Below are 217,109 nucleotides of genomic sequence, written 5' to 3' on the forward strand. Positions count from 1 at the left end.
GTTATTCATACAGGAAATGACTATTGGACTCCACTTCCTAAAACCCTTAACACAAAGTTGGATGTATTGCTGTTAGTTACTGTAATTTTCCCTACAACACCAATGTTAAGGTCCGATTTCTCTTGTAAAGAAAACATCTGTGAATAATAAGCCAGACAGCTAGGTAGAGAAAATTTAAGGTGAGTGGGCAACAGATGTCAGTATAGATGTAGGGTGTGTACATACACACAGAGAAGACTGAAGATCAGTGGTAGAAACTTGCAACTTAACTATGGCTATCAAATTACATTACGAATGACCTACTATAACCTCAAAAAGAAAAGGAGTACTTGTGGCACCTTAGAGACTAACAAATTTATTTGAGCATAAGCTTATATATTTGTTAGTCTCTAAGGTGCCACAAGTCCTCCTTTTCTTTTTGCGGATACAGACTAACACGGCTGCTACTCTGAAACCTACTATAACTTGTTACAGCTAATATACAGGGAAGTTATAGTCTCAGTACTACTTTTTACCCTGGAATGTATTATGCTATACATATCTTACCCCCTGAGATTGGTCCTGTTCAAACAGGAAGCCTCACTTTTGTTGCCCATATTATTAAAATTCACTAAGGTACCTTGTTTTAGGTATGCCCCAAATTAAACAGTGATAGGAAAGAGGGCATAAAAGTATTTGACATCAGAAAGATTCTGATAGCACATCCATATCTATGCTTATGACTAAATTTTTCAGAAGAAAGGATTTTAGAATGCAGAGGCAAATTTGTTCTAATTGCCAGACAACAGATATCTTCCCAATTCAGAGTTGGATCAACCCCCGACAACACAGTAGTGGCTTGCACGACTATTGAGCAGGAAGGGTACACTGCCTAGGCCAAGCCACATCCTTCCTCAACTTGATATACCGGAAAATCAATATTAGCTGTCAGCAGTAGGAGGGCTTTTATCCTCTTTAGGCTGCAGCTGGCCACTAGAGGGCAACAGTATCAATAATTTTTACATTACAGATTTAAATTTCAACAGCTACACACCTACATATTGTGATAAATTGTATAACTCATCTATAAAACAAGCAAGAATGTCTTAAAAATAATGAGTATCTTTGACAACAGACTCTGAAATACTTACCTACAAACATTTTACAGAAATACATGGTAAACCTGTCCTTTAACCACTCTAATGATCCCTTTTCCTTCTGTCTGTTAAAGTGTTTGTGTTCCTGCCCTTGTCTCCTTTCGTATATAATTGAGGTGAAATACTTGACTTATTCCTGACTGACAGTATAGCTTGTTCTTGAACCCCAAAGATTTTACCTACTTCCTGAGTCAGATTTTACAAGTGAATTCACTCAGTTTGCAAACAGACATGCTGTTGCTGTGTGCAACTCTTGAATTTCTGTGCGAAAGGGAGTCCTTGAAAGCACAGGGTATGCCATTCTGGATGGGCATACTGAGAGACTGCTTTGGCAAATTTGGCTGGTAATGTTTTAGAAAACAAATCTATTTGAGGAACAGTTTCCTTATAGAGTGCGTGTACGTTCTTAAAAATTGGTGCTGCTAGTTTTGCTTTAATATACTTGCTCCTTGGGACCAGGACCATCTTTTCACTATATGTGTGTATGATACACAGCACAGTAGTACCCTGATCCCTGACTCGGTCCTCTTTGTGTTACTACAAACCAACAATGAATGATACTCTTGTATGACTGTAAATGTGTGTTCTTGTTGGAGGGGAGCGGGGTTGACTTGCCATTCAAGGGGAGGAAGCCACCATATCAGGGAATGGGGCCCTAAGCAGCTTGCATTCCCCATCTCAAGGGTGTAAAGAGGTCTGTAGTCCTAATGTAGTGTCTGATCCAAAGCCTCTTGTAGTTAGTGGATTGACTTTTTGTTGAGCTTTGCATCTGACCTGTAAAGAGGAGGCCTCCCTAAGGGGCAAATTCTGCCCCATTCTCCATGGGCTTGTGAAGGACCTGCCTGCCCCAGAACTGCTGTGGTCCCACTGCCTGGAGGAGGCTCAGGATCTATGCAGTTAGTTCCACCAGGATTTCCTGAATACTGCCACAGAATGAGGAGATGGGGGATGGGCCGGTGAAACTGCTGCTGCATAAATCTGCCTGCTCTTCTCCCAGCGAGTTGCAGAAAGGGCAGGTAGAAGGGAAGCTACGCCAGCCCTGAAACTGGAGTAATGGCTGTGGTCTGGGGAAAAATTATTCTTAACCTCCGAGGAGATTCCCCACTGCACGCCCCATCTGCACTGGAGAGGGCTGACCAGGGCCAGCCTTAGGGGTGAACAAGTGGGGCGGATGCCCTGGCTGGCTTCCCCTAGGGAGTGCTGGACTGCTGTTGTGCTGCTTGGCAGTGTGCTGGGTTTTTTCTTCATTCTGATTTGCTGCCCATTTTTGTTTCATTGACTGACTGGCCCCTTTGTTGCTTGGCCGCTGGGGGTGGGGGGTGTGTGTGTGTGTGCACCAAAAACGTTTTCTGCCTTGGCCAGCAAAATGGCTCAGCTGGGGCCATTCATGGGGCTGAATACAGATGTTACAGGCTCTGCATGTGCAGATCACATGAGAGCTGCAAGGGCAGAGCTTCGAAAGCATTCCCTAAGAAGGCCTGTTCTGTACGTTAAAGCTGCAGCTGCTGTGACGCTTCTTGTCTTCTCACCAGGGGTTGGGACTGAGACCGCTCACAGTACCTCCCATGGGAACTATACTCCTGTATAAATCTTCTGTACAGATAGGCAGGTCTATTCACTTGAAAGGAGTTTTCACATGTAAATTGAGAGTGCAGTGGGATATGGTGTGGCTTGTACACAAATATATATAGTACGTAGATCCTACAAACCCTTACTCTTTGGAGTATTCCAGTAATCCCATGGAAGGGACCTCTTGCATGAGTAAGATTTACTCATATATGTAAGGATTCACACGATCAGACCTCTTATTTTCAAACTTGTTTCTGTTCCCAACAGAGTGGAGCTCTTTTCCTGGCATCTTCTGCCTTTCTTTTATTTATCTATATATTTAGACATAAAAGTACACATAAAGTATGTCAAGTACATGCAGTATTTGTAATACACACACACACACACACACACACGTGTGTGTGTGTGTATTACAAATACTGCATGTACTTGGCAGAGGAAGGCCTTCCTCTGCCAGGCATTGTCTCCCTGTCAAGGTGCTGGACTCCACTAAAGAGGTTAATGGAAGCTGAAAGTGCTCAGCACCTCTTAGGAGGTACTCTGGATCTGGCCCACAAGAAGCATTTTTTCACGTCTTCTCCTACTCTTTGCTTCATCCTCAGTATGTGTTACACTTTCCCCTGCTTTGCAGAGATCATTTGTACTCTCCTGGTTCATTAGCTGCTACCCCCTCCTGTCTCTGGACAAAAAAACGGGCCTGACTGTTCAAAAGAACACATGCAGTAATCATTAATGCTGACCCTAATTGTGCCAATTCGAACCACTCAATAGCTCTAATTAAAACCTCTCTTGTGCAGGGCATTGAACAGTAACAAATCTGTCACCCTGAACAATCAAATCATGGAATTAAGAATTTTTTTTAGTGGGGTGTGCAAATTTTGTTGTTGCTGTCAAAAGGGTCATCAGAAGAGGATTAAGTGGGGGCTACTGTGGGCTGCAAAGGAGCCTATCTAAAAACAACCCATATCTTTTGGTCACAGTTTGAAACCAGAAGACCCTTAACTCTTTTCTACTCCCACCATCCACTCTCCTACCCACCCCCATGCAGCAATAACACCTGCAAGCAGAGCAGACAAGCTCTTGGATACCAGACACATGGATACCACAAGTCAATTTAAACATCCCCAAATGGGGATTGGGGGAAAGGGAGGGGGGACCCTTTCCTATCCCTACAGCTTAGTTTCTCAGGGGTCCCTGACTTCACTTTCCTGTGCACCATAAATAACTGCAATTGTATTAATTGGTTGCATATTTGTTGACACTGAGGTGGATGGGGAGGTGGGTTGGTTGGGAGGATTTTTGTTTTTAGTGCTATTTTATACTGCTTTCTTCAGATCTCCCTTAATCCCCAAACTCTCTTCCCCCCCATCATTTTGGATTCACGTGTCTTTTAGAATAGCTTTATAAGTGTGTGTGTGTTGGGGGGGGGGGGGGAACAGCATTAAAATTCCTTTGATGGCACCCAAGCGCACACATCTGTTCTGTTATGTTTCCCCAGCAATGTCTATCAATCAAAAGAAAAAGGGTTATATGTACCCCAGTGGGATATTCCAAAAAGATGGTTGCAGGCAATTATGTACTGAATGGCTTCTCTCTGTATGTAGTTTCTGGCAGGAATCAGAGGGAGAGGATAATTTTTATATATACTTTGATACTTCTTACACCTTTTTTTAAGTGTTATATATATGTAGAAGTATCAAAATTAAGGGAATGATTGGATTGGCTAGCACAAATTCCTGTCTGTGTCTGTCTTATTTAAGAGATGAGCTTGTTCTCTGAACTCCAGATCTTGATCCAGGTGCAAAAGCCCCCAAACACTTTGAGTGTTCAGATTTATGGCTTTGGTTCAGTCCATTATTGAGAAAGGTGCCAGTCACAACATTTGGCTCTGGGTCCAAACTACTCCAATGTTTAGCTCCGGGGGTTTGATTTGGGGTAGTTTGAGCTAGCATTTGCTTCCAGCATATTCTTAGTTTGATTACAGTTGCTAGCTGGGACTTGCTGGTGGAGCAGGAAGGTTCATGGTCTAGTATATGGAGCTCCTCCCTTTTAATCTATTCTGAACCAGTCCCCCAAGATGGTGTTACGGGGAGCTATCGATAGAACTGACCTCTTCCACATGAGGTCACAACTGCCTATGCTGACTGAAGATTCCGTGGCAATTCTCATAGGAGTAGGGTGGTAGCTTTGGTGTCTGGGCCAAATTCAAACTCTAGAAACTGCATTTGGCCTCCCTGAATTCCCTCTGCAACCTCATTTGTAAATTGCCTCTTCACTTCTTGTTCTAAACCGTTGGGTAGTGTTATTGCGTGCTGTTAGAGCACCACAACATTCTGCTTTAAAGGCAACTTCATTTCAGTGATGGGTAAAATAATCCACATTTACCGTAAAATTCAACTCAGCCATGACTACCAGCTTCATACAATATACACGCATCCATTCTGTATCACATAGCAATGGATTGTGGCATGTTTTTAAAGCATTTTGAGATCTTATGGATAAACAGTGTTGGATTAGTGCAGAATATTAACACGGTGGCCACCTGAACTGAAATCCACAGGATAGTTCTGATTTTCAGTGGTCTGTCCAAGGCCCTGCAAGTCTGGCTCATAAAACAGTGGAAAGAATCCCCATTTTTTTCCACCAGAAAGAGAGCTATTGTGTTGTGACATGATAAAGCTGTGTCGATATGTGATTGACACAACTTCATGCTATTTATGTCTTGGCATCATCATGAAGCAATGTCACAATGCAATTATTTGATCTTACAACAAGATTAACAGGAATAGGTAATAATCCTGCCTAGCAGCCCAGTTACTTTTCCTCAGATGAATATGCCCCGTGGGGGTGGTGAATAAAGTAGTCTTTCATTGTGACTGGTTAAATAAATTGGAGAATCATGTTGAATGTCTTTGATGATAATACATTGCATTGACATGGGGGGCATGGGAGGATTTCACAGCACTTTACAAATCTCATCACTGAGTCTTAGATCATATGGGGAAATGAGGCACAGAGAGGTTATATGACTTGCTCAAGGTCACCCAGCAAGTCAGTGGCTGAGTTGGGAACAAATCCCAGGAGTCCTGACAAGCTGTCACCTGCTCTAACCACTAGATAACATTACGTCCCTTTCTCAGCTCCACCTTCTATCCATATAGCCTATGAAGCCTCATATCGCTGCAGCTTTCTGGGTATGGGAAGGAAATATCTGTAAAACCTGCTCCAACCTAGATTCCCATGTGCTGTCTGCTTTCAGCCTGGATATCCCCATCTTCCCATCAGCCTCTCTCTCCGCATCTCTTGCTCCCATTTCCTTTGCGGCAACATTGGAACCCAGTCTCTTTACTGAGTCCCTTCACTTTAATCTTCAACAGGCCTCTTCTGCTGTTGCATCTTGTGTGTGGTTTTTGAACATGTGGCTCAGCAGCTGGAATACCGAATGGGTGGGAAATTATATATTTTTTTAAAAATAAACTCTGTATCAGTTTAGTACAGAAGTTTGAACTTGCTCAACTTCAGATACATGGAGCTGGTTCTCAGGACTGCAATTTAAATGCAGGATTGGATGGTGTCACTGTGAAGAATAACATAGTCTTAAGACAGGTTTCAGAGTAACAGCCGTGTTAGTCTGTATTCGCAAAAAGAAAAGGAGGACTTGTGGCACCTTAGAGACTAACCAATTTATTTGAGCATAAGCTTTCGTGAGCTACAGCTCACTTCATCGGATGTCTTAAGACACCAGTGTCTTTCCCCTCATTTGAGAAGGAAAAGAAAAGTCCCTACTGCATTAGCCACTGTAGAAAAGGTTCTACTTTTTAGACTCTGATACAAAACTGTTGGACTAGGGCATCTTAAAATTTGCATCTTGCTATTGTGTCCACCAGCCCTGAAGTCAAAACCAAGGGTCCTCTCTATGGAAGATATTTGTGAGTGTTTTAATGTCTCAGAACTTGGGACAATCTGGTCAGAATTAGAACTGTCCCTGGAAGAAGACCAATAGGTGACAATGTGTGACATTAAATCTTTCAGTGCATTTATTTATGAATGTCTATAATTAGGCATGTTAAACCGATTCAAGTGAAGAAAAATAATCCGAATAGAGACATTTAAATAAAAGATAGCCCATGTGCTCCTTGGGCCCAGTTCTCCACAGCCTTGGTCCTTCCTTTGTATTCAAGTACACCTTTGTAAAGCAGGTTGGATAACATGCCTAATTGAGCACTCCAATTTGGTAATGTTTTACACACACTTTACACAAGGTGCCAGGCAGTGGAGAATTAGGACCATTGACTCTGGTGTGGTTGGCTGACTTGTGCAGTTCATATCACTGTAGTCTGAGCCCTGGTCTACACTAGGAGTTTAGGTCAAATTTAGCAGCGTTAAATCGATGTAAACCTGCATCCGTCCACACGATGAAGCCCTTTTTTTCGACTTAAAGGGCTCTTAAAATCGATTTCCTTAATCCACCTCTGACAAGTGGATTATCGCTTAAATCGGCCTTGCCGGGTCGAATTTGGGGTACTGTGGACGCAATTAGATGGTATTGGCCTCTGGGAGCTATCCCAGAGTGCTCTATTGTGACCGCTCTGGACAGCACTCTCAACTCAGATGCACTGGCCAGGTAGACAGGAAAAGGCCCGCAAACTTTTGAATTTCAATTTCCTGTTTGCATGGTCACCTGCAGCTTGCCACGCTGGCCAGAGCTCATTAGCAGAGGTGACCATGCAGAGCTCATCAGCAGAGGTAACCATGATGGAGTCCCAGAATCGCAAAAGAGCTCCAGCATGGACCGAACGGGAGGTACGGGATCTGATCGCTGTATGGGGAGAGGAATCCGTGCTATCAGAACTCTGTTCCAGTTTTCGAAATGCCAAAACATTTGTCAAAATCTCCCAGGGCATGAAGGACAGAGGCCATAACAGGGACGTGAAGCAGTGCCGCGTGAAACTTAAGGAGCTGAGGCAAGCCTACCAGAAAACCAGAGAGGCAAACGGCCGCTCCAGGTCAGAGTCCCAAACATGCCGCTTCTATGATGAGCTGCATGCCATTTTAGGGGGTTCAGCCACCACTACCCCAGCCGTGTTGTTTGACTCCTTCAATGGAGATGGAGGCAACACAGAAGCAGGTTTTGGGGACGAGGAAGATGATGATGAAGTTGTAGATAGCTCACAGCAAGCAAGCGGAGAAACCGGTTTTCCCGACAGCCAGGAACTGTTTCTCACCCTGGACCTGGAGGCAGTCCCCCCCCGAACTCACCCAAGGCTGCCTCCTGGACCCGCCAAGTGAAGAAGGGACCTCTGGTGAGTGTACCTTTTAAAATTCTATACATGGTTTAAAAGCAAGCATGTTTAATGATTAATTTGCCCTGGCATTTGCGGCTCTCCTGGATGTACTCCCAAAGCCTTTGCAAAAGGTTTCTGGGGAGGGCAGCCTTATTCCACCCACCATGGTAGGACACTTTACCACACCAGGCCAGTAGCACATACTAGGGAATCATTGTAGAACAAAGCATTGCAGTGTATGTTTGCTGGCATTCAAATAACATCCGTTCTTTATCTCTCTGTGTTATCCTCAGGAGAGTGATATCATTCATGGTCACCTGGTTGAAATAGGGTGCTTTTCTTAAGGGGACATTCAGAGGTGCCCATTCCTGCTGGGCTGTTTGCCTGTGGCTGAACAGAAATGTTCCCTGCTGTTAGCCATGGGGAGGGGGGGTGTGAGGGGCTAGCCACGTGGTGGGGGGAGGCAAAATGCGACCTTGTAACGAAAGCACATGTGCTGTGTATGTAATGTTAACAGCAAGGTTTACCATGAAAGAGTGTAGCCATTGTTCTAGAAAATGTGTCTTTTTAAATACCATTGCCTCTTTTTTTTTTCTCCACCAGCTGCATGTGTTTCAATGATCACAGGATCTTCTCCTTCCCAGAGGCTAGTGAAGATTAGAAGGCGAAAAAAACGCACTCGTGATGAAATGTTCTCTGAGCTCATGCTGTCCTCCCACACTGACTTAGCACAGACGAATGCGTGGAGGCAGACAATGTCAGAGTGCAGGAAAGCACAATATGACTGGGAGGAGAGGTGGCGGGCTGAAGAGAGTAAGTGGCGGGCTGAAGAGAGTAAGTGGCGGGCTGAAGAGAGGGCTGAAGCTGAAAGGTGGCGGCAGCATGATGAGAGGAGGCAGGATTCAATGCTGAGGCTGCTGGAGGATCAAACCAATATGCTCCAGCGTATGGTTGAGCTGCAGGAAAAGCAGCAGGAGCACAGACCGCCGCTACAGCCCCTGTGTAACCAACCGCCCTCCTCCCCAAGTTCCATAGCCTCCTCACCCAGACGCCCAAGAACGTGGTGGGGGGGCCTCCGGCCACCCGGCCACTCCACCCCAGAGGATTGCCCAAACAACAGAAGGCTGGCATTCAATAAGTTTTAAAGTTTTAAACTTTTAAAGTGCTGTGTGGCCTTGTCCTTCCCTCCTCCACCACCGCTCCTGGTGCTTCTCTCCTCCACCACCCCTCCTGGGCTACCTTGGTAGTTATCCCCCTATTTGTGTGATGAATGAATAAAGAATGCATGAATGTGAAGCAACAATGACTTTATTGCCTCTGCAAGCGGTGATCGAAGGGAGGAGGGGAGGGTGGTTAGCTTACAGGGAAGTAGAGTGAACCAAGGGGCGGTGGGTTTCATCAAGGAGAAACAAACAGAACTTTCACACTGTAGCCTGTCCAGTCATGAAACTGGTTTTCAAAGCTTCTCTGATGCGCACCGTGCCCTCCTGTGCTCTTCCAACCGCCCTGGTGTCTGGCTGTGCAAAACCAGCAGCCAGGCGATTTGCCTCAACCTCCCACCCCGCCATAAACGTCTCCCCCTTACTTTCACAGATATTGTGGAGCGCACAGCAAGCAGTAATAACAGTGGGAATATTCGCAAAAAGAAAAGGAGTACTTGTGGCACCTTAGAGACTAACCAATTTATTTGAGCATGAGCTTTCGTGAGCTTCAGCTCATGCTCAAATAAATTGGTTAGTCTCTAAGGTGCCACAAGTACTCCTTTTCTTTTTGCGAATACAGACTAACACGGCTGTTACTCTGAAACCTGTCATTATGCAAGTCAGTGGGAATATTGGTTTCGCTGAGGTCTAACCGAGTCAGTAAACTGCGCCAGCGCACTTTTAAACGTCCAAATGCACATTCTACCACTATTCTGCACTTGCTCAGCCTGTAGTTGAACAGCTCCTGACTACTGTCCAGGCTGCCTGTGTATGGCTTCATGAGCCATGGCATTAAGGGGTAGGCTAGGTCCCCAAGGATACATATAGGCATTTCAGCGTCCCCAACGGTTATTTTCTGGTCTAGAAATAAAGTCCCTTCTTGCAGCTTTTGAAACAGACCAGAGTTCCTGAAGATGCGAGTGTCATGTACCTTTCCCGGCCATCCCACATTGATGTTGGTGAAACGTCCCTTGTGATCCACCAGTGCTTGCAGCACTATTGAAAAGTACTCCTTGCGGTTTATGTACTTGCCGGCTTGGTGCTCCGGTGCCAAGATAGGGATATGGGTTCCGTCTATGGCCCCACCACGGTTAGGGAATCCCATTGCAGCAAAGCCATCCACTATGACCTGCACATTTCCCAGGGTCACTACCCTTGATATCAGCAGATCTTTGATTGCGTTGGCTACTTGCATCACAGCAGCCCCCACAGTAGATTTGCCCACTCCAAATTGATTCCCGACCGACTGGTAGCTGTCTGGCGTAGCAAGCTTCCACAGGGCTATTGCCACTCACTTCTCAACTGTGAGGGCTGCTCTCATCTTGGTATTCTTGTGCCTCAGGGCAGGGGAAAGCAAGTCACAAGGTTCCATGAAAGTGCCCTTACGCATGCGAAAGTTTCGTAAGCACTGGGAATCGTCCCAGACCTGCAACACTATGCAGTCCCACCAGTCTGTGCTTGTTTCCCGAGCCCAGAATCGGCATGAACCTGCCCCATTAGCACCATGATGCCCACATTGCCAGGGCCCATGCTTTGAGAGAAGTCTGTGTCCATGTCCTCATCACTCACGTCACTGCGCTGACGTCGCCTACTCACCCGGTATCGCTTTGCCAGGTTCTGGTGCTGCATATACTGCTGGATAATGCGCATGGTGTTTAATGTGCTCCTAATTGCCAAAGTGATCTGAGCGGGCTCCGTGCTTGCCGTGATATGGCATCTGCACAGAAAAAAGGTGCGGAACGATTGTCTGCCATTGCCCTAACGGAGGGAGGGGCAACTGACGACATGGCTTACAGGGTTGGCTTAGAGGGAATTAAAATCAACAAAGGGGGTGGCTTTGTGAGAAACTGAATGGCCCCCTCAAGGATAGAACTCAAAACCTTAAGGATAGAACTCAAAACTCGGTTTAGCAGGCCGTTGATTTCACAGAAGGAAGGAGGGAGGGAGGAGAAAATGAATACAAAACAAATCTGGTCTATTTCTTGTTTTGAGCCACTTCATCTATCTTTATACATCTTGCTGGCAGCAGACTGTGCAGTACGACCGCTAGCCATCATCATCTCCTGGGTGCTTGGTAGAAGACGGTGCAGTATGATGACTAGCCATCATCTTCTGCTGGCTGGAGGTTAAAAGACAGCGCACTGCTGGTAGGACTGAATCGCCACGAGAGAAAACAAGGGAAATGTCCTGGCTGAGTCACTCCCATGTTTGCCCAGGCGCCTGATTAAAAGAGCACCTAGGAGTACGTCGATGACGGCTACCAGTCATACTGCACTGTCTGCTGCCAAAAGGCAATTAACTGCTGCTGTGTAGCAATGCAGTACCACGTCTGCCAGCACCCAGGAGACATATGCTGGTGGTTAGCTGAGCGGGCTCCATGCTTGCCATGGTATGGCATCTGCATAGGTAACTCAAGAAAAAAGGCGCAAAACGATTGTCTGCCCTTGCTTTCACGGAGGGAGGGAGGGAAGGAGGGCCTGACGATATGTACCCAGAACCACCCGCGACAATGTTTTAGCCCCATCAGGCACTGGGATTTCTATGCAGAATTCAAATGGGCAGCGGAGACTGCGAGAACTGTGGGATAGCCACCCACAGTGCAACGCTCCGGAAGTCGACGGTTGCCTCGGTACTGTGGACACACTCCGCCGACTACATGCACTTAGAGCATTTGTGTGGGGACACACACAATCGACTGTATAAAATCACTTTCTACAAAACCGACTTCTAGAAATTCGACCTAATTTCGTAGTGTCGACATACCCTGATGAGGGGGAAATTTCCCAAGGGCAGGTAGTTGCATCCTTAAAGGGCAGGTATGGTGAGAAAATTGACTGGGAGGGCGGGGAGGAAGGGGAAATCAGACATTCTTACTCCACAGATCTGCTCGCTGTATGTATTTAGAGTGACGTCTGCTAGCATAGTGACAAAAATGAGTTAAAAACTTTGTTCTGGTTAGCCTTTCAGCTCTTATTATGCCAGTGGAAAATCAGACATAGTGGAGGTCTGCTCATCACAGCCTGCCAGTGGAATGCCCCTCACGCAACCCCTCCCTTCCCTTGCACAGGAGGTGGCAGAGCAGCTTTCTGCTAGCAGAGAGGTCCCCTACACAAGGGGGATTCTCCACCTGCTCTTTCTGGCCTAGGCAGCCCAGAGAATCTGACCTCAACACTTGTCTCTATTCATTCTCTTCCCAGGTAGGTAGGATAGGCAGAAGGAAGCCCTGCATTAACAAGCCAGATAAAATCAGTTAGAACCGAGCTCCTCTCTTCTGGGATTCATTTGGAGTCCAACCCAGCTTAAACTATGTAGCTCATTCAAAAAACTGGGCAATTCCCAAACAACTTTTTGTTAAAGGTTATTAAGGTTGAAAAATTATTTCACTGGAGTCCCCATTAGAACTGAAAGCAATACTACACATCCTTTGGGAAAATGCTACTTTACCCCCCTCCACCAACTTTAGAAAGCCTGGAAAGAAACCCTTAGGGAATCTACTCAGTTTCCCAATGCAGTAAATCCCTTGCCATTCACTGCCACTACCTGACTTATCACTGCCTACCGAATCTTAACTTTACCCCCAACAATAACCCCCCCCTTTTTTTATTCAGGGGATCGTTCTTACATATGTTCAAACATTCCTCACTGCAAACAAAAAAAAATTGTTGCTATGCACTATACTAAAATATTCTTCTGTATTGTAATATCTTCATACTCTTTCATAAACCCTCAAAATGATCTGATCAACATATTTCATAACACCAGACGGATCAATCATTTCAATTCTATCCATCAAAATATCCTTGTGCTCCAACACCCCATTACACTAAAAAGAAAATGTACAGAAGTTTGATGTAGTTACTGCACACTATGGCTGTATTCCTTTCAAAAATCTTTACTGCACATTTAATAAGTGATGACAATGTCAGTGTACATGCAACAGCATATTACCATTACAGAATAAAAAAAAGAGGGTGAAGTTAAGTTTGGGCGGGTGATGAAAGTAGGTTTGTGGTAGTGGGAAACTGTCTGGAACCCCTAGCTATCCATTGTTAGACTTTTAATTGTTCAGGTTTTTTAAAGAGCTATAGAGTTGAAGTGTAATACAGTGTTTGGGTGTTTGCTAGACCCCACTGAAACACACTTTTAATCTTAACTCTTTTTAATAAAGCCTTTGGTTTGGGACTAAGGCCAGGACCACATTTAAACATTAGAGTGACCTAGCTACATTGGGCAGGCTGGGAAAACGTTTGCGCCTTTATCACTGTAGTTAGGTTGACTTAATCCGCTGTGTAGATGTAGCTAGGTTGACAGAAGAATTCTTCTGTTGACCCAGTTACCACCTCTTGGAGAGGTGGATTAACTACATTGATGGAAAAAACCCTTCTATTGATATAGGAAGCATCTGCACTACAGCAGCACAACTGCAACACCATAGCTATGCTGCTGTAGTGTAGACATACCCTGAGTTAACGTTTTGTACAGCATCTTAAAAGATGAAAATCCCTATGAAGATGCTGAGTACAATTATTATTAAGAAGGTTGGATAGGACGAGGCTTGATGTTTACAAGTTTCCTGCTTTATTCAGGAATATAGATTTTTCTTCTAAAAGGTAATTACACCCCTTCTGTACTGATATGATCCCCTACAGAAACACCATGACTGTTACTAGCAATACCATGTCTATAGGGACTCCAACAATCATCACTATTCTCCTAGTGCAAATTCCCCTAGTACCACACACAGCAGCAGCCATGCCTGCAGATTTGTCACACACTATGATTTCAGTCCTTTCAGATACCAGTGATTTTTATGTTTTAGGCTTAATAAGGGTAAAATTCACTTCACCTGCATAAAGCCCAGGTATTCAGGCTCTGTACAGGGAAGCTGGGAAGGTGAAATTCATCCCCAGTTTAAGATGGCTGCATAACTTCCTCCACTTCACAGCTGCTACTTCAGCCTGTGTGGGGGCTACTCGGGCCAGTGGACCTGTGAAAATGTGGATCTGCAGCCTTTCCCCGGCCCACCTTCAAATTGCTCTCTTGCATCACTCCTGCATATTCTGGCATGGATTGCTGTGTGACTGCCGAGCTGGCAAGCCCCTCTTCCCCTCCTGCAGCCCCTAGACAGTGGAGGGCTTTGTGCTTGTTCTCCTCACCAGAGGCGGGTTTCACTCTAAACCCAGACTTCCACTACCAGGGCAATCTGCTGTGATAGTGGAAAGGCTTGACCATCTTTCTATAAGATGAGGCCAGATAATTTTCTTTTCCCAATACTACTTTGTTTGGGGCAGATGGACATGCTTCTGAAGAGATAATTATCCAGAGCATTCAAGAATCTCAGACTTCAAAAGATTTTCCCAAACTTGCATCTCTTTTTTCTATTATATTTCCTGCTTCCTTCTTATGCAAAGTGGGCCAAACTTAGCTGTGCCAGGAATGGTTGCAACACCCACTGACTTCAAAGGCAGCTGTACACATTAATCCAGGACTCAATTTTCCCTTTTATTAAAGTAATAATACTCCCTAGAAGTCAGCAAATTGTTGATCATAAGTCAGAACAATCACTTCCATTAAACACAAGCAAAGGTGGCTTTGGCTTTTACTATACATAGGTCAATAGACATGTCCTGTGAAGGTTCTGCAGTCTATTCCAATGCAATTCAAATCACAATAGTAATTTTTGTGGCATGTAACACACACATATGTCCAATTAAACATTTTCCCCAAACAATGGTCATCAGGACAACTAATAAATATCTTTAAAACACTATACACATTGTATGCAGACTGTTACCATTATAATAATCCTCAACACATATATGCACATTTTGAGATAATTATTTAATGATGTAAGGTGCATATTGGGTGTAATGTGCCAAATAGCCCAAATTGTACTGATTTAGAATCCCACCTCCAACAATATTGTGTAGTTGGGATGGGGTTTATGCCTTCCTTGTGAAGCATCAGGATACTGGGCTTGCTAGAACTTGTTATACAGGATCCAACCATTTATCGATCTTCCTTTATTATTTCAGACCTCTCTTTCTTAGAAGTTTTCAGTTAACTACCTGGGCTAAGCTCTCTGCTGGTGTAACACCGTTGACTGAACTGGAGCTGTGTCAGCAGAGAATTTGGCCCCACGGACTTAAAAGTGATGGCTGGGATTTTCAAAAAAGCCTATGGGAAGGAGCTAGGCACTCAACTCCCCTAGGCTTATTAGTGCATATGAAACTCCCTGATGTCCTTGATCAGCCTCTTCCCATTTGCCAGGCATCCTTGGGGAACTAGTGGACAATTAAACAGCAAGAATCATTCCATTAGTCTAACTTGTTTAGTTTCCTTGGGGATATTTTTCAGCTGACACAGCAGCATAATATATGCACATCAAATTCTGTTGCACAAATTCAAATTAGATACAAATGTTTAACAGTGACAGTGATTAACCATTTGAATAAACCACTGAGGGAAGTGATAGATTCTCTCTCTCTCTCGATGCCTTCAGATCAAGAGTGGGTGCCTTTCTGGAAGACATGCTTCAGACAAGTAAGTCATTGGGCTCAGTACAGGGATAAGTGGGTGAAATTTAATGGCCTGTGATAGACAAGAGTTCAGACTAGATGATTTAGTGGTCCCTTCTAGCCTTAAGCTCTATGAATATATGAAAACTTGCTGTACATAGCCTTCTCCAATACCTTCAAAGAAGGTGTACATCATCAGGGAGAAACAACAGATGATCATCAGTGATAGGGAATATTGGCTGTGGAAGGAGTTGTACATAACATGCCACTATGATCAGAAAAATTTTTAAACACAAAAGAATTTGACCCTTTTGAGATTATGGTGGAGAGATTTTGACCCTCTAAGGAGTTTTACCACAGTATCACCACCCTCAATGCCACCAGGGTTGTTATAATTCTGTATGGGGGATTAACAAAGTTACCATCTCTCCACAGTGACGTTATTGAATATAATATAAATAATTATATTTATCTAGCAGGAGAATCCCATCTTGCTTTGCCAGTGGGATATATAGGAAGCACTTTACCCCCTAGTGAGATGCAGCCATCTCTAAGGTGGAACAAAAGTGTTTAAAAGTACCCAAGAAACTACAAAACAGTATAGCTCAGAAGCAAAGAATACCACCCCATATTCAACTGAAATTGCAGGAGGAATGTTAGGCAGGCAGACTGTAGCTACCCACACTGGAATTTAGCCTTGATTTTTAATGCCGCTACTGTAGGGTCATGGGATCTAAATGGATACCAGTATAGAGAAGGAATACATTATTGGTCCCCTTCCCCTGCTCAGTGAAACAATAAAAGGTCCTGTCTCCCTTTGCTTATACCGTATTTCCACTGGTGTAACTTCACTGGCTTCAGTGGAATCACTCTTGATTTATACAAGTGTAAAGTGAGAGGAGTGTTAAACTCAAACCTTGCCCGTTAGGTCTTTGTCTATGGCACACAACTGCTGCATGGTATGGCATAAATCATGCTCTAGACAGGAAAGGCTCTGGACTGGAATATCAGGGGATGCTGTAAATCGGGATTAACCAGAACTGGCAGAGCTGTGCCAAAGCCTAGTAATGGAATAGGAGAGAGTGATGCAGGTTAGGCTAATGGTATATTGGCAGAGCTGGGTGGGGTCCCTAGGCTGGAATAAAAGTGAGTATGGGCAAAGTTCTGTGTGAACGCCATACTGCTTATCCAGTCTAGGCTAAAGTAAAATTTCTCTGTATTAGGGTTTTTTTAATTAATGCTTCTTTAAAAAAAAATTGAAGTCACCATTCAGCTAACCATCCTAGTCTGCGTAGCTTCCAGTGAGATGCCACACTTACAGGACCTCAATCAGATAGGGTTTTCTCATGCGGGTGGTACCTGCATCTTCCCATGCCAGACTAGTGAACCTTTTGGGTAGTTCTTATAAGATCACTGAATAAGCCCAAGCTAAAACAGTCTACTGAAATGATCATGCATGTCTTGTGCATTTCCATCCAATACCAGGAAACTGTGTAGTGCAAAGGGCTTCCTGATTATAATTTCAAGAACAGTGGTAATTATTATATATTGGTATAGCACCAGCAGTGTGTGGGGCATCAGAAATGTACATCAAACTTGGACAGACAATTTAAAACTGAGTTTTAAAATTCACAAAGATTAGAGGAAGAAACCAACACAGGAAAGCCTAATTAATGGGATGTCCCAGGCAGGCTCCCAACAAGAGGGCAGATATTGCCCCACACTTCCATTGATTGATCTTCTCTGACTGCAGCTCCCCTGTACTGACTGACACCCTTGCCCCCCTACAATCACCTCTCCCTTTGGCTAGGTGGGGAAGTGCACAGAATCTGGCATTCATGCTGTGCAGTTAATAGGCCTGTAGGGAGTAGTGGAAAGTGATGCACTTGGTACACTACCCCCCTCAGAGACACCAAGCACATCACTTCTTTGATGTGCCTGAGCATTACCAGCCCCTGCAGGGCTGGAGGCTCCTACTCTTTCCCTGATATGGCACTGAGATGAATGGCTGCCTTTCCAGGTCAGGAGAAGGCAACAAGGACACAACGGTCTTTGTCTACCTTGTTTTGGCTAAGATGTACTTTGACCTTTACCTGTTCCTGTAATTAGATGTAGTTTGTGAGCTCCTTGAGGGCAGGGACCTTGTCTTATGTTTATACAGCAATCAGTGCACCACTAATACTTGACAATTGAATAATATGCTGGCTTTGAGCATAACTTTGTAAACCAGATTTGCGTATCTGCTTACAGGTGTATCCAACCTCTACTGAACAGAACAGTTTGGTGAGGAGAGAGTATCCATTCTGAAACTGCTGGCTCATTCACTGCATGAATATGCTGGAGTGGATTCTGCTTTCTGTTTCCCCAGAAGGAGGACACCCAGTTACCCTGACTAGCACTGAGAGTAAGAGGTGTTAGGTCTAATATGACACAAAATATGAGCTTTGTAAAGCCCAACTTTTACTAAACGACGCTAGGGGAGTAGATGTCTTTCATGGTTTCCGGTAGTAGGGATTTAACTCCCAGCTCCGACCTCCCCCACGTGTAAGGGGGAAGAAGCACAGCTGAGGACTGAAGGCGGAAGCAGATTTTCAGATAGAAGGAAGGATACGTTATAAGAGCAGGCAGATGGAGAAACTGCTTTGGGGAAGGCGTGGCTGGTGTCCCATTGGTTATTAGCTCCTGTAAGAACCTTTTAAGTCCTGTAAGAACGTTTTAAGTTTTCTTCCTGCAAAGTCTGGACTTTATAAAAACTTAGGCCTTGAGGAAGATGGGGGTGGAGGTCTTGAGGAAGATGGGGGTGGGGGGAATATCTGTGTGTTTGTGTGTGTGAGGGGAGGGGAGCAATTGCACTTTTGATTGCTAAACCACCTGACACTCCCACTAGCTCCTAAACCCCATATGGAGGTTTCTAGGCCATCACAAAGTAAGTGAAATGGAAATGTAAGCTCCTCGCTCCTCCATCACCCTTCACTGTAAGCCTTGCAGCATTGTGTCAGCACAGGACAACTGGAAAGTGAAACTGATTATAAACCAAAGAAATGGTCTGGCCTCTCCCTCTTTCTTGCAGGAGCTAGGAGAGCGGTGAACAAACAGCATTGCGGAGGCACAGGGAAAGAGCTCTTTAGGGCACTGAGTAACAGCCGTGTTAGTCTGTATTCGCAAAAAGAAAAGGAGTATTGGTGGCACCTTAGAGACTAACCAATTTATTTGAGCATGAGCTTTCGTGAGCTACAGCTCACTTCATCGGGGCACTTCATTAGGGCTCTGCTAGTTTGGCTAATCCCAGGTGTTGCTAGTGCCAGGGGCGATTGAGGTGCATGGTGCTTTGAACCCGCCAGTGTCTCCCGTTCCCCCCACGGCGTGATTCCTGCTGCTCCTCACTCTGGATCTCTGCCGCTGGAACCCAAACATGCAGCCTCAGGGGGCAACCTGAGAAGCCCACTGCCCCCTCCCTCACGGGGGCAGCCGGAGTGAAGGGGTGAGGGCACACCCATCGCTCCCTGTCATTGGCTCTCGCCCAGCACCAGCTCCGCTGTTATGGGTGCCTGCCTCAGTCAGTCCTGCCTGGCCCCGCCCAGGCAAGGTCTTTATAACGGGGATCCCAATGGCTAGAGCTGAGGTATTTAACCTGGTGCCACTGAAGGGGGCAGAGCTGGGCTGCTCAAGTGCCCCGCACGCCCCGGCTAGGGCAAGAAACTGCCTCTGGCTTTTCAGGGCGGCTGTTGTCCCGCAGGCTAAGGGCAGGGCAGGGCTCCAGCAGCAAGTTGCACTCCGGCCAGCAGAGAAGGGAAGGAAGGGGGTTTGTCTCGTGCCTGTAACCCCCAGCTCCCAAGTGACGATGCTCTCCAGACTCTGGTGGAGCGGGGTGACCCCCCAGCTGCTCCTGGTGCTGCTGCTGCCGCCGCATCTTCCTCCGGTTCAGAGCCACAGGGCTACTGGGCCCCGGGTAAGTGCGAGCGTCTTGCTTTTCCCCAGGATCTCTCGCGCGCGCTCCCTTCCCCCGCGCGCGCGCTCGCCCAGCACAAGGGAATCATTATGTCAGGTCACAGCCAGGTGCTCCTCTCATTCCCGCTTGGAAAATCCCCCGCCCGCCCCGCATTGACCCTGTCATACTTGTCAGGTACACTACGGGCTTTTGTGTGCTCGGGTGCCTGGGGACTTCAGCAGCGGTCCTGCATTGCTCCTTGTTTCTGGGATGCACCGCGGATTCCCTTCTCTTCCTCTCCCCCCACCCCCGAAGACGTGCCCGGTGAGCCGTTGTCTGCCTCCCACACCCCAGAGCGGCTCCCCACTCTGCTCAGACTGGCGCTGGAGCGTCTCTCTGGGGCTTGCTCTGACGGAGCCCTGAGGCTTCTAGCACGGGCCCTGCTGGGCTTGACCCATCGCTACCTCTGGAGTTCGGCTACACACGCCAGGGAGAGACGCCTGCTGTGTGGTCAGTGTTAACTGTTCAGAAGATCCCTAAAATCAAGAGCCCAGGCACTAGCTGAGTACCCAAAACACTGAGGCACGCATTTGTCAGCGGTTAGTGCAAAAGAGAGGAGCAAGTTAACATGCCGTATTTTTATATTGCTTGTCTTGCATTTAATAGGACCCCTTGGTTCCCAGACTATAGCTTTAGGACTCCTCTTATGCTTCCAAGTAGGGATTAAATGAATCTCTGCAATAAAGCTAGATGCCTTCGGCCCAAACTTCTCCCTCTAGATGTCTAGTTTTGTCTTTCAGTCTATGGTTGGCTCTTATTGGGGTTGATGATAATACTTACCAAAGTATTAAACTGTTCCGGGGGAGAACCTCTCTCTTCTAAGTATGGTTTTCCAGCTGATCTGTTACCACTACAGCCCCTAGATTGGGGGTAATGACTCTGAATTCAAAGGCCCTAAAACAGTAGCTGTTCTCAAGTCAATGCTGCAATAACACAATTCTGGGTAAGTGGAAAAACTTAATCTGTATGTAAGCATGTTGGATGCACTGTCCACACACACTTTTTGCTGATTGCTCTGAAGTATTTAATTTAGTACTTAATCTAACTACCATCCTAAATAGGGATAAGATCTAGATACCTTTTATGTAGGAATCTCTACTCAGAGTATAGCAATAGGAGGCTTTTTTTTTTTAAATTGAAGTGTCGTACTAAACCAGATTACTGTCTGAATAATATAAACCCACTTTTTTTTTTAAAAAAAAAAAAACAAACCTCTCAATACTGTGGAAAAACTGTAGCTGCCACATTAAGAAAAGTGTGTCCTTGTGTTCAGCTGCACCTTGTAGCCCTTTTATGACCAGATGTGTAACAGCCGCAGTTAAAATGTGGCAGATTGGATCCAGTGCCTATCATAAATCCTTGGAGACAGGAATTTTGAAGGTTGGAGGAAACAAGGTTTTGAAATACGCGTAAGTGTTCTTCTAAATGAAGCTGTATTATTTGATAGTGAAGCACTTGCTTTCAAAATCCCAAAGGTCTGGGCAGTTAATTCTTGGGTTTCTTCTTCTTCTTTTTTTTTTTCTTTTTTTTTTAAAAAGAACATTGGGCTGTTGAAGAATCTATCTAGGCACTTATGTGGCCCCTCATCAGTGAAGTAGCTGAGAGCCTTAATTAGGAACAGCTGAGATGAAGAATAAAACAAACAAATCCTGATACCAGCCTGCATAATTGCACAACAAGCCTGTCTGTCAAACAGATTCCTTGTAGACTTTTTTTATATACTGTATTTTACAAGCCACTTTAACTGCTCCCTAGACTGTATCTTTTTTGAAATGCAAGTTACTTCAAGAGAATCTATAACCCAAACACAAACAGCTGTTGAGTCTGTGTTCTCACCCCATGCATTCAATGAACTAATTTTTTTTTTCTCCAAAGAATTTTCCACAGTCAGTGGGGAAAAATCAGCTAATCTGACATCCTAGCTTTTTGTTTATTGGAAAGACCTGTGCCTTTAAAAGTTTCTTATGGGCTCTTCAATATAAAATTATGGATTTTATATGTATTTAACTAGTAAATCCTCTCCACCCTCTTCAAGTGGTTTGTTGAAAAGAATGGAGTTGGGTAGTGGTGTGTTCTCCCCCCAACTTGTTGCACTAGCATGTTGAAATTCGGATCCTATCTATTACATTCACCTGATGATTAGGTACTTCCAATAAAGCTGTCAATGGTCTAAAGGTGCCATGCTTTAGATTTCCATCTACATTACAAAAAGTTCTTTGAATTATTCAATGTGTGTTTTTTTTTGTTTGTTTTTTTTTTTATGATGGCCACTAAGCTACACCACTCACTGTTTCTGTGATCCTGAGAATAGATCTGTGATAAGAGTGAAGAGAAACATCTTCTTGTTAAACCATATCCCCTTCAGGAACTCCTACCTCTTTGGAAGTGGGCAGGGTTGCGATTTTAGGGTTTGATTCTGCAGACACTTGGTTTTGGGTGCAATGCTTATTACAATGAAGTCAGGCTACTTTACGGTACTAGGCACTAGATTTTGTAGTGTTGGTAGGCTTTAACACTTAAAGCTTCACCACTGACTTACTCAATTTGCAGTATTGTTGTAGTTGTGTTCCTCCTAGGATAGGAGAGATTACCTTTTATTGGACCAACTTCTGTTGGTGGAAGGCTCAAGCTTATACAGCTCTTTTTCAGGTCTGGGGAAGGAAGCAGAGTGTCTGAGGTAAATAAAAGTTGGGACAGATAGTTAAGTAGAAGGGGTGACACATGTTGGAGGTCATTTGTGTTGCCTCTTCAGGTTTAATAAACTGGCTCAACTTTTATTTAGCTGAGACACTCCCTGCTTCATAGGTGCTGGAATTTGAAGTGCCTCTACACCCCCTGGCTTGAATATAGGGTTTCTGCCTTCAGCATCCACTCACCCACCTACCCCCATAAAAATTGTTCAGCACCACTGGTCTCCTTCCTTCTCCAGACCTGAAGAAGAGCTCTGAGTTCAAAAGCTTATACCTTCCACCAACAGAAGTTGGTCCAATAACCGTTATTACCTCACCTACCTTGTCTAACTTAGTCTAGTCATTTGAAAATGACTAGAGTAGTTCCAAGTATTACTCCTGTGCCTGAGTCCTCCATATGACATCTGATTTTTTACAATCCCATTTTCCTACTCTAGAAAGTTTTTCTCCTATTGCTGAGTGAAAGATCTGGTAAATGGTGTGAATATATAGGGATAAGAGGGGCAGGTGGATACAGAAAGTATTGATGACTAGACAGAGTAAAACTAGAAACAGTAACCTTTCAGTCAGAGTAATCTTGATGTTTCTTGTTACAATAGATCTAATATTTTTCAGAAGTCTTTTTTGTACAAATTGACTGCCAATAAAAGTCACAGTATGGTGCAGGTGGTTGCCTGTACCTACTGGAGTTCTGATATGTGGGTCTGCTGCTTCACTATGGCTTGATGAGCCCCTCAAAAGGGGCTTACCAATACTTGTACCCGCTATCTTTGTCTCCTGGTCTAATAAAATTATGACAGCAGCTTGAATCTATTTGATGCTAGTCTAGGTTCCCCAGAGACTTGCTATGCAGAAAACACCTCATTCAGTATGTGCAATCTGACCAGCTTTCAGACTCTTAATAATTAAACATACCATCACTGAGATGGTCTATAGGAAGCTTTAGTATCTAGGGTTCCCTAGAAATAACTTGGAATTCCTGATCTAATATTTCATAACATGGCCTATGTCTTAAAAGTGACTCTTCTCTTGAACCACTTCTGATCTCTTTTGTGATCACATTACCACCCTCTTCCTGTGCAGTCTAACATCCATATGTAACTGCAGCAATTGATCATATGGAAAAGTAATAATGTCTCTTAGCTGCCTGTAGAGTGTTCTCATTGCAAAGTTAATTGATGTCTTTCCTCTTTCTCTCTGCTGGAATAGAAGAGCCAGAGCCATGTAATTCTGGCACAGTTCTGCTCGTCCTGCCAGCAATTGGTCTTCAGAGCACCAGTAGTCCACAGACCAGGTTCAGGAGTCTGCTCCTCAGGCTTGAGGAGCACACTTGGCTGGCTCTCAAAGTCCAAGACTGTTATGTGCCAGTTAGTAGTACTTGTTCATCAAATAGCAGACAAGGTGGATTGTGCCCCCAAGCCCTGCTTTTCTCACTTGGGGCTGGAGAGGAGTGGTGGCAGGAACCTCGATCCTCCAGTACAAGACCAGCTAGCATGATCTTCTGCAGATCCATTTCCTCCTCTTTGAGACCAATACCTGAGTGGGGAGCACTAGGACAGCCTCCAATTCTGTATGTTACAGCAGAGGATAGTAGCACTATTGTGGTGCCTTAGGGCCATGAAAGCAGTGGGTTTATGTAAGAGGGATAAAGTGTAGGTTGCAGTGCTCCAGAAGTCTCCATAAGGAAGAAGACATTATGATAGTGGCACAGTCCTGAAAAGTCCTTCTCCCGTTCCCTGAAAAGCATAGGATTGATGAGACTTTGGGAGCTGAACCCCCCAACATCCATGTAGAACTGGTCATGAGATTGGGGCAGGTTGTGAGGATCTTTCCCTTCCCTGTAGAGCAAACACAAACAACCATCATAGAATCCTTTCCTAAAAGGCTTATATGTTTCCTAGGGTGGGGAGCGGAAAATAGCCAGATTTACATAGCCTGACCTCTAGTTACCCGGACACTGATCCTGAAAGAGGGTGCATGATGAGAATACCTACCTGGAGAGAACACAGCAGCTGGGGGAGGTGTTACTAGTAAAGTCATGGAACAGAATAATGGGTGCCAAAGCCATATCCCAGTGTAATACAGGGATCAGAGAAATCACTCATGAGATTGCACTCACCATGGGGGGGTGGCTTACTATGTAGGCTAATGGTAACTCTTCCCCTACAGCTGTCCGCAAGTAAGGACCCCAAACCCCAGATAATGAGGAACTGAAATAGACTACAGCAATCCTGACCCCCTAAATAAGGGGCACAGACTGCACCTGAAGGAATTTGAAATGATAAAACCTGTATGAGGAAGCCTGGGTTGTAGTAATGTCTGTGAATTCTGTAACCTTTTGCAAGGGAGATGGCCCTACTTGTTCCAATTAAACCAGATTCCCTCTGTGTTCTCTCCATTGTACCACCATAAGAGTGCAGTCTGTGTTAGTCTGAAGCTCTGCTTAATATCTTACACAGAGAAGATCAGGGCCCACACTGCATAATTCAGATCTGGATTAAAACTGCCCTGATGTTTGGTGCTTGGTTTGGGCTCATCCACGAGCTTTCCTTTCAGTCTTATTAAATTTAATTCTTAATCTTTTTGATAAGATAATGACTGACTGAAAAGCTGTAATGGCTCAGGTGTATTTTGGAGGGGCTACAGCAGTGGGAAAATTGTAAGTACACAACAGGGAATACTCTAGGCAAGATTCCTCTGAGCATAATACTACCTCTATCACAGCAGAATTGCTATAGTATTATGCCTGGCTTCTGGTCTCAAATGTTTAAATTATGACTGGATAAGATCTTCATTTAAAAAGAACGAGGAGTACTTGTGGTACCTTAGAGACTAACAAATGTATTTGAGCATAAGCTTTTGTGGGCTAAAACCCACTTCATCGGATACATGCAGTGGAAAATACAGTAGGAAGATATGTATGTATATACACACACAGAACATGGAAAAAAATGGGTGTTTCCATACCCACTATAACGAGAGTGATCAGTTAAGGTGATCTATTATCAGCAGGAGAAAAAAATATTTTGTAGTGATAATCAGGATGGCCCCTTTCCAACAGTTGACAAGAAGGTGAGAGTAATGGGTGGGGGGGAAATAAGCATGGGGAAATAGAACACCACTAGCCATCACCTTCAGCCCCCAACTAAAACCTCTCCAGCACATCAAGGATCTACAACCTATCCTGAAGGATGATCCCTCATTCTCAGATCTTGGGAGACAGGCCAGTCCTTGCTAACAGACAGCCCCCTAACCTGAAGCAAATACTTACCAGCAACCACACAACAAAAACACTAACCTAGGAATCATAGAATCATAGAATATCAGGGTTGGAAGGGACCCCAGAAGGTCATCTAGTCCAACCCCCTGCTCGAAGCAGGACCAATTCCCACTTAAATCATCCCAGCCAGGGCTTTGTCAAGCCTGACCTTAAAAACCTCTAAGGAAGGAGATTCTACCACCTCCCTAGGTAACGCATTCCAGTGTTTCACCACCCTCTTAGTGAAAAAGTTTTTCCTAATATCCAATCTAAACCGCCCCCATTGCAACTTGAGACCATTACTCCTCGTTCTGTCATCTGCTACCATTGAGAACAGTCTAGAGCCATCCTCTTTGGAACCCCCTTTCAGGTAGTTGAAAGCAGCTATCAAATCCCCCCTCATTCTTCTCTTCTGCAGACTAAACAATCCCAGCTCCCTCAGCCTCTCTTCATAAGTCATGTGCTCTAGACCCCTAATCATTTTTGTTGCCCTTCGCTGGACTCTCTCCAATTTATCCACATCCTTCTTGTAGTGTGGGGCCCAAAACTGGACACAGTACTCCAGATGAGGCCTCACCAGTGTCGAATAGAGGGGAACGATCACATCCCTCGATCTGCTCGCTATGCCCCTACTTATACATCCCAAAATGCCATTGGCCTTCTTGGCAACAAGGGCACACTGTTGACTCATATCCAGCTTCTCGTCCACTGTCACCCCTAGGTCCTTTTCCGCAGAACTGCTGCCTAGCCATTCGGTCCCTAGTCTGTAGCGGTGCATTGGATTCTTCCATCCTAAGTGCAGGACCCTGCACTTATCCTTATTGAACCTCATCAGATTTCTTTTGGCCCAATCCTCCAATTTGTCTAGGTCCTTCTGTATCCTATCCCTCCCCTCCAGCGTATCTACCACTCCTCCCAGTTTAGTATCATCTGCAAATTTGCTGAGAGTGCAATCCACACCATCCTCCAGATCATTTATGAAGATATTGAACAAAACCGGCCCCAGGACCGACCCCTGGGGCACTCCACTTGACACCGGCTGCCAACTAGACATGGAGCCATTTATCACTACCCGTTGAGCCCGACAATCTAGCCAGCTTTCTACCCACCTTATAGTGCATTCATCTAGCCCATACTTCCTTAACTTGCTGACAAGAATACTGTGGGAGACAGTGTCAAAAGCTTTGCTAAAGTCAAGAAACAATACATCCACTGCTTTCCCTTCATCCACAGAACCAGTAATCTCATCATAAAAGGCGATTAGATTAGTCAGGCATGACCTTCCCTTGGTGAATCCATGCTGACTGTTCCTGATCACTTTCCTCTCATGTAAGTGCTTCAGGATTGATTCTTTGAGGACCTGCTCCATGATTTTTCCAGGGACTGAGGTGAGGCTGACTGGCCTGTAGTTCCCAGGATCCTCCTTCTTCCCTTTTTTAAAGATTGGCACTACATTAGCCTTTTTCCAGTCATCCGGGACTTCCCCCGTTCGCCACGAGTTTTCAAAGATAATGGCCAAGGGCTCTGCAATCACAGCCGCCAATTCCTTCAGCACTCTCGGATGTAACTCGTCCGGCCCCATGGACTTGTGCACGTCCAGCTTTTCTAAATAGTCCCTAACCACCTCTATCTCCACAGAGGGCTGGCCATCTCTTCCCCATTCTGTGATGCCCAGCGCAGCAGTCTGGGAGCTGACCTTGTTAGTGAAAACAGAGGCAAAAAAAGCATTGAGTACATTAGCTTTTTCCACATCCTCTGTCACTAGGTTGCCTCTCTCATTCAGTAAGGGGCCCACACTTTCCTTGGCTTTCTTCTTGTTGCCAACATACCTGAAGAAACCCTTCTTGTTACTCTTGACATCTCTTGCTAGCTGCAGCTCCAGGTGCGATTTGGCCCTCCTGATATCTTTCCTACATGCCCGAGCAATATTTTTATACTCTTCCCTGGTCATATGTCCAACCTTCCACTTCTTGTAAGCTTCTTTTTTATGTTTAAGATCCGCTAGGATTTCACCATTAAGCCAAGCTGGTCGCTTGCCATGTTTACTATTCTTTCGACTCATCGGGATGGTTTGTCCCTGTAACCTCAACAGGGATTCCTTGAAATACAGCCAGCTCTCCTGGACTCCTTTCCCCTTCATGTTAGTCCCCCAGGGGATCCTACCCATCCGCTCCCTGAGGGAGTCGAAGTCTGCTTTCCTGAAGTCCAGGGTCCGTATCCTGCTGCTTACCTTTCTTCCCTGCGTCAGGATCCTGAACTCAACCAACTCATGGTCACTGCCTCCCAGATTCCCATCCACTTTTGCTTCCCCCACTAATTCTACCCGGTTTGTGAGCAGCAGGTCAAGAAAAGCGCCCCCCCTAGTTGGCTCCCCTAGCACTTGCGCCAGAAAATTGTCCCCTACGCTTTCCAAAAACTTCCTGGATTGTCTATGCACCGCTGTATTGTTCTCCCAGCAGATATCAGGAAAATTAAAGTCACCCATGAGAATCAGGGCATGCGATCTAGTAGCTTCCGTGAGTTGCCGGAAGAAAGCCTCATCCACCTCATCCCCCTGGTCCGGTGGTCTATAGCAGACTCCCACCACTACATCACTCTTGTTGCACACACTTCTAAACTTAATCCAGAGACACTCAGGTTTTTCCACAGTTTCGTACCGGAGCTCTGAGCAGTCATACTGCTCCCTTACATACAGTGCTACTCCCCCACCTTTTCTGCCCTGCCTGTCCTTCCTGAACAGTTTATAACCATCCATGACTGTACTCCAGTCATGTGAGTTATCCCACCAAGTCTCTGTTATTCCAATCACGTCATAGTTCCTTGACATCACCAGGACCTCCAGTTCTCCCTGCTTGTTTCCAAGGCTTTGTGCATTTGTATATAAGCACTTGAGATAACCTGTTGATCGCCCCTCATTCCCAGTATGAGGCAGGAGCCCTCCCCTCACAGACATTCCTGCCTGTGCTTCCTCCCGGTATCCCGCTTTCCCACTTACCTCAGGGCTTTGGTCTCCTTCCCCCGGTGAACCTAGTTTAAAGCCCTCCTCACTAGGTTTGCCAGCAGGCTGGCAAAGATGCTCTTCCCTCTCTTCGTAAGATGGAGCCCGTCTCTGCCCAGCACTCCTCCTTCATGGAACACCATCCCATGGTCAAAGAATCCAAAGCCTTCTCTCCGACACCACCTGCGTAGCCATTCGTTGACTTCCACGATTCGACGGTCCCTACCCAGGCCTTTTCCTTCCACGGGGAGGATGGACGAGAAGACCACTTGCGCCTCCAACTCCTTTATCCTTCTTCCCAGAGCCACGTAGTCCGCAGTGATCCGCTCAAGGTCATTCTTGGCAGTATCATTGGTGCCCACATGGAGAAGCAGGAAGGGGTAGCGATCCGAGGGCTTGATGAGTCTCGGCAGTCTCTCCGTCACATCGCGAATCTTAGCCCCTGGCAAGCAGCAGACTTCTCGGTTTTCCCGGTCAGGGCGGCAGATAGATGACTCAGTCCCCCGGAGGAGAGAGTCCCCGACCACCACCACCCGCCTTCTCCTCTTGGGAGTGGTGGTCGTGGAACCCCCAACCTCAGGACATCGCATCTCATGCCTTCCAACCAGCGGAGTCTCCTTCTGCTTTCTCCCCCCAGACATATCATCTGGTCCACTCTCCGCAATGGTACCTGTGGAGAGAACATGAAAGCGGTTGGTTACCTGTGTCTGTGTTACTGGAACCCGGACATTCCGCTTACCTCTTCTGGAGGTCACATGTTGCCAAGCTTCCTCACTGGCCTCTTGGCTCCTCTGTGCAACCTGCTCTATATCTTAGAGCTTTGTGCCCCTAGAAGCCTATCCTGTGTTTTGTCCAGAAAATCCTCAGTTTCTCGTATGCAACGCAGGGTCGTTATCTGTTGTTCCAGACCTTCAATCTTCTCTTCCAATATGGAGACCAGCTTGCACTTTGTACAGACAAAGCCGCTTCTGTCCTGTGGAAGAAAGACAAACATGGCACATCCAGTGCAGGTCACAACAGCTGAACCCCCCCCTTCCATATCACCTACCTACTATGAGCTTCCTCAGAGACGTTGGCAAGATGTAAGCCTCACTGGGCTCACTCCAGGCGAATCCTTGCAACAAAGCCTGTTGCCAACTCTGCCCACATCTATTCAGGGGACCCCATCATAGGACCTAATCACATCAGCCGCACTATCAGAGGCTCGTTCACCTGCACATCCAACAATGTGATATGTGCTTGCAATGCCCTTCTGCCATGTACATTGGCCAAACCAGACAATCACTACCCAAAAGAATAAATGGACACAAATCAGACATCAAGAATTGGAACATTCAATAACTGGTTGGAGAACACTTCAATCTCCCTGGTCACTCGATTACAGACCTAAAAGTTGCAATATTCTCCCCCCCGCCCCCCCCCCCCCAAAAAAAAAAATTTCAAAAACAGACTCCACCGAGAGACTGCTGAATTGGAATTAATTTGCAAACTGGACACCATTAAATTAGTCTTGAATAAAGACTGGGAGTGGATGGATCATTACACAAAGTAAAACTATTTCCCCTTGCTTATTCCCTCCCTCCCTCCCCTGATACTCTCTCCTTCTTGTCAACTGTTGGAAATGGGCCATCCTGATTATCACTACAAAAGGTTTTTTTTTTTTCTCCTGCTGATGATAGATCACCTTAATTGATCACTCTCGTTATGGTGGGTATGGCAACACCCATTTTTTTTCCATGTTCTGTGTGTGTATATATCTTCCTACTGTATTTTCCACTGCATGCATCTGAAGTGGGTTTTAGCCCACAAAAGCTTATGCTCAAATAAATTTGTTAGTCTCGGGTGCCACAAGGACTCCTCGTTCTTTTGGCTCATACAGACTAACACAGCTACCACTCTGAAACTGATCTTCATTTAAGTAAGTCTAGTTCTACATAGAACAGTTCCAGCTCTCTTTTTCTTTGTCTTTTGGGTCTGTGCATCTATTTTATGGTGGGGGGTGGAATCTTAGCAGGTTGACAGTTATGGGGCCCTTTTACTATTTGGATTATGTAGAAGTTAATGCAAAAAACCTACCGGCTGTTTAACTACGCACCCACGAGGCAAAATGTGCTGATCTGACTTGCATTGTTGGTTATGCACTTATGTAGTAGGATAAGGGTTGACTTTACTTCTGAGATCCGCTTAGCGCAGCACCCAAGGACTAACACTTTGCTAGTATTGTACAATATTTGGTTAGCTTTCCTCATTCTGTGTGACTTGAAAAATAATCCATTATACAAATGTTTGTTTGTTTGTTTGATTAGCCAACTACTGAGGCTTTCTTAGCAACTTTACTACTGGTCTGCATTTCAGGACCTCCCTTATAACCCTCTCATTTTTGGGAATAGAGGGGTTTTGGCTAAGTTTCTACTTTTAAATATCTGTCTCTCGCAAGGGATGAATTTGGCATTCAGCTTCCATGAAGGTTGGTAACATATAAAAGTGGGTAGGTAAAACACATGAAGACCCTCAGCTAACTGTACTGGCAGTAGGGTGACCAGATGTCCCTATTTTATAGGGACAGCCCTGATATTTGGGGCATTTTCTTCTATAGGCACCTATTACCCCACCCCGTCCTGATTTTTTCACACTTGCTGTCTGGTCACCTTAACTGACAATGTGCTTAGTGCTGTACTGAGGATACAATCCCTGACTCTATGTAACTTGCAGTCACAGGTAAAGTTCATGACCCCATGTATTATGTAGCTACAGAACTTGCTATGGCAGTGGCTTTCAAACTTTTTCATTTGCAGACCACTGTTAACATTTTTTTTGAATGGTGGTGCAGACCCTTTGAAAAATCTTACATAGTCTGCAGCCCCCAAGGGGTCTGCCAAACAACAGGTTGAAAACAGTTGTGCTATGGAAGTCATCCATAGCTGTTGTTTAAACAAAGCGTTTTAGCATGTGTGGTAGTGAAGATAACCTTAGTGAATCTAGTGTAAAACTGATGCTGTGACTTCCTGAATTTATAGGCCATCTGAATCAATAGCGGAGAGGGCTGCAAACTCCCCATTTAAATGGGGATAGTAGCTCCTGCCCCCGCACAAACGTAGTATCTTAATTTTTATTGTAAATGTATAGTCCAAATAAAAACTAAGGCTATGGAATTGAATTCTACATCACTTACATGCTTTCTACGCTTTATCTTGCATCCCTCAGTCTGGGATTTTGGCAAGTGGCGTGGCAGAGGTTGCCATCACTATTGGCAATGGTGTCACTTCAGCACTAGGTTTAAAAATTACTCTGCTTTTGGGCAATATGAGGCTACAGACATGATCCAAACATGCTGCTATAGATGGGGAAGTTAGGTAAAGGCTAACGAGTGCATTTTGTGGTCATGTCCCCATCTAGTGGCTAGCTCACATAGCAAAAAAGCCCTACTACTGTCAATGAAGTCTCCTTAGCTCAGTCATAGAAATTCTGTGGATCAGTCTGTTTGCTTGTTCTATCCTTGATGCCACATGTGCTGTCTAGTTGAACACTAGTGCTTGTCTCTGGGGCACATGGAATATCACCAGCACTATGACTTGGGAGTCTCTCAGGCCAGACTGAATCCCAAAGGTGCTACTGCTTAAAATATAAAGGAGGCAGAAGTAGCTTATGCTTCTTGGTGGAGGCAGTGAAGGTGACAACATGCTCATAGATTGCTGTGCTCACAGTCAGCATTCTCTAGAGCTAAGCAGTGTGACAACTGCATCTGTGTCTGCTTTGGCTGTGATGTACTATTGCAGGCTCCCTAAGTCTGTAGTATGTGGCACTTGTTAACACAAAATGCCAGCTCATACCCATCAGTTGAACTGTGTGCCTTGGAACCCAGCTAGTAACAGCCACATTCAAACACTGCTGTGCTGCAGTTGCAAGGTTCTGTTTCCCTTTTGGTCAGGGCCTATCTATTTAGTAGAAAGTCCAGTTGTATTGAAACTGGCAGTGAAATGCATGCATGTAAAGGTCTTTTTCATTAAGAGACTTGCAGATCCTTGCATGCAACGTGAAGCAGTCTGGCCTCTTCCATGTAAAAATATATTGGATGTGTTTAGGGAACAAAATGGAGGTGGAAAGAGCCTAGGGCACTTGGCCCAGATGGAGTTGTGAACATTTCAGAGTGGAGACTTCTCTCTCAAACAACTGCACTGTTACAATATGTAATGCTTTTAATTGTTCAGTAAGATCAATGAACTTCAGGCTAATGTTGAGGTTTGCAGTGCCCGAGAGGGGGTTGATTTGGGTGCGTATTTGACTGGCTTGTAAACTGTTCAGGATAGGTACCTTCTGTCTCCCTTCTTGTACACTGCTGACCACAGCAGCATTCTGACCCTGACTCAGACCCTGGCAGGTGGCTGCAATAGAATAATAGCCAGTAGTACCTTCTGGACTTTATTCACTCATGCAACATCCTCTTCTCTCAATGGCTTTGTCATCCTTTCCCTGACTTCCCCCATTTTGGATTAGAGAAAGTTCCTCTCTTTTTTAAAAGGACACTGTCAACTTGTTTAAAGGTTTATGGCTGGCATGAGATCAGAACAGTCCAATACTCCTTATCTGCTTTCCCTGCATTTTCATATTACCCGTGGACTAGTCATGTAGGAGGACAAGTCCCTCCATGTTTGATGTACAAGTTTGCTTTATCCCTGGCAGTCCTTCCGTTTTGCTTCCCAGTGCTGTGTGTTCTAGATGGCTTCACTCTGTCCTAGCTGGTGCCATTAGGGCAGTACCGTGAATAGTACAGGTATTATGCTGATGCAGCAAAGGGTGTCAGGACAGTAGTGACATCCAGATGGGGATGGAGCCCTAGCGGACTAGTGGCAACAAAATATAGCTCGGTTCAGGATTTCCCAAACTAGCTGACTGGGCATGCTTAGTGGACAGTTTCCTGCAGCCTCGGGGAGAGGGGCCACTAGAGAAGCTTTGTGGTGGGTGGGGAAGTGTGTGTGAGATCCTGTATCTTGCTCCTATGGCAGCCCTTAAGTCTGCTTTGGGAGGCCCTCTTGTGTATAGGGTGCAAGCTACTTCTCTGAGGACTAGAACCAACACCCTGAATTGGATTGAGAAACTAATGAGGAGCCCAAGGAGAGTTCAGAGCATTGGTGGGATGTGCTCTTGACATGATATGTTGCTTGACATGCAGCAGTCCTCATCTTATAGAAGCTGGAGCTTTCATGAGGTGGTCTCCTTCAGCCCTAGGTATTGACTTGCAGTAGTCTCATCTAGAAGTGGCAATCATGTGGATACTACGTGCTAAGTCTGCATGTAGATTAGAAGAACAGGTGAAGTCTTTTAGCAAGCTAGTGGTGAAAGAAGGCATTTCTTGCTATCTGAATAACTTAAGGCAATGATGAGATTTCTCACTGTCTTGCATCAGCCCTTCGAGTAGCCCTCTAGGTGGTGAGGATGTGGCCAATGTCACAACTAACAGTGGCTTTCTTCCTATCCGCATCATTTCTACCTTTCCTGAGAGGACCTTGAACTAGTCATCTCTTATCCAGATGGAGTGGTGGTAACTGCTAAAAAGGCAGCATGCAATAGCATGGTACTGGCATGTTGTAGGTATTGATGCCTGTGGTGACTGAACTGGTCCAGGAGGGCTCATGTGTGGGTTTACAAGGAGATAAGATCAGTAATTTTGGTTTCTGCCACCTCTCTCTCCTGCTAATCACCTCAGTCTCACCCAGGTTAAACTTGATGGGGCTGCTTTTCATCCTAGATCCAGTTTCTACTGACACCGTGGTGCCAGGGTGGTGGCGTATTCTCTTAGAGGAGCAAGAAAAGTAGCTGGGGGGCGGCGGCGGCGGCATACTAATGTTGTCTGAGCCCAAAGGCGAAAAGTCTCAAGAGTGGCTAGTAATCTTGTGTGATTCAATTTTTGAATACCCCACTTGTTTCCTTAAAGGGGCCTGACATTTCAAAGAGCTGCACACTAGAATAAGGTGGAGAAAGGTAATTCCATTTCATGGAGGATATAGGTATTTCAAAATTTAGTCTTTTTGTTATGATTTGCAGATGCTTAGAGCGGGGCACTCCCAACAGCTGCCTCCAGTACATCACTGCTGGCATCAAAACAAATATCATAGTATGAAGCTACTGTGCAGTTTTCATATTCCCCACGGATTTTCTTAAAAGCTCACAAAATAGGGCTGGGAAGAATTGAGTAGGCAAAAGCTACATGGCTTGTTATAAAGCAGGATTTGGTTCTGATCAAAACTTAAACTCCTTTTTGCTATGGAGTGAGTGACATTCCCAGATGGGAAGTCTGATGTGAGCTGGCAAACGTGTGGTTTAGGAAGTGATTCTTTATTCAACTAGGGATACTGTTCCCCCTTGGGGGAGGGGGCAGATACTTTGCCTACCTTGAAGTACTTTGTCATATTTTTCTATTTATAGTGACCGTTTCTCTAGCAAAATGTACTGTGTTCTTAGTTGTTCCACAACACTTATCCCAATACAAGCAGAAATGGTCTATAATATTGAAGAGGGAAAGGAGTGCCCTGAATTCTCTCCACACTGGGTCTGGGTCACCCATCCAATGGCCCTGCCTTTGGGGGAATATCTACATGTGGAAGACTTCTAGCAAGTCCTTTATATTCTAACCAATCAGTGTTCTAGATCAGAAGGCTCTTGCAGCAGCAAGAACTGAACAAAACATAAGGACAGAACTTTTCTAATCTTACTCCAACTTGAAGAAATGATTATTGTAAAGCATTTATTAACAAGAATTGAAGACCACCTTTCTAATGAGTTGCTCACAGTCGCCCCATAAATCTCAAACAAAACTCTACAAGGGGAGAAGAGAACTTAGAATGTCTGGCACTTTCTGCATGTGTTTGATGGCATGCATGTAACAAATGGAATGTTCACTTTAGTCCTGTTCGTGGTGAATCTGTACTTGCCCCATATTATTTGAGAAGGCTTTGAGGAAGCCAAAGCTGATAGCTAGGAAAAAGAGACAATGAATCTTTGATAGCTGGATGGTGAAGACTAACCTTCAGATCCCTTCTTCCAGTCAGTCCTCATTCACCTTCTGAAATACATGGATGTACTTTTTTTGTATGGTGGAATTGCACATTCATTTCCACTAGTTTTTTATTTAGGAGAGACTTAAGAAATCCCTGTTCATGACTGAACACTTTTAACCAAACAGTAATACTCACAAAGTAGTAATTTTTCCTTTTAACTTGACTTTGTCACCACTAATGGTCATTGACACACAGTTATTTAGAATGACTGATGCTTAAAGGTAGATTTAAACATGTGAGTACTTCCCTTCTGATTTGTTGCATGAGAGCAAACCAGGATTTCACTTGTTAATGTTCAACATAAAACAAAACCCAGGGACTTTAGTTGTGTATTAATCCTGCAGTGAAGTAACCAAAGTCAACACTATTACATCAGAATCCTGTTGACATCTATTATACAGAAGCATCTGAAGTCCCTGCAGGAGCCAACAATAGGAGGAACTGTCTAGTGATGTAGATGGCACTCTTTCAAGTAGATCTGTGAGTCTAGGGAACCTACTGCTTAGTTAAGCACAATTTGGCTCTGTGTATTATGGTGGAAATCTGAGAGAGGACATATCTGTGGTTTCTTTCTGTCCAGTTCAGGGCAACTACACCTATATTTCCCCTCAGCAAGGGCACCTACTGTCAGGCTTCCAGCTCCTCAGCTGTTGCCTATCAAGTGGAGATATATATTTCTCTTCCTTTCTCACTGGGATATTTCCAGGCTGAACAGTTCCATGCCTACAGTGTAGTGGTCTCAGCACAGATAGGTTGCCCAAGGACACCTGCTTGCTTTGGAGAGGATTTCCAGGTGTAATGCTACAGTTAAGGTACCAAGCAGCACATCCTATGCAAGCCTAATTTATTCTTAAGGTAAAATGCATTACAGAGCAAACCATAATAAAAACCTACAGGTATACTAATAAGATTACCAGAATTGGCCCCAATCCTAACATGGATTCTGGCAGGAACAGTCCTTCAGCTCCCACTCCAAGGGGATTCCTTGTGATTACTAGTTCATCACAACTTCAGCATAGAACAAGCACCTAGGCCTGCCAGTCCAACCCAACGGATTTGGGGGGTGGGGGGCTGTGGACCAGGGGTTCTGTCCACTTCTGCTGGATCAAGGAGGACATAAATCAATCTAAAACCAGGCTATTTAGCCATAACCCATTTATGTGTCTGTTGGTCCCTGGAGAATCCACTTTGAACTAGTTTAGGCAAACCTCTCCAGGGAGGTGACTTCTCTGGAGATTTAGGACCAGAGTGAATTTGCCTAATCACCCCCTGCTGTTCTGTTTACCCTTCCCATGGAAAAACATACAATTTTACTGTGTCAGGTGTCCTGTTTTTGTCTGGACTTTCTAGTCAAAAAGGGGACCTGGCAGTGTCTGGTTTGATGTACTGATCAGACACCAAAAGTCCACTCACCATAGCTTGGGGAGGCACTGGGTCATCAACCTGCACCAGCCCCTGCACAGCCAGGGCTGCCTCCTGTCTGCATCTCATGAGTGGGCAGGCAGTAGCCTCCATGTGAGGCTGCAGCTCCTGTACCAGTCCTGGAGCAGAGGGAGCCCAGCTGGTTGGGTGAGGGAGGTGGAGAGGATCAAGTGATGAGTGAGTGGTGGGCAGGACCTGGGGTGAAGAGGTAGAGTGGTGGGATCTGGTTTTCAGAAATTAAAAAGGCTGGTAACCCTGTTACACAGTTGCATTTTTAATACTAATAAGGTATAACTTACTTTTCTAAATTCCATAAGATTTGTTCAGAAAATTTTACAGGATATTGTCAGTCTCTCACCTTCTAAATGCTCCTAGATGGTGGGGTTTACCCCTCCCACCCCCAATCGAAAGAGCATGGGTCCAGCCCCAAACTTTGTGTATCCACTAGTCGGACAACACTACCTTTTCTGGTTCTGAAGTCCACCGCCAGTCCACATTTACTGGAGTATTTTAGCTTTTGTCAATTGTTGTACCAAAATCCCAGTGACCTAGGGACCTCTTGATGTCACTGGCAGAGGGTGCATAGAGTTTATAGGCCTTCTCTGGGTTGGATAAATACCTAATAATTCACTATAAAGTAGCATGTGAGGTCTCAGAGCCAGTATCCCACTGGTGGTCATAATGACCACAAAATGTATATACAGATAATATTTAAGGAGTTATGTTTTTATACTGAAAATATGTTAAGATACAGGTCAACTTCTGGTTACCTGTTTTCTTTCAAATAGCAGGCAAATAAAACTTATCTTGCTGTCTGCCTGTGTGTGTTGGGCATTTTATGTCTCCCAATGGATGCCTGTTTGCATACTGAGCCAAATGGTAATAGGAGATCAGGAAATCTGTAAATTTACCTCTCGGGAAGAAATGAACAGCAGGAGGGGTCCTCTTTGAGTAAAGACAGTGAATTATTGGGGTATAGCTGGGGGTGCAGAAGTACCCTCTCAGTGAGGGATTGAGTGTAAGTTAAGTGTGTTTTGTCTTATGAACAGAGGGGAGTCTTAACCAAACCCGACTGTAAAACGCTGGAAGGACTTTGGGTCCATTGCTCTAAAGATATGAAAGTATCTAGTTAAGTCTAGGCTGCAGAATGCATGCTATGATTTTTATTTGATGTGTAGCCATTTGGTTCCAGTACTCCAACTTTCCATCACTGGAATCTCTCTAATTTGTTACTCTCTGCTTGTTTTCACTATAACAACATCCAGTACTGTGTGTTAAGTAGAGTGGTGATCTGAGATGTAACTAGTAAGCTGGAGCATACTGCTTCTTTGGAATAGTGTGAATCTGTGACTAGTGATTATCCAGTGGAACAGGAATTAGCATCTCCCTGGAGTGTCCCATGCACAACTCGAAGGCATTCCTTCAACCCCATAGAAAACAACATGAGATGGACTGTGTCAAAGAAAACAGAGGTGACAAGACTGTTCAATGGTTAAAATGCAGGCCTGGCCTTTGGGAGACCAGGTCTCTTTCTGCTGTTTGACGAGTTCTATGGGAGCATTAGTCAGGTCTCTCTAATTACAAAATTAAGCTATTGCCCTCTTGGCTCACAAGGGTGCCAAGGCTGAATCCTTTGTCTGCAAAACAGTTTGATCTCTGATGGAAGCAGTTCTTTGGAGAGCAGCAAAGGAAAATCTTCCTTTTTTCATAAAGTGATTCTTTGGAGAACTGTTTGGTTTGTGAAAACTGCAGTGCAGATCTTACCATCCCCTGAAACTTACTTTAAATGGCAATGCTTCAGAAATGTTTCAAGCTGCTGAAGAGGCTATTAAAGAGGGCTGAATAAATAACTGGCAAGTGTCCTTTCTAGCTGAAGTCTGGAATCCACTCTGGTAATTGCAATATAAACTGTTAAACTTGAAAAGAAAAACAAGCAAAAAAAGCAGATGTTTCTTTATCAGTCTGAAAGGTCAACAATTCTCCTGGAAAGAGGGGAGAGCAAAGCACCTCTGACTTTGTGTCAATCAACATGACAAGATTAAAATGCAATGCAATTAATCACACTTGCATTCATTTAATTCCCCCTCCTTCTCAGTTAATTGCTGGAATATTCATTTAGACCTGGGAAGGGAATTCTCCCTGCTTTCCATCAAACTATCTGTTTTGTTTGTATTTTAACCACAGTACAGTGAAAGCTTTTTAAAGGTAAGTTGAGTGTGAGATGGTAGCACAAGATAGAGAAAAGACAGTGGTGAGTGGGTGGAACTGGCATTGCAAATGTAGAGCACTTTTGGGAATGGAGGCTCAAAATGTTAGCGGGAAGGGGGTTAGGATGGCTTTGAGATTTCCTGCTTATATTTTCCTCTTTTCCCACTCATCTGTGGGCTCCAAAAGCTAATATGTCTGCCTCTGAAATAATCTGTAGTATAGCCAGCAATACAGATGACAACCAGGGGTACTGGAACAATTTGTATGGTGGGCATGCTGAGAGCCATTGAACCAAACTGTAAACCCTGTATATGATGTTCTCCACTTCAAGCCAGGGGGTGCAGTAGCCCTCCCCCCCCAGGCACTCCTAATTCCAGCACCTGTAATGACCACATGAATGTGCCCCCCACTCTTCTGAAATACTAAACTGCTTTGCTGCAAACTATGGGGATAGAAGGGGGTTCACATTCCAACGGGGGCTGGATTGGGCCCTAAAGAGACTCTGCTTCAGCCACCACTTGACTGCATCTGTCTGTGGCTTCACATGCAGAATCTACTTAATGTTACATACAACAGCACAGCCACTTGAATTTAGGGAGACAGGATGTAATTTCCAAAGCCAGAATCTGGTCCAACATGCATGTTAACAGCATGGCAGTGTGTAGTACACCTGCCCCAATTGTTAATCATGAATTGGGCCTCAGTCATGAGACTTGAGGCAGTTCTGGCTTCTCAGCCTTCATGGTGCACTTGAGTCATCTTTCCAAGCTCTTCTCTGCAATAGTGAGGGCTTGAAACATTCTCTCTTCTTCTCCCCCCCCCCCCCCCAATGAGAGCTGACATTCTCCTGGAGAATCCAGGAGCTGGAGCATTTTTTAAAAAAAAAAATCCACACCCCATCCCAAATATTGTAAGACTTATGAGAGTTGAACGCTGATGTGCTTCTGTGACTGTAGCATGGGATGAAGTTGGGACATCAGTGATCTGTTCTGATCTCTGCCACAGACTTCCTCTGTAATCCTGGGCAAATTACTTTGTTTCTGTGCCTCTTAACTCACTCCCTTTTGTGTAATGAACTTTTGAGATGAAAATGGCAAGACCCTTTGTAGGCAGTGGTTTTTTTTTTTTTTTTTGTTTTGCAAAAACAATATAGCAAGATCCTATGTACTCTGCTCCAAGCTTTACCTAAAGTCTGTGGGGCATGAGCCTGAATTCAGTTGTACCTTCAGGCTCTTATTGAAATATGGAAATGGATATAGTACAGTATTTCTTGTACTAAAATAAGTAGTTCTAGAATTCTTTATACTGGCTCCTAGATTTTCAGTGTGCCACAGAGTCTTGCACTGATGGTGGATAGCTGCTCTGTAGCTGTTTTGGGCTGGATGTGCTGAGGAGGAGACCTGGAGGTTTTGACAGTTGGGTAGTGAAACATTTGTGCCTTTGAGATCTGGAAAGGTGTGAAGAGATTTTTGGCTCCCAGGAAGCTCTTGAGGATTCAGATTGTATGGTGGTGATTTAAGCCCTGCGGTAGCAGGGCTGGGTGGGTTCTGAAATGTTAAGCCATATGGGGTGGGAATTCCAAAACCTCAAGGAGTTAAGCATCCAAATCCCATTTGATTTACAGCAAGAGCTGGGCATTCAGACTCCCTTAAACTCATTTGACAATCCCAGTCTCAAGCTCTCAGTTCTTGATCCAAGCAAGCCCTGATAGTGCTGGCTTCTCCACTGGTTCCCGGGGAAGGTGGAATACTTTGCATTACATGGGCAATCTCAGGGGAGCAGTGGTGGTGCTTCTCTTCTGCTAAAAAATCATGGATAATCTGAAAGGAAATCCCCTCTTAATCAATGACCAACTTTAACATACCTTTATACAAGCTTTTAAAAGTCAAGACCTCTCAGTTCTGGACTACTACTCCTCTTTCATCTTGCTGGAGAGGAGTATTGCAGCAGACATGACCAAGTTCAAAGGCTAGAGCTGCTGAGTTGTCACTACTACTAAAGTCTGATCGTAATCATGTGGCTTGTGGGATCACTTGTGATCCCACAGTGAATGAGAACAGTTTATGAATGCAGCATATCGATATGAATGCAAACTACAGTTGCAAAAGTGGTATTGTGAAGCCTATTGCTGATTTTCAGAGAGGCTATTTGAGAGGAAACTTCATCAGAGTTCAGGGTTTATAGTCAGTGTATTTCAATTCTTTTAGAAAAGCCAGTGTTTAGAACCTCCCCCTGTAGTTATCTGTTAGACATCCAGTGTGACAGACCAAGATTCATGGTTTTATCTCTGGCTATCAGTTGCTTGCAGAGTTTATTTTTCTCCCTTTCTGAGGTTGAAGCAACAGGAAGGGTTCCAATATTTGTTTTAAATTTTGACCTTTTGTTGGGACAATAAAAAGGCTAACAATTCCACAGCCACAAGAGAACTCCCAAGAGCAGTGAAACTGACCAGTTTGGTGAAAGCTGAAGTTTTTAGAGTAGCAGCCGTGTTAGTCTGTATTCACAAAACGAAAAAGGAGTACTTGTGGCACCTTAGAGACTAAGCAATTTATTTGAGCATGAGCTTTCGTGAGCTACAGCTAAGCTGTAGCTCACGAAAGCTCATGCTCAAATAAATTGCTTAGTCTCTAAGGTGCCACAAGTACTCCTTTTTTCTTTTGCTGAAGTTTTTAAACTTTCAAACACTCCAGGATCCATTTGTTTTTGTTCAACAAATAAGTATCTCTCAGATGGCTGAGGCCTTTACAACCCCATTCCCCAATGCCTCATGAAGGATTCATTTTCCGCTTCAGTGGCTTCCAAACCTTTAACCTGGCCTTGCATTTATTGTTGCACTTTAAAGCCAAAGTGTGTAATACTTCCTTTCATTTGTTATATGGGGCTCTTCCACTGCTGGCCATGCCTTCCTGCAGCACTCTGCTCGAAGTACAGGTTTCTCTAGTTGAGAGGTGCAAAAAAAATGCAGGCTGACTATCCAGAATAGTGACCTTTATTAGCATCTCAAGCAATGGGTTTTCCAGAAGCTAATATTGTGGTGGTACTCTTACAGTAATCAAAGGTGTGCTGTGCTAGGTACTTTCTAGCTCTTAAATGAAGACAAGACACCTTTCCCAGAGAAATTATTCTAGACATGCCTCAGTGAATGGTAACAAACAGTAAGAGGAAGGGCTAAAGAAGAAATGAGATCATTTAGTTACTCAGTTAGGCATGTGTAGATCTTGAAAGTTCAATTAAACAGTTGGGTTTTTTAACTTTCTTTACTCAAACATGTAAGTGACTATCTGAACTGTGTTGTGAGACAGTTTGTATAAAAGATGCCACGAAATGAAATGAGGGAGGGTGTATTAGAAAATAGCACAGGAGTATATGTGACAGTGAACATGCCAGTATTGGCTGAGGGGGTGGACAAGCTGATTTAATAGGTTTCTTCCATTCCTTACTTACACAATTCATCATGGCACAGTGGTCAGATGCTAACAGTTAGCTTAAGTCACTTCAAAATGCTGCTTTTGACACTTCTAAATTCATTAGCCTGTCATGTGGAAGAAACATTTATGAGGCAACTCTGAAAAATGTAGGAACGTAAAATCAGCTGCCACTTGGGACTTGGCAGTTGTCACTATTGCAGGGATGGCTATTCAGAACTTCATGGCACAGCAGACAGAACTCTGATCCTCTTGCTTCAGAGACACAGGCTCCTTAACTGCTTTAGCAAAAGTGGAATAATTCTGTTTCTAGCCCTTGGAGAGCAATGGCACACTCTTTTTTGTGTGGTACAGTATTGTGCACTTGTCTACAAGGTAGGATAGCTGAGGCTTGTAAGGCACCTTTTTAGAGCTGAAGTGAAGTACATGAAAACAACATATATTAAATCCCAAAGTTTTGTATTTAGAAGTGCAAGGACTTGTAGCCAAGTAATAAACTGCCAGTGCTGAAGAGGTGAGTATGCAACTGTAACATTGTGTCCTGCTGTGTGCCAAGCTACCAAAAGGCTGACAGCATGATGGTCTCTTCGGGGGGGCTAGGGTCTCTTTAACAAATTTAATGACCCTCTTTTAAAGATAAGCCCATGTTCCCTTATGCTTTTACGCTGTGCTGCAGTAAGAAGATAAGCAGTGGTGTGGCTTTGCCTTGAAAAGCTAGTACAGCTTCCTTTCCACTTCATTGCATTAGGCCTTGTTATAGCCTAAACACTTGCTTTCCCTACTTTTTTTTTAAACTTTTTTTGATTTGGCTGGCAATCAAATACCCTCCTTAGTGGACCAAGTTGTGTATTTGGTTCAGTGTCTCCTCATGAATCTGTCCAATCTAACCTTAGTATAACCACACTCCTTAATTTCCCATGATGCTTGTTTGCTTCATAAACCATAACCCAGAAAGGATATAACTTGGCTTAAAATACTTTGAGTAGAAACTTTCCAAGCTGAACTATATACATGTTTATGCAGCATAACTCTTGTGCATAACACACTACAGCAATAGCGGGACAACTCAGTCCTATTGCAATTCCACTGAAGTGGAAGTGCTTAGGGCAAGGTCTCTGCCCTAAGCACTTTATAATCTCTAAACTAGAAACGCACAGGAATAAACTAGTAAAAAAGACCATGGTGGGTACCTGAGTATAGTGAGAACAGTATACAGGAAGGGAATACTACTCTGGGGTGTAGAGAATGAGTGCTCTCCATCTTCTCAGGACATGTGGGGAAGGGCTCAAACTTCCTTTTCGGTCAGAGTGGCTCTGGTAGTAAATATACATCCAGGTGTTTGCATGGTACCCATTGCAGTGCTGTGAATGTCCTTAGAACCTGGTTGCAGACTAATAATGACAATATAAGACCAGCCTATAAGTGAGTGTACTTACTGAATTCATACATATATGGGCTGTTGGAAAAGAAACTACTAACTTTTGGTTCTTGTCGTCTTGATTGCTTATCCCTGGGGTAAATTTGGCCTGGCGGTTGTTCTGAGGCGGTCTGAAGTGTCAGTTTGTCACAAGAACTGCATATGAAGAGCACCTTTTCCTGCTGAATGTATTTGCTCCCTATTACAGGTAAATATCTTGACTTTGACACACCAGTTTGTCAGCGATCTGTCTTGGAGGGCAGAGGCAGGTTTGAAAGAGAACTGTACTCTGACTTACACAGCTTCAGTCGCCAGCTGAATTCTGATTCTAGGAACTAAATAGCTCTGTATGAAGCAGAAGGTGGTATTTGACTTTTTTCAGAGTTTGAACTTGAGTGTAGACAATTGAAACATGAATCTTGTTTGCTTTATACACTATTTGATCTGGAAGTGAAGGCTGGAGGAAAAGCAACATCTAAGCTTAGAGTCACTCTCCTGACTTGAACTTCTAAAATCAAATTCTCGATTCTGTAACAATCACTTTGGATCAGGGTGGAAAATAATGTTCCTGTTTTACAGTTTGAGAACTCTTTGGATTCTGGAGGTGTGGGTAGAAGGCCAGATGAATTAAACTAGTAAGGGGGCACTGTGGACTTAGTAGCAAAAAGGAGCTTGACTACTAAAACCAATCCCACTGCCAATCTTCTACATTCCTGACAGCTGCTGCTTATTCTCGATTGTCAAATTCACAAGGATTTGCTTGAAACTGAAGAGTGAGATGATCATATGCATGCTGGGCTTCTCAAACTCATCTGTTGCTTGTTATAGCTAAAGCCTGGGTTGTCAGTTGTCCTTCAGTTCTCCTTGTTTAGATTTGCAGCCCATGAAAGTGAAAATTTGTCATGTGTACATACAGTATGTCAAGGTACTTACTGGGTTGATGGGAGTAGTAGATCTGGAACAAATAGAATGCCCATGACTCCTTTCTGCCTCACAAACCTAAACAAATCACAGTGGGGTGGTAGATGTTAAGTTCCGAGATGACTTAACAACACATACTGATGTGCTGGGGAAAAAAGCTTGGATTGGTATGGTTCATGTTTCTTGTCAGCCAACACATGTTGGCTTTTGTTGATCTTAATAGTCTGCCAGTTGCAAAAAGCTCAAATAATTCATTGTAAAGAACTTCTTGTGCCACGCTCGTGGTGTCTGGGAAGTTGGCATGTGCTGTTGTCACAGTTGAGGTCAGCAAGGAGTTCTTATGTGTTCCTTAGATTTGAATGTGTCCGGGTGGGGTGGGGTGGGTGTGTGTGTGTGTGTGTCTTGTTTGGGCAAGGGACCTCAAATGTGAATTTGTTTCCTCTAATAGTCAAAGCAAAATCTCTTGTTTTAAAGTCCAGGACAAGGCCCATCTGTGACTCCCAGCTTACTTTCTGATTTCTGACTGTTTAGAAGGCATATGTTCATGCTTCTCTCCATAATCTCAAGGGCTAGAAAGTGGCTTTTCATTTTTTAGATAAGAGCTGAGATTGGGGTTCCTAACACTAAATATTGTAAGACTCATGCTGACCAGCTCTAACTTTCAAAATTGCATAGGATTCAGTCAAGCACTAATTGTACGTAGAGCTGGGTGCTTTTGGTTTGCAAGTGGCCAGCATGAACCATTGTTTGACTTCCTTTCCCATGGGCTTGTACGTTTATGCATGGAGTATGTGTATAAACTCCAGAACTCAAAGCAAGTCAGTCAAGTCTGTCAACTTTCCCTTTACTTTATAAACAGTGCAAAGTTGGAGGCTGAATTCTGATGTCCTGCTTTAGATTTAAGTTATATTATCACTGTAGTATCTGATTCAGTCTGAAAATACAAGGACATGGATCAATACATTAAGTGTTACATGTAGCACTGAGCATGCTAGGTTCAATAAATGAAGATAAAAGCTGCATGTGTTCAAGGCAAAACCTCTGGGTACAAAAAAAGCAATGATGCCATCTTCCTTCAACCAGCTGTGAGTTGAGCAGCATAGTCTACTGTTCCGATTCCAGCTATTGCAAGAAGGGAAAGGCTGGGGTTGGTCTTAAAGAGCCTAGGAAACCCAAATTGCCACAAGCTCCTTCCATTACAGATCAGGGCAAGGAACTTGCGGGACCTTCACTTCCCCAACCCCATAGATTGCCAAAGATTGTAAACTAATTCTAATGCTGGCTGTGTTGTGGGGAGAGTTTACTATGGATGTGTTCAGATGGGCTCTGGATGCTTTAAACTTGATTGATTATGCACTCTATCAATTTGTTTGGCGCTGTGAATACTCAAATGTAACTCCCTTTTTTCTTAAACTGGAGCTAAGCACCTCACCCACTTGGTGCATACTGCTTCAAAGAGAAGACAAATAAATGGACTACTATGGTATGGAGCTGCCAGTAAACATGGGATAAACTCAAGCTTAGCTGGGCTTTCAGAGGAGCAGAGTTGAGACCTTTTGTTCAAGAAATCTAAAATGGCTACAAGTGTCCTGCAGAAGAAGGTAACCCTCTCTACATTGAAAGAGACTACAGGATTCCTGTTTAACTCTGTTGGGGGGCAGGGGGAATGAGGTTATGAAAAATGCAAGAATTCATACATCTCTTCTCCCCACCCCAGATTAGGAGAGAGTATTAACTGCTGCCAAGAAAGTGATCTGTTCTAGAACCATGAAATGTTGCATCTTCTTTCCAGACTTTGGTCTTAAAATTTATATTGAGGGAAAACCTTCATTCTCATCAAGCAAGTTTTGATCAATTATAGGGTGAGCATACTGGTAAAGAATTTTGCCACTTCTGTTCTTAGTTGTAGCTGGTTTACATTTCCCCAATAAGGGCCTGGTCCTGCTCCCACTGAAGTCTGTAGCAAAACTTCTATTGACTTCAGTGGGAGCTGGACTGAGCCATTAAACAGGAGCTGTTGATACACACAGGTTTTTCCCTCTTGCCCACCCAAATTGCAGACCGCTTAAACGTAATGCTTTAAACAACAATATGTGGGTAACATAATCCCTCAGTCTACTTATGCTGGTAAAACATTATGTTGGATTTCTATCTGGTTTAGTCCAGTATTGTGGAGTTCTCACTAAGAAATGTAGAAGCCAGGCAAGTTTGGGTATAGACCCACACGATCAGAAGAAGCAGCAGCCTCTTCATTTGACAGGTTAGCAAACTTTGGCAAATCTCTCGGTGGATTTGATCTGAATTGGTAATGAAATGCCAAACCAGGACCGACATCTTGGTCTTAAATTTCATTGAGCACTCAATTCAGTTGCAGTTGCTGATTTACCCTTGTCATCCCTGTGAAAGTCTGCTCCTTAACCCCAAACTTCCCAAGTATTGGGCAGGGATGAATGATTCTCATCTTAAATAGGAATTAAGTTAACTCCATGCCATAAAGTGACTTGTTGTCTTGTGAATTTCTACAACTCTGTCAAGCATCAAGTGGGTTGGGTGTATCTGTTAAACCAAGACACTTACTGCAAGGACAATCTACCACAGGAGCAGATGGGCCTGACCCAACAACTCTTAAATCTTCCATGGTATGAAGCCAAGTAGCCCTTCCTCACCCAAAGAACTCTAACTAGCATCTGTTGGACCACTTCTATTTGTCAAATAACCTGTACTCCATTTGACCATGAACTATGTGGGGGGTGGGGGGGGAGTAATTCTTTAGAAACCTCCTTCTGGTTCTTTGGATTTTTATTTTCTTAAAGGCTTCAAGTCTGCCAGAGGATGGAAATAGCTCATAAAGTAACTGGTTAATCTGATATGCCCCTATTCTCACCCCTTCTAGTGTCTGTCCCTTTTAAGGTAGGGGTTAGCAAGAGGTCCCTGCCTTCCCAGGTGTGGTGTTCTTGTGACTGGCTGCTTTGGAGGTCACTTCAGGAACCGGAAAGGGCAGGTAGATGGGTAGAGTGAATGACTCTTTATGTAGGAGGTGCCAGATGTTCTTTCCACTTGTCACTACAGGGAGCTCCTGCAGCTGACACTTGGGAGCAGGGGTGGTAGTTCCCTGCTCTTGCTGGTCCTCTGCCTTCCATCTGGTGCAGTCTTAGGAGGTCTTAAAACCAAAAAAAAACTCCTGTTACAAAGGAGATGAAACAGTTAAATATTATCCTCTTACCATTCTAATAAAAACCAGAAATGATATCAACAAATATTTAAAAATTCACCTATGTCAACCTGAATTTTTCATAGACACAACTTAGTAAAGGCTTTGGGGGGTGGGGAAAGAAGATGTAACTAATAAAACTGAACTGGATATTCCAAGCAAGTGCTTTAAACTTCCCATTAGTACTTTGTGGCTTGCAGCATCAAGGGTTTCTAGCAGATTTAGAAGTAGCAACAAAAATGTTGCCAAGAACTCCACCTAGAGTAAGAGGAGCTTTTTAATCAGGGTAGTTGCAGTACAGAAGGCCAATTTGGGGGAGAGGCGAGGGGGAGAGGAAACTGATACTTAACCAAATAGTCTCTACCATTATAATAGATCAAAAGCATCTTCAAACATTGTCTTCTTTCAGGGAGTGGAGATGGGGATGCCATGTCAGAACCTGAAAACTAGCAGGGTCATTCATAGCTAAGTGTCCTGCTTTGTGTGGGCCATCTTGCATCTGGCCATGACTTTTTAACAGTTGTCCTGCAAGGGCCACATTGCTACTGTAAAATCCCAAAGGATCTGCAGGAGTCAGGAGGGGGGCTGTCCCTTCCCTTTGTGGCCTGGCTGAGCATCTGATCAGGGCATGGAACCTGTCAGTCACCACTGGGCAGAGGCAGGAGGTGTGTGTGTGTGTGTGTGTGTGTGTGTGTGGTGGGGAGGGGAGCAGGCACCAAGCAGGTGAGAGGAACGCCGGCCCCCCAACACACAGGCTAGGGGAATGTCTCAGGGAGGCTTTTGGGGGGTGGGGTGGGGGAGAACTTGAGGGGCTGGGGGCAGGCATAGGGGTAGATCTGGAGGGTGTGGGGGAGTGATGGGGTCAGGTGGGCTTGGGATGCTTGGGGGTGAAAGGTCTAGGAACTGCAGTGGGCAGGTGTGTGGGGGTGACAGATCTGCGTGTGTGTGGAGCTGATAGGGGACAGGTGGTGCTTGTTGCTGCTTAGCAAGCTTTCCTGGTTGTGAGCTGCATATCTTGGATTACAATTAGTGCTGAAGCCAGTCAGCTAATAGTTTCATTATAAATAGTTCTAGGCTATTTTCATATTTGTACTGATTGATGTGTGTGTACTCTTTTTTAATAAGACAGTATTCAGTAAAGTGTGTATGTATAGAATTTTTAAATGGTATTCAATAAAAATTGATGTTCCTCATTTTCAGGGTCACTGTCCCTCACTCCAGAGCCTGGGGGTTGAGAGAGACGTTTAGCAAGAGTGCAGTAGATGGACCAATGGGTGGCTAGAACAATGCCACCATTAAAGGACAGGCTTGGGATTGCATGCATTGTAATGCTTTGAGAGTTTTGGCATTCTAGAGGACATGCTGTATGAGCCTTAAAGGACTTCCTAATGTACAGTCAACTGGAGGCTTTTAATTTAAAAATAAAAAATCTTGAAATGAGATTTTACTAGTTAACACTGATCAGTGCTATGCAAGGGCTAGGGGCTGGCAAGCGTTCTAGCAGCAGAGTTCTGTGTTAACTTTAAACTCAGCACTGCACCAAGGTCCTCTTCTGTAAAACAGTAATAGTGGCTTGTTAAACCACTGTATATGTTGGGGAAAATGATCATGTCCAAGCAAGCTGGGGATAGAGACTGAATTAGGCTTATTAGTTCAACTTCAGGTCAATAGCTTTCTTGGTCATGAACATGATGATGGTTTGAGGTGGGTATCCACTTCAGATGCCTTTCAGGTTGTCTGGAAACACTGAGTGACAATGAGTTGGTAAAGAAGGGCTTTGAATTTAATGCCTGTACCTGTACTCTGTTTTCAGCTCTTCTGTAGGCTTGCTGTGTGAACTTGAGTGTGTCACTTAACCTTTCTATGTCTTTATCTCAAAAGCTTTTCTCTAAGATGGGATAATGCCTGCCTCATAGGTGTGTTGTGAGCGGAGGCAGATTAAGATTTATTGGGTCCCTGGGCACAAAACACTTGGGCCTCCCACACCCTGGGGACTCAAAGGTTCCAGAACTCAGGGGCCAGGCCCGCCCATTTTTTAACATGGGTGTAGTAGCCTCGAGCAGTTATGGAGTGGTGGTGACCTGGGTGCAGGGGGTCTTTGCTCCCCCAAACTGCAAGCCTTGGGCCAGAGGTGAGAGGAGTGGTGTTGCACATGGCTTCTGCCTCAGGCACAAAGCCCTGGTGGCAGTGAGGGCAGTCTGTCACCAGGAACAGAGGACATGGTAGTGGGGTGCAGGGCAGCCTGGCAGCAGCAGGACAGGTGGTGGGCAGGCACCAAGAGTCTGTACATTAATCTGCCACTGGTTGTGAGGTTTAGTACCTAATACAGCTTGATGAATTCCACAGATGAGTTACAGAAGTACAAAGTAGCTTCTGAAGATGCACAGCAGTTCATTCTATTAAACAGCTGTTTAATGGGTACAGTATTAGCTCAATTTACACTTGAGGGATGATTTTGACCCCTGCCAAGGAGGGTAAGTGGTGGCTTAACCAAATGTTTTAAGTAAGTATAAGTTCTCATCTTTTAATAAAGAAGCTGCCAAATGTGTGTCCTACTAAAATCAATGGGAGTCTTGCCATTACTTATTGGTCCTAGAGGCCCATATAAAAATGGAGGGCTCCCCAATGCACTAGGCACTTTGCAAACACTGTAGTAAGAGTCCTCACTCTAAAGAGCATACAATCCAAACAGACAGGAAAGTCGAGGAGAGGGGCAGGGGAGGAGATACTGCAGAACTGATATTAAGGGCTTGTTTACATGGTACAGTCGTGCACATCAGTGGGTAGCACATTCAAATGCACACTAATGTGTTGCACACTAACTGGCTTGTGTGGGCCCTGATGCCATGCTCTGAAAGTCCTCAACTCTCAGTTCAGTGCCTGTGATGCCCTGGTAATGATCTCATTGATGCCCAGGAACTGTCCCGGGCAGGGGGCAGGAACTGAATGAATCAACTCCTGATATTTTTAGTACAGGATTTTATTTCATTTGTGTAGCATCTTTCAACAAGGATTTCCAAGTGCATTAAGAAGAGAAGTGATATTGCATTCATTTTACAGGTGGCTAAAGTGAGGCACAGTTTAGGTTACTTCTCCATGAGTGCCTTGTGAAAGAGGATTCTACCGTGTAAGTTTGCTACATTCCAAATATTATCTATCTTGTTCCATTTTTGATTCTGTTTAACATTTGTGATCTTAAATCTTAACTTGGCTAGCTTGATCTCATGATTTTGTGGGCCTTGAGTATACCAACTCCTCCTTTATACTAATTACTGCATGGATTTATAGCAAAAATCTACATTGTCTTGATAGCTGTCATTTCTTTTTAAAAAGTTGAGTTTCTTCTGATGTGTTTGAACTGCCCATATCACCACTGTATGTTCTGTCTTCACATTTGCTCTCATGCAAAGAACTAAGTCTGCTTGCAATCTACATCTGGCTAATCTCTTTATGTACAGTAAGACTTGATGTGTATATGGAATACTTTATGATAGAGAGCACCCAGAATAGCATTATAATGTATAAACTGGATTTGAATTGGCCAGGCCAACTCTGAACTTGGCTATATAAAACTTTTTTTAAAAAGCAACTTTTAAATATGAACAGTCAGACTTCCCTTGTTCAATTTGATCTCTGGTCCTCCACACTTCCTTCTACCTGCTGTCCTACCACAGGCTCCTTCTAGCCCTATTCCTGGTGTACAAGGCCTTTTGTTCTTTTTTTGTTTTTTTCCTTTGTACAGGCTTTCTATGTAAGTGAAGAACACTTTCTTCAGACCACATTGTTTGCTTAGTGATCTGAAGCACAAGGTGGTATGCAGGCTAGCTGATAGCTTATAAAATGAAATAGCACTGCAATAAAATGGCTACCTTGGTGCTGCAATAAATGGTCACAAAGGATGTGGTTGCTGCAAATCCCTATTCACAGCAATGAAGAGCTACTACACAGACCAAAGCACCGAAGAAGCAATAATGAAGTTCTTGGCATGCTTTTCATCCCAGACTAAGTGTGTGTGTGTGTGTGTGTGTGTGTGTGTGTGTGGTAAACATTTCACCACAGACTAATTACATGCCTTCTGAGAATGGTAAAGTGGGAATGATATTTGCCTGTGGGGAAAACTGAGTCCTGGTTTAGTGACTTGCTGAGCAGGTCTGTGGCCTGTTCAAAAAAAGAACCCAGGAATCCAGCTCTCAGACTTGTCCTATTGTAGAACTGAGGCAAATGGAATTTTAGCTCTCATGACATTCTGAAAAGCCCATGCCTTAGTGAAGCCGAGAGCTCTTGGACTACTACAACGCTGAGGAGTGTGGATAGCAGCAGGCCCTTCCAGAAGCAAGGTGCTGGAGAAATCTCTGGCAGCACCTATGTTGCTGTGTCATGAAATATCTTGGAGTTTCCATGTTCCTTCCTACTGCCGTGTGTATTCACTTAGTCCCTGACAACCTCAAACTTCCTGCAATGCCAGGCTCCTGACTTTGTATTTTTTAACTTCCCCCAAGTGCAAACATAAATTGTGAAAAGCAATGTATTAAACACTGTTTAATAGTCTGGTTTTAACAACTGCCTGGAATACCAACTCAAGGGCAAGCAAGCAGCAATCAGTCAGCCTCTTGCCTTACAACTACATTATGTTCTGTCACTGTGCAAAAACAAAACTCCCTCAAAGCATTTATTTGAAATACATGAAACTGGCTCAGTTATTCGTGGGCTCCTGTGAGGGACCTTTTTTGGCAGGTTTACCAGGTGGTGGTCAGCGTGTTTAGACACATTGTTTAAGGGAATCCAAACTACTTTCAAAAGTTTGGCTTTAATAAAAAGACTGCAGTGTTCTTTATATTGAAAAATCAATCCCCAGCCAGAGTGAGGAATTTGGATACTGTGAAAGGGCAGGAGCAGATTTACTATGAAACTGTGGGGTGGCATGGGGCCCCCCATGACTGAGAGCCCCCCTAAGTTGGAGGACAAATCTGACCACCTGCACCTGAGACCCAGCCAGCACGGCTCAGGCAGGCTGCTGGCAGGCTGTGGGCAATAGCCCCACACCATTCCCAGAAGCGGCTGGCTACTGGCATATCTCTGCGTGCCCCTGGTGGGGGTGGGGAAGGAAGGCAGCTCTGCCCCCTCCCTCTGCATGGCTTCATTCCTAGAAGTGGCTGGCATGTCTCTGCGGCTTCTGGGGTTGTGCGTGCCAACTCTGCAGCTTCCCATTGGCCAGAAACTGCAACAGAGACGCGCCCCCCCCTCCCCCCGGCTAGGAGCCAGTGCCAGAAGGGTGCGTGTGCCAGACACCCGAGGTAAGCACTGCCCCTCTGACTTCCCCTACCCCAGCCCAGAGCCCTCACCCCTCCTCCCACACCCCAACTCCCTGCCCCAATTAAGGTACCTCACTTTATTTTCATTCCCATTACTTCTAATATAGGAGGAAGAAAAAAACAATGGAAAAACAGGGGGTGGGGAAGATAAGAGAACATTCTTTTTCTTGGCTGGGTCTGGGGGCGGGGGCAAAAATGAAGCTGCGCACAGGGCCCCACTAACTCTAAATCCACCACTGTGAAAGGGTGATTCTGATGTCAGAAAACCCAAGCCCATGATGGAGTAAGGCATAAGGGAATGTGTGGATGTCCTGAGTTCAGCAACCAAGCTGGCTGGCAATTTTTCAATTAAATGGCTTTTGTCAGAAAATGCAGATTGGTTGGATCTGCAACAGGTATGTTTCCAGGGAGTGTATATGTACACACGGACCAACCTGATTCAGAGCAGGGACTTGAACAAGGTCTCCCATATCCCAGGTGAGCATCCTGACCCCTAAGTTATGGGCTGTTCTGAGGTAGGTCTTGTGGTCCCTCTTCTTCCCCATTGCCCTCTCAAAAGGTCTTGTTTGCACTCTGTGAAAAGACATGGCAGCCTCATTCTGTTAATCTTGCACAAAATTCTGGTTTTCTGACTAGCCCTATTCAGGAGTAGATTTACTGGATCATTGGGGCTAGTGCTCTTTGGCACACTAGTCAGGTCTCCTCAAAGCCTGTTGTGCTTTGCCCCATAAGGACCCAGTCAGTTTTTGAGGTTGTGGCCAGGCCCAGACATTAGGATAGGTGCATGCTATTTCTTTTTGGAGTAGGAGTTGCTACAGAATGTTGACTCCAACCCCGCCCACTTTCCTCCACCAACCTGCTCAGTGCTGGCAGGATGCTCCTAGATAGCGATGGGCCAGAGCTGCAAAGTTCAGAGTAGAACTTTCCCAAAGGGAGGGGCTTTTTAGGGGGAAGATAGATTTTAGTTCTAATAGAGATGAGGACCAGCTGCAATGTTAGCATGTATCTGGGCTCACCTGTTTCCCAATCTTGCTTAGTTGGGACAGCTCTGCTTTTGAGTAGTAGAACTTTTTCCTTCTGTGTAAAAAATATCCCACTCTGCAGGAAGAAATGGGATATTGGTTATGAAACTTTGGTCTCCTAGAAGCTATACTTAGCTGCAGCTTTCATCTACTCTAGTGCTGTGTGTTTCACCCAGGCAGAGGTAAGGGAAGAGCATAGAAAGCTGACTTGTCAGCCAAAGTCAGAAGCTGGTGGTGGTTCTTAATTTACTCTGCATACAGAGTAACTTCCCTTCCTTATTAGGTACTTCTACATACAGCCTGGCTTCTAATAGGAGCTGCAAGGGTTTGGATAAATGGATTGAAAAGTGGCCATATTGTGCTCTAGTACTTGCTTAGGTTCTTGGTATCCTGTGCTGAAATGCTGTTTTGTAACTTCCTACACACCAACATACCTCTCTGAATCCCCACAGATATTCCTCTGTCTGCAGGGCACTGTGTAGAACTGTCTTTTTCCTCCTTGTCTTCCTGCACCAGCACACCTCTGTTTTATAAACTGCTGTGCCAAGTAAAAAGAGCTCTGATCTCTTGCTATACTGCAGTCTTGCACTCAAGTGTGTGTGTGTGTGTGTGTGTGTGTGTGTGCTCTCTTGCTCCCGCCCCCCCGGAGCAACACCTGAGAATGCAGAAGAAACTGTCTTTAGGTCAAAATAAGCTAATCATGCCTTGAACTGAATGATAAGCTCACTTGAGTCAGCTTTGTTAGGGTTCCTCACTTACAAGTCCTCTTGTTCTTTGGTTCCATTTCAACCTGTTGTACCTGCAGCAACTTCCAACTGACCATTTTTTGTAGAGGCATATGCTATGTGAAAAATGTTCCAGTCCTTAAAGGTGCAGTGCAACAGTCACCACAGCTCTGAAAGCTTCATACACCATAAAAACCCACAACAGCTAAAATAAGGAAAGGGGAATAGAGGCTTGGGAAGAACACTATTAATACAGGTGACACCCTTTTATCCCTGTTTTCAATGGGGGAAATTAGCCAGCTTAGCCTCCGCTCCTTGGCTAGTTATTCATTAGCAGACCTCACTGTAGAGTCAGGGTCCCAGGCTTGCACACAAAGCTATTCCTCTGCATGTCAAACAACTACAGAATGTGTGTTTCTCCCCCCAATGTGGATCACAACGGAATAGGATTGCTGCTACAGAGGCAGAAATGTCAAACAATAATTGAAGTGGAAAAGAGCTCTTGAGTAAAACTACTCCATCTGCCGAATGTTATTGCAAGATTGGTCACTAGCCTCTGTCTAGACCTGCTTTTAAATGACTCCAGTAATGGGAGACTTTCATAGCCCAACAAACCTGAAAGTTTAGGTAATGTTCCCTGATACTTGGGGTACACTCTCTATTTGACAGGTTTCAGAGTAGCAGCTGTGTTCTGTATTCGCAAAAAGAACAGGAGTACTTGTGGCACCTTAGACTAACATTTATTTGAGCATAAGCTTTCATGATCTACAGCTTCAGCTCAATATGCTCAAATAAATTTGTTAGTCTCTAAGCTCACAAATAGAGAGTACTTGTGGCACCTTAATCATAACTGGCTTTTAGGCTTGAACCAGAATCCTAAATAGGAACTCCCCTAAGCAATGTGGGTGTCTGGGATGTGAACCTGTATCTGGAGCCAAATTTTGCACCTAAACATTTTTGCTTTCAAAACCCCAGAGTCTACGGTGTCCATGTACTTGGGCAGCAGATATTTTCATAATCTGGAGCTGGTTCTTTTTTTAAATCTTTTTTCAAAGTACCCTTCTGATTAGTATCTGGGGTTAAAGATAATGAATCTAGCCTTCAAACTGCTGAGGTTAGTTTTTACAGATGAGGAAACTAAGGGAAGTTCCTTATCAGAGACTGTATTGCAGATCCAGTAATAGAACTTGGTGGTGGTTCTCAATCCTATATGTAACCCATACAATCAATTTTTTTCCTCTCAGAAGCTTTGTTTGCAAAACGGAACCCGAAGTGGTCTGTGTGCTTGGACAGCCTCTGAATGTTTGAAAACTTACTTTTTTCTTTGGTGGTTTTTTTATGTATGGGTTTGCTTCATAGTTGTGTAGTTGATTTTCATTGTCTTTTAGCTAAAAATTTTTTGGTGCTTTTTTGTTAAAGTCCTGCTCTGCTGCACTTGAAACGTGTGACAACATTGCTTGGTGCAAGAGTCTTCAAGAAATTGTTTGACAGGGAAGTTCTAGTTCAGTCTACAATTGGGTGAAACTGAGGACTTCATCTGGAAGGAGGAAACAAAACTACATACTACTTGCCCTGCCATTTTTAAAAAAGTAATAAAATGTCTAAATCAAAGTGTAGTAATCCAGCATCTGGCTTGCTGGGTCAAAAAAACTGCAATTTTTTGGAGGATGGTGCTTTGAATAAAAGCTTAAAACAACCAGTCCTAAAACCCTGTACTCTGTTTCTGCAAAAACTAAGGACCACAGCAATGCTGGACTGCAGTGTTGTGAACAGAGGATGGGGTGACTGAATTACCCTCATTGTACAATGGAGCTAGAAATTGGGGTGCAAATGCAGGGCTGTTAAATGTCTGGTTAGTGGGTTTTTAATTCAGATGGGAGGAAAGTGAGTGGTCCAGCCTAGATCTTCCCAGCTTTATGGGATTGTATGTGATATTGAGATAAAAGAGAAGCAGGGGCTGGAAGTCAGGCCAGATCAGGATAGACAGAAGTGGGGAGTGGGAGCTGGAGCATATGTGCTTGTGATATGGATTAGAAGGGGAAAAACACAAACTGGAGAGAGATTGAAAGCGTTTGGAAAGAATGGCTGTGTGTGGTGAGCTGGTGTGTGGGATTTCTTGGTCCTGCTTGATTCTCTATGGTTCTTGTTCTGAGTTGTAAGAAATAAAGTAGTGTTACACTGCAAGCTTCCATCAAGAGGACTTACATAAAAACTTTTGTGAATATGCTGTGAACATACCAGGGAGAACCGGCAATGAGGATGGATTCTAATAAAGAGGAAAATCCGAGAAAGCCGGCTGCTCCCTAAAATGGAGGTGCACAACTCATCCCACCTTGCTCTCTGCTCTTTCCACAGACTGACTCAGATAGTATGCTTTCCTACAGAACCCCCTAGTTTGCAAGCAGGACTGAGACCCTCCCCTTAGGATTTAAAGTGATAGCTTCTAGTTTTTAGTCTTTGATACACCACAAGGTGCTAATCTATGGTGCCTTACTTCAAAACCTATTGATTTCAGGGAATGTTCTTTCAGATAAGAGCTAGTTGAAATTGTTCACACAAAGGTGGTCTGTGTGTTTTTTGTTTTTTGTTTTGTGTTTTTTTTAAATAAGAAACCATGGTTTTGTGTTAGAACTAAAAGGGAGTGAGTTTGTGGAGCTGGGGGTGTCTGGGTATTTTGAAGTTTGGGTGCAAAGGTATGCAAAGGACCTGGGCAGGGCTACAGTCTAAAAGACCAAAGCAGGGACTGATCAAGATTAAGTGAATTGATTCAAGTAAGAAAGAAACTACTGAACTTTCACCAGTAATCGTATCTTTGTCTCTTGCATTTAGCTGAACTCCTTCTCTTTTGAGGTTTGAAAAAGTTCAGGCCATGTAGTCAGATTCCCCCTGCCCACTTTTTTTTTCCAAATTAGAAGTCTAGGCAGTTAAGCATTTGAATTAAGGTGACCAGGTGTCCAGTTTTTGACCAGAACACCTGGTCAAAAAGGGACCCTGGCAGCTCCAGTCAGCACTGACTGGGCAATTAAAAATCTGGTTGGCAGTGCTGCAGGGCTAAGGCAGGCTAGTCCCTGCCAGTCCTGGCACCACGCTGTGCCCCAGAAGCAGCCAGCAGGTCCAGCTCCTAGTTGGGGGTGGCCACAGGGCTCTATGCACTGCCCCGAGTACCAGCTCCATGCTCCCATTGGCCAGTTCCTGGCCAATGGGAGCTGTGGAAGGGGGCAGTGCCTGCAGATGAGAGCAGCGCTCGGAGCCTCCTGGCCCCCACACCTAGGTGTCAGACCTGCTGGCCATTTCTGGGGCACAGTGCAGTGCCAGGAGCCTGCCTTACCTTTGGTGTGCCACTGACTGGGAGCCACCAGAGGTAAGCCTGAACACCAACCTGGAGCCTCCTCCTGCCCCTCAAACCCTTCATCCAGGACCCACCCTAGAGCCTGAACCTCCAGATGGAGCCTGCACCCCAACCCCCTGCCCCAGCCTGGAGACCCCGCCTCAACTCATAGCTCCCTCCACAGTCCAAATCCCTCAGCCCCAGCCTGGAACCCCCACTTGCATCCAAACCCACTCATCTCTGGCCCCAGCCCAGAGCCTGTACCCCCCTCTTGCACCGCACCGCACCCCACCCCCCTGCCTCAACCCACAGCCCCTTCTGCATTCCAAATCTCTTGGGGCCCACCCCCCCAGCCTGGAGCCCCTTCCTGCACCAAACCTCTCATCTCCAGCCACAAGCTTGCACCCCCCAGCTGGAGCCCGGAGCCATCTTGATCCAACCAGAATGGGAGATGTACCCCTACTTGTATAACTCGTCAAGTCTAGATCAGCCCCTTATGGTTGTATTTGCTCAGGGTGAGGGGTTTTTTTTTTTTTGGGTGGTCAAATAAAATATCACTAGTTTTTCCTACTTCTGTGGAGAGGAATAGAGGAGAAGATTGTATGCTTTTGCTGGTAATTTTTTGATAATTTCCAGTTTGCTAAGCACTGGACCCACATGAAGGTACGGTTCTACCCTGCAGCCTACAATCTAAAGTCTCAATCCTGTGCATGGATCTTTGCAAGTGGAATTCTACTGACTTGAGATTTCAGGTCCGGTGAGGATTGAACTCTGCACGTGGATTCTGTTTTAAGATCTGGACCTTAAAAGGCAAGGAGCATAGGAAGAAGGGGAGAGGGGAAAATAGAGGTTAAGGTTAGAAGGGCCCATCAGGTCACTCAGTCTGATCTGCATACCACAGGCCACCAACAGGACCTCAAACCTGCACATTAACCCCCCACGCCAAAATTAGACCAAAATATTCCAGCCGACACAATGGTGGTGTGTTGTGTTTTTTGTTTTTGTTAAGGTTGGTCTTAATTGTCTGATCTTTATCCAGTCTTTTTAAAAAAAATCTTTGTAATGTTGAAAGGCTGCTTCCTGATTAATCTCTAGACTTTTTTTAACCTCCCCTACTCAGTTTTATCCTTCCAGATGTGTTGGCCAACTTAAACCACCTAAAATAGGATCTCTTTCAACACTTTCGTGTGTGGTGTTTAAGTCTAGAGCTGAGGTTCCTCTGTATATTTTCAAAGATTTTAAACTAATGTAAATCCATTAATTCATTCAAATCCTGTGCAACTGAAGCAGGTATTGCTGAGCTTGCTGGGAAGTGGTCAGGTACAGTATACTACTTAAGGAGACATTTGAGCAAATGTATCCACTGAAACTAGTGGAGTTACTCCAGGGATGAACTTGGCCCATTTTGTATGCAAATGTCAGGAGAGGAGAATTATGAGGGGGAGGCTAAAGACAACAGTTACTTGAATAATGGTAAACTGCCTCCTACTGATGCACTTTCTTCACACTTATGTCCTCCACATCTGCTTCAGTGGTGAGTAATTGCTTAATTGTATACACTGCCTTTTATCCAAATGCACTCTGCACAGGAAGCTCTTTACTCTCACCTGAAAATCAACTCCTTCAGGGTGGGACATGATAGCTGTTGAACAGTGAAGAGCAATACTTTGCAGAAGTGTAGGACATGGAAGTGTGAAAAAACACTGTAACCTAAATTTCTCCTGCCAGGTTCAGTTGGAATGTAAATTTAGGTATGTAAATCCCAGCAATCTGGCAAAGATACCAATGCCAACAACCCCCAACTCTCTTGTGTAAAATGTCACAGCATTTTTTAATGGCCACAAACTGTCAGGGTTTCTGCTGCTGTTGTCCTGAGGACAGCAGCACTTGATTCTTCATTGGAGGTCTCCCATTTATTAGTGTAAGCCATAGTGGGCGTACTTAACTTGTAAGATCTTGGGTGGAGAGCAGTCAGGGGTTGGAGCCTATAGTCATTCAATTTTAAAGTGCTTTCTTAATTTAAAAGGAGGTGCTAATCTGACTCGTCCCTCTCTTAAATTGGTTTATCACAAAGAGGTCATAATTAGAGCTGGGTGAAACCTTTCTGGCTAAACTGATTTGCTTAAAAAGCAGATTCAGATTACACTAGTTGGCCAAACATTTGTCAGATTCTTGTCAAATTGTTTTGGCCAAAACATACAAAGAGAATTCAGAAATGTTTAAATGAACCCTTTTGATGTGTGTTTTTTTTTTTAAAGCTAAATTCACAAGGGGATTTAGGCACCATTCACAAAGGTGGTGGTGGTGCCAGTGCCCCCTTATAACCTTTAGCCAGTGGTTAGGGCATTCACTCAGGATGTGGGAGACCCACTCTGCAGCAAGAACTTGAACCCAATGTCCCGTTTCTTGCCCCCAGTGAGTGTCCTAACCACTAGGCTGTTGGCTATTCTGGGATGGCTCTACCTCAATCTCTTTTTTGTTAAAGCTGTTCCACTGCATATAAAACGCTTGAATAGTCATCGGGCAAGAGAAAGTGACTGTATAATCTGGTGGTTAGGGCACTCAGCTGGGAGTGGGACATCTGGGCTCACATTGCAGGTGAGTGTCCTAACCACTGGGCTATTGGGTATAAGAAGGGTGGCAGTGTTGTCACCTTCTCCAGGAAACTAGCCCTTCATTTCCTTCACTCTGTTCCCTTGTGGGGGTTTTGTTTTTGTTTTGACCTAAAACTTTTTCCAATGCTTCTGATTTGCCAAAAATTCTGGAATCTGTTTTTGGTTTGAACCAAACAAAATTCTTTTTTTTTTTTTGAACTGCTAGCAAACCAAAAAAAAATCAATTCCTGCAGTTTTCTAGTCCGAAAACAAACAGTGTGGTTACACTTCCCGTGCCCTATGTACTTTCATGTGCATTTCTGTGCCCCTGTCTACTCAGTACCTTTTTAGTTTGCCAAGTGTTGCATACCAGGAAGCTATCAAGCAAAAACAGTTACTCAAAACTGAATAGTGATTACTTTAACCCTCGCTAATGTCACCCTCTGCATACTGTTATGGACCAATAATGAGCTTTCAGTGTGTAATATGGGTGTATGTGGAACATGGGGCAGGCTTTTTCAGCCCTTGGAATCTCATCAGAGATGGAGATTACTGAACTCCCACATAAGGCTGTCAATGTGCTTTGTTTTCTGGAGTTTTCCCCCATTGTAAAAATAGTAGAAGAAGGTTAATGTTCTAAGAGAAAATTCATCTGACTTTCTGGCACTTATGGTGTTCTGTATTTGGTAGTATAAGAATGGAATTTTAAAACATATAGAAAATCATGACTGCAAGTACATACTGCCATATACAAACTTTACGATCGTTTGCACTTCTGTAGTGTTTTGCAGAGGGGGATCTCTCCACTCACTGTGCAGTTCTTTAAGCTTCAAGTAGAGCCCTGTGTGTGACTATTCTTTTATCCCATTCCTGCTGTTATGGCAGTGGGTACTGTGGGATCCCTGTCCCACTGCAGGGCTCTACGCTGCACTAGTCCCATGCAGGGCTCTACGTCACAGTGCCCCTAGATAAGTGTTTATTCCTAGCTTACAAATAGAAAATCTCAGGCATAGAACGAAGTTACTTCTGCAAGGTCATACAGCATGTCTGCATCATAGCTGTGACGCAGCTCTTAGCCCTTCTGTCACATAAACCCATATTTTAGCCACAAGGCAATCCTTTCATTTTCCATCTTCTATGGATCTTTTAACATCTTGAGACACGATGGCTAGTTTACACAAGTGACTCCTCATCACACTGACTTCTAGGCAGTGTTTGATCAGCCCCAGACAGAGTTTGTGGTTGAGGGCATACTGAGTGCTGCTATAGTCTTGTTAAAGTAGGACTGCGTCTGCACTAGGGTTCTTGTTATAAAACTTGTCACTTTCTAGCAGTGGCCGAGCTCCATAGATGATAGTAACGATGTGAGCACTAGTCTAGACAGGGCTCCAAGCAGCCCATTGTATTACACCAGGCATTCGAAACGCTGTCCTGCCTAGCCCTGTGTAGTCTAATCATTCTCAGTCTGCTAATACCTTGTCTACACAGTACCACCATAGATGGGGCCAAATCAATGGTGGTAATAACTTTTCCTTTCAAATTGCCTAGTGTAGACAAGGCCTCTATGTGCAGACATTTTTTTTTTAATCTGGTCAATGTCTATTTTTATTTATTTGAGTTTTAAATGCATTGTTTGCACACTTTTTAGTATCTATACAGTATGAAAGCAATTTGATTTAGTATTGACAATACTTAAACTGCACACCCTCCCCCAAAGGAAAGAAGTCAGACCCCTTTTCTCAGTACCCCTTCAGGCAAATCCCTTGAGGGCTGCCAAATAGGAGCTGTGCTGGATTGACAGAATGAGTTCTAGAGCGAAGGGTCCCTCCCTCTTTAAATCTGGAGAGTGTCAGCACAATCACCTAAGATAGTGGGAACTCCAAACCACATGGTGTATTATACTGTAAGTCACCATCAATATAGCGTGGTGGGGTTTTTAACCACAGGGAACTAAATGGAAGCCAGAAAAGATTGTAGAAGCACCACTAAGCAAGTGGGCTGCCATGTTTTGCAGTAGTTTGTTTCCAAATAGTCATCTGCTGTAGCACCATTTCAAGAAATTGTAGGAATCCACAGACCTCAATGACTAGAGAAGCCTGTATCTTGAAAGGAGAGGCTGCAGTCTTCTACTCAGTTGTAGACAGAAAAGAAGTTTTGTCACTGCTGCTACTTCATCTGACAGGACACCTGCCCCAGATCACTAAGCAATCCGTCTACCTCTTTCCACACCACCATGCATGCAACTGAGATGATAAACCTTGTCATTTCTTCTGCATATTTCCCACCAGTCTACTTTCTGGATGGAGCTTCATCCATGCCCTCCTCTCAGGACCTGCCAATGCAGAGAATACACAGCCCATTGGCTAGAAAGGAAATGTCATGTGACCTCTCCTCCATATTCACCAAATAACCTCACTCTGGCCCAGCAGCCTCATATGCACACCAAACACACAATAGGAACATGCTGTACCCTGAACAGAACAATTCAACATAGCCCTCCTGGGGGGTCGCTCTTGCGCGCGCGTGCGCGCTCTCTCTGCAAAAACATCTGCTCGCATATAACTCCTATTTCAGTCTGCAAATGTCTCATAAAAACATTAAACTCAAGAGCTGATAGCCCTTTTAAAAATGGATGTTTGATCTGTCTCTGCCAGAAGAAGGGTGCGGACTAGTGAGAGATGGGATGTTTCTGTACCGCAGCCAGGTCTTGAACCAGACTGAAAGAGATCCAGAAAATCTGAGGAATCTAGATAAAGCCACAACTGTTTTGCCATTGGAGGGGGAGAGAGCCCCCCACCCAATAATCTTGACAAAGAATTGGCAAGGATTTATTCTGCAAAGGTCTCTGTCTCATTTTAAGAGACCCTGATACTCTGCCCTGATTCAGGAAGACGGATTACAAAAAAATAGATCTCGTATGTGCACGCTAGAGTAATAGCCAGAAGGGACATGCATGTGCATTGATGTTTGCAAAATGCTTCTGAAACCTGTGAGCGCAACTGGAGGAAAGTTGATCTGGAGACTTTTGTATACGTGTTGGAAGACAGAATTTGGACCAGAGGTCGTCGGCAATGTGAAAAGAGGTGCACGTCACCCTTATGTTTAATTCTGTTACTGATGTGATGTTTTCAGTATCAGCCCCGAACAGTTCAGTGTTCCAGCGAGAGTCTGCAAGCAGCTGAGTACTGGTGATTTGATAAAGTTGGAGGCTTTGTTATGTGCATTGGAGGTGAAATGTCGTATACAGCTGGAAATAAATGTCTGCAAATTTGACTTCCCCCTAAGAATGAAAAATGTAAACTGCAGTGCCTGTCTCTAGAAGCAGGTAATCTGCATCAGTTGCCTGCAGTTCCTAGCCAGGAGTGTGAAAACAGTTCATTGTAACTTTGCAGCCTCCCTTGTGATTAAAATAAACAAGCACTAAAACAGTTCTGCAGTACGAAATTATTGTGAAAAATCTGTCCACTTAAGCCAAAAGCCAGTCCATAACTTTTGGACTTGGAAAGAAATACGCAAGTATACAGATGAATTGTTCATGTTCACATTTAAGTCACTCTTTAAAACCCTGTTCAGTCTTTGCAGGGGTATAGGCACTAAGCAGGTGTGGCAAAAATGAATTTTGCCTTGTATTGGGGGAATAAGTACTAAGAACTGAGAGGAGTTTCCTCTAATGATCCATACTACCTATCGAGACTTCTTTTGGGGGGGAACATTTCCACCCCTTCCCCACAATTCTTTAATAGCTATATGTGTTTCCTCTTCTGATGGGCTTACTGCAGTGGCCATGTTAATGGCTTGCTGGCATTCCATGTAGCATGTTTACATGCAAGATTTTCCTTCAGAAATATCCGATTAAGCATTCCTTTCACTTAAGTTCTGGAAATACCTTGTCACGTCATTGGTGAAACAAAACTTTTCATGTTAATAGAATTAACCTTCAATCTCTGTCAGGATTCCTTTGGCTTGTTCTGCCACGCTATTTGCTTAACAAGACCCTGAATCTTTTTGTGAAAAGAGCTCAGAAAAAAGAAAATGACAGTACAACAGTATTTTCACTTACTGCAACAAACTGCTTTCATTTAAATTAACATTAGTAGATACTGAAATCTATTAAAGATAATTATCCCCATTCCTTCCCTTCACCCTCTAATTTTTAGTAAATTGGTTGACTAAATTCAAGGTTTTGCTTCCTAACCATAAAAGGGTTGGGTTTGAATAGGTCAGAACAAGGTCACACACTAGTATAATCCACTAGGAGTCACGTATTGAGATTACAGACCTTATGCTACTTTGGAAGTAAGTGCAACCTTAGCTTGGTTTCTGTTTTTTCCTCCCCTACCAAAACCCCACCCTCAGATTTGTGGAGTTAGTGCCCAGTAACTGAGAACTTTATTTCCTGCCATTTCCCAGCCAGGATCCCTTTAATTTGTTTATGACAAAGTTAACTAAAATTTATTGTGTTTCTAAATTACGTATTCACAGCTAAGCAATGTTTTGTAATCACATTCAGAAAGTCCTGGATGCTTATGGCAGATGAGAACAGATAGTTAGTTACATTACGTAGACTTAAACTGTTGATAGGATCTGAACCCCCATGTTTCAGGATGCAAGCAAATCTGAGATGGGTTAGGAAGGAACTTCCTCCTAGTCAAGTTATTCTAAAACTGCTTATGGGGTTTCCTGCTGCTTCTCCTGAAGCAGCTTGTACTGATATCTGATAAGTAAGGTGCTGATTTTATCAGAGGTCACAGAAGTCACGGAATCTATGACTTCCAAAGACCACCGTGACCTCTGCCTGCAGGTGGCTGGGAGCTGCAAGGCCAGGGGGAAACCCACAGCTTCCAGGCTGCCGTGAGTGGCAGGGTGGGACCAGTGATGAGCTGCCAAAATCTTAACAATGGGTTCCCTCCTCACCCCATGAGGGGGTCATTGCCCACCCCCGGGACACCTGCCCCATCCACCCCCATCTCCTGTCCCCTGCCTGCCCCAGAACTGGGCAGGAGGGTCTCATGGGCCACCATAGTGGGTGCCCACCCCACCCCTAAGAGCCAGAGGCACCTGTCGGGGGTCGAGGTGGGGAGTCCCGGAGATGCTTACGTGGGGCAGCTCCCAGGAAGCATCCGGCAGGTCACTCTGGCTCCTAGGGGCAGGGGAGCATAGCTGGGGGGGAGCAGCCGCTTCCCCCACTGATCACCTCAAAAGTGGCGCCTTAGGCACCAACTCCCTAGGTGCTCTGGGCTGGAGCCCCCACAGGGAAAATTTTGGTGGGTGCAGAGCACTCACCAGCAGCTCCCCGCCCTGCGCTTGGCCCCAGCTCACCTCACCTGCTCCACCTCCTCCCCATAACGCCCCGCCCCGCTCTACTTCTCCACCCCCTCCCCCAGCTTCCTGCAAATCAGCTGTTCGGCAGGAAGCCTGGGAGGGCTGAGAAGCAGGCAGCAGCTTCCTGCTCAGGCCAAGGGTGACGGACGTGAGCTGGGGCAGGGAGTGGTTCCCCTGCGTGCCCCCTACCCTCGGTTACCTGCTGCGGCGTGGGCGGCTCATCTCCACCTCCCTGGGCCTGAGCAGGAAGCCGTGGCCTGCTTCTCAGCCTGCCCCAGCTTCCCGTGGGAACAGCTGATTCACGGGAAGCCTGGGGGGGGGTGGAGAAGCAGAGCGGGGTGGTGAGTTCAGGGTAGGAGGCGGAGCGGAGGTGAGCTGGGGTGGGGCGTGGAGCTGCCGGTGGGTGCTCTGCACCCACCAAATTTTCATCAACATTAAATTCACACAAAAAAGGCAAAAACTGTGCTTGGTTACACCCTGGAAGTGATAGGAGCATTTGACTTAAATAGGTATGAGGGAAAGAAGATAAAATCAACCTAACACAACAGCCAAATATAGTAGGATTATTAAAGCAAGGCATCCCTTGGGGACTTGAAAAACAATCCTGCTTTGAGTGGAAATGAGTTTGTTCTTTCATGTGTCCTGATTTTTCTTCCTCTTGCTCTAAATTCCGGGCTGCCTTTATTTCTTTGGCTAACAGGATTATTTTTGTTCCTTATTTAAACCATGCCTTATATATCTAGTTAAAATAATACGAGCATCTCTGGGTCAACGTAACCAACCCTGCTAAAGGAGACAATTGCGTCAGGTGGATTTTGGACTTAACGGAACATCCAGAACCTGGCTCCATATGATATGTTGGAAGATATCAGTGTGTACCTCCTGTGTTCATGGGCATGTACTGTGTGTATATAAAAATAAGTGTGTGTGTTTTACCCATATAGTTAACTGTAAGACTTTTTAAAACTGTGCACCTTATCTTAACATTTTTAGGATGCCATTCTGACAATTTACACCCTTACTACACTTCTTAAAACAAAACAAAGACTGTAGTCTTGAAAGATCTACTTGTCATGCAGGTCCAATATTAAAACACATAAAAGGAAATACCTGTCCACACGATACATGATTGGGTTGTGCATCTCACTGGCACAGTACGTTGAAGCCAAGAGCTTTTCCTGTGGGCAGGTTGCTTCAGAACTACTCACTATAGAATTTCTTGCATTTTTATTAGTGGCTAGATCTGGGTGCTTAATGAGAGCCAGGATACTAGACTGGATGGTTGCTGGTCTAATTTGATATGGAGATTCCTATATTCCCTATAAAGAACATTGAGTTCCTCTTTAACAAAACAAAAGAAACACAAGGCTTAAAATTCCATTTGTTCTTCCAAGTTTTGGTTGAGGGAGAGAGGACAGATCGAGAGGTATGTGTGGGTGGTGTAAAATTGCTTTCACCCTGTAAAAATCTTAAATAACTTCAAACATTTATATCCATAAAGAACCATTGAAACGCAGTGAACTCTGGGCTGGAAGATGACTGGCAGGTGAGGGGAACCTAAGGAGAAACTTGAGTTAAGGATGACGGAGAGGTAAATATATGAAAAGTGCAACAGACTCTTTAATGCTCACAAAGAGCAGACTGGGCTTTTTGTTGTGCATGGGTGTCTCAGAGGAGACAGTCAGCCTTTAGAGATCTATAAACTGAATGCAGATGGGCAGCATCAACCTTCCTGGGATTTAAATCTTGTTGTAGCCTTATTTCTTATATTGGCAGTAGACTTATCAAGGCTGTGTTCCAGTTTCCATTGGAATACTTCTTTGCTGGTTGCTTATTAACCTAATGCTATTCTCTGTAAATGCCCTTCTTAAGGAGAATGGAACTTGGAAGGCTGTGGAGTTTGGAGGGGGTGGGATCTTCCGATCTGGGGTTGGGAAGGAATTTTCCCCCAGGTCAGACTGGCAGAGACACTGGGGTTTTTTTCACCTTCCTCAGCAGCGTGGGGCACAGGTAACTTGCAGGTTAAAACTAGCATAAATGATGGGTTCTCTGTAACTTGAAGTCTTTAAACCACGAGTTGAGAACTTCAGTAACTGAGCCAGAGGTTAGGGTCTATTTCAGGTGTGGGTGAGTTTCTGTGGCCTGCAATGTGCAGGAGGTAAGACTAGATCACAATGGTCCCTTCTGGCTCTAATGTCCATGAGTCTAGGAGCTCTAGGAAAAATATTCCTTAGATATGTGGAGTGACATGGCAACAGTTGCCCCTCCATTTGCTCCACTGGGGCCCTGTTGTGGCATTATGGCTCCTGCCAGAGCTGTAAGACTATTGGCCAGGTCACCTGGAAATGTTCAGTAAGACCTGTGGAGGAGACCCTTGATAGCTCAGTTGTACCTACCTTTATTTAGTTGTCTCAGCTGTTGCTGGCATGAGTCAGTGCATCCAAACAAAGCGTGTGTGTGTGTATACACACACACACACACACACACGCTTAGTGGGCTTGCTGTTAGTTTGCATTCACCCTAGTGCTGTACTCCATTATATTACTGGTAGTGCTTTGTGGGCATGCATTCAGCACTGCCCCAAACGACAGTGCTTCCAGGATGATTCTGCTTGGCCTTCTGGCATACTTTGCTGATGCACAGGGGATTGTAAGAGGACAGGTCTAACTCTCAAAACATCCACAGTCTTCACTAGGAAAGTCTTCCATGGCAATCAGCTTTGCCTCATAGGGCTCTTGATCACCTCCTTTGCCATGGCTCTCCTCTTTGCAGAATGGAGAGTTGTCTCTTTAAGAACAGCTTTCCATGGATTGTTTTTCTGTATTACAACATTGAACTCCATGGGCAGTGATGTGTTTGAGTTGATGTGATTCAGTCTGTCAGTCATGGTTAATTCTAGGCATGCCCCAGAGTGCTTGGCATGACTTGTGGCATGATCCAGTTGCAACTCTTGTGTTGACACAAGTCATGCGAGAAGGTACAACATTGCATGTCTAAATCTTCTAATCTAGACAAGGCCAGAGTTAATGCAGCCAACATTTTATTTTATATATAATATGGCACTGAAAGCTTTACTACATGAATGCAATAATTTTAATGTCACTTTAGGGCTTCTAAGCCTTCATAGCTCTGACCTGCTCGGAGTACTGCAAAGAAGGCCCACTAGGGGTAGGTGCTTCCTCTGTGGAACACCTAAGCTATATTGTAGCAGGGCTTTCCTCTGGAGTTACAGGCACTCCACAGTTGGCACATTTGTGCCTTCCCTAGGTGCACAACTTTACGGCTCTTGGGAAAAGGGTGACCTCATAAAGCGTGTGGGAGAATGTGGTGTCAAATAACTTCAGGCTATGGAGTTAACCAAACCACAGGAACCTATAGAAATTTAAAGAGAATAACTAATTGCTAGCATATCACTTAAATAATAGAACATAATTTTTTAAAAATTACAGATCAGAATAACTGGTGAAAACATAGCCCTCTTGGATATGGAATGAGTGGACTCTTAAAGGAATGCCTTACCCAAATTTGGGTAAGTTTTTTTTTTTTCCAAATGGTGCCGTGTGGTGTGTATATCGCATTCACGTTTCCGAGATTACAGCCTCTATTTAATTTGGAAATTAAGCTATTTCTATACTCCTAAATGACTGACAGAATGAAGGCAAAAAGAAGGTCTTGCATTTCTCAATAGACTATTCTGGGAGAGCACAATTAAAAGCATTAGTAGAATGTTGGCAAAATGATGCTCCTTATGGACAAGGATGATGGTGGTTTTTATGGCTTTTCTTGCTCCAGCAATGGCAATAACCATAACAAAATTTTCATGGGGCCTACAGAATATATGGGGGGGGGGGGAGGGAAGGAAGGAGGAAAGACATCTGGATTATATAGTTAAATTCAGTTATGTTCACTTGCATCTTCTAACACTTCAGGAAATTAAAATTAATTATTTTTTTGGCATTAAAGGCACTTTGGTTGACAAAATGGGCAAGATGAACATACTGTACTTAAGCTCACAAATAGAGAGAAGCTTATCTGTGTTTTGACTAGGACTGCCAATTTAGAGCTGGCTCTAGAAAAATAGCTCTAAGACACTGTGTGCTACTTTGGCTGTTTTTAGGGCTAAATATGTTGTATATGGAATATAGATAGAACTTAGCAATGGTCAGAGGTGCCTTTTAATTGATATACAATGGAGAGGTGTGGAAAAGGGCAATATTTTGACTTTATATCAGAGTTCAAGAAAACTAACTTCTAACACTAATATTAGGATGCCTTGCAGATTGCAAAGAATATGAGGAACAACCTCTGATTTTAAACGTTCTCATAAACATGAGAATCTGTGTACACATTTGTGACACTGTTCAAGATCTCTTCAGCTGGAGGTACCTTCTGTTGCTTATCCCATCCTATTGGCTTTAAATCCCTGAAACCCTTCTGTTTAAGGAAGATACATCCCATTATAGTACAATAGCTGTCTTTTAACCATCTAATGGCAACAAGCATCTAATGTGATTGTTTTGTTGGCTCGGGGGACAACCCAGGTACCAATATAATTTACTATAATATGGGATACAACTAAATTGGGAAGACTGACTTGCATAACATAGGTCATATGACATTGTGTGTATGGCTTAATTCTTGAATTATGCTGAACAAGCAGAGCTCTCTAAACCAAACAGATTTGAATTATTTTACTAAAAACAATAAAACTTTCAGGATGCCGTTCTCATCTTATTGAAGTCCATAGGAGTTTTTTCCATGGAATTCAGTGGGACCAGAATTTCATGCCTTGACTGTAGGTGAGCATCTGGATTTCTTGTTTTCCTCCAGCATTTATAATGGGAAAATTAATACTGGGGGGAACCCCACACCGTAAAAGGTATGTTGGTCCCTTAGTGTGTTTAACCTTTCTTTATTTGTGGGCTAGACTTGCATTTCTTGTATTTGGGGGTCAGTGCAAACATCTGATGGCCTGAATATCTGTTGCACTTTCATTCAAGTAATGCTAAAATACTGCTCATTTTAAATGAGTGAAGTTAAATCCTTGGGGGTGGGGGAGAAGGGGTGGGGTGCATGACTACTTCCCAGACTACCCATATGACCTTGGCTAAAGTTTTTAGTGCAGTCAAAATCTTCCTTTCAGGAGCATTTTTAATACATGTTTTCCCTACTGTATGAGTTAGTATTCAATTATCTTCTCCCCAGCTACTCTCTCACCACCATAGCTATTCAACAGTATAGTTGTGTTGCCAGTTTTTGCCTTGAAGTTGCTGATTCCTAGGGCAGAGGACCTGGAAGTGTGTTATGTATTAACTGGTGTACAGTACAAGCTAAGCAGAGCTATCTATTTCAACATTTAATATTATGTTCATAGTTGCAGTTCAATAGTATACCTCCTATTCTGGCCTTATGATTTTAAGGGATGTTTAGCCAAACAAACCATTTGATTAGCTGTATAAAACTGAAATGACTTATAAAAATACAGGTGTTGCAATTGCCAGATATTGAAGTGTTTTTAAAAATAGTATTCTATCCTATTAAACTAGCAATTGTGCAGTTTAGTTTAAATTGGATGTCTTATCCAGTACCTTGACATCTTCCATCTTCCATATGGATTGTGATGAAGGAATTGTGCATAGACTGTAAATCAAAAATCTGCTTTGGAATTTAGATATTACAATAATTCCTAATCTGTGTAAGAGGTCTGGTCCTTGTCTCCTCTAAATCAATAGCAGAGCTTGTGGAAGTAAAGATCAGATTCTAAGAATTTCTCTTGAATTCTTTCTCTTTGTGAAGATAGTCCTGAGCATGACTGTGTGGTAAATACAGATCCTTCAGGAAGACCCAGTCCCCGTAACATCTTTGACTCTGGTACTTGTATTGGGTTATGACTTATTTCTAGGTCACCAGTTCAAATACTGCTCAGGTCAGTAGCTTTTTGGCTCGTGACAATGCCAAGGAAAAAGAAATCAAAGGTTGAACCAGAACTGAAACTTTTAGTGAATTAAAAAAATCAAGTTTTTGAGTAGAGTCAAAAAGAAACTTTGTCCTGATCAGACTTGTCCAAAATCGATTTTGTCAGAGATGAAATCTCTCATTTTGGAGGACTAGATTCACAAAATGTTCAAATGGGGTGGAGGTAGCCACCTTTAACCCAGTGGTGGAGGCACTCACCAAACATGTGGAAACCTGAGTTCATCTGTGCCTGAAGCAAAGCGATTTTGAACTTGTCTCCCACATTACAGGAGAGTGCCCTATCCACCAGGCTATGGGATATTCTTGTGTGAGACTTTCTCAATATCTCCTCTTCTACTTTTGTATAAGATAGTCATTGGAGCAGGGACTTGTCTCCCACATACTAGGTGAGTGCCCTATTTTTCTTAAAAATGGGACACTGCAATATTGTATGGCCAAGCAATAGGGCTCCCACTGACCATCCTTGTGGAAGCAGACCTGTTGTGGCCAGCTCATGTGACTTGATTGTGTCCCATGATATTTGGGGTGTGTTTTCTTAAGGTCCTACTTCCTGAAGTGATGAAATTACATGAGAATTTTTCATTTAAAAAAAATGTTTATTGCCCTCATGGTTACAGATGAAAGCTTGAAAACGTGAACCCTACACTTAAACTACACAAATAACTAACTTTGTTTGTTTGGCATTTTGGATTGGTGGTCTTGATAGCAAGCTGAGCTGCTCGCTCTACAATTACCTTGCGGTTCTTGGAGGAAACATTGTGAGCAATCTCTGCACAATAAGACTTGTTACTCATCGGCAGCACCTCAAGTTCTTTGACATTGTCGATTTAGAAACTTTTTGAATCTGGTGGGCAGCATGCATTTTGTCTTTCTATTGCTACCATAACCAATGTTGGGCATCAAGATTTGGCCTTTGAACCTCCTGCGAGCTCTGTTATCGATACCTCTTGGCTTACGCCAGTTGCGCTTGATCTTGACATAGTGATCTGGTTGATGGCGGATGAACTTCTTGGTTCTCTTCTTGATGATCTTAGGTTTCACTAGGGGTCTGAGGGCAGGCATGGGGTCAGTTGCTAATGGCGGCCACCCTGAGAAGCAGCGCCAAGAGGTTTGCTGGAAGTCTTGAAAAATTGGGGTGGGGGGGGGAGAGGGGGAAAACTCAATTTGGGTTGAACCACATCCAAAAATTATGTGTAAAATTAAAAAAAATCCTTTTCCATCTCAGGCAAACAACTTATTCACTGAAAAGGTTTTGCTCAGCTCTATTAAAAGCCAGAAGGCAAATAAAAGGAGCCTAAAACTTACCAGCTAAAATGAGATTTAAAAAAAATTGCATGAGTTTTGACCACCTTGGGTCAGCAATGCTGATTGCATCATTCTAATACATCTCTTCAGAAACTCTCCATTCTGTGTAGTCTTCCCTTGCTTGTATATCAGTGTGTTTGGTATATCATGGCTATAACACTTAAAGTACATTAAAGTAATATGTATTCATGACTGTCCATATTTAGTGGTAGCACAAAACTAGGTTCTTTTTTAAGCCTAGAACACAAGGTTTCTACAGTCCATAAGAGGAGCCCATGTGTATGGATGGGGCAAATCCCCTTTTTGAATTTAAAAAAAAAAACCTCCAAAAACTGTGGACAGTGACTGAGGAATATGCACCTTTCTTTTACATAAAATAATTAAACTACACCTGCCCCCCACCCCCCGCATCAACTTTGAAGTTTAATGCCCATGACAGTCACAGGCATGTAACGCTGGCTTGAGACATGCTGTGTGCAGGCTTCTTTCCTCAAGCTTTTTTTTTCAGTCTTATTATGCAGCAATCCTTGCTGTTAGTGGGGGCGACAGTTATGCAATTCTACCAAGGCACCTCACTTCTGGCTGCATCATGTCTCACATCTCCATCTTTTTCAGTCTTTGTCCCTACAGAGTTCTGCCAACTTCTCACATTCTGGATCTTCTGCACCTCTTTCCTGAAATGCAGTTCTGCCAATACACCTTAATCCAGAACTGCCATACCCTGCCTCTTCCATTCCTTGTGAGTACTTCCACAGTCAGTTACTTCCACAAGGTTAGTGCTCCTCAAGCCGAAGTTGCTATTCCTGTTTCAGGGCAGCTGCTTCAGTAGAGCCTACCATTTCAGAAAGAGCCAGGCTAAATTTTTCAGTGTGCTTATGATGGGGACTAGAATGAGTGACCACCAAACTCATTTTCACTTGTGGGGTCAGACCTTTCTCTGCTAAATAACACAAGTGGTTCCAGCTGCTGTGCAGCTGCAGGGAGTCTGCTTTCCTTCACAGTCATTAAAAGCCCTTTAATCAGTGTGTGGTGTTTGTCAGCAGTGGTGTTGAGGTGTGGGGAAAAAAAGCAGATATGCTTTGCTGGCAAATGTAGCTTTATTCTGACCTTTTATCTCTTTCAAGTCTGAAGAAGCTGAAACTAGTTTGGGAAGTGATTGAGTGAGCACCTGTGTAAATGCATTTGCAGAAGGGAGAGGTTTAGGTTCTGGTACAGAAATACTCCCCCAAGGTTCCCTTCGCATATTGTGAGATTCTGATTTACAAATTGTAAGCATTTGAGGGGCGAGGGATGCCTCTTGTGTGCTTTTGTACAGTGCCTCGCACAAACGTAAATGGCCTGAAATGTAGCTCAGCATCCATGGCACATTCCCTCCTTGGCTTTTCTGTAGAGACCACCAACAAGGAAGACAATGTTTAAATTTGAAATGGGGCAAAGCATTACAAAGTATACCAAAGGAACAGTCCTGCACTGCGTGTATGGTGGGGTGGACTTACAGATCTAGCGTGCACAGACTAAAGTGGTGGGTTCACTATATACCAACAGGTTTCAGAGTAGCAGCTGTGTTAGTCTGTATCCGCAAAAGAAAATGAGTACTTGTGGCACCTTAGACTAAAATTTATTTGAGCATAAGCTTTTGTGAGCTATAGCTCACTTAATGCATCTGATGAAGTGATCCGTAGCTCACGAAAGCTTATGCTCAAATAAATTTTAGTCTAAGGTGCCACAAGTACTCATTTTCTTTTTGTAAATACCAACAGATGGTCTTTTCATCACTGTCTGTGACAAAGGCTGCTGAGAGGTGTTCACACTATAACTCAAAACTGGACTGAGAACCACCAACTAGACAGATCTGAGAACCATCTTTTCTTGTAAGCTAACAGATTTGTCTGAAGGAAATCACTTCTAGTTCTCTACCCATGATCTGGGCTAGATTGGAACTTGTATTCTACAAGTAAAAAATTCCACAGCCCTTTAGAAACATCTCCAACCCACCTAATTCTATTGGATTATTAAATAGACTACTTCCCAGCCCTGATCAGACATGCTTTATACAGAATTGTATGTCCTTTGGGAATTTAATGCAGACTTTTTTCAACATAATCTACTTTTCAATAAAACAAGCACCAGCTTGTCTAATGTCTTAGATTGCAAACTCTTTTTGGCAGGATTGGCATTTTAGGTGTAAGGAAACCACCTTGTATGACATGTAGGTGCTACTGTAATCCAAACAAATGTTGAAAAGGCTTTTGATTTTGTAAATTGGCTCATTAGAGTTCACTGAATGTTTTTTTGTTTCAGTAAACTTTCAGGCTGCAAACTGAGTTTCTGTAACTTAGAAGCAGTACTGGGGGGTGGTAGACACTGACTCTACTTTAGGGTGCCTCCCTGGATCTTTTGGTATCTAGAGCTCAATCTGTAACGTGAAGAATTTGCAATAATGTAACCTTAATCCAACAAGCTCAAGCCATCAGAATGGATTGTCTGAGAAACCTCCTGTTTCTCCTGATGGGAATGACTTCTGTTTTTGAATGAATATTTATTGCCTTTGTTCTACTAATTTGTAGATGTACCCTACAATCTCTTAAAATTCCTTCTTAAAATTTGTATATATGGGCAGCTGCAAAGCAGCCTCGGATATCGCAAACTGGTAGAGGGCCTCAACTTCTCCCATCTATAGCTTTGTCTCTGGACCTTAGCATACCTGACTGGATTGTCATTGGAAAAACTTTTAGCACTCCAGTGGGTACAAATAGATCAATAGCAATTTAGAGAAATTTTAACTAACCTATTATACACAAACCCAACTTCTGTCTATTTGTCAGATCCTATTATGTTGTTGCAAAGACCTGGACCAACATTTAAAAATATCAGAAATTCCCAACTGTGGTGAGTAATGCAGGAACGGAATTGACAAACTTCAAGGACTCGTACTCTTACCACTAGATACTCATCAAATTCCAGACAAATAAGCATTTAGAATAAAATTGGCTTTCACCATCCAAATTAAATCCAGCCCACTTTTGTCAGCTGCTTAGGTACGAGTGCATTATTAGAAATCTCATTTAAAGATTCAGCAGCATACAGAATGAATTTGATAGGTTTGTGATATTAGCCTTCTCAATCCCTTTACAGCTTATTGAACTGATTGACTAATATGCTTCTCTGAAGTTTCATTTTAAAATAAGTCTGTCTATCTTGGAGTGGTAAAAACCAATCCAAACTAGAACGTTGGGCAATGGTGGTTCTGCCCCACCTCCCCAAACAGTTTGAACCTCAAAGCATAAAACAGTCAGACAGCTTTGTAGACAACTGTAACTCCAAGGTGATTATGGTGATGACTCACATTTCCCTGTAAGGCATCCAGCTATCAGTGCACTTGAAGAGCTGTGCCTTTGTATATGCAAGGAGAGTGTCTGTCAGTCAGGGACCACTTGCCAGCCAGCTCTGGACTGCTGAGCTCATAAGTGCTTTGCCAGCAGGCTTGAGAAAGGGACTTTGATTCCCAGGCTTGAGAGTCGGCAACAGAGGTTTTGAGAAGGAAGGGTGAAGTTAAGTATATAATATGGGAGAGGACTAGAGATCAATCCCTACTTGGTCCTTATAAGACTCATTACTGGAGCTGCATTGAAATTTTGTTGCAAATAGTTGCTCTGATTTTACGTAGAAATTGAAGCCTGACAATATCTATAAACAATGGGGCATATAAGAGGGGCCAAGAGGGAAATGGAAAAGTAAGAGGCTAGAAAAAACAGAACCTGCTGAAACTGTAATCTAGTGGTTATAGCAGGGGACTAGCAATCAAGGTTTCTTGGTTCATATCCATTCAGGAGAGGGACCTTGGTATCATTGTGGACAGGTTAATGAAGACCTCTGTTCAATGTGCAGCTGTGGTCAAAAAAGCAAATACGATTTTGTGATGGAGAAGAATATGGAAAATATAATGCCATTCTGCAAATCAATGGTATGGCCTTACTGGTGTGCAATACTGGTTGCCATATCTGAAAGGATATTGCAGAATTAGAGGGGTTTCAAAGAAGGACTATGAGAATAATTAGGGACCTCCAAAAACAAAAAAAAAACCTCTCGTATGAAAATATTGGGATTGTTTACCTTCAGAAAGAAGAGTAAGTGGGGACATGATGATAAAAGTACATAAAATAACACATGGTAGAGGGGGGACTTCTGTTTTGTTTTATCTTGTAGCACAAGAACAAGTGGCTAGTCAATTAAATTTAAAAATGACCACTTCAGAACTGATAAAAAGGAAATACTTTTTCACAGAACTTGTAATTAGTGTGTGGAACTTGGAGGTGACCATTACCTCCACCATAGGATGTCACTGAGGCTGAGCACTTAACAAGGTTTCAGGAGGTACTGTACATCTATATGCATAGCAAGAACATCCAGAGTTATGTTATATGCATATTTTAAAATGGTTTTGGAAGGGATCTAAAATGATCGTCAAATCTTAAGGGCTGTTAAAGAGGTCTGTGATCAGTTCTCAGTGTCCACTGAAGGTAGGACAAGAAGTAATTTGGTTTAATCTGCCTCAAGGGAGACTTGGGTTAGAAATCAGGGGAAAACTTCCTAACTATGAGGATAATGGAGCACTAGAGTAGGGTTCAAGGGAGGTTGTGGAATCCCCATAATTGGACGTTAAGGACAGGTTAAACTAGGAATACCCAGTCCTGCCTCAGTGCAGGGGAGTGGACTTGATGACCTCTTGAGGTCCCTTCCAGTGCTACTTTTTCCACAATTCTATTTCGGTTTCAGGACTTAAATCAATATCTGTACAGATTAGCCCACCTTTGCCTCCTGCAGTGTTTCTTACACCTTTGGGTGGAGCATGTGGTGTTGGTCACTGTTAGCAACAGGATACTGACTAGACTGATCACAGGTCCATTCAGTACAGCACTTCCTGTGTTGGCTTTGTTGTTGGCTTTGCACCTTTATGCCCACTCTTCCAGAGGCTGCACGCTGAGTGGTGGTATTGTTTAAAGAAAATTGGTGAATGAGTTGATTTAAAATGTATTTTATTTTGAAAGGAAACACCAATCTTCTGGTGAAAATCTAGATGGAGGTCAAGAATTTAAACTGCTTCATTTATCTCTATCTTCAAAAAGTATCTGGGCTGACTTAAAAACCAAAACAAACATTTTTGTCTCTCTTCTCCCCCACTTTTTTCACCTCCTTCAGTTTTTAATAAGCGACCGTGACAGAGACCCACAATGTAACCTCCACTGCTCCAGGTCCCAGTCGAAACCCCTCTGCGCCTCAGATGGCAGGACTTACGAGTCAATGTGTGACTACCAGAGAGCCAAATGCAGGGACTCAGGTCTGAGTGTAGTGCATCGAGGCAGATGCAAAGGTAAGTGAATCACAAACTGGTTATTTTTGAGGTGGGGGCGGGAGTCCTATTTACTCTAAGGCTGGATTCTGGCATGCTTATGTTAAATAGTATCTTACTCCATGAGTAACCCATTGAAATAGTATACTCAGCTGAGTATACTATCTAAATCTGGCCCGTAAGTGGATGGAGGAAGGGATGATTTTTGACTACAGAGGAAGTAGGGAATACTGCTGATCAAGGGACCAATAAGTGTCCATTGAGCTGTGAGTTTGGGTACACAGAGAACACAGGATCAGCCTCCCCTCCTTCTCCCCCCGCAAGTGGGTTTGCCGCTCCGCGCCCCCCCCCCCCAGCCGCCAGCAGTACACTCTCATATTTTGCCATATTCAAAGGTTCCTCCCCATGTTGTCAGCTGAAAGACTGGTAACTTTCTTGGGTCATCTACTGTCAGAGGCATTCAACTGGGAGCACTGTCCATTTTTTTTGGTCACTGGAACAGAGGTTTGTTTGGATTTGCTAGTATGGCCAAGATTTGGCTAACAATTCAGCCAATCTTTGACTTAGGACACGCAGCCTGCAATAGTGTGGAGACATTCAAGCACAATGGTAACTTTTTTTTAGAAATGAAGTAACTGTAGATGAGATCCTTGTGCAGCCACTGCTTGCTATGAATGAGAACTTATTGGGTCCTCCTTGCCATCCAGAGCTGAGAGACGACAACCTGTCACATCAGAAGATGGACTGCAAATATTTTAAAATTTTGTTTTCCCCTTGGTATTCAGAAAACCAATATTGGAATTTCCTGTGGGATGGAAACTCTGAATTTCCCTCTGGTCATATCCTCAGAGTGGGCCCCTGCATTACTTACTAGCCAAATGCTGCATGGATTTTAGAATTAATTTCCTTATGGGTGTTTTGTTTCTGTGGTGGTACTCCTATTTTAGTTCCTCAAACATTACTCTTCACAACGCCACTGTGAGATGAGAGACTGCTACTATCTTGACTTTACAAATGGGGAGGTGATGTGCAGACACACTAAGTCAAAGGCTTAAACTCATTTTGAGTGTCCAATCTGAGATGCCTAGAACTTGATTTTTTTCAGAATACTTAGTATTCTATAAATAGCACTTCATATGTTGAAAGTGCAGCTCCCTTTGACTTCAGTTGCAGCTGTGAGCACTCAGTACTTCTGCAAATCCGACCCGGGGTGTCTCAGGTTGGGCACCCAGAACACAAGTAGCACAATTTTTAGAGGCCACCTGTGGGAAGTCCTGATTTGTGACTTGGCCAGCATCACATAGGAACTCTGTGGCAGAGGCAGGGATAGAATTCAGTTCTTCAGGACAATGTTCAATTACGTTAGCCATGAAAGCATCCTTCCTCTTCCTGCAAGCACCTCCCTCTTTCACTATTACCTGCCAACTTCTGCAACAAATGAGGCAGGGATCCTACACACAACTGATCCAAAGCACAGAAGTGCTAGAGACTGGCAATTAAATGGGTTGGTAATAACATGGGCAAAAGTGTGGGGTGTTTTTTTTTTCTCCCCCAATCTCATTCTCAGAAATGGCTGAAAGGTTTTTGCTGAAACTTCACCCCCACCCCACCCCCCAAAAAGTAGCTGGAGGCAGACACTCAGCATGGAAAATTTCATCCCAAACGGCTTCAGTTTGACACAGTCAATAATAGAACTATTTAGAATTTTTTCATCCCACAGGGAATTCCAAGATCTTGAAACTTTTGTTGTTTTTTTTTTTTTTTGTCGCACCCCCCCAGGCTCTGGATGAAAAGTCAATCACAGGAGTTCTCCTGAAACAAAATATTCTGAAAATGTGTTTTTGATAAAGTTGAAATGTGTTGATTTGTTCTATTTTTCTAAGTATAGTTGAAACATTTCATTTAAACTTTTTTTAATTTTCTATCTTCTAGAAAGGAAATGTGATGACTTCCCACATACTTTGACAAAATCCATATGTTCCTGTGAAACGTTTCAATTTAATCAGCATATTCCAATGGAAAACTGTTCAATAGCTAATTGCACAGCCTATCATGCTGTAGGTCACAGATGAAACTTGTCTTTGTGTCTGTAAAGACTGCACAAGAGTCTAGACCAGTGGTTTTCAAGTTTTTTTTCACTTGAGAACCTCAAAAAAATTTCAAATGGAGGTGCGGACCCCTTTTGGAAATCTTAGACCTAGTCTGCAGACCTCCAGGGGTCTGTGGACTACAGGTTGAATACCTGGTCTGTGGTAATGACAACCTTTCACAAACCCCTTAGACATAGTCTGTAGCCCCCCCCAGTGTTCCATGGTGGTTTAGACTTTTAGACAGGCACTTCTAATTACACTGAAGTAAATAAAGGGGAATGTCCTCTGCCATTGGATTCAAATTTAACTCTGCTATGCTAGAGCCTTTCTTGCCGTGTTCTGCTGTAATTTACTTTAATGTTCTTTATTGTCAAATTAGAAACTTATCTAATGGTGCATAAAGATCATCCTTCATGAATAATGGTGCCTGTAAGAGACTGAGGTGTGCATTGCTGTGTAATATTGCTACATCAGCTACCTGTATGTAAGAGCAGGATAAAAACCATTCCCAGTCACAAAAGGTATGAATAGTGCCCTCTTGCTGTGGAAGAATGACAGCACCTTCCATTCAGAAGTCAAACTAAAATGTATTGCAAAATATTGTAAACTCTAGGTGTCCTTTCACCCATCACTGGAATAGTCACCTGTAGGATGGAATATGACAGCTATTTTATGGTATGCGACAGCACTAAACAATCTAGGACAGGAAATGAAGAATACTGTGTCCTGTTGAAACTGCAGGTGGTATTTAATCAGGCAGGATGTCATAACCCACATCTGGAATCTCTCCCAGATACTAGGCTAATGCCCTTACTCCTGCATCTGTTGAAGACCCGGTAATCTTTGCAAGTTGTTGTTGTACACATTGGCTTTATGTTCCCTTCAGAAGAAGGCACCTGTCACAGCAGAGCACTCTGATGCTGTGCTGGGGCACTGGACTCACCACACTGACTCAGAGTGCTGCCTGCTGAGCCGCTATCGCCACTTCTGCATTGCAAAGATGTTCCTTGGTCATGTCCCATCCGCATACCCTCCTGACTAAGGTGGTCATGGCAATTTTATGTCCAATTTCCATAGTGGTGAAAGGTCCAAAAACAAAGAATCAAATGTCACAGGCATTCTGTACCCTAAATAATTTACTATTTATGTGCAGATAACTAGAATTGTGCTTTGTGCAAACAGTAAACTGATGTGAACATAATAGTTGTCATAGCAGAGCTGACCCCTTTAAGTCCAACTTCCCTCTCTACATTTTTAAAAAGGGAGCAATCTTCCAATTCCTTGATGAGTGGTAGCTCTCATTGAGCTGCAGTGTTGTTGCTGAGCTCTTGCTCCCCATTAGTTCTCCAGCTACTGAAATGCTCATTGAAATTGTTTCACTGCCTATTATCATATACCCCTCATTTCTTACTTTGCCATTTGTATGGGGGTGGTGGGGATTGAAAGTACTGGGTATTTTAAAACGATTCACAACATAGCATCCAAGGCAAATGTTGCCTTACTGATGAGAGCTGACTAGAAAACAATTCTAGATGGTATGGCAGTGCTTAAACTACTCTCTAAATGCTTGTTAAATGTTTGTCAATCAACAGGCATTTGAGTTCATGAGCTCACACCACAGATCAGCAATACTGCCTCCCAAAAACATTGCAGGGATGGAGGACAAACATTAGTGAAATGAGAGCCAGCAACATTGCAAGATCTTGCAGAGATTTTAATATACTGGAGATCAGTTCCTTAAACCACATTGGAGCAAGTTCTATGTTTGCTCAGTGACTCCCATGAGGATGCACAGGGTGTGCAAAATTGGCTGACTGCAGAGTGTTTAAATTGAGTAGAAGTGCTGTTTCTGAGAACTTTCTCCATTTTGTTACTTGACACAAGCCTTAAACTCTGATCAGAAATCAGGTATTTCTGAACACCTCTAGATGTACAAACACCAGTCAGGGAACTCTCCAGAGCAGGGTCCTGGGAGATCTGAGACCTGAATATACCAGAACTCCAGTGAGAAGTGCTGGTGTGAAAAGACCTGCCCCAACTCTCGTTCTGGCCAGGGATGGTTAGTCCTTTTTTTTTTTTTTTTTCTGGATACTGGAATGGCTATCCCAGGGTTCGCAAGAGACTGTATCTTAATATCACTACATAGACTAGCTATGTTTGAAAACAGTATTTGTATAACTGTTACCCCACCCATCCAATTGCACTCCCTTCCTTCTGTATACATGCATGTATGTATGCTATACCCATTTGTTCGGTGGGGTCTTAGACTTGGATTGTAAACTCATTGCTGTGGAGATTCTCTTCTGTACATTTATACAGTGTTTAGTACAATGGAGCCCCAATCCTGATCACCTGGCTTTGCAGCACTTCTGTAATACAGATATCAAGTAGAGAATCAGATCCTGCCATCCTTTCCCTAAGAAGCATCCTAGAAATCAGGATCCAGGGTGCAGGAAGTGCTACTCCTTATGCATAAGGGTGGCCGATCTGGCTCTGCAGAACAGATATGTTGAGTAAGAAGTTGCAGTTTTCAGTCCTCTTCCAAACCCTACCAGCAGCGTTGTAAGAGCGTGTTTGTTTTTTAAATAAATGTAAATGCTAACGTAATACTGTGCCTTCGCAGGGCAGAGGGAAGTTTTTCTTTGTGACCCTGCAGGTGATCCGCTTAAGGCTTATCAAGTATAATATTTGTTTGCCCTTTTGTCACAGGATAAGATGGGCCTATGAGGGGTTGAGGTTCCAAATGCTGCCATCACCTGATTCAAGTACCAGCCAGAGTTGAGGCCTTAACCCCTCATAGGCCCAGCTCCCCCTGTGACACTTTCCTTAGCAACAGGTTGATTGACTTACACCTGATGCAGGAGGGAAACATTGCACCCCATCCTCCAACCAGATTGTACTCAATGCAGGAGTCACCCCTTAGGAAAGGAAGCTGGTGATAGCACATCTTTGCCTGAGGGGCTCTTATGAAGGAGGGCAACTTCAATTGGCCGCTAGTGCTGTGTTGGTCTTACTGTCAGAAGCTGCCTGGGGGATGCATGCAATTGGAACACCCCCTCTGCAGCTGTGGTTACATCCCTTCTGCTGCCAGCATTGCCTGATACTGGGCCTGTGCCGGTTAGCTCAAGACCATCCAGAGAGAGAAGTGGTTAGGAGGGTCTTCCACTCCTCTGCCGACTCTGGTGGACCTTCAACCACTGCAGACCTTGACTTTGGCATTCGTTAGTTGAGGCCAATGTCCCCCAGGGGTGAATGTAGCCAAACGTTGCCCATAAAATTTGCCACTGCTTATAAAAGTGTGCAGTGGCTGTTACTTTGAGCTCCTGGATCCTCCTTCCAGGAGATATTAAATTGCCTAATAATTGTATTTCTAATGTACAGATAAAGATGGTAGGAAAACCAGTCTTACTACATGGCTTCCCATTGCATCTTTGCACTGCTGAATGTAGCCTCTAGCTATCTTCTGGGAAGCCAATTGATACTTAAAATGAGTGGATTTTTGGTTCCCTTTGCAGATGCTGGCCAAAGTAAGTGTCGATTAGAGAGGGCTCAGGCACTGGAACAGGCCAAGAAACCCCAGGAAGCGGTCTTCATTCCAGAATGCAATGAGGATGGATCATTCACACAAGTAAGACTTCAGTCAGCCTATGTCTGTTGTGGTTTTCTCTGGCTGGAAGGAATTCTCTACTAGTATCTGACCAAAGGGAAATGATGACAAGGTGGTAAAAATATACAGTGGTGGGCAATCACCCGCACTGACTTGGAGATCAAAAGTCCTTGCCAGTTGATAGCTGTTTGGCCTGTGCAAAACATGGTGTTGGTCACTCCTGTACCTAAAGGACAAGCCTATGCATCAGCATCCACCTTCACCATGACTTGCGTTAATTAGCTCCCTTGTTAAGTCCTTGGTCTGTGCTGGGACTTAATGTGCTGTGAGGCTGAGCTCCATGGTCCTTCCTCCAGGTCAGGGTTGAGGGTTACTGACCAGACAGTGTGGGACAAGCTTCCTCTGCTGCTGGTCATACTGTGTCTGTTCTGGCAAAAGAGGGCTAGTCTCCAGAGCTGTCAACTCAGCAGCTTCATTGTCCCTATATTCACTTGAAAAAAACTCACCCATAAGGACTAACCCCTCCTTATTGCTTTAAAATTCTAGATCACGTGGGAGTTAATGGTGGTAGGATTTTCAATGTTGTCTTCCTGTAGGTGATGAGGGAACAGGCCTATCCAGTAATGGTGCCTCTAGCCTCCAAATATGGGATAGTCTCCTCTTGCTAGACCTGTGTGTGCTGGAATTGCAGATTGTCTAATAGGCAAAAGGAAAATTGGCTTGGGAGAGCACCTGCTTCTTACTAAAAGCTTGATAACCTTCAGGTTTATATGAAATGCGTTTGGTAACAACTCATTTGCAATTTCAAAGTGTGACCTTCCCAAATGGTTGAGCAGGGAGTGTTGCATCAGCTTCCATTGCCATTCCAAACAGTTGCCCTTAACCAGAGGGAAGGCTGCTGTAGTGTGGATTTTCAGAGGAAGAGTGGTTTGGGGAGACTAAAAGGGTAAAAGAAATTTAGTCTTGATGCTCAGCTCTCTTGCATGCCAGTGCCTGGAGTGGCTGCTGCAGTGGTCACTCATGGGGCCTGTGTGGCACATTAGTGGCTAGGGAGGTAAAAAGGAGCCATGAGCAGTTTTCTCCTGAAGCTGGATAAATGGGAGAGGTGAATAGTCTATTGGACTTGGCATAGGGCTCTATGCCAGCCATTGGAGGCTCTAATCCTGCCTTTGTGACCTTGCCCAAGTTGCACAACCTCTCTGCATTAGTTTCCCCATGAGTAAAATTGGGATAGAATTTCCCTGCTATATAGTGAATGAATTACTCCTCAAATCCCTATGTATAAAATGCTTCTGTACATGAAAAGTCTAAGTACTCTTTAATGTTGGCTTCAAAATGATGAAATGGAGAGTTTTGGGACAGTTCAAACAATCTGGGATGCGTTGGGGAAAGGGAAAAGAAGGATTCTCCTTACAGTCTCCATTCCTCCCTCTGCCCCCCACAATGATGATATCCTTAAAGATACAAAGTCAGTAATTTCCCCTAATTTTATTTTCCCCCCATCTTCACCTGTCTCCATGTCTGTCGCATTTTTCTACCTTAAAGTGGGTGCAGTCTTATTCTTCCTGCCATTGTCCTGGTATGAATGTTTTTATTTTTTCATCCTCTTTTCCTAAACAGTTTGCTGAGGCAACCTCCTATTTATGTATAACGTGTGCCTTAATTCTGGGAAAGATGGGAAATGGGGCATGGGGTGAAATGGCAGGTGTTTCTTCCCATCTCATCACTCTTTCAGACAGTCATTAAGATTTGGTCTTGTGCAGGGGTATGTGGACTATACTGATGTTGGTGTGGGATATTTATGAAACCTAGCACAGTGGGCTAATTAAATGTACCACAGTGAAGTCTGTTGGTTCCCTCTCTTTCTTTCTGGAGCTGAATTTCAGCATGTCCCCCATAAATTGTGCTTCAACATTTAGAGATTAAAACATCAGAGGATGGGATGGAATTTCTGCCCTAACTGCTGGAATTAGAGATCTGGTGATGGACAGTCCTTTTTCTCAAACTGAGTTTTATTAAGTATGTTGGTGATGGTCACTGGAGAGGTCTTGAATGAGCTGCTTCAGCATTCATTGTACAGCATTCATTGTACTTGGTCCCAAACATAGGAATGGCATACTGGGACAGACCAATGGTCTGGCTAGTCCAGTATCCTTTCTTCCAACAATGGCCAATGCCAGATGTTTCAGAGAATGAACAGAACAGGGCAATTACTGAGTGATCAGTCTCCTTTGGTCCACTCCCAGCTTCTGGCAGCTGGAGGCTTAGGACACCCAGAGCATGGGGTTGGATCCCTGACCATCTTGGCTAATAACAGGTTTCAGAGTAGCAGCCGTGTAAGTCTGTATCCACAAAAGAACAGGAGTACTTGTGGCACCTTAGAGACTAACAAATTTATTAGAGCATAAGCTTTCGTGGCCCACTCCTGTTCATCTTGGCTAATAGCCATTGGTGGACCTGTCCTTCATGAATTTATCCAATTCTTCTTTGAACCCAGTTAAACTTTGGCCTTCTCAACGTCCCCTGGCAACGAGTTCCACAGGATGACTAAATTGTGTGAAGTACTTCCTTATGTTTTTAAACCTGCTATTAATTTCATTGGATGACCCCTGGTTCTTGTGTTATGAGAAGGAGTAAATAACACTTCCTTCTTTACTTTCTCCACACCAGTCATGATTTTTATAGATCTCTAGCATATCCCGCTTTAGTTTCTTTTCCAAGCTGAACAGTTCCAGTCTCTTTTAATCTCTCCTCACATGGAAGCTGCTCCATACCCTTCTTCATTTTTTTGTTTCCTTTCTCTGTATCTGTTTCATTTCCAACGTGGTGGTGGTGGTTTGGGTTTGTGTGTGGGGTTTTTGTTTATCTCTCTTTAAGATAAGATGACCAGAACTACATGCTGTATTCAAGATGTGGGTGTACCATGGATTTATAATGGCATTATAGTTACTGTCTTGTCTGTCCCTTTCCTAATGGTTCCTAACATTAACTCTTTTGACTGCTGCTGCACGTTGACCAGATGTTTTCAGAGAACTAGTCACAATGACTCCTAGATCTTTCTTGAGTAGTAACAGCTAATTTAGACTCCATTTTATATTTATAGTTGGGATTGTTTTTCACTGTGCATTACTTCGTATTTATCAACGTTTAATTTCAGTTGCCTGGTCACGCAGTTTTGTGAGATCCCTTTTGTAACTCTTCAGTCTGCTTTGGACTTAACTATCTTGAGTAGTTTTGTATCCTCTGCAAATTACACCACCTCATTGTTTACCTCTTTTCCCAGATCTCTTATGAAAATCTTGAACAGTGCTTGTCTCAGATCCCTGGTATCTCTGAAGGATACCACTATTTACCTCTCTCCGTTCTGAAAACTGACCACTTATTCCTACCTTTTTGTTTCCTGTCTTTTTTCATCCAGTTACTGATGCAGGAGAGGGCCTTCCCTCTTACTTCATGACTGCTTGCTTTTCTTAAGAGCCTTTGGTGAGGGACGTTGTCAAAGGCTTTCTGAAAATCCAAGTATGCTACATCCATTGGATCACCCTTGTCCACATGTTTGTTTGATCCTCTCAAAGAATTCTAGTAGATTGGCGAGGCATGATTTCCTGTTATAAAAGCCATTTTGAATCTTCCCCAACAAATCGCATTCATTTATTTGTCTGATAGTTCTGTTCTTTATTATAGTTTCAACCAATTTGCCTGGTGCTGAAGTTAGGCTTACCCACCTGTAATTGCCAGGATTGCTTCTGGAGCGTTTTTTTTAAAAATTGGCATCACATTAGCTATCCTCCAGTCATCTAGTACAGAAGCTGATTTAAGTGATAGTTTACGTACCACACTTAATAGTTCTGCAATTTCATATTTAAATTCTTCAGAACTTTTGGGTGAATATAATCTGGTCCTGGTGATTTATCACCATTTGCTTAATCAGTTTATTCCAAAACTGCCTCTACTGACACCTCAATCTGGAACAGTTCCTCGGATTTGTCACCTAACAAGAATGACTCAGGTCTGGGAATTTCCCTCACATTCTCTGCAGTGAAGACAGATGCAAAGAATTCACTGAGCTTCTCAGCAATGGTCTCGTCTTATCTTCCTGGAGTGCTCCTTCACCACCTTGATTATCCAGTGGCCCCACTGATCGTCTGGCAGGATTTCTGCCTGTGATGTACTTGGTGTTTTCCCCTCTATAAGGATGTTAAGTGTAATACAGTATTACATCTAACCTTTGGTGACTTGCCTTAACTCACAGACCTAGATAACCATTTTTAGGTAGGGGTGGGTGTGTGTACATAACTCTTCACGTGTTCCCTCAGATAAGTGTGACTTTGTCACATAAGTCTCTAATGAAAGCCTTTCTTTGGCAGACTAATAGATAAACGAGAGACCCAGGGGATCTCTAACTCTGATGTACCCCTGTGCCCTCTGGCATCAGGAGGTCCCTGGGTCACAGTGATAATATGGAATATAGGGGTATATAGGTAGAGGTGCAGGAGGGACCCAGGATTGAGATAGTAGAGGCTGCTGCAGACCAGGATTGAGCTGCCTTTTCAGAGCTATGTGAAGGAAGATTACACATAGGATACAACTGCTCTATGCCTTGCTTGCTTAAGCCATTGCTGTGTTCTCCTACTTCTCCAAAGTCCTGGGCTAGTGCCCTAACCACTGGGCAATCCTCCTTACTCATGTCTGAGAGAAGTGTGGTTTGCTGGGAAGGAGGCAACTGAGACTTAAAGGGATTTCTTCTATTGTTCCCAGAAGCACTGTTACAGGGAGGACAGAGTGGGCTCAGATGACTTGTATTCATTACTGTTGCCACAAAGAGCTTCAGAACATCTTCTCTGATGTTCTGGTCTCATCTTTCAGACAAAAACCCTTTGTTTCCTCTCCAGAGTCCAGGGCATTACAGCCAGAGGTGAATGAACCCACTTTAACATTCAGGGGTTCAGTCACAAACTCTCCAGATTTTTGGACACATGTCTGAGAGCAAGGAACAATCTCTTATAGCATTTCAGTACTTAAGGTCCTGGGCCCCTTTGGAACCCAGATGCAGAGGGACTAAAAATGGAAAATTAATGGTCAGGAAAGTGGAAAATTCATCTGAAACTCAAATTAACCAAGGTCATTCTAGCTTTTAGTTCTAACTGGTTCACCCATCTCTAATCACAAGACAAGGTGTAACGCACAAGGTCAGAAACCTGAGCTGCTTTGAACAAAACCAACATCTATCTATCACTTTCCTCCCAGGGGTCCAGTTGGACTCAGTGGTAATCAGGAGGGCATCAGGTAGTGCCTCTCCTCTGCTTGTCTGCTGTGATCAAGAAAAGTCCACACTACCAGGGCATACAGTGGTGCAGTTGCTTGCCCTGGTGCTGGGCAATGAGCTCTGTTGCTGCCACCACCAGCCAGGCGAGGCCTCCCTGAAAGCAGCTCTGCACTCTTGCTGTGAATTCAGTCTGGTTCAGCACCAGAGAATTGCTCCACACAGGAGTCAGAACCTCCAGCAAAACAGGGCCCTTGGACAGAGTCTCTCTGCTCACCGAGAGCGAGCTGCTGGTCTCTCCTTTTGAGCTTGAATACCAAACCAGAATTCTGTCTGTAAAGTCAGGATGACCAGTTACTCCAGGACATACCTTGCACAATTCCTATGTCCTTTCATGAGTACAGTTACAGTAACAATAGTCATTTATACAGTCGGAACATACACACATTCCAACAAACACATGTTGAACTATAGGTAAGCAATGAAATTTAGACTGGCCCTTCCCCCCTATAGAGGGAGGAGAAAGTTCATCCCTCCTAATTATCTGAGCCCCAGAGGTAAAACATACAGTGGAATCAGCAAGAGGTTGTACGTACTGTGTACTAACAATAAGGCAAGAGTGAAAGGGAAGACTGCTTATGGTTAAGGCACTTGACTGGGACTTGGATCTGGGTTTAAACCCCATACCTATAACAGACTTCCTGTGTGGACTTAATTTCTCTGTGCCTCCGTTCTGAATCTGTAAAATGTGAGTAATACACCTTCTCCCACTCCTAGCTTACCCTCCCAATTTAGATTGTCACCTTTCACACAGAGCCAGTCTTGCTATATTTGTACAGTGCCTAGCACAATGGGGCCTGATCTTGTTTGGATGCTTTAGGTGCTACCATAAGTGAGCTGCTTTGTGTTGGAACTGGCACTCCTTTTTTCTACGCACAGTGTTTGCAGCTTTGCTTGCACATAGGAGTTAAAGTGTGTTTGTGACCCAAGAACCCCTTAATAGCAGCTGGTAAGGAGGTTTCATGAATATCTGATTCTGGTCTGTACGTTCTAGGTCACCAAAGATGTCATGTGAGGTTTTAAATAAAAGCTGGGGTCACATTGGTCATTAATATTAGTGTCTGTACATACAGTTCTTTGCGGGGTGTGTGTATGTGTGTGTACACTATTTCAAAGTCTGTATCAAGACAAGGTGAAAAACAAGTGTTCCTCCAGACAGCTGGTAAGTAATGTGTGTCTCTGACATGTAAATTAAGCTTTATAAGCTAAACACAATGGATGCCCATTTACATACAAAGTAAACAGAGATGGCGCACACAGGAAAAACCAAACCATGAGTGGTTATCCTGGCTGTGTGCAAAGATGACAAGCTTTCGGCATATATCTGAGGCAAAGACACCTCATCATCCTGCACCTAGGAAATAGACCAGCTGTGTGTTCAAATTCACGAATATGGGATCTGAACCAGCCTTGTTTAAAAAAGCTGCAGAAGATGGGGGGTAAAATAAAACACTTTAGACAGGAGGCGAACTTGTTAAGTTTAGTCTCCAGAAAGCATATTAAGATTTTTTTATATGTAACCATTTGTTTCTAATATTCTTACTATTTGAATCTTCAGTCTTTGATAACCGTATTCTTGTTTTCACTCTCAATATATCTAAGTGCTGTGATATTAAGCAAAGTGCTGCTCCTGAGTTGATTTGTACAAACTGGTATGTACTAGTCCATTGGGGATAGGAGACCTGGTATTGCTGTGGGTGCTCAGTGGATAAGAGGCTAGATACTACAGGGGAATGTTTCAAATGGATTTGGGGAGTGGGGTACACCTACTGTTGACACACAAGGCAAAGTAAGGGTTAGCATTGCTCAGAGGAGAGCATTTGAGTGGCTAACAGGCTGGTGGTATCAGGGAGCTGATGCCCAGCCAAGCTCAAGCAAGACTACCTCATGCTGGAGACAGGGTAACAAAGTGATTCTCAGTCCTAGGGACAGTCACAGCATTGCAAAGATCTTGTTAAATTCAAAACGCTCCAGAGATTTTTGTCAAATTGACTTCCTACTCTGCTTGTGCATATAATAAAGTAGCATTGGGTAGAGTTAGTAGGAATTCTGTGACTGCAGGTATGAGTGGGTGGTGGTAAGTTACTCTTGGAAGTGGAATACAGCTACCTCTTCCCATTTCAACTCTTCCATGTGGGTAAATTATTTCCCATCTGCCATAAATATAAAGGGAAGGGTAACCACCTTTCTGTATACAGTGCTATAAAATCCCTCCTGGGCAGAGGCAAAACCCTTTCACCTGTAAAGGGTTAAGAAGCTAAGGTAACCTCGCTGGCACCTGACCCAAAATGACCAATGAGGGGACAAGATACTTTCAGATCTGGAAGGGGAGGGAACAAAGGGTTCTCTCTGTCTGTCTGTGTGATGCTTTTGTCAGGAACAGATCAGAAATGCAAGCCTTCCAACTCTTGTTAAGTTAGTAAGTAATCTAGCTAGAAAATTTTAAATTTTCTTTTGTTTAATGGCTGGTAAAATAAGCTGTGCTGGAGGGAATGTATATTCCTGTTTTTGTGTCTTAAGGTTTTGCCTAGAGGGATTCTCTGTTTTGAATCGGATTACCCTGTAAGGTATTTACCCTCCTGATTTCACAGAGGTGATTTTTACCTTTTCTTTAATTAAAATTCTTCTTTTAAGAACCTGATTGGTTTTTTTTTCATTGTTCTTAAGATCCAAGGGTTTGGGTCTGTGTTCACCAGTACCAATTCGTGAGGATTCTTATCAAGCCTTCCCCAGGAAAGGGTGTGTAGGGCTTGCGGGGGATATTTTGGGGGAAGTCGTCTCCAAGTGGTCTTTCCCTGTTCTTTGTTTAAAACCCTTGGTGGTGGCAGCATATGGTTCAAGCCCAAGGCAAAGTTTGTACCTTGGGGAAGTTCTTAACCTAAGCTGGTAAGAATAAGCTTAAGGGGTCTTTCATGCAGTCCCCACATTTGTACCCTAGAGTTCAGACTGGGGAAGGAACCTTGACACCATCACAATAGCTGTCAACACTTAACCCAGTGTAGTACAACCAGGCTGATGAAAGGCGAATTTTATTCGCAACACAATATTTGATTTAATTGCATGCGACTGAGAATTAATTCATGTTGGGCAAAGTTGTATGTTACTTTAAAGTAGTTTCTATTTCCAATATGTCCTTTTTTGTGGTACTATATTTTGTATAAATGCCATTCCTTTTCAAGCTGTATTTAACCTGCTGTGATCTGATCTTCCTAAATACAGACTGTACTGGGTAATCTGTACTTTTTTTGTGTTTAGTGCCATAGGGCTTGTTGCCATGGGCTCAGGGAGAATTGCATTCTTCATAGTTTTTTCCAAGCAGGCTTTCCGAAAAGGTGGTTGAGGTTTAAACAGAATCAATCACAGACAAACTACAGTGAACGCTACTAATCTCATTGCTGCTTTGGGCGCATGTCTGTGTGGCTTTTCATGGCATGTCTCATTTTGTCCTTCCTGCATCCACTGTCCAAGTTGGACACCTTTACTTGACAGGTTGGCATTCATGTGGTTGACAGCAATCCCAGAAGAGCAGCATATTTTTTTCTTCAGTGCATTACTTTACTTGGAGTTTCTTCATTCCAAGAAGCAACTGCTGGCACAGTGGTCTACCAGCCCTGCTGTGGTACAGAGTGTGCTCTTTAAGAAAAGCATATGTGAAGCACTAGATTTAAGTGACCTGAGGCTTGGGAGTTAAGCTGATACTGATTGTCAGGAATGTCTTTTGCTCATGTTAAGCAGGCTCACATTCTAACATTCTCCTATGACTGATTTGATAGAACTTTTTTTTGTACCGGGGTTCCCCCACAGTAACTTTATTCCTACCAAACTAGCCAATCTGACAGGACTTCTGCATATTGCTTGTTCCTTACAAGGGTGTTATATTACAAAAAGGGGGTGCCATCTTATTCCTTTTCCCTAGGGATGTCAAAATATTGGAGCCTAGTTCTGCAAGATAGTGATCAACTCATGCAGAGTACTGAATGAGTATCCTCTGCTCCCAGTGACTTCTGTGGGAGCTGGGGTACCACTGAGCCCACCTGACCCACCAGCCTGGGCTCCCTTTGACTATGCTGCTGTGACAGGCTCTCAAGCCCCTTCCAGCACACCTACAGGTAAAGACACACTCAGCTGCAGCTTCACACAGATGCTGAGATCAGCTCTGCATGGGAAGGCTCAGCTAAGGAACTGCCCAGTTACTTTATTGCACACCCCCCTTTGAAGAGTAAACCCAAAATTATATTGCCTTGTGCTGCACAGGGAACTATACAGTGTAAGCTCATGAAATTCGCCCCTTCCCTCAATGTGGAGGAAGAGATGCAACAGTTTTGTGTGTCCTCAGGATTTCCACACACTGGTTTTTAGACACAATAAAAACACTAACTGCAAAAGAGATTTTAAGTGATAATAAGGTATAGCAAACAGATCAAAGCCGATTACCTAGCAAAAAAATAAATAAATGCAATCTAAGCGTAATATACTAAATAAATTAGATATGTATAGCAAATTCTCACACTAAAGGTTTTTAGGCAGATTGCAGAGATTCTTGGAGGCAAGCTGCACTTGCTTACAGATTAAAACTCCAGGTATTCCTTTCACAGGCTAGAAATCCCTCTAGCCTGGGTTCAACCCTTCTTCCCCAGTTCTGTCCTTGTTTCTCAGGTGTTTCCAAGCATCTCCTTTGGTCGGGGAGTCAGTGAAAAAGAACCACAATGTCACTCCCCTGCCTTAAATAGCTTTTGCATATGGCAGGAATCTTTTGTCTCCCAGTTTTAGTTCTCACCCCTTTCAGTGGAAGAACACTAGTATTCTATGATGGAGTCCAGTACCAGGGGACTTGGTCAAATGTCTCTGTAGGGCCATAGCAGCCATGACTCGGAGGCTGTTTGTAGTGTCCTCAGGAAAGCTTCCCAGTGGGAGATAAGAATTTTATCAGGCCTATTGTTCTTCCTAATGGCCCTTCACAGCCAACCATATAGACTGATTGCATTCTGTCTAGTGGGCATTCCCCAGGTAAAAACGCATTTGAAATAGATGCATAGACATGATTTCTAACTTCAGATACCAAAATGATATGTGCATACAAATAGGATAATCCTATTCAGTGAATCATAACCTTTTCAATGATATCTTACATGACCATCTTGTATAAAATACATCATAGTTATGCCATAATCATCTCTATAACATTACTGTAAAGAATAAGTCACACGTGCCTCCTAGTGAAAGACTTGAGTTCAATCTATTCCGTTCACCCAAGAGAAGGTTAAAGGTGATTGATACCTGTCTTCAAGTACGTACATAGGGGAGGATTTCTAATGATAGGTAGCTCTCTAATGTAGCAGAAAAAGGCATAATGAGATCCAGTGATGGGAAACTGAAGCTTGATGATCAGACCAGAAATCAGGTGCAATGTTTTTAAAGTGAGTAACAATTGAAACCACTTACCTAGGATGTGGTGGATTTTCCATCACTTGAAGGCTTTAAATAGAGACTGGATGCCTTTCTAAAAGGAATGCTATAGCTCAAACCGAAGTTATGGTCTTTGGATGAGGTTATATGGCCTGCATTATACAGAAGGTTAGACAAGATCTAATGCTCCTTTCTGGCCTTAGTAATCTATGAATCACTTTTAGACCAATGCTATCTGATGTGGGGGACCTCCAACGTGCGCGCAGACCGGCAGCTGATGGCTTGCAGACCGGCACCGGTCCACAGACCACCACTTTGAGTAGCGCTGCTTTAGGCCATCTTAATAGCTGTTTTTACAGCATCTGTTAGCTGCATCTGAATAAAACTGGACCTGGCACCATGTGTACACCACGTGTATAGAGTAGCTCCACTGTACATTCTCTGCCTCATGCTCTGAAGGCTACAGTTGTTTTCTTTTCTTGTGGAAATGTTGTTCTGAATGTAAAAGGAATGTTTTTCTTGCCCCTCTACCCCGCCCCTCTTTTATTATCGAAGGAGTCAGGAAATGTTTTGTTTTTTGTTTCTAATCTGCTATTGGATATGAAGCAGCTATCAAACGCCCTGTCTGAAGTCTGAACATTGTTGTGTGGTGTGTGTTGTACTGCAATGTTGCTCTGAGCTGTTCCAACTCCATATTAGGCACCCTAGTGCTGCTTCTAAGAAACTTCTCTTTTCCCTAACCCCAAAAAGACTGGGTTGAAGCTAGCCCAAAACTACTATTCAGCCCCCAATATCTACTTCACACATGCACATGCGACTGACTCCCTTCCCATTTCCAGTTTATCTTGTGGAAAACAACCCCTTGATTCTCTTTTTTGTCAAGTCCATTGTAAAGGGGTGATCCAGCCAGCTTGTTAAAAATTTTTTGGAATGGTTCAGAATCTCATTCTGGCAACTCCAGTGTGGTACTGAAGAGATCTCAACAATAGCTTCATTCTCCAGACAAGAATTAAGAGGCAGAGGAGCCTGCCAGTGACTACAGTTTTAATGTTTTCATATTCTAATGAATTTGACAAGGGCAGGAATTTATTCATGGGGCCAGTGGCTGGAGTGTTAGCTTCTGTTTGATTTCACACATTGTACTGGGGGGTGTGAGGGGGTGGGGAGGAAGATAGAGGGAGCCACTCTTAATTTGGGTAACAAGGATAAAGCAATTTTTGTTGGGTGCATCCTTCCTGCTTTTCATTCTTCAGTCAAGGCATAATGGAGATGGCATATCCCTTACTCCCAAAGAATAGAAATTGCTTCCTCTTGCCTAATCACTGTCAGGTAAGAGCAGGCTTCCTTTTTTAAAGTTAATGTGTAGTACATAGCATAGTTCTGAAAATCTGTAAAGGCCTTGTTGGGTTCAGTCTCTTCCCCTCAGTCATTCCATATCCTCATATATGCTCGGGGTTTATAACTTAATGTTCAGCTGTCAGCTAGACAGATTCACGGTGGGTTCTGAAAGTCCAGCTGTATCTGACTCCTACGTCCTCACCAGTAATGAAGATTCTGGCTGGAACTTAACTAACAATTTTGTTGCCAATGCATAAGACCGAACAAGATCCATTGCTGTCCCCAATAACTGTTGATTTTCAAGGCTGAGGGGAGCCAAAAGGAGCTGAACTTAACGCTTCTAATAAAAGTGGATGATACTGAACATTTATAGGAAGGTAACGCCCAAATTCAATTCTGCATTTTCACAAGAAGCCGATTTGTGGTGTAAGGTCAGTCTTTTTTTGGAAAACATTTTATTAAGGCAAAGTTACCATAACATGTTAGTGCTTTTTCTGACTGATCATTGTTGTGTAGTCTGGCCATTGTGCAGGGTGAGGGACAGTTATGGGTGAATCACAAAGCTGTGGATTGCATTTAAATAAGCATCAAAAATTCAGATACCAATTGGAAAGCACACAACTGTGTAGAAAGCACCAAGAACTCTTAAAATTCCTGAGAAGCAGGAGCTAGGTAAAAATTTCTAACCATCACCTAGTTTGATTTGGGGGAAGCTGACCTCAGAAACTTTAACTTTTCCAGTTACCTGCCATTAGAAATTGTGCTAGACCATCCGTTTTTTCCTACCTTCCCTATAAATACTGAACATAGAAATATACAGTGAGAATGAGATGGGTTAGATTCTTCCAGGCTCATAATTGCACTCTTTGGGTGCTGGCCAGTCATTGTTCTGACCCCTAAACATTCTGTGGTCAAGTCTAGTGTCCTGGACCTTAATCTCCCAATGTTATGGTTTTATAGAAAAGCTAGTTTAGGTAAGTTTGAGGTTTCTAAACTGTCTTTGTTCTCAATTTCCTGGGCGTTTGTGTGATCCCCACGCGTGAGGCGGTAAAAGGGGCATAGATGAGCCCAGTATCAGCTAGTGTGAGCCATTGAGCATGGCACAGTCTAGGGTGCAGCAGCAGGAAGCTATCCAGGGTACAATGATGGAGGAGCAGTGTAGTGCAGTGTTGCCAACCCTTGAGATTTTTATCACGAGTCTCATGACGCATTGTGGTGTACTTCAAGCCCTGGCTCCTAGAGATGTGATTACATGAGGCTTTCAGCTTGCTTTTTTAATGAAAGTTTCCAGCCCTCATGATTGTGGAGAAAAGCTTGAAAATGTGACCCCAGGGTCTCTCAAACTCAAATAGAAGGCAAAGAATGAACCTCAACTTTTTTTAATCTCATGATATTTGGGGGCCTGACTTATGATTTTTTGTATATTTGTAGTTGGCCATACTGCTCTGTGACAACATCAGACAGCACTTCTTCCAGCAGGAGGAGCCCTCCACCATCCTGACCTCTCTGGAAAAAGGAAGAAAGGAGGCCAAAAATGAAAGGGGGAGGAAATTGGGAATAATAATGGGAACAAGGGGAAGAGCCTAGTCGATATGATGGTGCTTCCTTTTCATGGATGGGGCAGTTGACAAGGCCACACATGGGGGGCCCTGTTCTTTCTTTTCCTGAGCTCAAGTAGGGCCTGAGCCAAAGCCTGTTCAAGTCAATTGGTCTCCATTGAGGTCAATGGGCTTTGGATCAGGCCCTAATTTATGCGTGTGGCCTGGCTCATGGACACTAAACTACCTGACTTTACAGTACAGATGGATGATTACAAAAAATAGAATCAGTTTGAAAGTTTCATAATTTACTTTTAAAATATCCTCTAATGAACGTGACACCTATAGAGGCTGCATGATTGTGTGGCATGAAGGAGATTTATCAGCTCATTTGGGCATAACTCACCCTTGGATAATTCAGTCACCCCAAATTTATGCCAATAAACAGTTTATACAACACCATTATATATTCAGTATTTTTGTGTGAGTTCTAGTAAAACAAAACCACCCACTTAAATGTCTTTCTAAACTCTCTGGCTTAAGGAATACTATGTGATCTAAATTACACTTGCAACAGCATATAAGATACACTGTACTTCACAGAAATTTGCATGTGCAAAATTTTTTTTATATATAATAATAAAAATGTAGCATGTGCCATTGAAGCAAACACTTAGCACAAAATGTTATAAACACCTTGCGGCTGTACGTTCTGAGTGGAGGAACCGCATGTCAATGCCGTGGTGTATACTGCCCATTTCTGAAATAATAGCTCAGCAGGATATTACATTGCAAAAGAAAATGTCCTTGTCTATAATGTAATGCCCTTTGGGCAAAAAGAATTAGACTCCCAATCTCAGTAGCTCTTCTAATACTTGGGCAAGATTTTACTGGTGGTGGTCTTGACACCAGCACAATTTAGTGTGTTTTCATGTGTCTTTGTTTGTTTTTGGTAATCACGTGTTTCACATGAAGTACATTGAAAAACAAACAGTTCCTTTATACTTCAACATTTTACTCTGGTGCAAGCATTCCACTAATTAGAGTGACTGACAAGAATCATTACTAAGTGATGAATGGTTCATTGCTCAAATGTGCCATAAATGCAATCTGCGATCCATTCTATGATGTATCGGGAGGGAATAAAAGTGAAAGTGTGCAAACGGCAATAACAGTGACTAGAAACGTGTGTGCATGTACTTACTGTTGGTTTTGACCACAAGATGTGGGTTTGGCTTGAGGCAAAATGATTGCCTTGTAAGTTAGTATAACCAAGACACACACACAGCGCTGGGTTTATACTTGCTCTTAGATCGCATTTTATGTGAAATATGCAAAGCCTTTTAAAAGCTGCTCATAGAGTCTGACCAAACTTCGCTACTTCAGGAAATTGGGTCTAGCTATTGGACAAACACTACAAATGCCCTAGGTCTGAAGTGGTCCCTAAAGAAGGAAGGGCAATAGTGGGTCAGTGCCACTATCCTGCCTGACACGGAGAGGACTGATGGGAACTTGGTTTAGAAGGCTTGAAAAAGAGATGGACAGACCAAGCCCAGCAGTTCTTACGCTGTTCTCATTGCAGAACTGAGTCTAAGGAGTCTTTAAGTTTACAGTGGTGTACTGTGAATACATGCCCACCACTAAGGTACTGGAAGTACTGCTATGCAAACCCAGCCAGTGTTGAAAGTGTGTGGTTGGAGTTCAAATGCTGTCTCTTTAGTGCAATGCAAACGGCTTAGTATTAACACAACCACTTGAGTAGTGGGGGCTTTTGTCTATAATGTGAAGTGGAAAAAGTGTGACTGTCAGCCTGCTGCTGACTACTTCATGAACATCTGGAATGGTTTAGTTTAATGTGTTAAGAGTTGTGCTGCCACCTGACCATAGACCCACACTGACATTGCTAGGGATACCACCCTGGTAGCTTTGACTGTTTACCTGAAGCCTTTGAGTATTTATTTAAAATCCATGGGCATACACATGCAAGCATATTTTGATTGTGCCTATCTGCCGAGCTGGAATGCTAATGTGCGGTAAATGAAGAGTGTTCAAACTCACCTGTAGAAGTGGAAATATCAAAACCAGGCCTATATTATACTAGTTTTTCCAGTCACTGCACAAAGTATTGTGCTCACAAACATCTGCCACTCAGTGTGGTGTTGGGCCTTGGGATTGTGGTGGCAGGGATTGGGGAAGCCTTTATTGAACCAGCATGTAATTGAGAGGGATAGTACAAATACCAATCATATAAGTTTTTATATGTATGGAGAATGGTAAGTAAAATGGTGGCATGAATAAATATGAACCAAAAGACGGTCCAGAGTGAGGTGTAATGCTACACACCATAGATAAAATGTAAAAGAGATGGCTAAGGGGAGATATGATTGAGGTCTATAAAATCATGACTGGTGTAGAGAAAGTAGATAAGGAAGTGTTTACTCCTTTTTCGTAACACAAGAACTAGGGGTTACCAAATGAAATTAATAGGCAGCAGGTTTAAAACAAATAAAAGGAAGTATTTCTTCACACAACGCAGTCAACCTGTGGAACTCCTTGCCAGAGGATGTTGTGAAGGCCAAGACCATAACTGGGTTTTAAAAAAAAAAAAAAAAACCTAGATAAAATCATGGAGGATAGGTCCATCAATGGCTATTAGCCAGGAAGGGCGGGAACAGTGTCCCTAGCCTGTTTGCCAGAAGCTAGGAATGAGTGACAGGATGGATCACTTGATGATTACCTATTCTGTTCATTCCCTCTGGGGCACCTGGCCAGTCGGAAGACAGGATACTGGGCTAGATGGACCTTTGGTCTGACCCAGTAGGGCTGCTCTTATGTTTTCAGAGGAGATTCTGCCAGTTTCTTCAAGCCCTGATCTAGAGACTGGCTAACTGATAGGTTCTTCTCCTTTATTCTAACCATTCTTTAGCCAAACATAAAGTACCACCATTGTCCAAACCAGTGTCTGACAAAACTGTGAATAAAAAAATGCTTTTTCAATCTCCCATGCTGAAGGGATGGGCCTCCCAAGCTGAGGTTCACTTTTAAGGTGCTGGATAAGAAAGAATGCACAAGAGCTAAGGTAGGAGGGCATTGTGGAGGATACTTTGAGAAATGAAGTGTCAGTCATTGCTCTTTCCTTTCCCAAACAGGTGCAATGCCATACCTACACCGGATACTGTTGGTGTGTCACTCCCGATGGCAAACCCATCAGCGGCTCTTCTGTACAGAATAAAACTCCTGTATGTTCAGGTACTGTGGCGTGGGATTAAATAAGCATTTATTTGATTGATTTTAAAATATTGGTAGAAGAGAAGGGGTGGGGGAGCGACTTTACCAATTTGCCAAACTAAAGTTGCAGCTGTGCACACTACTCCCGATCAGTTGTGTGCACCCTAGCCATATGGCAACTTGTGTTCCCCAATCTCTCTCTCGTGGTTGTGGCAGCTCCATGGTTGATTGGAATGCAGACGTGCAGTGAAAGATGTACAGAAGATGGTAAGGTAGGGGAAGTGGAACCGCAACCTGGAATCCAGGGATGGGCTATTTTTTTACTTAACTATACTTCAGAGGATTTATGGGAGTGTTTACAGAATGGGGCAATATGGTTTTAAGTATGGTAGACGTGGTAAGTTCTTTGTGGGAAGTAAAGCTCACTGCTATTCAATTAGTGCAGAAGGACAAGATAAAGTTAGAGCCTCTCTCAAGAGCTTCACCATAGCTTCGTAACACAATGGGCACAACTTTCAAGTGGTGAACTACTTTCACTCCTCCAGTTTACTGACATGGTGACCCCTTTTGGTGTACATGGCTGCTGTTCCACTTCTAGCAGCCCTCTTGCGTGGATGTCCAGGTTTAGCGCGACTTTTTACTCCAAGGGGGGGGAAAGTGAGTGGCTTGCAGCAATGCCTGGAAACACTGTAAAACGAGCTTCATCCCAGCCATTCAAAGCACCATCAGCTCTACGCTTGTCTCTGGAGGGATGATCCCTTCAGAGGTGAGGGTGTCTTGGAGCAGCATTGAATGTCCAGCAGAATGAACAGTGTATGAGCATACACAGGGGATGGTGGAGTCTGGAGAAGATGGAGGAGAAAATTTCCTGGCTATGCCACTGAACTAGTGCTGCTCTCCTTTGTATCATGGCTATACTATTGAAAGCTGGCAAACTGGGTGATTTAATGGCATCAAACTCCGACCACTGGGGCAAATGTGAGATAACTAGAGGTAGAGTACGAAGGCAGTAATTCTATTAGCTTGCTGCTGTTAGAGTGCCAGGGAGACACTGCTCCAGTTTCTGCTATTGGTTACTGTAGCTAGATGGCGCACTGTAGGGTGAGTCTTGTACTTGAACACTCAGAATTTTAATGCTTTACATTTAAAACTGATTACAGATGATAGCAGACCCTCTAAAGCAAAATACTTCAAATCTTTTAAAGATTTTGGGGAGCTGGTAGATCGGGTCTCTTAATGATGGGGTGGTACATACCCATTTGGCCTTGGTTTTTCCCATCCTAATCTCTGGCTCCATGAGCTGGCAGGTAGTGCACACAGCACCCTGGGATGGGTGGATGGGTGACTGCTTTTGTGTAGCTCATTAGCACCCAGCTCTGATTTTGAAAAATTGAGTCCCCATATCATCTCCTCACTAAAAAGTGGATTTGGAAATACTGTTTATGATCAATGTTGTATTTAAACTCCTCGTACATCTATGGACTTGTGCCTGCCGATATGCACACCCAATATGTTTTATCTTGAATGTATTCTTCACACTCACCTTGCTGTTTTGTCCTTTATTCAGAATAGAACAGAAGTTAAACAATATTTTTTTCTTCTCTTATTTGGCGTGATCATGTTAACAGATGGCACGTGGTAGTGAGCGAGCTCGGTGCATTATGCTATAGAATTGGGGAGGTCAAATTTTTGCCCAACCAGGAGTTACACAGATACCTGGCTAAGAACGCTGGAACTTGAGACAACTCTTGATGTTTTACAGTCATGTTGTTGTTTTCACACTTGGAGGGAAATTCTAAATTTTGAATGATCTTCTGTAGAAAATAAAATGCCACAGCAAATTGGCTTTCCTCAGAATATGATCTTCCTTTACATTTTCACTGTATAATTTGGTAGATTGGGTCTTTCTGAGTGGGATTTTTTTTCTTATAATATTCACTTTGTTGTCACCAGGAACTGTTTTTTGTAGGACACTTAAAAGCACACAGACCCTGTATTTGTGTTTCCCACTGGTAATTCTAGAACAGCAGATTACTGACTAATTTATTCAGAGAGGATGGGATTCTCCCTTAAAAGGGCCATATGCTACTTAAGACCTGACCATGAGGCTTGTGTAGGTCCTGCACAAGTCCTTTGCCCTGGGGTAAACTTTACCCATAGAGCTCAGTGATGGGTGAGTGACACACATAGAAACAAGTGGAAGAAAAACAGAAATGGCCAAACTGCGTATCTTTAGTTTGGCTATTGAAGGAGTTTAGGTACAGGGAGCCAGTGGTGAGCTGGAGCCAGTTCACTAGAACCAGTTGTTAAATTTAGAAGCCCTTTTAGAACCGGTTGTTCCGTGAGGGCCGACTCCCTGGGTGCTCCAGCCCCGGAGCACCCAGGGAGTCAGTGCCTAAGGTGCCACTTTTGATGTGATCAGTGGGGGGGAGCAGCCGCTCCCCCATCCCTAGGAGCCAGAGGGACCTGCCGGATGCTTCCTGGGAGCTCCCCCACGTAAGCATCTCCGGGACTCCCCACCTCGCCCCCCGGCAGGTGCCTCTGGCTCTTAGGGGTGGGGTGGGCACCCACTACGGTGACCCACGAGACCCTCCTGCCCAGTTCTGGGGGCAGTCAGGGGATGGGGGTGGATGGGGTAGGAGTCCCGGGGGTGGGCAACGACCCCCTCGTGGGGTGAGGAGGGAACCCGTTAAGATTTTGGCAGCTCATCACTGCAGGGAGCACTCTGTTTTCAAATACAAAAGGACCAAATCAAGAGCAGAGCTTTTCCTTTTAACTTTCACACTTCTGAGAGAATTGCCCAAATAGCCATTGTCTCTGATTACACTTTTAATGTGAAATTATTTGACAGTGCCTCTTTGTAGAGCAAACTAAAGAAATACAGGACGTTCTCTTTCACATGAAGATTAAGTGGTGGGGGTTTTTTTGTGATTTTTTTTTTAAACTTTAAAATTAAATCAGTCCATATTCAAATTCCTGTCAGGACTAGTTCAGGGTCCTGTTTCCTCAATGACAGCTGGTGACATTCACGGGTGGACTGAGACTGTCTGGGCAAATCCAGGTCCCGTTTAGAGCTTTCCTTCCCAAACATACTGCACCTGCTCAGATTCTTTCCCAGCCACCTGATGCTTTCTTTCGCCCTGACACTTACAAATCTACTCATCCTCTCATATCCCCTCTTTCCAGTGACTTGCTGATCCTGCCCCAGATCTCCCTTGGATTTACTCTTGGTTTCTTACTGCCACGTTAAGTCCCTTCAAACCACTGGGCCCAAATACTAAGGCCTTGACTACACTACAGAGTTTTTTGTTGATGCAAGTTTAAGCCAACAATAAAAAAAAAAGTATAATTACATTTGCGTGTGTTCACACAACACTCCTTCTGTTGGCCGAGCACATCCACACTTGGTGCTCTAGTGTTGACAGTGAGAGCAGTGTACTGTGGGTAGCTATCCCACTGTGCTACTCGCTGCCATCTGCAGCTAAGAGTTGTGGGAAGGCAGGATGGATCACAGCGCATTGTGGGGGGACACTCAATGTCCCATGATGCAGTTCTTTCCATCCCAACATTTCATGGGCTTCCGACTGCATTTGACAGCATTTTTCAACAGCCCCCTGTTTACTCTGTGCCCACCATCTCTGTCTGAAAGGTTGGATCCTGCACTGCTTTCTACTGTTGTGGTCACTGTTATGAACACATTGCAGCTGGTCATGCGTCCCATATCATGAGCTCCCAATCTGAACAGGAATCCGAAGTGCCTGACCTGCTGTGTGCCTTGAAAAGAAATAACACCACATTACTTTGGGCTTTCACAGAACAGCTGAACATGGTGGACCATCACTTTTGGGCTCGGGAAACAAGCACTGAGTGGTGGGATCGCATCATTATGCAGGTCTGGGATGGCGAGCAGTGGCCGCAGAACTTTCCGATGTGGAAACTCTGTGCAGAGCTTGCCCCAGCCCAGCAGCACCAGGATATCAAAATGAGAGCTGCCCTGCCAGTGGAGAAGTGCGTGGCGTTCACTGTGTGGAAGCTGGCAACTCCAGATTGCTACTGGTCAGTTGCAAATCAGTTTGGAGTCAGGAAGTTGACCGTTGAGGCTGTGTTAATGCAAGTGAGCAGGGCCATTAATTAATTGCATCCTGCTACAAAGGACTGTGACTCTTGGCAATGTGCGAGAAATAGCAGATGGCTTTGCAGCAGTGGGATTCCCTAACTGTGGAGGGGTGATAGATACCATGCATATTCCAATTTTGGCCACGGACTATCTTGCGATGGAGTACATCAATAGAAAGGGATACTTCTCTATGGTATTGCAGGTGCTCGTTGATCACCATGACCATTTCAAGACATCAGTGCAGGGTTGTCCGGGAAAGTGCATGACTCATGCATCTTAAGGAACACTGGCTTGCACAGAAAGCTCCAAGCAGGGACTTTCTTTCCAGACCAGAAGATTCCAGTGGGGGATGTTGAAATGCTCATCATAGTGATCCTGGGAGACTCAGTGTACCCCTTACTTCCATGGCTTATGAAACCTTACAAGGTAAACCTGGATAGCAGCAAGGAACAATTCAACAATAGGCTGAGCAGGTACAGAATGACCACGGAATGTGCCATTGGCAGATTAAAAGCGTGCTAATGCTGCCTTTATGGCATGTTAAGTCTAATTGAGGAAAACATTCCCATGGTTATAGCAGCCTGATGCATGCTCCATAATGTTTGTGAAGCTAAGGGTGAAAAGTTTTCCCAGGATGAAGCACGGAGGCGGGTCATCTGTCGGCTGAATTTGAGCAGCCAGATACTAGGGCTATTAGAGGGGCACAACGGGGGGCTATTTGAATCAGGGAGGCTTTGAGGCAACATTTTGATGAAAGACACATTGCTGGTGCTCTACACAGCACTCTTCCATGCTTTAACTTGATTCCTTGCATGAAAATTATGGTGATTCCTGACTAGGATTTGTAGTCCGCAAATGATCAGACTGCAACTAGGTATTACTATCGGCAGCAACCACCTTGTGTAGAAGACAAATGAAGATTGGTGATCTTTCAGAGAGTTTGTTTTTATTAAATACCAATTAACACACACAAGGCAGGGTGGGCAGAGCAGTGTAAGCTCTCAGAACTGTGCGTAACTCCAGCTATATTTTGGAAGCTGTCTGAAGGTGTGGAGTGAATAGGATACTGAGATGGTCCGGGAAGTTGCAAGGAATGTGTGGGAGTTTTCGGAGGGCACAGAAAGCAATTCTGTATCAGCTGTGAGGAGGGGAGGGGGAGAGGCAAGCACTCATGTGTTCTGCCTGGAGTGTGATTAAGGACTTCAATATCTGTTTGGTTTTCCATCACTTTTATCATCCACTCCTGGCCCTTTACAATGCACTCTTCACTCTCCTTTCTGTCCTGCCTTTCTATTTTAAATTTTTCCTTCAGGGTCTTTCCACTCCCTGTGCTCTTTTCTCCCCCCCCCCCCCCCCCCCCGTCCTATGAGGATTGGAGCACCTCTTGGAATGTGTCCTCCTCGCTCCATCTTGGTTGCGTCCTTATCTGGTGGATGCCCTCCACTGGTGTGCATGGAGTTCCCCTGAAGGCCATATCTGCAGAAGCACAAGAAACAATACACAGAAGCATGATTGCTTTAGTTCACACCAAGCATTGAATCATATAGTTTAAAATATACCTCTTTTAACATACAAATCACTTTCTCACTGTCCCTTGGCAAGCACACATCTCAATGAAAACCCTAAACATGGTGAGTTCGGCCCGGGTGGGAGTTGGGCGGTCAAGGTGGGAGAAAGGGTCTAGGTGGTTGGTTTGTTCTTTATTTAAGGGGATAAGTGCAGGCAAGTGGGGACAATATTGTAAATTCTGCTATCATTTTCCACGGGCAAGGGTCACTGAAGCCGATATCTCACTCCTGAGGGTAAGCAAAGATGCAAGAGTGCATTTCCTGCACATGTGCGGCTTCAGCCCCAGTCCTTATGCTGCTTGCCTATACGCTGCTTTGGTCCCTGCACAAGTGATTGCTGAGTGGCGCAGGAGTTTCCTACAGTGGGGGAAGGAACAAAGCAGCTCTGCCAAGGAAGCTATGGCAGAGGATTGCAGAGTACCTCCAGGAAAGTTACCTAGAGTTCTCTCTGAAGGATTCCTCTGAAATCTTGGTGTGTGTTTTTTAAAACACTGTTCTGCCGCACTGCTTAGCTGCACAAGGGAATGTGGAGCACACTCAGACACAGCTAGTCTTGTACATGTCTATCCCTTCACCCACTTCTAGAATATTCAAAGCAAAGGACAGCTCTATCTCATGTAACCGAGAAGCATCAACTCAAAAAGATCCCTTACCAGGGCTCTCCTCTCCTGCATCATGCATGCCACAGATGGACTGCTGGGACTGGCTAGACCCCACCCCTGGAGTGGAATCATAGGACTGGAAGGGACCTTGAGAGGTCCAGTCCCCTGCACTCTTGGCAGGACTAAGTATTATCTAGACCATCCCTGCCAGGGTGTTTGTCTAACCTGCTCTTAAAAATCTCCAGTGATGGAAATTCCACAACCCCTCTAGACAATTCATTCCAGTGCTTAACTATTCTGACAGTTAGGAAGTTTTTCCTAGTGTCCAAGCTAAACCTCCCTTGCTGCAATTTAAGCCAATTGCTTCTTGTCCTATCCTCGGAGGTTAAGAACAAGAATTTTTCTCCCTCCTCCTTGTAGTAACCTTTTATGTACTTGAAATCTGTTGTGTCCCCCGTCTCCTGTTTTCCAGAATAAACAAACCCAATTTTTTCAATCTTCCCTCATAGGTCATGTTTTCTAGACCTTTAATCATTGTTGTTGTTCTCTGGACTTTCTCCAATTTGTCCACATCCTTCCTGAAATGTGGTGCCCAGAACTGGACACAGTACTCCAGTTGAGGCCTAATCAGCATGGAGTAGAGCAGAAGAATTACTTCTCGTGTCTTGCTTACAACATTCCTGCTAATACATCCCAGAATCATGATTGCTTTTTTTTTCTACAGTGTTGACTCATATTTGACTTGTGGTCCACTATGACCCCCGATCCCTTTCCGTTGTGCTCCTTCCGAGGCCGCCATTTCCCATTTTGTATGTGTGCAACTGTTTGTTCCTTTCTAAGTGAAGTACTTTGCATTTATCCTTATTGAATTTCATCTTTACTTCAGACCATTTTTCCAGTTCCAGATAATTTTGAATTATAATCCTATTCTCCAAAGCACTTGCAGCGCCTCTGTTTGGTATTGTCCACAAACTTTATAAGTATACTCTGTATGCGATTATCTAAATCACTGATCAAGATACTGAACGGAACCAGACTTAGAACTGATTCCTGCAGGACCCCACTCATTATGCCCTTCCAAAAGTGGAAAAGAGGTCCTGACTGGCCATGCCACTGGACGACCCTGCAGTGTGCTCCACGTTGTCCTTCAACTCAACCTCCTAGTCTGCAACTTCATCCTCGGGGTTGAGTGTGCTTTCTGCCACCACCAGCCCCACCAAAGTATATACGGGGCTCTTGGCCGTAGAGGTGGGGTCACCACCAAGAATGGCATCCAACTTCTTATAGAAGCAGCAGATTTTCAGCACCAGAGCTATGGCTTACCTCCCTTGCCTTCTAGTAAGCTTGTCTCAACTCCTTTTATCTTTGCATGGCACTGCTGTATGTTCTGTTCATAGCCCTTATCCACATGCCAGGAGAAATCTGACCGTAGGGATCAAAGTTTCAATGGCTGGAGTGGAGCTAGGACTGCACAGCCTCCTCCCCCCCCAGGGCCAGTAGATACAACTCAGAGGGAGATCTTCTCCAATTGGGAGAATGTTTGCCCCATGGAACCGCCCTGGTCCGCTGGGAAGATGGGATGTAAACTGTCCACGCCGAGCAAACAGGAAGTGGAATTTCAAAAATTCCCAGGCCTTTAAAGGGCAGTGGAAGGGACAGATGCCTGTGTATCTGGGTGCAGGGCTGTGGAGTTGAAACTGCCGACCAGAGGGCTCATGATGGGCATTGTGGGACCAATGTTCCCTCTAAGTTTTGACAGGTCGTGTGCGCAAAAAATTTCTTCTGCACAAATTATTGTGCTTCTGTGCAAATTTTTGTGTGCACGGTGTTTTGCTGTGTGCATGGGGTTTAGGATCTGTTTGCACGCACACAGCTTAGAGGGAACAGTGTGCGGGACATCTCCTGGAGGCTGTTTACAGTGACCTAACCAAGCGCAGTGCCTACACTAACACTTTGTCCATATTAACTTAGCTGCAAAAAGCTCTACGCCTCTTGTCGAGGTGGTTTTATTTTGCTGACAAAGCAGGAGAGTTTTGTCAGCAGAAGGAACATTGTCGTGTGTACACTTCTGCTGTTTTTTGTTGACAAAACCGTGTAGTGTAGACAACACACAAGGATCTCTTGTTTAATGCAACCCTGATTTGATAGCCTTAATGCGTAAATCTGTTCCTTGTGCTGCCTTACGTATTTGCCATGGACTCCTACAGTGGAGTCTTAGAGCCCTAGATGGAGTTGCTGGAAGGTAAAAACAACCCCTTGGGATTAGGCTATTGAAGTATATTTGTGTGTATGTGCTGTTTGGTGATGCTGCCTCTAAACAAACCATGTCTTTATTTTTTTTGTTTTTGTTTTTTCCCCCTTTAAGGTTCAGTAACTGATAAGCCATCGAGCCAGGGTAACTCGGGGAGGAAAGGTGAGTGGAGTTCTGTGTTTCAGTAAAGTGTGTGTTTGATTAGGTTTCCCCAGCCAGACCTCTTGAGATCCGATAGAACTTCTGTTTTAAAACAAAGCCCTAGAGAGACAGTCTTGCACTTACTCCAAAAGCATGTGGAATAAGGTGGCATCAAGTCCAGTACACTGTCCTCATGGGATAGAACTCCGCTTTTATGAGGCGGACCGGGTTTTTAGAGTCCCCTGGAAGGGCAACAGATTCAGACTAACCTTCATTTGTTTGCTTTTTCTTTTATTATTAAAACTTTTTTATTTATTAAGCTCACGCAGAAAAAGATGCAGTCTAGTGGTGAGAGCACAGGACTAGGAGCCACAAGCAATGATGTGATACTTGTGGCAAGTCACTTAAGGTGAGATTTTCAAAAGTGTCTGCCAGGTAAAACTCCATTGAATGCAGTGGAAGGAGGCTGAATGCTTGTGAAAATGGCACCCTTAAGCCCTTTGCTCTGCATGAATTCTTTTGTGGAAATCATTAAACGGAAGAATTCTCTGCCACTCCTTCCTCCCCCTATAGCTCGATTCTCCATGCCAATCCTCCCTGAGCTAAAGACTAGAAATGTCACCTCTACTCCTAAATTGTTATACACATTCCTTGGCTTGTAAAACCAGTTTGAAAAATCTTGAACAGGATAATAGATGCTGATGGGATGGGGTTTGGAGAGCAGTAGGTGTTAATGGGAAATCATTGATTCCCGGCCCTATCCCTGCCATACACCCCCAACCCCCAGTTCAGTGTCATCTTCAGTTTCTCCTTGCTTCAAGAAAATGGCATGTGGTGGGGATGAAGGCCACTTCCTTGGAAAAAGCTCCTGTTATGATAGCTGAAGCAGCATTCTGATTTTTTTTTTTTTTTTTTTTAGGGGGCGGGGGGGACCTTTGATGCTTTGATTCCCAGGAAAATACCTGCCTCAGGGAGGTTAAAAAGTCCAAAAAGCTTTTTTCATGGAAGGCTGTCAAAGGAGTCTCTAAAACCACTTAAAATTGCCTTTAGATTGTTGACCTTTATTTGAGGAGGCTTTGGAGAAAGAGGGACTTATTACGTTTTTAGTCACATCAATATAAATTTCAAGAATGCATTTCTTCTCTCTCCATGTACATTCACCAGCATATATTGCACATGTAGGACATTTCTTAGCAAGATATTATGTGGCTCACCTTGAGGCAGGGGAAAGAAGTGCATGGAAAATATTTGGCTTTTCTCAGATAAAACAACGCAGAATAATACTGGTCAGCCTGCTTCTTATTTTAGGCAAAGGCATGTTTCTGTAAATGTGTTGAATCTGAAGCCCTGTATAATATGATATATTAATAATGTATGTTCAGATTCCTTGTGGGTCTAGCCTTAAGTACAGGTAAATCAAGTTACTGTTTAGAGCATGGATTATCATAGAACCCTTGGAAACTTGCAACTCTGTCCTAGTCTCCTCTGCTGACTGCAGGGCTAGAGTTTGAGGCAGTTGATACCACTCTAATTTCCACTGGGCAGAAGGAGCAATGGGGAGAAAACTTGTGCTCTCTTTCTTCCCCTTTCATCCCTTTATAGAACTGCTTGGGGGAAGGAGGGAATGAGTGAGTAGGTAGAGGAGGAGACTGTAAATTGAAGGCTAACCCTACCTGTTAGAATCATGTATCGCTTCTCTGTTGCCTCTGCGGAGCACCGTTGCTAGGATATGCTGTACCTAGCCACATGACCACAGAACCATTTGGAGCTGGAGCTGGCAGTTTAGGGAAAAATCCAATTCCCTCTAGCCCAACATGCCACAGACCCAATATAAATACCCCAACCTCTCTAACCATACCTCTGTTCCTGCCTGCTTATGCAGGCATGCAACCAACTTCTCCCTTTTCTCCATGTCATTAAGCAAAGGCTTGTACACAGTTCTATAGCATCACTAGCTAAGTTATAAGACTCATGAGTGAGTTTTGAGGGTGGGGAAGGGAGATGTCTGTGTTCTGGATCAGTTACTTTAGGTCTTATAGAACAAATGTGTTTTCATAGTAGTGCAAGAGAAATCCCTATGTGCCCTTCGTTCAAAATCCCAATCTGAAAGGGCCTGTTCTCTTGTAAAGGGGCCCTGTCCAGAACAGTCAGAAATGCTTCTACAGGTTAAGGCATTTCTTCCAGTTTTAGTGGCCTGTCCTTGGTTAATCAGAAGGTTAGACTGGATGAATATAATGGTCCCTTCTGGTCATAAACTTATGGTGGCTTAAAGGAGGTTGCACAACGAAGGGATCCTGCCAGACCCCAATGTGACAGACTTCCCTGGATCCTAGGGATCCTGAGAAAAATAGGGCCTCCTTGGATCAGTCATCCACATTGGGATAGCAGTTGGACCTAGTTAGCAAAACTCCTAGGAGAGCTCAGAGAGCTCCATGAGGGAGATATTGGAGTACTTGGAACTAGAGTTGTGCCAATAACATTTTGTTTTTGTGGTGTTTCCTGACAGTTCTGAAAAATCAAAGAAAAACTCCAGTTCGGGTGGAACTGAAATAGGAATGTTTGATTGATCGAAGGTGGAAAAGCTCATTTTTGGGTCAAATGAAATGCTTAGTTTCAGGCACTTTCTTTTAAAAACAAAAGAAATGGGGGACTAGTCATAAACCCACCAGCTGTGGTGCCCCAGCGTACCTAATAGTCAAGTGGTTAGGGCGCTCACCTGGGATGTGGGAGGCCCTGGTTTGAATCTCTGCTCATGGACTCTGGAACCCTGGTCTCCCGCATCCAAGGTGAGTGCCCTAATCGCCAGGCTACTGGCTAATCTTGGGTGGGGGTGTCTCTGCTGTTGCAGCTATTCCACATCCAGCCCTATGTTTCTATGATTCCAAGATTCTGACATTTCCAAAAGGTATGAGTGTTTGTTTGGACCAAAATAACTTGCTGAAATAGACACCAATTTGTTTCAGTTGACCTGAATCTTTCTGTGTGCGTGTGAATTAAGTTTTAGCTGTAAAACTTCGCACCGTTCTACTCGGAACACCTGCTCCTGAGCGGGCCGGAGCACTGAGCTCGGATGCAGCAGAACCTGAGGAGCAGCTTGGGTTTGGCCCTGCTAATTGTTCTGAGTAGAGCTGGGTAAAGTTTTTTCAGCTAAAAAAATTTGTTTGGCAAAAAAAAAAATTAGATTCAGATCAGCTGAAACGTTTCACCAATTTGTTCCAACCAAAATAACTTGCCAAAATTGACACTAACACATGTATCATTTGGAAATGTCAGAATCCTGGAAATGTAAGGCTGGAAGCAAAGACAAACCCTCTTCTACCTGCAGAGTTCACTCAAGAGCCAGCCAGCCACAGAGATGAGTTCATGAACTAAGCAATGACACTCTTGTTGGCTTGCATGGTATATTTGGGAAAACTTCATAATGAAAACGAAAAACAAAACCAAATGTCAATGCCTTTGGTAGGCCAAGAGGTACCTTCTACTCAGCCTAGCCAGACTAATGCTTGACAGCTTATTGGTTTTTTGATAAAGGAATCCCTAGGAAAAGCATAGGCTGCAGCTAGGGTTGCTTTAGCTTTTATAGGCATGAACTTCTGACATTTTAAGATCCACCTTTGTTTGTCTTCTGCAACGCATTGCATGGGTCTAAAATCCCTATAGACCAGTGGATACAATCCAGAGTAAGGCAACTTCTGAGCTGTAAACTTCTCAGAGGGGAGCTTGATGAGAACATTGTGTCCTTCCCTGAATGACAGGGTTCCTTCAGTGCAGGGTCGAACTCCTAGTCTACTCAGATTCTTATGCCATACCTATCACCGTGCTAGTGGAGGACTAGGATTAATTCGGCTTTAGAAATTTTGTGGAAGAACCGACTAATCACGGAGAACTTTGAGATACTTAAGAAGAGAGCATCAGCTCAGTCACGTGACCTTGTACGATAAAGAACCAGTCTCCCCAGATTGCTCAGGGCTAGTCTTGTCGTACAGATTTCTGAGCTTTTATGAAGACCTGCTTGTACTGTAGCCTTATCAAGTATTTGTGCGGTGGAAGAGTATGTGACTCTCTTCCTCCTCCCACCCACAGCACTATACAAAGTGCCTAAGCCCCTGTATTATTATTGGGTTGGCCTAGATCAGGGGTTCTCAAACTGGGGGTCATGACCCCTCCAAGGTGGTTACATGGGGGTCATGAGCTGTCAGCTCTGTGGGGCTGACAGCCCTGAGCCCCCATTAATATTACCCTCCCCCACTTTTAATGTATAAGGTGGGAGGGTCACATTCTGAGGCTTGCTGTGTGAAAGGAGTCACCAATACAAAAAGTTTGAAAACCACTGGTCTAGATGTCTGTGGCTTTGTGACCCTTCCTCCTTCATTCTCCAGCAGTTGAAGAGGGAGATACAGACCTTCTGTTTTCTGCCACCCGTGTGATAAGTTATACTGGTACCTTTATTGGTTACACAGGTGTGCTAGCAATGGGTCCCCACTAGTCCTCTTCCAAGTACAGGTAAGGACACTCCCCTAATTCACTTTCTAAATGAAGAAGGGAAGGTCTTTAATGATGAAGGTATTGAGTGGTGTAATAGGAGGCCTCCTATGAATTGGGCTGGTGGTAGGATTTATACTTTCACCTCTACCTGGGCAAGTGGTAGAGGGTTCCCCAGTACCCTCTCTGCAGAAGGTCTCAGGACCATTTTGTCTGGTTGTGAGTGGGATATCTAGTATCCCTGGGTCTCTTCTTTGATCTCTCCCTATCTTGCCCTGTACTTGTCACATGGGAAACCCCTTAACTCCAAATCACTAGCACTTTGTCATGAGGAACTTGTCTAAACTGATTTACCCCAGCTGCTTCCTACTCTGCTGAGTTACCTTGATTATCCTAGAAGCTTTATGCTGTCCCTACCATTGTGGGCTCACTACTGTCCCACACTGTGTGAAGTGGTGGTTCTGAAAGGCAATGAAATGCACCCTTAGAGCTGACATGATTGGATTTCTTCCCTGCTTGAAGAATGCAGGATGGCCCTTTCAAGGTGAAGGGAAACTGTGGCACAGGTTCAAAACAAAACATGCAAATGAAACAAAATGAAACTTCCTTCTTCCTCCCATGGAATGTCAAGGTCTCAAGAGCTCAATGCACCAGCTTCTGCAAACCCCAGCAATGAGCAGTGCCTTTCCTGGTCATTAAGGAGGCTTTAGAAAGCAGACCAGTCAGGAGACAGAGGGTGTGGAAAGCAAACACATGCAGGCTGTGTCACTCTTGATCTCCATACAATCTCTCAATCTGCCTGCTTAGAACAGGCAACAAAATGAGTGAATTAAATAAGAGTGGTGAGGGAAGCTAGAAGGGTATGGCTTTCAAGTGAAGATGAAAATGTAAGCTGACACGGTTTCTCCTGGATGTTGTTAAATAGGTGTTTAGGTCATTCTTTTACTCATCTGGGTAAAGGAAATTGGAAACTAGGCTTGATTTATAATTGAGGCTCAGCAGAATAATGCAAAGCAAGGGTAAATATGTTCTGGATGAGCTGTCAGAGCCATATCACTATGAATAGTGTTTAACCATTTAAATTCCTGTTTCACTTTTATAAACTACATTACCCTTGAGTATAATATTCAAGAGCTGTTTTGTTTCCTTTTGCAAAAGCTGGAGACAGTATTTGAGATTCCTCCAAGTTGGGAAAGGTCCTATGATGTTAGTGAAATGTAACCCCGGGTAATGCCAGAAGAGGCTTATCCTGTGATGAGATCACTAAGATTTCCAGCTCTACTAAGTGTAAACAATGAAAAGTGCTCAGCCTTGTACAAGATGCACAAAACTACATTCTTTGGGCAAACAGCTTCCAATACAGTAGATCAGAATGGGGAAGACGCGGCATGCTGGGGAAGCCAGGAGTCCCTTGGAGGTGTTTTTATTCTTTAAATGTTTTGACCTGGCTCCCTTTGCATTGGCTCCATGGAAGAAGTGCGGCTTAAAGGAGGTCTTGGATATGGGGAGGGTGGCAGCTTGGCAAATCTGCATTCTTGACACACTGTCACTCCCCCTCTGGAGGGTTGTTCCCTCAAGAGTGCTGCCTCCAGAAGTCTCCTATATTACAAACTGATAGCTGCACAACGAGTAGATATCTTCAAAGAGGCAGAGGAATAAGGGGAGAACATACTCCTCAGGCAAACCCAAGGGAGGATAGTTTTAGATTACTTTAAATAAATGGAACTCTCGAAACAGAAGCTTAGCATGCTGGCAGTAACCCCCTGAGTATATTGACATTAATTCACCTATCTGTTCAGAACAGGGGTGGACAAACTACAGCCCAGGGGCTGCATCCGGCCCTTCAGACATTCTTAATTTGGTCCTAGAGCTCCTGCCAGGGAGTGGGGTCCGGGGCTTGCCCTGCTCCGCGCTGCTCCCGGAAGCAGCAGCATGTTCCCACTCCAGCTCCTATGAGTAGGGGCAGCCAGGAGGCTCCACACACTGTCCCTGCCCCAAGCGCCACCCCGGCAGCTCCCATAGGCCGGGAACTGCAGCTAATGGGAGCTGCAAGGGCAGTGCCTGCAGAAGGGGCAGTGCGCAGAGCCACCTGGCTGCGCCTCCACGTTGCTTCCAGGAGCCTCTTGAGGCAAGCGCTGCCCAGAGCCTGCACCCCTGACCCCTCCCATGCCCTGACCCCCTTCCCCAGCCCTGATCCCCCTCCTGCCCTACAAACGCCTTGTTCCCAGTCCAGAGCACCCTCCTGCATCCTCAGCCGGAGCCCTCACCCCTGCCCCGCACCCCAACCCCCAATTTCATGAGCATTCATGGCCCGCCATAAAATTTCCATACCTTGATGTGGCCTTCAGGCCAAAAAGTTTGCCTACCCCTGGTTTGGAAGGAATCTAGCTGTGAGTAGTTGTGGAGTGTAAGTCCTAGATGTACTAGCTGACATCTACACTACGGTGCTGTAGCACCATCGTATAGACATTTGCTACAGCAATGGAAGGGGTTTTTCCATCACTCTAGTAAATCCATCCCATGAGGAGGAAGAATTCTTCCATCAACATAGCAGGGTCTACACTAGCTGGGGCTTAGGTTGGATTAATTTAGTCTCTTAAGGGTGTGAATTCTTCCTTCTCCTGAGCAGTGCAGCTAGGTAGGCCTACGTTTTGGGTGTAGACCTAGCTTAACATTTAGACTCAGATGGATAGTCCCACACAATGGAAGGGGGTTAATAAGCTGAAATGTGGTGATTCTCTTCTGATGTACACATTCACCATTCTCTCCTTGGTTCCATAAGGTGGAAATCCAAATTTGAACTTGTCCCTGAAGTTACAGAAGCCCAGCCTGAGTGTCCACTGCCTCTAAATTGTTTCCTGGTTATGAAAGCTAACCAAGTACGGGAAGTCCCTGTGTTGCACACTCCTTAACAGCTTGTGGCAGCTGCAGGGGGGAGCAAATCTTTTCTGTCCTGTAGTGACTGGGGAGATGGTAAAAACTACTTTGTAGCAGTAGGATGTCTGGTAATTGATCTTACAAAGCATGGACTATGTTTTACTTGCCTGGACAACCTTGTGGACACTTTCTTGCAGAATGTAAATGGATGCTGACTTGCTGCTACCACCCACTTATCTGGAATGCTTCCTCATTTGGGCCTTCTGAATCATGTAGGGTCCCAGCCCATTGGGCTGGCTGGGGAAGAAAAAAACACAGGGCAGCATCTTTACACCACCTTCCTCCTCCAGTATCTCTTCATTGAATTGAGCTGCTCAACCAAGTCTCTTAAAACACTCTCGGGCTAATCAAGGTAACAAGGCAGATTGAGAAGCAATTGGGGGGGGGGGGAAATCAGTGCAACACAACTACCTTATGGCTAGTAATTTGGGGAGAAGGGTGACCCATGTGGAAAAAGTACAGGACAAAGGGAGAAAGGAACAGATAGCGACTGAGACAAAGAAGGGGAGAGATGGGAATGATTTCTTGGCAACAGAGCTCGGTTTCATTGTGACTTAAGTGGATTTTTGCAAGTGAAATTGTTTATGCACTCTTAGCCTTTTCTGTTCAAGATAAACAAGCCTTGGGTATGATTTGTAACCTTTAAAAAAAGACTAGAAAATACCCTGAGTTTGTCATAGATTTCTTTTCAAGGGGTAAACTGAACCCTGACCCACTGAACAACTCAATGAACTATCACTCAGCAAAGGGGCAATATTAATCTAAATATTCAATCCAGTTTAGCTCTGACAGTAGTACAAAATGTAATTTGTTAGTCTCTTTTGTACATGTGGGTATATGCATTACATACCAAAATACTGTTAAATATAAAAGTCAAGTTCTATAGTTAAGAAATGGCAGAATTCAGGTTGCTTGTGCAAAACACATTTTTTCACTAGCCTTGTTCTTGGAAACAGCTGAACTGTTCTGGCTGAAATTTAAATTAAATTCAAGCTCAGGCAGACACCTGGCATGGTAAACTGTTTGACAAAGTTATAAGTAACTGAAAACAGGATCTTGTAATGGGAAATGTTGGGCAACCTTAAGAGGTGGTGTGACCCTGCAATAAAATTAAAAACTTGTCAATGCTTGCAGTGTTGTAGCTGTGTTGGTCCCAGGATATTAGAGACCCCAGGTGGGTGAGGTAATATCTTTTATTGGAACAACTTCTGTTGGTGAAAGAGACCTAAAGAAGATCTCTGTGTAGCTCAAAAGCTTGCCTCTTTCAGCAACAAAAGTTAGTCCAATCAAAAAGATATTACCTCACCCACCTTTATTTTTCAATGAAATGTGAACGTGGATTTAAAAAAAATTCTTTGGAAATCAAACTTAATTGAAATTGAATTGTTTATGCAAAACACGTTAGGTGAAAGTTCATCTTTTAGCAAAAATTGGATTGAAAGATTTGACCAGTTCCAATGTATACTTATGGCTCTCCTCTGAAAAGTGACTCTGTTGGAGTGATCTCTCCTTAAGCTGCAGATCTGCTTGCTGTAGAAATTCAGTCCTATCAACACCCATCAATGACTAAGGAGAAGTTCTCAGGCTCCTTTGAAAGTCCCAGCCTTTTTCTATCTAGTCCTGCAAAGAGCCATCATGCCGAGAGAGAGATGGATCCTTTTTCTTGGGCATTCTCAACAGAATTGTTCATTAAATTCCAATCCATTATACTTGTGGAAAGTCAGTAGTTTACACAGGTGTCACTGAGAGCATAACTTAGCTTGCAGAACCTTTAGCACTGGTGGGGGGTGGGGAGAAGCCAGAGAATGAATGCAGCTTTGACTCTCAGAATCCCAGCTGAGTGGCAGAGACCGCAGTAACATGTAACCTGGACTATAAGGTGGATAGAAAGCTGGCTAGATTGTCGGGCTCAATAGGTAGTGATCAATGGCTCCATGTCTAGTTGGCAGCCGGTATCAAGTGGAGTGCCCCAAGGGTCGGTCCTGGGGCCGGTTTTGTTCAATATCTTCATTAATGATATGGAGGATGGCCTGAATTGCACCCTCAGCAAGTTTTGCAGATGACACTAAACTGGGAAGAGAGGTAGATACGCAGGAGGGTAGGGATAGGTTACAGAGGGACCTAGACAAATTGGAGGATTGGGCCAAAAGAAATCTGATGAGGTTCAACAAGGACAAGTGCAGAGTCCTGCACTTAGGACGGAAGAATCCCATGCACTGCTACAGACTAGGGACCGAATGGCTAGGCAGCAGTTCTGCAGAAAAGGACCTAGGAGTTACAGTGGACGAGAAGCTGGATATGAGTTAAGTGTGCCCTCGTTGCCAAGAATGCCAATGGCAATTTGGGCTGTATAAATAGGGGCATTGCCAGCAGATTGAGGGACGTGATTGTTCCCCTCTATTAGACATCGGTGAGGCCTCATCTGGAGTACTGTGTCCAGTTTTGGGCCCCACCCTACAAGAAGGATGTGGGAAAATTGGAAAGAGTCCAGCAGAGGGCAACAAAAATGATTAGGGGACTGGAACACATGACTTATGAGGAGAGGCTGAGGGAACTGGGATTGTTTAGTCTGCAGAAGAGAAGAATGAGGGGGGATTTGATAGCTGCTTTCAACTACCTGAAAGGGAGTTCCAAAGAGGATCTAGACTGTTCTCAGTGGTAGCAGATGACAGAACGAGGAGTAATGGTCTCAAGTTGCAGTGGGGGAGGTTTAGGTTGGATATTAGGAAAAACTTTTTCACTAGGAGGGTGGTGAAGCACTGGAATATGCTACCTAGGGAGATGGTGGAATCTCCTTCCTTTTGAAGTTTTTAAGGTCAGAGTTGACAAAGCCCTGGCTGGGATGATTTAGTTGGGGATTGGTCCTGCTTTGAGCAGGGTGTTGGACTAGATGACCTCCTGAGGTCCCTTCCAACCCTGGTATTCTATGAACCTTACATTGTTACTGGATCACTTTTCACACCGGAACCACCCTTTAATGGTTAATATTAAACACTTATGGCAAAAACAATCAATCCAAAAAACTTACAAGAAAAGTACAATTATCAAAAACAAGCATCAGAAATAGGGCCAGGTTAACCTTTTGTGGGCCCGGCACCAATCATATTTGTAGGGCCCATGGGAGCAATGGAGCATGGCATGGGGAGGTCAGTCCCTAGAGCAAGGGGCCAGCCAGGGGCAATGGGGCATGACATGGCAGGGGCAGCCCCGCTCCAGTCAGCCAAGTATGAGGGTACTATTTACACACCAGCAGTTGCCAGACGCACAGTGGCCTGCCCAGTCTTGTGCTACCAGCATGCCCCTTCACCTTGGGGGTGGGCCCATACCATGACACACAGCCCCCCCCCCCACCCAATTCCAGGGGTGCTCCAGGAAAAAAATTAGTGTGTGCTGAGCACCCACCGGTGGCCCTGCTGATCAGCTCCTCCCCAGCACCTCCTGCCAGCTGCTGATAAGCAGTTCAGTGGCGGGCAGGAGGCGCTGGGAGGAGAGGGAGAGAGGCAGGGGAAGGGTGGGGAATTGGGGTGTGGGGAAAGGGTGGCGTGAAGGTAGGGCCTAGGGCCCCCGGGGAAATCAGAAAGTTGGCACCTCTGCAACACCCCTCTGCCTATGGCCAGAGCCGCCCCCAGGCCTGCTATACCCAGCACACACACCCCTAGATCCCCCTCACAAAAGCACAAACCACCCATGCCCAGCGCCCCACCGCAATAGCCCAGCATCCACACAAAACCCCCCACTCCCTAATGCCCCAACACACACGTTGTCCCTGCCCCCTCACAGCCCAGCACCCCACCCCGAGACCCACTCCCCACCTTAAAAAATCTTTAATGATGTTGTTCAAGCTCTATCTGCACTCTTAAAGTTGTTGGGTGTGTTTGCTGAGATGCTCAACGTGAAATAATTTAATGTTGACCCTATACTACATCACCGTCAGTGTTCGGCTTCTGAGTTAACCTCAGCTGAAATTAATGGTGACAGACACAAATTTTTGCTATTGTGTAAGTGACTATTCAGATAACCCACATCAGATGCCATTCAGAAAGTTTCCTTTCAATCAAAACGTAAAAGAATTTTTAGAAATTAGAAGATAGTCTGGAGAAACCAACTGCGATCACTAGGTAAGGGTAAGTACAGGAAATTGCCCTGTAGGAGCTTAGTCTGACCCCTCATACTGTTGCTTTGGATACTTGTCTCCTATAGCAGGACCTCATGTACACACTAGACGTTTTAGCTTTTAGTTTTCATTCTATTCTCTAAAACTAGTGTAATGCAGCGAGGAACCAGGTCCCAAGTGTTGGCCACAGGGACCTATAGAAAGCACCAGGAAGTGCTTTTCTGCCTCTCTACTCCATACCCCATTGGCCCCATGGGGCTGATTATACAGGGGAGAGATATATTTAATGTTGTGACATGGAAGTTTCTATGCATACTGAGCACCTGTGCCAGGAGAGCTGGGGCGCAAATGTTATACTTGTGAATTGACAGCTATGGGGATTAGGGTATCCACTGAACAGATACAGCCAGGGGTCATGGAAACTCCCCTCCACCATGTGGCCATCTGGTCTTTCCCCTCAATAGTTTGTACTGCCAATAAATGGGCAGCTTAGTGCAGACTGCAGTGGTGACTGAGGACGACACTTGTCCTCTAGAACTCCATAGAAGCCATAGACTTTGCCCCAAAGAGCTGACAATCTATAGTGCCTAGCTCAATGTGGCCCTGGTGCTGACTGAGCCTTTAGGGGCTACAACAATGCAAGCAAATATAAATCAGAGGCACTAGATTGTGCCAGGGATTGAATTGGCCCCCAGAACCTGCCCCCTCACCAATATGTAGGGTGGAGTAGCGTTTCTTTTAATTGAGCTGGGGATTGAAGAGGGTTACTTCTGCTCTTCTAGCCCCCCTTTTTTCTTGGAAACCCTTATGAGCCCTGAATCTTTTGTACATACAGACCTCTTTTGTGATGTGCTAGATTCTTCTGAGGTCCTGGAATGCTTTCCCCCCCCACCCCAAAGCCTGCAAAGACTGTGTTTTAATATAAGATATTTTTATTACGGAATTATTAAACTCTTTTGGACAAATGCAGACCTGGGGCAAGGTGCTGCAACTCCAGTTGAAGTCAGTGGAGTTGCACTCGCTCCCATCAGCTCTGAATTCTGCCCTTTGTGGTCCTGAAGAAAAATCTCTGGGGGGAAAAATAATTTTTTCCCCCTTCCCCTGACTTGCACACATGCGCTGCAGACCTAGCCGGCGAGGTATCCATTCTCTTTGCCTGCAAGGAAATGAAAAGGCGTATTGTAAGCTCAGGACTAGTTTGGTTGTCAGCCAGGAATTAGTCCTCAAAAGGAGAGGGGTGGGGGAGAGAGAGTTCTGGGTGGGCAGAGGAGTGAAAGTACACTTAAAGATAATTTTTGCCTAGGTTCAGTGCAGATGGGTAGAGCTGTAAAGGGGTGTCCTGGTTCTTAAACATGCAGGTGTCGGAGGGGAGTAAGGGAGAGCTTGTGTTCTTACACATGTGTATGTGTCTGGGGGAGTGGGGTCAAAAATTTAGACTATTTGCTTAATCCCTTGGAACAGCTTTTTCTCTTCTGTTTTGTTTGTATTTAACAGACTGCTTTACAGGGGACACGTGTGGTAATTAACACATGCAGCTGTAGGGCTTCAGCCATATGTCTGAATTTCAAATGGCCATTGATCCAGGAAACTTACTGCCATCCCCATCCCCACCCCCATTTCCAGGCCCTATGCCTTGAAGATGTGAGGAGATTGTACACAGACTTTCCCTCAGAGACACCAGGGGAGGAGGGAAGGGCTGTGTGTGTGTGTTTGGGGGGGATAAACCCTTTTTATATTTTGAGAAATTGGTAAAGAATTTGAAAACTAATTATTATGGGCCTAGTCCTTACTGACAGGCAAAGCTCACACGGAGCTCCCTGCAAAAGCAGGCCCACTAGCTTTCTTTCTTTTTTCTGACTGCACTGAAGCAATTTAAAAGCAGTATTGTATAGGAAGACCCCCTTCAAAAGCAGATGGTGCCTGCTTTTTAAACACATGCTCCTTCCTTACACACCCACAGGTGTTAGGTCTCCTGCACCTTCTGGTGGTGTCAGATTCCTGAGCAGCCATTGATGTGATGGGCTTGTGTGGAAGTGGGAGACAAGAAAAATATTTTTTCTACAAAAGCTGGGGACCAACAAGAAAGCATTTTGGGCAATGTAGACTTAGTTTTAGTTTGACACAGTTAATCTTAAATTTGATACAGAACTTAATCCAGAAGTGTGGTGGTTGCTGTGACCTATGCTATGACCCATAAGGCGGCTGTTGAGGATGCACAAAGCTCTGCAGCAAGCTGTGTGGTGGAAAGGAAAGGTTGCAAAAAAGCCTGGATGTGAAAAATTAGGGTGTCACAAGTAAGGTCTGTGCAGGTTTTGTTTTTTGTTTTTCACCTCAGATAAAAGTTCCACTAGTCCACCTGCAGCAAAACCAGAGTTCTAAATTCATCTATTTTGGTTTGAAGAGAGACCTGCAATTCTCAGTCTTATTATCATACTAGCAATACTTATGGGATCAGATAAAATGTTCTCTCCAACCATGTGGGAAACTATTAAAAAGTGAGTCTCTCTCCTCTTCTTCCCCACCCCCAGTCTATTTTTAGAGCTTGTCATTGCACTGTGTACTGAGAGAGAACACTGGCTTGTGCCAGTTTCTAGACCTCATTACTCGCTTCAGTTGAAATAATGCTAGCACACTGGAGGTGTTCCTGTTCTGGGGAGAAGGACAACCCTAATAAAAAGTGTATTCTGCGAGTCCTGTTGCTAGCAAGTGTATGACTTACCTGGCACTGACACCATCGCTGTTCTGCCTGTGCTGCTTCTCTTCCCTCCCCCCCCCCCCACATCACCCTCCAAAATCTAGAGTTTAAAAAGGTTTTCTGGAGCAGAACTCTGCCCCCCCCCTTTATTTGGGGGCTGGATGAGCACTTATTTTTCTAGTGGAAAGTGGCCTATATTCCCCTTTGTCTGTGGGCCAAAATCTGCACTGACCTGCACTCGGTGCAGCCCTTTTTAAATAAATGCAGGATGTGATCCATTTGTTTTGCACATGATTTATTTTATTATCTTTTTCTGCTGGTTTTTTCACTACTACTCTCCCTTTTAAAAATCTTTCCCACTGTTTTATTGGTTCCTTCTCCACTCGTCTTAATCTTCTCTAATGAAATTTGGTCCTGGGAAAAGGTGCTGGATTGACAGTGACTGGAGAGAAGCACAGATGGCAGCGATGAAGGCTTTTACCCGACCCTGCTGTCAGTGTGCTTCAAACCTGAGGTGGGGAGGGGAGTTGTCTCCATGGCCCATTCAGTCCTTGGCTTTTGAGATTTGCCAATTGTGCTATGGGCAGCTATCCACTAGAAGCTGGGTTGAGATCCATGACTTAGGCCAACAAACAACCATCAGATGGTAATGAATTTTGGTCACTGCTAACTTAGGCTGCAGTAAAACCATTGTCTTTTTATCTTTTACCCAATCCCCTAAACCATCCAGTCTCCTCCATCCTTTTAAATATTGTTCACATCCTCCTTAAATCCCCCTGTGACTGGAGGATTGTCCTTACAGAGGGCTGAGGAACTTAGTAGTTCTCCAACTTTTTCATGCGGTGGACCACTTCTCACGTCAGAGATCCCCTCTTAACCCCTATGCTGGACCTTACTTGTGGCAACTATAGTGCTTAGTTATGAGAGATTAATACTAGGACAATATTAAGGAGATAAAATGAAAATAAATTCACTCAAATGGGGTGGGAGGGTGTTGCTAGGTGGTAACATTCCTTCTTCATACCGTGTGACTATTTCCTTCTATGGCATGTAGAAATCTATTCTGGTATTTAGGCCCAGTGCACAAGTACAGTTAGGTCAATGTAAGGCAGCGTACGTCAACCTAACTGTGTCTACACTAAAATGTTGCTCCCACTGATGTAAGTCACCCACTACACCAACTTAATAACTCCATCTCCACGAGAGGCGTAGCACTTAAGTCGATGTAGTTAGGCTGATGCAGTGTCTGTAGAGACTTTGTTGCTTACATTGACTGTTGCTGCCTTTCAGAAACCATCCCACAATGCCCCATGCTGGCAATTAAATTGGTGCATGCGCTCCTGGTGAGGACATGCACCGCCAACACAAGGAGTGTAGTATGGATGTGTAAAACCCAATTCAATTACAGTGGAGCTTTATGTGTACATAATTTAGGCTGACTTAATTTTGTAGTGTAGACTTGCCCTTAATTGCCTCTCATTGCCTTCAGGTCACATGGCTCTGACCTTTCCAGGTCACTTTGCTGTCTGGTTCAGACCTCCTATATCTATTTGCTATCCCTCCAATTTGTTATGCTTCCCAAATGTAATCATGGTAGAGGTTACACAAGAGAAACACCTAGTAAATATGTGAAGCACCCATGCAGGTGCAAAGTGTACAAAGAAGACTTATGGGTTTTGTTAGTTTAGCTGGCTGAAATCACTTCTGGAAGCTGCAAAACCTGAACTAGGCTACAATGAGCAGGTATCATCTGTTCAAAAACTTACCGGGTGCTGGAAGCAAATCTGCAGAGCCCCTGGAACTGCTGCGCATTCTTTGTCCCACTTCACTTACGGGATTTGGACTTGCCTGATTGAACCTGTGGTAATGGGCCACATCACTGTCAAGAGTGAACTCGCAACTTGTGTGTAACATACCAGCTGTAATATTATGTTTTAAATGATCTGCTATAGCTATGGCTGGAAAATATGCTTTATACCTAATGGTTAAGCTCAGTTATGTGGGACCCACTTACGTCTGTGATGGCAAGTCTTCCTGGATTGTGGGCCAAAGTCTAACAATTTACACCCTCCACAGCCCCCTGCTTTCAGTAGGGTTGACTAGGGTATACATGAGAATAGGGTTTGGCCCTATGTATAGGGGAATATACTTGACTTCTGAAAGTGAGAAGAGTGCCTTTTTTATATGATCCTCTCCCCTTTCTCCTGCTGCCTAAGCCAGTAGTGAGCAACTGAGGTAACAGAAAGAGGGAGACCAGGAAATTTGTTGGGGGAAATTCCTAGCTTTACAGTGACAGGGTGGCCTTTGTGACCGCTTTGCCTGTAGGGGAGAGGGTGGGAGGTGTTAATATGGAGAAGTGGCTTAGCCGAAAGCTAGAATTTAAGAATATCCACTAACTTACATCTTGGCAAAATCCATTTGGAGCCTTCCTGTATCTTGAGTGACAGATGATGAGCACATTCTTTTAAGGTTCTTCTGATAATCATAAACTATGCTGAGGGGGAGCAGAAGGATTTTGACTCGGTGTAATGGTGTTAATAAATCAAAAGACAATTAAGATGGCTATCCCTCATTTCATGGCAGAAGCACAGACAAATGAGGTTAGCCCTGACTTAAAGAATCAGGGCTTATGGTATCGTAGCCATGGCTAGGTCCTCTGACATCATATGATTTTGTGTCGCTCCAGAGGTGAGACTGATGCATGAGAGAGTTACGTACAGTACAATGATGACAATGTACAGAGGACAATTCCTTTGTGCTGTGAGAATGATTTTAAGCTGTCTACTCTAGCACTTTTTGTCAGTATAACTTATGTCGATCAGGGGTCTGGAAAAAAACAAAACAAATCCACACCCCAGAGCAACATAAGTTACACCGACAGAAGCGCAGGTATGGAAAGCGCTAAGTTGGCAGGAGAGGCTCTCCTGCTGATGTAGCTACCACCACTCATTTGGAAGTGGTTTAATTTATGTCAATGGGAGAGCTCTCTTCCATCAGCTACATAAGCAATCTTACAGCGGCACAGCTGCTTCAGTAGTGCAGACGTGGCTTTAGTCTCTGTTTGAATGAAAATAGGGAATTTTGTGCAACTTTCTGTGTAAACTAGATGGCTCAAAACTGCAGCCTCAATTATGAGCCCTCTTGTATTTCAGGGAGCATGATTCAAACCTGGTCTTGTGGTTTTATTTCCCTGTCACTTCTAAAACTCTGAAGAGGCCTATTTTTGCAGTTCTGGTGTGAATATGGCTGTGAAGGCCCAAGATAGTGGAAATATCAAGAGATAAGCAGCAATCTAGTGACCGATCTTTTCCATTTACGGCTTAAATCTCATGAAAACATCAGGAGATTTCAGCCGTGTTGAATCTGAACTCTGTGCAGAACCCTTTCCTTGATTTGACCTCAGATGCAAACCCCTAACTAAACTAAATCCAAACCTGATCTGCTCCTATGCTGATCTCTGGTATAAAAGAGATGGGGTAGGAGATGGGCAAATCCATTGGTTCTAATTATATTCAATCTGAACTTTTTCCCAAGATGTTAAATGACCCTCTTACAAAGTTCAAAACCAGTTAATGTTTTATATCTCAACTCCAAGTTCTTCATTACTTCACATTCTGGCTGCAAGAGGTTGACATTTCTTATCCAAAACTCAAGGCTGCAAAATGGGGTAAACTGGAGTAAGTGTGCATACTTGTTTTTCTGACTGACCCTCAGACCCTTTTGAATTTCACTCATTACTAGTATAAAGCCCCCCTCCCTGTTTTCCCCACACTAAAACAAAATTCCAGAAGAGTTGTTAACGAAACTGCACAATACAATGGTTAATTTGATTGTATTACCTTTCATGCAACAGTATTGGGAAGGGCTTTTCTGCTGACTTTGCACAACTCATGCAAGTGTAAACCAGATATTTAAGTGGTAATTACCACAGAGATAGGTTTGACCTACAGAGTTCAAATCTGGATCTAAACTTTCCCACAGCTGGGGGAGGTTTGCACCTGGTTTTGATTTGACCTATTATAGTGCCAGCTCTGAATTTCAGATCCAGAGGATTTGGAGTCTGAATGTACCCCAAAGTTTGAGCTATTCAGATTCAGGGTTTTTGTCAGAACCCGCCTCTAGTGAAAATGTATAATCAATATCTAAAATCTTATCAAATTTAGGAGAAGCCACCTACAAAACCAACTTTACTGGATAATAACTTGATAGGCCTTTATTTTTCAAAAGAGGGCTGTTGTAATTGATGGCTACAAAGAGGCTGGGAGGGATATAGATAGGTTTGTTTTGGCTAATTACTGTTGGAGTTTGAGAACTTGGCCAGTAAATAAGGACTTTGGATTTTAGAGAGATACCATCGGAATGTTAGGATTCAAGGCTTTTTTTTTTTTTTTAAGTCACTGAATCCCAGAGACAAGAGTGATGCCATTAATACAGAGAGTGCTGCTTTGGGTCCTTTTGACACATTGCTTTTGAAGGACCAGGACCAGGAAGAGAGAGCTCTTTGTTTGCAGTCAGAATAAACTCATTGTACACCCAGACAATTAACTCTTCAATTGACTTGCCAGCCTCTTTAAAGCACTCCAGTCCCTCTCTGTCTATCTCAAGTTCTATTCAGACACATAAGCACACCAATGTTTTTTACTTATTATTCTGAAAGTCCTTCACAAGAATAGTCGGAGCGGATCAACATTGTCCTCCAAGCAGCATTTATCTCCGCCTGGCAGTGAATGTGTCAATCAGGAATCAAAAAGCCAAACAGAAGAGGCTTTGAATTGTGTCATCAGGGGTCGAAGCGACTTCCAATGGACTGTGCGTGGGACAGGCTTTCTCTCAGGGCAAAGAATTGTGCTGTCACAAATGCGCGGACTGTACTGGACCACAAAGTCCTCAGGATCTGAGGGGTTTTGTGTTTTTTTCACATTGGCGCACCTGCAAGGAGATGTGAAAAGAGGAGGGACCATGAAAAGGAAAAGCAAATGCCTTCCGGAAGGCCCAGTGGATGCTACCCTTTCTACTTGGGTTGATTCTCAGAACATATCATTGCCATAAATGCCATGAGCATTTGTACAACATACGGTATGGTTAATTTAGGAAGCACACAGATCTGTTATTGCTGGAGTGCACAGCAGCCCCTATAGCGGAAGCTCCCTAAGCATTTCTGTTCTAAAGAGCCTTTTCATGTTAGCCCAAAATGCAAAAGTTTTATACAGTTAAAATTTTCCAGATCTGGTCTCTGTGCAAGGGTGTGGTGTTTATTACTAAGTGTAAGGGGGGAAAACATTTCTGAGAATGAAGACAGTGGAGGGGAAAATATACTCGTGTGTGTTTAAGCTGTTTTTCCTTAATAGCTGTAGAAGCTTAGTGGCTCATGGTGGGGAGAGGTGTAGAAAGCTGGTAGGGAGATCAGGCTGGACATGTGCTTTTCAGTTTCAGTTGCCTGATGGAAAAACTGTCTTGATCTGGCCAAGTTATAAGGGTTTAAAAATTTTATACTTTCTGCGTGAGCACTAATTTTTCACAATTTTTTTTGGCAACGTGCATTTGTGTATAACAGTTGCATGGAATTTTAGATCCTACTAAGAACTTGTAAAAGCCTGTTTCCTCCAGTGTGGAGAGGCATATTGAATAAGGCAAAGCTCTATTGCTGTGATCTTGAAATATGCATCTTGTGCATAAAGCAATGTTCTGATGCTGTCCGGCAATTTTTTTACCCTATGGAACACTTTTTATAATTTAGAATTTTTAATAAAAGTCCAGAAGCTCAGTCAAACTGTGCTTAAAAGAAAAAACATAAGGTTGCAAAATCAATTATTCAAAATTCAGGAAATAAAACTAAAATTCTTCTGTATTAAGTTAACTCACAGGGCAATCTGTTATGTCATCCATGCCATAGAAAAAGTTTGAGAATCCCTGCTTTATGGTAATAAGTGCACCAAAAAGGGCAGAGCTAAGGTTGCATGGATAATGTTAACTTCATCACTTAGTGGTTCACTTTGCAATTTTATTGTTCTTTCAACAACTATGTTTATATGGACTTAACCTAGATTTTCAAAAACTGTTTGCTAGACAGTTGTAGAACACTGAGTGGCTGAAATGAGGCCCTGCTTACTTAGTTTGCAAAGTGATATTGAACAGTGAATGAGAATTCAATATACACGTGAATAGAGATCATATGGAAGGTGTTGAGTCTGGCCTCATTCTGCTCACCCTCATGGATCATATCCCCAGGCTCACCTAAAAGTACACATGCAGTTCTATTCCAGCCTCTGATGTCCACCCATTGTGGAACATAGCAGGGCAAATACTACCTGCTTCCAAAAAAAAGTATCTTCCTTGGGCACAGCTACCCAGTTAGTCTGCATCTCTGAATGCCAGCAGGTTGAATGAAGTCTACAAGCCCTTGGGCTCTCAGTATTTCAAACTATTTCACACTGTTATACACATGGAGCCTGGATAGGTGCATGCTTTAAAAATCCATTCTTTGTTTAATACTGCTCATTTCTGCCCTTTTTAAGAATAATCTCCCAGGGATTCCAAAGGAGAGGTTCTTCTTTGGATTAGACATAAGAACATGAAAACAGCTGTACTGTGCCAGACCAATGGACCATCTAAACCTAGTATCCTGTCTTCCAACTGTGGCCAATGCCAGGTGCTTCAGGGGGAATGAACAGAACAGGTAATCAAGTGTTGCCCATTCCCAGCATCTGGCAAACAGAGGCTAGGGACACTTCAGAGCATGGTTTTACATCCCTGCCTATCCTAGCCAATAGCCATTGATGGACCTATCCTCCAGGAACTTACCTAGTTCTTTTTTTAACCTTGTTATAGTCTTGGCCTTCACAACATCCTCTGGCAAAGAGTTCCACAGATTGACTGTGTGTTGTGTGAAGAAATACTTCCTTTTGTTTGTTTTAAACCTGCTGCCTGTTAATTTTGTTTGGTGACCCCCAATTCTTGAGTTATGAGAAGGAGTCAATAAAGTGTTATTTACTTTCTCCACACCAGTCATGATTAAGGCTGCAAGTTTGTCACCGAGGTCACAGAAGTCAAGATTCCGTGATTTTCCAGGACCTCCATGACTTCTGCAGCAGCCGGTGCGACTGGCCCAGAGCCCACCTGAGCAGCTCAAGCAGCCCCTGGGCCAGCCACAGTGGCCACTGCAAGGGCAGTCTCGGGCCCCTTCCCCACCCCCCCCCAGCAACAGGAGGAGTTTGGGTGTGGGCAGGGGCCCAGGGCTCTGGGTTGGGGAGCGGGAGGGGGTGAGGACTCTGGGCAGCGCTTAGCTCAGGGGGGCTCCCTGGAAGCGGCGACATGTCCCTCCCTCAGCTCCTAGCTTTGCGTGCTGCTTCTGCCTGCAGGCACAGCCCCCGCAGCTTCCGCTGGCCATGGTTCCCAGCCAATGGAAGCTGTAGAGCTGGCACTTGGGGCGGGGGCAGTACACAGAGCTACGAGTTGAAGGACATGTTGCCGCTTCCGGGGACCCACGAGGAGCTTGGTAGGGAGCCTGCCAACCCCCACACCCACCAGTACCAGCGAGGGTCCCAGGTTGTGCACCACTCCCCCCAGCACCTGCGGTGCTCCCCGGGCTACCCCCCAAGATTTAGTCAGGGATATATAGTACAAGTCATGGACAGGTCACAGGCCGTGAATTTTTGTTTACTGCCCATGACCTTTCTGAGACTTTTTACTAAAAATATCCATGACTAAAATGTAGCCTTAATTATGATTTTGTAAGCCTCTACCATATCCCCCCCCTTAGCTGTCTCTTTTCCAAGATGAAAAGTCCATATTTCTAATCTATCCTCATATGGAAGCTGTTCTATATCCCTAATTTTTGTTGCCCTTTTCTATACCTTTTCCAATTCCAGTTATCTTTCTTGAGGTGGGGCAACCAGATCTGCAGTCAGTATTCAAAATGTGGCATACTATGAATTTTAGTAGAGGCAATATGATGTTTTCTGTATTATCTATCCCTTTCCTAACGATTCCCAACATTCTGTTAGCTTTTTTGACTGCTGCTGCACATTGAGTGGATGTTTTCAGAGAACTATCCACAATGACTCCAAGATCTTTCTTGAGTGGTAACAGCTAATTTAGATCCTATCAATGTATAGTTGGGATTTATGTTTTCCAATGTGCATTACTTTGCATTTATCAACACTGAATTCAATCTGCCATTTTGTAGCCCAGTCACCCAGTTTTATGAGATCCCTTTTGTAACTCTTCGGCGTTTGCTTTGACTATCTTGAAGAGTTCTGTATCATCTGCAAATTTTGCCACCTCACTGTTTACCCCTTTTTCCAGATCTTTTATGAATATGTTAAACAGTACAGGTCCCAGTACAGACCCCTGGAGGACACCACTATTAACCTCTCTCTCCATTCTGAAAACTGACCATTTTATTTCTACCCTTTGTTTCCTGTCTTTTAACCACTTACTGATCCAGGAGAGGACCTTCCCTCTTATCCCATGACTGCCTACTTTGCTTAAGAGCCTTTAGTCAGGGACCTTGTCAAAAGCTTTCTGAAAATTTAAGTATACTATGTCCATTGGATCACCCTTGTCAACATGCTTGTTGACCACCTCAAAGAATTCTAATAGATTGAGGCATGATTTCCCTTTATAAAAGCGATGTTGACTCTTCCCCAACAAATCATGTTCATCTATGTGTCTGATAATTCCGTTCATTACTATAGTTCCAACCAGTTTGCCCAGTACTGAAGTCAGGCTTACTGGCCTCTAATTGCCAGGGTCACCTCTGGAGCCTCTTTTAAAAATTAGCGTCACATTAGCTATCCTCCAGTCACTTGGTACAGAAGTTGATTTAAATGATAGGTTGCGTACGACAGTTAGTAGTTCTGCAATTTCACATTTGATTTCCTTTAGAACTCTTGGGTGAATATCATCTGGTCCTGGTGACTTATTACTGTTTAATTTTGTTCCAAAACCTCCTCTGACACCTCAGTGTGGGACAGTTCCTCAGATTTGTCACCTGAAAAGAATGGCTCAAGATGGGGAATTACTGGAGGTTGCCTTAGACAGAGTACAGATTTTAGTGCTGCTTTATGGCAATGCAAATAGAGATTATTTTTAGATCACACTGCAGAAGTGGCAGGTTCATTTGTTTCTCTTGTCTGCATGCACACATCTCACTTTTTGGCGCAAAGGACATCTCTACTAGGGAGGCGATGCAGTGGTAGACCAGCTTTAGCCCTTCTCTCCTCCTTCCCCAACTTCTCCCCATACGGTCTATGCCTCTGGTAAGATTGTTGATTAATGTCAACAGCCAATAAGTGTGCCTCTTTCCTTGATAATCGCAACTCATTTTACTCCTGACATAAACATATAGATCGTAAGCAGCTAGTCTGTGGCTTGGAGAATAAAGATTGCTTTGTTAGAGCAAAATTATTTTGCCTGCATTGTAGAAAAGGCCTCTTATTTGAAGTGTGGCTCTCCCCTGCATATTCAGTGTGAGTTCTGTATGTGGATGCATGCAGAATGCTCCGTAGGGAGGTTACAGGGGAAATTCTCCCTTACTGTCAGTTACCCTATGAAGAGTTCTTGCCCTGCTAGTCAGTGCAGGCAAACTGTCATCTGGGTACTTAGCGACGCCATTGCCACACTAAAATGAAGGAATAATCCTCTTCTGTCCTCAGGAGAGGCCCATGATAGTGGAAGCTAGGTGGCCTTCTGGCTTATAGCCAGTATCCTCCTGTGACAATGGCATGGGGAGAGAAGTGTTTGCAGCTGTCAGCGTTGTACCTTCCAAGGTTAGATTTTCCAGCTCCGCTTGCAGAGATTTATTTTTCTCTCCCTCTTCCCAACAGGTGATGCAAGTGTGCAACAGAGGAAGGGGGACTTGTGATGTAGACACATGGTTTCAGGATTGCACACCACACTGTCTTCTCTGCCCTATTAGCCATGTCTGTTTCTTCTTTGAGGGCTTGCTCATGTCGATTCCATTCTAGGTGTGTGCACGCCCACGTGCACCGGTGGAGATTTTTTCCTTAGCAGTATCCATAGGATCGGCTGTGGTGCCCTCTGGAGTGCCACGCTCACATGTTGGTATATCAGGCGCCACCGGCCCTATGCCCTCTCAGTTCCTTCTTACTGCCCATCGTGGTTGGTCAGAGCGCCTCTGTCCCTGGCCTTGCAAGTGGTCAGCGGTTTCCTTCTTCGCTTTGTGTATTAGAGCTGTAAATAGTTTTGTTTACTGTAGTTAGTTAGTAAATAGCTGTTAAGCACTAAGAAAAGGAGTACTTGTGGTACCTTAGAGACTAAAAGTTATTTGAGCATAAGCTTTCGTGAGCTACAGCTCACTTCATCGGATGCATTCAGTGGAAAAGCACTGAATGCATCCGATGAAGTGAGCTGTAGCTCACGAAAGCTTATGCTCAAATAACTTTTTAGTCTCTAAGGTACCACAAGTACTCCTTTTCTTTTTGCGAATACAGACTAACACGGCTGCTACTCTGAAACCTGTTAAGCACTGTAGTTAGTCAGTTAGGGTCCCAATGGGGACTTTTCTGGGTTTTAAGCCCTGCACTGACTGTAATAGGCCTATGCCTGTTAATGACCCGCTTGGCAGCTATCTGCAGTGCTTGGGGGAATCTCATGTAAAAGAAGTGTCGCACTGTAAGAACTTTCATCCCAGGACACACACAGAGCACGACATCCGTTTGAGAGCCCCCTGGTGGAGGCTGCTCTTTGCCTGGCCTTGGAGCCGTCCCAGCTGGACTCGACTCCCAGTACTTTGGCCTCGTTGCACAGTGCACCCCCAGCACCAGGCTCTACCCGGCACCGTTTCTCTTCGCTGGTGCCCAAGAAGAAGTCGAAAAAGTGGGACCCGGCACCGAGAGAAGGATCAAGGGGCATCGGGTAAAGGACCCTCTTCGGGCTGCTCACCCACCCCGGAGCCACATGGGGATACATCCCCTAGGGGACCTCCTGCTCCCCCCCAAGGGATCCACCACCAACTCCAGGGAGTGGAAGGGGACCCATACTCATGGCGGAGTCAACGCCTTCCCAGCGCCCAGAGAGCAAAGGGCTCTCCCAGCGCAGCTGGCACCACGTGCTGCGATGGAATCGGCAAAGGCTCCCTATGAGGGCAAGCCAGCCATGAAAGCCCCCCACAAGGTGAGTAAACACTGCTGGTCTCCGGAGCTGAGGCAGAGCTCTGTGTTGCTGCGCCCCAGGTCTCTGCATCAGCCCAGGTCACCAGTTCGCTGCTTCAGATCGCTGGCGTTGTGCTCCTGGTCTCCACCCTCTCATCGAGACTCACCCAGAGGGAGGCGCCAGTAACCGTATGGTCGGCATCGGTCATCCGCCCGCTAACCCTATCCATGACGTCAATCACAGTCACCTACACCACAGGAACATTCCCCAACATGGTGCTGCTCCCCCTACTCCCGGCACAGATCCCCATCTTCAAGTCACTGTTCACGGTTAGTCCCCAGGCGTAGGCATCAACAGCCCCTCCGTGGTCATCGGAGGAGGATTCTTCCAGTATGGAGAGGGAGTTCAGCCCCTCACGGAGACAGCACCATGGCAACTGGGCTCTTGAGGCTGCATCCACCTCCGCGATGCCGTCCTGGCAGCAGGGCCAGTGGCCAGCCCAGTGGCCCTATTGGAATGCCTGGGGCATGCCGGTTATGCTGATGCCCCCTTCGCACCAATTGTCGGTCGCCACTTCAGACAAGCATTTGGCGGCACTGGGCTTGGTGCGTGAAGCGCAGTCAGATGCCAGGGTGGAAAGGCAGGTGCCCACTCAGAGACCTACCCTCTTCCCCAGGCCTTCCCCCAGTGATGACCCAGGCCTTTCCACAGTGGTCCAGTCATCCTCATCCTTTCCAGATGAGGCTGTGGCGGGGCCTTCTCCTGCTAGCCCACCGGACGATTTTAAGGAGCGCCAAGCCCTGCTCCAAAGGGTGGCCATTAACTTAGGCCTAGAGGTGGAGGAGATGGCGGAGCAATCAGACACCTTGTTTAATGTGCTTTCCTCCTCAACCCCTGCCTGTGTCATGCTTCCGGTGCAAGAAGGGGTCCTAAAGATTGCCAAAGCTCTCTGGCAACCCCTGTCCTCAATCCCACCCACCTCCAAGAGGGCTGAAAACAAGTATTTTGTCTGAGCCCAGGGGTTTGAATACTTGTACATCCACCCACCGCTGGGTTCATTGGTGGTTTCTGCGGCCAATGAGAGAGACAAGCAAGGGCAATTTAGTTCCACCCCCAACAAGGAGGCGGCCAAGAGACTGACCTTTTCGGAAGGCAAAGTTATTCTATGGCCAGTCTTCAGTTCAGGGTCGTGAACCACCAGGCTCTTTTGGGGAGATATCACTTCAATTGACGGGACTCTGTAAATTCAAAGATTCCATGCCCCAGGACGTGGCCCAAGAATTTGGGGCCCTTGTTGAGGGTACTACAGCGGCTCGGTGTTCCCTCCAAATGGCATGGAACGTGGCTGGTTCGGTGGCCAGGGGTGGTTGCCTCAGCAGAGGTCATGAGGTGCAGTTCCTGGCTTCAGACCACAGGCCTGTCTGAGGAGATGCAGTCCTCAATCCAGGATCTCCTGTTTGATGGGATTGGGCTCTTTGCAGAGCAGACAGATGCGAGGCTGCATGAACTAAAGGACACTCAGGCCACCCTCCGCTCGCTGGTTGCATATGCCGTAGTCGGCGAGAAAACAGTTCCGGCCACCCCTGCTGCCAAGGCCTTGTCAGTCTCAATGGGGGTCTGCAAGGAGAAGGGATAGGGACACGAGTTTTAGTCATCACTGCCCTTTCTCTTCCCATTCACCTGTGCAACCTGGCATGGCAAAACATCACAGGGGCCAGAAGCATTCGTTTTGAGGGCGCACTTGAGCGATGCCCCAGTCAACTGCCCGGATCCGCCACCTCCTTTCCTCAACTGTCTTCATCCCTATTGTTTGGCCTGGTCATGGGTTACCTCAGACCGCTAGAAATCGTGGCCCCATGGGTATTTACAAAATGTGTGCCCCTGGTAGCCGCTTACCTGAGGCATCAGAGAGTTCAGGTCTATCCTTAACTGGACAATTGGTTCATCAATGGCAGGTCGCGCCTAGCAGTTTCAATCTGGTGCGTTCCACCTGTCGTAACCTGGGACTGTTAGAAATCGACCCTCATACCAGTGAAACAGAGTTTATAGGGGTGGTCCTCGAGTTCATGCGGACCAGAGCTTTCTTTCCGGAGGCTCGTTTTCGAGCCATGTCGGATGTGATCTCCCATGTAAGGGGCCACCTGCTCAGCACCACCCACACTTGCCTAAGGTTGTTAGGCCACATGGTAGCCTGTACTTGCATGATCTGTCATGCCCAGCTTCATCTCCAGCCGCTGCAGGCGTGGCTGACATTGGTTATATCCCCCAACAAGCACGACCTAGGCCTCTGGTCAAGGTGCTGGACCACATCCAGTTGTCACTGGCATGGTGGTTGGATCCTGGATGTGTGTTGGAAGGAGTTTCCTTCACAGCCCTGGCCCCGTCGCTGACCCTGGTTTCCGATGCCTCGGACCTGGGCTGGGGAGCCCACCTGGGCGGGCTCAGCACACAAGGCTGCGGTTTGTGGGTTGACCGCTCCCTCCACATAAATGTCAGGGAGCTCAGAGCGGTTTGCTTGGCCTGTCAGGTTTTTTGGTCCCACTTGAAGGGTGAGGGGGTTCAAGTCCTGGCAGACAACACCACCCCAATGTGTTATCAACAAGCAAGGCAGAGCCAGGTCATCAGCCCTTTGCCAGGAAGCTCTCCAGATCCGGGACTTCTGTGTGTAGCGTGTCATTCATCTTATGGCAGCGCACCTCCCTGAGGCCAGGAACATATTAACAGATTGCCTCATCAGAATCTTCTCATCTCGCCAAGAATGGTCACTCCACCCGGAGGTGGTCATCGTGATCTTCCGAAAATGGGGATCTCCCCAAGTGGACTTGTTCACGACTCGTCAGAACAGGAAATGCCACACGTTTTGCTCATTTCGGGGGATCAACAGGGGCTCCTTGTCAGATGCTTTCTTACTCCCGTGGTAGGGGGCTCTGACTGGATCTCCTATCCCAGAACCACAGCAGGCTCCTGTACCTGAACCTAGCAGCGCTGCACCTAACAGCTTGGTTGCTGCATGGTTGAATGCAAAAGAGCAGGAGTGCTCGGCCTGTGTCCAGCAGGTCCTACTGGGAAGTAGAAAGCCCTCCACCAAAGCAACCTACCTGGCCAAATGGAAACTGTTCACGTGCTGGGTCTCGACCCAAGGGGTTAGGCCTGAGCAGGCCTTGGTGCAATAGATCCTGAACTACCTTCTGCATCTCAAACTCCAGAGCTTGTCCCTTTCATTGATTTAAGGTCCACTTGGCCACCATATCAGCCTTTCACCCCGCATTCCAGGGCAGGTCCGTCTTTGCTCATGACATGACGATCCGGTTCTTGAAAGGTCTGGAGCAACTCTATCCCCACGTCTGAGAACCTGTCCCTCCATGGGACCTGAATCTAGTGCTCACATGGCTCATGAGAGCTCCCTTCAAGCCCTTGGCTTCCTGTTCCCTTCTTCTGCTCTCCTGGAAGATGTCATTCCTGGTGGCGATAACGTCTGCCCAAAGGGTCTCTGAGATTAGGGCACTTACCTCGGAGATGCCCTATACGGTGTTTTTCGAGGACAAGGTCCAGCTGCCCTGTACCCAGCTTTCCTGCTCAACGTGGTTTTGCAATTTCACATGAGCCAGGATGTATTATTGCAAAAGCTTCATAAGTCTGAAGAGGAGTATAGGTTGCATTCCCTGGACATCAGGAGAGCACTAGCCTTCTGCATTGAAAGGACCAAGCCATTCCGTAAGTTGATGCAGCTGTTCATCACGGTGGCGGATACGATGAAAGGTCATCTGGTGTCCACCCAGAGAATTTCATCGTGGATGCATTCGGTTTTGCTATGATCAGGTGAAAGTGCCTCCACTGTCAATCATAACTGCCCATTCGACTAAGGCGCAAGCCGCCTCAGTGGCCTTCCGTGCCCATGTGTCAATTCTAGGTATCTGCAGATACCTGGTTGTCTATTCACACATTCATGTCTCACTACGCACTTACCTAGCAAGCCCGAGACAATGCTGGCTTCAGTAGAGCAGTGTTGCAAGCTGCATGACTGTGAACTTGGAGCCCACCTCTAGGGATACTGCTTGTGAGTCACCTAGAATGGAATCGACATGAACAAGCACTTGAAGAAAAAATGGTTATCTACCTTTCGTAATTGTTGTTCTTTGAGATGTGTTGCTTATGTCCGTTCCATTACCTGTCCTCCTGCTCCTCTGTCTGAGTTGCCAGCAAGAAGGAACTGAGAGGACATAGAACCGGCAGCGTCTGATTAAACCAATGCATGAGGGTGGCACTCCAGAGGGTGGCACAGCCTACCCTACGGATATTGCTAAGGCAAAAATCTCCATCCATGCACATGAGCACTCGCATGCCTAGAATGGAATGTGCATGAGCAACACATCTCAAAGAACAACAGTTACGAAAGGTAGATAACATTTTTTTTCTAGCCATCCAAAGAACACCATGAGAAATGAAAATATATGATCCCATCATCCATGCTGGGCTGCTATGGATCTGAGGATAGGGCACAGATGCTCTCTCTTCACCCCGACTTTTGGGAAACTGCAGCCAAGAGTGATGATTCTGTAGGTGCACATCAATTCTGATCTGGAAACATTGCCATCTAGTGGTGCTAGGATACATGGTTTACTTTCTATTTCTGTCCCTCTGCCCATATTCTATATGGGGAGCTGCTACATTTGCACAGCTTTCTTAAAGCTATAGGGTTTTTTAGCTCCTTGCAGGAGGCAATAGATTGTAATTAATAAAGATCAAACATTTTATTGGCATTTTAAAGGGACTACATATCCTGCTTTTTCCCTATGATATTGTATTCCAGGAACTTCTGGGAAATCTGAAATGCCCTGGTTTTTCATTTTATCAGAACCCTCTTTTTTTTTTTTTTAATAACTACAGAATGTTTGTTTATAACTTACTGCTATGCCAGTGTTTTACCTCAGTGTTTTACCAGGAACAAACAGCCCAGTGGAACGAGAGTTCAGTGTGACAAGCAATGGCTGGAGTGAAAAGGAGAGTAGACAATATCATAGCTGCTGTTCTGCTCCAAGTCGAAAGCCTTGTGAGACGCAACAAGTTTCACTAAAACTTGTTGGGAACATTGAATTATTGGAAAAAATCCTCTGGTCCGAGAAATAGACATGCAGCTGGAAGCAGCAACACCAGCGTGTACTTTGTAAAATAAAATGTACTACTTGTCTCGTGACTATTACATGACCCCTAAACAAACCAAAACAAAATACCATGAGTTTCTGGTTTTTTGATTTTTAAATAAGTTCACCTCTGTTACTGTATTTTTTTAAAAGTAAATGTGAGGAGGAATCGTGTTTCTTAAACAGGACAGGTACTGTGTTGTCTTGTGTTTGGAAAGCATAATTTTGGGTGCTACCATGATGGATTGAATAATTGAAAATTCAGCCTTGGCAGTTAAATGGGGGAAAGTGTTGTATGAGGTTTTATTTGTAATATCAAAATACTTAATTTTTAGGAAGATCTTTTTATTTAATTTATATTTCTATATTTTTATAAAATAAAAACACACAGTTCATAGGCTTGGTTTTTTAGGGTTTGTTTGTTTTTTTTTTTTTTTCATTTGGGCATTATCCTGAAAATCAAACCAAATTGATCATAAATGGCTATTTCTGGATAACTCTAAAAGGAAGGCCTCAGTTCTTGAGAAGGAGTCAGTATTTGTCAAAAATGTTGTATTTGTGACTGTTTTGGGTTTTTTTTGTTTGTTCTTGAGATAGGCCTAAAACAACCTCCCTGATTAAATCATGCTAAACTTTGGCAAAGTTCAGATCTAGATTTGGATACAAAATTTGTGGCTCAGATCTATTTCTAGGGCCCACCCCCGCCCCTCGCTTTTTGATTTCTGAGACTGTTTTTAAAATTGAAAAGCAATTCTTGAGTTACTCAGTGGATAAGCATTAATGGTAACATTATAAATAAGCTTATTACCATACTGGCAGTTCATTGTGCCCAGTCCTTTCCTAATCATATAACTTTTTTAGACTGCTGTATGTCGTGTTGACTTTTAAACTGTTATGTTGTTAACTGCTTCAATGGAGTGGTAGAATATCACCTAAGAACTTTATAATTTTTTTTTAAAGTAGTTGCTGTGGTTTCATGAGTCATATTGAAGCCCAGCACCTTGTTCTGACTTAGTATGAAGGTTGACTTACCTTTCATTAGATAGCCTCATTTTTAAAGGGATAACATCAAGATAAAAATCAAGGGCCAAATTGTTGTCTAATTCCTATGAAGCCAAAAGTGTTATACCAGGAAAGTATTTGCTCTGTATACCTAAAAATTTACTTACCTCTGTTACCAAGGGTAATACTCAATAATGTTAAAATTAAGAGCTGGTTGTAAAACTAAGTTCAAAATTTTTCACAGGGGTTAAAATTGTGGTAGTGAGGAATTAACTGGGATTTTTCTATTTTGACAAAAAAGTAAAAGTGCCTCCATTTGTGTTTTTGGTTTTCCACTGTTCTCCATTTTGAAAGCCAAAATGTTTTGAGGTTTTCGTTGGAAACACTGGGAAATTTCAAAAGAAAAGTAAATTCCACAAAATTCCATGAAAATTTCCACATCCCCCATAAAGGGGCCATTTTAGGTTGGAAAAATCTCTAAACCAAAAATGTTATCACTTCATTTCATTTTACTTTTCATCATTGTTGCTGTCTGTGAACTTCTTTCACTTCCCTCAGCTTGGTCAGTAACAGGTCTATTTCACTTTCATTTTCTTATTTTCTGACTCAACTGTGTGTGTGTGTGTGTGTGTGTGTGTGTTTGTGACACTACATGGAAATTTTAAACTTAAATTGAAAGCAAAACCTATTCCTTGAAAGTTCATTGACATTTTTATTCATATTAGGTTAAAGCCTGACCCCACTGAAGCCAAAGGCAAAATTTCCAATTTGACTTCAATAGGACCAGGATTCCACCTATTGTTTATTTGTATAGAGCTGGTCAGGAATTTTCCATTAAGGCTTTTTGGCAAAATGCAATTTCTGCACAATTGAATATTGAGAAAATTTCAACTTTTCCAAAACTTTTTGATATTTCTGCCAAGAAAACTGAAACTAAATATGTAAGGTAATGTTTGTAATAAATGTTTTTCATTTCAGTTTGTTGAACTAACTAGAAACATTTCGTTTGGATTCAGTTTAACATTAAACTGTTTCTCATTGGTGCCTCATTGCCTCCTGGGAGTTGTTGCTTGATGTTTTTCTCTCCTATGGACTGGGCTAGACAACATCTCCCATGATGCACAACATGGCTCAATCAGACAGGAGATGGTTGCATCATGCGAGTAGTAGTTCAGCCACTCCTGCAAACTTTTTCTTCACCCCTATACCATCTCCTATGAAGGAAGCCCAGTACTGAGGCTAGACCTTTTTTTTTTTTTTTTTTTTTTTAAAGCTGGATAACTTTGATTGGTAACGTTTGTAGTTTTACTTATTAAAAATGACATAAAAATCTCATACTTCATGTAACAAGTTGATTCTCTGCAGGGGTCAGGAAGGAATTTCCCCTTCATGTAAGGTATTAAAACAGGACTAGATCTATTGTGGGGGTTTCGACCTTTCTCAGAAGCCTAATATATTGATCACTGTCAGAATACAGGGTGCTGGGCTGGCTGGATCAATCGTCGGAGCTGGTGTGACAAATCCCCTACTCTTAGAATAAGGAAATGATTGGTCTACAGGGAAATAAAATGCATTTGCATATTTACTTAATATAAATGGCTATGCAAAATAGAGGTTGAACTTGACTGTTACTCAGCAGGACACCCTACTAGCACTCTGTTGGTGTCTACCCAGTTAGTTTCCTTTGCTAAAAGCAAAAACACATTTCTAGCCCTTTTAGGTGTAAAGAAGACATTTAGAATGTGCCTCATTGGTATGCTGTTTACCTGAACCTGTGAACAGCCAGCGTGGAATGACCACTGTAAAGGAGGAATACATTGACCCCATTTTATCACAAGGGCATGCTAACTCTGAAGCCTAATGATGGAAGTGTTAACATTAACTATTTAACTGCTGGTCATTTTAGTAGAAACATCTAGCTATTGTTGGCGTGCAGGCAAAGCTGTAGATTATGGAAGGAGATTGGGTGGAACCCTGCACCCTTCTCTTTGGCCTGATCACTGATGCAAACTCTATTTAAAATACAAAGAATGATTAAAAGATACAGCCAGTGCATAAATGTTAAATGTATTGGGCTAAACCCTGATTCTTTTTTCCTACTTAGCTTTTACTTGGTTTTTATTCAGGCAAAACCATCATTAAATGGGAGCCTTGCCCAGGCCAGATCCCGTGAGCTGCTGAGTACTAGCTGTTACTAGTCTCTTTACTTATTCCTGCAGCATTGGCCATTTCAGCTGAGAATTTGGCCCACGGATATAGCCCTGTTTGATTCATGCATTGTCTATATGTTTAACAAGTGTAGTTAGAATACATTTGAACACACAGAACGCATACAATTTTTACCATATAATGTATAAAAGAGGCAAATGAATAGAGGTTCTCCGTTACTGTCTCCCATCTTTTATTTTCATGGAATTGCACAGATGAAATGAAATTTGAACCACACTTTTTCAGTTTGGGTTCCCTTTCTGATTGATGTACCTAGAAATAAATAATCAGTGCTCTGATGAAAAGGTATTTAAGCTCAAGTCAATTTAAAAAAAGCAGTCTGTAGTCATGAGAATATTGCCTGAATAGTCTTGTTTTCCATTGATTCCGCCCTCACCCCGGCCTCAAATATTCTGTTATGGGCTTTGTAACTGTGAGCTCCCTCCCTTTCCCATAATGTGTCTGATGTGAGGTCATGCAACAAAGGCTGTGTTGTAAGTTCTCTAAAAGCACAACATGCAAAAAATATACAGGTTTTCCCCTCACCCTCACTTTATACAGCACCACAACACACTACAGCAAGACTGAACCAAGGAGTTGAACTGACTCTCCCAATTATTTTCAGTGTAACTCGGTGTTTTTCCCTTTCAGATACTTCTTCCACCACCACACATACTATATTTTAAAAAGAAAAAAGAAAAGGAGTACTTGTGGCACCTTAGAGACTAACCAGTTTATTGGAGCATGAGCTTTCGTGAGCTACAGCTCACTTCATCGGATGCATAGCATATTGTGGAAACTGCAGAAGACATTATATACACACAGAGACCATGAAACAAAACTTCCTCCCACCCTTCATGGTCTCTGTGTGTATATAATGTCTTCTGCAGTTTCCACAATATGCTATGCATCCGATGAAGTGAGCTGTAGCTCACGAAAGCTCATGCTCAAATAAACTGGTTAGTCTCTAAGGTGCCACAAGTACTCCTTTTCTTTTTTCTTTTTACGAATACAGACTAACACGGCTGTTACTCTGAAACACTATATTTTAAGGCCATGTAGAGATGGGCCTAGAAAGGGACAACAAATTCAAACACCCCATAACTTTGAGAGGGTGGACCTCAACTTGAGCCCAAACTTAGCAATCAATGCCTGTCTGCATAATGTGATTGGCATCTAATCTTTTGTCTCTATGGCCCCTGTGATTTTTGTTTTTTCTTGTGGATTTGACTTTGTTTGGTGTAAGCTTTTAAAAGGGAAAGACTTCACCCTTGTTGCCAGAAGGCATCGGAGCATAGTGTACTGGGGAAAGCTAATCTAAGAGAAGTTTTTTTTTCCCCATGTCTTATAATCACGTCGGAGCTAGAGGGCAGCTTGACGTTACCACTGTAAGAAATAAGTTTTCCTATTGACAGACCTTTTCTAACAGCGCTTCAATGAATGGTGATGCCCGGCTCCACGTTGGTAAGTTTCAGAAGATGTTCTTTAAACCAAGAAGATAATTAGAAGGACTTTGGTCCATTAATTCCCAGCTCCCTGGTGTCACAGGATATCAACTGTGTGGGATAGGCCCACCTGATCCTAAAAGATGATCTCTAATCAATGCATCAGGGAGAAGGGGCAAATACCCATAGTTTATGTCCGTGTTATGTGTGGGAAATTCTCTCTCAAATCTAAAGGTAGTGATCAGTGCATGTTTACTGTGACATACTACTAGTGTCCAAGTAAACTCTGAAAATGTATTATGTCTTGACTTTCCGTCTTTCTGTCTATCTTTCTTCTCTCTCTTGGACTTGGCCGGGCCATGTACAAATCCCAATTATTCAACAGTACTGGAGAGTAGATAGTATTTACCTCAATAATGGTAGTTTCTTTTCGGTTCTTTTTAACTCTCAATTCAGATGATGGTTCGAAGCCCACGCCCACCATGGAGACCCAGCCGATTTTTGATGGTGAAGGTAAGAGCCTCCCTTTTAAACAAATTTTTCTCTCTCCCTCACATTTGTTGTTCAAACCCTGGCTTTAACCTGCAATGCAGTAACGCCCTGAATCTTATAAATTGTCTACAGTTCAGAGTGCCCTTGGGACTTGAGGTATTTATCCAAATCCTTTCCCATCCTCCCTTCTTCCCTGGGATCCAAGAATAACACAAGTTGGACGGATCCTTTGGATAACCTCAGAGAGGAAGGCGTCATGGCTAAAAAATGCTCTGAGTCGGAAATGACAGTTTCGTATATTCAGTCCTCCTCCCCTTCACACCCACCCCTCCCCCCAGTATTGGTACAAGGAATTTCGTAACCTCCGCAAACCACAGCAGCTTCCCCAAAGGGAGGGGAAGACTAAACGGCAGTCTGTGAATGTTGACTTGGAGGGAACATGTTGGGAGGTTTCTTCATTGACCGCTTGCCTTCAGTGATGCACTTTCCATTAAGTAAATGAAGTCTGCGTCCTGGGCCCACCTGATCCATGGTCCGCCAAGGCAGTTTCCTCTTTCAGGTGTGCTGACCCAGTGACTGTTGAGAACTGTTGTGCCTCAGTTCCCTGGAATCCTTAAATTAAAGTGAGACTGCTGTGATCAGTTATAATTTAGATGGGAGCCAAAACCTGAACCTCCACTATGAGCCCCTTTGAATGTCCTGGCCAGGGGAGAGCTGCAGATTTTATGGGTCCCTAAGATTTTAAGATGGAGTTGAAACCAAAAATCGAAGGGATTTGGCAGGTCCAGGTGTTGCCGTCAGTAGCTCCTCCCTTCACCTCACACGAATAGGTGGTGGTGGTGGGTTTTGGTTTGGAGTGTATTTAATCGCAAGTGACTGCAGTTCCATCATTTGCATGGACCTAGCTTTTATAAAATTCTTTGTATCCGCTTTAAAAAACAAAAAAGATACTTAGGCCAAAATTTTGCATTCCCACATAAATAAATAGAGGAAACAAAACCCTAGTTGTCAGTCTCATGTTTACATAAAAAAACACCCGCAAAAAACATGTTCCTTCTAGCAGCCATCTGGTATTGTATTAAATTGCTGTTTGTAATAACAGCATGCTGCTGGGCTTTCAGTTTACCCCAAGATAGTGGTGGTGAATGCACAACGGAAGGAATGCACTAAGAAAATGTGGACTTAAGTACAGGAATCATTCCCAAACAGTGCACTAGATTAGTCTGTGGAAGCCTTGTCAGAAGTTTCTTAGGTCTGGTCTACACTGGGCGGGAGAATCTATCTAAGTTATGCAACTTCAGCTACGTGAATTACGTAGCTGAAGTCGACCTACTTAAATCTACTCACTGCAGTGTCCTCACTGAGGTGAATCGACTGCTGATGCTCCCCCATCAACTCCGCCTGCGCCTCTTGCTCCGGTGAAGCATCGGAGTCTACGGGAGAGTGGTCGGCGGTCGATTTATCGCGTCTGCACTAGACACGATAAATCGACCCCCCACTGGATTGATGATTGCCCGTTGATCCAGCGGGTAATGTAGAGAAGCCCTAAGGGAATGGTGAAAGTCCCCAACCCTTGGGTCATTCAGACAAAACACTAGAGTGTACGCTGCAGAGACAGTCCTGCCCTGGCCACCAACAGGACATGTAGAGCCTAATAGCTCTTGTGTGCCTCTCTTCTGTGCAAGATATTTTAAAGTCTCTAATATTTGCTCATTCAAAGGACCCATCGTTTTGCACTGAGACTGTAGGTGAGACCAAGAGGGAAATGGACCATAGCAAGCTTGTACAGCGTAATGAAGGACCATGCACCTGCTTTGTTTATTTTGTGTGTTACTGTGAATCTTGCGACACATCATGCAATCACTTCTTTCCTCTTGCACCATGCACATCTCGTAACAGGAATGGTCAGATTTTAGGCCTTCTATTAACTAGGGCAGCATTCCTTTTGGCCAAGTGGAGAGGCAGCATGAGACTGGGAGCTATCCAAGTTCTGACACTCGCACACTGTGACACCTTGGATATGTCACTTATCTCTATATGTCAGTTTCCCCACTGCTAAAATAGGGATAAGTAAACTTCCTACTGCACTGGGGGTTGTGATGATCACTTCATTGGTTTGAGACCCTCTAATGGGAGACAACAGAGAAGGCCAAAGCATTGTTCTGTTATCTATTCATTATGGCTGGAGCTCTCAAAGATGAGAGAGTTAAGTGTACAAATCCCATTGAATTTCGGTAGGATTTGTATGCTTAACTCCTGTAGGCTCTTTTTTGAAAATCTCACCCTATGGGTACAGAATTAGTAAACAACTCTGGCCCAGTAATGGGATTTTAGTCTTACACCTGTGCTATTGCCATGGAGGCGCTGGGGCTGCAAAAGCGCCACTGGAGCTTAATGTTGAAGGCCTTGTGGTTGTAGGAGTGGAAGGAAAAGCGGTGCATGTTGCCTTCAGAATCTTTTACTCATGTGACAATCAAAAAGGAAAACTGCTTTGAGCATCACATAGGGTTTGGGGATGTCAGATTGTTAAAATGAAGACTGACTTGATGTTCAGAGTTTTAAATACTGTTTTCCCCCGAAATGTTTGTTTTGAAAACAATTTCTTCTTTAGCTAGATACAAAAAGAAAAACCTGGCAGCAAAACCCTGAAGTTAAATTGCTGTTCAATAAACTTTTTTTAAACTAACGTATTTCCACATATCCTTGAAAGGGGAAAAAATTCTTACTTGAAAGAAATCCCTTAAATGGCATCAATTATCTTTGTTAGGGAAAAGGGAAAAGTCAGCTTTAGATAGTAGGTCTTGGGTTATGTTGTCTGAGGCCAGATTTTTCAAATGTGGTTATAAGCCAATGTGCTGGGCTGGTTAGGAAGTCTGGTCATTTATATAAGTGACTGAATGAGAGCAAAGCTTTTTTGAAAAGCAGGCACCAGTTGTGGTACTAGAGCATTCCTTGAAATTTGCCCTTAAATCTGGCACCCCGCCCCACACTGTCTCTGTCTCTGTCTCTGTCTCTCAAAAAGAATAGCAAACAGGTCAGGGAAGTGTAGCTTCTGACTCTGGGTTGCAGTTCAGCAGCTCCATGACCCTGGATTGGGGTGGGGGTGGGGGTTTGGGGCAGATGACTAAATTGCTCGATTCTCCTTTCACAAGCAAACACTCCTATGATTGCTGGAGCTGAGAGAGAGAAAATGTTTGCCCTCCTAACCTTTGTTTGTTTAATTTTGTGAATTTGATGCACTTTTTGTATTTATTTCTCCTATATAGTTAGTCAGCTTCTTCCTTGTTAAACAGAGCTATATAAATGTCAATAAGCAAACAGAAAAACCCTTGTAACATTTTTTTAGAATAAAAAAATAAAAACAATCAGGCCCTACTATTTTAAAAAAAAATAGTTTTCAATAGAGGATGCTTTAGTTAGTTTTTAAAAGTCCCTTTTTGAGACCACTTAAGGTATCAAGTACCCCGCTCAACCTCTATTGGAATATCTCTCTGTTAAGCAACCAGTTTGTATCGTCCCTTGAGGGGCTGCGTAAGGCAGGGTTTGCTGTATTTTGAACTTGAACAGTATAACATGTTTCATCCACGGATCTCTAAGCACTTTCTGAAAGTTGATATCTGTGTGTGTTTTGGTTTAGTGCATCAGATACATGTCCTTAATGAGATCTGTTTCTTTAACATGCTTTCTTTTAAGTGTTTCCAGCACTGCTCTTCATTTATCTATTTGATTTTTTTTTTTTTAAAAAGGGAATCGACAATTGGAAGTGGGTGATCAACTGCTTTCTGGGGTCTAGGGTAACGTTTACATTCCTGATTTTAAAGTATTTTGCTGAATTTCATGCATCTCTTAGTGGAAAACAAAACATGCAGTACCGCACAACATAGTCTGTACCTCTTCTGAGTCAGGGCTGAAGGGTATGAGGCAGGATACTGTGGGCTAGGGAAAGAAGGAAACAGAGACATAATACATGGAAAGAGCGGAAGAGGTGGTGTGTGCTTGTGGGGGGAGATAATTAAAGGCTCACACTATACAAAATGCACAAAGGAACCCTGGAGGACACGTCAAAACCCAAGAACTAGAATGGACCAGTCAGGACACCTCCACCATGCCTCCCCAACCCCCACTAGTGGAACTGCTATGGTTTTGTTAAGTGTTTCTTGTTGTCTTTCAGAAATCACAGCTCCCACACTTTGGATCAAGCACTTGGTCATCAAAGATTCCAAACTGAACAGCTCTAGTATGAGAAACTCAGGTAACGAATGTCTGCTTTTAAAAAAAAATGGCAGTTCACTAAGCAGCCTGATCCTTTTTTCCCAGGACTTCTCATTTCATTCTTCCTCTTCCAGCGACAATGCTGCGCTCTCTCTCTCAACACTGCAGAGTGGGGAAACCCAAGCAACAAATGAGGGATGGTCTCTTCAGTGTGTACCAGATTTATGCTGAGGAGAGTTTGTTCCCTAAAACAGAAACTCTGGATACTGAAGGAAACTTTGGGTTTGTTCACCCGCTGCTTCATACCAGACTGGCAGTCTTCATTCCACTCCCATGCTCTCTCTCATTAACCCTGTTTCATAACTCCATGAACTAACACTTTCCTGAAAGCATCCTTACTGCATTGTGTGTGTGGTTCCCAGGGAACTGAGGTTGTTGCTGTACTTGGGTTCCACTCTAAGTAGATATGATCACCCAAGGCACCTGTAATGATATTTTGGATAAGTGGGTGACACTGACTCTGAGGTGAGTTATCCTTGATGGGCTTTGCAATAGATGTGAGTTGTAAATGGGTGAAGAGAATTATTGCTTTGCATAGAAGGGTGGGAGGAAGTTCCACATGTGAAAGACAGCCCAGAAAAAATAACAATGGTGAGAGGAGTGAGCAGGTCACTGGGCTCAGGGAGGTGAGAAGCTCAAGTGGAACAAAGAACAAAAGGTGGAATAGGCAGAAATGAGAACAGAGATGTAGGCAGGGTGTGTGATGCTTCCTGGCAGTGTTGCATCTGCCCTTCGTGTGAGGAAGCCTTGTGGGTACCACAGCTCTCTCATTGCCACAGGCAACACAAGCGTTCCCCTCTCAGCCTACGCAGGCCATGCTATCCCTCTGCAGGTTAGTGACAGGTACGCTCCAAGCATCCCTCTGGAGCATCCAGCCTCTGATCTACTAGACACTCCACAGAATTCCCAGCTCTGCTATTCACAAAGGAACAGTGCACCTCATCTTACCAGTTTCACCGCTCCATTTAACTCTGAGCATCTGTAAGTGTTTTCACTATAAGCAAATCTAAGTTTATTTAACAAAGAACAAAGATTTAAATAATAGCAGCTAGAAAGAAGTATTGGAAGCAATCGAATACATGTAAAATAAATCATAATGCTCTTTCTAGACCTTAATGCTTAACTAACAAGACATTGTCCTGTTTAATGAAGTTGAGCTCACCCAAAGTCTTCTCCCAGCATTCAGTCAGAGTGCTGGCTGTTAGCCTCCCAAGCACACAGACAGCGTGTCCCCTAGGTCAGTGCTACTCAAAGTGGTGGTCCGCGGACCAGTGCTGGTCCGCGAGCCATCTGCTGCCGGTTTGCGTGCACATTGGAAAAAAAATTTGCTGGTCCCTCACATTAGATAGCTTGAGAAGCACTGGCCTAGGTGAAGGATAGTTGGTGTCCCACTACATTCTTCTCATATACCAGCCTAATTCTTTGATCTTAGTCATAAATAGGACATCCTCCCTACTGTGTGTTCCTTCCTGTAGATTTTATGAACTCTTGTCAAAGTCAGCCTTGATTAGCTGTTAGCTCCCTGTTAGCAAATTCATGTACAGTGTAAGACACAATGGTCAGCCGGGGAGATAAGTGTCTACTACCCCCTGCCTGAACAGAGTCTGTCACCTTCAGGTGACCTGCCTTAACTTACATATCTTAAGAACATAGTTTTAAATCTAGATACTTAACTCTAAATATCATTCATACATCTCTCTCCTAATGATTAGGACAACCAGTGCATTAATGACTGTTGGTAGAGACCTCACATGCCACCCTTTGGCACACCTATGATGGAGACATCAGACCCAGGGGATCCTTGTAAATCCTTATGCACCACCTGTGTACCCCACCAGTTGGCACCAAGGGGTGTCTGGGTGTGCAGAGATGTGAGAATGGAGAGCTAGAACTTGAGGCAGAGAGTGAGAGAGATCTGAAGAGGGGAGTGAGATCTGACCAGTGGGTGAAGCTGATGATTTGATCTGCTGAATCTTTTGGGTAGATTAGAGGGAAATGATATGGGAATTGGGAAGACAGACAGGAGGAAGCTGCTAGAAGATGACCAGGATATTGATTTAAGGTTTGACAAATAGCTATCACCATCCACACGCTTTCTATAAAGAGACAAGTAATATCCCTGGAACAGTTTCTGTAAACAAACACCCCCCCCCCCCCACACACACACACACAAACCCCAGGTAACTTGTGGAGGCAGTTTAAACTAGTTGTTAGTGTCAGTCTCTTGCTTTTATTCCTAGTTTAGCCTAGGACTCTGATCTTCAGTAATTCACTTAACCTCTCTCTGCCTTCTCCCAATCACAAAGTGAAGGTGATACGGAGCTAAATGGCAGAAATAAAGTAGGCTTAATTAGCCAATGTGGATAAACTAAGAGAGAACCTTCATGACCTCCAGATTGGATTACAGCAGCATGGTCGACATGGAATTACCCTAGAAGGCCACCCAGAAACTTCAGCCGCTGTAGAAGTGTTGGCCAGCTGGCTTAGTGGTGTTTCAAATGCAGAGCAAACCACACCTGTGCTCCATGAACTTTACTGGCTACCTATTTATTCCTGGTGTCATCCAAAGTGGTGGTTTTCTCTGTAAAGCCTTATATGATTTTGGTCCTGGCTATCTTAGCAACCACCTGCCTCCTTATGCAACACTCCTGGTAGCTGAGATTCAAATGAGACTCTTGCTTCCAGTTCCCGGATCTGAATTTGGGGGGGTGGGGTGAAAAATGGGTATCCTCCGTAGGGAAGAGGAGGGTCTTTGACTCTAGAATTTGCTTACCACTCTTGCTTGGCCCTATAGATCTTTTGACCTACCCAGTGTGCTGCAAGCACTATTTGTACAAGCTTTCCCTCAGGAAACTGCCTTATGTTAGAAGGAGTGTTGCTTGAGAAGGAGTTCCTTTTGTGAGCTTATGCTTGGTCCATTTTGTTCTTAATTAGTGATTTTTTTTTTTTAATGACTGTAAATGAGCCCAGAGATTGTAATGGGCACACATTACTAATCCAAAAATAAACTCTCAGCTGGAGAATTTCAAATGAGTACAAAAAAGACAACTACCACAGCAAGGTAAAAAGGTAACAGGTAAAAGACCTGTTAAAAAATCTCATTGCGCATAATTGATTGCCCCCATATGATGTACTTGCCATAATACCTTGTAACTGATGTAAGAGGGGAAAATTGCTAATTCTAGGCTCCATTTTTCACACTGTGCCACACAAACCTGCAGTCATCTCTGTTCACTACAATGAATTACTGACATCGGTAAAGGCTGGAGCATGAAAGCAGTTATGGAACAGCTGACACATTTCACACACCACTCTCAGCTCCCTTCCCCCTCCCTTCCTACTGTTTTTTATGGTGTGTTTTTTATTCTGGATTTTTGTCACACACACTGAAGGATATTCCAGTATGCATCTGGAAGCTATGGAAGGAAAGCACTATATATGAGCTAAGTCTTAATAAGGAACACTTCTGAACAGATGATGATGACGGTTAATTGCTTACGTGTTTTGGATGCCCAGGATGAGATACTTATGTGTCTTAAATTGGGCATCCAAAATTAGTGGATGCTTTTGATAACTTTAGCTTACGGCAGTTTTAGATCTTATTGCACAGTGTTTTCATTTTCTCTCATTGTATTTTTGTTTTTAACAGGTTAAGGTAAGTTTTGTTGCCAGTTTTTCCTGCATGGACTTGGCTGTATTGCATCTGAGCCGAAAGCTCCTCAGATTAAGACACCATCTATCTTCTTGCTGTATTTTAATGGACTCATTTGAAGTTAGAGGTGGAGAAAGTCTACTAAGTCATCTACTCCCTGCTCCCCAGGCCAGGGAATATTTCTTCTCTACAGTATGTAATGTTTCTGTTGGAGTTTAAATGCCTCCAGCAATAAAGCTTCCACCACTTCCCGTGGGAGACTCTTCCATTCTCTGGCTACATCTACACTACGAGCGAGGGGTGTGGTTCCCAGCTTAGGTCGACATGCTTGGGTTAGCTGACATCTGAACTCGTACGCTAACAGTAGTGTAACTGGGTGGCCCAGGTGGCGGCAGCAGCAGCAGCACGGGCTAGCCACCCCGCTGGTGTGGGCCCACAGGGTTCAGGTAGGTTTGTACCTGGGGCAGCAAACCTCTGCTTCTGCTGCTGCCCATGCTACTGTGTCGGTCTTATTTTTCACATGCTCATGTAACCTATGCCTGCTGGGTTTGGTGCTCTGTCTCCCTCTAGTGGCACATAGACCACCTGGAGATTAATGAGTCTGCTACAACCTTAGCTAAGAGGCATTTGGCTTTTAGCTCATGCATTAGAGGCTCATATGTTAAGTTTCAGAGGTCCCAGGTTCGATCCCACCTGCCGACGACCAGGGTTCTTTGGTGTTACACTAGCTCAGATGAGAGCTAGCATGAATGTCTAAGTGAGCTGGTTTCAGCGTAGCAGCCGTGTTAGTCTGTATTCGCAAAAAGAAAAGGAGGACTTGTGGCACCTTGGAGACTAACAAATAGTGAGCTGTAGCTCACGAAAGCTTATGCTCAAATAAATTTGTTAGTCTCTAAGGTGCCACAAGTCCTCCTTTTCTTTTTAAGTGAGCTGGAAATCACACCCCTGGCTTGTAGGTAGACATGGCTTCTAATAGAACTCACCCTCCAGATGTTTCTCCTGATATCTAGCCTAAATTTCTTCTCTGTTTCTTCTTATTGCTCCAGGTTCTCCCTTGTTGTACCAGCCTAAATCAGCCTTTCATTCCTTCACGTTCTTCAAATGCCTTTACCTAGTTCTCATGTCCCCCATAATAATCATGTAGCCACATGTTCAGTAGTGAACAGGGTTCAAGTAGTGAACAGGGTTCAAGTTCACAGGATGTAAGTGTCATTCCAGTCTGCACTGGCATTGGACATCCCAGAAACGTAGCACTGTGACCACATTCATCATGGTAGGAACATAGGAATTTTCATGTCATATCAGATCAGATAAGTGGTCCGTATAGTGGTGTCCTTTCTCTGGCTGGCCAACGTCAGATGCTTCAGAGGAAGCTGTTAGAATCTTCAATAACTTGCTGACTTTCTTTTTAACTCCCATCAGTTGGTGATTGTGATATAACGTAAATAAAATATACAAGTGAAAGGATCGTGCTGGGGGATGAACTGCGAAGCTGGGAACTCATAAAAGCAATAGAAATTCAGTTAATGCTTTCCCCATTACAAACAAATTCCAAACAAAACCACCTTCATTAGCATCTTCCCGCTTTCTGACTTGGTAACAAATCTCCAGATGCAGTAGTCTGGCCTCAAGTCTTGTTCTGCTTCTGGACCTGTAACTGAGTAGTTGACAGCCACCTTTTTTCTGCTTCCCTCACCTTCCTCATATACTACATATCATAATACTTTCATATAATGTGTAGCACTTTACAGTAATAACTAGCTAATCCTCCCGCTACAGAAACCAAGTGAAGTAGGTATTACCCCACTTCTACAGAAGTGGAAACCTAGGTACAGAAAGATAAGTGTGTGGCCAGAGGTAAAATAGTCAGTGGCTGAATTAGGGTTAGGATTTGGTGGTACTATCTGGCTCCTAGCTCCAAACTTGATCTACCAGACCCCACTGCCTCTCAGTTACATGCTCCAATACACATGGCACTTCTGTCTCTCACTGCCACTGCAGGAAAAGGTGTAGAATGGCCTTTTAAGCTATCTGCTGTGATTTTAAAATATAGATGGATGGCTGCTCTTCTTGCATTTCCCCCTCCCCCCCAGCATTATAACCCCATACATGTTATCGTGGATACTCCTGCTGTTTGTTACAAATTTTGTTCTGGGGCGATTCCTGAAAACGCCTCTATTTTCAAGAAAATAAATCCAGTAATTGTCCTTTCAGGAGTGTTCCTCTCCACCGAGGCTGCTCCTTGCTGGGCATTCTCCAAATGCATTCATGCTAGTAAGTGACTTGATTTTGGTTAGAGAGAGATTCTAACCATGTAACCAACCTATCCTGACAACTCTTAAGAAAACCACAGGGTGATGTAATGAGCTCATGCATGGAAAGATAAACAGCTCTAGGAAAACCAGCAGTAGTAGTCTCAAGTAAATACTCTGCAATCACCAGGGTTTTGAACATGACGTTACCTGAAAGGAAGAATGAGTAATATATTAAGGTTAGCTGCTGAAGACAAGTGTGTGTTTTTGAATCTTGCTATTTATTTCTAAATCGTGCTCCTTGGATGTGTGCCAGTTCCATGTGGGTTTTTCTGTTCTGCTCTGGCACCTAAAGGCCATCTGGGCATCCTTTACTACTGCTTTCCACTGATACAACTTTTTGCTTTTTGAAGCTCTTCCAGCACAGAGCAAAGCTATAAATGAGCTGTGAAAAACAAGTGTACAGAAACTAGGATAGTATTGTTCATATGTTAGTTTTAAAAATTAATTTACCTTAAAGATGAGGCTCAGAGTATCTTGCATAGAGGCATAAGGGCTGGAAGCAATGTGAAATCTGGGTGTCTGATGTGCAAGGGAGCAAAAGCATTAGAGACCCTGGGCAGGGGGATAGTGCGCCCCTATGGGCAACATGGAGATGTTCCAAGTTGGTCTCCACAGATCTTCATGGTGAGGTGGAATGTGGCGGCATCATGTGCATAGGTGGAGGTTGGGTTGTTTTACAAAGTTCAGCTCCAAATGGCCAGATACCTGCTTAAGGGGGGAACTGGGAGCCATGTCTGCTAGTCCTTGGGGTGAGGATTGAGTTTCCTCAGTCCCACCCCCTGTACACACATTGAAGCCCTTTTTCTCTGGCTTTTTGTGTCCTTAGCTAGGCTGTGTGCACCCTGCTTGGTACAACAGAGGGTATGTCTACACGGCAGTGAGGAGGTGCAATTCCCAGCTTGGGTAGACCAACATGCACTAGTTATGTTCAAGCTAGCACAAAATAAAAATGCAGTGTGGCCACAGTGACATGGGTAGCAGCAGCTTGGGCTAGCGGCTCAAGTATGGCCCAGGGTATGTACCAGACAGCTAGTCTGATACCACCAATGCCATGGCATCCACACTGCTATTTTTAGATGCTAGCTAGCATGTCTACCCACGGTGGGAATTACACCTCCCAGATGCTGTGTAGACATATCCTAAGAGCTAACAGCTAAGGGCTAGTCTATACTGCCAACGCTAAAGCACTGAACGTGGCTTGAACTGTGGTCATGGCAGAGCGCTGGGAGAGAGCTCTCCCAGTGCTCTTAAAAAAAAAAAAAAAAAAAAAAAAAAAAAAAACACAAAAACCCACCTCCACAAGAGGCTTAGCTACCAGTGCTGGGAGCTGTGTTCCCACCGCTGGTGCACTGTCTACACTGGCACTTTACAGCACTGAAACTTGCGGCGCTCAGGGGAGTGTTGGTTTTTTTACCTCCCTGAGCGAGAAAGTTGCAGAGCTGTAAACTGACAGTGTAGACAAGCCCTAATATTGTGTGTGCATGCATATGCAGCTGCTCTTCTGGCTGTGCATACATCTCTCTCATTACAGCTGCAGTCCAATCACACGTTCCTTTCTTGGCTGCTGCCAGAGGGATCCAGATTCCATCACCAAGTCTCTTACCTAGATGCTATTTAAAGTTAGAATTGGAGTGATATATCACTAGCAAGTGTGATCCTCCAGGAGACCTGAAGTGGCTGAGGAGGAGGGAGACACACTGGAAGAGTCTAGAGCCAGGACCCTTCCCAGCCAGTCTGTCAGCAAACAGTCATAAATAATGTGCCACTGGGGAGCAGTTAATCTGCTCTATGAAAAGGTGCAAAGTATACAAGTGGGAAAAATAACAATGTATAATAATCAGTTTGCAATCCTAGGTGCTAAACCATATGCAGCTAGGCAAATAAATGAAGCTCCCCCTTAGTGCCATGTGATAAATCATTCCCAAAGAATTCCGTCTCCTCTACCCCCAAAGAAAGAAAACAAATTACTCTAGGCACAGTCATAACTGCTACCCCCACAGCCGCCTGTTAAAGAAAATGGGCTGGAGAGAAGGCGGGGGGGGGGGGGGGGGGGACGTGGGCAGCAGAGAGGTACACAGAGTTGGAGCAAAGCTCTTTGCTAAACCCCCACAGGTTTCCATTTACGGTTAAAACAAAAAAGAGGGTCAAATTCTTCTCTTGAGGAACTTCTGCTGAGGCCAGGGGATTAGTCCAGGGATCTTTTTGGCCCATAGAGAGAAGGGGAGGTTGGAGAGAACTGAGTTTGGTTTTACAAAGGCTGTGCCCAACTGAAGGGGTTGTGTGCACTTGCAGGGAGAAGTCCCTTAGTAGTGACGCGCATGCACATACATATGCCTCTGGCATGCTGCACATGCATTACGTACCCTGCATGACACACACACACACACTAGTCTGCCCCCCCACGTTCATGCATGCACACCCTGGCCTGTGCATACACATGTGCACACACAAGCACCCCTAGATGCAAAAGGTGGCTATCACAGTGGGCAGCCAAACCATGTTTAGCGCAAATTAGCCTGAATCAGTTTAAAACAGTCTCCTGCATGACACCCTACAGCTATGTCCCCTACCGCCAGTACTGTTGGGAAAATGCTATTCTTACACAGTGCAGCCAGCAGAGGCAGGTGACTTTCTTCAACAATAGTTCCTGCTCCTAACAAAAAGTGTGGGAGCAGGAGGGGTAGGGATGGGGGGTTCTCCCCAGGATATTGAAAGGCTGGGGTGGAAACACATAAAACTTCTCATTAGAGTCAAATAGGATTTGTGTTGTATTCCTCAGTTGTGCAAAGGGAGCTAAGATCGAATAGTGAAAGCAATGGGGAGTGAAGAAATGGCTCAGCTGTAGGCCAGGAGGCAATCAGGAGTTAACTATGCCACAAACTACTCCACTCCCTTTTGTCTATATGATTCCCCACCACCAAGTGGCAATCTTCTGTTTCCATCTCCTGTCTGACACATCTTCTGAGTGGAGCTGGGCTGAAGCATTGTTCATAGCTGCATTTGGATCCAAGTTTTCTCAGTTCAGAGGTGTTCAAATTCAGGTTTGTCATTTGGCCATTGTGGAGATAACCACACTAGGTGCTAAATGAAAACTAGGCTGGCTGTGAAGCTCATTCCCAAACTTCCACAAAGTTTGGGAACTTCAGCAGCTCAGGGGTTTTGGTTCAGGCCTACCACTGCCATTGGGGATATTAGGCTGTATAAGCGGTGGGACTTCAGTGGTCTAGGATCTAAGAGAGCATCTCAATCTCTATGTACGATAAACCACTAATCTAATCCAATCAAACCAACAAGATGACACAAACAACTTCCAAAGTGCTCTAATGAGCTGTAATTGAATCAGGGTAATAGGTAACCTGTGTGTGTGGCCAGGCAAAATAGTTGCTGTAATTTACCTTTTTGCCAGGATGATGCACTGCCTGCATAAAAATAATGTGGTCATTTTCCTGCTGTCCTCTAACTCCATAACTTGTCTGGCTGCTGTTTTAGAAGGTTTGCAAGGACTGTCTGACTGCTTGCCTGGGTGACTGGGGCAGCAGAAGGGGGTTAAGCACGGTCTGGAAGGCAAGTGGGGTAGGCTTGCAGGAATACGTGGCTGCCATCCAAGTAGAGCAGAACTCTGCTCCTGCAGGATTTAGGAGTCCTGCACAGCAGGACCCTTCTCCGGCCGTGCAGCAGCTAATTCCCACATGAATAGCACACTGCTCCTTAGCTGCTACTTTGGCCTCTGAAACTGCAATCTCCTTCTGCAAGTCTATCCTGATCACCAAGACAGTGTTTCACCCCTTCTGCTGACGGGTGTTTTCTGTCTAAGGGACTACGCAGTATACTGAATAGAGTTAGAATTGGTTACCTAGAATTGCAGTATAACTCAGTGCAGCTCTGTCATGTCAATAGGGGGCAGTGTGTGTGGGGGGGGAATGTGTTGCTGAATAATTTAGGTCTGACGTGCCACCTGCTACAAGGCACTTTGAACATAATAAATCAACAGATAAAATTCTGCAGCATGCAGTATATACAGTAACTCTTCCCCTTGTTGTCCGCTGAGAGATTAACAGTCAAAGCAAGGACAGTTGACTGTGTGCACTGGGGACACCTGCAGGGAATATTTCTTTTTACTTTAATAAATAAAATAAACCCTGAATGTTCTTTCAGGCTGACTGTCCAAGATTGAGACAGGCTGCAGTGGTGGTACTGCTGATGAGTAAGAGGTGGGGAGAGATTTATACTATACCTAGGGCCTATATTTGCTCAGCTGGTATTGTGCTTTTTGAGAAAACAGAAGAGGTTGTTTCTGCTCCTCCACCCACGTCCCTGCTTTGCAGAGTGGTGTCCAGTACTGTTCACCATGCTGCATTAGCAGGCCTGCCAGCCCTTGTGTGCCAGCACCCCCGGTTATTTAAAATCCGTTTGGCCTTTGAAGTAGAAGGGATGCAAACCTGCAGCAACTTGTGTTGAAACTGCTTCCTGGATGGAATTTTCCTTTTCTCTGGTCCATTGCTTCTGAGCGTCATAGCTGGACAGAAAGGCTCGTGTTCTTCCACAAGTTCAGTGCTCTATATGCCACAATTGATCTGTTTCTCACTTACACTGAGCCTCCTTAGCACTGCTCTGACATTCTAAAAGAGCCTTGAGTTAGTGTAAATTACATCACGTTACTCTTTAAGGCCTCTTGATTCTACCTCAACAGTGTAAAGGGGCTTAAGTGTAAATGAGAATCAGGCTCAATGTATTAATCTTCTCTTTGAAAGGAGCAAATGTTATTCCCATTTTACAGAGGGAAACTGAGGCACAGTGGCCCTTACTTGCTGAAGGCCAGTGACTCAATGGCAGAGCTAGAAACAGAAATGAGAGGTTTCAGAGTAGCAGCCGTGTTAGTCTGTATCCACAAAAAGAAAAGGAGGACTTGTGGCACCTTAGAGACTAACAGATTTATTTGAGCATAAATTGGCAGAGCATAAACAGAAATGAGGAACCTTGGCTCCAAGTCTGCCATGTTTCTGCTGTTCAGCCCATCCACCAGCAGCTGCTGTACTTCTTTTTAGCTCCCTATCTTGTAGCAGATCTTGCAGCGAGGTGACAATGGCATGGCAAGATATAATTTTTAAGTAAAAAAGTGCTATTTCTAACTGGGCTGGCCCACAGTTCAGCACTGATCTTTTGCCTGGTAGCACATTATCGATGGAGTTTGGTCCCTCTGTCCATGGGTTAGCTGTAGGCTGTGAGTCAAATACCAGCTCTGCAAAGTGATTCTGTAGCTGGTCCTCCAGGTTCTGTTTGCATTTTAACCTGCAGGTTTGAGCTGGACTGCAGGCAGAAGTCAGGGGAAACTGCGCATGAGGAAATCCTAGTGCCCAAACCAGAGAGAAGATGGTGCATGTTGCTGTTACCACACAGGCATATGTGTCTGTGGAGAAAAGCACCTTACAAGGCAGAGCAAAAACACTCCAAAAGTAGCAGTTCTGTAGGCATGAATCTGGGTAGCTAGTGTTTATGCTTTGAATCAGCCTGTCTCAAATGATTTGCCTTTCAGGTAACGCATACTGACCTGTGCTGTGTGACCAGTCTACTCCCATTCCTCATGGCTTCTCATCTGTTTTAGTAGGAACTGATGGGTCTGGATAATATGGCTGGCTGACTAGCACCAGAGCTACCATTGCAGCTAATAATACAGGACCTAATATTAGCGCCTTTCATTCAAGGATCTCAAAGTAATTTAATTGATAAACTTAACCTAAAAGAGCCATGTAAGCACTGGGGAAACTGAGGCATGGATGTCTTCAGTGACTTACCCGCACACAACAAGTCTGTGGCAGAGCTAGGAATAAAACCCTGATTATCTCCTTCAGGTGATTATCCATATGCACATTCCATGAAGCTGGGAATAAAACCCTGAATTTTTTTCAGGCCTGTGCTTTAGCCACTGGACCTCAGTAACTGTTTGCTTTCCAAAGCTCACCTGCTCCCTCGAGAGAGGGAGAAGCAATTATTGCTGAGACTATATGACAAAGCAAGATTTTGGGAAAGCCTTTGGGGGGTGTTTCAATTATTGACCATTAGTGAAACAGTATCTACCCCTTGAGCAGGAATCTAAGCAGTAATGTATCCTACTAGTGCTCCTTGGCATTTGCTCTTCTCCAATACTGCCTTGCATAACCAAATTCCCCAGCTCTTTAATAATCAACTGCCTAATTAGACAGTGGATGAGTCCCTTACCTCATCAGTCCACTTCGGTTTCTGTGTGGAGATATGTGTCAGACAGTGCATTTCTCAATGTGTGAGAGAGCGAGACCTCTAGGAATGTGATGATGCATCTCTCAAAAGATCATTGCCAGGGAAAATTTGTTTAATAAAAAAGCCACAACAGGAGATGTCCTGTCCCCATCTCTCCTCCTGTAGCTCATTGCTTCAGAAGATGCCAGTTTTTAAAATGCTCTGAAGAGTGTTTAAAAGTAGCCAAGAGTTTAAAAACAAAACAAACAAAAAAACAAGTAGTTAGCATTTTAGAGCTGAGCAGCTACAGTTAAAATGGATATTTCTGCCAGTATCTCCCGTCACTCACTCACTCACTCACTCACTGTCAGTGGGTAATACAATCTTGATTTGCTGACTCCCAGAGGTTTTGTTCCTCAGCAGCAGCAGTAGTTTGGCTGAGCTAGTGGGCTTTTTTGCTGACGGTTGTCACAAGTCACAGCGGAAAATAGGACAACATGATGTCTTTCTTTTTAAAATGGTTACAGTAGTATTGTTGATCCTGGGTAGCCTCTCACTCGCCCTGCTCCCATCAACTCACAACATGCTCTTCTCACTAACTGTAGATATATGCATGTTTTAAGGTTTTCTTCTTTCTTTTTCCTTTTTGCCTCTTGGTGCCTATAACTCCTGCTAACTCAAGTAAGGAGTCATGCTTGTAGACACCCTGCACTTCATTAAGAAGACAAGCTTCTTTTTTGGGCTGCTGATGAATTTTATAGCTGGCGTTTGGCTCACAGCTTATTTGGCATTCCAAAGATTCCACTGTCCTAGGTCGAGATGACTTCTTTGGAGGTTCACTAAATAAAAAATCTGAGAGATACAGGAGATCTGTTTGGACATCTTACCTTCGCTGTAGCCACCAAGCCTACAGGTGCTTTCTCCAGTCTACTTCTAAATGTCTCAAGCAACGGAGAGTCCACCATTTCCCTCAGTGGAATTGTTCCTTACTCTAACAGAACTGGCCATCAGGGAACTCCTCCGGCCTACGTTCTCTAGTCCTGATGATAAGAGCAAGCTTGGCCTTATGGTTAAAGTGCAGGACTGGAACCCAGGAGATCTGAATTTTAACCTGGGCTTTGTCCCCAACTTTCTGTGTAACCATGGCCATATCACTTACACCCTCTGTGCCTCAGTTTCCTCTTCTATAAAAGAGGAATAGTTCTGCTCGCTACTTCAGGGAGGTCTCAGGCTAATTCATGTAACATCTGTAAAGCTCTTTGAAATCCTTGGGTGGAAAGTGCTGTAGAAGTATAAATTATTGTTTGTACTAGTTTTCCATTACGCTGTGTTAGGGGTTTGGACCAGTCTAAACAATTCCTTTCCATTAGTGGTGTTAATGCTCTTATAACTGGTTGTCATAGCCCCTAGTTATTACCATTTGTGGAAGTTGCACATATTTAGAATAGGATTTTCAGAAGCCCTCAACATCCATCAAATTCTGTCCCTGTTGAAGTCAACAATAAAACGCCTATTGATCTAAATAAGAATGGAGTTTGGCCAATGCTGAGTGCTTCTGAAAATACCATACTTAGTTTTCTCAATCTTTCCTCATAAATCAATCCACCTAACCCCTTAATCGCTGTCGCTTTCTGAATTCCACATGTCTCTTGTAATAGAGTGCCTAGAAATGAGCACAGTAGGTCAGATCATCAGTTGGTGTAAACCAATGAAGTCAACTGAGCTGTGCCAATTTACGCTAGCTAAGGAGAGGTCTCACAAGTGCTTAAGTGCCTTCCTGCTCTGTGGCACACTGCATCCATGTATCTAACTCCAAATAGCAGTGATCCTTTTTTTTGCTAACACATTGCACTGAATTCTCTATTACAATACTGCTTTTTAAGAGACTACTTCCCAGAAAATGTTTTGATTGTTTGCCCTTCATATATTTATCCAACTTGAATTTAATTTAATTTTCTAATTTTTTTGGACATCTATCCATTCTTATTTATCTAGCCATCAGCCACTGTTGTGACTCTGAGTGTATAGATATGGCACTGAGTATTTATTTTTTTTTTTATCTGTTTTTGCAGGTGTTGGCGACTCTTCACAATTTTGTATCACTTGCAAATTCTGTTCACGGCTAATGAAAGTATTAAAGATGAAACCTGAGGACATATTTATTTAACAGATATAGCAAAAATGCCACCACCTGCTAATAAATAAGTCCTGTTTCACAGCTGTGGTGTAATTGGGGAGGTGACAGTACACAGGTGTGAGATCCTAGTGTTTAAGAGTAAAGGGAAGAAAAAACTTGTAGGGTTCCTGTACACAAACGGTTATCACTACGTGCATTTAGATAAACATTTCCCCCCAACAGGAAGCAGCTATCCTGCAACTGTCCCATTCTCCTCTCCCACGACTAAACCAACATCAACTCCTTGCAAATTGGTTGATTTGCCTCTGAAGTTGAGTTACTTACTCTCACATCCCCATACCACAATTAAAAACTGCTTTGAAATATATGTAATATTTAAATTGTAAAGTATATCTTGTAATTTTCTAACATAGAAACTTCCAAAAATCATACCGGAGGGCTCAGGTCAGCATGACCTTTCCATATATGATTTTTATAGAAACATTTTTTCCATGTTAAAAATCTTGTGATGCCCTTCAAAAGTATCCAACACAACAGAAGAAAACTGAATAAAACCTGGGCCAGCACCTAAACTTTTGTGTGCACACGCATATCTATGTATATAATATACAATGCTATGTGTGTGAGAGAGAGAGAGAAATGTGTGGCCATGAATGGGATTTTGCATGCCATCTTTATTCATGTATTTGTACAAATGATAAAAAGCCTCTATCCATACCTTCTAGATGCCCTGCCACTGTCGCATGTTGCACGTAGATTATATGGTGCCAGTGAGATGGTTTCCCAGAAAAACAATCTGCACAGTGAGGGCCTGATCCAGTTCCAGTGAAGTCACTGGGAATCTTCCCATTGGTTTCAGTGGGTGTTGGATCAGGCCCTAAATGTTAACTCACTTCAAAAAATTACAACAATATTATTTGGCACTAGTGAAAGGTGCCAGAGCGATCCCTTGAGAAGGAAGTCATTCCAAAGAGTGACCCTGGAGTCCTCCGTCCAGTGAGCAGCACCACAGACTTGTCTCAGGGAAACTCCTAGAAGGCCTCTTCTACGTTAGCAAACTTCATAGTCAGAATTCACCGTCAGTGATGCCATGATGGATGCTGAAATATAGCTAGGATTCTAGTGTTTTCATCACAGTGTTTTTCTCAGGGGCCTGCTTGCTGCCTTCCTCAACTGTGTCAGGGAGATCTCAGGGACCAGCACTGGCCCACAGACTGGTCACTGAGAAACACTGCTCTAGAAGGCATGGTAGTAAAATTACTACGGCAGTCCTGCCAACATCGCAGCTTTCACCAATAGTGGAGAGTGATGGCTACACAATTTGTTAGTTTAGACAGGCTTGGGTTAGTCTCCATAGGCCGTTCAGTCCTAGGAAATCTCAGCAGAAAGACAGCAAGGAACCAATTAGTGCCAATTATGATGGTGTTCATTGTGACATGGACGCCTATGTGCCATGAACGAAACAAAGGCTGCCAAATTCAGTTCACTGGGTAGGTCTACAAAGCAAAAAGAAACAAACAAAAATCCCAAAAAACTTTGTGGCAGCAAGTCTCAGAGCCTAGGTCACCTGACTTGGTCTCACAGGGCTTGTATTGCGGGGCTAAAAATAGCTGTGTAGATGTTCAGGCTTGGGTTGGAGTCCAAGCTCTGAGACCCTCCCACTTCAGCAGTTTCAGCGTCCAGGCTCAAGCCCGGGGCCTAAACATCAACGCTGCTATTCATAGCCCCCCCCCCCCCCCCGCCCGCATGAGTCCAAGGCCATGTCCGCACTACCCGCCAGATCAGCGGGTAGTGATGGATCTATCGGGGATCGATTTATCGTGTCTAGTGTAGATGCTGTTCTCATAGCTGAAGTTGCGTATCTTAGATTGATCCCCCCGTAGTGTAGACCAAGTCCAAAATGGTTGACCGGGGCTCTGAGAGTTGTTTTGTGTTTTTTTTTTTTGCTGTGTAGATGGACCCATACCCCATTAAACACCCATAAGATGGTAGTGATTATCAATCCGCCCTGGATACTATTAGGAGTTCCCTGGGCCATCCATTCCCCCACATCTCTGCTGTTAGTATACTGGGCAAAGAGAAAATGGTTTTAAATGCCACTGGTATAATGCAAGCATAGATATGTGTATATGAATGTACATTTGTGCACTGCATATACTTGCACAGTGATGTACACTAACACAGTACTGCATATATGTCAACTAAGGCTATGGCTGATTAAAAGAAAAGTGATTAATTTATAACAAGTTGTTGTGCAGGGCCAAAAAAAGCGTTGGTATTTATTTTTTTTTCCAAAAGACACTTTTAGTGCCAGTTTTGCAAGACTCAAAGGACTCAAGAGAATTTGTGCACTGAGGAAGCTTTGGGGATTTGGACAGAAAAATGTCCGGAATGCACTTCTCTTCAATGGAGTTTTTTCTTTTGGTTATTAAATAAAGTGAATTAATCAAAAATGAGGTGATCGTAGGCATGGAATTCTGGCTCTCTTGTTTGCTTCATCGAACTAAATGAATTACCCTCTCACCCCACGGCCCAGGTGTACATTGCTGTCAGGCAGGGACCTTGAGTAAGCTGGCCCCTTGTGATGTAATTGATTTGTTCAGAAGCCCACAGGCCTCTTACTGAATGACTCCTCTGTCTGCATACAGCTCAGGAACAGTCGCAGTTTTTTTTTAAGATGTGAAATCTGTCAGCAAAGTGAAGTCAGCTTAAATATCAGCTGAGACTTGAGCCCTTTCAGTTGTGTTGATTTTATCCACCCCCTCCCCCACTCCTTGCCAATCATGTTTATTTCTGGTTGAGTCAGACTTGCACATAGTTAAGGCTCTTATGTTAAACCTCATTTGTGTGGATTCATGTGTGACAAAGTTCAAGTGTCTTTTGCTCACAAGGAGGGTCTGAAATGCTTGGGATGGAGGACATCTGTGGTCTCTTGGAACCTTTTTCATTGGCTGCTATGTTACAATTATAAATAATGGCCAGTTGGCCTCTGGCAACCGAAGCAATCTGTGCCCAAATAACTCCATTCAGAGCTGCCAGACTAATTGTGTGGTTGACACTACCTGCCCCTCAAAAAGAGCAGACAGTTGTGTAATGCAATGTGTCCCAACTGACCATCAAAACATCTGCAAGTTCAGGTTGAGACACTTCCTGTCAGGGTTCTGAGTTAGTTTCTTTACTGAAAACTTGAAGTAACCCCTGGGCATGGGAAAGGATTTGGGGCAATATGGCCTATTAAAGTGACCCTCAAAAGGGGGTAAGGAAGAGGGGAGCATTTGTCCCCCCCCACCACTTTTTATCATGATACATATTTTAAGAAAATCCAGAGAGTTTATTGGGGTGTTCTCTACTTTACTTTTTTTTTAACCTTAAGAATGTCAAGTCTTGTCTTCCACTTTTTTCTCGATTCCTTAGGTGACTAGAGAACTTGAAGCAACAATTTTCTCAGCCCTCAGGTCAAAGGCCAGGTGGACGTGTCTGCTGTCTTCCAACAAACAGAATTTTTCTCTCAACTGTTTCAATTAAATCGTTGTTAACATTATAGGTTTGTAAAGTGTGTGTGTCATCCCTCTCTAGTGGCTGGTCCATATAGAGGACAGCAGCCTACTGCATCTGCCAGCTAAATGAGTTTGTCCTTTAACTCATGTGATAGAAGCCTGACCTTTGGACCAGAAGGTTCCAGATTCCTGGATGACTCTAGGGGACATTTCCAAATGGTCTGTTCCCTCGTGCATATCACCTGTTTTATCTGTTCCCTCGTGGATGATGCCAACAAGGAGGCCCTTTTTCTGTATAGTAGGACAGAGAGGGACAAGCCCCTTTCTCCAGTCTCCCAAGGTGTACTGTGTAGGGAAAGGGAAGCCTAGGTGCCCTCTCCATTCCCTAGGACATACTGGGGAGTAAGGAAGCAATAGCATGCTCTTTTCATGCCCCAGGGAGGGGTGATGGGGCTGGACCGCCTCTCTGTTCCCCCAGGGTATGCAGTAGATGCACTCTCTCTAGGACATACTGAAAGCAGGAGCAGCCCTAGCCATTTTGATGGCCAGAGTGGAAAATGTGTTTGGTGCACCTCTTCAAGTGGCTGGCTGACATTATTAGGAGGAGGATTTCAGGTCCGGAATGTAACACTGATCCTTGTGCATGCTAGGAAACTCCTTTTTGAATATTGGAGTTTCCTAGGGAAGGAAGAGAGATCTGACTAGTATCCTGAATGCTGAGATCTGAGAGTTGCCCTGAAGCCATGTTTTGTTGCAGAGGGTGATGTTTCTGTTTTTCCTTCTTTTCCAGAGAAAGTTCACTCCTGTGACCAGGAGAGACAGAGTGCCTTGGAGGAGGCAAGGCAGAACCCCCGTGAGGGTATTGTCATCCCAGAATGTGCTCCTGGCGGGCTGTACAAACCAGTGCAATGTCATCAGTCCACGGGGTACTGCTGGTGTGTCCTGGTGGACACGGGGCGCCCCTTGCCTGGGACTTCTACACGGTGAGAGCAACTTGCTTTGAACCTGGCCTGTAAGGTGGAGCATGAAATAACTATGAAGGAGAGGACACCAGTTCAGAGAAAACGAGGGAACCAAAGAATCCGGGAATTGCCACACCAGAGTTATGCAGTCTAGATTCCTGTTTACAACAGTAGATAATGCTCCAGTCAGCAACCAATGCAGCTGGGCCTGAGTTGGGTGCTTAAGCCTCCTTGTCTAAATGACTATTCATATTTTCTTAATATTTTCCCCTCTCCCTGGACCCAGTCCCTTCTACAGCCGAATAGACTAATTAGTATCACATTTCTATTATGTGCACTGAACTTGTCAGGGCTTAACTATAGGGCAAGGTGAAAGGACAATTCTAACAGAACACACACACACACACACACACACACACACACACACACAAAATTAAACTCAGAAGTACAGCTATACTAGAAGGATCTCCCTACCTCTATCATACACTCCGTTTTTCTAGTCTTTACCATTAGTTCAGCAAAGGGAGCATCTTTTGATTAGTGAATGAAGCACGGGCGTGGAAATTGGGAAACCTTAGTTCTGTTCCTGGCTGTGCCACTGACTCACTGTAAAGTCACTTCACTTCTCTCTACTTCAGTTTCTCCATCTGTAAAATGGGGTTAATGAGAGCTGAAAAGCTCTGGGAGACTTAGGGATGAAAAGTGCTATAGGAGTGCTAAGTATTATTACTTGCAGGGTGAGGGGCAGAGGAAGAGGAAACACACATATGGAATGTATGTGTATGTTTGCCCACATGAATGCACACTTTTTAAAATCCCACTGATGGGTACTGTACTTGAAGTGGAGAAGAATGCATCTTTCACTCCAGTTGTGTACACTGGACTCAGTGAAGCCGAGAGGAAAGGACCTGTATTATAGCGCGCGCGTGTGTGTGTGTGTGTGTGTGTGTATATATATATATAATATATATAAGTAGCACCCATCAAACTTAGGGATTTGTCAAGGCTTTCATTATCATTCACTGTTTCCACATGTTCTTAATGTTCTGACAAATGCTGCCTTCAGGCTCAAATATGCCATGTTCACTCTAAGTTCTTTTGTTGCAGAATCCAGTAACCTATGTGAGAGTTGATGTGAAGTGAACAACCACTTCCCATATAAACTACACTTGAAGAACCTTTACTGCTCTCACACAGCTCAAACACAGCTGAACTTTACAACTTGAAATGCTCAGAATGGCTGGTTCTCTCTGAGGACTGGGCCTGGTTTTTATCTGCAAAGAAAAGAACACCACCACTGAGTTAGAAACACTTGGAAACTTGGTTTTCCTGAGTGATGGTGGCAGTGGCTTAGGTTGAGGTTAGCAGTACTGATACGAACTATCGCACTAAGGGCTCAGTTGCATTGGATAGGCACGTGTCTCCATCATGGAGGAGCAGAGTCCCCACAGGAGGAAATTCAGGAGTCCTTTACTGCACAGGGGGAACGTTACTGCTGCCCATCCTTCAGGGTGGTACGGCATGCTTCTTTTTTCTGTCCAGCCAGCAAAGATGGCCAATGCAGAGGAGGAACGGTCCTGCCTCCTCCCTATACCTGCTCTTTTTGAGCTGGCATGCAGCCCTGGACCGTTAGAAAAATACAATCCCTGTGTTCATTGTCCCTTACCGCTGACCAAGTGGTACAACAGGGAGGAAAGTGGCTTGCATTATCCCCACCCTTGTATATCCACATAGTGGCCAGGAATAGTCTGACCCTACGTTGTCATGTCTAGTACTGATCTAGAAAGCTCTCAGAGTAGAGAACTTCATGTGCAGTCAGATTTCAATACAGAAACAGATTCTGTATTGAAATCTTTATGTTCTCGTGCTGCGTAAAGCTCTCCAGGCGGGATCCTCTGTGCCCCGCAACTTGAAAGCTCCACAGGAACAAATTGTGGGACTAGCAAGCTCTGATAACTAGCCTCTGTGAGTTTGAACCTGGCTTTGTCATTAGTAGTGGACAAAGCTGCTGTAGAGAGGGGCACCCTTGAGAGAGCTCAATCCTGGGCTATTTGAAACTTTTTGAAGAGAGCGAACCGAACTTGAACGGTTTGAACTGGCAGCTAGTATAGCTCCCGGAGATGCTCTTATTGGTCTGCTCTATTTAATAGGCTGCTGCATGCTGAAATGTGTACTCTGCAGGTGCTCATCTGGATCAAGGCAAGGTATCATAGAATCAGGGTTGGAAGGGACCTCAGGAGGTCATCTAGTCCAACCCCCTGCTCAAAGCAGGACCAATCCCCAACTAAATCATCCCAGCGAGGGCTTTGTCAAGCCTGACCTTAAAAACTTCTAAGGAAGGAGATTGAGGTGGGGGAGTGCAATGCATTGTACCTTCTAAGGAAGGAGATTCCTTCCTTAGAAGGTACAATGCATTGCACTCCCCCACCTCAAGGTTGCAGAATTCCTGGCTTGCTGTGCTTAAGCTTGCATCTAAGAGAAATGAGCATGGCCAGCTGGTTTTCTTGGCCATCTAGGCAACCACTGATGGTGAACAGTTCTTGAGGACCCCAAGAGATGACCGCTCTCTGACAAGCAAAGGGAAGAGGCCTGGGATATAGAAGGCAAAATTACATTCATGCTGATTCCTCCAAGTGCTTCCGTCTTCCTACAAGCATCACCCTGGTCATATGCAGATTGCGTCTGAGCCAATTTATTTCTCACCTGGATTCCTGTTTTTTTTTTTTTGTGTGTCCTCTACACTGAGCCTATGAGGCAAGACTGAAATGTTCACTAACGTCTTAATGACAACCTGATCTCTCTGAAACTATATCAAATGATTGAACCTCTTTCCCCTCTTCCTTTTCCAGCTATGAGACCCCAGTGTGTGAAACTGACGCCAGATCGAAGAGCACAGAGATTGACGATCCATTCAAGGACCGAGAGCTTCCAGGTTAGAGTGGAGGAGACATCCGTCTGTCGTTAATGCTGGTTACGTGCGAAAAGGGGAAAGTCTATGTTTTGTTTAGAAGAATGGGGATTTGCTGTATGTATATGTTTTAGCATGGATATTTTGTGTGTGTGTGTGTGAGAAGTGGTTCCCCACCATTTGAAGGCAGAGGATGAAAATTGCTTCTAATACATCTTTTTGTGCTCTAATTGCTGTCTCCTTCCCTTTGGAGGGAGAGGGTGAAAATTGGCCCCTTCCCTTCATTTGTATGGAGCTTGGACATGGGGTAGAAACTGCAGGGTTGCCCCAACCGTGTGTGTGCGTGTGTGTGTGTGTGTGCAAGAAAATAGCTGGGTGTATGGCTTTGCACATAGGAAAATACAGCTGTCTGAGAATAGAAAAATGATTGGTGCAGAGACCACAGGTGGCAGCGGGGAGAGAGAGAGAAGCAAGTAGGAGTAATGAGCTGAGAGGGAAATGTTCATAGAATAGGAGGAGGCAGAGAGAAACTGGGAAAGGGAGAAGGAGAAATTGAAATAACACAATTAAGAAAGGAGAGAACAAAACATAGAGCACTAGGAGATAGAGGGCAAAAAGGAAATAAAGGAACAACTTGCTCGTTAACCTTGTCAGAGAACTAGAATAAAGAAATTAATGCTGAAAAAGAAAGAAAAGATATAAGATTCAGTAGAAGGGAAAAGAAAAGTGAAGTGAAAGAAAAGCAAAGGCAGGACAAATGTAAGGGAGGCATAGTCGCTTTTTAAAATCAGTTTATCAGAAGTGTAATGCCTAAATACGTGCACACAAATTGGGTATTATGCTGGAGTAAGACCATGTCTACACTACAGACTGTACAGTGGCACAGCCCTACCGCTACACCTCTGTAAGCTGCACCTCTCTAAGGTCTCCCGTGTAACTGCTCTATGCTGACTGGAAAGACCTCGTCCGTCTGCATAAATTAAACCACCCCCAACAAGTGGCGGTAGCTATGTCAGTGGGAGAGCATCTGCTGCCGACACGGTGCTGTCCACACTGGTGCTTTTGTTGGTGAAACTTATGTCAGTCAGGGAGGTATTTTTTTCACACCCTGGCCAACAAAAGTGCTAGTGTAGATATAGCCTAAAAGAGCATGCCCTGGGGAAACTAACAGAAAGCCCTACTTCTTTGCCCAGCATTCCCTGGGGGAATGGGCAGTGTGTGCCCTACTTGCCAGTGTGTTATGGGGGAAACCGAGAGGGTTCAGTCTCCCATCACCCAGTATATCCTGGGCAATCAGGAAGAGGACCTTATCGCAACCTCTGCATTACAGAAAGAGGTCCTCCTCACCGGTATGTTCCAAGGGACACACTGTATGGAAGTGGCATCTCAAGATGTCATGGGCTTAGAGAAGAATCACTGCCCCATAAGTAACCAGTTATAATGGTTCTGAAACATAGAACCTATTTTCAAGGATGTTTCCTCAATGAGGGAAGCGAATGAATGTTCCCCATCTATTAATGAAGGGGTGAGGTAGAGAATCTCTGCCCCGGATACTCAGTGGGGCTTGAGGGGAGAGTCCCTGCCTGGGCTTTTCATGGAGCATCAAGGAAAGGGGGTTTGGAGAGGGACGGATGGCCCCTGCCTAGGCCACACCCTCAGCTAATGTAGGTGGCCACTTGTAGTGCCTCCCACCCCCCAAACTCCCAGGTACAATTAATTTGGGCTGTTTGTCCCCCCGCATAGGCTGTTGGCTGCTATCCAGTCACTCTCTCCCGGGCATCTTGCTGTGTGCTCTCCCCCCAGAGCTGTCCTCCCAGCTGCTGTTACTCTGCCTCCTGCTCCTCTCGCACCCTTCTAAGGAACAGAAAGAAGGTGCCCAGTTGCTCAGAGACCAACCTTATCTTCCCAAAAGGGAGGGAGAGAGGTTGGAGGAAACAGGCTGGGTTGATACATTTTCCCACTGGGGAAGGAATGGAGCCTTCCAGCCTATAAAGAGCCCAGTAGCTCGGGGCCTGCTTCACTTCTTCCTCTCCATCCTTTTTGCTCCTGGGCTCTTTTCCTGGGACCTTCTCTCTGCTCCTTGGGGGAAAAGGGGGTCTAGAGCTTCCAGAAAAGAGCATCTCTTCTTCCTTTGCCCCAGCCCCAGCAACTGCAGCTACTGCTCCCTGTCCTTTGGGACACTGCTTTAGAAGGCAGTGCAGCAGGACAGGTGGCAGAAACTACTGTAATAGGGAGGGGACTGCATACTGTGGCAGAGATGAGGTGTGGTCTCAATGGCAGATTCTACTAATGTGTATCCCCTGCAGCTTCCCCTTTCTTCCTCCCCAGATGTATTGGATGCTTGGGTGTATTGATTTGCACGATGGTTACTGTCGGTGTTGTTCAGGAACCCCCCCCACAGAGAGTTGCTGACCCCAGCTGCAAACTGTCTGAGAACTGCTGTGGTTCTTGTTCATTTGTGACTCCATTTATAGACTCATAGACTTTATGGTCAGAAGGGACCATCATGACCATCTAGTCTGACCACCTGCACATTGCAGGCCACAGAACCTCACCCACCCACGCCTGTAATAGACCCATAACCTCTGGCTGAGTTACTGAAGTCCTCACATCCTGATTTAAAGACTTCAAGTTACAGAGAACCCACCATTTACACTAATTTAAACCTGCAAATGACCCGTGCTCCAGACACCTCGGAAAAAAATTCTCTATAGTAACTCAGAGCCCTCCCTATCTAATGTCCCATCACAGGCCACTGGGGATATTTTCCTACGAACAGTCAGAGATTGGCTACGTGCCATTGTAGGCAGTCTCATCATGCCATCCCATTTGATTCAGGCTGGAGATTTCTATCACGTTGTCAATGTATTAACTGGGCTTAGGTATGATGAGCCATTAGTGATCCACACAGTCACATCAAAGGAGTGAGGGAAGGAGAGGAGAGCTATAGGATGTTCTGTACTTCCCCATTCCTATGTGCTCCCCAAGCTGAGTAATACTCCCAAGCCAAACATCAGTGAGATCTTCCCAATTACTCTTAATTGTCTGAGAGAGATCCCTTTATTGGAGGACTCAGTGCGGTTGTCCAAAGGGTCATTCCATCCTTTGAAACCTGCATTACTGCAGCCACTACGTTAATTGCCCCTTCATAAAAAATCCTGCAGATACCAAGGGGAGAGAAAGTTACCCACACACATGTGTACACACGCACATACTATGCTATACAAATTGTGTCATGGCTGCTTCCACAAAAATCAGAAGAAGGAGGGAAGGAGAGTTTGTCATTTGCTATCTTCAAGCAACTCTGGTAGTCCCAGCAGAGGGTGAGATGCTGAGACCCCTGGGAGATGACTTCTAGCAAACAGCTTTCAACCTTCTCATTTCTGCAACAAAAAGCTCTTTTAAGTGAGTGGTCTACTGCTGCTGCCATAGCAGCTTACCCTTTACGTTGCTGACATTTTCTGGACTGCCTGCCAAATGAGCGCTAAGGGGCGGGTGAGTGTGTGTAATATACATGATATGGGGAGATGCTCGTGACTGTTTTTCTTAGGTTGGGTATGGCAGAAAATGGAGCCTGCATTACTGCAAAGGAGGAATTTAGTTATAATAATTTGCAAGTCACTTTCAGCTGTCAAAGTGATTGTGGTAAGTTTCTAGATCACTGTCATGGGTCGTGTGTGTGCGCGTATGGGAACGCAGAAAATGTTGACAATGGTGCTCTGTGTTGGTGGGAGGCTATCTTCCTGGCAGGGGTTACCGTGAGCATGCCAGGAATCAAGAGTGAACACTGATTCTGGTCAACAGGGGAAGCTGGTGATCTGAGGCCATTACTAGACCCCAGAGGAGTCACCTAGTGAAGTGAGAGAGACAGACAACTGGGGGCACCAACCAGGAAAAAAGTGAACAAAAGTAGTATTCATGCAAAACACAGGCAGATCTGGAGGTGGCTGGAATTAGCTGAGTACATGTGAGAGGCTAAAAGCTGCTCAAAGATTCTTCTACCTTTGGTTAGAGACTTATTAATGGTGTCATATTCAACCTTACAGTTACAGAGACCATGCTATCTCCCCATTGAAGAGCGTTGAATCAGGGTAGGAGATTGACTTTCTGTGTTCTCAAGATACTCTTCCACTTCACGTTTTGCAGGCTGCCCAGAAGGGAAGAAAGTAGAATTTATTACCAGCTTACTGGACGCTCTGACTACGGACATGGTACAAGCCATTAACTCAGCCGCACCTGCTGGAGGTGGAAGGTGAGTCTGGAAAGATTTCAAACATGAATGAGACAGCTACAGAGCTCTGGATGCGAGTTAAGTGGGGTAGGGGTTTCTTGCTCTGAACTAGAGATCATTCTAATTCTACTGGATACAAGGAAAACTAATGCCACAGCTCCAAACTCTGTTCTGTCACTGTAACTCTGACTACCTGCCCCTGTGAAGCTGTTCTACCATCAAGGTCAGAACATCCCATTTACAGTGTGTAATGAGAGCTCAGTAGGAGGAAGTCACTTTGTCTTTCATCTTCTGGGGCATAAAGAGAGGCCTAATAAAATTCTGATCTGTTTATGGAGGCTCTGTGGACTAGTGGCTATAACGGGACTGAGAATCAGAATTCTTGTGTTGCCAACTCTTGCAATTTCAGCTGGGGCTAGAGGCCCTCTGGCCATGTTGTGAGAAGCTCCAACCCTCTTGCAAATGTCAGCCAGGCCCAGAGGCACTGGAACAATTTTTATAGTGCGGGTGCTGAGATCCATTGAGCCAAACTGTCAACCTTGTATATACTGGAAACAACTTTAAGCTAGGGGGTGTGGCAGCCCGACCAGCACCCCTAGTTCCAGCACCTATGGGGAAAACCCCTCTGATTGGCTGCCTTCTCCACTTCCTGGGGAAGAGCAACCAATCAGGCTGCTGCGGGAGGTAAGCAGAGTTCTCCCCCTTCCCTTTGGAGACCAGAGGAATTCTTGGGTGGGGAAGGGGTGAGAAGGAGCAGCCGACACCATTCTCACAGGAGGGGGAAGGAGAGGAGGGAGCAGAAACACCCCAGCAGCTCTGCTCCCTCCTCCCCCCCCCCCCCCCCCCGGAACAATGGGCCATTCTGCTCTTAGCTTCTTTCCCTCTCTGGAAAGGGGGAGAAGGGACCCTGCTGTAGCCCCCCCAGACCTGGGAGAGAGGGTTGAAGAATCCCTGGAGCTGCAAGAGGAGCAGAGGTGGTGCTGGGGGCATAGGCAGAACTGGTGTGGGGAGGTGCCTAGTGAATTGCTGGGCTGAGAGATGGGCAGATGTGGGGCTGGGTGGGACACACAATGAATTAACTGGAATGGTGGGCTTTGGGGAAAAGCCAGGCAGCCAGTGAGAGCTCCTGCAGCTGACGTCAACATCGCCTCACTGTGTACATTTGGGAGAGCTGTTTAAACTGCCACGTATACACTAGGGGTGGACAGGGGGAGTTCAAACCTCAAAAGACAGGCCAACCCCCCCAGTGCAATCTTTTTAAAATAAATCTCATGATATGTTGAGGGCTGGCTTATGATTTTTGAACTTCTGCGGTTGGCATCACTGGGTTCTGTTTCCAGCTCTTCCACAGATGGCGCATGTAACATCAGGCAGCCTTTAAACTTCTCCATGCCTGCCTGTGGATGGCCATCTGTAAAGTGGGATAACAATACTGTCCTACCTCACAGGAATGTGAGGATTAATATGTTGGTGTTTTGGTGAGGTCTTGGTGTATATAAAGGCAAAGGATGATTATTCTGGTTTATGTATGATCTGCTGGATAACACTGAAGTGTTTAATGCCAGCAGAAAGGTGTGCATGTTGAAGTATTTAGAGGTGTGCATGACCGACATGCACGTATGTGTATATTTTATTTAGAGCAGTCACGCTGGCATACCCTATTGCTCCAGAGAAAGTGAGAGCCATGCATGTGTTTGATGTTGGAGGATCAATGTGCAAATGTACCAGACTTTCATCTTTGAAGATACTGAAGGGAGCAGAATGGTCTCTAATTGCCTGACATAAATATTTATCTTTGAGGGTTTCACCTTTATGCCCAGTTATTCTCAGCATTGGTAGTTGTGCATCAATATTTAGTTAAAGTCCGCCGAATCACCGTGGTGGCTGAGGGCATATGAACTGCATACTGTACAGTCCATCAGGTAACAATATGCCTGGCATATCAGAATACATACAAACAGAATGAAAAACGTTTGTACGGTAGTAGAAGTTAAATACGCTAGAGGGGAGACGCATTGTTCCCTTCCTAGATATAAGCACTCCAAATGCCAATTTTGTGAAATTTGCATGGTACAAAAACAGTGGATGTGGTAAAGGCAAGCCCTCGAGAATATTTCATATTTATTTAGCATCCCTTTTGGATTTCTGTCAGCACTCTTGCAAATAAAGCTGACCACAAAGCAGTATTGTAGGGAGGAGAGATGTCCAGCTACCTTTCTAAAAACCTTGCATGCTTATTTCCTAAGTCTTCAAAGCGTTGTGTATATCTAACCTTTTAATGGGGCCCTTTCTGGCAGCATCCTTCACTATCTTGCTCTTCACAATCTTCATGCTGATTTATTTCAAGCTACAGTATCAACAGCCAGTGCGCAAGGGGAAAAGAAACCTTTCAACAGTCCACTCCAAGTGAGGCAAATTGCTCCACCACCCAAATATTTTGCATACCTGCAGCCATAATTAAATGCAAGAAACTCCTCTGGCGTAAACTTCCACATGCACCAGGCCATCTCCAAAGGGCGTGTGTCCAACTTTTCCATCGTACCACACCATTCTGGTGCCATATATCTTGCACAGAACGCATCTTAGGAATCAGAGACTTTGAAATAAATAATGTATTGGTACAGTTTTTATTTTGGATCTCTGAGTCTGCAGAGTCAGGCAGCTGCCTAGTGCTGCAAGTCCCACTGTACAGTCCTCCCGGGGGGTGGGATTCTAATACACTTCAAAAATTTCTAAAAATGACCTCAAATTGTTCTTTTATTCTCTCTCATGTTTTATCTATAAGGTCCAACTTCTTACCAGTACTAGAAACAAAATGTTTATCCTCGTAGAAAGAGGTATTCCTAACTCTCGAAAAAGCTAAAACCCTCATTATTAGCCCTGAGATTTTGTGACATCTTTGGTTTATGAGATACTGGACCAAAACCTTGCCACTGTGTCCATAATAAATGTTAATTTTACAGTTCTCTGAACAGGCAGGGCATATATGAGAAGAAAAATACGGTGGCTTTGTTTGTTTACTTTTTTAATGTCAGCTGAGGTGATCAAAGTTGTGAGACAAATTACATTTACTGTGTGGCCATCACCACCCATATTACAACTATAGCAGCCAGGCTCACTCCAACTAAGCTTGCACAACAGTTTCCATTCTAACACCCTTTTCTGCTTTCTCATAACTTTACTACACTTTCATCTTTCAGGCTGAAATTTCCAGTGCTTGCTGTCTGCCCAAATAGGCTGTCACTGCCACCCCACTTTTTTATTTTATTTTATTTTTTTAAGTTTGAGCAAAAATAGCCAGTGGTCTGAAGCAAATGTAAAATCATTGCTGATAACATTTCTGGATGACACAAAGATTGGCAGAATGATGCATGATCATGAGGACAGGGCAGTCATATTGAGTAGAGCTGGGCAGGAAATAGATTTCTCATCCCGCTGAAATGTTTGAGATTTCAGAAATGTTCCTGTTCGGTATCAGGACCAAACCAAGACATTTTTAAGTTTTTTGATGTAAAAAGAGACAGATAGCCAAAAGACACATTTTGGAATATCCAATAGCCCAATGGTTAGGGCACTTCCATGGGATTCGGGAGACCCAGGTTCAAGTCCCAACTCTGCCTGATTCAGACCAAGGATGTGAATCTTGGTCTCCCACATCCCAGGTGAGTACCCTGACTACTGGGCTGTTGGCTATTCGGAAGGTGGGGTCCGCTCTCCATCCTAGACCTGAGAAACTTTTCCCAATGGTAGCTACATGAAAACTGGTATGTTCCCTCAAAAAGTTTTGGTTTCAGGGAATTGGCATTTTCCAAGGAAAAACTTCCATTGAAAATTTCCTGATAACTCTAATAGAGAGTAATTTGTATCATTTGGTAAACTGGACCCTTGCATTTTAATACAGCCAAATGTGAATTCCTACATCCAGGAACATATAATGCAGGCCAGGCCTACAGAATGGGAATCTGTATCCTAGAAAGCAGTGACCCTGAAAAGGATTTAGGTGGCATAAAGGGCAAGCAACTGAACAGGAGCTACCAGTGCAATGGTGTGGCAAAAAGGGCCAATGTTATCTTTGGAGGTATAAACAGGAAAGTAGCGAGTAGGAGTAGAAAGGAAACACTACCTCTGTGTATGACGTTGGTGAGACAGATACTGTAAACAATTCTGGTGTCCACATATTTAAAAAAGTTGTGGAAAAACCAGAGAAGTTGCAGAAAAAAGCCACAAAAATGATTTATGGATTGGAAAAAAATGCCTTCCATTGAGAGACTTAGGGAGTTCAGTCCACTTAGCTTGTTTAAAAGAAGATCAAGAGGTGCCTTAAGTACCTTCTTGGGGAGAACAGGCTGGGAACGAAAGGGCTCCTTAATCTAGTAGAGAAAGGCATAAGAACCACCAATGTCTGGAAGCTGAAGTCAGATAAATTCAAAGTAGAAATAAGGCACAGTTTAACAGTGAGGGTGATTGACCATTGGAACAACCAACCAAGGGAAATGGTAGGTTCTCCATCTCTTGAAGTCTTTAAATCAAAACTGGATGCCCTTCTGAAAGATGTACTTCAGTCGAACACAAATTATTGGGTTCATTAAAGGGTTAACTGGATGAAATTTAATGGCCCGTGATATACAGAAGGTAAAACTAGATTGTCTAATGGATCCTTCTGCCTGGTTTAAACCTATGAATCTGAGTATGAGAAGAAGCAAGAACTTCTCAATCTTTTCACATTCAAATTTTTATCTTTACTACCACAAAACCATTCATGTGGCTTCACATTTAATTTCCTTCTTTTGTATTTTTTTTTTTTTTTGAGATGGGGAAAGACAAAGATGGGGAGAAAAAGAGAATTGCATTTAAAACGTAAGTAGAGTTGTGCTAAACTGCACCCTTCTATATTTACACCCAAAAAATCTAGCTGCAGAACTGTGGGATTGCGCAACTCTGTAGTGCTTCAGGCAATGTCAGTAAAAACCTGGTAAGACCTTTTTTTTTTTTTTTTTTTTTTTTTTCCTTACTGGACATGCAAAAAACCAAATTTGCCATCTGCATAACTCTTACTTACACAAATGCAAAGCTATTGATTCTAATGGAGTTACTCCTTCTACTTTACAATAATGCAAATAAGATCAGACCTTACGTCTTCCTCCCCCTAACCCCAGTTCACATAACTGGCAAATAGCTAAATAGATTTTATTCAGCCTTTTAAAAATAGAAAATCTCTGGTAAAATGCATTTCTAACTTTACGTTCATGAAATAGATCTGGGCATATCTGTTAGTATACAGTTCCAAAAAGTAATTAAACATATATTTAGCAGAGACTTGGCTTATTATCCTGAGTTTGGTGCCCTTATTGAAAAAATATCCACAGCCAAAGTAAGAAAATCTAAACACAAATGGAAGCTTCAGTTTTTTTATTTAAATTGTTACACTTGGCTGATTTTGGGTACATTCTAATCTATGATTAATTTTGCAAGAGCCAGGCCCATCCATATGGTGCAGGAATTCAGATTCCAAAATAGACCAAGGTGATCCTTACCGGGATTTCCCTATCCTAAAGACCTGGTTTCAGTTTCTGACTGTGGTAGAGAACTAACTTCCAAAAATAAATGTTAAAAGTCAAAATGTGTGTGCTGTCACTTGTTAGCAATTTTGCTGGTCGTGTAACATCCTGGGAAATTTTAGTTTAGGATGCAGTTTTCAGGAGCTCCCCTATGCATGGCACATCACAGCACAGCAAGTGTGTCCCTTTGTTTTAAGTTACCAGTTATACTCTATGTAAGAGTTCTGAAGATTCCTTTCCAAAATCACCCCTGAGGATCCCCGTTTGTGTTCCAGGAATTTGGAGCAAGCAAAGAAAAAGCTATCTTTGGTGTGAACATCTCCAGTGCATTCTGAAGTTAAGCCAAACATTCTGAAGTTATTTGAACAAAAGCTAGGGGTTTTCAAAGGAGCGCGAGAGATGTCCATCTCCTATTGAATTTCAGTCAGAGTTGTGTGCCAAACTCCCTTTAGGCTTATTTGGAAATTCCAGCCTAAAGAAAGATAGAGGATAAAAAACCATAAGGGGGTGGATCTTTGAAAAGTGAATGGTGGCCATTTTTACACCCCCCTCCCAAAGATTTATCCCATATTTTCCTGAGAAAATGTTATTAAGAATGATATGTCACCTGTATAATTTCAGGTGGATTGCTTTGGGTTTAGATTAGGTGGAGGTAGGGGTAAAAACTGGGTTTACAGAAGGAAGAGAACTTCAGTTTTAACCATGAAAGGGTGGTGTGTCTCTCCATAATGAGTCTGGACTGTGTGGGGTAGCTTTTTGTTTAGTCTGAACACAGCTTTTGGAAAAGGAGGCTGAGCAAACAAATATGCAACCCTGTCACAATTTAATGAGAGTAACCTGCCCCCATGCAAGCTATGTACCACAGTTAGTGATTTAACTTTGGGACAAAGAGAAAAATAAAAGGAAACAAAGAAATAGAAGTGAGAACAATTATGAATTTAATCTCAGGTTATTAAACTCCTTCACTTCCTATCCCTCTATTCCTCCTTTTGGGCATCTATCTAGACATCAGCTCTCACAGGCATTGACAGGCTGGCGGAGGCTATCCTATTAATTCTTTAGTTTCACCCATGTCCATCCTTTCTTCAGCAACCCCACCAAGAAAATGTCAGGGTTAGTTCTTAAAACTCTGTTGATGACTGTGCGCATCCTTATCCTAAGACATGGAAGCTGAATTAACTATGTCTCCTCCTCGCCCTAACTCTACCAGCAACCTTGCATTCCTTCCCACTTCTTCCTTCCAGCTTGCACGGGATGAGAATAACTTCCTCTGATTTATAGTTGGTAGCCTGTGTATGCAGCCATGGCCTTCGTGGTATTGCACAAGTCACATCCCTCCATCCTGGAGCTACTCTCATTGCCAAACAGAGGTTGAATCAAAAAGGGGGAGGTTTCTTAATGGGTTTCCATGGGGTACATGCCATGTGTCCCAAAGTGTACACACCTTTTAGTTTTTCTTTGTGCACAGTTTCTCATGGTGACAGGAAAGGGGTGGTGTTCTTGATCAGGACTTATACTAACGCACGGTTACAGCAGGTCTCTGTCTAACTACAGTCTTTTTGTATTAGACATAGACATTATGTTAGTCATACCTATTGTGTATCTGGCTTGCCTGCCTTTGGAGATGATGAGGATGATGTGAGTGAGTGGGAAGCAATGGATCCGTTACTGTGTGTACAAATTTCAATTTACTAGCTACATCCTCTTTCTGATTACTGTGCTCTGATCTACACCCACTGTAATCCTATGGAAGATAATGAGATTTATCAAATGCAGACTGTGGACCTGAGTATCAGTGATGTCTGACACTGCTGTTCTCCTCCACATTATCCTCTGTCTCTCTGCTGCCACATTAACTCTTTGCATCTTGCTAGCAGGACAGACTATGTGGCCCTGTGGGCTTAAAGATGTTTTAGACAGTGCACAGACATCAGTTCAGGAAATCTGTCCTTTTGGAATCTTTTCAGATTATTCCCACCTGCTCTGCTTCAGAGTTCAGTACAATCACTTAAAAACACACACATACTTATGTAACCTCTTTGCTTTTTTGTCTGTATGCCAGTTTAACCAAATAGTATCAAAGTGTGCTACAGACATACAAAGGAATCGTAACAATACTGTGCTCTTAGGTAGCACCTTTCATCGAGGAATCTCAAAGCACTTGCAAGTTAACAAATGGATACTCTCTTTTTCTCCCCTATGAGGTGGATGCTACCCCATTTTATAGGTGGAGAAATCAAGATGTAGTTAGGGGAAATGATATGCCCAAGGCAATACAGTGAGTCAGTGGGGGAGCTGGGATTGGAACCCAGAAACCCTGCTTCCAACTCCTGCACTTTTGACCTATAGATCAGGCTCCCTCCTCTATTGGTATATAAATATTTATTAGCAGAGTAGATGCAAAAGTGAGGCAATCTCTCTGAGATGTGCTAATTCTCTTCCTCCAAAATGATGAAATAAACACACACCCCTCTTTTGAAGACCTGCTTTTGTTGAAAGCCTTCACTGCATATGATGGGGAAGGGAATGATGCAGTTTTTGTGTTTCTCTGAATTATTAATCATCCTTCCTGTATGGGTTGCTTCACCACGCAGTATTAAAGAGCACAGTCAGGAGAAAGGCAAGCATGGTTTTGATGTGGTCAATGAGAAAAGGCTGAGGGGACCTCCCGTACTGTGCGCATGACTTGTTTTGGTATGGTTTGTTTTCCCCTGGTCTTACCCAAGGAGTTACTGCACCTTTCCAAGAGAGTTGGAATATTCGGTGGACCTTTTATATGGCTAGTATTAGCAGGAGATGATGATGTAGTAACATACTGAGCAGCTGACACTGCTCTCGCTCAGTCTTCTCTAGTTCTTGATGGATTGGATCAGGAGAGATGCAGCTCAGGAAAGGCCTTTGCTTCCAAGTGCTGATTTGAGCTCTCTCTTCTTAGTGGCAGGACGAGGGTCCTAGTCAGAATGCATGTCCTCTGAAACTTGCCAGTCCCACAGCCTGTGAGCATTGTGCTTGCAGGACAATTCTAGTCCCATATATAGTTCAGCTGTTGCATCACAATGCAGCCTCAAAACATGGAGGCATAGTAATGATATGAGATCACATAAAGCCATGTCACGCTGATGAAATATGAGCATCTTTGTGTGGAAACATAGATCTCAAGATGTTTTTATTGTATTGTTTAATGTAATACTAAACCAGGGAAACCCTGGACATAGAATTGTGATATTTAAGGGATCCCTCTAAGTCTCTTCTGCTCCATTCTCTCTTAAACTGGCCTACGTCCATGCAGTCGAGGGCAGGTTACCACCTTGGAGACGGCAGCACTGCATAACTAGTCACTAAGGGTGCTAAAGATCAAGATGAGCTATATATTCTCTTCCCCACTACCACACACTAGGTTAAAGTAATCCTTATGGCTTTACCCCCCCCCCCCCACCACCTGCAGTTTTCAGTACAAGAACCCACATTGGCTGGAATGATTGTATTTGATTTACCCTTGCCCAGTGGTTTGGTGTGTTTATACTAACACCAAGGGCTGCACCTGTCCTCTGTGTTCTTTACCAAGGCGTTGGAGATGGTTGTATTCCCCCCGCCCCCTTCTCCACCAAGAAGAGCCCCTCCTTCTTACCCACTCTTGCTACATTTCTTGAACACAGGGAGACTTCTTCCCTGCCTGGGCACCTGCCCCTACTGAGTGCCACCATTTGTCCTTCCAACAGACAGAGAACCTCACAGTCACATCCTGTCTCCTCTCAGCTGCTGCTCTGAGTTCTGTACCATTTCTGCCATGAGCCACCTCAGTCCTGCTAGTTCCAGCCTTACAAAGAGGTTGGGAAATGGCAGCAGGGCAGATAGACGTGGGTGGGTTGGGGAAGTGTTCGTGCAGGTAGGAGGTAAGGCTGGTTGGGACTCAGCCCGGTCAGGAGTCCTAGCCTAGCTCTGTAGCCCAGCAACCAAAACTCCTCTCTCTTCCACAACATCGAACCCCAATGGTTCCCTCAGGCCTTGGAAATCAGCCAGTCCTCAGGTGATAGCCAACTAGTTTCCAAAAGGAAAAAGCACCGATGACCACATTCACAAATGCAAGTCACAACAACGTCTAATTTGCATTTTCTCCTTCCCTGTCAACCTGTACCTCATGCGGAGTTTCAAGGCTCTGAAAAATCAAGATGGCCCCTTACCTTCACGATGCTGTCTTTGTTTTGTGTGTTCCCATGGCTCCAGTGGTTTGGCTTGTATTTTGGCTCCGAGAGCTAAGCCAGCCTCCTTGCCTGCCTTCTACTGTGGGCACTGATCAGATGCTGTAATTCTGCATGCTTGTCTGCTACACAGCCCAGAAGTGAATTATGCAAAAAGAAATTGTCAAATAAAATCTTTTAAATAGGTTTTTGTAGTTTATTTTATTCTAGCTGGTTGAAGGTTCATTTGTGTTTATTATTTCAGGCTTCCCAAGGCCTTGGGGCAGAGACTGCCCTTCAAAAATCTATTTTTATCACTTGTAAAGCTGCTTGAGAAGCTTGCCACTAATCACCATCTTCCCCCACACTCTGATCACGATCTTCCATACCATGCTGTATCTTCCCCTCCTTACTGCTCTGAATTAAAGTGAAGATTGACGAGGCTGTTGTTTTTCACTTACTTAAGCAACAGTATCTGCTTTGTCGAAGGATGCTGAGAAGGCTGCAGGGCCCAAAGTACGGCAGCCCTTTCTTCTCCCCAGCTGTGCAACAGAGAAGATGTCATCCTTGCCCTTTTCACATAGATCCCTTATACAGAAGAGACCACTAGTCTCTAAAACTATCACCAGTCTTGTTTCAATGTGTTCAGAAGCTTCACCTATAATGGGATTGAATCTAGGTATATATACTTGCACCCACAACCAGAGAGCCCGAGACTCACACAGGAATCTGAATTTATAATTACCCAACCTTCCTCCTGTCACCATTGGGGTGGAGTAAAATGGCATGCTTGGAATCTAGGCTGCACTTCTGGAGGTCGTCTTACAGCAGTAAGTCAGAGGAAGAGCACCAGGTAGCAGTGCAGCCATCTGATTACTGCCTACAAGCTACTTTCTGGGGAGGGCTGGCTGAGCTACTTCACTCTTGGGAAAGAGACTAAAGTCTTTGTCCTAGTTTAGTCTTAATCTGTCTTGGCCCTGTCTCTAACTCCACTTGCAGAGGAAAGAAAAGGGAGGTCACCTCTGGAAGCCATTCAGCTTTTATAGTGTCATTTCCTTGAACATGTTTTGTTTCCTCCTCATTGAGGACTGTTTATTCACTGCAGTTAGATAGGCAGCATGCAGAGCACAAGACGTTGTTTTGATTTTTTTTTTTTAATGGCTCCACAAAAACAGTGGCTAGTTTCCCCACCATTCTCTGCTAGTGAAGTAATGATTTGAAATTGAACACCACTGGTCCTGACCCCTGGATTTTTCATCACAGTTTTTCTTTCTCCCTCGCTCTGCTCCTTTATTCACAGAAGCAGAATGGAATCCACTAGGGTTGCATCAAACCTGCAATGTTGGAATTTGAAATGAGGCAAAATGAGTTTGCCAGTTCCTTATTTTTCCTTATTACTGGATTTGTGACATTTGCCTGCTGCAGTATTGAAAAGTGCCTTAGAACAATGTGAAAACAGTTTTAAAAAATGCAGTGAATAAAATATGTGAGGCAAGATCACATAAATAGGCATAGCAAAATTGTCCAAAGATTTTTTTTTTTTTTTGAATAAATAAATGCATCTTGCATTAAATCAATTCAAAGAGCTTGATCTTGTTCCTAATGGTTGGGGTCCACATCATATAAACCACTGTCACACTTGGCACTAATTGTTCCCTTTGCTGGCAGTCTCAGCTGAGAGACCAAGGACTAAATGGGCCATGAAGACTGAATTGTAGTCTCCCCCAAGAAAAGATCCCTCTGGGACAAGGCTGAGGCACAGTGCTTGGGAGAAAGTGGTAGGGAAGTTTGTATTGCTGCTGTTGCCTGGGTTGTCCCTGCTCAGTGGATACAGAAAAGATGTCGGTCTTAGGCCTGTCCATCTGCTACCTTTCAGTGGTGTGCAAATCCATTCTTTTCCTATTTATGCCTCTCCCAAACCAGCCCTAGTCCATGAAACTTAAGTAAAGAGGGAGGAGTTTTGAGACCTGTGATCACAGAGGAACATTTACCCAAGGTACCTAGCCTACTCTAGAAATAACAGCCTCCCAGACCAGGAATCTGCTTCTCCTGGTCATAGGAGGCAAAATATGATACGGGTTGTCATAAACGGAGCAAGGGATGTGACCTGGCGAAAGGCACTTACAGTCATTAACAAGAGCATCCTGGTGGTTTGGGGGCCTGTGTATTTTGTTTTCTAGGTTCTCTGAGCCGGATCCCAGCCACACGCTGGAGGAGCGGGTAGTACATTGGTACTTCAGCCAGCTGGACAACAATAGCAGCAATGACATCAACAAGCGGGAGATGAAGCCCCTTAAGCGGTATGTGAAGAAGAAAGCCAAGCCCAAGAAATGTGCTCGACGCTTCGCCGACTACTGCGACCTCAACAAGGACAAGTCTATCTCACTGCAGGAGCTGAAGGGGTGCTTGGGAGTCAGCAAGGAAGGAGGTGAGCCATTTTCCTTTCGGAACTGGAGCAACAAGGCAGCCAGCTGTGCTGAGTTAAAAGAAAATCAGCAACATGGCATTGAATGTTTGAGCTGCTCAGCTTACAGGCAAAAAGATGTGCGCATCTAGCAGCCAGCCCTGCAAACGCACTTCATTCTTGTTGTTTTATTATTTGATAAACTGATTTGTTTTGTGATGGCACTTACGGGAAGGAAGGGTCACAGCCAGTGAGGTTCACCACAGGAAATTTTGTAGATCTAACATGCTGTGTAGGGGGAAACATGCCCCTTGGCTACAATTACAACTCCTGGACCAAGCCATTGGGGGGGTCTGTGTGTGTGTGTCTGTGCATAACCTTCTCCAAGTCAGCCCTGACTTTGATGCCACATGCAAAACTCATTTGCTCCAGATTAGCACTGGGTGGTTGCATTTGGTTGTTATAACATTAATATTAAGGTGCTATCTTCTATGTGCATTACAAACTTTAATTAATGCAAGCCTGGAACATCATTGGTCCACAATGCTAAAGCAACTGGCTTCCCTAGTGTAGTGGAAGTTTTTCCCTACTCCCCAATAATTTGCCATGGAATAATATACAATAATAGTAACTGTATTCCTTAATTTTATTACCTTCTTTCACTAAGATTAATGTGAAAAATCAGAGTTAGTGCTATCTAGCTTTAGAACGTTCCAAAGAGTTCCGCAGGATGACTGTGTGTTGTGTGAAGAAATACTTCCGTATGTTTTTGTTTTAAACCTGCTGCCTATTAATTTCATTGGGTGACCCCTAGTTCTTGTGTCATGAGAAGGAGTAAATAACACTTCCTTCTTTATTTTCTCCATGCCAGTCATGATTTAACCTCTATATCCCCCCCCCCACGCCCCTTAATCCTCTCTTTTTCCAAGATGAAAAGTCCCATCTTAATCATCTCTCATATGGAAGCTGTTTGATACCCCTGATCATTTTTGTTGCCCTTTTCTGAACCATTTCCAATTCCAAGATATCAGTTTTTTGAGATAAGGCGTCCAGATCTGAACACAGTATTCAAGATATGGGTGTACCATGGATTTATATAGAGGCAATATGATATTTTCTGATTTATCTATCCCTTACCTAATGGTTCCTAGCATTCTGATAACCTTTTTGACTGCTGCTGCTGCACATTGAGCAGATGTTTTCAGAGAACTATCGACAATGACTCCAAGATCTTTCTTGAGTGGTAACAGCTTATTTTGACCCCATCATTTTGTATGTATAGTTGGGATTATGTTTTCCAATTTACATAACTTTGCATTTATTAACATGGAATTTCCTCTGCCATTTTGTTGCTCAGTCACCCAGTTTTGTGAGATCCCTTTGTAACTCTTCACAGGCTGCCTGGGACTTACCTATCTTGAGAAGTTTTGTATCCTCTGCAAATTTTGCCACCTCACTGTTTACCTCTTTTTCCAGATCATTATTGAATATGTTGAATAATACTGGTTCCAGCACAGACCCCTTGGGGACACCACTATTTACCTCTCTCCATTCATAAAACTGACCATTTATTCCTACCCTTTGTTTTCCATCTTTTAACCAGTTACCAATCCATGAGAGGACTTTCCCTCTTGTGCCATGACTGCTAATTTTGCTTAAGAGCCTTTGGTGAGGGACCGTGTCAAAGGCTTTGTGAAAGTCCAGGTACACTATATCCTCTGGATCCCCCTTGCCCACATGTTTATTAACCACCTAAAAGAATTCTAGTAGATTGGTTTGGCATTATTTCCCTTTACAAAAACCATGTTGACCCTTCCCCAACAAAACGTGTTCATCTATGTCTGATTATTCTTGTTCTTTACTGTAATTTCAATCAATTTGCCTGGTCCTGAAGTCCAGGTTTAGTGGCTTTTTATTGCTGGAATGGCCTCTGGAGCCTTCTTAAAAAATTGGCCTCACAGAAGAGAGAAGAAATGGCAAAGGAAGATTCTTTATCCCAGGATCCCCCTCACTGTAATAGCCTCTCCGTGTCACATTCTAATGCACAAGTAGGGTGGGTGAGTTTTGGGGGGGAGGGAATGGGGTGGAGGCACAATACTGAGCATTTGAGAGTGCCACGGAGGATATTATAGAGTGGGGGAACCTGAGACACAATCTTCCTTTGCCATTTCTTCTCTCTTCTGTGTGGTTAAAGAGATGGCATTAAACAACCAATTAAAGAAGCAAAGAATCTGTGAAGGATTGAAGAGTAGGTTGGCTCTGCCTCTCTCCTTTGTAGTCTTCCAACTTTAAAACTAGCCAGTAGCTCGTTCCACACGCCACTTCACCTTTCCCGGCCACCATGTCTGCACTCGAGCCGGAAAGTGTAAATCCCAGCTTGAGGAGACATACCCACAGTAGCTCAGATCAAGCTAGCCCACTAAAAATAGAAGTGTAGCCTCCATGGCACCAGGAGCTTGCCACCCTAAGTACATGCCTATGGGCTCAGATGGGATCGTACTCAGGGCTGCTAGCCTCTCACGCACTTATGGTAGAAAGATCGCTTGGGTCTGAGGAGTGGAGTTGTCTGCCCGCCATATTAGATCTTCAGTATCAATTTATCTGGAGTTTTCCCACTTGTGTTTTAAAGATAAGCAGATTTAAATGAATGTCACAATCAGCAGTCTGGCTCCGCAATACCAACTTTGAATGCAAAGGGCTTTCTCTAGCATCTCCTTGTTCATGTGCAAATCCTGCCTGGCCTAAGAGGAGGAGTAAACAGTCTCTGTAAAAGCAATTACCCATTTAAGACCAGGAGGGGAAATAAACCTATGAGAGTTACTGAAGTGTAGACTTCAGGTTGTTTTCAACCATATTCAAACAGTATAGTCGCAATAACACAGATTCACAGAGAAATTTTTGAAAGTCCTGCTGAAGGTCAAACTGCCGTGGGAGAGCAGGCTTGGCTCTCTGTTCTTGCTCATCAGACTCAGGTACAATGGTGGAAGCATTGCTTTGGGGTGCACAAGGTGCCTTACTAGATTATAGGATGAACAGGGCCTGGGTGGGTCTGAAAAGGTATTCTGTCATGTGATTTCCACTCGTGAGAGTTCCAGGGGTAAGCAGGTGTATGACAATGCTTTAAATTCATGTGTTTGATGGCGGGAGGAATAGGAAGGGTGCTTGCTTCTGTAGGACACCCAAAATATTCAGAGGAAAAACCACTGCAGTGGTTTCAAGCAGAACTGAGCAATACCCCCTACAGGCCTCTGCAGGAGGTGTCAGCCAGTTGGTGACACCCAGATCTGTACGTGTGTCTAAGCTAAAAGAAGGAGAAACTCCTAGAGATCCCGAATTTTTATTGCTAGGACCCTGAGTAGAGCCCCAGTTAGCTATGGAAGAATCTACCTTTTGACAACATAGCTGTGCTTTTTTTTCTTGTACACCCTGACCCACAGTCAATGAAATAGGTAAGCTAGAACTTCTCTGACCTTACTAGGACAGGTGGCTGGCACGAAACTGGTGTTCTGAGGGGCTTTAAATAATTTACCACATTTATACAGTTCCTCTTATTAATGATTTAAATAATCCAACAGGTTTGTATTGTGGGTTCTAATTTAAACTCCACTATCTCCCTGACTTCTCTCTCTCTCACTCTCTCTCCGTTCTCTTCCTCATTCTACTGTTTGTGCCTCTGTCTGCACAGTCAGGACCAGACTTTCAAATGCTGGCATCCGTGTGTGTGTGTGTGTGTGTGTGTGTGTGTGTGAATAATCAAATCATACAGTTTTTTGCACCTCCAGTTTAAATCACATAGACGTCAGAGTCCCTGAATTGTGCATGTGTCTGTCTCCAGCCCAGCATGGAAATGGGAAGCTCACTTGCTGATTCTGGCTGGAAGTAGACGTGCTGGTTTTCCTCTGATTTCCAGAGAGTGACCAAAATTATCAAATATAGGTGCCCAAAAGCAGCACCTAAAAGCTACATGTGGGCACCTATGTGGACATGGGCTCACTTTTAGACATGCTGTGCTCCTGCAGCTCCCACTGAATTCCCACTGAGAGATGCAATCTCAGCACCTTTGAAAATCAGGCCACTTCTCCCTCGGTGTGGGCCTGGGTATCCAAGTGTGAACATTTTGGCCTAACTTTGTAGACACCAGACATTCAGATAAGTTTGGGCCACCCATTCATCCAGTCTATCTGAGCACTGTATAAAACTGTCCATTCCTCTTAGTGGCCTTTAGAGAAACCTGAGTGTTTTTCTTCTGTCCTGTTTTCGAGTAGTAGGAAGAAGTCTCAGGAAACTCGTACCACTAAATATCCTTCAGTTCTTACTGCTCTCACCCCTGCTCAGGAGCAGGCAGAGAAGATTAATCCTGGGATTTGGGGCTTCTTACCCAAACTGAAACTTTGGATTTCATAAGATTCCCACATCACAATCCAAGATCTTAAATTGGATTAAAATGTAGATGTTAAAAGTCTAACTCTAAGAGATGATGCAGGCCAGGACTGAGATGCGCTGGCGGAGATAGGTGTGTGTAAGTGTAAGAGAGTTCTGCACAGAGCCTGCCTACATTACTGCACCCAGCTGCAGTCAGCAATAGTCCTTCATTGTCATTAGCAGAGCAATCATTGCTTTTTCCTAAAATTATCCCCCAAATTCAGAAGAATCAAAAACTGCTCACAGTGCTAAGCAAATAATGTTCTTGGATTTTGCAGGTAGTGCTAGCAGTTTCCCCCATGGAAAAAGACAAGGCATTAACCCTTTCAGTAAGTATTTTCTCTTCTTTTTGTTTCCTTTTTCTTCTGTTGCACTCACATACCTCAAAATTCAATGGGTCTCTCCCAATTTCTTGCCTGACATCTGTCCAATGAGCTGACCCTGCAGTACAGTACTTCCCAGTACAGACTGAGAGTAGCTAAGACATGGAATTTGGAATCAGGGGACTGTGAATTTCATTCCCCACCCTCCCAGTCAACGTGTGTGAGTTTGGGTAATTTTTTAACTTGGGCGTCAGTTTTCCAAACAGGGTAATAATATCCACTGTTTATAAAGTAGGTTGTTAAGGAATCTTGAATTTACTTCAGGCCTTGTTCTGCAGCGCTTCCTATTCAAATATATTTAAAATTTCCAAAAACCACAAATTGCATTTCGAAAGCCAGTTGAAGGACATGATAAATCTTATGTTGCCCACATAATAAACAAGCACGTGATTCTTTTAAAGAATTAAGAAATGCATATTTCTCACAAATTTGGTTGGTAAAGGTAACTGTGTAGATGTAATAGACTTTTGTAAGATGTTTGACTTAGTACCATACAACATTCTCCTTTTAAAAAAAATTAGCATAATTCAACATCAATAAAGCACATTTTAAATGGATTAAGAGCTAGCTAACTGACAACTACTTTCCGAGATCTGTTAATGTGGAATGGAGCCGTTTCTAGTGGGTTCCATAAGGATCAGTTCTAGGACTGATGCTATTTGACACTTATCAATGACCTGCAAGTAAATCGCTGCTGATTTAAAATGTGGATGACACAAAGATTGGCAGAGTGGCAAATAATGAGGAGGATAGGACAGTTATACAGAGCAATCTGAATTGCTTAGGAAGCTGGGCCCATTCAAACAAAATTCTTTCTAATACATCTGCAAGGTCATATGTCTAGGAACAAGGAATGCAGGCCATAGCTACAGAATGGGGAACTGTTCACTGGAAATTACTGACCCTGAAAAGGATTTAGGGATCATAGAGAACAAACAACTCAACATTAACTGTGACAAAAAAGGGCTAATGTGATCCTTACGTGTATAAACAGGGGAGTAGTGATTAGGGGTATGGAGATGATTTGTTGTTTACAGCATTGGTGAGACCAAGACTGAAATACTGCACAACATTTTTAAAAGGATGGTGGAAAAATTGGAGAGGTTGCAGAAGAGAGCCACAAAAATGATTTGAGGGCTGGACAAAATACCTTCCAATGAGAAACTTGGAGTTCTCTCTGTTTAGCTTAGCAAAAAAGAAGTTTCAGAGGTGACTTGATTACAGTGTACAGGTACTTTCACCAGGCAAAAATACTGAATACGAAAGGGCTCTTTAATCAAGTGGAGAAAAGCATAACAAGAACCAATGGCTGGAAGCTGAAGCCAGACAAACTCAAAAATTAGACTCACATTTTGAACAATGGGGTGATTAACCCTTGGAACAAACTACCAAGGGAAATGGTGGATTCTCTGGCTCTTGATGTCTTCAAGTCAAGAGTTGGGTGTCTTTTGGGAAGACATGTTTTAGCCGGACACAAGTTATTGGACTCGGTACTGGGTGATATGTAGTGGCCTGTGGTATACATGAGGTCCAACTAGGTGATGAAATGGTCCCTTCTGGCTTTAAAATCTCAGAATCTATTAAAATAATGGAACAACCTGTAACTCTCACTCATGGATTATTGCATTTCTTATGTGTTGTGATCTTGATTCTTGTATCTTAATATTTCCCATGTAATTAATCCTTCGAACATCGATCAATTGACAGAAGAATTTTTGTTAAAATATTTTAATTATTTTATTTTGACAAAACATTAGGCAAGTCAAAATTTCAAACCAGGGCAGTTTTCTAATGAACTGTAGCTCAGATTATCAAATTAATTTAGTTCAGACTTTGCAGGAACATTCCCCTTTGCCTTCAGATAAAAATGGCAATTTTCAGTCCTCCCTGAGCTCCCTGTTGCATATGTGGAACATGGCCATTAAGCCACCATTATAGGAGAGTGTAACTCCTCTCCATGACCAGCCAGCTCTGCCGGCCAGTACAGAAGGGGACAGAGCCATAGTTCTGCCTCCTTCCTGCTATTAAATCCTTTCTGTATCCATACAAGGGCCAGCCACAACCTGGTCCAGTGGGCTAGCAAGGGCCAGTAATGTGAACACCATCTGTATGTCAGTCTTGGCTAACAGAGGAGATGTACTGCAGGGCAAAATGTGTAACTCCATTGAAGTACAAGGATACGTCTCTCGCTCATTTCCAGTTAAGTGAAGGCCAGTGCATTAGTGAAACTTGCAGCTTTGCTTCCAGTAGCTCTCAGCCTTGCTTTGTGCTACTCGGTGTGGGATTTCTAATCTCAGAAGGGTTGTTACTGGAACCACGTGGCAGCAGTTTGTAGCCTCAGGCCTTTCATAACAGCAATGTATGTGAACCTCAATACAACCGGCTAAGCAACCCCATTGCTCTTTCATTGCTGTGTCTCCCCCAGATCTTAGAAGAGCTCTGGGGCTTTTCAAGTACTGACATCCCTCCCCTCCCAGTGAATTCACGCTCCAAGTTTGCTGGGTTTCCTAAAACCCCAGCATTAGTTTTGGAGATGGGGCTTCAGCAGCACAGTGGGCTTTGGAGCCTGTTGTCCAGGAATGCCGCTACGAGGGGTTAGCAGAGAGGTTTCCGGGTACTGCTGCTGGATGGTTGGGGGAGTCTGCTTTGACGTGTGATTGAATTCCTCGCAAACCTGCCTGCTTGATGGGAAGGAACCCAGCTGGCCACCCTTGGAGATGATTCACGCTGGTAGTGCAGTGAGAGCTCCATCCAACTCTCACTAGAATTAGTGGGAGTTCTGCTCTTTAGTGGGAACAAGATTTGGCCTTAGGTGGAAGAGAAGGCTTGGTTGTTTTGCCCAGACCATTCACCCATCCCACAGGAGGGAATGAGCAGCTGTGGTTTGTGTTTAAAAATACATCCGTGCCTAAGGCTGTAAATGTGACTCCTCCAAAACTGACTCTTCCACAAGGCTATTGCTTGTTAAGTCCTCATCCTTGTCAGCCTTGTAGCTCACTATGAAATCGTTGCCCTTCAGAAGCATTTTCTGTCACAGAGAGGCTGTACAGTATGCCTTCACTGGCTGGCTACAATTTTGGTTTTAATGTTGGTTTTCCCCTCTTGCTTCCCCCCCACCAATATTCTGCCTGACCCACCTCCTTCAGTAGGACGCCTGGTCTAGGAGCAAATATGAATAGAAGACAGGAGGCCACCCGAAGGATGGACACCCAGCTGCAATGTGGCATTGGCAACATCCAGTGTAGCAGAAGTGGCACCCAGAACGTTTGCACTTTTTTTAATGATTGGTTGTTTTTTTTTTCTTTAATGCCATTATCTAATACTTTGGGGGAAGGGGAATGAGAGCATGACTTGAAAAAAAAAAAACATTTGGACAGCTACTGACAACTTAAGTTTCTGAGTTCACGGGGACTCGAGAAGAGAGATTTTTATATACTGTATATAAATATATATGTAAATTGTACAGTTGTCTTGTACAGGGGTTGGGGTTGCTGTTTGGTCCCGTCCCTCGATTTCATAGGCTGTTAGGGTTAAAGGGACACCTTGACTTCTGGAATCCAGTAATGCAGTGATGTCTGCAACCGATCCATCCTCTGGCCACAAATTGCTCTCCCTTTCTAGCACCTCCGTGTGCATAAAAGCAAGTGTATTGCCACAGCTTATGCTCACAGATGTGCACTGCAGGTCCCACTCATGCAGTAGGCCAGATGCTTCTTGGGAGTTACTAAATACACCCAGCTGCCACTAGAGTTGAGGGCCCCCTGCAGTATGCAGGATTGGGCCCTTGAGAGAGCAGCGCTCCCTTCCATCAACGAACTGCAGATAAGCGAGCAGGAATGAGTGCAACGTTCAAACCTGAATCACGGGAGGCACAAAGATAGCTCCAAGAGCACAAGGAGGGGTGCCAACAGTAGGGGGGCTCAGTATAGGCCCCAGCTGTGCCTTCCCTGTACTCCAGTGGCACTAAAGTCCTGCATCTTCATGTATCACAAAGTGATCATAGAAATACCCTCTATCATATATAAGAATAATACAAAAGACAAAGCATGACGTAGCTCTGCTGTGCTCCTGCAGCCTGCTTAATGCTATAGATGAGAGCACATATGTCAACACAGAAAGATACAGCCAGAGGCCTGTCTCTGGGAGTCCAGTTTCATCTCTGTCGTTTTAGCCCATGCCCATTAGGAAGGCATTGTTCATTACAACCTGAACAATAGCTGCTTGTACCATGGGTTCCTGTGCTTGCTGCGTGTGAACCCGTAACTATCTTCCCATGCAGTAGTGTGATATATCACAGTTACCACCACATCAGTCTCTGTTCTGATGTCTCTAGTGTAAGCCGTAATAATGCACACTATTAAAGCCCTGGCAGTGGCTCAGCTTGAACAGGCTGCTGCGTTCAGAGATCCCAGTGACCGTTTCAGCAGGTGGTGCCTTGGCCGAAGTTAGTGTCTTGTTCGTCTCGGTTAGACACGTGTAAAATCTGTGGAGGGACAGAATCATCCAGGTCTGTGCATTAGACAGTGGGGTGCGTGGAGCATGATGGGAAGCAGCAGCGCTTTCCTGCTTTGTGCAGCTCTAGCCTGTTTGACCACGTGCACGTTGGTGGGGGGCATTATTTACAGCAGCCTCTCAGATGTCAGACACATCATGCTCTCCTGCCACTCCTATTTGGACTGCAGCCTTTGTCCTCTGCTTTCATGCACACATTCTCTATCTAAACTAGGGTTGCCAACCCTCCAGGATTGTCCTGGAGTCTCCAGGAATTAAAGATTATGTCATGTGATGAAGCCTCCAGGAATTCATCCAACCGAAACTGGCAACTCTCTACTACCCGCTGCCTGCATTCTGCTCCAGTAGGGGAAGCAACTCTCTGGTGACATTGTTATCCATGTACTTCGGCTGTTTTGCTCACAACGGGGCTGCTGTGTTATTGCATATAATGTGGTGAACGGGATTTCTCATCTCTCTCACCTGTACACCTGCAATGTGTAATCTACTCTCAGGCTAATGAGAAATGGTAGGCAGGCACCAATTTTTACAGTGTTTGTGTGATCTGGGTTTGAAACTAGTCCTGATTTGGACAGTGGCAAAGCTATCCATGCAATACCATTGAAGTGTCCTGACATGGATCCTGCTGATAGTGCCAGGCATCGTGCCATGCTGTTGTAGGGTGACCCCAGAACATTGATTCACACAGCACTGCGTTGTGGCAGAGAGGCCTGGCATCGCGCTGGGCTGCGTGGCTTTGTGACATGGTGTTGTGATGTAGCACACTCACAGGGTGCTGCGGTGACATCACTTGGTGACAGCAGTGTGTGTGCTGAACTTGCATCACAACCCAAATGTCCCGACATCTCGACACAGCAAGTTCACACCACGCTGTTCACTAATTAAATATTCAGAGGGAGCAGGGCTCGATTGCAAAAACAAATTGCTCATTGGATTCCAGAGCTTGGGACCTTCTGGAGGAGAGCAGGATTGAAGCTGGGTTAAAGTGTTTGGTCTGGATTAAAAAATCAACAACAACAAACTCATGACAAGTGTCTCCCTGAAGCACAAATCTCACAAACCCACCATAAAGAAGAACTGTTGTCTTTAGTGAACAGCAGCGCCCACTGCTGGCTTCTCATTGTAAATTACATACATTGAATGTGCTCTTCTGGCTTTTCCTTTTTATACTTTGGGGAAGGGGGTATGTGTACGTTGAAACGATTTGGTTTGGTGTACAATGAGAAATGTCAGTTTCCTCCTCTAATCCTGTTGTAGGAGTGAAGAATGAACCCAACTTTGTAAAAACTCCTTTTCTTTGTGTACTAGTTTTAGGAATGATAAGCTCTGGCTGCCGTTCTCACTTATAGCTACAGCCAGCACGAGCAGAGGGTTGGATGCCAGGGTGGGCTTTCTCATATGGTCTCTGAGAGCAGCAAATCTTCAGCAGCGGAAGCGGGCTGGTAGAGGTGGTCACTGCCTGTTTGCTCAGGGCAGTAAAACCCCCTAAATCCAGTCTTGGTGGCTGACACTCTTAAGACTCATTGCATCTTTTCTGCAGGAAACTTTAAGCCAGTGAGCTCACATTGCCTATTGCCATGTGAACCCTTCTGCAACCTTTGTCCTGCTGTCAGCCCTTCCTCCCTTCTCTCTAAAGGATGCTTAAAAAACATACCGCACCTACTGTCTGCAAGTTAATAGTCTGGGCGCCACTTCAAGGAAGCCAAGCTATTATCTGTTTGTAGGGCCAGCCTCAGAACCTGTGAGGTCCTAGGTGAAATCTGCTAGGGGGTTGCCTTCCGGCCTGGTTCTGCTGATGGAATGGGAATCGAGCAGTACACTGCCTCCCCTTCCCTTCCCGCTGGAGAATGAGTCGCAGCACTCTGAGTTGGTGGGTTTACGTAGGGTCCCGAGCAGTTTCTTGCATGGCTTGTGCTTCACATTACTGTGTGTGCATGAGGCTCTGAGTGATTTCTGTGCAGCTGGACCATAATTACACAATACATGTGGTCTAGCTTTTTGTGTGTTGGACAGTCACACAGACTCCTGGCCCTGTGGCATAACTCAGTCATTCAGTTGTCCATATCGAAACTGCACAGTGGCTGCTGCTCTCTGCCAGTTCTCCTAGAACTAAAACTAGCAATGTTAGCAGCAAGTCCTCCAGCAGCAGTGCTACCGTTCCCACCAGAGAACAGAGTGCCACCCCTGTCTGTTGGGAGGTAGAGCCGAGCACATCCTTCCCCAGCAGCCAGGACAAGGGAGAAGAGGCCAAGGGCCCCATAGAGTAAGTCCACATCCAGCACTGGTCCTGTTAGAGGGGGAGATACTTCCTTGTTCACTGATGACCAGTGAAGTAAATTTGGTATTGTCTCCCCCAGCAGTTCTGTTTACAGCATTGTTCATTCGACTGAAAGGTGGCTGGCTGGTTTTGGTTTTGGTTTTGTAATAAAATATAGATAAATGTTGCTTCGGAGTCTTGTGGAGCTTTAATTTCCAGAGTTCATCCCCTTCCTCTGCAACTCACCTTGATAGTTGCCTAAGCAGAGCCTTGGGAACTGGGCAGTTTCTGTTCACGGTGGTCCACACCAGTCCTTAGTTTATTCTGGCCCACATAGGGTGAGCCCCACACGTCACTTTCATGAGAAGGGTGAAACACACCCAAGAGCTCAAAGTGAAACTTGGACAAAAACAGCCCCTTGAATCAGCCCAGGATCACTCAAAGGCAGAGCTGGGTTGAGCTTTGCTGCGCTTCACCCAGAGGTGGCGGCATTTCAGTTGCACTGTTTGTGTAGTTTGTAAAATCTCTGTGCAGCTTTTCTTGAGTGAGGTACCTGAATACTTGGATGCTAATATCTAAACTGTATTCTTAAATTTATTCACCTAAATTTGGGTTATTGCTGATTATGTACTATATGTACCATATGACTTTTAAAAAACAAACTTTGTATTTGTGGACAATCCAAGCACTATACCCAGATGTCCAGACACACTTTTCTCAACTTGTGTATTATATAATTTTAACATTAGCTTTAATAAAATACTTTAGGCAATGCACTATATAAGCAGGTTTCTCTAGTGAACTGGACAGCAGAGCAAATACTGCCACCTACAGGTCATGGGCATTTTCAACAATTACCGATGAAAAATGCTAGTGGTCTTAAGGTGGTGTTCACGCATGCTTTCTCCTGCCTTGTGAAATGGCTGCACGTTCTCTCACTTCCCAGAAAGCATGTTGTGATCGTGACTAGTAATAACTTCTTGGCCATCCTCTTGTTAGGACCAGAGAATCCCCATCATCTCTTTCAGCACCCCAAACAGAACATTCAGGGCAGGTGGATTCAGATCATGTCCTTAGCAAAGTCTCTGCTGCAGGCTCCAGTACAGAGACATGCCAGAGTTGTGAAGCTGTGATCTGAATATTCCTAAGTGCAGAGTGGAACAGGGGAATGAATCAAACCCTGCATTCCTGTCTGCAGCCGTCTCTAGCCCATAGAAGGGCTCAGCAGAACGTTGGCTGTGAAATCCCAAACCATGGGAGTCACCTGGCCTCTGTTTTCATTCCACACTCCCAGACAAGGAGTTAATCATGTGGAGATCCAAGCCCAGGAGTATTCTGCTTTTAAAAGCAGGCCATTGTTTACCAGGTAAGGTATGAAGGTAAGACCTGTATTGAGGCTGGGGTCCCTGAACACCAATGGGAGTCCTGAAGAGAAAATTATTCTTGAAGTAGTAGGTGTGTAGCAATGGCAGTTCTGTTACAGATTCAAAGCAGAGTGCTAAGGTCTATAAGAGCTGTAAGAATTTGCTGAAGTGGTGTGAGAGAGAGAGAGAGAGCGAGCGAGCAACCACACTGATTTCAATAGATGTTCAGAGCTGAAATATCATTCTGGATCTGACTTAAGATCTTTACCTGAATATTAAGGAAGGAATTAGAATGTTCACAAGTGACTAATAATTTTGTGAGCCTCTATTTTTGGGTGCCCTTTAAAGGGTCCTGATTTTCAGAGTGTGGGTGGTCAGCACGTTTGGAAAATCAGACTCCTCTAAAGTGTCTCATTTTGGGCACCCAAAAATGAAGGCACCCAAATCATGTGTCACTTTTGTAAATCTTGGCCGTAGGCTTGACAGCCTGTTGCTCTAGTTACCATAATGAGAGCAATGGCATAGTCCATACCGGTCATAAAGCTACTGCTTCTATCTCTGCAGCCTCAGACAGCCCTGAAGTAGGATCACATTGGGAAGCTTTTACTCAGTTACTAAGGTTAGCAACTTTAAATTAAAAAATATATGTAATGTAAATCTGAGAACCTGATGTGCTCAAGTGCCAATATTATGTAATGGCAAATGTATTTTTCTTCACTCCAGCTGCAATACCCCTCAGTCTCTCTCTAGTTATAGACAGAAAAGTAACTGCAAAGTGGACAGCGTGGGGAGCAATCTTTCAATGAGTCCAAAGCAAATATGCTCAATTTATCAGTGAAAGGAATGATTTTTCTAACTGTCAGCTCTAGAAATTCCACCTGGGATCTGAAACTGCAGCTGTGTTGTTCCTGCCTCTGACATCACCACCTGTAATTATGACTGCCAAAGTCCAAATTTAGTTGACAGTTTAGCTGCTGCTTCAAGAATCGGAATAGAATCCCAGCTCTGTCTGTCAGGGCTGCTGCAGGCCCGCAAAGCAAACAGGAATAAAAATGAGCTGTGTGCAGTACTCTTCCCAGCAGTGACATTTCCAGGAGTCCTTTCATTCAAATTTCATTTTTCTGAACTTTGAAATAAATAATAAAAATACATCATTGACCTTTTGGCTTCTCAAATTCTAGGCCCTGTAATCAATTCCCAAGTGCAACAAACAAACAAACTCCCCAAACAAACTCCAAAAGCCTGTGTTAAATGAGAGAGCTGGATGAACAGAAGTCTCACAAATTACTTTGGAAAATACCTTACAACAACATTTCCTTTAAAAAAACAAACAAACAAACAAACAAAGAAACCCTCAGAAAATGTCCAAAAATTACATTCCACCTAACAGGCACTAGAAGGCATGGATGTGCACAGCTAAGCTATTCATGGAACCTTAACTTTGTCTTGCTCCACTTGCAACATTCCTAGCAGGCCAGTGCCACCTGTTTTGTAAGCGGTGATGTTTTCTTATGCTCTTCTTTTGAATGAATTATTTTAGAGGGCATTTTTATTTTTAAGGGGGTTAAGCCATCCACACCAATAGGCTGTGACTAGCTTTAGTTCAGAAAAGCCTTGGGATTTGAAGAGTTTGGATATAGAGTTAGCGGTAAGCGTGTATTACAGCACAAGTATATACATAGCTGACAGCAAAAAACTAGGTTAACGCTGGGGTCAGGTTGCTTGGTGGTATGTTGTCCCCTTGCAGAGTGCTGAGTTGAGCAAAACTCAAACTTCTGAAAATGCACAGCATTTCTGTCAGCAAGGGCCCAGTCTGCCCCATTGGCATACATACCTTTACTCTGCTAACCCCACAGCTGCTGAAATGTACAAGCTCTTCACCTCCTTTTACAGCCCATTCACTCTCACCCACAGGATTACAGCTCACGCTATTAGGTTGTCTATGCCATCTCCCCCATGTTCCCCTGGAGCTGACAGTAGCCAATAGGAATTATTTGGATACACTCCAGATGCAATCAGTGTATTAGGTGTATCTACACTAAATGGTGGAGGCAGTAGCTGGGCCTGCTTGGTAAAGGCGTGTTTGCAATATGAGGATGTGTGGGTTGGATCGAGATGTGTGACAGCTGTGATTATATGATGAACTCTCTGTGTTTTGCATCCTCCAGTGTGTGTGAGCAAAGGGAAGAGCTGTATGTGTACCTTCAGGATCCAGTATGCAGAATTGTGTACATCATAAAATAAGCAGGGCCCAGGAAGGTTATTACAAAGGGCATTGTCTGTAGCAAGCGGGGATATGAGAACAGGCTGAGCCTTTACTATCTGCCTGCACTCCAGGTAGTGTGAGTGTGGTCAGTGTTAGATGTAGCTGTCCTGAACGGTAGATCTGTGGATTACTTTGAGATGTGTGACGGAGCTGTGCCTGAGATCTATGGTTTCCCCTCTCTTGTGTGGGAGGACAGGGAAGAGATGCATGTTCAGGACGCAGCATGCGTCATTTCAGTGCAGAATTGTGGAGGCTATGCTGGTAGCAGGGCATAGGGCTGTTATTACGAAGGATATTGTCAGCAGCGAGATGGACTCTTGGAGGATTCCAGTGCTTTCATGGTGGTTAAGTGGAACTGTAGGTTGAGATGGTATCCCGTGAGCAAGTGTACGGGCGCTGAAAAAGGTTGGAAAGTGGTTCTTAAGCTGTACAGATGTGGTATTCTTTTGGGGGAGCTGGCTAGGACTGTGAGTGTGTGCCAGGTTCTGGCCCCTCCTGCATCTTCTCGTGCCAAGCACCAGAGTGAGCAGTGCCTACGTGCGTGCATATCGAGGCATTGCTCGAAGAGGATAGAAGGAAGGTGACATGGGCACTTTTCCTTCCTAACCCCTTTTTGTTCTTTAATAGCGTGAGCTGGAATCCCGTAGGTGAGCGTGAATGGTCTGTAGCAGGAGGTGCAGAGCTTGTACATTTCAGTAGTGATGGTGTTGGCAGAGAAAAGGGGTGGGTGTGTGTGTGTGTGTGTGTGTGTGTGTGTGTGTTAACGGCATATTGGGGCACTGCTGAAAGAGGGCAGAGTTAAGGGTGCATGGGCCACTTTAACTCTGCATTCTGAAAACCAGGAAAGTTTTTTGTGTTTTGCTCAACTCAGTGTTCTTCAAGGGGACGACAGACCACCAAGCAACCTTAACTCTGTGTTAATGTAGTTTTTTTGCAATTTAATTTTCTAGGGTTTAAAAAAAAAAAACCCAGGAGAAAATAATGATGTCGTTTGGAGTTAGCAGTCATTTGGGCAGTTATACTTCTCTTGTCCTGCAAGTAGTGTACTTAGGGCTTGTCTACACTGGCAGTTTACAGCACTGCAACTTTCTCCCTCAGGGGTGTGAAAAAACAGCCCCGTAAGCGCAGCAAGGTTCAGCGCTGTAAAGCACCCGTGTAGGTGGGTTTTTAGAGCACTGGGCAACCTCTCAATCTCGCTCTGCCGCAACCACACAAGCCACATTAAGGTGCTGCCACAGCATTAGCGTTGCCAGTGTAGACTAGCTCTGAGCCAGCATGCCTCGTCCACCCCTCCAAACCCATCTACTGTGCCTTACCAGCCCTGCTTCATGACATCTCTCCAGCTACGCCCCCAACCCAGTCACTGCAGAGCCCCAACCTGTCCCCTCACCACTGCAAGCAGGGAACGCATCTCCCCAAAGCCTGGTCTACAAACGTTTCTATTGCAGTTACCTCCCATCCCTGTAATCAGTCACCTCCAGCGCCTGGAGGGAAGGACATTCATGTTATAGTGGCATAGTGTTTGGGTGCAGGATGGTTGAGATCCACTGGTTACTGGCAGAGTTGTGGAGCTGTAGGGAGGGAGTGTTGAGTGCACTGGCAGAGCTGCAGATTGTCATGCCATATTGTTGGGGTTCACTGGCAGAGCTGGAGAGTGCAAGGGGTTGGGGTGAGCTGGCAGAGCTCGAGGGTGCCATGCCTCCCTCACCTTAGCACCCAACCTTTCTTGCTTCCTTTACCATCCCTTCCCATATATCCTCCTCATAACCCCCTCCCCTCACTGCAGCCCCTATTCCCCCACTCCTTTGCCCCCAATATGCCTCTCTTCCCAAGAAGTATTCACACGTCTAATGCCCCACCCCCAAATATTTTGATTACATTCTCTCCAAAATGAAATTGCCACCCATAACTCACAAATTATAGCAACTTCCAGCCACTTTATCTAAAACGCCTTTTATCTTAGGTGGGGATTGTGGTTAATTTATCCGTAGCTAGGTTAGCTGAAGGGTGAGTTCACACCCATCACTCTCAGAGATCTGTTTAACCACACAAGGCAGCAGAAGGAAAGTGCTTTGTTTAGGGCACCTATAAGTCAGGAAGCCTTTGGACAAATGATGCCAAATTTGTATCACTAACACTCCCCCACATCCCCATGGGTACACGGGATTTCACAGCAGGCCAGTTAACTGTACAGGTTTGAGAGCATTTCCAAAGGGCAAGCTTTCATGCATCTAAAATAACAAGGATAGAAACCCTCTAGCTATTTTTATGTATTGGTGCATTTGTAGAGTAAAAATGGACCCTTTCTTAAATACCATTCTCAATTTGGATCCTCCAAAGACTTAGTGGGTGCCATGTACTACCTTGGATAAACTTGACCAGCTGAGACCATTTTGACCTGGATCACATCAATCATTTGATCTCTAGCTTTGTACAACCCCTGCTTCCTCCAACCTGGAAACTTTTTTTTTTAAATGGCTATTTTTACAAAGCTTATATTTCCAGAACCCCTAGCTCAAATGACTCCAGATTTGGGTCTCTAACCCTACCCTGCACCCTTCTGAGGCACACCAGATTTCAAAGAAATACAATTGTGCAGGTCAATTGTAGAGGACTTAGAAAGGTTGACCTTTAAACAGATGACTAGATGCAATCTTAACTACTACCGTACTATAATGTTCTCAATAGTAAGAGTGATCTTTAAACCCATATTACCAGACAAATCCCATAATATAATGTTCTGGGTTTAGGTGGTTTATATGCAAAAATACAGTCACTGTGGGCCTCATTCTTACAAATGACTGTACCTACAGCCCTGATTTGCTCACTTCTTACAATAGGTGAGAAGGTCTGACCCTTTTCAGGACTGTACCCAGCTTAGCTGAACAGATACATCAGGGGAGCTGCCAGCATTTCTGATATAGCCACCTAGGGAGTAACACCAGACTCTGAATGGCTGAGCTGAATCTATAATAAACTATATATTCTGATCGTCCTAAAATCCTGACTGAATTTCCTTACGCAGAACCCACAAACACTACATGGTAGCAGGAGTGGATTCACATGTCACATGTTTTATCACATATTCATAGATAAGAGTGATTGGAGAAGAAAGTAAAGGGAAAAAAAGGGGTAAAGAAAATTTTGCAGCTGATAATTCCACCAGAATTGAAGTTATCTACCAGTGCAGCAGGTAATGGGAAGAAGAGTCATCAGAGGTTCAGCCTGTATATGCAAATAAGCAGCTTTGTTGAAAAAGATAAGCAGAAGGTAGCTCTTTTGAAAAATACTGTGGGGCCCGAAGTGCTAGATGTTTATAACTGTGTGCACTTAAGTCAGGCAATGCAAGCATCCTATCAGATGGTACTTCACAAGTCTGAAACTACTGCATGCCCAAGATAAATTAAGTTTTTGAAAGACACAAATTTCACATGAGAACTCGGAGAGGAGGAGAGTCGTTTGAAGAACTTATATTGGATCTCAAACTGTTGAGCCAAACATCTAATTATGGACAGCTCACAGAGTCAGTAATCAGAGATCAAATATTCAGGATCCAAAGATTAGAAAAAGACCATTGGAAGCATAGGTGCCAAATTTCTAATCTGCTGGTGGGTGCTTCTCCCTGGCTCTGCCCAGGGCCTGCCCCCACTCCACCCATTCCCCCAGGGCCCCACCCTGCTTCTTCCCACCCCCCATTCCACCTAGGCCCCACCCCTTCCCTGTCCAGTTCCACCCTCTCCCCCAAGCATGCTGTGCCCTCGCTCCTCCCAGCGCAGCACCTCCTGATAGGCACTGGGAGGGAGGGGGAGGTGCTGATTGGTGGGGCCCTCCTGCAGGCAGCAGGCACTGCAGGGAGGGGGAAGTTCTGTTAGAGGGGCTCCTGGTGGGTGCTGAGCATTTTTTTTCCTGTGGGTGCTCCATCCCAGGAGCACCCACGGAGCCGGTACCTATGATTGGAAGATCATGAGGCAGTAAGACTACTTTTGGAGGGAAAACAAGATGCTGCTTTGATGGACAGAATTGGACAGCCCAAAGGCAGTGCAGAGCAGAAATGTACAACAAGCCTGCAAGAAAGGAGGTTATTGAGGACAACATAAAGAATTGCACAAGGGGTGGAAGCAAACGCAGACCTCAGCAATGCTCTGCCTTTGGACAATGTGGCAACAAGTAAAACAGATTCAATCCTTTTGCAAGACTGTGCCAGCAGGAACAGCAGGCGCACAGAAAAGAAACCATGTATGCATGCTGTTCGCCAGGAGAAGAACACTGCTGGCAGCACAGAAGAAAAGTTTTCTTCAGGAGCTTTGAATAAAGTCACTGCACTAAATGATTGGAACTTTTGTGACTTTCAGACTAGACACTGGTGCTCAAGCAAATGTGGTAACAGAATATATAGGGCTTAAAGAAAAAAAGCGAGTACATTGAAAATAGACCACTAAAGTCAAGGGTTTACAGTGGAGAGCTCATTCCTACTCTGGACGCATGAACTAGAGGGAAAGCTAAAAAATAAGACTGAAAAACTGCGTAATTGTGCCAAGAAAAAAAATGCCTGTATTGAGAACATGTCAAGCTCTAGGGCTCGTACAGAGACTATACTCATTAGAGGGGCAAGGGAACTCGGGTATTGAGGAGCAGTTTCAGGTTGTCTGAATAGATACATTAGGAGGAACTGCGAGCAGTTCTGACACAGCCCCCTGAATAGTGACACCAGACTTTGAGTTCCTGAGCTGAATATCTAATAAATGATTGTGACAGAATGTATCTCTGTGTCCATGCTGTACACACTATTGTAATAACCTTTGTACAATGAATGCCCTGTGAGGTATCATTTGAAAACTCATAATTTGCTGGTCATTATTGTCGTGACAAAATGTATGTTGCAGCACTGTATGTGAAGTTATGAGCGTCCACTCTATGATGTTATTAACACAAGTTCCAAACTGAAGTTGGCAAACAGGTCTGTCTCAAACAAAGGAATGTGAGCTATGCTTAATTTGCATTTTAAGCAGTAAACACTCATCAAGCAGGAAGGGAGACAAAGAAAGCTCAAACAGGAAAAAGCAGCAGGGTACATCCCTCCCCATAGGCTTTGTCTCCTGGTACCCAGCTGCAAATGTTTTTTCAAGAGGGGGACTGAAACTATCAAAAGTAAGGACAAACACCCCAAGGGGCACCTCTCTCTCCCCCCGCCCATCACATTTACAGCAGTTGAAGCACAAAAGAAGTGCTATTTAGATTCTGTGAGAAGGGGTCCTGACCTAAGAAGTTTGATCTGTAAGACCACTGAAAGCATATGGTGAGAAAACTCTGCTTTGAATTTAATGTAGTTTTGTTAAGTTAGCCACTAGTTGCATTTTATCTTTATTTTTCTTGTAACCATTTCTGACTTTGTCTTATTACTTGTACTCATTTAAAATCTATCTCTTTGTAGTTAATAAATTTCTTTTATCTAATCCAGTGTGTTTAAATTGAAGTGTCTGGGAAAGTCCAGTTGGGGTGGCAAGTTGTGTGCATATTATTTCTAATAAAGAAATAACAGACTTTATATAATTTGTATTGTCCAAGAGATGGCTGGGCAGTACAGGACATATATTTTGGGGTGGGGAAGGGGGAGAATCTAAGACTGGGTGTGTGTTGGGGTCATCCTGCAGTATAACCTAGTCTGGTGAGAGCCAGAGTATAATCCAGTTGTGGCTGGCAGGCTGCAGTCACACACACATACACTCAGGATGTGGCTTGCATACTGGAAGGCTGTTTGTGAGTGGCCCAAGTGGGAACGCCTTCAGCAAGGCATTGTAAGGCACCCAAGGTTGCAAGGCACGTGTGACATAGCTGCTTATTCATCTGGATTGTACCCTGGTATGTCACAAAAATACATTCTGATCTTCTAAAGTCCTGAGTGAATCTCCACACACAACCTACGAACACTACACTAGGTTTTTTTATTAGGAGACTTGAAGTTTTTCATGTAAAAACAAACAAAATCTTGTTGGAAAAAGCTGTCAGTTTATTCCAATTAGATTAGTTTAAATTATTAATGCCTGTCAGTGGATTATTAATGTGCGCTAATGGCGTAATAATTACCCAAATCTACATTGATCATAAGATAGGACATTGCAGAGTTAAGATGCAAAAAGCTAGAGGGTGGGAGGAAAGAGTACAGAATAACATATTAAAACTTAATTAAAATTTCGAATGTAGACATATCCATAGTTAGTAAATCCATGTTTAAATTTGGAACAGTTTTACAAGAAGTTTTTCAAAATGGCTGGTGCTATGCAGGGGACTTTTGTAGTTTGCTCAGGAAAAAGGGACCTTTTGTCATAAGATTCACCTTTATGTATTGTTTTAAAACTCTTGGTAAGAGTGACTCTAACAAGAGCTAGACCTTTTGAGGGACTTTGTTTTACTACATCCAGGCTCTGAAAAGAGCAGAAAAATTCAGAGCTACTAAGTGTGGTCTGTAACCTATCATTTAAATCAGCTTTCTGTAGCAGATGACTGAATGATAGCTAATGTAATGCCAATTTAAAAAAAAAGGCTCCAGAGGCAATCCCAGCAATTACAGGCTGGTAAACCTAATTTCAGTACTAGGCAAACTGGTTAAAACTACAGTAAAGAACAGAATTGTCAGACACATAGATGAACACGATCTGTTGGGGGAAGAATCAACATGGTTTCTGTAAAGGGAAATCATGCCTCACCAATCTATTAGAATTCTTTGAGGAGATCAACAAGCATGTGCCATGTGGACAAGGGCGATCCACTGGATACAGTTTATTTAGACTTTTACAAAGCCTTTGACAAGGTCCCTCACCAAAGGCACTTAACCAAAGTATGCAGTCATGGGATAAGAGGAAAAGTCTGCTTAAGGATCAGTAACTGGTTAAAAGATAGGGAACAAAAGGTAGGAATAAATGCTCAGTTTTCAGAATGGCAAGAGGAAAATAGTGGTGTTCCCCCAGGTGTTAGTACTAAGACCAGTACTGTTCAACATACTCATAAATGATCTGGAAAATGGAGTAAACAGTGGCAACATTTGCAGACAATACAAAATTATTCAAGATAGTTAATTGAATCATTGAAATTAATCAAGTCCAAAGCAGACAGCAAAGAGTTACAAAGGGATCTCACAAAACTGGGTGACTGGGCAACTAACTGGCCGACGAAATTCAATGTTGATAAATGCAAATTGGGAAACATCATCCCACTATACATACAACATTATGGGGTCTACATTAGCTGTTACCACTCAGGAATCATTGGGGCTAGTTCTCTGAAAACATCTGCAGTCAAAAAACGCTAAGAATGTTAGGAACCATAAGAGAGGGGATAGGTAACAAGAAAGAAAATATCATAGTGCATCTATATAAATCCATGGTACACTCACATATAGCATGCTGTGTGCAGAACTGGACTGCCCCATCTCAAAAAGGATATATTGGAATTGGAAAAGGTACAGAAAAGGGCAATGAAAATGATTAGGCCAATGGAACCACTTCTGTATAAGAAGAGATTAAAAAGACTGGGACTTTTCAGCTTGGAAATGAGATGACTAAGGGGGTTATGACAGAGGTCTATAAAATCATGACTGCGGTGGAGAAAGTGACTAAGGAAATGTTATTTACTCCTTCACATAACTCACGCACTAGGAGATCACCCAATGAAATTAATAGGCAGTAGGTTTAAAACAAACAAAAGGAAGTACTTCATCACACACCGCATAGCATGTAAAACACTTTTCCAGAGGATGTTGTGAAGGCCAAGACTCTAATGGTTCAAAAAGGAACTAGAGAAGTTCATGGAGGATAGGTCCATCAATGGCTATTAGCCTGGCTGGTCAGGGATGCAACCCCCATGCTCTGAAATGTCCTTAGCCTCTGTTCATCAGAAGCTGGGAGTGGACAACAGGGGATGGATCACTAGATGATGACCTGTTCTGTTCATTCCCTCTGGGGCACCTGGCATTGGCCACTGTCAGAAGGCAGGATAGTGGGCTAAATGGACCATTGGCCTGCCCCAGTATGGCCATTCTTATGTATGTTAAAACAATCACTTGGGCAGGACTTGGTAGTTCTGACACAGGGTGCAAAATTTCTTAAAGGACACAGCATTTAATTAGCACCAACTAATTGACAATTGTTCATGTTAAATTTCTGAAACTTTATGCTGCCAATGAAATTTTGGCTAGGTCATTAATAATAAAGGGGCTGAAGATGCCCTGCTGTACATGCAAAATCCAACAGTAACAGAGGCGCCATGGCTGGTGTTGCCATAATGTAGCTTGTCACACACAGCAAATAGTTTGTCAGGCAAGCTGTCTTTTCAGAGCCTCATATCGAATTGCTGGAAAGTGATGGCCTGTGTGACACTAGCAGTGTGCGAGGTTACAGGCCATAAACCAGCTTCCACCCAGCTTTAGCACTGATGTGAAAATCAGAGACTATTTAGGGTCAAGTGATAGACTGGGAAAGCAGACGAAGAGCCCTTCCTCCCGCAAATCCACTCACACACCCGCGCCAAGGACAGATGTAATTTGACTGCAGGTTTTTTTGCTGGAGGAGGGGCAGGGACGGGGACAGGATGCTTCTGCCACTGCCTGCTCGAGTGACCTCAGGAGGTGGTGTCTGGGTTAGGAAGGCATTGGGGCGTGTTAGTTATCTCCATTTCAAAGGCTATCCCCCAGTGTCATGCAGCGCTTCCTCCCCTCACTGGTGAGGACGCAGAGCCTTCCCAGCACACAGCTGCCTGGTAGGGGCATTGTTTTTCCCCATAATATTAACTACCTAGAAATGAAACATTGTGTTTACCCAAGAAGCACTCCTTTAGCCCCAGTTCAGCAAGTTAGAAACATTCACAGGCTCCCCTGTTGGGCGACACTGTCACAAAGAGCAGCCTTTCTGGCACTGGGTGCAGACATGACAATTGGGATTCAAAATGTTTTAAAAAATTACATTGCCAACTTTAATCATAGCGACAAGCTCTTCTCAGTGTGTGACTGCTCCTACTGCTGGACTGACCTGGATGGCTGCAATGTCTCTTTGAACTCGCTAACTAAGCCACAAAGGTTAATGCTGTTGTCATGAGCTGAGCAAGCCCATTTGCTAATTAAATGAACGCAGCTAAGTCCCTTTTGTCCTGCAAGAAAGGGCAAATCAGTTGCAGGTGAGCCACGCCTCCTGCTAAAACCATCCACCACCACCTACAAACCGAAAACAGCATCAGTTAGTGACTGGCTTTGGCTGGTGGCACGAGGCAACGCCTAGTTCAGGTACTCCATATGTGCAGATCTTAAGTGAAATCTATGGTGCCGCTCATCAGGCAAAGACAGTGAGTACCATCTGCAAGCTGCTAAGGACCCTCAACGCCCAGTGGATGTGGCAGCTCATCAGCACCTTGCATGACGTGTGATGTTATGGCAATGCTACTAGCTGTGGTGTGTCCATCTTTTGGGCCTTTAAAAACTGACACTAATCACCTCTTATTTGCTCTTAGTACATTTCAGCCATGTCCTCAAATCTTAGCTACGAGGCTGGTGGCTGCCCTGCGGACACGTAATAATACTAATAAAGCACTTTACGAACGTGGTTATGTAATATTCTACACCATTTTACTGGTGGGAGCCTGAGGTAAGTGTTCACACACCACAGTGATGACAGATAATAGTGAACTCAGGCATGAAAGCCAAGTTTTCAGACGCTCAGGTTCCCTGCTGATCACTATATATGGAGTTGGGATAGACTTCGCCCCCTGCCCCCCAGGCTCAGATTGGCAGTGACCCTTGGAGTATTTTGCTTTCCTCTGCTGCACGGCATGTGGGTCACTTGCCAGGATTATCGTGTAGTGCTCAGTTAATCGTTTCACTCACATGCTGGTGGACCTTGATCACGCCTAGTCTCAGCCTGTGGCATGTAGTCATCTAGTCTCCTGTGGATCTCCTTGCCATTGCGGGGTTTAGTGTGTAGGTGCAGGGGTGCTGTCTGTGGGCTGTGATACACAGGAGGTCAGTCGAGCTGATCTAGTGGTCCCTTCTGGCTTTAACCACTTGGCCTTGCCCTAATCACTACCCTGCCCTGGCTACCTGGCTTAGACCTCAGCAGGTGGCATTCTCCTGAGCACGACACACACATACTACGTCTGCTCCAGCTGCTATTTACAGAGGTGCTGAGCACCCCCCACTCCCACTGGCATCCAAGGTACAGCTACAGATAGGACCTACTTTTCCTGCTGCCCAAGCCTATGCTTAGCCATGAGGCTAGCCATCTAGCCCGCCCCATCCAGGATTAGCCTGGCTTTACTGAATGGCTGAAGTCTTTGCAGCATTATGCTACCATAGCTTAGAGTTGGCCAGGAAGTCCCATCACCTACACAAGCGTCCAGCTGTCTTAAAATACTGGGTAATGATTCTGCTCAGGGCTCTGGTTCTAGCGCACACTAGCCAGGATTACATAGTGCACACTGCAGCCCATAGTGTACAAAAGTTTGGCAACATTTGAGTGCCACTGAAAATGAAATTAGGTGCATTTCCAATGTCTTCCTCCCCCCCCTGCGATGCACACTGGTCATTTTACACACCATCTTCCATTCCAAAGCGATAAGTTTACCATGTTTCAAGTTCCCAAAAAGAGGATATGGTAGGAGGGGGCGAGTACAATTGTGGTGGTGGGGGCGGGGAGGGTAAACTGTGGAGGTATTTGGGGAAGGTGCTGGAGGGATGTGTATTTTCTGGGGGGCCGGGGGTGGGGCGATGTGTGTACCAGAGGGTATTTGCGGGGGCGCTGGAGGACTAGTTGTTTTTGTACTGGCTATGTGTGCTGGAGGCGGGTCTATGTATACTGGGATGGTTACCTGGGGAGTGCTGGACATACGTACGTTCGTGCGTGTGTCTGTGTGTGACACACAACTTCTGGGTGTGGTACTAGAGAGGTCTTTTTGTACTGGGGTGTGTGTGCTGGAGGGGGTGTGTTTGTACTGGGAGACGTACCTGATGGGTGCTGAAAGGGGTGTGGAGTGAGAGGGATACCGGGGGGGGGGTGGGTGGGTGGGTGTGTGTGTGTGTGTGTGCGTGCGCACTGGTACTGTAGCTCAGGGCTGCTGGAAGGAATGTATGTGTACTGGAGATGCAGGAGGAGTGTGTGTTTACTGGGAGGGATACATGGGACATGTGTGCTGGGAGGGGTACCTCAGGGCGTGCATGTATGTTTACTGGGAAATGTACCTGAGAGGTCTGGAAGGGCTGTGTGTACTGGGAAGGGTAGTTGGAGTGGAGGGTGTGTGTGTGTATACGGGGGGGGGGGGGGGGGAGGGGGTCCTGGAGTGGGATGTGTGTTTACTGGGAGGAGTACCTGGATGGGGTGCTGGAAGGGGCAAGTGAGGGGTGTCTGAGGGGGTGTTGGTAGGCGGATGTGTGTACTGGGCGGCATATTTGGTGTGTATACGTGGTGGATGCTGGAAGGGTGTTTTTGTATGGGGGAGGTGATGGAGGGATGTGTGTGGACTGTGTGGTGGGGGGGGGTGGAAGGGGCGGGTTCGGGAAAGGATTTTGTGTGTGTGTGTGTGTGTGTGTGTGTGTAATGCTAGGGAGTGCCTGGGGTTGTTGGTAGGGGTGTGTGTGTGTGTGTGTGTGTGCGCGCGCGCTAGGAAAGGTTGGGGGGGGGAGTTGGAGCGTGTGTGTGGGTGTATAGCCTGTGAGGGGTATTGGGATTGTGCTGGCAGGGTATATATGTGCTGCAGGGTACCTGGTGGGGTGCTGGAGGGATTACTATGAGGCGTATTTGGGGGGGGTGCTGTAGGGAGGGTGTGTGTATGTGTGTGCAGGGAGGGGCACCTAAGGGGTGCTGGCAGAGGTGTACGTGTACTGTGAAGGGTGATGGAGGGGTGATGTGTACTGGAGGAGGTGCTGGAAGGGTTTGTGTGTGTACAGGGAGGGGGACCTGGGTAGCCCTGGGAGGAGTCTATATGTACTAGGAGGGAATATGTGTGTTTGTGTGTGGGGAGGGATACCAGGGGAAGGCGTGCTGGAAGGGGTGTATGTGCGTTGGAGGATGTGAGTGGACTGCGAAGAGTATCTGGAAGGGTTTCTGTGTACTGAGAGGGGTGCTGGTGTATGTGCACACAGACACTGAGAGGGGTATTTGTGGGGGTGCTGGAAGAGCTGCATTTGTATTGGGAGGTTTCCCTGGCGGGGGTGCTGGAGGCAGGTGTATGTAGTGGGAGGGGTACCTGGGGGAGTGTTGGCACTCTGTGTGTGTGTGTGCTGGGAGGGGGGTACCTGGGGGGTGCGGAAAGGGGTGTATGTGTACTGGGAGGGATACTGGAGGGTGTGTGTACTGGGAGGCATACCTGGATGTGTATGTAGAAGGGGTGCTGGAATGTGCGTGTGTGTGTACTGGGAAGGGGACCGGGGAGGTTGTGGCAGTGGTTATGTGTACTGGGAGGGTTGCTAGATATGTGTGCGTGCACTGGGCAAGGGTTTTTTTTGGGAGGGGGTGTTGGAGGGCATATGTACTGGGGTGTGTGTGGGGGGTACCTGTGGGATGCTGGCATATGTACCTGGCTCCTCACTGTTGAGGTGCGGAGGGCAGTGTCGTTCCCTGTCACAGTATCAGGACAGTTGGTGCAGACCTGGGACGCAGCGACAGCTGTCTGGCCATCATGTCAGCGCCTCTCTGCTGGGAGCCTGGGCCTCAGTGGGCAAGATCTAGCAGCTGCAAGGGACCAATCAGATGTGGGTGCCAGCGGCGGGGGACCCAATCGGGAAGCAGACCGAATTTCTGAGCTGCAGGGTCTGCTCCAGAAAAATCCCGGGCATTGCCTTTTATTTGAAAAATCCTCCTGTAAAAGAGGCAATGACCGGGGAAAACCCTGGATGAGGCTTGCAGCAAAGTTGCAGGTAGCGAGCATGCAAGTGTCATGTGCTTCAGGTGATGAATTAGTCCACTGCTGCCCGTGGTAAAATGACCAGCATGTTCATGTGGGTTATCATGGGTGTATAGACTCATCCTGGCTCGGCAACCAACAGGTTGGTGTCGGAACTGCCAGTCAGTGCTGCTTGGCCGTCTCACAGCAGCTGGGAGAATAAAAGAGCGAAGCAGCAGGGGGATGGAAGGACTGCCAGAGGAGCAAACAGGCAGGAGAAGAAACTCCAGCCAGCAAGCAGCTGAGAAGCCACGCGGCGGAAGGGTGCCTGACCCTACAAGCTGGAGCTGCCTACAGAAACCAAGGGAGGTAGGGTGGCGCTCAGGACAGAACAGGAGTTGTGGAGCCTTGACTCTGCCTGGTTTAAGGGCCCTGAGCTGAAACCCAGTGGAGTGGATGTGCCTGGGTTCCCCTACTTTTCCCCTGGGAGACTTAAGGGCTTTTGAGGCTCCCCTGAGCACCAGGACCAGCTGACACCAGCCATGTATAAGGAGAAAACCCACACAACCCCTCAGGACTGAGGCTAACACCTTTCATAGCCCAGACAAGGGCTACCATAGAGACTCAGGCAGGAGGCCCTGA

General features: G+C 44.4%; 1 protein-coding gene, 1 long non-coding RNA gene and 1 pseudogene across 4 annotated transcripts; 1 reads left to right on the forward strand and 2 right to left on the reverse strand.

The window, feature by feature from the left end:
• Window positions 1–19,335: 19,335 nt before the first annotated feature.
• On the forward strand, window positions 19,336–200,413 carry SMOC1 (SPARC related modular calcium binding 1). 3 transcript variants are annotated; one of them, XM_074955558.1, is made up of 13 exons: window positions 19,336–19,659; window positions 79,088–79,259; window positions 84,844–84,956; window positions 101,690–101,789; window positions 110,421–110,468; window positions 146,010–146,099; window positions 150,250–150,330; window positions 168,955–169,147; window positions 171,976–172,058; window positions 176,181–176,286; window positions 188,182–188,429; window positions 193,106–193,156; window positions 196,360–200,413. In XM_074955558.1, the coding sequence occupies exons 1-13, from the start codon at window positions 19,552–19,554 to the stop codon at window positions 196,371–196,373; spliced, it is 1,407 nt and encodes a 468-aa protein (XP_074811659.1). In that variant the 5' UTR covers window positions 19,336–19,551; the 3' UTR covers window positions 196,374–200,413. The 3 variants fall into 3 exon arrangements, with proteins under 3 accessions (XP_074811659.1, XP_074811658.1, XP_074811660.1); XM_074955557.1 differs by having other exon boundaries at window positions 196,357–200,412; XM_074955559.1 differs by having other exon boundaries at window positions 146,043–146,099; window positions 196,357–200,412.
• Window positions 70,919–73,662, reverse strand: LOC141988372 (large ribosomal subunit protein eL32-like; annotated as a pseudogene).
• LOC141989167 (uncharacterized) lies at window positions 149,608–186,677 on the reverse strand. Its single transcript, XR_012639926.1, has 3 exons — window positions 186,463–186,677; window positions 186,005–186,147; window positions 149,608–150,014 (listed from the first exon to the last, which is right to left on the reverse strand). It is a non-coding gene; the product is annotated as an uncharacterized LOC141989167 (long non-coding RNA).
• Window positions 200,414–217,109: the final 16,696 nt, after the last annotated feature.

Source organism: Natator depressus, chromosome 6 (genome assembly GCF_965152275.1).
Source record: "Natator depressus isolate rNatDep1 chromosome 6, rNatDep2.hap1, whole genome shotgun sequence".
NCBI lineage: Eukaryota > Metazoa > Chordata > Testudines > Cheloniidae > Natator > Natator depressus.

Coding starts and splice junctions, on each gene's coding strand:
- SMOC1 (XM_074955557.1), top strand. CDS start 19,552: ATGCTCTCCAGACTCTGGTGGAGCGGGGTGACCCCCCAGCTGCTCCTG. Junction 101,790..110,420: donor TAAAACTCCTGTATGTTCAG/GTACTGTGGCGT, acceptor TCCCCCTTTAAG/GTTCAGTAACTGATAAGCCA. Junction 176,287..188,181: donor GCACCTGCTGGAGGTGGAAG/GTGAGTCTGGAA, acceptor TTTGTTTTCTAG/GTTCTCTGAGCCGGATCCCA.